The following is a 288358-nucleotide window of genomic DNA, read 5'->3' as shown; positions in this document are numbered from 1 at the left end:
GGAAAGCAAAAAGTTAAAAACAATAGTCATACATTTAAAATCCATCCAGCCTGCCCAACACTCACACTCATCAAATCATGACTAAACCAACAAGGAATGTGATATAAAATACCTGGTCAGTGGTTTGTATGGTTTTTTAAACTAAATTTCTGGGACATACACCATTAAAGGCCACTCGGCCCTGTCCAGATACTGGATTGAAGCCCACTCCAGCCTATCCAAATCCATCCTCTCATTTTCAGAAGAGACTGTAAAAGTCTGCCCAGCCCTGACCTCGTGCTCCCAGTAGTGGAGTTTCCGTCAAAGCCCTCGCCAACCCACCCTAAACTGACCGAGGACACAAACCGCACAAGTCTGCCTGGCACCAGCTTAGTTCCACACAGCCGGAGTCACCATCTAAGCCATTTGACACATGCAACCATTTTAAATTTAACCATTTTCTAATTAGAGATCCTCTGTGCTATGGTATTTCAATGTGCCCCGTTGTACCGCTCCTCTGCAAGATTCTCAGGTGTCACTATGGGGGTCATGAGCCAGGGGCATTGTAGGTATCTTCTTTCTCCTATAGGTGAGAATATATTGTACATCAGAGGCATAGCCAGAACTCTATTTTGGGGGATTTCCAATAATGGACTGGGGAGTCCTGATATTCTTTCCCTGCAGCCACAACCACAGTTGCAGCCTCAACTGAAATAAAATATTGCCTTATCTAGCAGCTGAAGACATCTCCAGCCTTGATCATGCCTGTAGCAGCACTTAATTCATTCAGACATGCTTCAGCTGCTAATGCTGGATCTCCCACACATGCTCATTTAGAATCATAGAAACATGACGGCAGATAAAGGCCAATTGGCCCATCAAGTCTGCCTGTCCGCAGTATTCATTATCACTTCCTCTCCCTAAGAGATCCCACGTGTCTATACCAAGCTTTCTTGAAATCAGACAGTCTCTGTCTCCACCACCTCCTCCGGGAGACTGCTCCACACATCTACCACACTTTCTGTAAAAAAGTATTTCCGTAGATTACTCCTGAGCCTATCACCTCTAAACTTCATCCTATGCCCTCTCATTCTATCTAGAGCTTCCTTTCAAATGAAAGAGACTCGACTTGTGTGCATTTATATCATATGGGTATTTAAATCGCTATCACATCACCCCTCTCCTGCCTTTCCTCCAAAGCATACATATTGAGATCGTCAAGTTTGTCCCCATATGCCTTATGCCAAAGACCACCACCATTTTAATCATGTGGCTGATGAGCGCCTGCTGTATTAAGTGCCACTGCAGGCATGACTCAGGTAGGAAACATTTTTGGCTGGCAAGGTCATGTCCCGAGCCATAGGGTAAGGCCTCCGCCCAATGGCTATGTCATTGCATCAGACTTTACATTTTGAGGGTGTGCTGCAGTGGGTAATGGTGACACATCTGGGTGTGGCATCCTTAGGCACACTGTCTAACACTCACCCAGTAGCCATGCTCCAGTGACATTTCCATCAAACTGTGCATGTATGCCAGTGTTGGGAGAATACATACGTCATGACATAATCCTGGGAACTGGGCACACATCTGTGATCTCACCCATCACATTGTACACAACTTGCATGTTTAGGGAATGAAATACCTTCCTATTCTGATAGTTGCTCTCCCTTCCTTGAGGTGGCCTGAAGACCACATGGGTGAAGTTGATGAGGCTTAGGATGGAGGGATAAGTGCTCCAGATTATAAAATTGCATCATCATTTGTTGACTTTGTGTCACAGTATTAGGGAAGGATATGCATTGGGCACTGTGTGTGACAAAAGCTGCTAGATATTAACCGAGTCCTGCAGTCACTGCCAGAACAGACTAGAAGGTGCGTTATTTATAAATGTCAAAATGTGCAGCACTTCATAAGCCTTTCATATAAGTAGTATTTAAACAAAAACCCAAGGCAGTGTATTGTAGCAATGGCTGTGTGAGGTGTGGGAGCTGAAGTACTTGTAAGAGTGGCTCCAGCTCCTAACAGATATGGCTGCTTTATCAAAGCAGAAATGAGAAATGCACTCTACATCTCTGAGGTCCAGAAACATGGGCTTAGGTCTGTATATTCTTTGATATAGATGCGACCTCCTTCAGCTCCTTTCTTCCATTTGGGTCCCATGCTGCAAGGCCAAGTACAACTATTCATTCACCTTGGGTGTTTTGGTTTTTGTTTTTACCGACCACTATGGTCTAGGCCATTTGTTCCATCACTAGTGCACTACTAGCCACCACTGTTTATTTATTCATTCATTCATTCAATTTTCATAACAGTTTACATGAACTTATTTAGGTACTCAAGCATTTTTCCCTGTCTGTCCTGGCGGGTTCACAATCTAATGTACCTGGGGGCAATGGGGGGATTAAGTGACTTGCCCAGGGTCACAAGGAGCAGCATGGGTTTGAACCCACAACCCCAGGGTGCTGAGGCTGTAGCTTTAACCACCGTGCCACACTCTCCCAACTCTTTACCTCTACCACATACACACCTTACACAGCCACATTGCTACACATTCACCACAGCAACATACTGAAACTCACACAGCCACACTGCAGCATAAACACTACACTAACACACACACAGTACAACACCCTCACTACAAGGTATGACTACAGACACTAGATACAGGATGGGTGTTAGACTGTGGTTGATTGAATTTGTGTACCAGCAGGGATGGGAGGGCACTGACAGACTGGGAGGCACTTGAACACATAGGCAGGATAGTGGGGGGTAGGTGTGGGGAGGGAAAAGTGTGTGGTCAGTTGTGCTGGTGTTTGGTGCCATCTGACAGAATATAGTTGTGGAATAGGGGGGGTTCAAGAGCGTGTAATGCAAAAAGGACAAAAACAGTACAAGGCAAAGGATAACAGACAGACAACACTCAGGGAAAACATTTTCTCTCCTCTCATCAACAAGTCAAGTAGTCCCAAAAGATGGCAACCATACTCTAAATGCCTTTAATAGCAGGTCGAGATGCTGATGTCAAGATATGCAGAAGGGAAGATCTTCTCATGATCTGCTATGGCATATGGATGTTCACCATTTGTCAACACCCCAACCCACTCCACAAATGCCTCAACCCACAAATGCCCCAACCCACTCCACAAATGTACAATCAAGTTTCAACATACCTGAGATTTGGACATTCATATTCCTTTCTGTCATAAATAGTGATATGGTCATCTATCAGGAATGGATGTCCATCTGGGCCTCCATATCACAAAACCTTTTTGAAAATATCCACCAGTCTTTTTTTTTTTTTTTTTAGGCCTTAGGTATAAAATGGTAGCTGACACTGCTGCAGGCCTTGAGGCGAGTGTAAAAGTCAATGGAAAAAGGTTTTTAAACAGAAATTTCCATACACCTGTTTATTGTCTACATCCAAACCAAGCCCCCTTGAAATTTCTGTAATCCAAGGATATACATATGGATATCTAAAATTTCTATGTGCATAGGTACATGACCTAGATGTGCTATTCACACATCGGAATGTTTCTAAAATTACCTCCTTATTCTGTTTGCTCCAATTTATTACATATGCTTTATTGTACTTGTTCTAGGTTGTATTGATGTACACTGCTTTAGGTTTATTCTGGATGGTACAATATAAATACCAATAGGTTAATCTAAGTTAAATGCTAAGGGACTCATAATCAAAAGAGAAAAACCGTCCAAAAACCGGCCTAAGTCGGCACTTGGGACGAACATTGTCAAAATATGTCCAAATGGCAATAATAAAAACAGGTTTTGGACATATTTCTAAACGACCTAGGCCTTCATAGTGCCGCTGAATGACCAAAGCTAAATGGGGCATTTCAGGACTTCATAGTGCCGCTGAACGACCAAAGCTAAATGGGGCATTTCAGGAGGAGTGTCTAGGGCGGGACATGGGCCAGCTTAGACTTAGTCGTACAGCATGTATAACCGAAAGTTGTACAGCTCAGGATCGACGGAACTTGGACGTTATGACTTAGACCATTTAAAACCTGAAGTCACCAGATAAGCACTGCATAAAACAGACCCCCACACACTACCCCATTGATCACCGACCCCCCCCAACCTCATAAAAATCATAATCACACCTTTAAAATTCAGCCTCCAGACCATCATCGTCTTGGGGGTAGGTTAGGGACCCATTGAGAGGAGGACCCATGCCCATAAGCCCCTGTAATCACTGCATTGATAATGAAACATGTGCACTACCCTATACACCCCCAAAAACCCTTTTCTACTGGCAAATAAGTGGCTCCTTCAGCCAAAAGGGCTATTAGGGTGGTAGAAAAGTGGGTCTAGGGGATTCTGGAGATGGTTTGGGGGGCTCACTATGACCTATAAGGGAGCTGTAGTGAGAAGACATGGCACCCTTTTTGTGAAGTTCACAGCAGTGCCCTGTAAGGTAGCCCACTATTTAGGTGCCATGTCTAGGTGTTCAGTCCATCACTTTGCAGACCCCACCCACGTCCAACAGGGCTTGTTCTAGGCATTTTGGACTTGGACGGAAATGTGGTATAAAGATGGACGATTTAGCGACTTGGATGATCAGATCGGCAGGACATATAGTTAGACGATTTTCGAAACAAAAAAATTTTGGGACATATTTTTCAAAAATGTGCCTAGGCTGTTTTTAATTTGGACGACTTGCGACTTAGACAAAAACGGACTTAGACGTTCCTTTCGATTATGCCCCTCCACGATTATCAGTTTGCAGACGACACAAAGCTATGCCAGGCAATCAGATCGCAGATGGATAGTGAGGAACTCCAGAGTGACTTGTGTCAGTTAGAGAAATGGGCAGAAAATGGCAGATGCAGTTTAATGTGGAAAAGTGCAAAGTAATGCATTTAGGCAGAAAGAACAAGGAACATGAGTACAGAATGTCAGGTGCAACTCTGGGTAAGAGCAAACAAGAAAAGGACCTGGGTGTACTGATAGATAGGACCCTGAAACCGTCGGCACAATGCACGGCGGCGGCAAAGAAAGCAAATAGAATGTTAGGCATGATAAAGAGGGGAATCACGAGTAGATCGGAGAGGGTTATAATGCCGCTTTATAGAGCAATGGTCAGACCACACTTGGAATACTGTGTCCAACATTGGTCTCCCAACCTAAAAAAGGATATAAAACTGCTGGAGAGGGTGCAGAGACGAGCAACGAAGCTACTAAAAGGTACGGAGAACTTGGAATATGAGGAATGACTTAGGAGACTGGGATTGTTCTCCCTTGGGAAGAGGAGACTGTGAGGGGATATGATCGAGACTTTCAAAATACTGAAAGGAATCGACAAAATAGAGCAGAAAAAAAAGTTATTTACAATGTACAATGTGACACGGATAGGACATAGACTGAAGCTGAGGGGGGACAAGTCCAGGACGAATATCAGGATGTTCTGCTTCACGCAGCGATTGGTGGACACCTGGAATGCTCTCCCAGAGGAGGTTATTGCAGAAACCACCGTTCTAGGATTTAAAAGCAAACTAGATGCACATCTCCTTAAGAGAGGCATAGAGGGATATGGGTGACTAAAATTACGCCAGGTGTACACCTGGCTGGGCCTCCGCGTGCGCGGATCACCGGATTTGATGGACCGAAGGTCTGATCTGGAGATGGCAGTTCTTATGTAATAGTAACATCACATTTGGCAACATGTAAAAGCTAACCTGTGATGATCCCCAAAACAGTAAATCTCTTTATTAAAATCATGAAGGTGCAATACAGTAGACCACCATTATTTTACATAACCATTCTATATAAGATATAATATAACGAGAAAGGAAAACTATTGTGAGATTGCATCATAAAGTCCCTTAATACCCCATCCATTCCCCGGAACGGGTGCAGGAGTCCGCCCGATGCTCCGGTCCCAAGCACTGTAAACACCAATTGTGTGGGTCAGTGAGGGAGATCGGGCGTGCACACCGCTGGCACTTCTTAAAACCGGGCTGCGGGGGCATGAATGGAAACACGGCCTCCGCAAAATCAAACCCCGAGGCCTGGATCGTGACAACAGGCCCCGCCGGGGCAGGAACGAAAAACGAAGCAAAAAGAAAATATTTTTTTTTTTTTGTAAGTGAAAGAAAAAAGCACCCGAAGGTGAATAAAAAAGAAAAAGAACGCGAGCGGGAAGGCAAAAAGAGGATTTCAACGGAGTTGAAAAACGCACGTCTTCTTCGCTCCGCGGAAACGAAGAAACTGGGGACCACGCACTCCTCCGTCGGGCGGGAAGGCGCACGCGCGGTGCGGCCAACTAGAACTTTCTAGTAAAAAGGTCCGTACCGAGGGCTCCGTCTGTGACGTCACCCATGCGTAAAGAATATGCTGCCTGCTTGTCCTGGGATAAGTCCCTTAATACCCCATCCATTCCCCGGAACACCACAAACCTCCTTCCCTCTCTCAACAGGAAGGTTGCAGTGAAGAGCTTTTCCAGTACTCCTTACTTAATAGGAAATGTGGGCACTGATAATATGGAGCCCTACCATGATATTCTACTCTTCCAAATTATTAAGAAAAATAGAGTGCACTTGAGTGGAAAAAGAGTGGTGTTACAGAGTCCAAAGTTTCAGAAATTATTGTTTGACTCTGTGACCTCGCACTTCCATTGAAAAACACTCCATGGATAATAACTCATATATTGGTTCCTCCATAATGTAAGACTGGTAGGTATATCTTTTATTCAATGCTTTCAGAAGGAATAAACTAGATACTTGAGTTTCTTTGGGTATGTCTGTCATGTTATCAAAAAAATACAATTTGGGGGGGTAGCAGACCAAGGGCAACTGTATAACTGTCCAAGATGGCCCCAGATATTAGTCCAAGACTTTGAATTGGTAGGCAATCCCAAATACAATGTTTATAGGAAGCGTCCGATTATCCACTTTAGACACTTTCCATCTGTAGGGAAACCCATTTATTGGCTCTTGCTGGATGAATATATATCTTGGTGAGAAATTTATAATGCTGAACACTCTCCGCTAATTGTGGGCCCTTTTACAAACTTTTTAAAAGAGCCTCTAAGGTCCCGTGTCCAAAGAGTTAAAGTCTCAGTCAAAGGAGGTCAGTTCATGGGTTTCATCACTCCTTCATAATAGCAGTTCACCAAGTCCTTTGTCACCTCTGGGAAGGGCCAATATTCATCAAATACAGATTCCTCAAAATCTTCACTGGTTTGAAATAATAATGCAACTTTTATATAAATACCAATCACCTGGTGGTATAAATCACCCATCCATTTCAAACTCTCATAAGACAGCATTGTTGGTTCATCATCCTCCATCACATGTTGGAATAAAGTAAACCTTCTCTGCATTGACCTGTATAGGCAAAATCTAGAACAATATGCATGTAAACCAAATCATTTCCTAAACAGAGCCGAGGCTTTACAGACAGGTTAGATTAGGGTATGGCATTTGAGATGATTAAGAAGCTGACTAGGTCTAGCATGAAGGATATAAGATAATTTCAAAGGTCACATCACAAAACTTTGAAATATGTGCAACCCAGCTTCACATATTGCATATGACATGCAATATTGTATGCTCTTAAATCTAAACTAAACTAAACTAAACTAAACCTTGGGTTTATATACCGCACCATCTCCACGAATGCGGAGCTCGGCACGGTTTACAGGAAGAAAGATGAGAGAGGAACTACAGTGGAGAGATTAAAGAGTTAGGTGTAAAGGGGGAAGGTGAGAGGTCTAAGAGGGGGGAAGTGTTACAGTTTTGAGAATAGCCAGGTTTTCTGATAGGTCTAAGCCTCCCTCCTGACAAAGCAGTTGCATTTACTGAAAGGGTGCACCAGGCCTCCTCACACACCAAATAAATTTCCCAATCACTCTATTCCATTTACACAGGTGTTTCAATTTAATAAAGAAGGATCCAGATGGAGTTTCAGGCAAGGGCAGCCATTTTGTCAATAACATCACCAAAAACCTTGAAGATAATAAACTCCTTTGGCATAAAATGCTATTTCCATTCAGTTTAAGTTATTAATTTTCACATATAGAAGTCAATAGTGAAGTAAATAAGTTCAGGGCGGCTTTGAATGTTCTTATGTTATTTAATCTAATCAAGGATGCAGCTTTTGAGCACCAGGCAAAAATAATAAGAACCAAGATGTGTGTTATGTGTAGGTGGGTAGTGGGAGGAAGGAGAGAGAAATATGAAGTGATCTTTATGGCTATTTTTTTTTAATGTTTTGCACCTTTAGCCTCTTCACACAGCAAGGCAGCCACTGTTCTTCCACATCAGCTCTCAATGTTCTTCTCTGCCTCAGTCAACATATCCAGGCTCAGGCCACTATTGGACCTCATAAGTCTGTCACCCATGTTGCTCTTTGTTACACACTCATGACTTCCAAGGTTTATTTTCTGCCTCAGCAAAATATATGCCTCTCTGACAGAAAACACAAAGTCCTGGTTCATTAAAGACCAATAGCATCCGTGCTGCCTTTCAAACTGCTTACAAAAAACCTACAATCAAGTCTAACAGAAGAAAAAACTGTATTGTCCAGTCACACAGTACTTCATTCTGATACACAGCTTAGAGATGTCTTAAGTGGATTATATTTTTAAAGATGGATATAAACATGATTAGCTATGTCTTTTAACCCAAGGGCTTGCATACTGCTATTTCAGAGCTAGCAGAAACATTATTATACATGCATCCTTCAACACCATGAGGTTCTTATTGTTCAGAGGAACAGAGGTAATGGGAAGGGTGCAGTTTCTTATGTAGCTTATTCAACACCTGCATCTACACACACATTGAGCCTGCATTTTCACCCTTCTATGTTCTTGTTTTGTTGCTATGTCGTCTCTCTTCATCCCTAAAAAGAAAAACAAATTGTTTATTTTACTGTATCACAATATTAGGTGTTGCTTCAACCTCCATAGAAAGGAAATAGCAGATCTTCTTCAACTAAAATAGCAGTCGAAACATGGCTGCAGTCTCAGAGTATGGCACAAAAAATGTATTTAAATATCTGTTGCCAAAAGTTATTCAGAATAAGAACATATAATAATTAAAAGCTTAGAAATGCTCAATGGCTGCTTGAGGCACCTAAGTCATTTGCAAAGCTAAATTTGACACATGAAATAAAAAGAAAAAGGATTTCTCATGGAAGAAACACTAAGAATCTCAAGTTTGATTAATATTTATACCAGCAATAAATGGATTGGCAAAACTATCATTCTCTGAAAATCAAAGACTTATAAAGAGCTACAAATTTGAAAAAAAAAAGCAGCTTTAAACACACATTACACAGTTTCTGGATCACCCTGCCAAGATAAACTCTATCATTTTAATGTGAAAAGCTGAAAATAAACAGCCATATTGGGACAGACAGAAGATCCATCAAGCCTAGTATCCTGTTTCAAACAGTGGCCAAACCAGGTCACAAGTACCTGGCAAGATCCCAAGGAGTAAAACACATTTTATTCTGTTTATCCAAGGAATAAATAGTGGATTTCCCCAAGCTAACTCAATAATAGCTTTTGGACTTTTCTTTTAGGAAATTATCCAAATCTTTTTTATACCCTGCTAAGTTAACTGCTTTCAAAGCAAAGCAAAAAACTGTGGAGATTGATGTTCTTGGTTAGGACTTTTATTCAAATAGAAAAGTTAAAAAAATATATCCACAACTTGGAATAAAGGAACCAACACAGTCCATGTTTCAACCTAAGTATCTTCCTCAGGGGTCCCAATGAGGCTTTCTCTTCAGAGTTTCTTCTGAAAAGCTTCTCACAGGTCTTGCGATGACTCCTCAAGCCATGATGGTGGCCCCAGAAAGCAGAAAAACACAACCCAAGCCACCTTCATCCTTTCTTCTCCTGTCCCTTTTTGTATTGTAAGTCATTTTTATTTTTACTACTTTTGTTAAATGGTATTAATTTTATTGTATGTTAATTCTAATTTATTTGCAAGCTTTTTTTTTAAATTCTTTATTAATTTTGAAATAAATACAAAGTGCAATAGAATATACAAAAAAATGGTACAATAAAACAGCACTTTTATCTCACAAAAATGATATAAGTATATTCTACCCCCTCCCCCCCATTTAATTACACTATGATTTGTGGGATATCAAGAAATAATAAAAACTTGGAAACTTGGTATGGTAGCTGTGTTAGTCCATTACTTGAGATAATATATAGAAGTTTATACATAGACATTGTAGATCGAAACTGGGATGTCAAGAAAGTTGAGATTTTCTGAGAAGTAGTCAATTTTGAATTTGACTGTAAGATGGTATGTATTTGAAAGAATTGTAAAATTGTTTGAGTCTCTTCTCACTTGGTCCAAATCATAAAAATGTCTTCAATGTATCGATAATATTTTAGGGGGTTTGTCTGGTATGTCTCCAGAAATATCTCTTGATACCCACCAAACAGGACTCAACAAGGACCTTGGCTTCCTATTGCATTACAGGTTATGAATTTTTACTTCATTATCTCCTTCTTGTCACCTGCCCATGTATCTGTCTCTCACTCACCCTACCCCTTTTGTCTTTTACCTCCCTCATCCCCACTGCCTCCTATGAGACTATCACTAAAATGCTTTGATGTTTCACTTACATATACTGGCAGTTGTCAACATTTGCTCATTTCTGATCTGAAGAAGGGTTGCTTTCGAAAGCTAATCAAACAATGAACTAAGGGCTAGATTCACAAAGCAAACGATCGTGTACCGATAGGTTTGTGACCCCTTTATGAGCAAATTTCCCTCCGGCCTGATTCACTTACCTCTTCTGCAATCTGCTTCGAATCCGTGCATGCAAATGAGGTGAAACACATGCAAAGTAGGCAGGGACATGATTCACAACACAATCAATCTGATCTGACTGGGCTGGCCGATCAACTGAAGAAGCGACTGCTGGGGACCAGTCGAAAATGTCTTTCCGACTGGAAGCCCTGCTCTCTGCCCTACAATCTGTCCTGCCTGCTCGCCCGCATGCCGCCCTACTCTGCCCCGACCTTCCCCCAGAATGCCGCCCTGCTCGATCTTCCGCCCTGCTCTGCCCCGATCTTCCCCGAATCTCTCCTGCCCTTTAAACTGGGTTAGAACCATGGGCTCGCAGAGCTTAAAACAATATAAAAATTAAAGTTAAAAAAAAAAAAAGGCCCCGACTCGAAATGGCATGCGCAGACCATCTACAGATGTCTGTGTATGTGCGCAGATCACACAACAGTGATCCGTGCAGGCAGATGTGGGCGTTCCTATGATCACCCCCCATCTGCATATTTGTCTTTACTGAATTCATCGGACCTGCCCGGATCGTGCCCCGATCGTGCAGGTTAGTGAATCTGGCCCTAAGTTAGTCCAATAAAAAAAGGTATTACCTCTATTCCTTTGGTTTTTCTCTATTTAATTCTCTATATTATCTCAAATAGTGGACTAACATACCACTTCACTCTAGTTAGTATTTTCGGAAAGAATAAACAAGTGTTTCACAAAAAAATACTAGGACTAAGGGGCATGCAATGAAGCTACCAAGTAGTACATTTAAAACAAAACTGGAGAAAATATTTATTTACTCAAAGGCATAATTAAACTCTGGAATTTGTTACCTGAGAATGTGGCGAAAGCAGTTAGCTTAGCAGGGTTTAAAAAAAGAAAAAAAAGATTTGAATAATTTTCTAAAAGAAAAGTCCATTACTGAAATAGTAATAACCAAAACACAACAAAACAGCAGTAATGCAATTCACACAAACATCTTTTCTCTACAGTATAAATCAATATGGTGATGAAACAAAAGTCAACCTGTGCCAATTTAGCACTAAGCTTATGATAACATCTTATGAAGCCTGCTTCCTTTCTATCCACTCATATACTGGATATAATAGAACCATATTTTAAACATTAGTTCTTATGGATAATTGGCGTAGAGTAAACCAAGTTATACTATTCATAACTCCAGATCTTTACCAAGGGGTCTACCTACTAAGCCTTTTTAGTCATCATGTATATTATTGCATATTACAATGTATTTGGCATGCTTGTTTTCATGAGTTGCACTAAAAAAACTAATACAATCAGCCTCACACATGCAATCAGAAAAGTCTGGTCATAGCCAAAAAATTCACCATGATCAAGTGATGAAATTAACTGCTCCTAAGAGGAGAGACCTATGTAAATTAGACCAGATTCTTAGGGAACATGCTTTGTGAGGCTCCTGACTAATAAGGCATAAAACAATATAAATAACGCAATGACTTTGTAATATAGTCTGCAGTAGATGAAGGTTAGGCAGTACAGGAGAGCTCAACAAAAAGGCATTTACATTCATTTGGTATCTTATGTTTGAACATTCCTATAGAAGCACTCTGCCAAAAAATAGTGTTATATTCTTACATGACCTTTAAGCTAATTGAGTTTTTATGTATCTTAGTATCCCTATTTAAAACCAACCTTTTTAAGCACAGCCACAAATTTAAATAAGCAAACACAGAGTTAAAAAGCTCAACACCATGTTATTTGGAAAAGTGTGTTACTTTTACTTTACATAGAAGGTGAACATATGCAGCTACTTACCTATAGGGACGCAATATCCCAGACCTCCCTTCTTTCCCTGCTCATACAGTGAAACTACCAAGCATCCCAGAAAGCAATGTTACTTACCGTAACAGTTGTTATCCAGGGACAGCAGGCAGCTATTCTCACTAGTGGGTGATGTCATCAGACAGAGCCCCGGTACGGACGTCTCACAAGCACGTGTTGCTTGTAGAAACTTAAAGTTTCTAGATGCCCGCACCGCGCATGCGCCGGTGCCTTCCTACCCGGAGATCCGGGCGTGTCTCCTCAGTTCAGGTAGCTAGCCTGAGAAGCCAACCCAGGGGAGGTGGGTGGGACGTGAGAATAGCTGCCTGCTGTCCCTGGATAACAACTGTTACGGTAAGTAACATTGCTTTATCCCAGGACAAGCAGGCAGGTATTCTCACTAGTGGGTGACCTCCAAGCTAACCTCAGTGGGATGGAGGGGGAGTTGGCAACTTAAGAGAATAAATTTTTCAATACTGTTTGGCCAAACTGTCCATCCCGTCTGGAGAGGGTATCCAGACAATAATGAGGTGAATGTGTGAACCGAGGACCAGGTGGCAGCCTTGCAAATTTCCTCGATTGGTGTTGATCTGAGGAATGCTACTGAGGCTGCCATTGCTCTGACCTTATGGGCTGTGACCTTACGAGGAAGTGATAATCCAGCCTGGGCATAGCAGAAAGAGATACAAGCCGCCATCCAATTAGAGATGGTGCGCTTTGATACGGATCTTCCCAACTTGTTAGGATCGAAGGAGACAAAAAGTTGAGGAGTGGTTCTGTGTGGCTTGGTGCGATCCAGGTAGAAAGCCAAGGCACGTTTGCAGTCTAGAGTGTGAAGGGCCGATTCTCCGTGGTGAGAATGAGGCTTAGGGAAGAATACTGGAAGTACAATGGATTGGTTGAGATGAAATTCGGAGACCACCTTAGGCAGGAATTTCGGGTGAGTGCGGAGGACCACCTTGTCATGGTGGAATACTGTGAATGGTGGGTCCGCCATCAATGCCTGGAGTTCGCTGACTCTGCGAGCGGACGTAAGGGCTACAAGGAAAAGCACTTTCCAGGTGAGATACTTCAGAGGGGCCCTGTTGAGTGGTTCAAACGGGGGCTTCATGAGGTGGGAAAGGACTACATTGAGGTCCCAAACTACTGGGGGTGGTTTGAGAGGAGGGTTAACATGGAAGAGTCCTTTCATAAATCTGGCGACCACCGGATGGGCCGAGAGGGGTTTCCCTTGTAGAGGCTGGTGGAACGCCGCAATAGCGCTCAGGTGGACTCGTATGGATGTGGACTTGAGCCCAGATTGAGATAGGTGTAGGAGATAGTCCAGCACGGAGGATAAGGAAGCTCGCTGAGGTTCCTTTGACTTAGAAACGCACCATGAGGAGAATCTGGTCCATTTCTGGGAGTAGCATTGTCGAGTGGCGGGCTTCCTGGAAGCTTCCAAGACCTCCCTCACTTCTTGTGAGAATTGGTGAGGGGTTATGTTGAGAGGAACCAAGCTGTCAGGTGGAGAGACTGCAGGTTGGGATGAAGTAGTGATCCTTGATGTTGAGTAAGTAGTGAAGGAAACACTGGAAGTGGTACTGGTTCCCTGCTGCTGAGTTGAAGTAGGAGGGAGAACCAAGGTTGTCTGGGCCACCGAGGAGCTATTAGAATCATGGTGGCCCGTTCGAGTTTCAGCTTGACCAGAGTCTTCTGGATCAGCGGGAATGGTGGGAACGCATATAGAAATCGTTTCCCCCAGTTCAGTAGAAAAGCATCTGCCTCGAGGCGATGAGGAGTGTAGATCCTGGAGCAAAACTGAGGCAGTTTGGCGTTGTGGGGAGCCGCAAAGAGGTCTATCTGAGGCGTCCCCCATTGCGTGAAGATTTGGTGAAGGGGGTTGGAATGGAGAGTCCATTCGTGCGGTTGTAGCAGACGGCTTAGTTTGTCTGCTAAGACGTTGTTCTCCCCCTGGATGTATACTGCTCTGAGTAGGGCGTTGTGGCGCACCGCCCAGTCCCAGACTCGTAGAGCTTCCTGGCAAAGGAGGGCCGAGCCCGTGCCTCCTTGCTTGTTGATATAATACATGGCGGCCTGATTGTCTGTGCGAATGAGGATTACCATGTCGTGGAGTCGGTGTTGGAACGCTTGGAGCGCATTGAAGATGGCTCTGAGTTCCAATAGATTGATTTGGTGTAGTCTTTCCGCACTGGTCCAGAATCCTTGGGTGCGGAGACCCTCCAGGTGGGCCCCCCATGCGTAATTCGACGAATTTGTTGTGAGAACTTTCTGATGGGGGGGAGAGTGCATCAGCAAACCTCTGGATAGATTCGAAGAGGTCATCCACCAAAGTAGAGACTGCCGAAGAGCAGGTGTGACTACGATGCGTTTGGACAGTGGATCGGATGTCTGATTCCACTGTGATGCCAGGGTCCACTGGGGGATTCTGAGGTGGAGTCTGGCAAAGGGTGTCACGTGTACTGTGGAGGCCATATGGCCCAGGAGCACCATCAGTTGTCTCGCCGGTAGGGTTTGGCGAGTAGCCACCGACTGGCAGAGATGAAGAAGAGACTCCATGCGTTGCCGGGGCAGGAATGCTCGGAGTCGGGTGGTGTCCAGGACCGCTCCGATGAAGGGGAGGGACTGGGTGGGTTGTAGATGAGACTTGGAGAAGTTGATCTCGAAGCCCAAATTCTGGAGGAAGTAGGTTGTAGCCAAGGCCGCCGAAGTGACCTCTGGGGCTGACGGGGCCTTGATGAGCCAGTCGTCGAGGTATGGAAACACCTGTAGACCCCTGTCCCGGAGTGCTGCGGCCACTACCACCAGGCACTTTGTGAAGACTCTGGGGGACGAAGATAGGCCGAATGGTAGCACTCGATACTGTAGGTGCAGATTTCCCACCCGAAATCTGAGGAACTTTCGGGAGGCCGGGTGAATGGGGATGTGAGTGTAGGCCTCCTTGAGATCCAGGGAGCATAACCAGTCGTTCTGCTCGAGGAGGGGGTATAGAGAAGCCAAAGTCAACATGCGGAACTTCTCTTTGACCAGGAACTTGTTGAGGGCCCGAAGGTCTAAAATGGGTCGCAGGTCGCCCGTTTTCTTCGGGACGAGGAAGTACCGGGAGTAAAACCCTCGGTTCAATTGGTCTGACGGGACCGGCTCGACAGCCCGAAGCTGAAGTAAGGTTTGGACTTCCTGAAGAAGAAGGGCGGTCTGCGTCGAGCTTGAAGGATACTCTCTTGGAGGATGGTCCGGGGGGACCCGGTGGAATTGAAGAGAGTATCCTTCTCTTATGATGGAGAGGACCCATAGGTCCGTGGTTATGGCCTCCCATCGGTGGTAAAAAAGATGGAGGCGGCCCCCTATGGGAGAGGCCGAGGTTATGCTCCCGGGAGGGGCGTCAAAAGGGCTGGGGAGCCTTAGGTACAGCCGGTGGCTGAAGTTTTTGCTGAGACTTCTGGGGAGGTTGTCTCTTCGCAGGCTGTCTCGCAGCAGGCGTTTGTCTGGGCATGTAACGCCGCTGGTAAATCAGGGGTGGCCTGGAAGGTCGAGACTGTTGAGGTTTGGGTTTGGGCCGTAGGATGGATTGAAAGGATTTTTCATGATCCGACAGCTTCTTGGTAACAGTTTCGATAGACTCATCGAACAGGTCAGCTCCAGCGCATGGTACGTTGGCGAGTCTGTCCTGTAGGTTGGGATCCATATCGATAGTACGGAGCCATGCCAGGCGACGCATGGCTACCGCGCTTGCGGCGGCGCGTGCCGAGAGTTCGAATGCATCGAAGGAGGATTGCATCAGCTGGAGGCGTAATTGGGAGAGGGAGGCTACCACTTCCTCGAACTCGAATCGAGCTTGGTTGTCTATGAACGGAGTGAACTTGCGGAGCACCGGCAAGAAGAACTCCAGATAGGAAGAGAAAAAGAAGTTGTAGTTTAGCACCCGTGACGCCATCATGGAGTTTTGGTAGAATTTTCTACCAAATTTGTCCATCGTTCTCCCCTCTCGGCCCGGCGGTACAGAGGCGTAGACCTGGGAGGGGTGAGAGCGTTTAAGGGAGGACTCGACCAGTAGGGATTGGTGGGAGAGTTGAGGGCCCTCGAACCCTTTATGGTGCACGATGCGGTATCGAGCATCGAGTTTGCTGGGGATCGCCGGTATGGAATACGGCGTTTCGAAGCACTGCATGAAGGTCTGGTCCAGTAATTTATGCAAGGGGAGCCGAAGCGACTCCGTTGGAGGGTTAGGTAAATGCATGGTGTCCAGATACTCTTTGGAGTATCTGGAGCCCGTGTCAAGGGTCACATCCAGATCATCCGCCATTTGTCGGAGGAATGATGAGAAGGACAATTGTTCCGCCAGCGTCGGTCTGTGGGACGGGCTGGAGGCGGATGAGGCCTCCAGGTCCGTGGACATCGGGGAGTGACAAGGAGAATCGGGCACCGGTGTCTCCTCGTACTCCGGGCCCCTCGGAGGGGACACCTCTGATGAGGAGTATCCCCTACGTTGCAGTTTTTTCTGCGGTGACACCTCCGAATGGCGTGAGGAGTGCCAGGATGAGTGTCTCGATCGGTGCCCGTCTCGGTGGCGGGACGGGGATCGGGATCGTCTGTGCATCGCATGGTCTCCCGAGGCCCCCAAGTGGATAGGGCTGGAAGCGGTGGATCGTAACTGGGTTTGCGATGCGGGTTCTTGCGATGCTACCCAAGTCTGGTAAGGAGTACGGAAGAACTCTTCCTGACTATGCCCAGGGCTTCGAGTATCGATCGGAGGTCTGGTCTCATGTTGGCGCGGAGGCGTAATGGGTTCTAATGGCGGCATATCGGTAAGCGAGGCTTGCCGCGTGGGCATCGCCGCCCTCCCCCGTTCGTCCTCGTCGGTTGTCGAGGTCGAACGGTGTGGGGGAGGGGGAGGGGGCGGACCGCCCCTTTGGATCGGTACCGGGAGGTCACCCTGTATGGCAGCGATGAGCCCGGGTCCGATGGTCTGCATGAGCTCAACGAATTGAGCTTCCAGCACGGACCGTAGCGAAGCCGATAAGGAGGGATCCGCACCGAAAGGGGGTCCTCCTGCACGGACATCGCGCTCCTTCGAGGCCGAGTGCTTCTGCTTAGTAGCTTTCGGCACTTTGATGACCATTGGTGGCACTGTGGAAGGAAGAGGTACCTGAACCGAGGAGACCGGGGCAGGCACCGACGTCGAGCTCGTGGATGGTGTCGGGGCGAGCGATGCCGGTTTCACCACGCTCGATGCAGGAGGGGTCGATGCCGGTTTTGCCCGAACCGGGGAGGTATCGGATGAAGTGGAGGCTGAGGGATCCTTAGCTGTGTCCATCTTGAACATCGATTCCCACAATAGGCAACGCCGCTTGAATGAGCGTGCCGTAAGGGTAGAGCAAGGCCTGCACGATTTCGGAATGTGGTCAGGGCCCAAACACTGCAAACAGCGCCAGTGAGGGTCCGTGAGTGAAATCGCGCGTTGGCACTTGCTGCACTTTTTAAACCCGGTGATTGGCCGGGACATAGGCCGGAAAATCTCTGCCGCGAGGTCGAAGCCAGTGGGCCTGAGCCACGTGGCCGGCCCGTTCGACCCGCCGGAGGAAATAATCTTCTTTTTTTTTTTTTTTTTTTTACGAAAAGAAAAGAACTGTTAACTGTAATTAAAAGAAAGCGAAAACGCGGACAAGGAAGGCAAATTTAACTGAATTCAGCTAGCGCATGATGAAGTTGAACTTCTCAGCTCCGCGGAAAAGAAAGAACTGAGGAGACACGCCCGGATCTCCGGGTAGGAAGGCACCGGCGCATGCGCGGTGCGGGCATCTAGAAACTTTAAGTTTCTACAAGCAACACGTGCTTGTGAGACGTCCGTACTGGGGCTCTGTCTGATGACATCACCCACTAGTGAGAATACCTGCCTGCTTGTCCTGGGATAATCAGGGAAAAACCTACCCCGTTTCTTTAGCTTTGCCTGTGACACTGAATGGTGGCTTTGTGCAGTATAGTTTGATGATCTTGTTCCTTTCATCTCTAGGCTGGTTAGTATGAGCTTCAGGAAAGTAACAGACCGTAGCCAATTAAAAGTGTCATATGCAAATATAATTTGACATGGCAGTGATCTGCATCTCATTAGGCTTCTGAGTACTAGAGGATTTAGTTCACTGTTTTTGTACCAAGGAGCTTGCAAGACCATTAACACTTGCCTTTTTCTTTTCCTTCGTGAATCTCTGTCTGTGCTGCGACTTCTTTTTCGTTTGTGGGGACTTCTGCTATGCTCTCTCCTGTGTTTGGAATAATCCATCTCCCGATGACTTCCACCAGAGTGTCTGGAATCCAGTGAGGCAGACCTCCGTGCTTCCTTTCTGTGAGGGAAGAAAAATTACCCCTTTTTAATTATTAAAACAGGATTTAAAATATTAAAAATAACCCCCACTTTTATCAAGCTGCATAAGAATTCCAATGAACATCAGAGCTTGATAAAAGGGGGCCAAAGTTTGATATAAAACCTTTTTTTTAAAAAAGTGCTTTCATCATAACATTTGTTATTGTAAAAATCTTCAGTTCAGCTAGATATCAAAATGAATGTGATGGAAATAATGAAGAATTCATTTAATCAGATACAAATGTAATAAGTTCAGTTTATAAGAAGGACCATTCATTTTACAAACTCAGAACTTGATTTACATATATACATTTTTCTTACTTGTTCTTAAATCAAAGAATTTGGATTTAAAGAGAGACACAGATAGGGAGTAGCCATCTAGTGTTTCAAGTAGTGGGCTGAGAACAAGAGAAGCCCAATTCAAATCCCACATCAGCTCCTTGAGATCTCAAACAAGTCACTTAACCCTTCATTGCCTCGGATACAAACAGATTGTAAGCCATTTTGGGACAGGAATATATCTACTGTATCTAATTAACTCATCTTGAGATACTATTAAATCCAGCCCTTTTTTACCATTTGCCAAAAGTTCCCTGTGATCTCCTAGACTTACAGTGCCAACATGGCATGTAAAAAGCAGTGTTGAACACTTCATTACCACCGAGTGCAGCAGTGGATGTTTGAGCACCTACACACTCAAGGTCTGTCACATCCTGTCCCCACTGACAGGGAATTAAGTTTGCATCAGAGTGGCAAGAATGTGGCAAGCCTTGGGCATGTGCTCACAGGCCCCATTCTGCAAGCATTACAATGGCCCACCAGCAGAGGCAGGGTGCTGGTAATGGCAGTGGTGGCAAAGGGAAACAGGCCCAGCAGGGGAAAGCAAGATAGGGATGATGCAGCACAATAAGGAGAGAAAAAAAATGTTGGGGAGGAGGCTTTAAGTGACAAATCTAAATATTCAGCTGGATCCCACTATAATACAAACCATATAAGCAAAATCAAGACCCTGAACTTACATTAAGGTATGACTCTTGTAAAATTTGTCTAAAAAAGGTATGTAAGTTTATATATTTTTTTTATTATATTGATCTTTTATTCATTTTTCAAGATTATATTAAACATGACTTCAGCTATATACAGGGCAGGCATTTCAGCTCCATACCACCCCTCTTCTGACTGCCTAATCCTGTGGGTATAGATTGCTGCCCAATAAGATTGTAAAATTAGTGATGGGACTCATGGGTTCAGCTGAGAGAGGTCTTGCCTCATAAATTTGCTTGACTTATTTGAAGGTGTGAATAAACATGTGGATAAAGGTGAGCCGGTTGATATAGTATATCTAGATTTTCAGAAAGCTTTTGATAAAGTTCCTCACGAGAGGCTCCAAAGTTCAGTTGTGGATTAGGAATTGGTTATCGGATAGAAAACAGAGGGTATGGTTAAATAGTCATTTTTTTCAATGGAGGAGAGTAAACAGTGGAGTGCCACAGGGATCTGTACTGGGACCGGTGCTATTTAACTAATTTATAAATGATAATAATAATAATTTTATTTTTATATACCGCCAAAGCCATGATAGTTTGAGGCGGTTTACAACAAGAGGCGCTGGAAAATCAGCGAAGTAGTTACAATACCAAGAGATCGAAGTAGTTACAATAAAATTTCGAAGAAGTTACAAAGCCAGTGAGGTGATTAAATTTGCAGATGACATTAAACTGTTCAAAGTTGTTAAGACACATGCGGATTGTGAAAAATTGCAGACGGGCTTTAGGAAATTGGAAGACTGGGCATCCAAATGGCAGATGAAATTTAATGTAGACAAATGCAAAGTGATGCACATTGGGAAGAATAACCCGAATCACAGTTACAGGATGCTAGGGTCCACCTTGGGGATTAGCACCCAAGAAAAGGATCTGGGTATCATTGTAGACAATACGATGAAACCTTCCGCCCAATGTGCGGTGGCAGCTGCCAATAAAGCAAACAGGATGCTAGGAATTATTAAAAAAGGGATGGTTAACAAGACTAAGAATGTTATAATGCCCCTGTATCACTCCATGGTGCGACCTCATCTGGAGTATTGTATTCAATTCTGGTCTCCTTATCTTAAGAAAGATATAGTAGTGCTAGAAAAGGTTCAAAGAAGAGAAACCAAGAAGGTAAAGGGGCTGGAACTCCTCTCGTATTAGGAAAGACTAAAAAGGTTAGGGCTCTTCAGCTTGGAAAAGAGATGGCTGAGGGGAGATATGATTGAAGTCTACAAAATCCTGAGTGGAGTAGAACGGGTACAAGTGGATCGATTTTTCACTCCGTCAAAAATTACAAAGACTAGGGGACACTCGATGAAGTTACAGGGAAATACTTTTAAAACCAATAGGAGGAAATATTTTTTCACTCAGAGAATAGTTAAGCTCTGGAACGCATTGCCAGAGGATGTGGTAAGAGCGGGTACTGGGCTATTCTTATTTTATGGACCTTACCTCCATGATGGCAGCAGCAGTGTTAAGTCAGTGTTTGTTTGTGCTCTACTGTGTAAAATCAGGAAAAGCAGGATTTTAGGAAGAAAAGTATGTCTGGTTTTTTAAGTGTTGCACTAGAGTCTGGCTTCTTGGAGCTTCCAGTTCAGTTTCTCTATGCATTTCTACTTTTCACTTGCAGTCCCTTATTTTGTATTAGGAAGGCCCTATCCATGTCTTGCATATATGTGACTGAGGTGAAAGTATTCTACTGTGTAGGTAATTCCACTTGTTCTTTTTTTTTTTTCAATAACAGAGGTGATGGTGTTCTTGGGACTAGTAAAATATTTGCAATGCTAACTTTTTATATTCTCCGAGGCTCATAAGTGGAAACGTGGCTAATGTAATGGCAGAGCCACAGAGATCACCCTGACCCATAAGGCTGGAGCTCTATGACCACTGGCATCTTTTTTCGTAGAACAAAAGCACTGTATATTTTATTTATAGATATATAGATGTGTATATATAAAACCTGTAAAGATTTTATATTTATATATTTTATTTAAATATGTATGTGTGTACATTATATACATATGTAAAACATTTTAAAATACATTTTATATGTTAATTTTACATACACAATTAGGCTAACTGACTCCATAAAAAAAAAATTCAGACAAACTATCTCTATAAACTCTTGGTCCAGCTACGCATTCAAATCTGAACACTGAATAGACCTGCATAACTATTTTTTTTTAATATATATATATACTGCTAAATAACTTTAAAAAAGGTTTCAAGGTGGTTCGCATAGTTAAAAAAGGAAGATCAGCAGACAGAATATTTAAAAACTACCACGGAGAGACAAAAGTTAAAAGGAGGGCAGTGTAGGTTGATACCCAATGTAAAGAGGAAGGTCATTCCAAAGCTTGGGGCCCTGAGAGCGGAATGCAGAGTTATGAGATGTGGTAAAGTATAAAAATGAGGGTGGAAGGAGTAATAGGAGATTTGTTGCCTGAATATAAAAAAGCTGAGAGAAGCATAGGGAGTAAAAAAATTAAGGTAAGAAGGGGCTATTGAAAAACAGGATTTATAAACTAAATTAAAATTTTAAATTTGTACACATGCTGTAAGGGGCAGCCAGTGCTCAGCTCGGAGGAGAGGGGTGGTTACATAGTGAACTGCTATACTTTGTGAAGAAGTTTAACATTTGTGGATTATAGGCATTTGATCGAATAATGAGAGACAAACATAAAGAGATTTACATAAGAATAGCCTTACTAGGTCAGACCAATGGTCCATCTAGCCCAGTAGCCCGTCTTCATGGTGGCCAATCCAGGTCACTAGTACCTAACCAAAACCCAAATAGTAGCAATGCTAACAGTACAGGGCAAGCAGTGGCTTCCCCCATTGTCTGCCTCAATAACAAACTATGGACTTCTCCTCCAGGAAATTGTCCAAACCTTTCTTAAAAACAGCTACGTTAACCACTCTTATCTCAACCTCTGGCAACGCGTTCCAGAGCTTAAATATTCTCTCAGTGAAAAATTATTTCCTCCTATTGGTTTTAAAAGTATTTCCCTGTAACTTCATCACGTGCCCCCTAGTCTTTATAATTTTTGATGGAGTAAAAAAAATTGATCCACTTGTACCCGTTCTACACCAGGGTTTTGTAGACTTTATTCATATCTCACCCTCAGCCGTCTCTTTTCCAAGCTGAAGAGCCCTAACCTTTTTAGTCTTTCCTCAAATGAGAGGAGTTCCATCCCCTTTATCATCTTGGTCACTCTTCTTTGAACCTTCTCTAGTTCCACTATATCTTTCTTGAGATAAGACAATCAGAACTGAACACAATACTCAAGGTGAGGTTGCATCATGGAGTGATACAGAGGCATTATAACATTCTTAGTCTTGTTAACCATCCCTTTTTTAAAATAATTCCTAGCATCTTGTTTGCTTTTTCGACTGCCACCACACATTGGGTGGAAGATTTCATCGTATTGTCTACAACAGGGATCTCAAAGTCCCTCCTTGAGGGCCGCAATCCAGTCGGGTTTTCAGGATTTCCCCAATGAATATGCATGAGATCTATTAGCATACATTGAAAGCAGTGCATGCACATAGATCTCATGCATATTCATTGGGGAAATCCTGAAAACCCGACTGGATTGCGGCCCTCAAGGAGGGACTTTGAGACCCCTGGTCTACAATGACACACAGTTTTTTTCTTGGGCACTAACCCCCAAGGTGGACCCTAGTATCTGGTAACTATGATTTGGGTTATTCTTCCCAATGTGCATCACCTTGCATTTGTCTACATTAAATTTCATCTGCCATTTGGATGCCCAGTCTTCCGATTTCTTAAAGTCTGCCTGCAATTTTTCACAATCTGCATTTTAACAACTTTGAACAGTTTAGTGTCATCTGCAAATTTAATCACCTCACTCGTTGTTCCAATTTCCTGATCAACAATCCTCCCTCTCTCACCCTTTTACTACTGGGTGCAGCATTTTTTCCTCCTTTCTTCCCTCCTACACCCAATTCACAACTAACTCTCTCATTTCAACAGGTCATCGGCAGCAGTTCCTGCAGTGTCTGCTTCTAACCTGGAAGTCTTTCCTCTACTGCATCCTGTCCTCTCAGTCACAACTTCCTGTTTTTGCCTGGCCAGAACATGACAGAGCAGAGGCTTCCAGGTTAGTGGCAGACAGCATATAGGAATTATTGCTGCTGACCTGATGAAGCGACCTGTTGAAGCAAGAGATCGTTGTGAGTGGAGTAGGGTGGGAGAAGGAAGGAAGAAAAGATGCTGCAAACGGGAGGAAAGGGGTAAGAGAAATTATTTGAATGGATTCAAGTCAGTGCCAGCACAACAGTTCTGCAAACTACATTCATTTAGTTGGGGGAAAGCTATATTTAGATAGTCATTTTCCAATGGCAGATTACCCAAGGACATACATGCCCAATAGATTTAGAACTGGCCTTATTTCTTTAGAGGAGTTTTTCTCCATCTTATGCCTATAGGGAAATCCTAAATCATGCTGAATGGATCTCAAACAGTAAAAATTAAGCTAGAATATTCTTCCCTTACAAGACCAGAAAGAAGCAGAAAGCTAATGATCACTGTCTTACATTATGGTGATTTTCAAAGCTGAATCAGTACCCTCTCCAGGCTCCAATAATCTTTTTCTTTGTAAGATCATTTCAGTTGCTTTCTCTTTACCAGTACAAACCCAAAAGCCAGCCCCGTACCTCCTTGGAAAAATGCTGAGTGCTTTCAGCTAGAATCTAGATGCTGAGTAAAGCTCTGTCAGTCCCCAGTTCCAGATACTAAGTAGTGTTTCTGCAGGCAGCTGGTGCCTCTATCTACTCTTCCACCTGTCGGCCATCTCTCCCATTCCAGGTGGTAAAAATTAGAATCAGCTAAAAGTCATTAGAAGGGATCCAGACAGAGGCACTCTCTAGGTGAGTTCCTGTGTTGCTTTCTCTTAGGTGGTTCCTCCTTGGGGCTCTAGTGCTCTCGCATCTCTCTGCCAAGTCATCTATACAACAGATAGTTCTCTCATATCTTGGTGTGGGGAGGGGTGTCTCAGTTCCTAAGCAAATTATGTTTGGCTTTGGAAATGCAGGTGCTTCAACATTTGGCTTTCAGGTCAGCCCTAGCTCCCAAGTGCCATCAAGGCCTTCAAGAGATTCAGTGAATCCCCTGAGGGTATGCTATTTTTGTCTGATGCAGTTTGACTGGTTGAACAGACAGCAGGCAGTTACTGTAGCTTCTTTCTGCTGCCTGCTCAACCAATCAAATTCAAAGTAGTGCCATCAGAGCCTTCAGGGGACTTAGTGAACCATGCTTTTCTTTTTTACTTTTTCTTTATTTATTTGAATATATTCACTACCTTTCTGAAGGTATTCACTCAAGGTGGTGGGTGTACAGCAAGAATAAGTCAAACATAAGCAACAGACAATTGCAGCAGTAAAGATATTCAAATAACAATACAAATTATGGCATAGTATGCTACAACATCAACACAATATGCAATAAAACATTTTGCTCAATGCAGTTTGAAGGTTGAGCAGGCAGCTGTTATATATAAGATCCAATAATCATTATTCCTGGTTATCTGTTTCCTCTTTGATTTGGAAGTCCATTGTTCATCCCCATTTCTGCCAAGTAGGTCATACACTCCACCCAGGCATACGCTATCGGCTGTGCCAGTCCACTACCCCAGAACAGGAAATTTATGTCAGAGGAGCCAAAGGACTGGCACAGCCGACAGCACGTGTCTGAATTGAGTGACCACACATATTTTTTCTTCTTGCCACTACTGCAGATCGGAAGCAGCAGCAGTAGCGGAGGAGGGACCGTGTAATTGCTACGGCCCTGGAAGAGAGCGACTGTGTCTAATCTGTGAGCAACACTCACAAAAAGTATGAGCAATCGCTCACATGCTCACCTCAGAAAGAACATAGGTACTAATTTTGCCTTCTTAGATAGGCAGGTAAAGCAATATAAGCTGTACCTGAATAATTTGCAGTTATCATTGCTGACTCAAGAAATTCAATACTGGTGTCTGGATGTGGCCTAGCACTGAATACCCAGCTCTGAATTAGCCAGCGATCAACATTTAGAAAAACGCTCACTGCCAATACCTAAATGTCTGCAGGTTTCTCTTTAGAGCAGTTTTTCTCAAATGTTTATTCAAAATAACCTCATTTATAATATCTAAAAATTCATGTGATCTTCAAACAATAAAAGGAAAATAGCATGCTTTCTCTCTTTTCCCTTACTATCCTCCATTTATCTAAAGCATGGAGGCATCAGCAGCTGTCAGCATAGGACCCTGTGTGTCAGTGTGCGCTCACAGATCAAAGTATTTTATTTTATTTTTTTAGCATTTATATACCACTATGTCTAGATTTCCAGTTTAGAGAGAGCCTATGCTGTAGGGGACAGGCGTGTGAACATCCACTGACTCACAGGCCCTATACTGGTTGCCACTACTGATACAGGTAATAGTGGAGGTCCCAGGAGGTGGCAGGGGACAGCTCTATTTCAATGAGTTCCATCTACTGATGTGATACTTTTGAGATTCCAACCCACAGTTTGGGGACCACCGCATTAGACACTATACTGTTAGGACTTTTAAAAAAAGGTGTCCTTATGCTATAGATCATTCTATACCTTGCTGATTTGGCCGATGTAAAATGACTTGTGCCTTCCTGAGCATCAGCCCCATCCTCTTCCTGCCAGTGGTTGGTGAGTTCTTCCATATGCACACTGATTACATCCCGAATTACCTTAAACAAAATCAAAGCCAAAGAGAGTTAACAGCATTTAGTGAAGACGGAAAGAAAATGCTGGTAGAAAATGCATTTCTTTGCTTATGGGGATTCTACATTTCATGGCGCAAGTGAAGTTTTATCTCCATGGCCACATATTACAGGGCTCTGGGTCAATCAAAAGCAGCTTTCCTAAGAGCGTAAAGGCATATCACAGTAAAGAGGCCCTGCAATGAAGCACCAAGGAGAGCAGTACCAACATTTAGAGGCACAGATGGTAGAGATCTATACCAAAAATTAACTACTTCAAAAACACCACATTTCAAAAATGGGTTTCAGTATTTTAAACACCTTTCAAAAACCTATACAGTAAAAGCTTGGTTTGCGAGCATACTTCGTTCCAGAAGCATGCTTGTAATCCAAAGCACTCATATATCAAAGCGAATTTCCCCAAAGGAAATAATGGAAACTCAGACGACTCGTTCCACAACCCAAAAACTTTAATACAAAATACTATACGTACTCGTACTGCAAGATCTCGCTCATTTAGAACAATCACTACACTCTTTCAGCGTCAGAGAGAGAAGAACCATCGGCTCAGTTGTGATGAAGTGACGTGTGTATACTATATGTACTCGTATTGAAAGACATTGCTTATATAGCAAGTTAAAATTTAATCAAATGTTTGTCTTGTAAAAAAACACTTGCAAACCAAGTTACTTGCAATCCAAGGTTTTACTGTATATATATATATATATATATATATATATATATATATATATATACACAGGTTTATTTTTTTTATTTTTTTATTATTTTCAACTTAAATTTCAAGTATTACACTTGTACAGAAAGCAAGAATAGAATAGATATCAAATACAATAGTAATATAATTCCTAAGTTAACAATTATACTATTTATGCTCAAGTCCACAAATTAAGATCCAAGAATTAAAGAAAATTGGCGAAATTATAAGGAAAAACAATAATAATATTAAGAAACTGAGAGCTATAGCACTGAGATGGGGTCACAATATCCAAATTATAGGGCTCAAAGATTATTAACATTCAGACGAGACATAGCCACGAAATTTGTCAGTTGTGATGGTTCAAAAAACACATATTTAAGAGTACGGTAATACACAATACATTTACACGGGTGTCTCAAATAAAAAGTTGTCCCCAAAGATAAAACCCCAGGTTTCAAAAGAAGAAATTCACATTAACTTAGTTTTCAACTGTCTATTTATAACTAAACTAACTTTTTGCTTTGCAGCTGTACTAAGTTGTTATTATTCAAATAACAAACCGTTACTACAGTCTCATGGACCACTCTAATGGTCTTTATTTGCTGTCATTTTATTATGTTACTGCTCCATCCAGCCCCTTCTCTCCTCCTGCCCATTTCCACAGTTTTTCATCAAAACACAAACAAGAAATACTCACCTCAGTGTAAGACTTTTTAGTTATGTGGACATTCTTTGCTCTGTAAGACTGGCGCCTTCTTTTGTAATCCCTCATCTCCGCCAGGATTTCCAGGTGTGACTTTGGACCTTTCTGTCCATCTTCTACATGAGGAACCCATAAGAAAGAAATCTGTATTGACACTCTCAGAATGACCAGAAAGACAAAATTTAACTGTTTTTGGTATAAAAATATAAGTTCGCTAAGAATCAAGTTGGGTTAAAAAGATAAAAGGAAATTTTACTACTTCCTGCTTCCAGCTTAAATCATTGGTACACCTCTACAATAATTTTCTTAAGCATATTTTTGTTCCAAGATCAACTGCATTTTGGCATCCCTAACAGCTCTTTATAGGGGAGCTGCAGTTTCAGAAGGTGGGAAGGCCCTAAAAGCACCCCCCATGATTTTGTCACGGCTCACTAATAGCTCCTTCTGAAAGCAAATTTGTCATATAGCTACCAAAAATTACTAACAATAAGAATTATCCCCCTTTAGAGGAAAATTAAGTCCAGCGACTACTATTTCCACATAAGAGACTGATCCAATTGATAATCAGCACTTGGAAAAACTCCACCTTAAGCTATTGTTATATTTTGTGGAATCCATAGGTATCAGTTATCAGCTTCCGAGAGAATTAATAGGAAGCCCAGATTCTTAAAAAATGGCACCCACTTGATGAATATGTTCATTGTTTTCAGCAGATGTTGTGTTTTATATTGTCCATTTGGATCATTTTGGACTTCTAGAATTACTGAAACTGGTTCCTCCCTTTTCTTTTGCTATGTTTGTTTTATTTATTAATAAAACTGCAATTAAAAAATTTTAAATTGAGCTCAACTTCTGCACTTACACTACACGGTCATCACATTTCACCGAGTTCCGTATTTGTAGGAACTAGAAGGCACAAAATGGAGAATGAAAGGGATCTATGACCAAAACCGAAACCAGACATCAACAATGCCTCAAAAAATTATTTCTTTCTTTCTTTTTTTTTTTTTGGGGGGGTGGGGGCAAGAATGAAACCAAACCAAACCAAACTCCCATAAATAATAACTTTTGCAGCCAAGATCTGATAAACAGTATTCAGTAGCAAAGTTATCTAGTTGCTGGCTGAAAAATGTGGGATCATATTGCACAAGCACCAAATTGCACTTGTGAAACAGAGGCTGCAAAGATATACAAATGATTCCAAGCTGTGTATCAGAAAACAAACTAGATTGCAAAAATATTTACTAACACCATGGGCACCAGTCAATACATTATCATAGTCACATCATCACAGAAACATTTTGGAATTTTTCTACTTTTGGCTCTCTGCTTATTCCTTCCTAGAGGTCATTTTCTTTTTCTTCCTTCCTTCCCCCTACTTCCTTCCCTCCACTTCCTCCAAGTCTTTTCCATCTGACCTTTTTTCTTTCAATTGCTTTCTCCTCCTATTCCTGCCGCTCTTTACTAAATGCATGTAAAGGGCAGTTCTATAACTGGGCACATGCATTTATGTGCGCCTTGAACTTATGCAAGTGCCAGAAGGGCACCTTCGTGCTATTCTGTAATAGTGCGTTTAACTGGCATAGTGTGTAAATGCAAGAGGGCACACACATGGGCAGGTCTCCCACTTATGTTCCTAATTTACAGAATACTCTAAGCCAGTGGTTCCCAACCCTGTCCTGGAGGACCACCAGGCCAATCGGGTTTTCAGGCTAGCCCTAATGAATATGCATTGAGCAGATTTGCATGCCTGTCACCTCCATTATATGCAAATCTCTCTCATGCATATTCATTAGGATTAGCCCAAAAACCCGACTGGCTGGTGGTCCTCCAGGACAGGGTTGGGAACCACTGCTCTAAGCTACTTGTGTTCCAGCAACAGTTACATCAGGTCTTTGGCAGATATAACTGGGGGCACCTAAACGTAAGGGTATTCCACACTGGACATAACATGGACATTTCTATTAGGAGGTTTGGTATGACTGGGGACTGCATTTTGCATTTAAACATGAGGTTGTTCTTGCATGTTGCTATGAATGTCAACATGGCCAACAACATGGAATGCAATAGCTATGCATCCAGAGGTGCAGTTCAATGGTTCTTGCCTCTTTTCTGGAGGCACACTTAGCAAATTTGATTTTCATAATAGGTTGCAATACATGTATATTTATTATGGCAATTCTGAAATCCAAGTGACTAGGTGTGCCCCCAGTAAAGGATCGAGAAGCACTGGCATTGATAACTGCATTCTCTTTTCAGCCCATGCTGTTAACACACAGCAATGATTGCTACCCCATGGCTCCCTTCCCCTCAGTGCTGGGGATGCCCTGAAACTTAAAAAAAAGTTTTCAGGTCAATTATGTGAACTGGCACCTCAGTTTAGGAGCCCCAATGCCATGCGCTTAGCGACAATTCTATAATGGCACCTTAGGACCTGGATTTCACTATGGAATACTAGTGTATACTGGTATTGGGTGTGCCCTCTCACAACATGTTAATGGCAGCTGTAAGCTGGCACGCCTAAGTGTACCAAGAGACACAAGTAATCTATAGAATTCTACAAAACTGTGCATGCACCTGAGAGATACACCTATGACCTACTCATGCTATACTCACATGAATGCATACCTCCTTCCATTGCAGAATAGCGCCAATTGTCACCCAAATGTCAATTAATAGCGCCTTTGATGTACCCAAGTAGTACATCCCTCTAGGTACCAGCTTATAAAATAGACCCGTTTGTATATCAGGTCTTCACTTTGACAGTTAATGTGTGTTAGGTGCAAAACCTCAGCGCAGATTAATACACAAGTTTTCCCACTTTTTAGTCACTCCTTGGTCTGGGTCTGGGTGAGCTGTGGAAAAAGCAGTGCTCCTACACTTAGGCCTAGCCACATCATATCAGAACCAAGACTCCCTAGCATGGAGCCAGCTGAATCTTCTCTTCTACGAAGGCAGGCAGGCACCAAAGTACAACATTTTAGTTGCCTAGATTGCCTGGCACCTCAAGGATTTCCTAGCCTTGATCTTGACCAGCACAGCCTGAAACACAGAGACATATCTAAGATTTTTAAAAGCTTTTCTCAAACCTTGATTGACTTTGGCAGCCAAATCCTCAAAAAGATCAGAGTCATTTTCGGTAACTTGAGCAATAGATCTTTGCTTTTTTGTCTCCTCCAGAACATAATCATAGATTGCAAGACGATCAGCTGGAGTGAGGTTACACACAGCATGCTTGTGATTCTCAGGGACTTCAACAGGCACAGCGGAGTAAGAATCTACAGTACCACCCCAACAAGAAAAAGACTCATTAATACACATTAAACACCACTTACAATAGCAAAAGAAAAAAGAAATACTGTGTGTTTGGAAGGGTATATTTAGATGAGCAGTGACAGTGTATGTAGCACTTTTACAGGGTAAACACAGATAAATCAGAAGTGAAATAATATATGTTGAAGGAAGGAAATGCTCTGCTCAAGTTTACAGCCTAAGAGCAGAAAAAGGGATAGATACACGAGAGATGAAATGAGATATATAGCATTTTTACCAATTAAATTCTTTTAACTGCCCCTCAAAAACAGGAAGTAACTTCAGAGGGGGGTGGGAGCCAGACCTGCAGAGCCTATAACAATGTAGGTAAGAGGGAAAGCTCTGTAACTTCTGTCTTTATTATTGCCAGCTGGTTTAGCAGGACCAGAACTGAAGGCTGGGCTGATGTCAATAAATATGTGCCGCTAACTCCTCACTTTCCCCTCCTCCTGGTGGCTGGCAACCAGCATGGACGACTTCCGCAGCTGCCACCGGGAGGAATCAGCTACCTGCCTCACGGCAGGCCTGCCCTTGACCTGAAACACAAGCACCTACAGCCAGCACCCCCAAGTTAGGTTTAAATTTTATTATTATTTGAACTGGTTACCCAAGTAATCAAGCATAGACTTAGTGGTTAGAGCTACAGCCTTGGCACCTTGATGTTGTGGGTTCTAATCCTGCACTGCTCCTTGTGACCCTGGACAAATCACTTAATCCCCATTGCCCCAGGTACATTAGTTAGAGTGGGAGCCCACTGGGACAGTTAGGGAAAAATGCTTGAGTACCTGAATAATTTGTAATCCGCATCGAATTGTAGGATATGCAGAATATAAATTATTAAGAAAAAAATTAAATACCAATTAAATATTAAATAAGGTATATAGGAATGGGGTTTATGGTAGGTTTTCTTGAATTTAAAGAATGTAATTGATTAGGGGGAGAGGGGGATATATTCTGATATGGATTTTAACAGAATATTAAGTGTTGTATTGGAGTTTAAAATGCTATATAAATGCTGGGGGCGTAACTTGAACGCGCACGCGAATGGTCGGGAAACAAGAAGCTCTGTACCGACAGACTTTTGAAGTTTAATAAGTTACAAAAAAAATTTTTTCTTGCTGCAAAAGTATAAAATAAAGGCATTATGGCTTCGGGGAAACAGGCAAAGGCTGATTCGGCTTTCTCAACGACAGGGAGCGTAAAACGATCGACGGCAACCCCTTCAAAACTACCGTTGCTGAAGGAGAATGTGGTCGACAGTGATATTATGATCGAGCTATGAGAAATTAAAGAAATAGTATTAGATAACTCGAGGAAAATACAAGAGGTAAAAGAAGAAATTTCTACTCTAAATAAAAGAATGGAGATGGTTGAACTTAAAGCGGATCACCTGAAAAAAAGAATTGAAGTTACTGAAGCAGAAGTATTTCAATTTAAAATGGATCGGAAAAAGTTAGAAATACTTACACGGGATCTGGAGGACTGCTGTAACAGAGAAAGGCAAAGCAACTTACGGGTCTTAGGGCTACCGGAAGGGGTGGAGAAAAACAACTCAATTTCCTTTTTAGAAAATCTCCCTAAATTACTGCCACTTAAAATAAAGTTCCCCCTGGAAATTGAACGAGCACACAGGGTTCCCACAAAACGATCAGAGAAACAAGTGGGTCCACATCCCTTAATTTTTAAGCTTTTAAGATACCAACAGGATATAGAAATATTTTGGCTGGCAAAGGAGAATAAAAACTTAAAATACCAAGATGCACGCATACATATAGTGCCTGATTTTGCAAAAGCAACCGCTAATAAAAGGAAGAGATTTCTAGAATTGAGAACACAGCTGAGAAGCATGGGGGCTAAATACGGGTTAATATACCCGGCAATTATGAGGGTTACCTAGGGAAATAGAACATTACATTTCCAAGAACCAGAAAAGTTGCAAGAATTTTTACAACAAACTGAACAACCTATATTATCATAAGTCTTTTCTGGTTATATGCTAAGATACGAGTTATTTTTTAAGGTTCGTTTATTTTAAAGTTATTTTAAGTCAATGTGGATATGTCAATTCTGTTTAAGAAAGAAATACAGAATAGGGGAATTATTTATGTGGCTGTCTAACTTTTACTATTCGATCGGAAGAAGTGAACTGGTTAATTTTTTAAACACAATTTGAAGGTTTAACGGCTCTTGACACGAGAATTCAATTTGTAGAATGTCAGCTCCTGCAGAATATGACATTGATAAAAAGAATGAGGTCAGGCTTCTGTTTTGAAGCGTCAGCTTTCAGTGCTTATCAAGGAAGTATTTAAAGTCGTTCTCGGGATGGATGAAGGAGAGTTTCTCACTACAGAGGAATTTCCTGCAGGAGGGATGTTTAATAAGTAAAATGACAACAATGGATTACAACTGTTTAAGGTTAAGAAAGACACTGTGCTTGCTTGTAATTAGCAGCATTAAACAGTATACGCTATTTATTCGTAACAACAGAAAATGTCAGTATGGCATGAAGACAAGAACAGGAAACATCAGGTTGGAAACGCAATGAAGAATTTGCCCGGATACCCAATGATGGAAGGAAAATGGAAGCTGAAAATAGAATGGAAACATTACCATTATGACAGCTGAGAAGAGTGGTGTGAGTTATGGGGGTCATGTGTTCCTTATTGGAGCTGGAAGTGGATGCAGTTTTGAAATATATACATCTGCTCAATTTTTCCTCAACTTTCCAGACATCTAAGTCGGGCATGCTTTTCACCTGAGTTTCTGACAACGGAATACACCCTTCCATTTTTGCAGAATATGGTCCCTTAATTGGGAGTTTTCTTCGGACAGATGAGTTATTACATACGTCGGCAGTTTACACAGCAGTTCTGAAGGTGCATATTTAATTATGCCTGAAAGATTTTGGAATTACTAAGAATAGGAAGGATACTTTTCTTGTTAAGGAGATGCGACATCAACAGGTTTTACCAGTTTTGAATTACAATAACAGGAAAGGAAATCGTGATTTCATCTATATTTCCATTATTATTATTATATGTATGGATTTACTATGTTGATACATTGACTTTTTCTTTATTCAGTTAAAATGGTTTAAAATATAGAACTTGTTTAGATTCACAATATAAATTTGATGAGTAATTAAAATGGTGACAGATATAATAGATGCATTGAGATGATATTGAAATTCATAAGGAAAATATTAAAAAGATAGAGCTTGTAATATATATGAATTAATTAATTTTTAAGTTTATTTATTCATTTCTTTATATTCAGATTTATTTATTGAAATGTAAGTTATATTGAATAATTAACAAATTTGATTTTATTAAGTTATAAAAGGGGATATAATTATTAATATGATGAAAATATTTGTTATATTCATATTTTAGGGAAGATCAAATAGTCTAATGTTAGTTAATAGAAAGAAGAGAGGGTGAGTAAATTTATAAGAAATTTCAAAAAGATAAATGATATTTATATTATATTTTAGGTAAACGATATTATGGGTTTATTAAAGATTACTGAATAAATTTGTACAAGCATAGAGGAATAATATGATTAAATATGTGTTATTCAACTGAATAGGGGTTCGCTAAATATGATTTAATGTTAATATTTCTATGTACATTATTTGTTATATGTTATGAAATTAGTATATAAGGGTATAAAAAGAAACAATATTTTAGTGACTAAACACTTCTTATGTAATTTTTGAAAGGGGATAAGTCTCTAGATGAGTTACTATTATTGATTTAAGTGACTTATTTTTAAGCAAAGGTTTTAGTGATAGTCTGTCGGGGTTTTTTTTTTTTGCTTGATCTAAATGTGTGTTTCCAAGTTTTCACTTTTAATAATGATTTGGGGGGTAGGGTGGGAGAAAGGGTGGGGAGGGGAGGGTTGGGAGGGATAAAGTTTATATTCAATGGTTAAAAAATGGGAAAATGGTATATTGTCAGAAAATTCAAAATATGATTGAGTACTGGATTAGATTCAACTACTTTGAATATAGAATTTATAATGGAGATTAAAATCTTTTCATTAAACGTTAATGGCTTCAACCATCAAATTAAAAGGAAAAAAATGCTTACCTTTTTGAAACAACAAAATGCCGATGTATACTATATACAGGATCACTAATAAACAGATAGAGGAACCAGTTCAAAAAATACTTTCCACTTTCAACGGTGCTCAGAATCCAAGATGGAATGTAAGAACTCAGAGTGGGGGATTAACCCCTACCAGAACTCTTATGGTATCTATCATTGCACCATAACTGCTGTGAAAAGTTATTTTGAATCACTAAGTGAAATAAGTGATACTATGTAACTTGTACACTTTCAAATTGCTTATAAAGTATGGATAGTTCAAAGGTTAAGTAACTTAGCTGAAGATTGCTGCTAGCGTTAGTTTGGCTGGGTCCTGACACGTTTCGCCTTACTGGCTTCCTCAGAGAACCCGCAAACAATCTTGCATATTGTTATTTATCCTGGTTTGAAAACAGTAATTTTTCATTTCCTGTGACGTCACAGGAAATGAAAAATTACTGTTTTCAAACCAGGATAAATAACAATATGCAAGATTGTTTGCGGGTTCTCTGAGGAAGCCAGTAAGGCGAAACGCGTCAGGACCCAGCCAAACTAACGCTAGCAGCAATCTTCAGCTAAGTTACTTAACCTTTGAACTATCCATACTTTATAAGCAATTTGAAAGTGTACAAGTTACATAGTATCACTTATTTCACTTAGTGATTCAAAATAACTTTTCACAGCAGTTATGGTGCAATGATAGATACCATAAGAGTTCTGGTAGGGGTTAATCCCCCACTCTGAGTTCTTACATTCCATCTTGGATTCTGAGCACCGTTGAAAGTGGAAAGTATTTTTTGAACTGGTTCCTCTATCTGTTTATTAGTGATTCTGTTTTTGGAACTAGGCTTTTTTGACCTAACCCAGTCGTTTATATTACTATATACAGGACACACATTTATCTATGGCAGAGTCAAAAAAATTGGAAGGGGGTTGGGTGAAAGTGTTCTTTCGCCCCTGCGGTGGGGAAAAAAGCTGGGGTAGCTATTCTAATAAATAAGAAATGTACAGCTAATTTTCAATTAATTGAATCAGATCCCTTAGGAAGATGGATACATGTGGATATGAGCATGGGAAATAATACCCTGGCATTATTAAACGTGTATGCCCCCAATTCAAACCAAAATGAATTTTTCAACACACTGCAGCAATTGATACTCCCACTGGCTGCTTCTAAAATAGTAGTAGCTGGCGATTTTAACGCTGTTATGGATCCAGTGATGGATAAAAAACCTGAGCAAATGTATGAAATCATTAGGTTTAGATAATGTGGCTCTTAACATCAAGAAAACAAACATGATGCTCTTTCCATGGAAAGAAAATTCCACCCTCATTGCTCCTCTTACCATAAAAAATGTTCCACTACAAATAGTTAATAATACAAAAATTTTAGGGGTGATTTTTGATACTAAACTGAATTTCCATGATCACATTAGTAATACTGTTAAAACTACCTTCTATAGATTACGTAGGATTAGGTCTATTTCAAAATTTTTATGTCCAAGATCATTAAACATTCTTATTCACTCTTTAGTGATTTCTAAACTAGACTACTGTAATGCTCTTTTTAAAGGTATATCATTAACTGAACTCAAACGTCTACAAATTATCCAAAACGTTTCCATAAAACTCATCACCAAATCCAGAAAATTCGATCATGTTATACCCCTTTTAAAAAATGCACATTGGCTTCCAGTTATCCATCGGATAACATATAAACTTTGTTTGCTTATTTTCAAGTCTCTACTGTATAAGACTCCTGCATTCATATACAAATTATTAATACCATATCACCCAAGCAGAACCTTAAGATCTACTGAACAAAATTTACTGACCATTCCATCATTGAAGATTATAAACACCAGACGGCAGTTTATATTTTCGGTAACCGCGCCATAGACCTGGAACGCTCTTCCAATTTATTTACGAAATGAGCAAGATTTGGGAAAATTTAAAAGTAATTTAAAAACATTTCTTTTTAACGATGCTTTTAATACTTAATTCAATAATTTTTAGGCCAGTAATTTTATTAGTTTATACCTTAGTGTTAAAATGTTTTCCCTATTGTGTTTTTTCCTTTGTTTTGTTTTTCTTTAATCAACTGTATTTCAAAACCTTATCTTACATTACATTACATTACATTAGTGATTTCTATTCCGCTTGTGCCTTGCGGTTCTAAGCGGATTACATTAGAAGATGGCTGGTCATTTCCAGGCGATGACAATACAATTATTTGTATAACTTTACAAACTTTGCATACCTAACTTTACATAACTTTTCGTACATAACTTTACATAACTTTATGTGGAGTTACTTTGTGTTACTTTACATTATCCTTACCGTGCTTGCATAACTTGCATTAAGTTTACATAATTTATCTTACATAATTTATCTTACATAACTTTATCTTACCCTATGTAATGTAAATATGTATTAGCAATTTACCCAATGTTATTATTTATAGTCTGTATTGTTTGTTTCTTATTGAATATTTTTTACAATGTTCATCGCTTAGAATTTGATTAAGCGATTAATCAAGAAAAATAATAAACTTGAAACTTGATTTGAAAGATATATGGCGAATACTTCATTTTAATGATCGGGAATTTTCCTTTTGTTCACATGTTCATAAATCTTTTTCAAGAATTGATTATATCTTTGTCTCAAATCAAATAGTTCAGCAGGTGAAACAAGCCTCCATAGATCCAATCATTTTGTATGATCATGGTGGTGTATGGATTGAATTTAAATTTGCTGAACAAAAAAATAATAGATCTGTATGGAAATTTGATAATACATTGATTGCGGATGCAAAGTTCCTTGAAGAATTTCAATTAAAAATTAGTGAATTCTTTCAAGCTAATATATCGGAAGAAATCTCCATGGAAAGTTTATGGGATGCCTTTAAGGCTACCATTAGAAGTAATATTATTTCATATTCTGCATATATTAGAAAACATCTTAAAAAACAATTTTCTAATTTGGAAAAAGAAATTAAGAATCTAGAGTCTTAAATTGATCGATAAATGGGAGCAAAGTACTCTGCAAGCTTTATTAAAAGCAAAAGGTAAATATAATGAAATATCTTCAAAATTGGTAATGAAAGATTTGTTTTATCAGCAGACTGTATTATGGAAACTCAAATAAGGCGAGAAGACTATTGGCAAATTATCTTAAAGCAAAGAAAAGAAGAACAAAAATTATTGCAATTAAGGATGAGAAAGGTTTTACACATATTCAAATTGGAGATATTTTTTAAATCAATTTTTAAATTTTTATAAAGACTTATATTCTTCATAGCCTTATGACAATAGGGAAAAGGATGGATTAGAATTTTTGAAATTAATTAATGGACCAAAAATTCCTGAACATATTAAAAGAAGTTTAGAGGAGCCTATATCATTAAAAGAATTAGAAACAGCATTGAAGTCTCTTAGAGTTGGATCCGCTCCATGTGGTGATGGTTTCATGGTAGAATTTTATAAATCATTTCAAATTACCCTATCACCTCATTTATTAAATTTGTATCAGACTCAACTAACTAAGGGTTGCATTACAGGTACTATGGCAGAATCATTAACTATAGTTTTGCCAAAGCCAAATAAAGATCCCACTTTGGTTTCAAATTACAGGCCTATCTCACTAATCAATGTTGATGGAAAACTTTTGGCTAAGACACTGGCTTTACGCTTAGCTAAAGCTCTCCCTTTTATTATTGATATGCACCAAACTGGGTTTGTTGCTAAGAGACATTCATCTAATAACACCAGATTGGCTTTTCATATGTTGAATTTAACAAAAGCCATGAATGATCCGGCTTTTTCTGTGTCCTTGGATGCAGAGAAGGCCTTTGATCAGGTGGAATTCATGTATCAATCTATGGAATGGTTTGGCATAGGTTCAGGATTTATACAAATGATTCAAACATTGTATAGCTCCCCTGCTGCTAGATTATATATTAATAATAAATTTTCAGAACATTTTAGTTTGCAGAGGGGGGTTAGACAAGGCTGTCCCCTATCTCCTTTACTTTTTGATATTGTTTTGGAACCCTCGTTATTAGCTATTCAGCAAGTAAAGGAAATACAGGGTATTCCTTATTCAGATCGGGAATATAAAGTCTCTGCATATGCAGATGATATACTGCTTCATTTGAGAAATCCAGAAACAACCATTCCATGCTTACTTGAATTGATTGAGAAGTTTGGAAAATTTTCAGGTTATAAGATAAATTGGAATAAATTAGAAGTTCTTCCACTAAACGTACATTGTACAAAAGGTTTGTTTGATTAATTTCCTTTTGTATGGAAGGAGGATGGATTAAAATATTTAGGAATTTGGATAAAAAATACGCTGGAAGACACAATGAAGGTGAATGAAAAATCTTTATTACAGAAGGTAACAGAAATGTGCGAGCAATGGAATCCTTTACATCTTTCTTGGTGGGGGAGAGTCCAAATGATTAAAATGATGATATTGCCTGTGGTTTGTTATCAAATGGGTATGTTACCAGTTTTTTTTAAGGGGTCCTTTTATAAAAAGTTAAACAGTATTCTTACAAAATTTGTTTGGCTAGTTAAAACTCCTAGAATCGCTTTAGTATCTTTACAAAAATCAATTGCAGAGGGTGGGGTAAATTTTCCCAGTTTTTATAGGTATCATCAAGCCTATATTTTGTGCCAGGGTATGTATTGGGTCCTCCCAGAGCTCATTGATAATACCCCAGATTGGTTATGGTGACTCGTGTTTCCTCTGCGTTTATGTCATGTTCTCAGTACCAGAATGCCTAGACTGTATAAAGAAAACAGAATATTAATGGATACATGGAAAACCTTACGATATGTCAGTAATTTAACACCTGTTCCAATACTTAAATCAACAAATCAGACTATATGGCTGAACTCCAAGATTCAAATTGGCGGATATAAGGTTATCTGGAATCATTGGATGATTGCAGGGATACTATTTTGGACAATGTTATTTCTAATGGTAAACTGCTTGATTTTCCACAGTTGCAACAGAAATATGGCCTCAATAAATCGCAAAGTTTTAGATGGATGCAACTGAAGCAGGCCATTCAGGCGGGGTTCCCTGAATGGAAAACTCTTAACAATCAATATAGTTTGGAGTTCTTATGCTTTCAGGTGGACTTCCTGGGGCACCAGGCCGCACAGTGGTATAAATTGATAAAAGGATTAGTTAAAAAGAAGCCTAAAAGAAGTCTAAAACTGGTCTTAGAGATATTTGGAGCATTGAGATTAAGCATCAAATTACTGCGTCTCAATGGCCACAAATTTGGTCCTGGAGGATGAGATCTACAGTGTCTGCAGCTATGAGACAAACTTGGTTTTTTCTCCTACATAGAGCTTTTTGGACCCCAGTTAGATTACAAAAGTTGAATAACTCTAAGTCTAATAGATGCTGGCATTGTAATCTTGAAATAGGGACTCTAGATCATTTATTATTCTATTGTCCCCTTATATTGGCCTTTTGGAAATCAATTTGGGGTCAAATAAATTGTTTACTGGAGAATCCTGTGGCATTATCGTATGATACTATTTTATTTGGTATGTCAATGAGAACACAGAGCCAAATTTCATCAAAAAACAACAGACTTTTATTGATTATGACAGGGGTCACCATACAACATATCACAAGTAATTGGAAAAATTGGAGCAGACTCAATTAGTTTTTGGTGGAATTCGTTGTGTCACATTTATAAAATGGAAAGAATAATTGCGATACAAAAAGGGAATTATAATAAATTTAAAGAGATTTGGGGCCATTGACAAATTATTGCAATGAATAGATACCATTTTTCCATTATAAGAACAAATGCAAATAAGGGATGGGGAGGGTTCTGCATTCCATTAAATGATTAGTTCATTAGAAACGAAAATATATATATTTAATTGCATATGTTAATGGAGGGAAGGAGGGAAGGGATTAAATCTAATGTATTAATGAAAAATGATAGAAATTCAAGTGATGTATTCCATTATAAATGTAAATTATTTATATACTTTATGTAAGATGTAAAATGAATAAAGAATTTTAAAAAAGCGCTATAAATGCTGTTACACTTATTGTAAGATTTTTAAAAAAAAAATAAAGAATTGGGGAAAAAAAGAAAAAAATTAAAGATAATAAGAAAACCCCCATTTTTGTGCCTTTTATTGGCCCAAAAATCTGTTTATATTCGAGTATATATGGTAGATATCTATATGAAGTGAATGTGAATCTCTTCATGAAAAAGAGGTTAATAAAATACCAATAAAAAATTTAAAAGGAGAGAGAAATTCAGATTTAGATGATTTATTTTCTTTCCTTAAGTCCTACCAAACCAATCCATATGTCTGTGTTTATGCTCCCCTACCAGCAGATGTAAACAGAGCAACCATTTTTCTATCATCATCCTACATAGGGTCCTATGCAGACTTCTTACCACTCCAGTATTACCCATACCAAATAACAAAAATTAATTATCTCATGAGTGTGTGTGTGCGCCAGGGGGCAGGAGAGACAGTTTCCTATTCACATGGCCAACTGCTTCTTCCTAACTGGAAGCTTAAAACAAACAAACAAACAAAAAAATGGTAATCTAACCATGGGAATTATAAACAGATGAAGGAAGCTAATTATTTCAGAGGAGCACGCTATGTAGATAGGCAAGCAATAACCATATGAATTCTGAATTAGCCTGGTTGAACTCAAGAAAAAAAAAATAGCAGGCAAGTGTAATTTTTAAAAATCCATTCAGACTCCTAGGATGTACTCAAGCAGCCCCTTAGAGTGGGTTGGAAAATGACAGGCCCTGCAGATGGCCTTCTATGTGGCCTATACTGCTAGACTATAATGCTTGAAAATATAACAAAAGTCATACTGAGACACTCCAACACCCTCTGATAGTGGTCAGTCTGGGTCACAAGGTGTAGAGAGAGCTCATTTGACAGCAAAATTCTAGACTTTAAAAGAACTAACAAGGAATTGTTGTCTGGATGGGAACATCTGGAAGAAGCAGAAAAGCAGGGGGCAAAACTGAATGGAGCTATTATATTGTATGGAAAGTATGGAAAGTTAAGCCAGTAGATAGAGCAGTGGATACGTAAAGGTAAGAGGAAAAGAAAGCTGCTTTGGTTCTCAAAGTAATAGCTAAGAAGTTAAGGAAAAAGAGGTTAGCTTTCATAAACTACAAAAAAGATTGCAGAAAGAGAAGACTGACAAAAATATCTGTAAAAGTTAAGAGAGGCTAGTCAAGTAAACATACAAATAGAAAAAAAAATAGCTGACAGTAAAATGGGGGAATAAGACATTTTTTAGATATGTTAGTGATAAGAAGAAGTGCAAAATGGCATTGTGAGACTCAAAAGTAAAGGGGAGGAAATGTAGAAGCTGATATAGATAAGGCTGAATTGCATAACAAATATTTCTGTTCTGTGTTAACAGCTCAAGCACCAGGAACAGGACTACAGAAGACAAACACAAATAAGAATGGAGGTGTGGTAGACTCTGAACGATTTTCAGAGAACTGTGTTTGTGACGAGCTAGCTAAACTAAAGTTGGACTAAAGCACAGGGGCCAGATGGTGTACATCTGAGGACACTGAAGGAAAAACTTAGGAAAGTTCTGATGGCTCCACTGGCTGACTTTCTCTAGAGTCAGGAGTGGTACCAGAGGACTAGAGAACAGCAAATGTTGTCCCTTTCCACAAAAGTGGAAGTAAGAAAGAGGTAGGGAACTTAAGGCTGGTAAGTGACTTTGTGGTAACTAAATCAATGAAAATGCTTTAGAACAGAAAATAGTGACGTTTCTGGAATCCAATAAATTACAGGTCCCAAGGCAACATGGATTCACTAGAAGCAGGTCTTGTTAGAGAAATCTGATCAATTTGACTGGGTAACTAGAGAATTGGATAGAGGGAGAATGCATTTAGATTTTAGCAAAGCCTTTGATACTGTATCACACAAGCGTCTAATAAATAAACTACAGAGCCCTCGGTATGGGAACCAAAATGACAGACTGGGTCAGGAACTGGTTGAGTAGAAGGCATCAGAGGGAACTGGGATGAACTGGGAGGGGCTTAAGGTGGCCCTGATTGGCTTAGGGTCTTAGGCCCCTCCTAAGATTCACTAGTAGGGGGAAGGGCCACCATTTTGAAGAGGCGGCCCTATCGGAAGGAAGAAGAGGGCATCCTTCCTGCCGATGTTTCACCCAAAGGTACAGGGGGTGTTGGGAAGTCAGAAGGGGGGTGGGGAGATGTCAGAAAGGTGCGAGTGTTGGAGATTGTGTGGGGCCCTCCTTAGAGGGGAGCTGGGGGGATTGGTGGGTGGGAGGGATCTCCTTGCCAGTTCAGTTGATAACAGCTCAGCTGATCAGTGATTCCCCTGCAGCGATTAGCTAATGGAAGGCCCTGGCATGATTCTCTAACAGGTACCACTGATTGATTGACATGCGATTGGCGGCCACTTTTAAGGCAGCAGCTGACTTCAGCGCAGGTTAGAGAATCCGGGGGTAGATACATAAGCTATTTGAAAATTGCCTGCCATCCGTGCCACTGGTTCTTTGAGTCTGTGCTGCTCAGTTCCTATTGTATATTCCGACTATAAATGTCCTTTGCTGCTACCACCAAAGCTGCCACCTGTGGCAACTGCCCAGTCTAATGGTGAAGCTGGCCCTACATATGAAAATTTTTCAACCTGTACATTTATATAAAGCCCTCCTGCACTGCTATTAATTATGTACAAGATATGGAAGTTTCACAGCTACTAATACTAGATAAGATAATGGATTGCACTTACTCTCTTCAAAAGCAGATCCTCTCTCGTGTGAAGCTCTCTCCCTGGCTTGTTTGATTATTTGAGTCTGCAAAGCTTGATCTACAAAAAAAAATAAAAGACAACCATCATTTAGTAACAGCAATAGCTGTAATAGGACACCTGTGCTTCCCTTGCAGGACCTACACTGACCAGCAGTACCACATTCTACTACTAGAGCACTAGAGCTGTGGAGAACACAGAGAAAATTCCAAAGCTGAGTTTTCGGTGGGAATGTCAGTGTTCCTTTGTCTTTGTTCAACTAATTTGATGTGCTTACTTTTCAGTTGTAACAGTACGGGTGTGCTTTTCCCTTGGACAAAGGAAAGAAAGAAAAAGCACAGTTACTTACCGTAACAGGTGTTATCCAGGGACAGCAGGCATATATTCTCACATGTGGGTGACGTCATCTACGGAGCCCCAGCGCGGACAGCTTTTCAAGCAAACTTGATTGAAGTTTCAAGTTTGCTATGCTGCACCACGCATGTGCATGCCTTCTTGCCCACTAGAGGGCGCATCCCCACCTCGTGGTCCTCAGTTCAGTTTTTTTCCGCGGAGCCAGAAGCCCTGTGGAATTTGTGCTCTTCTAATTTGCCTTCTGACACCGCGGCTGAGTGGTTTTTTCTCGGTCGCTGTGCTTAATTTGTGTTTTTATTTTGTTCGTGTTTCTTTTTTCGTCAAAAAAAAAAAAAATAACCTTTTTCATTCGGCTCCGGGGGCTCCCGGTAGCCGCGGCCGCGGGACCTCGTTCGTTCCCGGACGGTTTTTGGGCCCATGTCCCGTCCCTTGATGGGCTTTAAAAAGTGCACCCGGTGCGATCGGCTGCTTTCCATCACTTTTCAGCCGAGAGCTCTCCGCCGCCGTCGCGCTCGGATGGCGGAGCTCTTCGCTGTCGACCCCGAGGCGGGGAAGGCCTCGACGTCGGCCTCGGCTTCGGCCCCGGCCTTGACCTCGGCCTCGACTCCCTCGACCTCGCCCCGACAGCCTGCTTCGTCGAAGCCGGCGTCCTCGACCCCGAAGTAAGTCCTCACTTCCTTCTTCTCTTCCAGCCTCGAAGAAGCAATCCTCGGGCTCATCGACAGGGGCGGGTGGGTCGTCCTCGGCCCCGCCCCGAGCGTCGAAGTCGGGTGCCCCGCGGGAATACTCGAGACCGAGGTCGCCCTCGAGGGAGCACCCGCCGGCCCAGGATCTGCCGACTATGATGGGGGTTCCCGTCTTTCAAGACTTGCTCCGTGCGCTCATTGCCTCGGAACTGTCCGGTGCCCTCGCGCACCTCCAGCCGTCTTCGGCCTCGTCGGGCTGTCCGCGCTGGGGCTCCGTAGATGACGTCACCCACATGTGAGAATATCATGCCTGCTTGTCCTGGGATAACAAGCAGTTCCATAGTTGCAGAACAGACGGGCTTGAATTCTGAAAAGCTGCAGCATGAACTTTTAAAGCCATTATTTCAATTTCACTGAAATTAATTTAGAGACTCTGACCTTACAAGTTGCTAAAATATTTGCAAAGACATTCTGGACTCAAACAATTTGAAAGAAAAAAAGACTTTATCTTAAACCACTTTACTTTAAATCACTTCATTTGAATTAGGCTTCTGAACTTTAATTATGCTTTTGCATAATTCAATAGGCTTATTATGATATTGTGTTAGCAACTGTATTTTCTTTATCATTGTCCTCATGCATTGTTCTCAGAAAATATTTTGTTTATCCTGTATTTTAAATTTTATTTCATATTACTGTCTTCCATGTATGGTGGTAGATTCTAAGCTGTCACACATTGCCACAGTATGGTTTAATTGGGTTTAACTGCTGATATCATCAGTCTTTTTAATGATTTTAATTTAAATTTGAGAAATGAGTTTTGCAACACACACAGAAAAAGAAAAATTATATCTGGTGTGCATTTACTGAGTGCATTATCTGCACATGGGTTACATTTCCATATAGCACAGTTACTTACCGTAACAGGTGTTATCCAGGGACAGCAGGCAGATATTCTTAACGCATGGGTGACGTCACCGACGGAGCCCCGGTACGGACTTTTTAACTAGAAAGTTCTAGTTGGCCGCACCGCGCATGCGTGAGTGCCTTCCCGCCCGACGGAGGAGAGCGTGGTCCCCAGTTAGGATAAGCCAGCTAAGAAGCCAACCCGGGGAGGAGGGTGGGACGTAAGAATATCTGCCTGCTGTCCCTGGATAACACCTGTTACGGTAAGTAACTGTGCTTTATCCCAGGACAAGCAGGCAGCATATTCTTAACGCATGGGTGACCTCCAAGCTAACAGAGAGGGAGGAGGGATGGTTGGCCATTAGGAAAATAAATTTTGCAACACAGATTGGCCGAAGTGTCCATCCCGTCTGGAGAAGGCATCCAGACAGTAGTGAGTAGTGAACGTGTGAACTGAGGACCAAGTGGCAGCCTTGCAGATTTCCTCGATGGGCGTGGAACGGAGGAAAGCCACAGAAGCAGCCATAGCTCTGACCCTGTGGGCCGTGACAGCACCTTCCAGTGAGAGACCGGCCCGAGCATAACAGAACGCAATACAGGCGGCAAGCCAGTTGGAAAGCGTCCGTTTAGAGACAGGACAACCTAGACGGTTAGGATCGAAGGTCAGAAAGAGCTGAGGGGACGAGCGGTGAGCCCTGGTACGGTCAAGGTAGAATGCAAGGGCACGCTTACAATCCAGCGTGTGCAATGCCTGTTCCCCAGGATGAGAATGGGGTTTAGGGAAAAAGACAGGCAACACAATGGACTGATTGAGGTGAAAAGCCGAGACCACCTTGGTAAGGAATTTAGGATGGGTACGCAGAACCACCTTGTCATGGTGAAAAATAGTGAACGGTGGATCGGCGACCAGTGCATGAATCTCACTAACCCTCCTGGCAGAGGTGACGGCAATGAGGAAAAGCATCTTCCATGTTAGAAGTTTGAGCGAAGTTGTGGCAAGAGGCTCAAAAGGAGGTTTCATGAGGGCTGATAAAACCACATTCAGGTCCCAGACGACAGGAGGAGGCTTCAGAGGTGGTTTGACATTGAAGAGGCCTCTCATGAACCGGGAAACTAGTGGATGAGCCGTGAGAGGTTTTCCGAGGATAGGCTCATGAAACGCAGTGATGGCACTAAGGTGGACTCTGATTGAGGTAGACTTGAGGCCAGCGTCAGACAGGGAAAGCAAATAGTCCAGTACAGTTTCCACCGCCAAAGAGGTGGGATCATGATGATGCAGTAGACACCAAGAGGAGAACCTGGTCCACTTCTGATGGTAACATTGAAGGGTGGCCGGTTTCCTAGAGGCATCCAAAATGCGACGGACGGGCTGAGACAGATTCTCTGGAGAGGTTAGCCCGAGAGAAACCAAGCTGTCAGGTGGAGCGAAGACAGATTGGGATGTAGTAGAGACTGATGCTGCTGCGTAAGTAGAGTAGGAAACACAGGAAGAGGAATGGGCTCCCTGGAGCTGAGCTGAAGCAGGAGGGAGAACCAGTGTTGGCGAGGCCACCGAGGAGCGATGAGAATCATGGTGGCCCTGTCCCTGCGGAGTTTGGATAACGTCCGCAACATCAGAGGTAGAGGAGGAAAGGCATAGAGGAACCGATCCGTCCTGTCGAGCAGGAATGCGTCTGGGGTCAGACGATGAGGAGAGAAGAGTCTGGAACAGAACTGGGGCAGCTGATGGTTGTGAGGAGCTGCAAAGAGGTCCACCTGCGGAGTGCCCCAGCGAGCAAAGATGGAGTGAAGTGTTGGAGGGTCCAGAGTCCACTCGTGAGGTTGAAGGATGCGGCTGAGATTGTCGGCCAGGGAGTTCTGTTCGCCTTGAGGAAGAGACTGTGGGCCGTGGCCCAGGTCCATATTCGGATGGCCTCCTGACAGAGGAGGGGAGATCCGGTGCCGCCTTGCTTGTTTATGTAGTACATGGCGATTTGATTGTCTGTGCACAGGAGAAGAACCTGAGGGTAGAGAAGGTGCTGGAAGGCCTTGAGAGCATAGAACATGGCTCTGAGTTCCAGGAAATTGATGTGATGTTGACGCTCCTGAGGGGTCCAGAGTCCCTGGGTGCGTAGATCTCCCAGGTGAGCTCCCCACGCATAGGGGGAGGCATCCGTGGTTATGATCATGGAGTGAGGGGGTAGATGGAAGAGTAGACCCCTGGAAAGATTGGAGTCGTTCAACCACCATTGAAGAGATTGCTGAAGAGACGATGTCACAGAGATGGGATGAGAAAGAGGATCCGTGGTCTGTGACCATTGGTTGGCTAGAGTCCACTGAGGTGTCCTGAGGTGGAGTCGAGCGAGAGGAAGTACATGGACCGTCGAGGCCATGTGGCCCAAGAGGACCATCATCTGTCGAGCTGGGATGGTTTGATGAAGGAGCACCTGACGACAGAGGTGGAGCAGAGTCCGGTGTCGGTCAGGGGGGAGAAACGCCCTCATCAGAGTGGTGTCGAGAACTGCTCTGATGAACTGAAGTCGCTGTGTGGGAAGCAGATGCGACTTGGGGTAGTTGATCTCGAACCCCAGGAGATGGAAGAACGAGATGGTGTGTTGAGTGGCTTGTAGCACAAGCGGAGACGTAGGTGCTTTCACCAACCAATCGTCCAAGTAGGGGAACACCTGGAGGTTGTGAGACCTGAGAAAGGCCGCCACCACAATAAGGCACTTGGTGAACACCCTGGGCGATGATGCGAGGCCAAAGGGTAGCACCTTGTACTGATAGTGGCGGTGCTGTATCTGAAATCGGAGGTAGCGACGTGAATGCAGATGGATTGGAATGTGAGTGTAGGCCTCTGGAGTGTAGGGAACATAGCCAGTCGTGTTGAGAGAGAAGAGGGTAAAGCGTTGCAAGGGAGAGCATTCTGAACTTCTCCTTGACCAGACACTTGTTGAGGTCCCTGAGATTGAGGATGGGATGGAGGTCTCCTGTCTTCTTGGATACCAGGAAGTAGCGGGAGTAGAATCCCTGACCCCTTTGGTCCGGAGGCACCTCTTCGATGGCATTGAGAAGAAGGAGGGATTGGACCTCACTCAGGAGGAGGGGGGTTTGGGAGGAGTGAGAAGTAGACTCTACGGGAGGATTGTCTGGGGGAAGAGTCTGGAAGTTGAGAGAGTAGCCGTGGCGAATGATGTGGAGGACCCATTGGTCTGATGTGATGACCTCCCAACGGCTGAGGAAGAGTTGGAGGCGACCTCCGATCGGCTAAGGAAGAGGCAATGATGTTGGGAGACTGGCTATGCCCTGGAGAAAAGAGTCAAAAGGGCTGAGATGGTTTTGACGGAGGTAGAGGCTTGGCAGGTTGGTGAGACTGAGAGCGAGCCTGAGTTTGATGTTGTTGCCGAGGTCGGCGCGGCTGCTGTTGAGGCGGGTTGAGAGGTCTGGCCGAGAACCTGCGCTGGTAGGAAGACTGCTGTCTGTAGGTGCGAGCAGGTGGAGTCTTCTTTTTAGGTTTGATCAGAGTGTCCCACCTGGTCTCATGCGGAGAGTTTCTGGGTTGTGGAGTCCAGGGACTCTCCGAAGAGTTCATCACCCAGACAAGGTGCGTTTGCCAGGCGGTCCTGGTGGTTAATGTATAGGTCAGAGACTCTCAGCCATGCCAAATGGTGCATAGCCACCGCCATGGCAGAAGCGCGAGAGGTCAGCTCAAATGAGTCGTAGATGGAGCGAACCATGAATTTCCTAAGTTGGAGAAGGCTGGAAATATGCTGTTGGAAAAGAGGGACCTTACGTTCAGGAAGATATTTCTGTAAGGAGGAGAGCTGTTGCACCAGATGCTTCATGTAGAAGGAGAAGTGGAAGGTGTAGTTGTTGGCTCTATTGGCTAACATGGCATTTTGGAAAAGGCGCTTACCAAATTTATCCATGGTTTTACCCTCTCTGCCAGGAGGGGTGGAGGCATAAACACTGGAACCCTGAGATTTTTTCAAGGTGGATTCCACCAGGAGGGACTCGTGGGGCAATTGAGACTTGTCAAAACCTGGGATTGGAATAACCCGGTACAAGCTGTCTAACTTACGAGGGGCTCCAGGAACCGTGAGGGGAGCTTCCCAGTTTTTATAGAAAGTTTCCCGTAAGATGTCGTGGACGGGCAACTTCAGGAACTCTTTGGGAGGTTGTTCAAAGTCTAGAGCATCGAGAAAAGCTTGAGACTTTTTAGAGTCAGACTCCAAGGGAATGGAAAGAGCTGCTGACATCTCCCTAAGAAATTTGGAGAAAGAGGATTGCTCTGGTTTTGAGACGGTGTCGGTCATGGAGGGTTCTTCATCGGTTGATGAAGCGTCCTCCTCGGTACCGTGAGGGGAGTCTTCCCACAAGTCTGGATCCCTAACGTCTGGGTGTGTACGTTTGGACATCGGTGTGGAGGGCTCGGCATGGCGGGTCTTTGAGAGAGATTTGCCTGAGCGCACCGAGGCGGTACCGGGTGAGGAAGACCGATGTCGTTCCTGGGACCGGACAGGGGTGGCAGCATCACGGGTACGTACTGTAGGTGTTTCTGCCAAGAGCACCGGCATGGAAGTATTAAGCGGTACCGAGGGGGTCGATACCGATGGAACGGTGTGGGGCTCGGACCGGTCCCGTACCGGAAGGTGCGGTGCCAGCAACGCCGGCAACAGTTGTTGGAGCTGTTGTTGCAGCTGCTCCTGTAACTGTGTTTGGAGTATGGCCGCGATGCGGTCGTCCAGGGGAGGCACCGGTACTGCTTTTTTCTTCTTTGGTACCATAAGTGCCGCTCTACGCTCCGGCGATGAGGAGGCCGATGATGAGGCACTCACCGAGATCGGAGCGGAGCGTTTGCGGGGCCGGTGCGGTGCCGGGAGGGCCAGTGTCGCAACCGTGGTAGGAGGGCGCTCAAGGGAAGAGGGAGGCTTCTTAGCCGGCTTACCTGGGCCCAACGACCCCGAGGAAGGATCCGGTGGTGTCGATGTCGTTGGTGCCGACTTTTGTGGTGCCGTCGACGTCGCAGCCGGTTCCATGGCAAATCTGGTACCAAACAAAATATTTTGCTGGATCTGCCGATTTTTTAAAGTACGCTTTTTAAGCGTAGCACAGCGGGTGCAGGTGTCAGCCCGATGCTCTGGACCCAAGCATTGGAGGCACCAATTGTGTGGGTCGGTGAGGGAGATCGGGCGTGCACACCGCTGGCACTTCTTAAAACCCGGTTGAGGGGGCATGAAGGGAAACACGGCCTCCGCAAAATCGAATCCGGAGGCCTGTTTGATGGCAACAGGCCCCGCCGGGGCCGGCCTGAAAAAATAAAGAAAACTCGACGAGTTTTTTTTTTTTTTTTTTTTAAACAACAGTAAAGGGAATCCGATAATAAAAAAAGAAAAAATGTTAGAAAATACACGAGCGGGAAGGCAAAAATTAGTTTTTCAACGGCCGTTGAAAACACATGCGTCTTCTTTGCTCCGCGGAAACGAAGAAACTGGGGACCACGCTCTCCTCCGTCGGGCGGGAAGGCACTCGCGCATGCGCGGTGCGGCCAACTAGAACTTTCTAGTTAAAAAGGTCCGTACCGGGGCTCCGTCGGTGACGTCACCCATGCGTTAAGAATATGCTGCCTGCTTGTCCTGGGATAATAAGCATATATTTGGGTTTTCTTAACACTGTGCATTATTTTACACTTTATTGATTTAATTCCAGGTACTATAAAATAACACATTTGAGCATAGGGACCAATTAAGTTAGATAATACTGAGGTTCTCTTATTTTAAGAAAATCTAGGGATTTAGATATGTTTAATATATATCTAAGGTTCTATTTTTCTTTAGCTATACTTTCTTTACATTTTCTGACCTTTTTTACCTCAAAAGTACTGGAGTTTCATGAATACCTCTATGAATAAAAGAACAGACACTAGTTTAGTCTCTGCTCTAGGACTATAATTGCACCTAGAACAGACACTGCCTATATACCTACCACTGGAATGGTAAGTTTCCTGTATGGTATAGCTTAGGCAGCAACTTACATAAATGTACACTTGACTGGGTTTTATCTAGAATAGTGGATGGGATTTGCTTGCATTCTCACTAGAGAATTCAAGTAAGCTTTGGGTAAGCTCTTCTAGGCACCTGCCTTTGCAGGCCTAGGTAGTACATTTTTCTGGCTTTTGTACAATTAGTCCTATCTAATTGGCATTAAAAGAATATACTTGCACAGACACACACTGATCCATAAGAAGGGCCGTACCCAGAGTAACCCCCCCCAGCGCCACAGATCAGACCATGAGCTCAGTTATGAATATTACTTCATAAATTTAGTAATATTCAAGAGGGGATTGAGGAGTAGTGGCTCGTGGCCAGTAGGGGGTGATGTTTATGGGACGGTGATGGAATGGATATCAGAACATGATAGTGCAGTATTTTTGTGGAGTTTTTCTACAAAAGTGCCTGTTTTTCGTATGATTCTGGGTAATTCTAGTTAGATACAAGCATATATGTCAGTTAAGGCCACGCCCAATAGAAGCGTACGACAAACTGGTGAATAAAAATCTGAATATAAATGAAGCTAAAGCCAGAAAAACACACTACAGATTAATATAAGGGAAAGTATAATAATATTTTTTTATGTACTTTGCTGTTGGGCCAGATCATGAAGGAAACCAGAGGATACATGGAATCCATTTTGGTTCTCTGTCTTTTCTATATCTTCTCAGTCTTTGGAAACCATTTTGTTTTCCAAGTCTTTGTTCTCAGTATCGTGGTGTTAATTGATACCACATATGCCTTAGGCTGGCTAGAAGTATCCTAAACTGAGATATAATATTTATGAAATAGGAGTTATGAATGAATCATATGTATGGGATGTATGGAATGCTTGGCCAAGCAAATATGACTGAAGTATGTGATTGTGTGACTGTATTGAACAAAATAATGGGTTTTGGAAAAAACATACGATATATCTTTGTAACCTAAAGAAATCCTAAAATAACATCTGGAAGTAATTAAGTCAGAGACTCCTGCTCTAACATAGGAAGGCTTCTGTGTGAAGCTGTTAGCTCAGGGGGATACAGCCCCTCCTTTTCTCTGATTGCCTTCTCCTGCACTTTCTCCTTTCCTCTAAGGCTGAGAACTTTTCAGCATCTTTTTAACAAATAATGTTCTTAATCTACTTTTGTGAAAATTATGATTTATATTCAGAAATGAATATAAGTAAACAAATGTACTTTTCTGAAACTTTGTCTAACTTTTAAACACCTCCTTTGTTGATTTTTATTGGTTGAGAAACTGATGATGTCACAATGAGCCGAAAGTATATAATAGAGTGACTGAGCTCGTTATCAGAAAGCCAGCATTTGGCAACTATAACGATCTCCCGCTAATGTAACGGCTAATTAATGCAATTATGCTATATTCTTTTGGTGCCATGATTGGAGGAAAAAAACAATAAAATTACTGTTAACTTTACATTAGTGAAATTTTGCATTTTTTATTATTTTTTCCCACCGTGAGCTTTAAGAAGGCGTCAATGTCCCTTGCTCAAGTACTTATTGATCTACTTGGGATTTCATTTTTTTTTTTCTAAGAGAAAAATTAATTAATTGGCTAGTACTATTTATCCTATAGTGTTTCCCCCTACCAGAGCTTTCTACCAATGCTAAAAAACAAACCAGCTTTAGCAAAACATTTTTCATACCTGTCAAATACAGAATTAAAAAATTTAGATGCCATGCTCTTGGAGTGGCTAAGGGTAGAAGTGAAATAAATGCTTCCATGTGCCATCTATTTGCAATTAAAAACATTAAGCCAACAGCAGATTATTTACTTACCAACAGCAGCTGTGGGTAGTTGTGTTTTCCCGTAGAAAAAGCTAGGCTCACACAACAAGTCAATCTGAAAAATTAAAAACAAAACTCACTGACCAACCAGTGCCCAGTGAACAGGCAACTTATTTAAACTGTCTAATTTATTAGGTGGTATTATTTGTTCAGGCAACATTGCTGAATTTATAGGTAGAACATCCAAAGTAGACTTTCCATTATATGAAACATAGAAACATAGAAGATGACGGCAGAAAAGGGCTACAGCCCATCAAGTCTGCCCACTCTGCTTACCCACCCCCTGTCTATGCCCTAATGACCCAATTTCCTTATCTTGACCCTTGTAGGGATCCCACATGGGCATCCCATTTATTCTTAAAGTCTGGCACGCTGTCTGCCTCGATCACCTGCACTGGAAGCTTGTTCCAATGATCAACCACTCTCTCTGTGAAGAAATACTTTCTGGTGTCGCCATGAAATTTTCCGCCCCTGAGTTTGAGCGGGTGCCCTCTTGTGGCCGAGGGTCCCTTGAGAAAGAAAATATCATCTTCCACTTCGACACGTCCCGTGAGGTACTTAAATGTTTCGATCATGTCTCCCCTCTTCCTACGTTCCTCAAGAGTGTAGAGCTGCAATTTGTTCAGTCTCTCTTCGTACGAGAGACCCTTGAGCCCTGAGATCATCCTGGTGGCCGTCCGTTGAACTGATTCAATTCTGCGCACATCTTTACTGTAATGTGGCCTCCAGAATTGCACACAGTACTCCAGATGAGGTCTCACCATAGCCCTGTACAACGGAATTATGACTTCAGGCTTTCGGCTGACGAAACTTCTATTGATACAACCCAATATCTGCCTTGCCTTAGATGAAGCCTTCTCCACTTGATTGGCAGTTTTCATGTCTGCACTGATGATTACTCCTAAATCTCGTTCTGCTGAAGTCCTAGTTAAAGTTTCTCCGTTCAAGAAGTATGTCGTGCATGGATTTCTGCTTCCGAGGTGCATGACCTTACATTTCTTAGCATTGAAGCCTAGCTGCCAGATTGAGGACCAACTTTCCAATATAAGCAGGTCCTGCGCCATATAATTCTGTAAACTGCATTCACTTACTATATTACATAGTTTGGCGTCATCGGCGAATAGTGTTATTTTACCTTGAAGCCCTTGAGTCAGATCCCCTATGAATATGTTGAAAAGGAGTGGACCCAGGACCGAGCCCTGCGGCACTCCACTGGTCACCTCCGATGTTTTAGAGAAGGTACCATTAACCACCACCCTCTGAAGTCTGCCACTCAGCCAATCATTGACCCCTGCAGTTAGTGTCTCTCCTAACCCCATCGATTCCATCTTGCTTAGCAGCCTGTGGTGTGGGACACTGTCAAAAGCTTTCCCGAAGTCCAAGTACACGACGTCCAAAGACTCTCCCAAGTCCAACTTTCTTGTTACCCAGTCAAAGAAGCTGATGAGATTGGATTGGCAGGACCTACCCTTGGTGAATCCATGCTGACTGGGATCCCGAAGATTCCCTTCATTCAAGATCGTGTCCAATTTGCTTTTAATTGGAGTTTCCATGAGTTTGCACACTATTGATGTGAGACTCACCGGTCTATAATTCGCAGCCTCTGCCCTGCAACCCTTTTTATGCAGAGGAACGACATTAGCTAATTTCCAGTCCAGGGGAACTTTCCCCTTACTTAGGGAGAGATTGAATAGCTCAGCCAACGGTTTCGCCAGGACATCACTCAATTCTCTGAGCATTCTTGGGTGCAAATTGTCTGGTCCCATGGCTTTGTTCACCTTGAGTCTTGCCAGTTCACTGTAAACTTCACCTGGTGTGAACTCAAAATTCTGAAACGGGTCTTCTGTGCTTTGTGTTGCCTTCAACTGGGGACCGTGTCCCGGTGCCTCACAGGTGAAGACTGAGCAGAAGTATTCATTCAGTAGTTCGGCTTTATCGGAATCTGCTTCCACGTAACTTCCGTCCGGTCTTCTAAGGCGTACTATCCCGCCTGTGTTCCTTTTTCTGTCACTAATATACCTGAAGAAGGATTTGTCCCCCTTTTTAATGTTTTATGTTATATGTGTAGCAGTGCTTCTCGACCCAGTCCTGAAGACATACTGAGCTAGTTGGGTCTTCATAATATTTACCCTGATCTATATACCAAGGAGTAGAGTTACCATATGGCTCCAGATAAAGGAAGACGGATTAAGACATCTGGGTTTTACTTCCATTGAACACAATCTGCCATCATGTTTCTCCATTGCATGCAAATATCTTTCATAATAATAATGGCTTTATTTATATCCCATCATATCTATTCAGTTCATGATGGTATACAGTAAAGTAGAAGTACAGTAGGGATACTGCAGGTATTGATGCAAATGAAGATTAAAGCATTGTTTTAGGGGGGGAGAGAATAGGGTGGGTTTGCGCAGGTAGGAGGGGGTGCATGTTGGGATTGTAGGTGGGATGCATATTTATGGTGGATATCCTTAAACTTCACTGGCTGCTCATGCCCTGTGGATTAAGTTGAGAAGCACTGCTCAAGGGCATACATATTAAGGCCCATGAGCCTCATTTCACAGGACTTTTGAATCCCTGCACCATTTTGGTAGCTCTTCTCTGGACTACTTCTACACTTCCCCCTCCCTATTCGCGGTTTCAATGTTCGTGGTTTCGATTATCCGTGTTTTTTGCCCCAGCCCCCCCCCAAAAAAATCACTCATTGGCATCGAAAAAAAACAGCTCCGGGACTTGGAGGGAGGCGATTGGAGGTGGCGTGGGGGCAATCAGAGGCGGAGGGAAGCGATTGGAGGTGGTGTGGGGGCGATCAGAGGTGGAGAAGGGAGATCAGAGGCGGAGGGGGCGATCAGAGGTGGAGGGGGTGATCAGAGGCGGAGGTAGGCGATCAGAGGTAGCGTGGGGGCGATCAGAGGCGGAGGGGGGCAATCCGAGGCGGAGGGGGGCAATCCGAGGCGGAGGGGGGCAATCCGAGGCGGAGGGGGGCAATCCGAGGCGGAGGGGGGCAATCCGAGGCGGAGGGGGGCAATCCGAGGCGGAGGGGGGCAATCCGAGGCGGAGGGGGGCAATCCGAGGCGGAGGGGGGCAATCCGAGGCGGAGGGGGGCAATCCGAGGCGGAGGGGGGCAATCCGAGGCGGAGGGGGGCGATCCGAGGCGGAGGGGGGCGATCCGAGGCGGAGGGGGGCGATCCGAGGCGGAGGGGGGCGATCCGAGGCGGAGGGGGGCGATCCGAGGCAGAGGGGGGCGATCCGAGGCAGAGGGGGGCGATCCGAGGCGGAGGGGGGCGATCCGAGGCGGAGGGGGCGATCCGAGGCAGAGGGGGGCGATCCGAGGCGGAGGGAGGCGATCAGAGGCGGAGGGAGGCGATCAGAGGCGGAGGGGGTGATCCGAGGCGGAGGGGGGCGATCTGAGGCGGGCGATCCGAGGCGGAGGGGGCGATCCGAGGCGGAGGGGGGCGATCCGAGGCGGAGGGGGGCGATCCGAGGCAGAGGGGGGCGATCCGAGGCGGAGGGAGGCGATCCGAGGCGGAGGGGGGCGATCAGAGGCGGAGGGGGCGATCAGAGGCGGAGGGAGGCGATCAGAGGCGGAGGGAGGCGGTCAGATGCGGAGGGAGGCGGTCAGATGCGGAGGGAGGCGATCAGAGGTGGAGGGAGGCGATCGGAGGTGGCGTGAGGGCGATCAGAGGCGGAGGGGGTGAGGCGATCGGAGGTGATCAGAGGCGATCGGAGGCGGAGGGGGGCAATCAGAGGCGGAGGGGGGCAATCAGAGGCGGAGGGGGGCGATCAGAGGCGGAGGGGGGCGATCAGAGGCGGAGGGGGGCGATCAGAGGCGGAGGGGGGTGATCAGAGGCGGAGGGAGGCGATCAGAGGTGGCGTGAGAGCGATCAGAGGCGGAGGGGGTGAGGCGATCGGAGGTGATCAGAGGTGGAGGTGATCAGAGGCGATCGGAGGCGGAGGGGGGCAATCAGAGGCGGAGGGGGGCAATCAGAGGCGGAGTGAGGCAATCAGAGGTGGCGTGAGGGTGATCAGAGGTGGCGTGAGGGTGATCAGAGGCGGAGGGAGGCGATCAGAGGTGGCGTGGGGGCGATCAGAGCATGGACCCTAACAGGGTTGTGCTGTGAGCTCCCACGGGAACTCACAGCACAGCTCTACACGGGGCAGGAGTGTAGGAAGATCGCTCCTGCCCCGTGTCACCGCTAGACTATCAGGTAAGGTCTTGGGGTGGGTCAGAGCTGGCCAAAAGTTATTCGAGATTTTTCCCTATTCATGGGCCGGCTCTGCCCCTAACCCCCGCGAATAGGGAGGGAGAAGTGTATTCCACTTGGAAGTATGACCTCCAGAATTGGACAGTTTTTTAAAATATAAGGTTTCTGCCACAAAGATTCAAAGGCATTATGACACCTTTTCTCTACCAGCCATGCTGCCCCCTAACACCTCAGGCTCTGGCTGCTGCCTTATTACACTGTCTGAATACCTTGAGATTAGCAGACATGAACACCTGAAAGTCTGTTTCCTCACTAGCACACATCTCACCCTCTATTATATACCTCTCTTACATTCCATTCTGTCTAAAAGAAAGCACATTATATTGTCCAGCTGGAGATTTCTTTCAGATCCATAGCACCTGGCTACTCTCTGACCTCCAAGTAAACACCAAACGTCCAACAGGACAGAGAACCCACGGGTATAAAACAGTACAAAAGGAAGTGGGAACGGAAGATCACTGATGTAAAACCAAATTGTTTATTTCAGAAAAGGACACAAGCAGAAGCTGTGGACCCAACACAGCACTGTGTTTCGGCATCTGAGAACGCCTGCATCAGGGGTCACTAAACATAAAAACGTAACATAACATATTAAATCACATGATATAAAAATTTAAAAATTTTTATAAGCCATACAAATAAATCAATACCAGAGGCCAATTAATTAAATAAATAAATAAATACATATAAATAGAATGAATGATAAATATTACATTACATTAGTGACTTCTATTCTGCCAGTACCTTGCAGTTCTAGGCGGATTACAAAAGAAGATAACTGGACATTTCCAGGAAAATTACAATTTAGGGAGCTGTTTACATGATTGAGACTTTGAAGAGAAAATTACAAGAGCGGTAGAGACTTTGAGGGGAAATTTACAAGAGAGGGGAAGTCAAAAATATGTATATATGGCAAACAAAACATATGATAATGTATATGCAAATTCATAAAAATTAAACCAAACTTGTGGCGTATATGTTCACAGATGACCGGTCTGGGATAAAACAAAGCTATGTAGTAAAAATATGGAAATAGGACCAACAAAATACCATATTTCATCAGGAGAAAAACTCTTAAAAAAACTACGGCATAACATAATATTTACATAAGACAATAAAAGAGCACAAAACATGTAGCTGCGTAAACAAACTTCAAAAGCTATTTGATTGAAAGAACAAATTTTGTAACAAGCTAGCAACTATGCAGAATGTTAATACAGAGAATCTCGAGTGTAACATTTCATGCATTGTAAAACCTGAACTGAAGAAAGAGGAAGGCGAGTACTTTATAAAGAGAGATATAAAAAGCCACAGGTAAGGAGAAAAAAAAGAGAAAGAGAAGAAAAGAAAAAACGAGGGCCGAGAGAAAAGGAGGAAAAAAGATAGAGAAAGAAAAAGAAAGGGGGGAAGGGGGAAGATAAACCACATCAAAGGAAAATAAGCCAAAAGGACCAACATAATTAAAATGATGAAATAAGAAGCAATAAGAAAAACAGCACCTGTGAACGGAGCCCGAAAAAAAGGCTCCGATATGGACAGAGGTGATAGAAATGTGAAAAAAACAAAACCGACATGGAAAAGACTGAGAAAAACTAAAAAAAAGCAGACTGTCATCAGAAAAAACCATCAAGAAAAAAGGGGAGCCGACTGAGAAGAAACAGAAGAAAATCAGAGGACAACATAGAAGGAAACTATCCCGTCAGCATAGCTGTGAGGGAAAACCCAAAACGCTATAAATGAAACCAACAAGGTTGAACGATACAGCAAAAACTATTGAAAAAAAACCTAGAACACCAACCCAAAAGGAAAATATGTAGAACTACTGCATATGAAAGAGCCTGCCGTACTGCACAATTAAGAGCGTATAAGAATACTGATACAACTGCATGGCAGAATGTCAGAAACAGGGGCAAGAAATGCTAAACAAATGTATAAAAAAAGAAATGCACCTAAAGCCATATTAAAGAAGCACAGAAACTGGGTAAAGTTAAATAAACCATTAAACGTGTTCACTTACCTCGGTCCAACTAACATGCCAGAGTAACCAAAATCACTGAAAAGCTATGGAAGCCGCCATTGCTGAAAGCATTTAAATACCAAGGGGAAATCACACGCATAAAACAGAAAAATAAGTAAAACCACCAAAAAAGGAAGAAAATATACTAAGGATAACCAAAACAAATATATAAGTTATAAAAATAAACTTAGTTAAGAACTGATGACATATAGGGCTCCTTTTACGAAGGTGCGCTAAGCGTTTTAGTGCACGCACCGGATGAGCGCACTATAGCTCGCGCTAGCCAAAAATCTAGTGCCTGCTCAAAAGGAGGTGGTAGCAGCTAGCACATGTGGTAATTTAGCATGTGCTATTCCGCGCATAAATGCCCTAACGTAAAAGAAACCCATAATGTATAAGAACTGATTGACAGGAAGGCGGGACTACTGTCTTGCTTCCAGTGTTTATGCCCCCCCTCTTTTTTAAAATTATTTTCTTCCTTTTCTTTCTAATTTTAGATATGTTTTATTTTTCATTTATTTTTTAACTCTTTCCATTGTAAATCATTTAGGTACCTGTTGATACTTGGAAACTATGCACCTTGAGACCCCCAACTGCCAAGCCCTTTTCAAAACCGTTCTGAAGAAATAACAGGATTACAGCTATGGGAGCCATATATGGTTTCACCTTCTGCTCAGTGCACCAGCGCTGAAAAATCTTATAGTATCTAGTATAGACCGCAACAATCGCTGACTTCTTGAATTGAAGAAGGGTAGTTATGACTAGCTCCGAATATTCTTTCTGTGCTAAGGCTGCATGCTCAAGAGCCATGCCAAACATTCTGTATCCTCCAGGGCGATTGGCCCCTGTGACAGAAGTGTTGAAAGTGGTAACAGCCTGAGACATCTGACCCTTTGTAGCTGCACTAAATCCACATATCATGAACGATAAAGCAAATATGGTGTCACAAGAATTACCAACCCATGATGAGTCGCTATTCTTCAAATGACCCACCATTGGCCACAGAGGAAAACATACAACAGCTCTCTTGCTGGCCAAGGCTGGATCAAGGTGTCCACGTCCATGCATTCCAGCTGAATCACCGGCTGAAGTACCTAGAGGCTTTCTTGTTGACCACTGATTCAATCAGGTCAGTTGTCAGACTTCAGATCCAGGATGGGCCTCCAATCATGAGTTTTTCTTGGTTTGGATCTCCAGAAGCCGGTTCACCGTCGCTTTGAATTTGACTGCTTTCTTCGGTCTTCCTGCCAGAAAATCTACAAAAAATTCCTAAAGAGGACAATAAAATTTGAGTTTGTAGCCCTCTCAAATGATGTCCAACACCCATTTGTTTGAACAGATCTTTGCTCAGGCCTCTTCGTACTCCAACAGTCTTCCTCCTATTTGGGGAAGCTCTGGCTCTGGCCTGGCGTCATTTGAACTTCTTGGTAATAGCTGCCGAGTGGGGAGTTGGCGCCTTCTCTGGAACCCCCAAACTTGTCTAGATCTCTGAACAGATGAGCCTGTTGCTGCCTGGTGAGACTGCCTGTATTCACGAAAGGAACCATGATTCGACACCCCCCTTCCCAGGGGCAAGTGGTCTACTGACTTAGGCTGATTATGTGCCACACTGGCCATGAGATGTACAACCCCTCACCAATGAGCATTTATCCTTTAAAATGGAGCCTGCTCAAAGTAGCTTTAGAAGCAGAATCTCCCACCCATTGTCTGATCCAGAATATTCTTTGTGTGGTGATTGAATAAACAGACACCTTGATCGTGACCCTAAAAACAGGGCATCTGCTACATAATCCGTCCCCGATAGCAACACTTGGGATGTGCTCTCCTCTGCGGACACCACAAAGGAAGCTGCAGTCACTGCTTCCGAATCCAGAGCTAAAGCCCCAAACTGTCTTTTGAGGACCATTCACCCTGCAATCCTGTGCATCCTTTTATATCACTCCTCCCTCAATAGGGAGTAAAGTATGATTAGTTACTTGTGCTGTTAATGAATCCAACTTAGGTTGAGTAAAAAGCTGCTGGAAATCAGGAGCCATTGGGTACAATTTTATCATAGCCGTGGCAACCCAAAGAGGACCCTCTAGAACCTCCCAGTGCTCTGTCAACATCATGGTTATCTCTGGATGCAAAGGAAAAAATGTGGACTGGGTCTTAGAGCTGCTCATAAGCAAAATTTGATCTACTCTCTCACCACCAATATTTCTCTCTCCCTCCCTATGCCCAACAATTCACCTCCTTTCTTCATTTCCCCATGTGCACATCTCTATTTCCTTCTCACTCGGACACCCAATTTTCCCTTTCCATTCCCTCCCCACCTCAGCATCTCTTTTCTTTATTTCCTCCATTTTTCTATCCTATGTCAAGTTCATGCTCCCCTCCTTCTGTGTCCCAACACGACCCTACTTCTCTCTTCCTAAGCCAACGCAGTCCCTCTTCCTCCCTTCCTGTCCCAATGCAACCCTCCTCCTCCCTTCCTATGCCAACGCAATCCCTTTTCCTCCCTTCCTGTTCCAATGCGACCCTCCTCCTCCCTTCCATGTCCCAACGCACCCCTCAAGCAAAAAAAAGCACCAGCTTGCCTCAAAATACAAACAGTACAGCAAAGAAAGGCAAAGGAGGCGACTTATCAGCCAGTAGAACAGTCTTTATTTGAACAGATAGCTGACAGGACGCCTCCCTTGTCTTCCAACACACCCCTTGTCATCTCCCTATAGCTTCTAGCTTTAATAGGTTAGGGTTTTAAATGGTGGTCTGATGATTCACGTTGGCAGTGATGAAATGCCCTGTATGTTGCATGCTTGCAAGTAAGTAATTAGTGTATTATTCATTTCCTATATAGATATATAAATAAAGGAATCAAAAAGCAATTTTTTGAGTCACAAACTCCACAGCCCTGTTTAAAATAAAATCAGGAAATCCAAGATGGCCATGGTGACAGCGTTTTGGCACCAAAAACGGTCCAGGAGCGGTATGATAAAGAACCAAAAATTCAGAGAAGGGGTTTTTGGAGGTGGGGGGAGCCTCAGGGAATCCCCAGATACCCTCAAAACTTTGATTTTCAAGACCCCCCCCCCCAACTTGATGTTTCCCACAGACAATAATGCACTGTACTTACAGGACTGGAAAGTGGTGTGTCTGCCTTAGATCCCACTGCAGCTGGATTATGAAGACTTCTGCCTCAGACAAGCTAGTAAATTGCTCCAGGGGCTTGTCTCTTTAGGCTGCCTTTTAGTCAAACCCCGAATGTCTGAATCTCTTGACCTATCTAGCTCCTCTGCGTCTTCAAGCATGTGTGTGGGGGATGCAGCCAGCACCCACTACATTCATCTGGACAACATGGGGCCATTCAGCCTGTGATCCAGTGCCTGATAAATCAGGGGTGAGCTGCACTCCCAGGGGTACTAACCCTGAGCTGCCTTAACAGATAGTGCAGGTCATCTAGGTAGGTTCCCTGTAAAAGGCTTGCCTCCCCCCCACCCCCGCTATAGCCCTCTGACATAAAGACTGCATTTTCTTCCAGGCAGAGCAGTTCCAGGATCTCTGGGAAACTCTAATACTATGAAGCCTCAAAAGTAGGATAAAAAAAGCCTGAAAATAAAAAAAATCAGATGCAGAGCAGTTGAAAAGATACCTTCTCAACTTGCTTTCAGAAGGAAAAACTGAGGAGACAAGGTACTGCCCAGTGACACAAGGAGGCAGAGTCGAAAAATGTACATAATGCCTTCTGCAATCTTTTGCACTGGAAATCTGACTTATGTACTTTCTTAAATTCCTCTCTCACAATCTCAAGCAAAATTAAAAAGTCATTAAAAAATATAAGTGACCTAGCCTAAGTTAGAGGCATAGGCAAACTAGGCATGCATCTTGGGCCTGAAAATTTAGGGGGTCCTGTCAGATGTGCTTAGGATTCAGGAGGTTAGGACTGACAACTGCCTGAATTTTTTGTCACGATTCTTAAGTTGTTAAATTACCTGTGTCAAAGCCAGAAGGATGGATGGCTAAGAGTGTGGATTTTTTTCAAAGTTTGGCCCACTACAGCTCTCCATGCTCTTCCCCTGTCTACTGCAGAGGTTGTAGTAGGCTCCAGCCAATGGGAAGGCTGCTCTAGTCACAGGAAGCAGAGGCTAAGCTGCAAGGACTGTGAGGGAACCAGATCTCTACACGAGGTCTTTGGAGAGAATCAGTGGAACTCTTGCCACAATTTTTTTGAGTGATCTGGAGGAGGGGAGAAGGTTTTGAGTAAGGATTAGTACTGAATAATGAGGGGAATTGTGAAGGTTTGATGTCAGCTGAAGAAAAGAACTGACAACAAATGCCAAAATTTACATGATGGTGGGAAGATCTGATGGGGGTGGATAGGGTTGCCAAATTTTCCAATTGGAATCCGGACCCCTAAATCTGCCCTCAGACCCACCTAGTTCCATCTACTCCCGCCCTGTAACGCCCTAATCCTGCCCCCCACTGCTTGCTCTTGTCAGGCAGGGAGGAAATCCACGCATGCGTGGATTTCCTCCCTGCCTGATGTGATTTGAGGAGGCTTTTCAAAACCCGGACAAAGTGCTGGATTTTGAAAAGCCATCTGGACCCCCAGACATGTCTTCAAAAAGATGACATATCCAGGGAAATCCGGACGTCTGGCAACCCTAGGAGTGGAGGAACAGTACAACAGTAGAAAAGAGAGCTAGAGAGTGTCTCTGTAGAGAACATTCTCATAAAAACAAAGCTTCCCTTTGAAAATCTGGTCTGGAATGAAGAGTTTCATTTGTACCTGTGCACATTCTAAGAGAAGGGAAGCTTCAGCCTAAGAAATATACCCTGTTAACTATTAAATTACTTGGGCATTTTCCTTGAACACTCGCTGTCCTAATACTGCATCCAGTCTGCCTACATCCTTTCAGATGTACAACTAGCAATCTAAAATTAGCACTCGAAAATTAACAGCCCCTATGGTTGCTCATTGTACACAATTGGGTCATAAGTTTGAAAATTTAAAATGTTGGGTAATTGAGAAATTGCCCTCGACTCAGAGAAGAGGTGATAGTAGAAGAGTGCTATGGCAAAAGGAACAACAATGGATTAATAGATTGAAAACTTTGGAGCCGTTGGGCCTGAATACCACTTTTGAATGGCAGCCATTCTTATGAATTCTCTCTGAATTTAAGAATTTTCTTTGAAGCTTTTTTGGACCGATTGAGAGGTTAATAGTAGTACTTGTGTTTAGCTTATCACGCATCACGTAGTGGAGGACGTCATGACGCCCGGTTCGTGTTTTATTCGAGCCGGGCGCGTCTCACAGTCCCAGTACCTTCCTGAGAGGAGTCGGCTTCACTACCAACAAGTTGCAAGAAACATGGAGACAGTAGAAGATGGCTTTTTCCCCTGAAGTAGCCCTTGCCGGGCGAAACAGAAAGTCTTTTCTGTCGGGATTATGAGTTGGAAGCCTTTGGTGAAAATCTCCTTTTTCCAGATGAGTGTATTTTGTCCACATTGTTTTTGACTGTGTGCTTCATATCTCCAAGAGCTCTTGCACTAATTTAAGCAAGCTGTAGCCTTTGCTAACTAATTGAGTTAAGTTTGGGATTCTGGCCTGTATTGCTATATACTGACGCTTATACATGAAAAAGATTTTGAAAAAAAGTGACCAAAACATGATTTTGTATGTATGAAAACGAATGAAATAGTGATTCATATACATGTTTACGGAGTTTTTTTTATAAACCCGTGATGATGAGTGGAGGGTTGGGCACTTGTGTAGTCCCAACCTCCCTCAATTGAGGTTTATTTTTTCTCCGTTTCAATTTTTGGTTTACGTGCTGTCAGCTTTGCTTCTGGTATACATGGCCAGTATGTTTCCCTGCTAATAACTGGATTTTACAAACACGTATTTTTCACATATACATCCTTTCAGAACCATTTAAAACTCTCCCTAAATATTTTATTTTCCTTTTTCCATTTGTGAACCTTTTTTCACTTGTAAAATGTTGTAAATTTATCTCTTGTACAGATTGCTCTTAAATCTCACTCTTTTGAGCAATCAATCCTTGGAATCTCTGGTTTGTACCAGAGGAAATGGAGAGTGAAAATGGCTTGTCCAGTTTCCTTGATTCTCAGCCCGCTGCTGCAGAGCTGCCAAAGTTACTCAGCTTCAGGAGGGAGACTTTTTGATCAGCTCTATTTTTTAACTTAACAGTATATCACAATTCAGTGTTCTATTTGTAGTCCCTGATACCACCAATTGTAATCAGCACTTCAGGTCTCATAATGTATCAGGATAAGGTTGCAGAAATCCAGGACTGAGTTTCCCTTTTGAATTGGGTAACCTGGCTGCTCTCCAGCTCTCCTATTAAACTTCTGCATTCAAAGCATGTTCTTTCCATAGTTCCCATGCATGGTAACTCACAAATTATTACTGCTATCATACCCACAGGCCCTGCACTTTTCCCTACTACTTCTGGAGAGGTGAAATAATGATGGGGGAGGGAGGCCCACAAATATATGTTTGGCTACGGTCCAATATACTATTAATCCAGCCCTGCTTAGCTTTACAAGCTGCAAGCCTTGGTTTAAATCCCAATTTAAATTCCAAGTAAAAGCCTTTCAACTTGGACTACAAAATACCACCTTCCAGAGGTGGGGAGTGCAAGGCCTTCAATATCTACTGCACTTATTCTCGGAGGAGGGGAGACTGGCAACTTTTTCTGACTTACATCGGACCTTTTCTTTACAACCTACGGACTTCTTTGCATATTACCAAATCCGACATTATGTTCAGTCTCTTCCGGCACACCATCTTGAGGAAGACAGCAGGGAGGCACTCTCCGAACTCTTTAGCCTATCTGCACAACAGCGGATTCCGCTTCGATTTCATATAGTGGGGATCTGGGATGGTCATTCTGGCCCCAATTTGAACATTTTAGCAGAAACCTGGGCTGAGGACTTGCACTGCACGCTAACGGCTCAACAGCTACAGAGGACACTGAAGCACATTCAGAGGGTGTCTCCTAATATTACCCACTGGGAAATGCAGTTGAAAATTGTTCTGCGACTTTATATCCCGCCGGTACGGGCAGCCTGGATGGGGATAACTACAACTCATTCTTGCCCGAAATGTGCCCAAGCTCACGCCTCATTGGGGCATATGCTCTGGACTTGCCCCAAAATTCAACAGTTCTGGTGACATTTAGGGCACTATATTACGCAGCTTTGGAAGAGGCGTTGGCTTCCACAACCGAGAGCTTTATTTGGACATTACAATATAGCCGCGCCCACACCTAAGGGAATGTCAGCTTTTGTCACTCGAGTGCTTTTGATGGAGAAGAAAGTAATTCTTACTAACTGGCTGTCCCGAGATCCACCTTCCTACGCACAATGGAGAGCGTTGATGCTTGGTCATGCGACGCTGGAACGCAGACTGGAGGGAGATTTGGATAGTGGACCAGGCCGCAAATTTTGTCAGACCTGGGAGTGTTTCTGGCAGGACCTTACACCATTTGCTCGCAGTAGACTCTTGAATTGTTAAGACTCTCTTTACCTCTTTGTTTTGATAGCAGCATTGGACTCTTTTTGGGGGGGGAGGGATGGGAGGAGAGGGTGGGTAGGGTGTGAGTTTGCACTGTTGTTATTTGGACATGTATACAACTGATATTTGTCTATTTTCGTTGGAATAATAAAAAACATTTGAACAAAAAAAAAATTCCAAGTAAAACATGATTGGCAGTCTCAGACTGTCAACCTTTTGGTACCATTTCACTGCTGCATTGAGAAAGTATAACCAAAACAGCAATTAAACCAGAAGTTTATGTCAAAGTATTCAGAGTGCCAAACAATGAAACCCACATAGCTCTTTATTAGAACCAATAATTTGGCAAGAAACAAACAGCAAAACATCATTAAATTGGACCGACCAGTTAGCTCAGCGGATGAAGTCAGAACAGCCTTTTGTTCTAACTTTGTCAAGTTACTGAGACAGATGAGCACATTGAATATCACTGCAACTGGTTAAATTCCACTCCTGGCACTAACTAGACAGTGCCTAGGGAGATGCAGGTAATATCAGCGATGTGCTGCTGAATATTGCCAGATGGACAGCTCAGTAAAGTTTTAACTGGGTAGGAGCCTCTCCTGCCCAACTAAAACCTTTTGAATAATGAGCCCAGTGAAATTGAAAAGCAAACTCTAATGAATATTCTTCAAACCACAGTTGATAGAAAGCTTTATGTATGTTCTTTGTAAGCCACTTAGTTATGGTAAAATTATGTCCTTACCTGATAATTTTCTTTCCTTTAGTCACAGCAGATGAATCCAGAGACTAGTGGGATTATGTCCATCAACCAGCAGGTTGAGATAGAGAGCACCGAATTGCCTCAGGTACATCTTGGATGCACAGCCTCCTGGCCAAACAGTATAGGTCTTCTCAAAGCAGTTGAAATAAAGCACATAAAAGGCATGAAACATATGAGACATATGAAACTTTCCCTCAAATGCGCTACCCGAACCACTGATGCTTTAAAATCGAGAATGCAATTTCAGCTAAAAAGCATGCCTAAACCACGCCTGAAAGCGACAAACCCCGCAACAGGGAGGGGCTCTGGATTCATCTGCTGTGACTAAAGGAAAGAAAATGATCAGGTAAGGACATAATTTTACCTTCCTTGTCATCAACAGCAGATGAATCCAGAGAATAGTGTAATGTACCAAAGCAGTCCCAAATGTAGGGAGGGAAATAAACAAGCAAACTTGAAATCCCCCGTCCCCAGCACACATCCAAGGAGATACGAAATTCCAGAGATTATGTATCCCATGATCATACAGAGGCTAACCCCCACAGCACATATGAGCAGGAGCAATCCTCGCCTGAGAGCACCCCGCTGTGGAATTCACAGCTACAGTGCCCCACCACGAATAGAATGAATGCAAAGCAGTCTTCTATCGTGACCATCTGGCCCCAAATAACCTCCTGTGGAATGAAACCAACATGTCTGGAAATGGTCCTTAACTGATGGCAAAACCCATGAGCGCCGCCGCAGACCAGACCCTTTCTCCTTGCAAGGTTCTAGGGCATCAAGCCTGGAAACATGACAAGTAAAGACTCCTCCTCTAACTTCAGCCCTCTCAAAGCACAAAGTCCATAGGGATTCCACAGACTGCTGACCACAGTCAAGAAGAATGCCACAAAATGACAAGTGTCTTCCCCTGAGGTAGCTGATCCAACTTCCAGTCCACTCTTCCACATGTATGAACCAAGAAGGAGTGGAAAGAATAAACTCTGATCAAGAAAGAGCTGTAAACGAACCCGCAACTAGCCTAGCCACAGCTAACTGTCAGCCGTTCGGCTAAACAAGGTACACTAGGCCGTAAGTGAACTAGCGCCCTGGCCAAGGCCAACCCCCCACCCGTGTGGCAATGACATAAGAACATAAGAACATAAGCAGTGCCTCCGCTGGGTCAGACCAGAGGTCCATCGTGCCCAGCAGTCCGCACACGCGGTGGCCCAACAGGTCCAGGACCTGGACTGTAATCCTCTATCCCCTTTTCCAACAGGAAATTGTCCAATCCTTTCTTGAACCCCAGTACCGTACTCTGCCCTATTACGTCCTCTGGAAGCGCATTCCAGGTGTCCACCACACGTTGGGTAAAGAAGAACTTCCTAGCATTCGTTCTGAATCTGTCCCCTTTCAAATTTTCCGAGTGCCCTCTTGTTCTGTTATTATTCGAAAGTTTGAAGAATCTGTCCCTCTCCACTCTCTCTATGCCCTTCATGATCTTGTAAGTCTCTATCATATCCCCTCTAAGTCTCCTCTTCTCCAGGGAAAAGAGTCCCAGTTTTTCTAATCTCTCAGCGTATGAAAGGTTTTCTATCCCTTTTATTAGACGTGTCGCTCTTCTCTGAACCCTCTCGAGTAACGCCATATCTTTCTTAAGGTACGGCAACCAATATTGGACACAGTACTCCAGATGAGGACGCACCATCGCCTGATACAACGGCAGGATAACTTATTTTGTTCTGGTTGCCTAGCATTCTATTCGCCTTCTTAGCGGCCGCTGCGCACTGTGCCGTCGGCTTCATTGTCATGTCCACCATTACCCCCAAGTCCCTTTCTTGGGTACTCTCCTTCAATAATATCCCTCCCATCGTATAGTTGCACCTTGGGTTTCTGCTACCCACATGTGGCAGCAAAGGCAGCACTGCCGGATGTGTTATCCCTCTTTCGAGAGGAGAAAGACAGTGGTAGTGACGACAGCTGCAGCTGCAGTGAGGCCCCCTGAGCCATGGCGGGAGGGAAGTGCCTTGGCCAACCGCCCTCAGGGCCTCCTACCACCCACTGCCGCCTGACCTAGCTGCAACCAGTGGACTCTCGCAAAGCACAGTTGCCATGACACCACACTCACCCATACTGTCACAGCCAACTCTGACCAGTGTAGGGAACAGGAAGCGGCATCGTGAAACACCCCTCCCCCCTTCCCAAAGACAGGGAGGGAGGGAACCGAGTAACCAAACATGACAGCACATGCCTAAGATCGAAGCTTCAGCTTCCTTACATGGGAAAGGAGTAAAGAGCTCCTCCTACTGGTGCCTCTCCAAAAAGAACAGCAACCTCAACAGCTCCACATCCACAGAACGAGTCAGCTTATGGGATTTAGGTATCCAGGTTCTTCAGGGGAGGAGGGAGGGGAGAGCCCAGGTGTTGCCCGCCACAGTTGGCACCATACAGCCAACATCCTGCAGCTCAACTGAGGCCTAAGCCACCGAACATTTGCCCTCCAAGGCCTTAGCCACCCGAACATTTGCCCTCCGAGGCCTTAGCCAATGGAACATTTCACATCCGAGGCCTTAGCCACCGGAATATTTCTTATCCGAGGCCTAAGCCACAGAATAGTGGAACCTTTGTTTATGAGCATAATTCGTTCCAGAAGTATGCTCGTAAACCAAATTGCTCATATATCAAAGCGAGTTTCCCTGTAGGAACGTATGGAAACTCGTTTTGATTCGTTCCACCAACCCCCCCCCCCACCCGAGGCTACTGGCCCTGCTCCAATCCCCCCCCCCCTTGTGGCCACCGTTGCTGCTCCATACCCCCCCCCGGCAATCCGGCATCCCCCCCCGTTCGAATCACCCCCCCCCGTGATCTTACATGCTCCCCCGAGCACCAAAACGATATCCCTTACCCTGATTGGGCACTGGCACCAGCACCAACGCACAGGACAAGCCGGTGCCCGAAGATCCTCCCTCTTCTGTGCTGGGCTGGGCAGTGCATCGGCGATCCTTCCTCTTGCTTGTGCTGGGCTGGACTGGGCCTTGAGCATTTGCGCATGCTCAAGGCCTTCTGGTCTCGTTCTCTCCGAGATTCTCAGATTCAGAATCTCGGAGAGAGCGAGACCAGAAGGCCTTGAGCATGCACAAATGCTCAAGGCCCAGTCTAGCTCAGCTGGGGGGGGGGATGCCAGACCTTGGGGGGTGGCACTCGTAAATCAAGTCAAACTCGCTTTCCGAGGTGCCGATTTTGCAAAAGTTTTGCTCATCTTGCAAAACACTCGCAAAACCGGTGTACTCGTAAACCGAGGTTTTGACTGTATTTCTCTTTTCTGATCCAGGAAACTGAAGCCGGTAGCTGCCAAGCCTGCTTGAAATCCACCGCAAATTCCAGGAGCTGTGAGGAATCCATCCAGCCTGCTGGAGATAGAGTATACTGGTTGGCCAGGAGGCTGTGTATCCAAGATATACCTGAGGGCTCTCTATCTCCACCTGCTGGTTGATGGATGTAATCCCACTAGTCTCTGGATTCATCTGCTGTTGATGACAAGGAAAAGCATGTTATAAATTTATAAAATAAATAAATAGGACAGACCTCTTCTTCTGAATATCCCAGCTGTCTCAGTCTGCAAGATGCTACATGCTTTCCCAACGCTGATTCTGGCATTTGATGATTAGCATCATATGGGCATAATGCTCTCCCAGTCTGAAACAACCAAACACATGGTACAATATTACTCACTTTAATTCAGATGATATTTCTAGTAGATTTGGGATAATTCTAAGCATAACAAGGAATTGACCCTTGTTTTTAATGTGGATTGTTACGTTGACTTTTGGAACTTTCAAAACTTAAGTAAAGTCCATTTCAGGAACATCGTCACTCCACAGTGGGGGGGGGGGGGGGGGGGGGTTGTTTCTCTTGGACAATTCTAACCATCAAATTGCCTGAAAACCTAAAAAACTTTTGATCTGGCACTACCCCAGACCTATGAAGAGCTGCTTACAGCTCTCTAGTGCCTAGTTTTAATCCATGATTAGTGTTCAAAATGCTATGATTCAGGCACTCCAATCATAATTTTAATTTGGTATAGCTTGAGTGATTCAAACATACTGAGATTTGAGAAAAGTTTAGAGCTGAAGCAGACTGAGTGCAAAAGTTAAGAGGGAGCCTTTTAGCTAAAACTTTGGCTATACGTTTGGTTAAAGCTCTCCCTTTTATTATTGGGATGCACCAAACAGGATTCCTTGCTCAAAGACATTCTTCTAACAACACTAGGCTTGCTTTGCATATGTTGAATTTGTCAAAAGACTTAAATGATCTGGCTTTTTCTGTATCGATGCAGAGAAGGCCTTTGATCGTGTTGAATGGACCTTCATGTATCAAGCATTGGAGTGGTTTGGTATTGGTTTAGGATTTATACAAATGATTCAAACATTGTATAGCTCCCCTGTTGCTAAATTGTATATTAATAATAATTTTTCAGAAGGTTTTAGGTAGCAGAGGGGGGTTAGACAAGGCTGTCCCTTATCTCCTCTGCTTTTTGATATTGTATTGGAACCCTTGTTATTAGCTATTCAGCAAGCAGAGGAGATTCAGGGTATTCCTCGTAGAGATCAGGAATATAAGGTCTCGGCTTACGCAGATGATATATTGCTCTATTTGAGAAATCCTGAGACAACCATTCCTTGCTTACTTGAAATGATTGAGAAATTTGGAAAATTTTCAGGTTACAAGATAAATTGGAGTAAATCAGAAATTCTTCCACTCAATGTCCATTGTACAAAAAGTTTGTTTGATTCATTTCCCTTTCTTTGGAGGGAAGATGGAATAAAGTTTTTAGGCATTTGGATTAAAAATACGATGGAAGAAACAATGAAAATAAATGAAAAATCGTTATTACAGAAGGTTACAGAAATGTGTGAGTAGTGGAATCCTTTACATCTTTCATGGTGGAGGAGAGTTATCAGATGGGTATGTTGCCGGTTTATTTTCAAGGGTCCTTTCATAAAAAATTAAATAGTATTCTTATAAAATTTATTTGGCTGGGTAAAACTCCTAGAGTGGCCTTGGTTTCTTTACAAAGACCAATTTCAGAGGGAGGAGTAAATTTTCCCAATTTTTATAGGTATCATCAAGCCTATATTTTGCGCTAGGGTATGTATTGGGTCCTCCTAGAGTTCATGGAAAAACTCCCAGATTGGTTGTGACTAGAATGGCAACTCATGTCTCCATTACGCCTTTTCCATGTGCTCAGAATCAAAATGCCTAGTTACAGTAAAGATAATAGAATATTAGCTGATACATGGAAAACATTGCATTATGTAAGTAATTTAACAACTATTCCAATTCACAAATCTACAAATCAATCTATATGGCTGAACTCCAAGATTCAAATTGGCAGAGAAAGGCTCGCCTGGAAGCATTGGATGATAGCAGGAATACGTATATTAGATGATGTTATTTCTAATGGTAAAATGCTTGAATTTTCACAGTTGCAACATAAATATGGCCTTAACAGATCAGAAAAGTTTTAGATGGTTGCAACTGAAGCATGCCATTCAGGCGGGATTCACTGACTGGAAAAACCTTAATAATTAATATAGTATGGAGTTCTTATGCTTTCAGACGGACTTCTTGGGTCACCAGGCCGCCCAGTGGTATAAATTATTAACTGGACTTATTAAAAAGAAACCAAACACTGGTCTGAGAGACATTTGGAGCATTGAGATTAAGCATCAAATTACTGCATCTCAATGGCCACGAATTTGGTCTTGGAGGATGAGATGTACAGTGTCGGCATCTATGAGACAAACTTGGTTTTTTTGTTACTTAAAGCATTATGGACCTCTGTTTGGTTACAAAAATTGGATAGCTCTAAGTCTAATAAATGTTGGCACTGTCATCTCGAAGCAGGAACTTTAGATCATTTATTATTCTATTGTCCATTTATTATGAATTTTTGGAAATCAATTTGGGACCAAATTAACTGTTTATTAGATAACCCAGTGGCATTATCATATGATACTGTGCTGTTTGATATGGCAATGAGAGCAAAAAGTCAGATTTCTACAAATAATAACAAATTATTACTTATAATAACTGGGGTTGCCATTCAACAAATTATGTATAATTGGAAAAATTGGAGTAGATTAAATTATAATTTCTGGTGGAATTCCTTATGTCATGTTTATAAAATGGAGAGATTTATTGCAATACAGCGGCGATGTTTCAGGAAATTTCAAGATGTTTGGGAGCCATTAACAAAGTATTGTACTGATTACCACACTGGTTACCAATAGAAGCACAAATACTATTCAAATTTGCTTGTATCTGTTTTAAACAAGTCTGGGGACTAGCACCTTCCTACCTGCAAACTCACTTCATTCTGCACAACCCCATACGAACAACCAGAAACAAAAACATCTTTGCCTACCCAAAGATCTCAGGCTGCAGATATAAATCCTTCCTGGATAGAACCTTCATGCTCCAAGCGAATAGACAAGTCTGGTTGCGAAACTGCATAAATGAACCCAATCTGACTTACAATGCATTCCGAAAAGCAATAAAAACCGCCCTATTCGACAAATTCATTGACTAAAATAGACCTCCCTTAAACGAAAACAAACCCCCCCGTAATCACTATACAATCTCTCAGGAAGCTCCATTTTTTCATGTATTCTTTACCCATGGAACTTAAATTAATATGTAACTTGTTTATGTAAAATGTTTCTATTTTAGGCTCCTTATCATTCGCTGACTGTCCAGCCTACTTCCAATGTGAACTGCCTAGAAGTCGCCTGACTATGGCGGTATAGAAAAATAAAGTTATTATTATTATTAGATGACTTTTTTTCCCCTTAAATTTACAAGTTCAATTGTAAGGGGAGGGAGGGGGGATAATTTTATTGTATATTGTATAAGGTATTGATTATATGATAGGGAAGGGTGGGAGATAAGAGCATATCATTTGTACCATTGATGATTATTAAGTGATATATTTATTGTTAATTTGTTTGGACATATTATCACACTTATTGTAAGTTTGAAAATGAATAAAGAATTATTAAAAAAAAAAAAAAAGAGGGAGACCAGCCAACTCGTATGTTCTGGAAGGTCTTTAAAGAGGTACAAGTTTCCAGCAGACCATGTCACTGGTTTAGTCCTTTGCTGAGCTAGCACATTCCTCTTCTAGAAAGAGATCATAAACATAAGAATAGCCATACCGAGTCAGATCAATGGTCCATCTAGCAAGTTTCCAAAGTAACCAATCCAGGTCACAAGTACTGGCAGAAACCCAAATAGTACCAACTTTCCATGCTACTGATTTCAGGGTAAGCTTCCTCTACCCCTGTGGCGTTAAAAACATTTTTCTGAGGCTGAGAGGGCTCTGATCTCATGAAGAGATTAATTCCTGCAGAATTCTGAGAGACATATTGCATAGGCATACATGTGCTGCTGGTTGCCCTGGTAACTAGGGTAAACATTCTGGTGGCTGCTGTTACCTGTTGGAGTCAGTTAGGAAATAGCTTAGGATAAGATAGGATGTTGCTGAGGGAACCAACACTGGTGGAGAAATATTATTGGTAAAGAGGAAGAAATAGTGACGGCAGCCATTCAGGGAGTGGCGCGGGGCCAGATTGGAGCACAAAAAGCTCACTCCTGACTTGTGCGCCGCTGGCTGCGAGATCTAAGGAAGCCATCCAGTGAGGGAGGGGCTCAATGTGGGACAGGAACGCAGAAAGATCACTCCAGCGATACACCGCTGGACCACCAGGATTTAAAAAGGTGAAAAAAAAGGTATGGGGTTTTTTAAAAAAAATTGTTACTCGGCTGGGATGGATCCCTCCTGAGGGGGGACAGAGTATAGGGCAGGGAGGTGGGACAGGGTACAGAGCATGGCAGGGAGTGATGGGGGCTGGATGCAGAGACAGGCAGGGAGGGGGACTGGGTGCAGAGCCTAGAAAATTAGAAGACTGCTTGAACCTTAACCCTTTCAGGACCATAAGGATCGTAGGCCAATTTTTGTGGTTTTGACGACATTTTTATGGTAAAAAGGGCTTGCAGATGCCAAAAAATTGATTTTTTTTATGAAATATTATTTTTTTTAAAAAAAATCACACTTCTGGCTTATGGACAGTGTGGCAAGTGAATCTTCTCATCAATCTGGCAACGACGCTAATGAATGAATGTCGGAACCAGTTTGTTTACATAAAGGCAGTATCATATGGAATCCGTACATATCAAATTTAGAACTGTAGACTATCCCAATCAAAATTTATAGGATTTTAAAGTTATGGGACAAATATGTCCCTTGGTCCTGAAAGGGTTAAAGGCTCTCCTTATTTGTTAATGACAATGATGATGGTTCTTAATAGCACTGTTGACTTTACATGGTTGAAATATTATTCTGCTATATTTTATTAAATATATTAGTACACCATTTGGTTCAGAATATTTTTTTTCTTGTTTTCTTCCTCTAAACCTAGGTGCGTCTTATGGTCAGGTGTGTCTTATAGTGCAAAAAATACAGTAAGTTTTTTTGTTTGTGTGTACACAGCTTTTGAGACATTTGATTTTCCTTTTTAATTGGGAAAGTACTGGGATCGATTTTCCTTTTTAATTCAAAGTACTGGGGTTGAATAATAGAATCTGAAAACTTGGGATCTAGGAGGAAGAAAAGCACTTTAATACTTACATGTGATTTTAAACATTTTACAATGATTTTAAACATTTTACAATTCGAATTAGAACAGTAGTTTGCTGTCTTCCTTATTCCCCTTCCCAATTTATTTGCACTCACATTCCTCAAGGTAAAAGTACTGCCTGAGCAAGGTGAAAGTACCGCCTGAGTTATCGGCCTATTTACCGTGTTTCCCCGATGGTAAGACACTGTCTTATTTTTTTTGGAAGGCCAAAATATGCTCTAGGGCTTATTTTCGGGGGGATGCCTTATTTACCCTTTCAATGTCTTTCCACCCTCCCTCCACTCCGGCCCAGCCCAGTATGAAATATTTCCTTTTGTTTCCCTCCCCTCTCTCTTCTCCTCCCTCACCCACGAGTCCTGCATCTGGCCCTCTCCCTTCTACCTGCACCTGGCAACATCCCCCTGCTCCGCGGCTCTCTTCAGCAACTCGTCAGCAGCGGTGATCAAGACAAGCTGCTGACATCGAGGCCTTCCCTCTACGAGTCCCGCCTTTGTGGAAAAAGGAAGTTGAAACAAGCGGGACTCGCAGAGGGTAGGCCCCGACGTCAGAAGCTTGTGTCGATCGCTGCTGCTGAGTTGCCGAAGAGAGCCACGGAGCAGGGGATGTGGCCGGAAGCAGGTAGAAGGGAGAGGGAGATAGGAAGGCTGTAGATCTCCGGAGCATGACAACGACCCCGGCCAGGATGATTTGTTTTTCAGGCATGCAACTTACAAGTCCAGCGTCGCGGCGGGAAATAGCCATGCTGAGCAGTGAGCTCAGCACTACACAGATGAAAGCCTTGCTTGCTGATTGGTCCGGCGGCACGGCCGCCGGACCAATCAGCAAGCAAGGCTTTCATCTGTGTACGTGCTGAGCTCACTGCTCAGCATGGCTATTTCCCGCCGCGACGCCGGACTTGTAAGTTGCATTCCTGCGTGACACACTACCGGAGCCACGGCAAAGGTGGAAAAGAGCCACATGCGGCTCTGGAGCCGCGGGTTGCCGACCCCCGCGGTAGACGGAGGGACCACACGGAGTCACCCACCGTACCACCCGATTCGGGTAAGCACAGGTATCGGTGGGTGGCTTATTTGCGGGGGGGGGGTGCCTTATTTTACAATTTTTTCTAAAAAGGGGGGGCTGTCTTATTTGATGGCCCTGCCTTATCATCGGGGAAACACGGTAGCAACTACAAAAACTGCGGGAAGAGTACAGCAGGATTTCCGCTGAGGGGCGTGGTTACACATGTCTCAATAGCAGACTATGGATACTTCCTCCAGGAACTTTTCTAGACCATTTTTAAACCCAGCTACGTTAACCACCGATACCACATCCCTTGGCAACAAGTTCTAGAGCTTAATTATTCATTGAGTGAAAAAAAATCCTCCTATTTGTTTTAAAGGTATTTCCAAGCACAGTAACTTCATTAAATGTCCCCTCAGGATTTTGTAGACCTCAATCATATCTCCCCTCAGCTGTCCCACTTTCCAAGCTGAAGAGCCCTAACCTCTTCAGCCTTTCCTCCTATGAGAGGAGTTATATCTTCTTTATCATTTTGGTAGCTCTTTGAACCTTTTCTAATGCCACTATATATTTTTTTTTTTAGATACAGTGACCAGAATTGAATGCACCATGGAGCAATACAGAGGCATTTTAATATTCCTTTCCTAATAATTCCTAGCATCCTGTTTGCTCTTTTGGCCACCACACACTGGGCAGAAGATTTCAGCGTATTGTCTATGACACCTAGATCTTTTTCTTGGGCGCTGACTCCTAAGTTGGACCCTAGCATCTGGTACCTATGATTTGGATTATTCTTCCCAATGTGCATCATTTCGCCTTTGTCCATATTAAATTTCATCTGTCATCTGGATGCCCAGTCTTCCAATTTCCTAAGGTCTTTCTGCAATTTTTCACAATCCACATCTGCTTTAACTAGCAAAAAGATTGACTACAAGTGAGTCCTGTGAACTCTATGAGCAAAATCCAGAAGCTGGGCAAGTAACTTAACCTTTTACTGCCCCAGGTAGAAAAATATAGTTGTGAACCCCCTTGAACCAGAGAAAGTGCCTGTATGTAATATGTAAACCACTTGAAATCTAATAATCAACAAGTTAAAAACTGTACAAATTTATATTAAATAGATTCAAAATAATTTAAGCACATTTAGCACCCATGCAATTTTGCTCTACAGTTTTATCATAATAAAAGTTTAGATCTGAATCCAAAGCAGTACGCATACATTGAAGCACAGTAAGATGGAAGACAGTATCAAGGTTTAATAAACATCTCTTTGTGACTAGAGCATTAGAACTCACAGTACATAAAGAACCATACATGTGGGTTACATAATGTCAGGTACTGCTAGACCACAGAGCTGCTGGGGCATTCTGTCTCTCAGAGTCCAAACCAGGAGATTGTTGCTCGAAGCCAAAAGAGAAAGAATGTTACCACTGTCAGCTTTGGGAGAGATTGAGAAAGCTGGAAAGAGGCAGGAAGTGGCAGGGGTTAGAGGCCAAAGAAGAGGAACAGGTAGAAGAGAAAGATGTTGAGGAGAACAAGCACAAAAATGAAAATATTAGGAAAAATATGCAAAGAAAAATATAAATCATAAAAAGCAGAACAAAATGAAGTTGGAAATACAGATCCAAATACATATCAATAATAAATGCAATTTTCTATACTTGTGGATGAGCGAGATGTTAGTTATTTCCCCAACTGAATTTTTTATGTAAATTTTTCATTTCTTAATTTTCCTATTGTCACAGTTGGTGATATGTATTTGAATAATTTGATTAATAAAATAAAAAAAACTGCTTTATTTATATTTCAGGATTTATTTACTGCTTTTTAAAAAGAAATTTACACAAGACAATGTACAGCAAGATTAAGGCCCCCCTTTTACAAAGCTGCAGTAGTGATGCTACTGTGGTAAATGCACCGAAACACATAGCAATTGAATGGGCTTCGGTGCATTTACTGTGGCAGCATCGCTACCGCAGCTTTGTAAATAGGGCCTTAAGTCAGATATAGGGCATAGACAATTTCAGCAGTAAACATAAATCAAATAATATACACACATATATATATTACATTGTAATATAGCATACTATGCCATTGTTATTTGAATATTTACTGTTGTAATTGTCTATTGCTTAGGTTTGATTTATTCTTGTTGTACACAGCTTTGAATGAATTTTTTCCAAAAGGCAGTAAATAATTCCTAATAAATATAATAAAACATCTTAACAACAGGGTATGTATTGGGTCCTCCCAGAGCTCATGGAAAAACTCCCAGATTGCTTGTGGTTAGAATGGCAACTCATGTCTCCATTGCATCTGTGCCATGTACTCAGTATCAAAATGCCTAGCTATAGTAAAGATAATCGTATACTAGTAGATACATGGAAAACAATGCGATATGTAAGCAACTTAACAACTATTCCAATTTATAAATCTACAAAACAGTCTATATGGGTAAACTCCAAGATCCAAATTGGCGGAGAGAGACTAGTCTGGAAGTATTGGATGATGGCAGGAATACGAATATTGGATGATGTTATTGCTAATGGTACTATGCTTGAATTTTCACAGTTGCAACATAAATTTGGTCTTAAAAACTCAGAAAATTTTAGATGGTTGCAACTGAAGCATGCCATTCAGGCGGGGTTCCCTGATTGGAAAAACCTTAATAATCATTATAGTATGGAGTTTGTGTTTTCAGACAGACTTCTTGGGTCACCAGGCCGCCCAATGGTACAAAGTGTTAAGTGGATTTAATAAAAAGAAATTAAAAACTGGTTTAAAAGATATTTGGAGCATTGAGATTAAGCATGAAATTACTGCATCTCAATGGCCACGAATTTGGTCTTGGAGGATGAAATGTACGATGTCAGCATCTATGAGACAAACTTGGTTTTTTCTGTTGCACAGAGCGTTGTGGACACCTGTTAGGTTACAAAAATTAGATAGTTCTTTGTCTAATAGATATTGGCATTGTCATCTAGAAGCAGGAACTTTAGATCATTTATTGTTTCATTGCCCATTTATTATGAATTTTTGGAAATCAATTTGGGACCAAATTAATAATTTATTAGATAACCCAGTGGCATTATCATATGATACTGTGCTATTTGGTATGGCAATGAGAGCAAAAAGTCAGATTTCTACAAACAATAATAAATTATTACTCATAATGACTGGTGTTGCCATTCAACAAATTACGTATAATTGGAAAGATTGGAGTAGATTAAATTATAATTTCTGGTGGAACTCTTTATGTCATATCTATAAAATGGAAAGGTTTATTGCATTACAGCGGGGTTATTTTAAGAAGTTTCAGGATGTGTGGAAACCATTAACGAAGTATTGTAAAGATTAATTTAAAATTGTTTCCCTTATATTTATCAATTTAAGGTGCAGGGAGGGGGGATTTTATTATTACATGTTTTATATGATAATGGAATATATGGGAAGGAGGGGTGGGATAGGGGAGGGGATAAGAATTTATGAAATGTATCAATGATTGTTTGTAAGTGATGTATTTATTGTTAATGTGAATGAATATATTATAACACTTAATGTAATCTTGAAAATGAATAAAGAATATAAAAAAAAAACCAACATCTTAACAACATAAGATGTAAGTCTTTATTCCTGGAGGTATTCTGCTTACGGTAATGTAATGTAATGTAATGTAATTTATTTCTTATATACCGCTACATCCGTTAGGTTCTAAGCGGTTTGAAGAAAATATACATTAAGATTATAAATGAGAAGTAAGAAGGTACTTAAAAAATTCCCTTACTGTCCCGAAGGCTCACAATCTAACTAAAGTACCTGGAAATTAATAAAGAATTTGTGCAGAATTCCCTCTCCTTGCAGAATTTTTGAGTGGTACACAGAAATTGGCCAGCTGTTAGGATCAAAAAATATAAAATCAACAGGGCTCCTTATCAATTTGGTTTGGGCTCCTTATCAATTTGGTTTTTTGTTTTTGCATTTCCTCTCTGCAGCATCTTCTTTTTCGTGCAAGAAACAGCTCTGTTTGAGCCTTGCAGTGCTTGTAGTCTCCTGTTGCTCTTGCAAAAATGAAAAGAGAGCTTGTTTTGAGAAACTACAGGCACTGCATTGATGCAACAGTGAGAGAACACCATGGAGCCTGAATCTGCGCCATTCTGTGCACTATAGAGGACAAGATATGCTGCAGAGAGAGAAAAGCAGATGAACTGGTGAGCAGTCCTGGGTTTTACACTCTGATTCTAGTAACTGGCTGGGAACTTTCTGCTTATATTTATGGAGGTGGGAAGAGGACAGAAGAGCACAGGAGCTATCTGTGTGTTGGGTGGGGGCGGGGAGCTAAGCTGGCTGACTGTTTAAATGAAAGCAAATTGAATTGTTACATGGAGAGAGCTGGAAGACTGATTGAGGAAGAGGAAGCATGGCTGTCTGCCCAAGACTGCAGATTACCGTAGTTGGGAGAGAGCCGACTGCATGACTGATGAAAGTTTGGGAAAGCAGGCTGCCTTGTGTCTTCACCAGTTTATTCTTTGTTTTCATCCTCACTGAATACTTGTTAGGATATACATATCTTGTCTTTATCTCTAACTTTCCTATCTTCATTGGACTTCCTTTCATTAATCAATTGTTGCATTGTAAACCACTTAGGTCAGTAAAATGCTGTAGCTGTATATCAAATCTTAATAAACATAGAAAAAAATAATAATTTACTTTTTCTTTATCATTTATGCTGGTATTTCCAATTAACTCCAAATAAAAATCAGTAATTATCAGTTTTTGATCTATGAGATTCTTGTACTAATAAAAAGTTGTAAGGAATCCCAAAAAACATAATCTTTATCCAGAAATTTAATTAAATGTTTACAGGGAAACTTTAAGAAAAAAAGATGCTTCAATTGCCAAGACTCGAGATTTTAATGCCAAAAAAGCTTTCCTTTTAAACTGTGTTGCCTTGGCAACATCTGGAAATACTAGAACATTGTCTGCACAGAACTTCTTATTTTTATTCTGAAAATAGGCTTTTAAAATCAGTGTTTTATCCAACTCATTTAAGCATTTTATCAGTAATGTTGCTCTAGTTGAAATAGTATCTTGAGAGTCTTCCAAAAAACCAATAAGATCAAATTCTGTGGGGACAAGTTCTTCTAGCCCTGCTTCAGTAGTAATTTTCTTTTTTTGTGGGATATAGTAACATGTTGATATAGGTAATGAATCTGCGTTAGAAAACCAAGGATTTCCTTAAAGAATTTCCTTAGTAAAATTTCAGGTGTTAATAAATGAGTCCTTGGAAAATTAACTAAACGCAGATTCTTAACTCTTAGAAAATTTTCAAACATTTCAAATCTTGAATGGATTACATGGGAATCCTTAACAGCTGATACAGAAAATGTTTGCAAAGATGTTACCTGAGATTCAGTTACAAGACGTTTATCTAACATCTTCACATTAGAATCATTACTCTCTAACTTCCGAGTAACCTCTCTAAATGTGGGCTAAATGGTATTACTATGTTTGGAAAATGATGTTTATAATATTTTATTTCTGTTTAAATTTCCATCTCTTTGCTTTGTGTAATGAAATAATTTTTAAAATTTTAAATACATTTAAAAAAAAACCCAAAACATAAACATGCAGTCATATCTTACAAGTTGAGCTTGAAGAGGGAGTGCGTGTATGTTGGCAGGGAGGGTGCAGAGAGAAAGCATGGGGTGGTGACAAACCAAGTGGTATAATTTAATGAAAATACTGGATTTAATTGAAATTCTGGATACTATTAGCAATATTGTTGAAATTTTGGAAAATAAAACTAGCAAAATTTGCTAATTTTATGCATACAATTTTGAAATTTTTTGTGCAGAATTCTACCAGGATTAGAAAGTGGAGCTGTAACTCATGGATAAGAGAGTAATAAATGTTAGACTTAACTAAGGGCGACATAACTTAAGGAAAAATTGTGCAAGAAGTCATAAAAGGTGCAGAATAATTATTTCAGCTAGAACATATAAGCAAGTCTTGTTATAGTATGAGCAGATCTTGTTTGTAGGACTAGCTGGTTAATTGTTTCTTCCCTTAAAAGCTTATGCGTAAAGCAAAACTTCACCCACTTCCTGAAGTAGAGACAATCGGGGTTAAATAAAGTCTTTCTGGCAGAATGTTTCAGAGTTTGGGAGCTACTCCAGAGTAGAGAGTTGCGCGGGGACAGAAATCCCACCCATCCCCACCCATTCCCGCCAGGATCCTCTCCATCCCCACCCGTCCCCGCCAGGATCCTCTCCGTCCCCACCCGTCCCCGTCAGGATCCTCTCCATCCCCACCCATCCCCGCAAGGAATTATCTCCATCCCCGCCCGTCCCCATAAAAAGCAGCAATTACTTCTGACAGGATCATCAATTGCACAGTTTCTTTTGTGTTTGTGCTGCTGTTTTCCTTGTGGAATCTCTTTGATGGAACCCTTTTTTTTGTTTTCTGTTCAGGTAATTAACTTATAAACCTCCTCTTTTACTAAGGCTGACGTGTCCATTATATTATATGGACAAACCCTGCTTCCAAAGCCTTCCATCCCCGTGGGAGTCCCGTAGGCCAGAGGGGGGTCCCCTTGGGAGTTCCGTGGGTTAAGGGGGGGATTCCCACGGGACCCCCCACGGGAACCACGGGATTCCCGCAATCCCCGTGCAGACCTCTACTCCAGAGCATGCTTGTTGGGCACTGCCATATCAGCTAATTTCCTCTGAAAAGGATGTAGTTAGGAATGTATATAGGGAGACCCTATTCTTCAGGTACATTTCCTTTAAGAGCCATGAAAATCATATATAGAAACATGACAGCAGAGAAAGGCGAAATGGCCCATCTAGTCTACCCATCCACGGCATTTATTATCTCCTCCACTCCGCCAAGTACCTGTTCCACACTTTCTAGAAGTCAACTACGGTCTGTGTTTCTACAACTTCTACCAGAAGTCTGTTCCACGCATCTACCACCCTGAGCCTATCAGCTCTTAACTTCAGCCTATGCTCTCTCACTCTGGAAGCGCTATAGAACTAATTATTAAGTATTTATCGTCTCTATCCTTTTAAATACATTCATGCAGGTGCCGGAACCTCCTTAGCTATGTGGGTGCCAGTACTGAATATTACCCGTATAACTGTCCCCCTTACCCAACACCGCGTGCCCATATTTTTTTTTTTTTTTTTAATGGTAGGTCACAATCAAAATTCAGCTGCACTGCCCGATTAAGTGCAACTGAATATCGATGGCTAGGCGGCCAAGAGCAATTTTAACAGGTCTCTTCTGCCCGCTTAAATCACTTAGACTACCGGGAGGTGTACTGTCAATAAAGTTCTCCGAGTTTGGACACTGAGGCTGCGCACTTGCAGGAAGCCGCAAAGTGATAAACTCCAAGCGTCTCTGTTCTCACCTCTCCCGCGTCCCCTGGCAGGCTCCAGTTCAAAGAGGCCAGAACCTCCTGCAGCTGCTGCAAACACCCGTCAGCGAACTCCCGCAGCTCTTGCACCCCCGGCCCAGCCATGAAAACGGCCCCGCCCCACTCCTCCTGGAGCACAGAGACGGAAAACGGCGCAGTCTAGAGGGCCGCATGCACTCTCACCCCGGAAAAAGAACCCTAGAGGCACGCATAGCTGTTGCGCCGATCACGCAGGCCCCCGACTTCTGTGTACGTGCGTTCCTATGACAACGCCCGCCCTCTGCTCTATCCCTGATGTGGTGCGAGGGCGGTTTTGCTAAGTTCCAGGAGCTCGTGAGATATGAAAACGGAGGCTCAACGTTCATATTGCCCTTTCTACTCGAGGCTTACCTTATGGAGTCAGAGCATAGGAAATCGAGAAAGGAATGTCACTGCGCTTCCTCTGTGGAAATTGATATTGCTAATGTAAACTTTATTAGAGCAAAAGAGTAAAAAAAAAAAAAATATATATATATATAGTCAATGGAATATTTATTATTGACTTATTCAATTTTTCTATAGAGCCATTCCATGTCAAGTGGACCAGGAGCCCACGCTCGACCCCCTTGAAATCCAACCAAATTTTACAGGGGTGTTGTCTAGGGTCTCAAATGAAACTCTGCAAAATTGTTTTGATCTATCTCAATTTGGTCAGCAGCTAGGGGTGATTGAACAAAAGCAATCAATCCACTCCCATGTCTCGTGTGACCTAAAGCGCCAATTTTGCTTAAGCACTGCGGCAGAAGGAAACTACCTAGGAGTGTGAAATTTTGAAGTTTGGTGCAACACCTTGGGTCAAGTTTCTGTGCCAAGTTTGAAATTTTTTGCGAACGTGCTTCCATTTCTACAGGTCAGCAAAGTAGGCAAAAAAATTCAAGAACAAAAATTTTTGGCAAAGTTTGGTTCCATACTGCTGCTGGTAGGTAAGTCAGCTGAGGGTACAACTTTACCAGCAGACATGTACCATGAGGTACTTCCAAGACTTGCGATATGAACCTGTACAGTTAGGTGAAGCTGAAGATATGACCATTCAAAAAATATGGCTTTATGCATTTATGCAAATTTTCACTGTTTTTCAGATTCAATTATCTCTAATGTGTAGGGGTTTTTTGTTTGGTTTTTTTATATAATTTGAAAGAGCATTTTTTTTTTTTGCTACAGAAGCTATCCTGTTTCATCTTGAACCCGATCTTTCTTTGATGAGAATTGATGGTTTAAAGATAAGCATTACTTGCTTGCATAAACATGTTATGTTGAAGGGTCATTGGCACTTCATTGTGAATGTGCAGTGGAACTATATTGATCTGCAAACTCTTAACCAAGCTTTGCCAGCCACAAGTGCTCGTCTTGTACTATGCTCAGCGTTTGACAAACTTACTGTGCACTTTTGCAAGATGACAGTCAAAACATGACCTTATAACACAATATGACTTCATTATTTGATAAAGCTTGCCTTTGGCGTGTTGCTTTCCGTCTATTCTTTCTGTGCAGTTTAGCAGCAGCAGCAAACACCCCCCTCCCAAGACATCCCCAGCAGGAGCGATGCCCAGTCCCTTCTGCCAGAACCCCCTAAGCCACCCCCCTCTACCCCCAAATGTCCGTGGCAGGAGTGCCCAATTCTTCCTGACACCCCCACCCCCGAAGCATCCTCTGGAAGGAGGGATGCCCACTCCCTCCTGCTGGAACCCACACTGCATACATGCCCCCGGCTCACAGACAAATGCAATCAAGACACGGCACTGCTGTGAACTTCACAAAAAGGGTGCCATGTCTTCATCTCACTACTGCTCCCTTATAGGTCATGGTGAGCCCCCCAAACCACCTCCAGAATCCCCTAGACCCACTTATCTACCACCCTAATAGCCCTTATGGCTGCAGGAGCCACTTATATGCCAGTAGAAAAGGGTTTTGGGGGTGTATAGGGGAGTGCACTCGGCGCTGGTGGTAGCCCTGACCATGTGCTCAACCCATGTCATCTACCTGGACCCAGGGCCTGCTACAAGTTTAACACTAGGTTGAAAGACGGATTGGGAGCATGGAGTAGGCCATGAAAGTCGCCCTGTGTCAAGATCCCGCTAGAGCAGCATGGCATAATGAATGGCAGCATGGCATGCTCTGAAAATCCAAAATGATGAACTCATCCAGTTTTTAATATCAGACACCTACAGGAAGAAACTTAAAGCAGATTACTGTTTATGTTTTGTCTATATTTGATTTATTATGTATGTTCTCTTGTGAGCCGCTCTACCAAACTGAATTGTGCCCTTAGGGATACCTAAGAATTCTTGTGATGCATCCAATTCCTATGCATATATACCTGCAAGCAGTTTATAAGTGCCTGTTTCCATGTATTAAACATGCTTTATATGTAGAAATAGCTTTATAAAAAAAACACCCTTTTATATTCTGCTTTCACTTGAACAAATCCTCCAGTTCTACACCAGGCTGGTGAAAGGTATGGAGAACCTGGATTACGAGGAACAACTTAAGAGACTGGGGTTGTTCTCCCTTAAGAAAAGGAGACTGCGAGGGGATATGATCAAGACTTTCAAAATACTGAAAGGAATCAACAAAATAGAGCAGGAAAAAACATTATTTTCAATGTCCAATGTGACACGGACAAGAGGACATGGACTGAAGCTAAGGGGGGCAAGTTCAGGACAAATATCAGGAAGTTCTGCTTCACGCAACGAGTAGTGGACACCTGGAATGCTCTCTCAGAAGAGGTAATTGCAGAATCCACCTTTCTAGGATTTAAGGGTAAGTTAGATGTACATCTCCTTATGAGTGGCATAAAGTGACATGGGTAAGGGTAAGCTAGATGCACTTCTCTTTATGAGAAGCTTAGAGTGATATGGGGACTAAAACTATGCCAGGGTACACCTGGTGGGGCCTCTGCGTGTGCAGATTGCCAGACTTGATGGACCTAGGGTCTGTTCCGGAGATGGCACTTCTTATGTTCTTATGCATTCAAACCAATCTGGCACTTCTGAAGACCAATGAATAAGTAAAAATTATAAATGAATATGTTATGAAGCACTGTTTGTGGAGAACATGAGTGATAGCATAACAGTACAAAGGACTGCTGTACACATTACTTTATGAAGAGTCTGGCTTGATTGTAGCACAGTACAGTGTTCTCCCTTGTGCCTTTTAACTGGGTGCTCCACCCAGCTAATTTTGGTGAGCATCCCGCTGTTAACTCGGTAGGTCATGAATCCTGCTGCTGCTCAACATTTTTTTTTAAAACCCTCGCACCGGCTTGGGGATTCCCCGGGCTGACTTGACACAGCCTGAAGAGCGATGCGGGGCCCATATCCAAGAGGTTACAACCAGAGACTGACTCAACCTGTGATCTTGCACATCTGAACATTGGGATCAGAAACCAAAACATCTCCAACTCCTCGTTAGGTCTTTCAATCACTCAGCTGAATCTAGTATACAGCCAGACTCGAGCTAATCCTCACTTCATGAGGCGGGACCTGTGATAGTCTATCACAGGGGGGGGGGGGGGGAGACTCACTCTCCTGGTCTGCATGGGAGGGGAGGAGAGAAAAGTGAGAAGATGGGTGACTAACACTATAGGGATCGAGGTCTGTGAAACTTACTCTGTGTCATGCCCAGGCCAACTGTCTCAAAATGGAGACTCTGCTTCCACTAACTGGGTCGTGTGTCAAGAAGGAAATGAAAATAGTTGAGAGACTTCTTACGGGGTACGTACAGAACAGGAACCAGTTGTAGATGGACATTTTAGAAATGGTGATTTCCACCTAAATGCAGATTCTTACCATGCTGGTGTCTTATCAAATAATGTGGCCAGTGAGTCAAAAGTTCCTGCTAGTCCTTCCCGAAATCGAATTCAATTAAGAGATGCTGAGGGCAGAGCTTGAGGTATTGCAAAATGAAACTTCAGAAAGTGAAGAGGGTGAATTGGAAAATGATGTATTCGAGGAAGAAAAATCTCTTGCAATGTTTGCGGATAGTATTGGTCTTACTGCAACAGAGCTGAAAAAAAAGGACATTCCCAAGGTAACCCAAAAAGAAACTACAGCATTTCAAAGGTGCACTGACAATCGCGCGCTGAGACCTGACAAGTTTTTATTTTTGAGGGTTACAAAGTAACCCTGTTTTTGAGGGGGGATTTCCCTTCATAACATTTCCCTTCGTAACCCTCAAAAATAAAAACTTGGGTCTCAGCACAGTACGCGCGATTGTCGGCGTGCCATTGTCTTGCAGTCACCGGGATTTCTGAGGAAGAAGATCCAGACCCAAAGCGCAAGGTTAAGTTTTCTACAGCTCCTATCAATGAAAAGTAAATTGGTTTTTATACTTTTTTGTCATTTAAAGATAGGATTATGCTTTCTAATCTTATTTAAGTAATATTACAAATAGCAACAAAAGCTGAGACAGCTATTCGTACTTGCACTTAGATGCAAGTCAGGGGGCAGGCACTTATGTGGAGAGCAATTATCTGTCATCTTATTGTCAACAACATTCTTGCTGTTAAATGTTTCTTTAATAGTTTGCTGACTGGTTGCCGATTTGGCCTGCATTAATATTCAGTTTTATCCCCAAACCACCAAATACACATACACCCACATGCAGGTAGCACTTGTGCATGTGAGTGTATGTGTGTTTGGTGGTTTGGGGGTATGACTGTGGAGTGTTTGCTGTCTGCTTGTTGTGGTTTGAGGCCGAGTGCTTGAGGTTTGTGAGTGTCTGCTTGGGGGGTTTTGTACTTCAAAAACAAAATGTCAATTGTGTTGGGCATCCGACTATTGGGTTCCTGTTTTGTGACTCCTTTGCTGTCATGGGGTTCTAAAGTTGGTATCTATGCCTGATCTGTTTGTTCTGCTTGTTGTGATCCTGGTTGTATGTTCCCTTTGCAATTGCTAATAAAGATAATAATAATAATAAAAAAAAATATTCAGTTTTATAATTGTTTAATCTTTCTAGAGCTCATACGTTAATTAAAATCTTTATCCTGCTGCTTCTGTTAAAAATCGTGATCTGGAAGTTTAGGGTGTTTCCCCCCCCTCATTAAGGTTAGTTGCCTATAACCTTTTTTGTGTTATATCTGAGCTATCAACTAGGTCTTCCGTTTCCTTGAATACTAGAACTTTCTTTTGTGATTTAGAAAATAAGTACAGGAAAAACACATAGGGCTCCTTTTACTAAGCCGCGCTAGCGGGGTTAGCGCGTCGGACATTTCATCACGCGCTAACCCCTATGGCTGGCTAAAAACTAACATCTGCTCAAGGCAGACGTTAGCGGCTAGTGCGGCAGGCAGTTTAATGCGCAGTATTACACATGTTAAACCCCTATCGCACTTTGATAAAAGGAGCCCATGGTTTTTAGGATTAGTAAATTAGAAAGCAGTAATGTCCACAACATGAAAGTGCCATGGAAAGTTCTTACTTCTCTGTTTGAATTAAGGGGGGGGGGTCTTACTTCTCTGTTGCTGCTTGATGATGTACAGTAACTTTTACCAGAGCTGTGAAACTTGTGTCATCCCCCCCCCCCCCCCCCCCCCCCCGGGTACATGAGTTGAGAGTTGATCATGATCAGTGAAGTTGGATACTAGAAAAAAAAAAAAAGATTTTGTACTCTTTCTAGTTCTGACTCTCACCTCCTTCAGCTTTCTCTCTTCATTGTCTGTTGCAATGTTCTGCAGCTCCTGTACCCAAACACCACGTTTTAGGTCCATGGACAACCTGGCTTCTGGGGTTTTTCAACTTACTTGTGGTGTCACTATCGGCATAAAATGGACATACCCTGGAGAGGGAGCATGACTTCTTAAGATCTATTTGAATGTGAAATTCAGCACCTAGCCAGTGCTTGCATTGCATTTAGTCATAAAGCTTGAATAAAAGTTTGAGTTCTTCTTTCATTTTGAAGTGAACCTTTTGAGTTTGGAGTTAATCACAATGAAGAGTTCATTTTATCATGTTTCTTTTGGGATTTATATTTCATCTCTGCTCAATTAACTGATTACAGTAATTAATTTTCTTTACATTTTATTTGCTGAATGAAATTAGGAATTAAAGTTTAAGGTGATCCAGGAGCATAAACTATTATATAGTAATGCTGCCCCATTCAGGTAAAAAAATTTTCGATTCGGCCTATTGAATTGATTTTTTGATTCAAGTCACTTTTCCTGCTGAATCAGGTGTTTTCCTTTTTTTTAGTGGCCTGGTGGTTTTATTTTTGTAGCCTCTTCACCCCCCACCCCACCCCCTTTGCCATCTCCAACTCCACACCAGTGCTGTGGTATAAACAAAACAAAAATGATTTATTCTCTCTGATAGGTCCTAGCTTACGCTCACTAACTGCCTCTTTCTTACGCTTCTCTTTTTTTACTTTTCAGCTACCTATCAAATTTCCATCTTCTCGATGAAGTTACAAAGAAATACTTTTAAAACCAATAGGAGGAAATTTTTTTCACTCAGAATAGTTAAGCTCTGGAACGCATTGCCAGAGGATGTGGTAAGAGGGGTTAATGTAGCTGGTTTTAAGAAAGGTTTAGACAAGTTCCTGGAAGAAAAATCCATAGTCTGTTATTGAGAAAGACATGGGGGAAACCACTGCTTGCCCTGGATCGGTAGCATGGAATAGTGCTACTCCTTGGGTTTTGGCCAGGTACTAGTGACCTGGATTGGCCACTGTGAGAACGGGCTACTGGGCTTGATGGAGCAATGGTCTGACCCAGTAAGGTTATAATTCAGAATACTGCGGTTCGACTGATATTTGGTCTGAAGAAGAATGACCCCATTAGCCACATTATCTTCTATTGCATTGGTTAGCGTTGGAAACAAGAGTACTATTTAAATTTTTTGCATTTGCTTTAAGTTGATCTCAGGAGAGTCTCCAAGTTATCTGTCTCCTCATTTCAAGTTCTACAGACCATTAAGGAATACAAGAAGCTCTCACTTATTTGCCTATCCTAAGCCAAATGGTATCAGACATAAGACCTTTTTTGACAGGACCTGAGCGGTTCAGGCAGGTAAACTACAATTCTGGCTTGGTGAATGCATTCATCAAGCCATGTCTTACTGTTCTTTTCGAAAATTAGTTAAGTCTTCTTTGTTTGACAAATTTATTACTTAGGTATTTTTAAGATTGTAATTACATCTTTAACTTTTTACAATGGTTTTATTTCTATATGTATTTTGCTGATTGTTCAGTTTCTTATGGTGTAAACCGCTAGAACTCTTGGTAATGGCAGTATAAAAGAATAAATTTTTTATTATTATGACTCCCGCTTCAGCCTGACTTTTTTTTTTTAAGTGCCAGCAAGCAAATTGAACCCATGCTCCGAAACCGGAAGTTGTGTCATGAGGGGGGAGGGAGGAGAAGGGAAGCCGGAACGCACAGTGTTACCATTACAGCCCCGGAGCATGAGTTCAATTCGCTGTAGGCTAAGGTGGGAAATAGGGCAGCGAGGGAGTCGAAAGGAGGGAGAGAAGCTTACAACTTGCTGCTCTTGCTTGCTTTGGGTCTTCCTTGCTGCTAGGTCCTGCCTTTGTGGAAATAGAAAGTAGGTGGGACCTGGCAGTGAGGAAGGCCCGAAGCAAGCAAGAGCAGCAAGTTATGAATGCTGCGCTGCTGATGGGTATATGAGACAGGGAAAGGGGGGGGAAGAAAAATGCTGCTGCTTCACCAAATTGTGGGGAGAGATAGGGAAAGAGGGAGGAGGAAGACTAGGGAAGAGAGGAAAGAGAGATGCCAAGACCATTGGAGGAAAAGGAAGGAGAGGATATGCCAGATAATGGAGGGTGAGGGGAGATGGAAGGAAAGGAAAGAGATGCCAGGACATGGGGGAAGGGAAGGGAAACTAAGGAGACAAATGCAAGACCAGAGGGAAAGGAAGGAGAGGTGGTGCCAGAGCAAGGAGGGAGAGGGAGAGAGATGCCAGACCATGGGGTGTAGTGGGAAGGAAGGAAGGAAGGAAGGAAAGGAGAAGAGAGATGCCAGAGCATAGGGGAGGGGGTAGAGACAGAAAAATGGAGAGGGGGTGAAGCTGAAATGAATCATGTACAAAGGAGAGAAAGGGCACAGGATATACAGTTTATTGAAGGGATATAGAAAGAAGGAAGATGCTGTATTGAAGAGAGGGTGGACAGTGGATGGAAGGGGCAGAGAGAGAGAATTGGATACTTCTTAAATTTAATAAAAACATTCTGGCACAAGTGTCAAACCTTAAAAAAGGAAGTCATATTGAGCATTGGAAAATAATTAATAATAATTAACTAATAAAAATAGTACACATTTAATTTTCCCCACCACCAAATTTCCTCATCCCGCCCCACCCAGCTACTTTTTCATGCCACCCAGCTAGAAGATATTTCTGGGGAGAACACTGCAGTGCATACGTGCACTCGGGTAGACGCGCTGCAGAGATGTCGGATAAAAGCAAAAATGAAGACTAGTGTCAGGAGCAAAACTCAAGATCACTGTTAGAAAAAGTGATTCTTTGAACAATACACCCTTGGCTGATCTATTGGCTTCCTGCTCTCACTACGCCCTCGTGTGCTTTCATCTCGTCATTGAGGCCTGTCCTTGGCTTCCGATTCAGTGTATACACTTCACAACAGTATTCTGCCTGGTTTAAGAATTGATGTCACAAACAAGTTATGATTTATCTATTAGGTCAGGGGTAGGCAATCTCAGTCCTCAAGGTTTTCAGTCAGATTTTCTGAATTTCTCCAATGAACATGCATGAAATCTATTTCATGCACTGTCTCCACTGTATGTAAATAGCTCTCATTATTATTTATTAGGATTTATTTACAGCCTTTTGAAGGAATTCACTCAAGGTAGCGTACATCAAGAATAATTCAAACATAAGCAATAAACAATTACAGCTGTAAAAAAAATTCAAATAAGTAGGGCATAGTGTACTACATTACAATATCAACACAATACGCAATAAAACATTTTAATAGCATAAGGTGTAAGCAAAGATGGAACATGTGGAGGGGCATTTTCAATAGGACAGCTAAGTCTGAATTTGGACATTTTGGGGAAAACATCCAAAAATTTAATAAAAAATAACCATTTTAAAATTGGAAAAGCATTACATTTTTGTTTCAAAAATTTCCATTTTCTAGATGTTTTTGAGCTTAGTGCATCTATCTTTTAGGACCATTTTCAAAAACATCCAAAAGAAAAACATACAAACAAGCTATTGGGATGTAGGAACAGCCAGCATTTTAGCAGAGTGGCCACAGAGATTTCAGCAGAGAACCACTAAGGAGTACTGCAGTGAAAGTGACAGTAAAAAGTCCCAGGTACACATCTCACCATAACCTGCTTATATTGTGTGGCAAGTCCTCCAATACCCATTCAAATCTTACTGTACCCACCTGTATACCACAATAGCCTTTATGTCTGCAGGTGTCATCTTTATGTAGATACATTAGGTTTTGGACGGGTTTTGGAGGGCTCACCAAATCACCATACATATAAGCAGGTTATGATGAGCTGTGTACCTGGGATTTTTTAATGTGATGGTCACTGCAGTACACCCTAGAGTGCCCCTCTGCTTTGCTAAAATGTCTCTGTGGCTATCTGAAGCTGTAATACAGGCTGGAATGTACTGGTTCTTTCAAATGTATGGGGGGTGGGAAGGGGTCAATGACCACTGGAGGAGTATGGGGAGGCCATGCCTTAATCCCTCCAGTAGTCACCTGGTCAGTTTGGGCAACTTATTGGTCCTTATTTTTAAAATGGGTCTAGCCCCAAACGTCTATGTGCCCTGGACGTTTTGTTAAATGTTCGATTATCACTGTAAAATGTCTAATGCCCACCCAAAATATGCCCCCATGGAATTTAGATGAACAGGAAACAACCAGTCTAAAAAGATATCTAAAATAAGGGTTTTGAAAATAGCAATTTGGATGTTTTAGCAAGAAAAACATCCAAATGCTACTTTATGCCATCCTTTGGACGTTTTTCTTGTTTGAAATGAGCCCCATAGATAGATAAAGACAGAGTATTAGGGGTTAGAAATACAGGGACTGATTTAAAGAAAGTTGCACATGAAGTCAGAAGAGTGTTTGATTATTATCTTTGCTAAGGTAGGAGTGAACAAACATATCCTACTAATACTGTACACATATTAATTGAGGAAATCCTGAAAACTGGTTGGATTGCAGCCCATAAGGAACAAGGTTGCCCACCCCTGCTTTAGGTGACCCTTTTATAATTTTTTAATAGCACACATGGAACAGCAGTTTAGAAAGGATGTACAGATCAGAATTGAGTTGTCCAAGGGCATCTCAAGTTCCACTAGTATTGCAGAACAGAGTCTGTTCTAAAATACATTGTAGATTGGGCATTTATGCACCAATTATATGTGGCAGAAGCATCTATTTTAGAACCAAAAATGTCTAAAATATTTCAAAGGGCCATAAGCACATATGTGCAGGAATATATATGTTTGTCAACCATTTTAGAGAGAGCAAAAAATAAATCTTGCCTTACACCATACAGAAAACATACAAAAGGCAAGTGAGATTTCAAGTTCAATACCACAGTGACTTTCATTCCCTCCCCTACAACCCTTTTCTTATGTAACAATCCCCTCATGCATTTGTAATTCGCTGAATGTCCAGCCTTCTTTCGATGTGAACTACCTAGAAGTCGTCTGACTATGGCGGTATAGAAAAATAAAGTTATTATTACTTATTAAATATTAGCTCATATACCGTACAGTCCAAGTATATAAATGTTCTATATGAGCTAATACATTTAATAAAGTCACTGTCAACCATTTTAGAAATACGAGGGTGTTTTGAAAAGTTTGATAAATTTCCATCAATGAGTTTGATAAATTCATCAATGAGTATTTCACAGAGTTTGACAAAACCTATTTTTCCTATGATACGAAATAAATGGAAACTCGCTGGACTAAGTATATAGCCTAAGTATATAGCCCTCGATGGAGACTACGTTGTTTAACTTGCATTTTTACCAAACTTTTCCAACTACCCTTGTATACCCATGTATTTTTTTCGATCTGTCCCTTGCCAATTTTGCTTTTGGGTGGTATATAAACCATTGTGGGTTTAAAGGGAGATCCTCTCCTAATCCCTTCAGAACCGGCCTTCATTCACAAGCTCCTTATTCCACATGATTCTTCAAGAGTCCTAAGATTGTCCTCTCAACATCTCCTTCATATACCGTCCTTGAAAATCATTAGTACGCGTCGGGCCTCTTCATTTGCGATTATGGCCCCCACAGTATGGAACTCCTTACCACCTCATATTAGGGTCGAACAAAATATAGATAAATTTAAGGTAAATCTAAAATGCTACCTCTTCCAAGACGAATATGATTGCTGAATAGGTTTAGCAACTGCCTGGGTTGTTTGATCTCCCTAACCTCCCTACTGTTTTTTACCCTCTATGTCTTCTTTACTTTAAAACTGTAGTTCTCTCCACTTTCCTTTCGTTTTTTTATGTCTGTCAAGTATTGTCTAGTCGGTACTTATCTGTTCAATGTTTCCCTTTTTTTTACAATTGTAAAACGCTTAGAATTTATGATTAGCGGTTTATCAAAATTTTTAATAAACTTGAAATTCTGATTAATATGAGCACTTTTCTGAAACTTAGGGCTCCTTTTACTAAGCTGCGACAGTGGTTTTAGCGCACGCTTAGTGCGCGCTGAATTGCCTTGTGCGCTAGACCTTAATGCCAGCATTGAGCTGGCTTTAGTTCTAGCCGCGTAGCACAGGTTTAGTGCATGCTAAAATCCTGATTGTGCTAAAAACGCTATCACAGCTTAGTAAAAGGAGCCCTTAAACATCCTGGATAGCAGGTATACATTCTAATACTGATCTGTTTGGATACAGACTTGTGTTCCCCTTCTGAAGTGGGAGACACATGTTAATTTTTTAGTCCCACCCTAGTTCTACTCAAAACACACCCAAACCAAGCCCCTCTTGCCACATGCACATTTTTTTTTTTATTTTAATAATATGCATCCCAGCTTTATAACATTGGGATTTAGAAATTTATGCATAAACATCTAATGGTGGTTTATGCATGTCCAAGTCTTGAACAGTGCTTGTAAAATACCCCCCCTAAAAGACTCTGTTTACAATAGGTTTATTTCATACATGATTCTGGGGTAGTAGTAAATTCATATAGACAGATGGTAATCAATCTTTGGCATTCAATGAATCATGTTGACAAGGAACCACATTCATTCATTTTATCTCCTTTGAACTTTACAATGTAAGTATTACCTTTATTGAATACAGTGCTTTTAAACATTCTTCAAACTCCAGGTCAACTAACATCACCTTTCCTGTGAGGGTGAAAAACAAACAAAAATGCCTGGATAGCAGCTGTTTGATCTAGGAAAGACCATCATCTACCTTGCAGAAAAAAAGAACACCAAGACTCACAAATCAAAAACACTTGTTTTCCAATTTTAAAAATTTATTCCCAGCACAGCAAGTTCAATGCAGGTGTTAATGAAAGGTTACATAAAAGCATAACAACAACAAAAAAAACCCAAGAAATAAAAGCGGACATTGCCCAAGTTACTGGAAAAGAGACCACCAGATAATGACATGGTCAGAAATGACAAAAAAGTGTTTACAAAATATGCTGAAGTAACAGGTTAGTGCTTAAGTTGTTAGAATAAAACAGGTCTTTTCTGCAATATTTACTTTTAATAAAACAATCAGGTACATATAACACCATTTTCAAAAACTTTAGTTTTTTGACTAGTTTTATTTCCAGAAATGTAAAAATATGCAGTATGTAAGATGCGTAAAAAAAAAAGTTACTCTAAAATCCCTATGGTACAATTAATGACTGTGACCCTATTACTGAATTTTTAAGATTACAAAGTATTTTACATTGCTTAGCAGTTAAAGTACAGAAGTTAAAGAAAAAAGTATAACATGTAGAATTTGCTGTGGACCAGGCTTCAGTTCCAATTAAAGCCATGTACAAAAAAGAAGTATCACCACTACACTTTGGTAAAATTTTTGTAAATGTAAAGAAGTATATTTAAGTTGAGCCCTAGTAATTGTTATTGACCAATCGAGCTACTGCTATAAGACTGATATGAATAGCTATAATTGGAAGAAGATGATGCATCAAAACTTCCTCTTCGAGATCCACTCCGTGACCCAGGTCGAGAACCTGATCGGGAACCTGGTGCAGAGGAAACATTGTAAGGACTACTTATGCCTTGAGATGACATAGCGGCAGCTGGCAACATCCGCATCCCAGTGTTTTGTTCTACCATTGATCGATCCATTGCATCCTTGTATGATATCTTCAATTTAGTTTTAGGACAGGTCAGAATTTTAGGATAGCCACCTGTGTCCCGCAATTTCTGGGCAGCTCGACCATCAAGCATCCCTCTTCTAATTGCTTCTTCAGTGCGTATCCTTCCCTGAATTTCTGGGTCAATGAGGCCTCCTGTGATGTACTGGAATTCAAGGAAGCGTTGGCCAGGTTCATAAGGCAGCCAGTTTAGCTTCATTGCTTCTGCTGTTGACAGTTTCTTCTTACCCCGTACACCTTCAAAGCCTAAAAAGGCTTTCTGAGCTTGTTTTAGCCTTCCTGCCATTTCATCCTCTATGAGACCCTGTGACACAGCATCTTGAAGTGGAACCTTTTGACCTGTTGAAGGATTTATTATTCCACCTGTACAGACTTGGGCCTCCAGTAAACGCTGTGCAGTAATTGTGTCAACAATACCACGATTTAAGCCTTCTGAAATGGAGATCTTTTCAAGTGTTTCATTATCAAATATGGCTGCAATGGGGCTTAAGTCCTCCTGCAAATCGGAAAAGGACCCACTTTTGGACCATGAGCTCCTGAAGCCTGGGGATGAAGGAGGTCTGCTTGAACTTACTGATTCAAGCTTAGTGGTAGTTATTACATCATCACTTCCAGTTTTGTTGGAAATCATGTCAGCAAACTCAGTAAGGGTTAGAGATCCAGAACGGTACTGGTCAAATAATGCTTGATCAATGAGACCATCATCTATTGACTCTTGAATATCATATTGGTTTCCAGTTTTCCTGTCAACAAGAACTATTCTTGTAGTACCATCTGATATTGTAATGGTTATTTCTTCCCACTCACATTCTTGTTCAGAAAGATCCACATAAGTTTCATAATCTATGAGACGTTTGTTGTACGCTTCCTGTACTGTCATTTCTTTATTTGTGTCAGGATCTACAATGACAACTCTTCGTTTTCTTAGTGTATTTTTCTGTGATGTTGGTACTACTTTTTTTTTCTCTTTCAAGGGAAGCAGGCAGAGGCCAGTCTTCTCATCCACAATGCATCTTTCTTTTAACTGAAGGTATGTCAGATTTTCTTCAGTGTTGGGATCAAAAAAGCCTTTTGTATCATCACTTGGATCAGAGAGAATTTCATTCAGTTCTTGATTAAAATACCCACGCTTATATGCAGCTTCAACTGGTAAGCGATGACTTTTCTCAGGATCGATGATGCCACCTGTAGCAATCTGAGCTTCTAGCAGGCGGATGCCATGGCCTCTTTCAATGATCTCTTTGTTCATGGCCTGGAACAAGGAGATAATATTTCTTGTTTGAGGATCTCTGTATCCAGTGACAGCTCTTTCAGCAGATAAAAGTTTCTCTTTAAATTCAATCCCAACAAGGCCTCTCTTATGTCCTTCTTCAACTGTTACCCGTACATTATTGACAGGATCCACCAGAAACCCAGTAGCTGCTTGAGCCTCTAGAAGTTCAAGAGTAGTCCCTGGCCTAAGTAAGCCTTTTTTCATTGCATCATAGATACCCAGTTTTTCTTTGGTGGCCTCATTGTATATGCCTGCAATGCAACTGGAACCCTGAAGGAAATCTTTAATTCTTTCACCAACTTCTTCCATAGAAATCTGTCCCGATTCAAGCTCATTAACTGTTGTTGGACGCAGAATTCCAGATTCCAGTAAGTCAGATATTTGAACAGGTTGCCTGATTCCCTGAAATGACAAACTTTTCTTCATGACTGGTAACAGTAGGAAACCTGTAGCTTGATCTATCCTACATTTTTCTCTCAGCTGTGCATAACTTATGTTTTTCTTTGTCACAGGATCAAGAAAATTCTTTGAATTATCTCTAGGGTCATTTAGAGTTCTATACAAGTCTCTATCAATCAGTCCACGAGACAACGCTACTTCTTTTGGTAAGAATACACTGTTTACAGGGTCAACAATGCCTCCTGCTGCCATCTGGGCTTCGAGGAGACGGATTCCAGTCGCTTTGTCAATTAGATTTTTCTTGATCGCTTCAGACAGACCTACTATCTTTCCTGAATATGGATCCTTAAAACCAGTCACTGCTTTTTCTGCTGTATAGATATTTTCTCGATCTTGATAATCAAGGAGATCTCTGGCAATAGCATTATCCACTGTCAGTTTCTCATTTTTGTGCAAATCAATCACACCTCCTGTAGCTGCCTGGGCTTCTAAAAGCATCAAAGTGCCTTCTGGTGATATCAGATTCTTCCGCTTAGCTTCTATCAAAGCATATTTCTCCTTGGGTGTAACAGAGACTCCAGCAATTGCCCCTGCTCCTTTAAGATAGGGTTCAATTTCAGCAGAAACTTCTTCTAGTGATATTTTCCCCTTCAACAATTTATCAAGTGTTGTTTTGTCTATTATTTGACATTCGAATAGCTGATGCGCTGTTATCTTTTTGCGCAGTCCGTCAAACATAAATTTTGAGGGGTCAATTGTCATGTCCTCATCAGTCTGTGTTTGGATACTGGAAGCAACAGGACGTTTCTTAAGCAATTCCATTTCTCTTTGCAAAGTTACACGCTGTGATTCCATCTCAGACTGGTTTGCTCGATTACATTCTTCCATTCGGCGCTTGTACCTTTCTTCAATCATTCTAATTTCTGCTTGTAGCCTTTCAATTTCACTTTTCAGTGACATTCTCTCTCTCTCATTCTTTTCTTTATCTTGTTCTGTCCTGCGGACATCTTCTTCTTTCCGAGCACACTGATTCTTCCACTGATTTAAGTCATTTCGAATCTGTTGTTTTTCATCTTCGAGTCGTTGCTTCTGACGAGACTCAGCATCCAGTGCTGCTTTGGCACGGCTCAGCTCTTCTTCTAGTCTCTGTAGCCTTGCTTTATCTTTTTCCAAGGCACTTATTTTCATTGCAAGGCCCTCTCTTTCTTGCTTTATTTCTGCACACTGGCTTTTAGATTCCTGAATCTTATTAGATGCCTAAATTAAAGAAAAAAAAATTAAAACAAGAATTATTGTGCCAGCCACAAGTATATTCATCATATTCATCCTTTAACATCATTTTATCATATATTTGTGATGAATTACTTGTTTTAATTGTTGACTGTTGATCCCTTGCCTCAGGGTATTCACTGGAACTTTCCACTGCCAACAAACTTTGTAAGACAATCACACCTAATCATATCTCTTCAAAATGTGTCTTGGGGTGGGGGTGGGCTAGGGCATCTGGACAATGCCAAAACTATATAATTAATGTTAACAAAAGGCCACATACATTAAGACTGCACATTAAAGGATAAAAAACCACAAGAATAAAATCCAAGGAATTAACATGAAGAAAAGAACAAAATATTCAAAGACTACAAACAAGATTTCAAAACTACAGGGAAATATATTTAAATAATGAGAATAAATAAAATCTATTACCAAAAAGGAAAACATATATATACATGTATGCACATATACATACACAAATAAATTAATAGCAAACATACAGTATATTAATATTCATGCATAATTTTGTTTCCAGAAACCATCCTGTGTGCAGAATACTATTAGTAAGTAGCATAGGGGGCAAGTCTACAAAGTTGGCGCTAACATTTCTGCACTGTATTTCCATATAAATGTTTAGAATTTTGACATATAAGGGTCTTGTGCTGTTTTATAAAACGGTGCCTACATGCAGTAGTGCATATTTGGAAGGTAGGCACACACATGAATGGCATTTAAGCTACAATTTATGTACATATTTCAACAATTTAGATATTTAAGTTACAAAGAAGTATTTCTAAATACCTCTATAGCTGGCATAAATGCTCACACCTAAATTATAGGTGCATATTTTTTCCCAGGACAAGCAGGCAGCCTATTCTCACATGTGGGTAATATCATCCACGGAACCCCAGATGCGGACAGCCTCGCAAGCAGACTTGCTTGTAGAAACCTTAGAAGTTTTGCAACTGCTGCACCGTGCATGCGCAAGTGCCTTCCCACCCAGTGTAGGGTACGTCTCCTCAGTTCTCAGTTTTCTGCGGAGCCAAGAAGTCCTTCTTTGACGCTCTGCGGTGAACTTAGTTCGACTTTGTGCCTTCTCTCACCACAGCTCGTGTTTATTTCTTTATTATCGTGTCGCTGTGTTATTTCTTTCATGTTAAAAAAAAAAAAAGGGTCAATTCTTCGTTTTTTTTTCGTCGAGTAACAGTGGGGCCTGCCGCATGCCCTCAGCCTGAGGGCTTCAATTTCGCTGCAGCTATTTTTCCTTCTATGTCCCGGCCAGTCACGGGCTTCAAGAAGTGTAGCCAGTGTCAGCGTACGATCTCCCTCACTGACCCAAATCGGTGGTGCCTTCAGTGTTTGGGGCCTGACTATTGCCTGGAGTCATGCGTTCACTGTGCTACCCTTCAACCTTGAGCCCTTAAATGCCGTTGAGTTCAAGTGGGGAAGATTTTTGGAATGGTCTCGACCTCGACTCTGACTTGGTCAAGCTTTCCACCTCGACCTCGACTCTCAGCAAGCCTTCCTCGTTTGAAAAGTCCTCGTCATCGATGACATCAGCTGAGTCTACTCCTGGGCTTCCCTCAGGTCAGACACCTCAGCAGATGCTTCCAGTAGTAGTTCTTAAGCTGCCCAAGAAGCATCCCTCCAAGGCGAAGTAAACGTCTTCCTCTTCATCCTCAGCAAGTGTTCCAGTTAAAGACTCGGATACACAATTGTAGGCTACCATCCAGACCGTTTTAGAGCGGGAGTTTGGTAAATTACTTGCCAAACATTTTCCTGTCTCGACTCTGCCTCCTGCAGTCTAGCCTGGGCACTCAGCAGTCTCACAAGGAGTCAAGTCCTTGCCTGTGCCTCGAGCTGAATCTACACACGCTATCCAAGGAGTCGAGTCTTTGCGAGTGCTTCGAGATACCTCGATCCAAACAACTGAGTCTTCTATTGTGTCTCGACTTCGATCTATAGCTTCCAGCCCTTTATCCTCACATAAGGCATTGCCCTTTTCGCAGCACAGAGCGAAGTCTCGACCTCGAGCATGACCTGCTTCCAGACATCACTCTCATCGCCGGTCAAGGTATTCATCGAGGCACAGATCCTCTTCAAGAGAAGAGCCTCGCTCATCCATACTAGCTCTTTGATGCCTCCAACGCCTCAATTGAGGACACCATTAGCTGAACCTGCTGGTTCTGCTTCTCCCAGTGACTCGTCCATGCCTGCTTATTTGCTTGGATATCAATACTCCAGAGAGGCTTCGCCTTCGTTTTCTCCTCAAGGTGCCTCGAGGTCATTGAGTCCCTCTCAAGGCCATCCTCTTGCGGATAAATTATCCTTTTCCTCCTTCCTCCGTCAGATGGTTGAGGACCTGGATGAGTTTGCCTTGACCTCCTGCGGAGTCTCTCAAACTCTCTCTCAACAGGCTTCTTTCTCAGACTTTCAAGTGGAACCTGGAAACTCCCTATTCTATTCCTGCTGTTCCAGGCAAGCTGGAATAGAGGTATAGAACTGTACATTGTAAGGGCTTCAAGAACACTCAACTTTCTCATCAGTCCCTTCTTGTGGAATCTTCCTTGAAAAGTAATAATCCTTCCAGGGTCTATGCTACCGTTCCTCCTGGAAGAGAAGGCAGGACCATGGATAAGTTTGGCCATCGCCTATATCAAAATTCTATGATGGCATCCAGAGTTTTGAATTATAATTTCATCTTTACTACCTATTTCAAATATTTTATTGATGTATTGCCTGGCTTTACTAAAGATCTTTCTCAGCACAGACTTTTGGAGTTCCAGCAAGTCATTGCTACACTGGCCCAACTTAGATTACACCTTCTCCAATCATCTTATGATGCCTTTGAGCTTTCCTTGAGGGTTACTGCTTTCTCAGTAGTGATGCGCAGGCTTGCCTGGCTTCGCACTATTGACATGGACCCCACTTAGACATGGACCCCACTATTGACATGGACCCAAACATTCAGGATCGTCTGGCCAACATCCCATATGAAGGCAAAGACCTCTTTGATGAATCCATTGAGTCGGCTACTAAGAAGTTGTCTGAGCATGAGAAATCTTTTGCTTCCATAGTCAGACCGAAGCCTAAGCCAGCTCCTTCCAAGCCTTGTTGACTTCTTTCATCCTATCAGAGGCATTATCCTTAGAGCAGCTCCTTATACTCGAGTACCTCCTAAGAAACAACAGCAGCAGTAGAAGCAACAGAAACCTCAGCCTTATGCTGTACCCAAGATTTATCAGCATTTTGACTGTCTCAAACAGAGCATAACCTCCATCGTTCTGCCTCTGTTCTCTCCCCTTTCCATTGGAGGTCGTCTCCATCATTTTTACCATCAATGGGAGACCATTACAGCAGACCTCTGGGTGCTGTCAATCATCAGGAAAGGATACTCTCTTCATTTCACTCAGATTCCACCAGAGCTTCCTCCAAGAGAGTATCCTTCCAATCCATCCCAGACTGCCCTTCTTCTTCAGGAAGCTCAAGCTCTGCTTCATCTCCGTGCCATCGAGGAAGTTCCTTTGGAACAGCAAAGCAGGGGGTTTTACTCCTGTAACTTCCTGGATCCGAAGAAGACGGGCGATTTTCGGCCTAATTTGGATCTCAGGACCCTCAACAAATTTTTAGTCAAAGAAAAATTTTGAATGTTATCCCCGGCATCCTTAAATCCCCTTCTAGATCAGAATGATTGGTTATGTTCTCTAGATCTCAAGGAGGCTTACACTCACACTCACATACCCATTTATCCAGCCTCACGTTAGTACCTCAGATTTTGGGTGGGGAATCTGCATTTCCAGTACAGAGTGCTACCCTTTGGCCTTGCATCATCTCCAAGAGTGTTCACCAAGTTGTAGTTGCAGTAGCTCTGAGGAACCATGGCCTTCAGGTGTTCCCATACCTGGACGACTGGCTCAAAGATTCAACATCTCAAGGGGTTATTGTAGTGACCCAATGGACTACCTGATTCCTACAAAGTTTGGTGTTCGAAATCAATTTTCCCAAATCTCAGCTTCAACCCTCTCAGAACCTACAGTTCATCGGAGCTGTTCTGGACACTGTTCAACTCAGAGCATTCCTTCCTCAACAACATCTGGATGCTGTTCTTCAGCTATGCAACAAAGTGTCTTCCCTCAATTCAATTTCGGCAAGGCACATGATGGTTCTTTTGGGTCACATGGCCTCTAAGGTTTACGTGACGCCTTTTGCCAGACTTTACCTTAGGCCAGGCAGTATTACAAAATTTATTCTCCTGAACTGCCAAACACTCCCACCATCCCATTCTGGTTAGCTTGGAGGTCACCCACATGTGAGAATAGGCTGTCTGCTTGTCCTGGGATAAAGCACAGTTACTTACCATAACAAGTGTTATCCAGGGACAGCAGGCAGCTATTCTCACAACACACCCACCTCCCTTGGTTGGCTTCTCTGCTAGCTATCTGAACTGAGGAGATGCATCCTATGCTGGGCGGGAAAGCACTCGCGCATGCTACGGTTTTTATAAGCAAGTCTGCTTGCGAGGCTGTCCGCATCCGGGGCTCCGTTGATGACGTCACCCACATGTGAGAATAGCTGCCTGCTGTCCCTGGATAACACTTGTTACGGTAAGTAACTGTGCTTTACCAGTTATGCTAGTATTATATAAATGAAATTAGGCCCTTAAAATTTTATATTTGAATATAAACTCATTTTTTGCCCCCCAAAAGTTACATCTTGGTTTATATTCTAGTCTTCCCCCTGCCTTGTGGTGTATGGCATTATTTCCTACCCTTCCCCTCTCCCCCGTGTTGTCCAGCAGTCTTCCTCCATTCCTATGGTATCCAGCATTCCTCCATCACCCCTCCCTGAACCAAAAGAGCTCCCCCTTCCTTCCTCCCTCCTTCCTTCCTCCTGACTAGTACTTCCCTCCCCCCCCCCCTCTGAGCCTACTGCACCATTTGGGTGGTCTAGTGACAAGTTGGGGCAGAAACAATTCCTATTCATTCTTGCCCATGCCATCTCTAAAGTCAAAATGACTGCTGTGACTTTCAGCAGCAGTTTTGTGAGATTGCCATTAGAGGTCTCATCAGCCATTTTGACTGTAGAGACAGCTGCCTCAACTCACCATCAGACTACTAGGGTGGTACAGTAGGCCAGGGATTGGAGGGGGGGCACTTCTGTTCAGGGGAGGGAGGGAGGGAGAAGTGAGAGCTCTTTTGGTTTGGGGTGGGGACAGTGACGGAGGAGTGAGTGGGAGGAAAGCTGGAACATAAACCCTCAGTTTATATTCAAAACAATATTTTCCCCCTTTTTTAAGGAAAATGTAATCTTGGTTTATATTTGAGTACATAAGGTACTTTTCTTTATAGAATGCACCACATAGGTACCTAAATATAAGTACACTATTATAGAATAGCCCTCCACATATTGTGATGAAAAAAATTTGCCTAATTTGTCTTTTTTCTTCCCAAGTCCTTCTGCACTGAAAGAAATACGGTAGTGTAGCAGAAAAGACTGACAGGAAGAAGACCGAACACCCCTTAATTCTCTTTATTCCTCTCTTAAATATTGTCTATTAGAGATATGTAGTACTTTTTGGTAGCTCTGCACACATATTGTAGTGGAGATTTAGGGAATGGTTTCTTTATTCTGACCCCCATAACCAAATCTAAGTAAAACTAATTATTATAAAGTTATCAATCCAATGTAGTTTAAACATATCCTATCAAAGAGAGTACATGATTGCACAAAGATTTTTATTCTCACACTAAATAGAGCACATCTAGACTAATCTAAAGAAAATGAACAGAAGGAAGGACAAATTAAATTTTTGATGCTTTTTTCTCAAGCAATTAAGAGTAACAACTTCAGGAAATATACAAGCTTAAATCAAAAGAAAAAGGAAAGGTAAATATCTGATATTGGATTTCAAAGGCAAAAATGTATGTAAATTTAAGAAGAAGGCCATTTAAATTTATGTGGGTCATTTTATAAACATTTAAGTTACGAAGAAGTATTTCTAAATACCTCTATGGCCTGCCTTTGGAATTTCTCAATTTCCTTTCTCAAATTTTCCCTTTCTTTCTGTAACTCATTAATCAGCCCCTGCAGTTCAAGGGTGCGCTTGCTGCTTATCTGCAGTTGATTCTTTAGCTCAGTAATAGTGGCATTTTTTTCACCATCCATCTCATCTTTGCATTTCTTTACATCGTCATATTCCAGTTTCACATTTCGGAGCTCTTCTTCCAACCTCAGGTGTTCTTTTGTAAGGTTCTCTGTGAGGGACTGTAGCCTTTCTATTTCTATTTTACTTTCATTCAGACTTTTATTTCTTTCCTCAATTGTCTTTTGTAAGTGTTCGTTTCTTATGTGACCTTGCTTTACATTTTCTTGCTCATGGCTACTTAAACGGCGCAAGGTTTCCACCTCTGTTTTCAGTGCATTTAGCTCATCAACAGTTCTCTGTTGTTCCCTAAGAGTGCTGTCTATCGCATCTCTCTGATGTTTAAGATCATCTTCACTTCTTTTCTTTACAATAGTCAGTTGTTCTATCTGCTGAGTCAGACTTGTGATTTTAGTTCCTTGTTCTAAGCAAGATTTTCTCATGCTCTTTAATTCGTCTTCCAGCTTTACCCTTTTCATGGATTCTTCCGATATTATAATTTTCTGTGAGCTAAATCTTTCTTCTACTTCCTGTTTCTGAAGTTGTAGCTCTTTGAAGCTGTTTTGAAGTTTGACAATTTCTTGTGCTTTCCTTTCTTTGTCTTGTGATAATCTTTCATACTCTGTTTTCAGTTTTGTCAGTTCTTGCTCTTGGACTTTTAAATTTTTGATTGTGTCTGTTGCATTATCATTTGACTTCTGCAGCTCAAACTGAGACCGCTTTAACTTGACATGTTCACTCTCCAGGGATTTCCGTTGGTCGATTTCTGTGTCTATCAATTTTTTTAATCTCTCAATCTCTTTGTTCCGATCCTGAATGGTCTTTGCTGCATCATCTAGAGATCTTTTGTGTCTCATGTCATCTTCAGCATGAAGCTGGGTGAGCTGCCTCATTTCAATCTCTAGCTGTTGTTTCTTTTGAGATAACTCACTGCCAGTTGTTTTTTGCTGGTGAACACACTCTTCTGTTTTTCTAAGGTTGTCAGTTGCCTGTGCAAGACTGTTTTTCAGTCTATTTATTTCGTCCATCAAGTCTCTTTTTTCTCTCATCACCTTGTCCACTTGTGCTCTGAAGCTACTTGTATCTTCTTCTTTTTGCACTGTAATCTGCTGGATGGTGGTCTTGGTGATGTTGATTTCAGACTCATACTTGTTCTTTAAATTAATAATCTCCTCGTCATAACTGTTTCTTACCTTAGCCAGTTCATTTTCATATTGCCTCTGTCGTGCAGCCTCCTCCTGTAATTTAATTTTTAGCTGTTCAATTTCTTTGTTTCTGTCCTGAATGGTCTTGGCGGCATCGTCAAGTGATTTCTTATATTGGCTCGTTTCCTCTGAGCGGAGAGAGCTCAGCTGCCGGAGTTCCAGTTCCAGCTGTTGCTTCCTCTGAGAGAGCTCAGAGCCAGATGCCTTTTGCTGAAGAATGTTTTCTTCCGCCCTTCTATGATGCTCTTTACTTTGCAATATGATATCATTCAGTCTCTTGATTTCTTCCTTTAGTCCCCCATTTTCTTTCATAAGCCTATCAAGGTGTGCTTTGAGGTTGGCAGCAGCGTCTTCCTTTTCAACCGATATCTGCTGGATTGTAGTCTTTGTCATATGAATTTCGCTTTCATACTTGCTTCTTAACTCACCCATCTCATCACTACACGTCTTCCTTACCTTAGACAGCTCATTTTCATACTCCCGACTCCGAGCGCCCTCTTCCTGAAGTCGAACCCTCAACCTCTCTATCTCGTACTCCTTCTCCTTGATCATCTTCTCAGATTCTAATTTTTGCCTACTGATGCCGTCTATTTCATCCTGTCTTTTTTTATGGAGTTGGTCAAATTCATTTTTCTGCTGCTGACATCTGTCCTCAACTGACTTCCTCCTCCTTTTCTCCTCATCAATTTCATAAGTCAGCCTTGTTATCCTTTCATTAAGCTCCTTTAACTGGTTATAGCTTTTGTCCAGGTTTTGCTTAGCAGCGTTGCCTTCCGACTCAGCTTTCCTCTTCATTTCTTCTATGTGCAAAAGTTTTGATTTGTACTCTGAGCATTCACTCTGATACTTTTGTAGATTTTGATCCAAGTATTTGTTCTTATTGGAATTATCAGAATTGGCATCTCTGGCACGCCTGAGCTCTTCTTCCAGCAGCTCAATTTTAGTGTTTTTCATCTGTGGAAAAGAACATTAACAGTTTAAGGGAACTGCCATAAGTAATTTATACTGTCTCAGTCATTTTTACTCAAAAGGTTTTAAAATTTCAGATTCATAAGAAGTTTTTTTAATTCCTAATGCATGTAGGATCATAATGAAACTTTTCTGTGGACTTGGGTGTTAAGTCATGTTTTCAAATTTAAAGGACATCATTCACATTTATTAAACATATATGGGTCAATATTCATCTGATAGTGATCGGGATGTTTTAAACATTGCCTACCACTGACAAAATTAGATCCAGATATTCAGTGCTGGCCCTTCTTTGGTTACTTTTGCTGAATATCCCAATGTAACTCAGCAGCTCGGATTTATATTAGCAATAGTGATATTCAGAATTCTACCTGAATAAATAACCGGATGAACTTAGGACAACCTTTTTGCTAACCAAGTAAATCTTGGCTTTACCCACACTCCATTCCTGGATTGCCCTGGCACTAACCAGATAATGTCCAGAGACCCGGCACACTACCTGGCCAAATACCACTGAATATCAAGTTTGGTCCAATCAGCACTACATAAGCAGGTACAAGCCTCTCCTAACCAATTAAGTAGCACTGAATATCAGGCTCATAGCTTTCAGCCATTAATACAGAGAAGTAGCTGAGGGGAGGTATGATTGAGGTCTACAAAATCCTGAGTGGTGGAGAACGGATTAAAGTAAATTGATTTTTTACTCCATCAAAAATTACAAAGACTAAAGGATACTCATTGAAGTTACAGTTTGAATATATTGTCACACTTATAAGTTTGAAAATGAATAAAGATTTAAAACAATAGAAGTTACAGGGAAATACTTTTAAAACCAATAGGAGTAAATATTTTTTTACTCAGAGAATTGTTAGGCTATTCTTAAGTTCTTATGACTTTTGGAGAGAGATTTTAACATCAGCTGGTCATCAACTTCTACAAATTAATCTCCCCTATACATTATCACACGATACATTAACTTTCTCTACCATCCTCTTGAAACCAGTTTTAAGTCACTTTGAAATAGATTTCCCCACCTCATTTGATGTACATAAGTATATAAGCTGTTATTATTATTATTACTGTGTAAATTTGCTAAATCAGAAAGCAAGAATAATAATTTCAGATGAAGATGCATCAAGGCTTTTCCCATTCTGGGGGCTGGCCTGGTTGCTCAGTGGGCCTGCAGTAGCCGCCTTTCAGAGGAGCTGGATGTGAGCTAGGGCTCAACTGCCCTGGCTGGTCATATTGGAGGTGCTGAAGAGAATATGTTCACAACTCTTGAGGGGAAAGAGTTTTTGTCATTGCTTAGTGAGGTTACCTAAATGAAGGCTGATTTAAAATTTACTTCAAAGAGTTTGAGCTCTGGGGCCCTTAATCAAGGATTCTTACTGCAATTGATAGGAAGTACAATAATAAGAAAAAACCTAGGTAAACACATCATTGCCCAAAGAAGACAGGTTTGGAATGAACTCCCTTTAACTTTGAGATGTCCTAGTCCTTTCCAATTCTTTCGCAAATCTTTAAAAACTTTTTTATTTGCTAAACATTTTGAAAATTAATTTCCTTGCAATTTTAGTATATTTTTCTTAATTATTGTTAACCAAGTCGAGCTTCCTCTGGTTGATGACCCGGTATATAAAGCTAAGTTTTAGTTTAGTTTCAATTACGCTGGAGGTCCAAAATAGGAAGAAATAAAACCGTTATCATGCAAAAAAACAAACAAACAAAAAAAAGTCATTCTGTTTCTGGAGCACCTAATTTTATGTAGTTATATCACTGGGCAAATTATAAGCCTCTACTTGAGCCCATCAAATGCTGCTCTACACACATGTAATTTTTTGGCCATACCTTTAATTCTTCCATGTTCTTTGCCATCTCATTTAAGAATTTGTAATAATCAGTGCCTCTTGTAAGAAGTTCTATGTAACGAGCTTGAATTTCTGCAGACTTAAGAGGAAAGATAATCATTGCACCACAGTCCCAACATCTTTCTTTTTACTACATTTTGCTGGTGAAGGTACGAGTGTGCAATGTATTCATTGACACAGGCAACAAGAAACTACTACACTGCATTGTATATAAGGGAAATCAATCTCTGCAAACATCGACAAGAAAACAAGCCATGTACCTCTTGTAAAATTACGCCTGAAGGTGACTGAACCATTGTCCTCTTTATTGGGATATTAAGCAGTGTTTCTAGTCCAGAGCTGTATGATGCCAACTGGAGTTCATAATCCTGTAATGCAACAGAAAGCAAAATATTAAAATCAATGGAGGAAATTATAATAGTGATATGTGTTACTATTTCTGGTACTGTGTTGCTATTGTGAAATTTGGCTGAAGAACCAGAAGGTGTAAATGTGTGCATGTATATATACTTTGTGTATATATATATATATGTGTGTATATACTTTGTGTATATAAATGTGTGTGTATACATATACTTTGTGACCACCCAAACTATGTTCCTGATATATATAGGGCTTGATTCTATATACAGCGCCAAAAAAATTCTATGAGTGTCTGAGCAATGTCGGAGCATTTAGCACTCCGGGCCACGGCAGAAACATCCACCATGGCTTAGTAAAAGGAGAGGGTGAGGGGTAAGTTAGGCACCTAACTTTAGGCACCTATTTAAATAGGAACCTATCTTTAGGTGCCACTTACAGAATTTCCCCCTAAGGGCTCACACTTTGCTATTGGTTAGCGTGCAATGATGTAGCTGCGCTAACCAATTAGGGCAGAACACACCTACTTCTACCTTCCAGCCGCGCTCCTGGCGCTAAAAACTAAATTCTGTTTTTTAGCTTATGGGAAGCAAATGCGTTATAACCTGTGGTAAACCACATCAGTACTTACTGTAGCCTAGTAAAAGGATCTCTTAGAAAAAAATGAAATGGCCAGCAACAAAGGTAGAAATAAATTATTTAATCTTCAATTTCGTGATTGGACTATGCCTTTTTGGGGGAATTAGATTTGCTATTTTTATATTTTGCACAGAAAAGGAGGAACTGCACTGCATGTGGAATGTACTTTCAAGGGGCTCAGCTTAATTTTTGACTACAAATTTCTATTTTTATTTTGTGGTAATTTATTCTGCATTTGAAGAGGGTATGTTTGGATTCAGCACGTGTGACCAATCATATTCTAGAGCCCACTGCAATGTTTAGGGTGCTGCCTTTTTCTGGTCATCTCTTCATTGTGTGAGTTCTAGTCCCGAGTGACTTTTGAATGGTTAGTTTTATTTCATAATATGCCTGGTACTGCAAAGGTTTTATGTAGCTCTGCTCTGTACCCATTGTTGATCAAGGGAAACTTCTGTGGAAGCAGAATATAAATTTACACTTAAGATCATTAGAATCCTAGGCTACACAGAGGGAGGGGAAGTGTGATAGAGTGAGTATAGTAAACACAGTATCCCTCAAGTGCACTCCCTCAAGGGACAACATTAAGAGAAAGCTAGCTAGACTGCTGAGTCAGGAGGAAAGGGTCCCGCTAGAAGGAATGAAAAATTCAAAGCCAGAAGCAGGTGGGGAGGCCCAGAGAGGAAGAGAAAGCTTCCAAGGTGACTCCAGGACCCGGAAACTGCAAATAAGAAAGCTGAGGTGGGAAAACAATTTTTTTTCTGGATAGAATTGGGTAAAATATAATTGTTGAGGCTTGAAAGGAGCCAGGCTTATGTCAGTTTGATGTCAACTTGAAGCTGACTCTCCTATGCAGTAGTTCCTCTTTTGTTTAGATAAAGCTGCACTGGAAGCTATCTATGCAACTACTCAGGTATATGCCTGAAAAGACACAAGAAGCTTGTACACACAATTGCTTAAAATATCCTTAAAGAGTTTTATTTACCCTTATATTGTGATTTCCTGTATAGTATTTATGAATCCGTGCCCTAAGCCCTACACATGACACCACAGGGAAGCAAATGGCTAGGGTGTCAGATACCCTTGAGCCAGACTTGTCTTACCAAGGGGGTTTAATCAGGGTTTTCTCATTATAACCAAAAATCAGAAGCCCTAATTATGCATGAGAGTTGTAGCAAAGCAACTCTTGCCAGTCAACTGTAACTATTAATTACCCTAGGATTATTTTCTTTAAAAAATTTGAAAAGGGGCCAAACGTACCTTAATTGAAGATGCCAACTGGTCTGCAGTCTTTTGCACCTCTTCCACTTTGTCTCGTTTACCTTTTATTTCAGCATTCAAATTCTGTTTGAAAAAAACAAACAAAAAAGGATCCAAAATTTCATACATGGCATTAAAATTGGTTTAGTTGTAGCTTCAGCTGAGCAGTAAGGCTCTGCAAACCCTGGAAACTGCAGCTCACAACCTCTTTTTCCATTTCTCATCTAGTTAAGGTTTGAATCTGATGGCATCCTTCTAATAGGAAGGTTGTTAGCAAGGATAATAGAGGCATAAAGTCAAGTTTTTAACATACAATGATTTATCCTAGGACAAGCAGACAGCACATTCTCACATGTGGGTGATGTCATCCACGGAACTCGATATGGATAGTGAAAAGTGAACTGTCACTTTAAGATATGTGATGCTTCGAGACTGCCCGCACCACGTATGTGCGAGTGCCTTCCCGCCCAACGCTGGTTCACGGTTCCTTAGTTCTTCATTTTCCATGGAGGAAGAAGTTCTATATTTTTGGACTCTGTCCAAAACTGCCTTCCCGTCAGCTATATTTTTTTCTTTCAGCTTTTCTTGTTTTTCTTTGAATGTAGTATTTTTCGTTAACTTAAAAAAAAAAACAAACAAAAAAAACTTTACAGCTGATTCCTCAGTTGGGCCTTTGGGTCCTTTCTTATTTTGGACTTCAGGTTTTTTTCACTTTAACATTGACCCCCCCATCTTTTACGAAACCGCGCTAGCGGTTTCTATCACGGGAAGCTGCGCTGAATGGCCCGCGCTACTCCCAACGCTCACAGGAACTCAATGAGCATCGGGAGTAGCGTGGGCCGTTCAGCGCAGCTCTCTGCGCTTAAAACCACTAGTGCGGTTTCGTAGAAGAGGGGATGAGTCTTTCGACTTTGCTTCTGCAAATTTCCAGTCCTTGTCAAAGCCTGCAAGTGATTTTAAGAAGTGCTGTCAGTGCCAGTGCCCAGTTTTTATCACTGACCTGCACAGTGCTTAGGGCCTAAGCATCAAGTGGATACTTGTGTTCACTGTTCTACCCTTCAAAAGTGCTCATTAAAGGCTCAGCAAATCATCCAGCAGCAGAAGCTTTTTCATTCAGCGATGGAGCGAACTCAGCGACATCTTTAAGCTCCATTCTATGCCAGTGCAGACATAGACTCCCTCGGTATTGACCCAGCCAGAGCATAGCATTTTGAGGCCAAACGCTACCAGCTCACCCGATCTACATTGAGGCAGCATCACTCTGCATCAAAACATTGAGAGGTATCGATGCTCTTTCTTCTAAATCTAAATGAACATCTCACGGTAACATAGAAACATAGAAGATGACGGCAGAAAAGGGCTACAGCCCATCAAGTCTGCCCACTCTGCTTACCCACCCCCTTTCTATGCCCTAATGACCCAATTTCCTTATCTTGACCCTCATAGGGATCCCACATGGGTATCCCATTTATTCTTAAAGTCTGGCACGCTCTCTGCCTCGATCACCTGCACTGGAAGCTTGTTCCAATGATCAACCACTCTCTCTGCGAAGAAATACTTTCTGGTGTCGCCATGAAATTTTCTGCCCCTGAGTTTGAGCGGGTGCCCTCTTGTGGCCGAGGGTCCCTTGAGAAAGAAAATATCATCTTCCACTTCGACACGTCCCGTGAGGTACTTAAATGTTTCGATCATGTCTCACCTCTCCCTACATTCCTCAAGAGTGTAGAGCTGCAATTTGTTCAGTCTCTCTTCGTACGAGAGACCCTTGAGCCCAGAGATCATCCTGGTGGCCGTCCGTTGAACCGATTCAATTCTGCGCACATCTTTACTGTAATGTGGCCTCCAGAATTGCACACAGTACTCCAGATGAGGTCTCACCATGGCCCTGTACAACGGCATTATGACTTCAGGCTTTCGGCTGATGAAACTTCTATTGATACAACCCAATATCTGCCTTGCCTTAGATGAAGCCTTCTCCACTTGATTGGCAGTTTTCATGTCTGCACTGATGATTACTCCTAAATCTCGTTCTGCTGAAGTCCTAGTTAAAGTTTCTCCGTTCAAGAAGTACGTCCTGCATGGATTTCCGCTTCCGAGGTGCATGACCTTACATTTCTTAGCATTGAAGCCTAGCTGCCAGGTTGAGGATCAACTTTCCAATGTAAGCAGGTCCTGCGCCATATAATTCTGTAAACTGCATTCACTTACTATATTCCATAGTTTGGCGTCATCGGCGAATAGTGTTATTTTACCTTGAAGCCCTTGAGTCAGATCCCCTATGAATATGTTGAAAAGGAGTGGACCCAGGACCGAGCCCTGCGGCACTCCACTGGTCACCTCCGATGTTTGAGAGGGTACCATTAACCACCACCCTCTGAAGTCTGCCTCTCAGCCAATCATTGACCCATGCAGTTAGTGTCTCTCCTAACCCCATCGATTCCATCTTGCTTAGCAGCCTGCAGTGTGGGACACTGTCAAAAGCTTTACTGAAGTCCAGGTACACGACGTCCAAAGACTCTCCCAAGTCCAACTTTCTTGTTACCCAGTCAAAGAAGCTGATGAGTATTGGATTGGCAGGACCTACCCTTGGTGAATCCATGCTGACTGGGATCCCGAAGATTCCCTTCATTCAAGATCGTGTCCAATTTGCTTTTAATTAGTGTTTCCATGAGTTTGCACACTATTGATGTGAGACTCACCGGTCTATAATTGGCATTAACTGATTCTTTCTCCTCTCGACGCAGATCAAGATTCACGCACACCAGACGTCACACTTCATCGTCTTCGGATCGGCACCAGTGTCGTAAAAGAAGTCATTTATGACGCTCTCATCATACTCCCTCATCTAAGGGGCAGCATTCTTCTCCATCATACTGACACCGATAATGAGTCTACTTTATCTGCCCCAGAATCCTATGGAATTCCCTCAGACCCATCTCCTCCACCTCCTAGGTGCAGATCTCTTCCAGAGGGACTTTCTTTCACCAAATTCATCAGAACAATGGTAAAGGCCTTACCAATTAAACTGAAGTCTGACCTTGAGCCCAGAGCAAAGCTCTTAGAGCTTTAGATTTTGATGAGCTTCCTAAAGAACTTAAGTTACCTCTACAAAGCCTTTTTTTAAGAACTTGGAGATACCTCTTTCCACTACTAAAGAAAGCACATTGGCTCCCCATTTCTCACCGCATCACCTATAAAATTATCTTACTATCTTTCAAAATAAAGCTCTTTCATTTGCCATTATTCCTTGACAAACTTCTCATTCTCTACAGCTCTTCACGCACTCTAAGATCAACTGATCAAAAACTTCTATTTATCCCCACTATCAAAGACTTCTACAATACACGTAGAGTAAATTTCGCAGTAACTGCCCCTACCCTCTGGAATTCCCTGCCACAGCAACTCCGCGATGAATCACGACTCGACAAATTTAAAACAGGTTTAAAAACGTTTTTATTTCGCGATGCCTTCTCATTCATTTAGAGCCATCTTCTCTAATTACCAAAAATAATCGCTTTCTTTAAAGCGCCCCCTTCCATTATGTTTTATCCTTACCCTACTATCTCCAATTTCTTCTCAAATATGTAACTTCACCCTCCCTTCCCTTTTATCCTCACCATCTAGTTCGTCTTGTGATGTTATATGTACATACACAATGCCTCTTTTTTTTAGTTTTGTATAATTTCTCTTTCTTTTAAACATATTGTTAACCAGCCAGATATTAACTTGATGGTTGGTATATCAAAATTAATAAAACTTGAAACTTGATACTATAGCTCCAAGAAAAATTAGCTCTCTCTATAGGATTCAGTCTTGTCCTGGATTTGATAAACCGCAGTTATCAGTCTTTGCTAGTTGAATCCACACTCAAAAAAATCTTCTAGTTCCAGAGTTTATGCGACTGCTCCTCAAGGTTGTGAGGGTCGTGCTATGGACAAGTTTGGTCGTTGTCTCTACCAGAACTCCATGTTAATTAATAGAGTTCTTAACTATAATTTCTACATTACATTTTATCTCAAGCAATTCCTTTAAAAAGTTGGTGATTTTCAGTAGTACATCCCATCTGACCACCTGCAGGAGTATCGGGAGACAGTCACAATTTTGTTTCAAACACAAAAGTTCATGGCTCAATCTACATTTTGTTGCATTTGATGTCTTGTCCACAGCATCAGCAATTTCCACTGCCATGAGACGCCTGGCAAGGCTTAGAGTCTCTGATATGGACATTAACGTTCAAGACAGCTTGACAAACATCCCTTGTCTAGGGGAAGAACTATTTGGAGAAAAGGTTGAGGATGCCACTCAAAGACACATGTGGCATTAACAAAATTGGACTGCTCTCACTGGCTCTAAATCTAAGCCTCAGTCAACCTACTTCATTTTCTTACAAGAGGTGTTAACCAAACACTACAGCCTCTTCCAAGCTTCTTCCAGAAAGCCTTCTACTCAGCAATGCTATCAACAAATGTGGACACGCTTCATATCGTCGTGTAACCTCCAGCCTATTGGAAATCACAAGAACAAGGGGGCACTCAGAGAAATTGAAAGGGGACAGGTTTAGAACCAATGCCAGGAAATTCTTTTTCACTCAGAGGGTGATGGACACTTGGAATGCGCATTCGGAGGTTGTGATAGGACAGAGTACCCTACTGGGCTTCAAGGAAGGACTGGATAAATTCCTGAAGGACAAGGGAATTGAGGGATACAGTTAGAGGTAGAGATAGGTTATGAAAGGGCTTAGATAGAAGGATACGGGGATTTAAGGGTTTAGACAAAATCACCTTACAGGTCATGGACCTGATGGGCCGCCGCGGGAGCGGACTGCTGGGCGTGATGGACCTCTGGTCTGACCCAGTGGAGGCAACTTCTTATGTTCTATTCTTTCAGTGTTGGACTATCTTCTCCATTTATCCAACTCTGGACTTAAGACTACTCAGTCAGAGTTCACCTCAGTGCTATTAGTGCTTTCCATGCTCCTTTCAATGATAAAGCTCTAGCCACTCACCTGCTTGTATCTCAGTTTATGAAAGGACTTTTCAACTCCAAACTTCCGCTCAAAGCCCCTCCAGTTGTATGGGATCTTAATCTAGTCCTCTCCATGCTAATGAAGTCACTATCTGAACCAACGGCATCTACTCATATAAAGTTTCGCACTTGGAAAGTGGTCTTCTTGATCTCCATCACGTCTGCTCGTAGAATGAGTGAATGTTGAGCATTAGTTTGTGACCCACCTTTTGCAGTGTTTCATCATGACAAAGTGGTTCTCAGAACTCATCCAAAATTCCTTCCCAAAGTGGCACAGAAAGCCACCTTAATCAATCCAATATTCTTCCCAAAAGCTTCATTCTCATCCTGAGAGACAGCTCTTCACATGCTGGACTGTAAACATGCCTTGGCTTACTATATTAAAAAGGACTAAGCCACACAGGTCTTCATCTCAACTGTTCGTCTCACTTGATCCTGATTAGGCCTGTCTGTCACCAAACGGACTATTTTTTCATGGATAGTAGCCTGCATCTCCTTTTGCTATGCTCAGGCTGGGCTATAGCTCGAGGGTTTGTTACAGTACACAAAGTCAGTAGCTTTCTTACTCCCATTGATGATATTTGCAAAGCAGCAACTTGGACCACAATTCACACATTCAGATCTCACTACTGTCTAGAATCTTATTCCAGATAAAATGGTCATTTTGGCCAAGCAATATTACAGAATTAATTTTCTTCCTAATGGCCAACTCTCCCTCCATCCCATTTCATAAGCTAGGGAGTCCCACATACAAGAATATGCTGCCTGCTTGTTCTAGGATACAGCACAGTTACTTACCGTAACTGGTGTTATCCGGAGACAGCAGGCAGATGCTCTAACATCCCTCCTATCTCCCCTAGTTGGCTTCTTAGCTTGCTTATGGAACTGAGGAACTGTGAACCGGAGTCGGGTGGGAAGGCACTCGCACACGCACAGTGCAGGCAGTCTCAAAGCTTCACAAAAGCTTAAAGTATCAGTGCAATTTTCACTGCCTGTACCGGGCTCCGTGGATGTTGTCACTCACATGTAAAAATATCTGACCGCTGTCTCCGGATAACACCTGTTACAGTAAGTAACTGTGTCTTTTTTCTAACGCAAATAAGACAAGGAAGAAAATGGGAGCTTGTAGTTAAAAAAAAAAAAAAAAAAAAAAGCCCGTTTTGATTCAGGGACTAAACTTGCTCAAAACCAGCTCTGCAATTAGTTTTCTTCATGAAAATCAAAGCAGATGTTGAAACGGAGCACCTTATCAGACTATAGACTGCCAGCAATGGATGCACACTGCTTAACAGCTAAGGCCCCCTTTTACAAAGCCGTGCCATAGGTTTCTACTGTGGGATGGCAAGGTAAATGATCCAGTGCTCATAGGAATTCTATGAGAATCGGAGCATTTACCTTGCTGGCCTACGGTAGAAACTTTACCGCAGCTTTGTAAAAGCCAGCGTAAGTGACTTAATTATTCTGATTTTCAATCTGATTATCTAGGCACCTAACTTTAAGGAGTATTTTATAGAATCTGGGCCTATCACCCATTTTGTAGGCGGAAAGCGCTCACCCGGTATTCCAACCAGTTAAAATGCAGTAATGTAGCTGCGCTAACTGATAAGCACAGGAATTCCCACTCTCCATCCCCTGACATGCGCCTCAAAAAAATTTTAAAATATTTTTTTTTGTGCGGTTAGTGCGCATACATTTGGCAATTATCGCAAAACTCCTGAGCATGTTCCACGATACACCACTTTAAACTGAATTAGGCATGCGCTGGTGCTTAACACAACTTGGTAAAAGGGTCCCATAGGCACCTTATACAATGTGGAGGGGCATTTGCAATACGATGTCTAATCTGAGTTTGGACATTTTGTGGAACACATACAAAAATCCAGAAGCGGCAATTTTTGAAGCAGATTAATGTCTTATCTTTTTATTTCGAAAATAGCCATTACTCAGATGGCTATCCAGCATCGATCTTTGTTAACCATTTTTGAAAACAAAGCATCCAAAAAAAATATGCACATTACAAGCCATTGGGATGTAGGAAGGGGTCAGCATATTTAGTAAACTGGCCACAAAGCCACCCAGCAGAGAAATGGGGCACCCTAGGAGGCACTCCAGTGAACTTCACATACTAAATTCCAGATATACATCTCACTATAACCTCTATATATTGTATGGTGAGCCCACCAAAATCCACCTAAAACTTACTGTATCCAACTGTATACTACAACAATAGCCCTTATGCCTATAGGTGTCACATATATGTAGGTACAGTGGGATTTGAGTAGGTTTTGGAGGGCTTAAATAGACTATCATAAGTGTAAATAGAGTAGGATATCGGCCTGAGTCCCTATCTCTATCATTCACTACAATGCCCACTAGGCTACTCCATGATCCTGTTTGGTTAATATGGTACAGTACATGCACAGAAATTATTACCTTCTGCTCATTCAGGTATCTTCCAACAGCATGTGCATCTGAAAACTTTGCTGACTCTATCGTGTCCTGGCGGTTCTTGGCATCAACGATCCACTTGCTAAGCGTCTGGTAAAGCTCTCGGAAATTTCTTAGCTGTTTGCTTTCTTTCTCCAGTTCCCAAGATCTGTCAATGGCAGAGAATAAAAGTACATTTTTTTTTTTTTTTTTAATATTTGGTCTCTATCAAATCATGTCTGAATGGTTGTTGTTTACCCTCAGAGAAAACACTACAATGCAAAACATTTGGCAACACAAACATATGGGGACAGACTTAGGGGTCCTTTCACTAAGCTGTGGCAAAAAGCAGCCATAGTGCACCCTTATGCAGGTTTTTCCCATACGCTAAGGCTGCTGCTGTAAAAATGGCCTTTTTGTATTTTTTTTTCCCAATTAAAGGCCATATGCTCACATGAGCATAGGCACCGGCTCTGTGGGTGCTACAGCACCCCCAATATTCTTCCCAGCACTACTCGGACATAAGAGTTGAAATCTTCAGTGTGCAGAGCTGTGAAGAAAGGCAGCATCTCTGTAGCTACTGATCCTGCCTCCCCTTGCAGCCCATTGGTCAGACATTCCTTAGCTAGCCAAATAAGCTGCAAAAGAAGCAGGACCAGTAGCTTAGGAGACACCATTAGTCAGACACAGTGTTGTAGTAAGGGGGGGGGAAGGAGGATGGACCACCCCGGGCACTGTCTTGGTGGAGGTGCAGGCCTCTCCTCCTCTCATTTCCTTACTCCTTCCTACTCCTCCGCCGCACACGCGTCTTCAATTCCCCGCCACTGTACTTTTAGCTCTTGCCGGCACAAGCAGCAGCTCCAACCTACTGCTCACGCCAGCCTCAGCACTTCCCTCTGTTACTTCCAGGTCCCACGACTAGGAAGTGATGTCAGAGGGAGAACCAATGCTGATGCGGGCAGCAAGTTAGAGATGCTGCTCTCGCCGATGAGGCTAAACAGGTACGGGGGAAGGAAAGGAGAGCATGCGCGGCAGGGGTGGAGGTGGGGAAGGAGTGGGAGAGGCAGAGAAGATGGCAAGGGGGGCTCCTCTGCCCCAGGTGCCTCTCACCCTCACTATACCACTGGTCAGACATTCCTTAGCTAGCCAAAAGGTTGTAGGGAAAAGTAGGGCTGAAGGTTGGTGTCTCTTAAGCTATTGGTCCTGCCTCCTCTGCGGCTTGTTGGTTGGCTAATAAAAATACGAGCAATGGGCTAATAGCAGGGAGAAGAGAAGAGTTGCGTTGTAGGTTAGAGATGCTTCCTGCCTTTGGTCTACCTTAGAGAGGGCAAAACGTGTTGAGGGAGGCATTAGAAAAGAAATGAGGAAGGAAAGAATAGACACGGAATTGAGAGCTGGAAGACAGAGGTTGTAAGGGGCTGAGGGAAGAGATATGGAATGCAAAAGGGAGAACAGAGCTGACATGAATGCAAGCTTGGGGGACATGGGTTGTAATACAAAGATAAGTGGGTGAGGAATGTGCTGAAGAAGGAGGAACCTTTTGTGCTAGATTTCAGCAATGAATCTGGATTTATTTCACTTGACTTCACAATTTGCGATGATTGGGTAGTGAGGCGATATTCTTCGGGGCTTCGGCTCCTTGTTTTTGCCTGTGTCTCTGAGCATATTTTTGACTTCAAAGAGTTGCTGTTTAACCAGTGTAAAGTTTGTCAATACACCTTTTGGAGTGATCCTTCTTGAGATGAGGCAACCAGAATTGCACCCAAAAATCACAGCGTGATAGATAGCAGAACATGAAATCTTTGCAAGGGTTGAAGACTTTTACAAAGAATCCCTTGTCAAGACTTTTTTTTACATGTGGCAGACTGAAGCACCACCTTTCTTGGGCATAACTTTTCCCTAAAACATAATCAGTATGATCTATATGTTGAATATTTTTTAACTAAATTGTGATGGGTTATATGTCCCATCACAGGGAATAAGGGTCCTCAAGAAAGGAAAGCCAGAGACTGACTGGCACAGGTGTCAGCATGAGTTGGGAGTGAGTCCCCAGACCCATCTGTTCAATCAGGATGAAGCCAAGACCCTGCATGAGAGATTGTAGCTTATCAGGGAGCAATAAGTGAGATGTGGCAAAGGGAGAAAGTTAACCCTTGATATTATTGTTATTTCATTTCCCTAGTGACTGTAAAACCAGACAGAAATTAGCATAGTATTTGCATAGACCTGGCCAAGGGAATAAGCCATCCCTATTAGGCGTGTGGGAAAGGTTGATCCATCTATCCCAGAACCTAGGTGAGGTGGCATAAGAACCTGATCAAGAAGGTGGTCCCCCAGTGAGGATCTTGAGCCAAGGAGAGCATTGCAAGTTAGAACATAACCCTCTGATACTGATTGTGTCTGGACCTTTGCTGAAGGATTACTGATCAAGCTTGGACCTTTCTGGAAGAACTACTTATTGTGTATGGACCTTTGTTTGAGGAGTGTTGGAAACTTGGCTCACATCCTCGAGTGTATCATAGGATTGGAGGCTCAGCTCACATTGTTGAGTGAGCAGCAAAACGTATTATTGGAGACTCGGTGTACGCCTATGGGTAGCCAGCATGACATGTGGTATCAGTGGTGGGATATTGAAACCGCCAACCAGGAGTGTGACTCACAGACCCCTCAGGGATGGTGTTCCATCCAAAGAGACAATGGTAAAGATACCTAGTCTGGGTGGGTAGAGCGAGTACCGGAGATATGTAGCCGTAAGGCATGAATAAAATAAAGTTTTGTTTAAACAGTCCAGAGGTAAGGGTACCCTAATTAGGGGCCAACCTTGCCAGGTAGGACAGTACCCTTTTGAAAAGAACTTCCCTTGAGTTAGTTTTGGGAGGTATTTTTTCCCCTCAAGACCATGGCTTCCAAAGCCTTCATGAAGAGGGTGATGGAGCAACTAAAGGCCCAGAGGGATGCAATGGACTTGCAGTTTGCGAGAACTTTGGAGGAACAGGCCCAGCAACAGCCGCCACTTCTACAACTGTTAGAGATCCAAACACAGGAGCTAAAGAACCTGGCAGCTGGTCTGCAGCAGAGAGAGGTACAGCGGAGCCTGGAAGGGGGAACTCTTAGTTGATGGGGCAGAAGCACCTAGTGTAGAATAGAAGAGAGGATTAACTTTTACTAAATTGGGACCTGAGGATGATCCAGACGCTTTTTGGTTACTTTTGAGCAGATGGCCACTGTTGCAGATTGGCTCCTGGAATAATGGGATATCCCACCTGGTTCCTTATTTGTCTGGAGAGGCCCTAGCAGCTTATAGGGCTCTGGATGGTTCCAAAGCCTTGGACTATGCTGAAGTAAAGACAGCTACCCAGGACAGATTAGGCCTCACTAAGGAAAATTATCAAAGGAAATTTAGAGGCCAGACTTTATTGAAAGGAGCAAGGCCAAGAACAGTGGTCCAGAATTCATTCATTCAGTTTTCTATACCGTTCTCCCAGGACAGCTGCGCCACATTCTCCCCATCTTATGGACCTGGCCTCCAGGTGATTAGAACCAAAGAAATGGACTGGACAGGAAGTAGTCCAGCTAATAGTCATGGAAACGTTCTTAAACATCCTTCTCACACCAGTAAAAACCTCGATGACAAGGCAAGTTCTCGGGTCTGTTGAGGAAGCTACCTTATTGGTTGAGCGTTATTTGGAAGTTGATGAAGGCTGGAGGGAAAGGAAAGAGGAATCTGAGGAAAGGTCCAACCACCCAGTAGGGGTAAAAGGAAAGACCAACCCCTCTAAGGTTTGAGATGAGGGTTCCAGGGGAAGTAGGAAGGGTCCTAGGCCAGAAGGATGAAGTGGGAAATCCCAAACTCAGAAAGGACGCTCGCCCCAGCTTGAGATGCTTTTCATGTGGGGAGGAGGAACTTTTCCAAAAAGACTTCCCATAGATGGAATGTTCATTCTCAGGAACAGGTATAGGACAGCTGGGGAGGCCAATGGGAGATAAAAAGGCCTGAAGAAAGAGGTTTGGGTGGCTGGTTTAGAAACTGAAACGCTGGTAGAAACTGGTAGTAACCAGTCACTTATGTCTGGAACCCTAGCTAGGAGATTGAAAACTAGCCAAGAGGTAGGGATTTTTAAAGGGGTTGTGCAGGTTTAATGTGTGTATGTTGAAAAGAAACCCACTGTACATGTGAAATGTGATTAACCTGCGATGAGTTCTGATCGTGCATGGACCTTTCTGGAAGGACTACTGGTTGTGTATGGACCTTTGCTTGAGGAGTGTTGGAAACTCGGCTCACATCCTTGAGTGAGCAGCATATTGTTGGATTAAAGGCTCAGCTCACATTGTCGAGTGAGTGGCGGATTGTATTATTGAAGACTTGGCCTACACCTATAGGTAGGCGGCATGACATCGGTCTAATAGATTTTATTTAGTTTTCACATAGTGCTATCGTCCCTAGATACATCTTTTCCCTCACTTGTTTTGCCAAATTTTAATCCGATATCATTCTTGCAGGTCCCACAGAAACCTCTGTTCAGACCTGCCTAGTCAAACTACTAGAACTTACCTGTCATCAATTTCTTTTTCTATTCTCTGCCAGCGGTCTGTCAGCTGATCAACCTTGTCACTGAATTTGAAGATGTCCACATCGCACTGTGGGAAGGCCTGGGAGAGCTGCTCGCTCACCTGCATGGCATTCTGCTGATCTGTCTCCATTGCTCTCAGTAATGATTTCTTTTGGTCCAGTTCAGCTCTCATTTTCTAGTGGATAGGAAGGGAGAGAAAGAGGTGGGGAAAAAAAGAAGCAAGCAAGAGAATAATTCAGTAAAATGATCCCTATCTCCAGCAAAACTATTTAAATAAATAAAGACCTACAGGGGCTCTATTCAATCTACTGCTCCCATGGATCCTGCTTCAGAGCAGGGTATATCAGGAAGGAAAACACAAGAAGTATGGTCCCTTTGTGTTTATGATAGGCAGTGACATAAATTTTACTTAAGCAAATCTCACATGCAGAGGAGACCGAGGAGCCCCTGTCCTGCAAGGATAGAGGCAGAATGCCTTCCTTTAACTGTGGCAATATGACTATCTTTTTCCCAAAAAGTTAGCTAAAGAGCCCCGCTTGTAGGCAGCCAGAGAAGCTGCTGCCCAGGACCAAATCCCACAATAAACAGATTATGAGGCTGGGATGGCGCCTCTTAGATCTACTGATTGTCCTAATATCTGTTCATGCACTTGCTGTTATACTTTATGGTTTAGTTGATAACTTGAAATGTTGGAGGGATTTCTTCCCCAATTAAGAGATCAAAAATACTTCAAGCCTGACAACACTATTGCAATTTGATATAAAAAATGTGATCATGGGGGGAGAATTTAATGCAGTATGGAATCCATACCTAGATAGATCTCAGGGATCTGGATCTACCATGCAATCCTCTGGAAGGGGCCTGAAATTTGTTATGCAAGACCCTATGCTTAATTGATATTTGGAGATTCCTACACCAACTGAAATGTGATTACACCCATTTATCATGAGCACATTCAACCCAATCTCAGATAGTTTATATTTTTGTCCCGCAACATTGGATGTTGAGAGTGGCAAGGGCAGATAGGCCTGGGAGAGATTTCTGATCATGCCCCAGTGTAGCTGGAGTGGGATAAACATATGATGGGTTTTGGCATAGATATGTGGAACTTTCACGATTTTTTACTGAAATTTTGGAAAAACTATGAAATAGATAATGCTCAACATCAGGAAGACCCTGTCCTATTTTGAGAAGCAGTAAAGTTAGTTTTATGGGGGCACATTATCAGTTATCCCAGTCAAAAGAAAAGGGCAAGAGACAGAGCTATTCTCAGCTAGAATGTAGGCTTCAATGTGAGAAGTGACATTTTGGCCTCACACATTCTAATGTTGATAAGGAGCAATTACTGGCAACTCATGTGGAGCTTAATACCCTATTATATAAAAGAACGCAGAAATCTATACAATATTATTGATATCAATTGTACCAATACGGATATAAGGGAGGTAAATTGTTAGCCTGGCTAGTCTCAGCATCAGAAGGCCACAAACCAGTGTTGCACAGAAAGGAAAATGGTCAAATTAGTACAGATGATCAAGAGATTTGCAATATTTTTCAGGAATACTATAAGAAGTCCGTGCACTCATTTCTCAGTGGTCAATTATGGATGCGAAAGCTGGACACTACGGAAAAAGAAAGAAAGATTAACTCCTTTAAGTTTTGGTGGTGTAGAAGAATTTTAGATGTGCCGTGGACTGCCAGAAGAACTAACAAATTGATTCTGGAAGAGATCAAACCGGCTATATCACTCAAAGCCCAAATTAGAAGTTATGACTCCTATTTTGGTCACACCAGAAGAAGAGAAAGATCATTGGAGAAGGACATCATGTTTGGTAAGGTCGAAGGAACCAGGCGAAGAGGGCGACCTGCAATTAGATGGCTGGGCATGTTGAAAACAACCATAGGAATGATGCTGGAGGACAAAACCGATTTCTTTTTAGATCCACAATTCATCAAGTTGCTAGGACTTGAACGTGAGTCGATGGTATCTAACAACTATAAGAAGTTATATGAGACACCGCTAGAATTGGGCCTGGAAGGTTCTATGTATGTTTTTATTTTATTTTTATTAAGATTTCTTCATATACAATTGGAAATCATTAAATACAGAAAAATAAAAATCATGCCATAGCTCAAAGAAGGTTCTATGTAGTGCTGCCCGATTCATGATTCGAATCGATTCAATTTTTTAAAAAAATCGGCCTCCCGATTCAATGGCCGAACCTTCCCCCGTGCATTCCTAAAGCAGGAGCTGCAGCGCTTCCTTTTGCTGGCCGTCCGCTGCTGCTCCTGCTTGAGGGGGGAGGGTCGGTCAGAAAGGCCTCCCCCAGCTTGCCCGCTCTTACCTCCTTTAGGTTAATAGGGCAGCCTGCAGACTCGCTGGTGTTATAGCGATCCCTGCAGCTACCTGTGGTCCTCAGCGGCACATTTCCTCTGCCGTGATCCTGCCCCTGCGCTGATGTCAGGACAGGATCATGGCAGAGAGAACGTGCTGCTGAGGACCACGGGCAGCTGCAGGGATCGCTATAACACCAGCAAGTCTGCAGACTGCCCTATTAGCGTTAAGGAGGTAAGAGCGGGGAAGGTGCAGGCTGCGGGGGGAGCAGGCGTTCGTTCCTGGTGGAAAAGAGTGCCTTCGCGGCGGGGGGAGCTGCCATTCGCGGCAGAGAAGAGTAAAAGAGTGCCTTCGCAGCGGGGGGAGCAGGCCTTCCTGGGGGGAGTTGGCATTCGCGGCAGAGAGGAGGAAAAGAGTGCCTTCGCAGCGGGGGGAGCAGGCCTTCGCAGTGGGGAGGAAGAGAGAAAGTGCCTTTGTGGGGGGAACAGGTCTTCGCGGTGGGGAGCAGGCCTTCGGGGCAGAGAGGGAGGAGGAGGAAGGAGTAGGAAAGGGGAAGAGAGATGCCAGACCTGGGGTGAAGTGAAGGGAAGAGAGAGACCAAACCAAAAAGAGGGGAAGGAAAGCAGAGGAGAGGTGCTGGACTAATGGAGAGAGGGAGAGAGAAATGCAAGACCACAAGGGGAAGGGTACAAAAGGGACAGATACTGTTCCAAAGTAGGTGGGCAGGGTGCAGGATGGCAGGAGAGATAATAGGAGAAAGCCTGTACCTGGGGAAGGGGATACAGGAGGTAAGGAAGAGAGAAAGAAGAAGCTGGATATGGGGAGAGATAAGATGCTGGGCATGGAGGGAGCATAAGAACAGGGTCACAAGGGGGACAGTACTGGAGAGGAGAATAGGGACAGGGACACAGAACAGAAATGCTGGATGAAAGGGTAGATCTGTGGATGGTATGGTCCATCGCTGCAGCTGCAGGGGGATGGAAATGAAAAAAAGGAAAGATGCCAGACCTCCAGGGGAGGAAAGGGAAACAGAAGGGGAGGACAGAGATGGAAGATGGATGGTTAGCACGGAGAAAGAAGAAAGAAGGAGAGCCTGATCAGAAGACAACCAGACCAACATGGGACCAACAAGATTTGAAAAATGACCAGACAACAAAAGGTAGGAAAAATAATTTTATTTTCTGTTTTGCAATTACAATATGTCAGATTTGAAATGTATATCCTTCCAGAGCTGGTGTTGGACCGAAAACGTGAGCTAGGATTTAATAGAGAGAGGAAAAGTATTTTTTGTTTACACCACAGGACCAGTGTGGGTAGGAGAGGGCAAAGGGGGTGAAGAGGCTATAAAATAAACCCACCAGGATGTTTGGAAAAAACTACCCAATTGGGCAGGAGAATCGAATCGAAAAATTGATTCAATAGGCTGAATCGAATCGAAATTTTTTTTCCTGAATCGGGCAGCACTAGTTCTATGTATTTTGAACAATCTAGATTTACCCAAAGTATCAGCCAGAGAACTGCAAAAACTCAATGCATCTTTTGCTGCAGAGGAAGAAAATGAGCTATCTTATCCCCTAAGGTCTTACCGCTGGGTCTGCAGGGGTGTTATGGGATTAAAGGGAGGGGTTCAAAACTCTGGGTTTGGTACATTAGTTTACTGGGACTGAAAACTATATCTCAAGTGTGGACCATGACATAATCCCCTCCTACTGGGAATGAAGATTGATGAGTTGGGAGGCCTGTGATGCTTAGGACACTTACAAGCGAAATAAGAATTTTATGCTTATATGGGATCCTTACTTACAATCTCTTTCCCATAGAGCATGTCAAATTTTGAATATATTTTAAGAATAAGGGGAAAGGAAAAGAAAAGAGAGAAAGGCGAGGGAAAAAAATGTCTTTTTAGCTCATCTATATAATAATAATAATAATAATAATAATAACTTTATATTTGTATACCGCAGTACCAGAATAGTTCAGAGCGGTTTACATGACAAGAGACTGTACATCTACAGCGAAATTTACAAAGTCAATCAATCAATATAACTTAGCAAGTTGGGAGCAGGCAAGAAGGAGATAGAGAGGTTATAAACAAGTCAATCGGCGTGACTTAGGAAGTCGGGGGCAGGTAGGTAGGAGGTACAGGTAGGGAGGAGGTAGGTAGGTGGGAGGTGCAGGAAGGTGGGAGGTACAAGGCATAGTTAAAAGTAGAGTTACAAGGAGGGCGGGAGTCAGAGATATTTGTCAAAGAGATAAGTTTTGATTGACTTCCTGAAAGTTTGGTAGGAGGGAGAATTAGAGATGAGAGTGGATAGACATTTGTTCTATTTGCATGCCTGGAACGCCAGGGATCTATCAAGGAATCTCTTGTAGATGCAGCACTTTAGGGACGGGAAGGTAAACAAGTGGGCGTTACGTGTGCGGGTGGGGCCAGGACGGATAAAGTGATCTGATAGGTAGATTGGAGACAAGCCTCTTAGGGTTTTGAAGCAGAGGCAAGCAAATTTGAAGATAATCCTCGCCTCCATAGGCAGCCAGTGCAGTTTTTTATAGAAGGGGCTTATATGGTCAGATTTTTTGAGATTATAGATGAGTCGAACGGCTGCATTCTGAACGAGTCTTAAGTGTTTGATGGTTTTTTTAAATGAACCTAGGTAGATGATATTACAGTAGTCTAGGATGCTTAGGATTAGTGAATGGACCAGTAATCGGAAGGAGAAGAAGTCAAAGTAGTGTTTTATGGTGTGGAGTTTCCAGAGGGTACCAAAACATTTTTTAATCTGAGCATTGGTGTGGACTTTGAAAGTAAGGCAGCGGTCCAGGATGACTCCAAGGATTTTGATTGTGGGGTTAATTGGGTAGTCTAACCTGTTAAGTTTCAGGGAGGTGTTTGTTAGCTTGTTGTTGGGACTGGCCAGGAAAATTTTGTTTTTTTCTGGGTTCAGCTTTAATTTGAATTGAGTGGCCATTGTTCTATCTTGGTGAGGATGGATGAGGTGAATTGTTCAATCTCTTGGGAAAGCGAGGTAATGGGAATGATAATAGTGATGTTGTCTGCGTAGATATATGATTTTAGTTTTAGGTTGGATAGCATATGACCTAGCGAGGCCATGTAGACATTGAATAGAGAGGGCAAAAGAGGGGAGCCCTGAGGAACTCCGCAGGGATTGTGCCAGGGTTGGGAGAAGGTCCCACTGAAGTGTACTTGGTAAGAGCGGTTTTTTAGAAATCCTGTGAACCAGTTTAGGACCTGACCGGAGATGCCGATGGAGTCAAGGCATCTGAGTGGAATGTCATGGTCAACCAAGTCGAAGGCACTGCTCAGGTCAAACTGGAGTATCAAGGCACTTTTTCCCCAGAAAGAATAAGTGGAGGAGGTAATTAGTCAGAGAGGCTAGGACAGTTTCTGTGCTGTGATTTGGGCGGAAGCCAGATTGGGAATCATGGAGAATGTTGAACTTCTTAAGGTGGTTCATGAGGCCTTCCGTAATTTTTTGGAATAGCAGTATGTTGGCGATGGGTCTATAATTGGAAGTCGAGGAGGTAGAATCCTTGGTTTTTTTTATAATCGGGGATACAAGGATGTGGCCGAGTTCTTTCGGGAAATGGCTGGTGAACAAGCAAAAGGATATCCAGTTGAGGAGTTCAATTTTGAATGAGGGAGGGGCAGATTTCATGATGGAGGGGGGACAGCTATCTAGTAGGCAGTTTGAATTTGCATATTTGGAGTAGAGCTTGAGGAATAGGTTCCAGTCTGGGCTTTCGAAGTAGGGTAGGGGGCTAGGGGTGGGGATGGGGTTCCTTCTCCTATTATATGGGTTTTAGGAGAATCAGCTTTTCTCGAAAACATAAGAATTGCTATACTGGGACAGATCGAAGGTCCATCAAGCCCAGTATCCTGTTTCTAACAGTGGCCAACCCAGGTCCCAAGCACCTAGCTAGATCCCAAGTAGTAAAACAGATTTTATGTTGCTTATCCTAGGAATAAGCAGTGGATTTCCCCAAGCCATCTCAATAATGGCCTATGGACTTCTTTTTTAGGAAACTATTTTAAACCCTGCTAAGCAAACTGATTTCACCACATTCTCCAGAAATAAATTCCAGAGTTTAATTACATGCGTGAAGAAATATTTTCTCCAGGGTGTTTTAAATCTACTACTTAGTAGCTTCATCGCATGCCCCCTCATCCTAGTATTTTTGGAAAGCATAAGCAAGTGATTCACATTAGAGAATGACATGGGGACAAAATTTTCCCCGTCCCTGCGGGAACTCATTTTCCTGTTCCTACAAGCTCTGTCCTCATCTGCACAAGCCTCACGCCCAATCACGAGTCTTTGAGGTTTGTGCGGTTAAGGCAGAGCTTACAGGAATGGGGCAGGGACAGCAACAAAACTTGCAGGGACAGGACGGAGAAATTGAGCTCCTGCGGGGATGGGGACAAATTTGTCCCAGTGTCATTCTCTAATTCACATTTCCACTTCTCTAATTTCCACTCCACTAAGTATTTCCATCATATCACCCCTGAGCTGTCTCTTCTCCAAGCTGAAGAGCCCTAGCCACTTTAGCCTTTCCTCATAGGGAAGGCGTCGCAAAGCTTTGATCATTTTTATTACCCTTCCCTGTACTTTTCTAATTCTGCTATATCTTTTTTAAGATACAGCGACCAGAACTGCACATAGTATTCAAGTTGCGGCCGTACCCTAGAATGATAGGAGGAGTGTGTGGCGCAGTGGTTGGATCTACAGCCTCAGCACCCTGGGGTTGTGGGTTCAAACCCCGCGCTGCTCCTTGTGACCCTGGGCAAGTCACTCAATTCTCCATAGCCCCAGGTACGTTAGATAGATTGTGAGCCCACCGGGACAGATAGGGAAAAATGCTTGAGTACCTGATTGTAAAAACCGCTTAGATAACCTTGATAGGCGGTATATAAAATCCTAATAAACTTGAAACTTGATACAAGGGCATTATATTATCTTTGTTTTCCATTCTTTTCCTGATGCTTCGTAACATTCTATTTGTTTTCTTAGCTGCCGCCGCCGCACACTGAGCTGAGGGTTTCAATGTATCCTCAGCAATGACACCTAGATCCTTTTCTTGGGCAGCGACTCCAACATAGAACCCAGCATCACGTAGCTATAGTTCGGGTTCCTCCTTTTCCCACTTGCATCGCTTTGCACTTGCTCACATTAAACGTCATCTGCCATTTCGATGCCCAGTCTCCCAGTCGCACATGGTCCTCTTGCAATTTTTCACAATCCTCTTGCGATTTAACAACTTTGAACAACTTTGTGCCATCAGCACATTTAATTTTCTCACTAGTTATTCCTATCTTTAGATCATTGATAAATATGTTAAAAAGCAGTGGTCCCAGCATAGACCCCTGGGAACCCCACTATTTACCCTTCTCCTTTGAGAATATTGACCATTTAAACCCACTCTCTAGGGAAACCATGAGGGTTCAGGTCTCCCATCTTTGTTTGCAAGTAGTAGCAGTTATGTACAGCTTTGGGACGATTTGGGAAATTTCAGGGAAGGAGTGGGGAGGGAAGGGAGTGGGTAAATTTTGTAGGTTGGTAGGATATATTTTTAAAAAAAATCACTCTTTTGCTTTATTTGTTCATTTGTACAAAGGAACAAGGAAGGAGGATGCTATGGCATGCAACAATAAAGGGATGACCTGAAATGTAGCATTGTATTTTCCTTATTGTTGAGTCATCAATAAAATATTGAAACTTAAGGGGACCCAAACAAATTTGAACCACTAATGGCAGAACTTCCCAAACCTGTCCTGAGACTTCCTAGCCAGTCAAGTTTTCAGGATATCCATAATGAATGTGTGTGACATAAATTTGCATGACATATCCTGAAAATCTCCTTAGCTGTTCAGTTCCCAGGAAAGTTTGAGGAGTCCTTGTTTTTTTGCCATGTTTCCTGCATATTACTTCATTCATTCTGTTGCTTGAGCAGCTGCCTCAGAACCTCAGGTTGTGAGTTTGATTCGCACTGCAGCTCCTTGTGACTTAACCCTTCATTGTCCCAGGCTCAAAATAAGTACCTGTCTAAAATATGTAAACCACACAGATAAGGGCTCCTTTTACTAAGCTGCGTTAGGGCATTAACGTGCAGAATAGCACGTGCTTCATTGCCCCGCGCGCTAGACGCTAACGCCAGCATTGAGCTGGCATTAGTTCTAGCCACGTAGCACGGGTTTAGCGCGCGCTAAAATCCTGCGTGCGCTAAAAACGCCAGTGCACCTTAGTAAAAGGAGCCCAAAGTGCTTTTTTATCAAGACCCATCCCCTTTACTGTTACTGTTTTGTTTTTACAGCGTGTTTCATTTTAAATTATGTCCACGGCAAACAAACATTATAATTATGAGTTCAAACTTATACCTTCTTTCCCCAAGCCTTATCCCCCCCCCCACTTTTATGCAAAACAATTTATATGTGTGCATAGCAGCAAAATGTAGTAGCACCATTTTGCTACCCAGTTTATTCCAAAAATGTATTCCTTGACAGATCAGTCCCCTGGGAGTGGTCTGTAAAAACAGGCTGGCAGGAATTGAAAGGGAGCAAATGGACCTTTTAAGTGGGATCAGCCCAAAGAGGTTTGTGTGTTAAATGTTTTCTCCCATTTTACATCTATGGGGAAAATGATTATAAGAATGATTTTTTTTCACCCACTAAGCTCCTTCCAATCCTTCCGCAAACACTTGAAAACTTGGCTCTTTTCAAAAATCTAATCGCCTCCCAATCTCTAGTATCCTGTCCCTCTCTATCTTCTTAGTCCCTCTCCTATATCCTTTCATTGTAGTTCCTTTCCTCTTAACTCTGTAAACCGTACCGAGCTCTGCGCTTGCGGAGATGGCGCGGTATACAAACCTAAGGTTTAGTTTAGTATTTTTAAATCTTTATTGTAACATAACATACCAATTTTGGGTGGGCACAAAGTTTTTTCTGCCCCGCCCATCGCTCCCTTCTCCACTTGTTGTGTATCTCTCCCTCCCTCTCATACATCCCCAAATCCAACATGTCTCGCTCTCTCCCTTCCTTGCACACTTTGTCCAGCATTTCTCTTCGCCCTTCCCCAATGCAGCATTCTGATTCAAGACAAGGTTGGACATGTTCCTGCTGAACCAGAATGAACGCAGGTAGGGCTGGTCTCGGTTATGGCACTGGTCTTTGACCTGGGGGCCACTGCGTGAGCGGACTGCTGGACGCGATGGACCACTGGTTTGACCCAGCAGTGGCAAATTCTTATGTTCTCTCCCTTTCACTGCCATATCAAGCATCTCTGCCTCTCTCCCACTATCCACCATCTCTCTCCCCCTTCCTTGTGCCCTGGGTCAAACATCTCTCTTCCTCCCTTCCACCATCATTTTTAACATTTCTCCCTCTCTTTCCATGCACCATTTCTCCATCCACTCCACCCCTATTCCTCCTCCCCATCCCCCCCCCAACATTCTCCCTCTCTTGCCCCTCTCCTTGCAGGTTCTCTCTCCCCTGCACCTCTCTCCCCTTTCTCGCCCTTCTCCATTCCTTTGCAGTATTTCTCCCTTCCTCCCCTCCACCCCATGTTCTACAATCTTCCTTCACTTGCCCTCTCAACCCACATGCAACATCTTTCCTTCCTTCCATGCCCTAAAACACTTCCAGCTAACTCTCTCTCTTGCCAGTGTTGAGGGAGCAGGCTGGGATCCCACGGTCCCTGCACCTCCCTCTCTTCACTCTCCAGCTTCAACGGTCAGAATCAGCAGCAGTGATTCCTACAGGCTGCATGCCGCTAACCAAGAAGCTCCTCTGCCAGGTCTTGCCCTGGCAGAAACAGGAAGTTGTGATAGAGGGGGCGGGACGCGGCATAGGAGAGGTTTCCGAGTTAGCAGCAGACAACCTATAGGAATCGCTGCCACTGACAACGACCCGTTGAAGCCAGAGTGAAGAGAGGGAGGGGCAGGGACTGTGGGGAGCCCAGCCTGCTTCTCTGATGCCAGTGTGGAAAAGTCCTCCAATGCTGGATGGTCTATTGTTTCTCTCATTTGATATACTACTTTTCCTAATAATACAACACAACAGTGGTTTACAATAACATAGTAAAAGGGGTTGAAGGTGGCAGCACATCTTACTTTCAAGGTGCTTCGGTAGGCCTCCACCTTCTCTGGGTCCAATGAAATGGTTTCTTCCTCCGTGAGTCTAGCCTCGTACACTTTGATCAGGTCTTCAGCCTGGAGAATGTTCTGAAGCAGTGCCCTCAGAGCTTTTAACCTGCACAAAACAAGATAGTCTCTTACCAAAGCTCTGCACTTTGCTTCTAGAAATACAATAGCTGAGCTATGAAAAACCATTTCTTATAATCAAGTTTAATTATTATTAAGCTGCTTGGTTATAAAGCGTTCATGCCTACACAATCATATAGGCATGCACACACATGCATATATTTAAAACATCACTAATAGAGCCAAGCGCTATCTATGAAACGTATGCACTAACAAGGACCTGATGGCCATTTTTCCAGCCCATGGAGCAATTTTAATTCCTTTTCCTTTCTTTTTTAACACCTGCTGTTTGGCTGCCATCTCAGAGCAGTGAGTGCCACTGTCTACCAGAATGCTTTTCACTGAAAATGCCCACCTCACCATCCAATGCCCAAGGATGACAAGTCCATTTTTGACCTGCGGGTAAGAGATCAATTAGGACACCTGGGAAAGAGGGCACCAACACACAGGTGCAATGGGAAAGGCTTTGCTCAACTCTCACCCATATGAAAATGGAAAAACATGCACCAAAGATTATAGGGGCACAAATGGAAATGTCAGAAGGGGCACTGTCTAAGAAGAGGGGCGCAGAGATGGTAGCAGACATGACTGGGCTTCAGCAGAGGGAGTGGGGGAGGAGAGAAAGAATGGAATAGAATTAGGAGAAACTGGATGAGAATGGGGGAAGAGAAGATGCCGGGGGGTAGAAAAAAGAAAAACAGGAATATGCTGGGGAGAGGAAAAGAGGAAATGCTAAAAAGAAAGGGAATGGGGTAAAGGTAGCACTAGGCAGATTCTGGGGAATGAAGGAAGCAGAACTGCCAGAATATGTAAAAGGACTGCCAAATTGAGAGCAATAAAATATCAGAAATATCATCGCTTTAGTTATTAAAGCGGAAGGAGCCCTGCCTCCTGCCTTCTCCAGCATTTCAAACCACCAAGAATGCTAAATTGGGCTCCCTTTTCCTCACCCCCACCCTCTCCAGCATATTCTGAGGAGGACCCTCTCTTGTCTTCCCACCTCATTGGTTTGAAATGTTTTATGTGGCCACTGTCACAAAAAGTTTGGGGACCATGAATTAAAGTAATTTTTAACTATAGATTTCCTTATCTATTATGACACGGGGGGGTCAATGCAGAAAGTTGTGTGCATCAAGGGCTGTATGACAACAGATGAGCATATGGCTTCTAATGCATACGGTTTGCTCCTTGCTCTAGTAAACTAATGGCACACAAATTACTGCCATGTAGAAAGATTTGCGTTGTCTGAAAAAAATAGTGCACACCATGGCAATAGTATGCAGATATTTGCTGCAGAAAGACAAAATTTAAGTTTTCTTTCCTGTCAGCGCATGCAATATTTAAAAAAAAAAAAAAAAGGCTTACTGTCATATGAAGGGTCAATTCCACACCCACTAAAAAGTCCCCTATTACCCCCCAAGATAACATCTAACTGCCCAAAAAGTAAATCATTGGTGGTCCAGTGGCAGGGAGTGATGCCCATTTGCTCCTGCCTCTGCGCCACCATCTTTCAAAATGGCAGCTCCCGATCCTGCACAGTATGGGGCCAGTCTGCTAGATTCCCTTATTTAGCATACTGAGTTTTAGAGATGCATCCCAGAATACACCACTCAGGGTCAGGTGCCACCATTTTGGAAGATAGCAGCATGGAGGCAAGAGTAAGTGAGCACCACATTTGCCTCTTCTTCAAGGTATGAGGGGAAGAGGGTCTGGGAGGTCAAAAGAGGGATCACAGGGGGTGGGATTTACCTTTGGAGTGTTGGCAGGGAGTGGGGGGTCCACGAGACTACCAGGGATTACTTCTGAGGGGGGGATTGAGAGGATCAGAAGTGGGAGGTCAGGGGTCTGTGGGGCTCAGCATTGAGCTGGCGTTAGTTCTAGTCGTATAGTGTGGGGTTAGCGTGCATTAATCTGATGCATGCGCTAAAAAACGCTAGCGCACCTTAGTAAATAAAAGGAGCCCTAAGTGGTTTCCAGCAGTAATATGAAATAGCATCCACTCACAGCCCATTCATCCCACTCTAGTCCACATTAGGGGGGGGGTCATTCTATACAGTGGCTGCTGAAATTTATGCACCAATTATGCACATAAAAGATCAGAATGGCATATATGCACATAAATGCCAATATTCCACCTAAGCGTTATTCTATAGATATGCACATATCTTACAGAACCAGGAAAACCAAACTAAAACTGCAGACAATGTACACGATGCAGGCAAAAATTTATTGTGCCAAGGTTAAAATGCAGTAATATAAAAACCTTTTTACCAACCAAGAGACCCAACAAGGTCCGTGTTTCGGACAACATGCCTTCGTCAGGGGTCCATGGTAAATAAGGTATAAAATATACCGCAAAAAATGAAGATAACAACAAATGCCTGTGTGTTGAAAACACTGCCAAAAATGAAGCCTTTGTTATCTTCATTTTTTGCGGTATATTTTATACCTTATTTACCATGGACCCCTGACGAAGGCATGTTGTCCGAAACACGGACCGTGTTGGGTCTCTTGGTTGGTAAAAAGATTTTTATATTACTGCATTTTAACCGTGGCACAATAAATTTTTGCCTGCATCGTGTACATTGTCTGCAGTTTTTGTTTGGTTTTTCCTGGTTCGGTGGTTTTTCTGCAGATTTGGTTGGATTTCTTTTTGTTGCTCATATCTTACAGAACACATGTTTAACACATAGGCAGAGTCTGGGTGGGACTTGCATGCAATAACTTATAGACTACTATAGGTTATGCACGTAACTCTGGCATTTATGTGCAAGCACTTTTCTGACTGGTGTTATGTGCTCACCCCCTATATAGAGGTGAATGGTTCACCTGCTATTACCAATATTCTATAAATGAACATAGGCAACTACTTTCCTTTATAAAACAGACACCTATATATAGTATAGGTGCATGGTTATAAACAGCTGCTGTATCAGGAAAAGCGCGATAAGTTAGCACTGTGGCCTCCTTTCCCCTTACCTGTTTAAGTAGGTTGTAGAGAAACCGCTGATACTGGACATCTTCTGAAGCAGTGCGCTAAGCTCCGACTGCATGTAAGACGCCTTGTCAGAGCCCCCCAGGTTCACCAACATTTCTTTGAGTCTGTTGAGTTCTGTGGCAATTCCTTGCATGTCTCCCCTCACACCCTATTAAAAGTGAAGCGATGACAGTTTTTAAAACAAGGGGGAAGAAAAGACATCTGTCACTTTAGGAAGCTGCTTTAGATATATTTATTGATTCACATTTATAAGCTGCCCTGATTCAAGAATTACTTGGTGGCATACAACAGTAGTAATAACACAATATCACACACAAACAGAAATACACAATCAAAGATTGATGTAAAGCTCCCATTAGAAACAATTAAACCACATTTTGAATATTTTTCTAAAAGTCAAATAATCTGTCATCAACCTCACCTTCTTCTAGACCAGTGATCTCAAACTTGCAGCCCGCCAGGTACTATTTTGAGGCCCTCGGTATGTTTATCATAATCACAAAAGTAAAATAACAATGTTTCTTGATCATATGTCTATTTAGCTATAAATTACAATATCATTATTAAGACTTAGCCAAAAGGAAAGATTTATAAACTATAAAGAGTTTTACCTCATGCAAAATTTCTTTAATAAGAAATGTCTTTAATAAGACATTAACTACTTTTTCTGAGGCCTTCCAAGTACCTACAAATCCAAAATGTGGCCCTGCAAAGGGTTTGAGTTTGAGACCACTGTTTTAGACAGTACACATATAAATTTAGATGGTCACCAGCGTGCCAGAAGAGAGGCAGGCTGCAAAATCTCGGCAGGTCTATGTATTTGCAGATTATCTTGTAATTTAAATATTTACGGGAGCACCTAAATGGCAATCCTAACTTAATCTTAGGACTGCATACTCAACGTTCCTACCCAAACAGGTAATACTACTTACCTCTCTAGCTAATCAATAGTTCTTTAGCACTCTCCAGACCAGTAGAGGTTAACTTTACGAATGGGTATATATCTAATCATGACCAGCAGGTGGAGACTGAAAACAAAACTTTGGGACAGTATATACTATCCTCCCTTCTCTATTTCCCTCAGTCTTCTTTCAGTCTCCAGCAGGTGTTGAGTGATCTGTACCCATCTCTCTTGGTAGGGCTGTTGGAATTTGTTTAGGGGTTTATTGTCCCTGTTTTTGGCCGGACGGAGCTTGGTCGGGCCCTGTTTGGGGGTCCGTCCGACCTCGGGGGTGTCAAACCCGGCGGGTCACGAGCGGGGTCCCTCCCCCCACTTCCTCCACCTCCCCACATTTTTTTAGAGGAGCCTCAGCAGTAAGCCTTGCCCCCTAAATCAAGCAAGGCATATTGCTTCGAGAGCCTGTGGAGTCTGTTCTGTAAAAAAAAAAAAAAAAAAAAAAATCCTGAGGTAGTGCTGGTCTGAAGGGTTGTTTCCCTTTAAGAAAACTGTATTTTTTCATGTAACCAGCACTTTTTTATAGCTAGGTCGCGTCTGGAGCAATTGTGCCCTTCTCCGGGGGAGTAGGCCACAATTTTAGTCCAGCCGCGAGGCACTCGCGGCCGGCCTGAACTCGGCGGTTTGGGTCGGTGAGGTGGTGGAGCTCCGTCGGCAGCGGCTGCAGGCGCCCAGAGCTCCCCGCCGATGGTGCCTCGCGAGTCGGCTTGGAGCAGTGGGGAAGCCCGGTCTTCCACAACCGCCCACGGAGGGATTCCCCGAAGGATTCCCTCTCAGCTGATTTTTTGACAGCTGATGCCGACTTGCCTGTCTTAGCGGCTGAGACTGTTCAGTCTTCTCAGCCGCTACAGGCCATGGAGGGAGCATTTTTGGCGGGAACTTCGCCATTTTCTTTGTCTGGCCCCTCCATTTTGTCTGCAACCTCAGGTGACCTTCCCCCTGTATGGCGAACACAGGGGCAGGTTTCAGCATGGACCCCTGCTGGGGCAGGGAGTCCCTGGGGACCCCCAGGGGTTTTTTGCCCCCAATTTATTTTCTTTCTTTGTGCGGACTTTTGGGGGTCCCACGTGCGCCTGGGGGGTTTCGGGGGGGGTTTCCCTCCGCGCCCCCTATGGCTTTGCCTCCCTCTTTTCGTTTGGCGTCCCCTCTTCCTCCTCCCTCATCCAAGCGCCCGCGGGGGGGCTTGGATTGCGAATTGGTGGGCGGAGGAGCGTGTTGGCCTGGTTGAGGACCTGGCTGCTTTGGCGGGCTTCCAGGATCCTCTAGAGGGGACGCCTGTTGGCAGCGGGGCGGCGGGTTTCCCGTCTTCCAGAGCAGATGCGTCCGTGGTGCGCTTTTTTATTCAGAGGGATGAGCTTTTAGACCTGTTTAGCAGGTCTCCTTGGTGCTGCATTTTTGCAGTGGCGCCGCCGGAGACCCCGCGTATGGGGGCCCCTCTGCTTCAGGGGGTCTGTCCTGGTTCCCGCTCTTTTCCTGTGCGTCAGGATTTGCGGGATTTTGTGTTGGCGCAGTGGCCTATGGGCGCAGTTTCGTTTGGTGTGCGCCTTGGCTCTTGGGTATCCCGTCCCGGAGGGAGGTAGGGCTACCTTAATTTCGCCAATGGGGAACGCGGTGGTCTCGGCACTTCCTAAGCGGCATACCGTGCCTGTTATGGACGGTTCTGCTCTTAGGGTCTCGGAGGCGCGTGCGTTAGAGACTCTTCTTAAGTATGATTTTGATGTCTCTGCCTTTGGGGTCCAGGCGGCTGTTTGTGGGGAGCTAGTCGCTCGCGCCGTGTTTCGGTGGGCTGAGCGTGTCCTGGATCGGGAGTCTGATGACTGGTCTCTAGTGGATCAGGAGGTAGCGAAGATTGCGATGGCTGCCTCGTTCCTCTCAGATGCTCTTTATGACTTGGTGCGGATTTCGGCTAAGTCTATGGCATGGCCGCGCGGCGTCTTTTGTGGCTGCGCGCTTGGGCGGCGGATTCTGCGTCCAAAGCTAAGTTTACTAAAGTTCCCTTTAGGGGGTCTTTTTGTTTGGAGAGGAATTAGATGAGTTGATTCAGACTCTGACGGACTCGAAGGTGCCCCGTCTGCCTGAGGACCGTGCCCGCCCTGCGTCTAGGTGTGGGGCTGCCCGGGGGCGTTTGCGGGAATTTCGCAAGTATCGCCCGGGGCGTGGGGCTGCTTCTTTCCCGGCTCAGGGTTTTTCCCGGGGTCGGTTCTTCCAGCGCATGCAGCCCTTTCGGGGGGCCCGTCGGGGGGCAGGGAATCCCTCCGCCGGTTCCCCCGCTTCCCGTCCTGCGCAATGACTCCTTGCCGGCGCCCCCTTTGGTTCCGGTGGGGGCCCGGCTGCGCAAATTTTTCCCCAAATGGGCCGAGATCGCGTCCGATCAGTGGGTCCTTGAGGTGGTGCGGGACGGTTACGCTCTGGAGTTTACCCGCTCTCTGCCGGACCTTTTCCTCGCTTCTCCATGTCAGACTCCATGGAAGACGCAGGCTTTTCGTCAGACCCTTCAGCGTTTGCTAGATCTCGAGGCAGTGGTGCCGGTGTCCCCTACGGAGTGGGGCACCGGCAGGTACTCCATTTACTTTGTGGTGGCCATAAAGGAGGGGACCTTTCGGCCCGTCCTGGATTTGAAAGGGGTCAACAGAGCTCTCAAGATTCCGTCTTTCCGCATGGAAACGCTGCGGTCGGTCATTCTGGCGGTTCAGCCGGGGGAGTTTCTTACGTCTCTCGATCTGACGGAGGCCTACTTGCAGGTTCCAATTCGGGCCTCTCATCAGCACTTCCTTCGCTTTGCGATCTTGGGGCGGCACTTTCAGTTCTGTGCGCTTCCCTTTGGTCTGGCCACGGCTCCTCGGACGTTCACCACGGTAATGGTGGTCGTCGCGGCAGCCTTGCGGTCGGTGGGCATCCTGGTTCACCCCTACCTGGACGACTGGTTGATTCGGGCAAAGTCGTTGCAGGAGAGCTCCCGGGTTACGGCTCGGGTGGTGGAGTTTCTCCGGTCGCTGGGCTGGGTGGTCAACCTTTCCAAGAGTCGGTTGGTCCCGGCTCAGCGTCTGGAGTGCCTTGGGGTTATGTTCGACATCTCCTTGGGGAAGGTCTTCCTTCCAGAGGCCCGGGTGAGCAAATTGCAATCTCAGATTCGCCTGCTTTTGGCGTCCCGGGGTCCTCGGGCGCGAGATTTCCTCCAAGTCCTGGGGTCAATGGCGGCGTCCCTGGACGTGGTGAGGTGGGCGCGGGCCCACATGCGTCCTCTTCAGTATGCTCTGCTCCGGAGGTGGTCTCCCCGGAGGCAAGATTTGGATGTTCCGGTTCCCCTGCGAGGCTTGGCGCGCTGCAGTCTGCGCTGGTGGCTCCGGACCCCTCACCTGGTTCAGGGGGTGGGTCTGGATCTCCCGCAGTGGACGGTGCTCCTTACGGATGCGAGTCTCCTCGGTTGGGGGGCTCAGTTTATGGGCCACTCAGCTCGGGGCACCTGGTCCGCGGAGGAGGCCTCCTGGTCGATCAACGAGTTGGAGACCAGAGCGGTCAGGCTGGCGCTGTTAGCTTTCCACTCCCTTTTGCTGGGCAAGTCGGTCAGAGTCCTGTCGGACAATGCCACGGCGGTGGCTTATGTCAATCGTCAGGGGGGCACCAAGAGCACTCCTGTGGCGCAGGAGGCGGCTCGGCTCATGGTTTGGGCGGAGTCCCATCTTCTGGACCTCTCGGCTTCTCATATAGCCGGGGTAGAAAATGTTCAGGCAGACTTCCTCAGTCGTCACTTCCTGGATCCAGGAGAGTGGTTTCTCGGCGCCGGAGCGTTTCGGTTGATAGTGCAAGATTGGGGGCAGCCCCTGATGGACCTGATGGCCACGAGTGGCAACGCCAAAGTGCCCCGCTTCTTCAGTCGTCGCAGGGAAGGGCTGGCCGAGGGTCTGGATACTCTGGTCCAGCCGTGGCCAACGGAGGGGCTGTTGTATGTGTTCCCTCCTTGGCCGCTGGTGGGCAGAGTGCTTCTTCGCATTGTTCACCATCCGGGTTTGGTGGTGCTGGTGGCTCCGGATTGGCCTCGACGTCCGTGGTATGCGGATCTGGTGAGGCACCTGGTGGCGGTTCCTCTTCCTCTGCCTCTCTCGGACGACCTTCTGATGCAGGGTCCCATTCCCTTGTTCGACCCGTCTCTCTTCTGTCTTACGGCGTGGCTCTTGAAAGGGGTCGCCTTAGCAAGAAGGGATATTCAGACAAGGTGATCGCTACACTGTTGGGGTCCCGGAGGCTTTCTACCTCTCGGGCTTATGTGCGGGTTTGGCGTCTCTTTGAGGAATGGTGTCGGGCGCGGGAAGTGACCTCTTTTCGCGCTTCTCTGCCTAACATTCTAGAGTTCTTGCAGGATGGCCTGGATAGAGGCCTGGCTTGGTCTTCTCTCCGGGTTCATCTTGCGGCCCTGTCGACCTTTCGAGGGTTGGTGTCAGGTCAGCGTTTATCGGCTCTTCCTGATGTGATTCGGTTTCTGCGGGCGGCCAAGTTGCTTAGGCCTCCCCTACGGCCCTCGGTTCCCTCTTGGGATCTTAATCTGGTTCTCTCTGTTTTGGTGCGCCCGCCTTTCGAGCCCTTGGACGACTGTTCTTTGAAGGACCTTACTTTGAAGGCGGTCTTTTTGGTGGCCATTACTTCTGCTAGGCGTATTTCTGAGCTGCAGGCTTTCTCTTGTAGGGCTCCCTTCTTGGAGTTGTCTAGGGAGCGGGTCGTCTTGCGGCCTGTTCCTTCCTTTCTGCCGAAGGTTGTTTCTCCTTTTCATGTCAATCAATCGGTGGTTCTCCCGGTCTTGGGTGGTCGGGAGGGCTCTTCTGAGCAACGGCAGCTGCGCAAGTTGGATGTCGGTCGGGTCCTTCGCTCTGATGTGCAGCGGACCCAGGAATTCCGGAAGTCCGATCATCTCTTTGTCCTCCTGGCTGGTCCTCGTCGGGGAGCTGGCGCTTCTAAGGCTACTATTGCGCGCTGGATCAAGGAGACGATTGCTTCCGCTTATCTTCTGAAGCAGCAGCCTGTTCCGGAGTTTCTCAAGGCTCATTCCACTCGGGGTCAGGCGGCTTCTTGGGCTGAGTCGTCGCTCGTGCCTCCGGTGGATATTTGTAAGGCTGCGGTTTGGTCCTCCTTGTATTCTTTTGTTAGACATTATCGGGTAGATGTTCAGGCGCGTCGGGACGCGGTGTTCGGTGAGCGTGTTCTGGTATCGGCCCTTCGGGGGTCCCGCCCGTGAGAGGGACTGCTTTGGTACGTCCCATTCGTAAAGTTAACCTCTACTGGTCTGGAGAGTGCTAAAGAAGGAGAAATTAGGTTCTTACCTGCTAATTTATTTTCTTTTAGCTTCTCCAGACCAGTAGAGGTCCCCACCCTGTCTGTTGTTGTTGTTGTTGTTGGGGCTGTTTTCGCGGGCAGTTTTTGTTTTTTTGCTGCGGGTTCTAGTATTTTTCTAGGGCCGGGGAGAATTAAAGAACAGCGGCTGTGGCTCGGCTGGCTTAGCTGGCGAGCTGTGGGGACATTTTCCTTCGGGTATTTCTCCTCTGCATTTTCCAACAGCATTTGGGTATGTTATTTGTTACTCCTGTTCGGAGTATTGTTTTCTTCCTGTTTTCCAGTTCTTGGTTCTGCTTGGCTATTCGGCAGACTGAGGGAAATAGAGAAGGGAGGATAGTATATACTGTCCCAAAGTTTTGTTTTCAGTCTCCACCTGCTGGTCATGATTAGATATATACCCATTCGTAAAGTTAACCTCTACTGGTCTGGAGAAGCTAAAAGAAAATAAATTAGCAGGTAAGAACCTAATTTCTCCTTCTCCTATTGTAACACCGTTTTTATTAATCTTTTGTAATCTGCCTTGAACCGCAAGGTAATGGCGGAATAGAAATCCCTAATGTAATGTAATATTTAGTACGGGAATAAGTGGAGATGTTATCAGCTTATCTTTATGAAGTAATGCTGCAACGAAATACTGGCCCCACAGTGTTGCTGTTTTGTGACATATTTGCATTGATGAGATTTCAATTTGAGATACATTTTTAGGTTGCTCAGCTATTTAGCCGATTGTGTTTATTGCTTACAAAAAAAATTAAGGGCTCCTCTTACAAAGGTGTGTTAGGGCCTTAACGCGCGGAATAGTGCGCGCTAAAATGTCACACGCCCTAGCCGCTACCTCTTGAGCAGGCGGTAGTTTTTCAGGTAGCACGCGCTAATCCAGTGCGTGCGGTAAAAACGTTAGCGCACCTTTGTAAAAGGAGCCCTAAATGAATCTTATTTTGTACAATCTATTTTCACCTGGAAATGATGAAAATATTAGGTCACCTTGGAAGGTAAGAGTGACATTTAGACAGGTAGAAGCCCTACATTTGTAAATAGCAGCTTTAGGAAACCACTACTTCAGCATGTAGATCCAAGTGCATACAATTTTGAAGGAGGCATTTTGTGGCAGGCCTCGAAAAACATGCATCTATTTCTGATCTTGCAATTCTTTACAAAATCTAGGCCTTGGGATTGGCACTTGCTCCAAGGCATGCAAGTCAGCTAACTGCTCATTTGGACCTGGGGTTTGCAGGATTTATTAATGGGGCAATTCTGCTTACCCTCTATAGCGTTTCAAATCACCTAAAAAAAAATCTAAAATTTAGAATTCCTTAGATCAGTTCCTTATTTGGCTCTCTGTGGACATCCATTTTTGTAAATATCCAGCAAATTTCTGTATCATATTACGTGTCCACATCCACCAAAACGTGGAAACACTGATATTACATGCAAATAGGCAAGGTAGAAGGGCTGTTTCTGAAGTGTCCACAGACACGTACTCACCTCCAGGTCATTCATTCTGGATGCAAAGTCTCTGAAGGCCTCCTGATCCAGATTGAAGTTGTTCCTCTGTGCCATCCTGATTTCACTGTCCTCCAACCGCCGGCGGATCTTCTGAAGTTCCAGCAGCAGCCAGGCCTCCTTTTCCCGTCCCTTTTCTATTTCTTTGTTTCGCTCCAGCTCTTTACTTTTCGCCGCACCCAGCTGAGTGACATCTACTTTGCTTATACCTGAATTCATTCAAAGAATCACAGATAGATTAGTAACCAAACCACAGCCTTGTGAATAAAGGCGAGACAGTGTGCAGCAGAGGTCTTTAAAGAGAAAGCAATTTATTAAATTATAAGCCCCATTGCACATAGTATTCTGGATGAGCAATTGGAATGTCCAGGTTCTTGGTTCCCCCAGAATTTTTCAAAAAGCTATACTGAATGTGGAGCCTTTTGTATAATATGCAGAAGGATTCCAACAAACACAAATGTATCTGCTGGCATATACAGGGGAAGCATCAATTTTACAAAAGCAGATATAGACAAAAAGAGCAGCTTCCATATGCTAGTGTTGACAATTATATGGATAGTGACCCTTTCTCACAAAATTATACATCTAAACGGAAACCAGCAGGAGCATCACAAGCTTTCAATCTACCCTTGGCGTGTTCCCGAGCGCTTCCATGGTGCTACTGCTCCACCTGTTTTTGTCACATCAGCAAGGGAAGCCAATGGACAGGATACAGTTCTGGCATCCTGGCTTCCCTTGTGTCTGGTGCATCTTCACTGGCTGCACATAGCTAGGTATGGCTCTGATGGCCAGAAAAGATTCTTTAAAATTTTCAAGCCAAAGTACTAATCCCTTATATTAAGTCCACAAGCACTTTTATAAAAGTTGAGCTCCCTTCAGAGTAAGTGCAATGAGGGAATTAATGGGAACGCGTGTGTATGCCCACAATGAAATGAGAAACTAATATGGATTGATATTAAGCCTATGGCGACCAACGATCACAGAGGTGCTGACAACCATGGGAAGAAAATGATATTCAATGCTGGGCTTAATGCAGTCTACTAGCACTGAATATCTGAGTCTTCGGCAGCTGCCAGAAGTTCTCCAGGCCTCAGTTGATGTTCAGACCGATATTACGAGGGCCACTGAAAAGTTCTAAGCCCAACCAATAAAGTTAGGCTATACGGTTAGTCTTGTGATTTTACACTTTTTTTCATTCCGTATTTTTCCACTGGGGAAAAAAAAGTGGAAAATCACTGAACTTATTGCAAGAGTAATGTACACTGAACTAAGTTAAGAATAATGCACACATAATCCCTCTGGGACCACTGACAACAGACCTTGGCCTCCATTCTGAGTTGTTTGTAGCACCTCCTGCTGAAGAGTGCCAGTTGTGACTCTCTGGTATGCAGGGAGCTGCACCACCAACGTCTGGTAGTGCTTCTGGGCATCTGTGAACTGCGACTGCATTTTCCGTTTGTCCTCATCGCCAAAGATCTCCGAACCCTGGCTATTCTTAAGGAAGTCTTGGTAATGGAGTTCCAGATCGCTTACAACCTTCTGGTAATCTTCATACTTCATTGTTTTCAGCTAAAATTGAATGCGCATAGACATGAATGTGTTAAACAGCGAGTAATGGCAACAGGCAATGCGACAAAACAGCTCTATATTTCAGAATAAGACTATCTCCTAGTTTATAGGAGAAATTTAATGACTCTAAAAGACCTAGAATCAAAACAACCATGACTGGAAAAATAAATGTTTTTCTATATCAAAAAAACATAACATGCAACAATATTAAAAAAGTGTAATATACAGTATAGAAATATTTTTAATGTATTGCATCATATAGCAATGATTTCTCATGATACCTTAATAAAAGGCACCTCAGTCTACCTAATCTGAAGAGACAGAGAGAAACACAGGGGAGCAAGAAGTTAAGAGTGGGAAGATGTTAGCATAGGGCAGGGGAAGGCAATTCCGGTCCTCGAGAGCCGGAGCCAGGCCAGGTTTTCAGGATACCCACAATGAATATGTATGAGATGGATTTGCATGCACTGCCTCCTTGAGATGCAAATCTATCTCATGCATATTTATTGTGGATATCCTGAAAACCTGACCTGGCTCCGGCTCTCGAGGACCAGAATTGCCTACCCCTGGCATAGGGCATGCTAGCAGTAGACATGTTAAAGCAGTGGTTCCCAACCCTGTCCTGGAGGACCACCAGGCCAGTCGGGCTTTCAAGATAGCCCTAATGAATATGCATGGAGCAGATTTGGATGCCTGGTACCTCCATTATATGCAGATCTCTCTCATGCATATTCATTAGGGCTATCCCAAAAACCCGACTGGCTTGGTGGTCCTCCAGGACAGGGTTGGGAACCACTGAGGATTTCATACATAGCTGTAGGTGAACCAATGATATAATGTTAGTAAATCTTCCTGAGAGATGCACCAAGCATAACTTGAAGGGAATGACAAGGCACCTGTGGGAAGGTGATAAAGGAAGCCCTAGGTCTGAACTATGCCTTAACCAGGACATGAACTATCATCATTAGAAACCCGTAAGGGACAGCAGTGGTAAACAGATGACTCAGTATTACAGAGTCAAATTCTTTGCTGTATGCCTAGAGAGTAATCCTGCTCTTAAGGAAATTAAACCTGCATGTTCTTGTATGCAACAGGCTACATCTAATTCAGCTGCCATGGCTAGTCCTGGAGGATCCACCAGAGTGTAGAGCAGACTGTCAAAGGTGTACAACTGCCAACACTATGCGTGCCAGGAGATTCATTTTAGGGGGTCTGCAGGTCATAAAGTAAAATCTTTAAACTGTTCTCACCAGCCAATCAAAACAGTGCACTACTGCCTTGTTCATGCTGGACTCAATGGGACGGGCCCCTTAGGCCCCTTGCACTAGTGTTCACACAGAAAGGATAAGAAACTCTGAGGAAGAGGAGCACGTACCTTAGCAAGAGTCATTGCCCTAATTTTCTCAATGTCAATCATGCAGTAATGCCAGGACACCATGCTCTTCATGTTGATATAGAGCTGGTTCCATAGAGCCAAAATTGCTTCATAGTACTGTTCAATCCTACAAAAGATTGAGACTTATCAGTTTCTCTGCTGCACAGGAGCTGCTTAAGTGGAATCCCAGAAAGGCCAGTGCAAGAGTATTGTGTGCCCTAGGCAATGCCTCAATTTTATGCCCTTCCCCTCCCCCATTCACCAACCCTCCCCCAAAGCATCATACTTTTAAATGTTAAATTTTATTGTGTGCATATCTATTTCAGACAAAGAATGAGGGCATTTTGCAAAAGTCATTCACCCAGGTAAAGGCACCATTTGAAAATTGCCCATTTTTTCTGCAGGTAAAAAGCACACCTGGATGGTTCTTAAAAGCTACTCCTGTATTGTATATAGGGTGAATACTAACAAATTGGGCACCCATTATTGTGATAACTTAAACTGACTTAAGGTGCTCAGAACCAAAGCATGGTAAAAAAAAAATCAAAAACCTACAAATGGGGACAAGCCCCTAAATGTGGTTTTAAGTCTATCATTGCACCATACTCAGTCAGAAAAAGGTTTTTAAAGTGTCGAGAATATTTTCAATCCCTCAATATACGTCTCCAATTGTGAATACAAAAAATACTTAGCTCTAGTGAATAGTGATATTTTTTTTTTTTTTAAAGTTGTCACACTGCAGCGGGTATAAGGTATATAGAGTGACTAGTTTTTATTTGCGCATGATCCTGAGATGCACGTGCATCTCAACTAATTAACATGCCAATTAACACCACTAATTGAATGCTAGGGAATCTTGAACTGGACGCCCCGTTTCCCCAACTCCAGTAGATACCCGATATAAAAATCAGACTTGACATCTTGGCAAATGAATTGCAAATGTAAATTTAGGCCCTTCAGTTTCAGGAACCAAACCTTAAGGGCCCGATATTCAGCATTATTTAACTGGCCAGGAATGGCTCCTGGACAGTTAAATAGCATTTGGCCAACTGCTAATATTCAGTGGGATATAGCTGGCTGTCTCTGCTGAATATTAGTTGTTAGTGACTTAAACTTAGCTGGCTATTTTGTGTATTAGCCGCCAATTTTAAGCACTGACAAGCCAAGTTTAGCAGGCAAATTGGGCCATGCAAAAAGAAAGTCTATCTTTGGCCACAATAACTTAGCCAACCAGCACTTAAAATTGACATAACAGGCTAAGTTTGAGCTGGCTCGGTACTGAATATCGGTAGTCAGCATCGATTGCGGAAGTTATCAGGTCTTCCTACCATAGTCTCAATATCAGCCCCCAAGTGAATTTTCAGTTGAAAATATAGGGTCCTAATGTAGGCGCTAAGCAATGTTTGAAAATTGATGTCAGAATGTCTACAACACTTCATAAGCCTTCATTAAGCACTTTTGAAAGTGTAAAAGCATCAACACACACACTGCACAGATATTTAAACAGGTCTTGAGCTCTCTAAAATGCAGGACCTACTTGGTAGACAGATCCACTGCTAATGGATTTGGGGGAGGTATAATGAGACCAACAGAGGGCACCAACATGTCCAATCCTCCTGGGCCAGTTACATGCCATTTGCTGCGTTCCGCATTGTTCTTTAAGATGCACTCATCTCCCTTGTGCACAACTTTCTGTAATGAAGAGAAGCATGGTTATTTATTTATATTTCAAAGAGGTATAAAGAGTTTCATCTTCTGGTCTTCTGTGAGTGTTTAAAGTCTAGCAGCTTGATAAATACATAAGCAAAATATTCTTTGGAGGTACTACATTGAGGTACATTCTATTAAAATCAAATGCCCTGTCACATTAATACAAGGTAGTATAAGATGGCAGAAGAACTCTTGGCCTCATTCACTCAGTCCAATTATGCTGTCCATCCAGCCAAGATACAACAGAATGCGACCTCCTGAAAGATTTCTCCTTATCCAAGGCAGTCTAAGATGGTTAAGGGGTTGGAGGAGCTGCCGTACAGCGAAAGATTAGAGAAACTGGGCCTCTTCTCCCTCGAACAGAGGAGATTGAGAGGGGACATGACTGAAACATTCAAGGTACTGAAGGGGATAGACTTAGTAGAGAAGGACAGGTTGTTCACCCTCTCCAAGGTAGGGAGAACGAGAGGGCACTCTCTAAAGTTGAAAGGGGATAGATTCTTCTTCACCCAGAGAGTGGTAGAAAACTTGAATGCTCTTCCGGAGTCTGTCATAGGGGAAAACACCCTCCAGGGATTCTAGACAAAATTAGACAAGTTCCTGCTCAACAAGGACGTACGCTGATAGGGCTAGTCTCATTTAGGGCGCTGTCTTTGACCAGAGGGCCGCCGTGTGATGTCATGTGCTGGGCATGATGGACTACTGGTCTGACCCAGCAGCGGCAATTCTTATGTTCTTATCTTTCTTTGTAGCTATCATCTTGATTAGAACATCGTAAAACAGCTCCATTTACCCTCTAGTTCTATATGGAGTTCCCAAGTTATGCACCAATTAGGCATCTAACTTTAGGAACTCTAACAGAAGTCATGTGCTTAAATGGAGTAGATAGCAGTTAGGAAAATCAATGCAAAAAAAAAAAAAAAATAGCACTCGATGCTATTCTATAAACAGCATTTAAAATTAGGTGCTGTTTACAGAATAGTGCTTGGTTCCAGGAACTGTGCCTAACTTTAGGCATGTAGGCGTGAAGTATAACTATCACCAACTCAAAAACTATTTCAACACCTATTAACAATCGGTCTATCTTAGCTCATTTGTTACTCAGACCATAGGATCTCTTATAACATAATGTTATTCCAGATCCCCATCCTGGGATCACAGCTCTAATCATCATCCAAATTAGGCACAGGTCACTCATCTGAGCTGAGGAAGTGCTGTCCACAGGGATCAGGTGGGTAGTGAGGGATTTCTGTGTAGAACAATGTAAGGATGTATTTGGAGCCTTAGTTATGCGTTTAGCGTAATAGTTATTTTTAGCTTTCTGAACAGTGGACTTATATATGAGTGCTAGATTTGTATAATAAGAAAGTGAGACAGGAGTACATGTCATCGCCATAGCCATTCGGCATGGCAGAGTTGATGCTTGTGCAGCTTCAAATCATGTGTGTACCACGAAACCCCCTTTGCCAATAGGTGCATATGTGGAATCAGTGGAGCTATTTGATCAAAGGCAGTTTTCAGAGCAATGTTCCATAGTGAGGCTTGGTCATCTAGAGAGAGCTGAGCAAAGTCCTTGAGTTGCAAAGAGAGATTGCATTCTAGGGCCTCAGAGGCTAATTTAGAAAGATAATGGTAAGGCTGCATCTGAGAATGAGCTTTAAGAAGGCATGGATATTAGTGCAGGATAAAGGAGAGGTTGAGTTGTACAGAAAGCAGTCTGAAAGACTGAAAATGAAGATGGGAGAATAGCATCAAGGGTATGGTCCTGTTTCATGAATGGGTACAAGAGTAGGGGGGAGGGGCTATATTAAGATCAGAGTATGAAGATCAGCGTTGAAAGGGGCAGCAGCATTGTCTAAGTGAATGTTAAAGTCACCCAGTACAGTGGGAAGAGAGTTATGTAGACAATGGTCAGGAAGTAGATTTTGTTGCAGTTGGAACGAATAAGCAGATGGTGGAGGGGGTAGTAAAGGAAGAGAAAGTCAAACGCTAGGGATATCAGGAGATGGAAAGAGAAAGTTTATAAGGAATTGTGAACGTAAGAGGACATAGCCTTAATCCTAAAATGAGTGGAGAAGATTGCTACAAGTCTGCCGCAGCTCCAGAGGGGTTGACTGCACTAAGTAAGAAAGGTCGGAGTGAGTAAGCTACATCTCAACGAGGCAGAGGACATCAAGATTATTAGAAATGACAAGGTCTTCGTTATACATGGAACAGGTGTTAAGGAGGCCCAGCTTGAGCTTGGAGGTAGAAGGATGGGGGAGTAGCAGTGCCCAATAACGGAATGGGTTGAAAAAAAAATCTTATCTGAGGGCAGAGCCTGTGGGTGGCGGTCCTCCCAAAAAAATGAGAATTGGTTCAGCCAGGCACATAGTGATAAGAAATAGCCCAAAAAGAGTGAGTATGGGGTGAAATGGCAATATAATGCTAGATGGAGTGAACAAAGGAGCACGACCTGCTCCTTATGCACGCCTACACAGCATGCACCGCTAAAAGTATTAAGTTTAAAGGTCACTTCTGGTAGTTGCCAGTGGATTGGTAGTAAATAAAGATAAAAACCGAATTACTGCTCATTAATAAATGGGGTGGGCAGAGTCCAAGATATCAGTCACATTGAATGGCTATTTCGTAGAGCCATCTATGGGTGGGGTGGGGTGAGAAATTTGAGTTGTATCTACATTTGGATATGTCAATGCAGGTTCAGCGTATTGTAAGAAAAAAAAAAAAAAAAAAAAAAAAAAAAGCCTAGGGGAAATTGTACTGGATAGAAGTCAGAAACCATAGCTTTCTTTTCAGGCAATGACCAATTTATTGTTTCGTTGGTACAATAATCAAAGACAAGGGAGAACTAACGTATTTTGATCCGACAAATCCAGACAGTGCAAAATGCAGCAGAAAGGTTTTTGCTGGGAATTTCACGCAGATGAGTGCCACTCCCTTGTTAAAAAAAAAAAAAAAAAAAAAGAAGTTGCATTGGCTCCTAGTGCTCAAGTATGGTTGCCAGGAAAGGGCACTGATGAACTGTCCCAAGTTCATCAGGGGATGTTCATCAGGGGATGTTCTTTGATTGATCAAGTACTAACACACTGACCAAAAGGCCGCTTTGAAAGAGGCAGCTCATCTGGCCATGTTCAAGATCTTGAAAATTTGGCAGCTTGGTCTACCAGTGTTTTATATACTAGGCCCTTTGGGTGTCTAGGGCCCTTTAGGGCTGGGGAGAATGAGAGCCAGGGTGTGGGTATCATTCCTGCCTGAAAACCTCTAGGACCTCCAGCTTCCACAATCCACAACTTCAGTGAAATATGTCATCTGCCCTTCCAAGTCACTCAATCCCATCGGCTTCGCATCATGTACAACAAAGAGAACTACACACAGAAACAACAAATTTAAAACATCATAAAAACGGCATAAAAAGAAGATAGAACCCCCCCCCCCATACATACACACACACTAAAACAATTGCTAAGACACTACGGATATCCAAGGAACGTGTTGGTTATATAATCCACAAGCAGCTGAGCATGCCTACTAGTGCCCAAGTCAATTTAGGTGCCAGTAGGCTCAAGTCTATAAACAGTGCCTAATTTTGATTGACATATGGTAGGTGATGCTTTATAGAATCTGGTCCTTAGTGTAGGCCTGCCAAATAGCAAACCTAAACTAAACAGACTTCTTTGGTATTTTTGACACAAATGAACAAGAAAAGACTCAACAGTTTCTGGTTAAAGATCCTGCAAACTGGAGAAATGATCTAAAATACCAGTATTTGAAGTAGTCAGCATCATCAATGACAGCAGTCAATGATGCCACTGAAAGAGCAATTGCCTTAATTCAAGTCTCACAAAGAATGAGCAGAAGCAGCTCTTCTTTTGCCATGTTGCTCAACATAGAAAGCCACACTGATGAATACTAACCGAATGTAGGACTACTGTTCAGTATTTGCACATAACAAACATTTTGTATCTACTGTGGAATAATGACATTAGAGTTTAGAGTTCTTATGCTTTCAGGTGGACTTCCTGGGAGACCAGGCCGCACAGTGGTACAAATTAATATCTGAATTTGTAAATAAAAAACCAAAAAATGGTCTTTGAGACATTTGGATGATTGAGATCAAGCATCAAATTTCTGCATCTCAATGGACACAAATTTGGACTTGGAGGATGAGATGTACAATGTCTGCATCCTCCAGAGACAAACTTGGTTTTTTCTGTTACATAGAGCATTTTGGACCCCTGTTCATTTACATAAATTAGATAGCTCTAAGTCTGATAGATGTTGGCACTGCAATCTCGAAGCTGGGACTCTAGATCATCTATTATTCTATTGTCCATTTATTTTGGATTTCTGGAAATCAATATGGGGCCTTTATTGGAAAATCCGGTGGCCTTATCATGATACTATTTTATTTGGCATGTCAATGAGGGCAAAGAGTCAAATATCCTCAAAAAATAATAAGCTCTTGCTAATTTTGACTGGAGTTGCCATTCAACAAATTACATTTAATTGGAAGAATTGGAGTAGATTAAACTTTAATTTCTGGTGGAACTCTTTGTGTCATATTTATAAGATGGAAAAAATATTGGCCATACAGAAAGGACATTTTAATAAATTCAAGGATGTTTGGGGACCATTAACAGATTATTGTAACGAGTAATAGCATTTTTCCCTTTATTATACAAGTGCAAAGGAGGGGGTGGGAGGTTTCTGATCTTATATTAATTATTTGGATTAGTAGAAAAAAATATATTATATTACATGATATACGCGATTATATATGATGTGGTGGGGGAGGGGGGATAATTTTCATTAATTTAAGATGATTGTAACAGAAATTCAAGTGATTTTTGTATGTTCAAATGTTATTTCCGATTATACTTGTTGTAAATTGTAAAAATGAATAATTTTTTTTTTTTTTTTTAAAGAAAGTCTATATGTAAATTACTTCTCTTGTACAATTTTCCCAATGAATCTCCAAAGCAAGAACAGGATTTTCACATGTTTTGGGCTTTCCGCAGCATTGGGTACAATACCTGTTCCTGCTTGTAGTCACACAGAGCCTTCAGCACAATGGGTTTGTTGGTCCTGTAATCTGGGTTACGGGGCTTCAGCTGCACAATCTTCTTAGATTTATTCACCAAGTTTTGCACTTGCCTTTTGTATTCAATAATTTTCTCTCGCTCTTTCTGTTAAGTTAAAAGCATTTTATTAGACCTGAGTAAATCGAAGGCATTTTACTTAGCCTCTATTTTATAAGATTTGAAACAACTTATTTTTTGAAACAAAGAAAAACATCTGTATAAAGATCCTGATCAAACAATGAGTGTGCATGTGGGAAAAGCCTCAAGGGGCAGCAGGGAGATCACAAATCCTCCAGTGCACTTTCCCCAGAAATGTTAGCCCTCAGGCACTGAGAGCAGGACACCCATGAAGGACAGCTAGAGCACAATAACACCGAAGTGTAACTGGATAATCCAGCATATGGGGAATGACTGCCAGTCTCCTAATTTGAATATCTGCTGAGACAGAATTTAGTAAGACAGGCTATCTAATCGTTGCTCTCTTACAAACTGAGATTTAAAGAGCTGAACATTAGGTTAAGTTGTGTGAAGGGCAGTTCTATAACTGGTGCCTGCAGTTACAAGCCACTTTCACGAGTAAGTGTATACTTATACATGTAAGTGGCAGTGGTGTAAATAAGCGCTATTTGGTAAGAGCATGTGTACATTACCTTGTGCGTAAATACAAGGGAGGCATTCACTTCACTGGCACATGAAGGGAGACGGGCAGAGCCATCACATGCACCACTTAAAAGTTATGCAAGGTAAGGCATGCTGAATCCGGGTTATGCTAGCATTCTATAATGGAATCAGGGCACCCAAATGCCATCGTACAGTAGATTCTCACCACATGGTATCGGAGCACCTAACAGCGGGATCCTAATTATAGAACTGCCCCTAACACTCCAAGACCATGACATTTTTAAAATTAAATGCACAGTATTTGTAGTTTACCTCTTCTGTATATTAAGTTTTAACCCCCAAAAAACACTCAAGCTATTTCTTCATTCGAGGCATATTGATTAACTGTGATTTAATATGGCTGCATCTAAAAGTTCTGGATTCCCAATACAACAACTGGGTAAGAGTGCACAAATAATGTCCCAAAAAGCAATTGAAATCAAACAAAAACAAAAAAACAGAACAAAATATATTTTAATGCCTTTAGACCTAGATGGTGCTCAGATTCCATGGATGGAACGGAAATTCTCTAAGCTGAGGACTAGCCCCTATAGAGTCTTTCACCAAATCTATCACTGCACCAACTTCTGAGGTAGAAAGGTAATTCAAATGTAGTCTGTTGTGATATAATTGTGTTAAAGTCCAAAAGAATAAATAAATTTTTGATTTTCTTTTTTTCTTATCATCTTTATATCTTAATTTTGGTTCTGAAAAGAACAACCAAGTGCAAAGAAAGCAACTTAACTTAAATGTCCATACAGTATGATCCGGCAAGGTTCTAACGCGTTTCACCCGATGGCTTCTTCAGAGAACCCGCTTATGCTGAATGTAACTCCAATTTCAAATCCTTCCTAGCAAAAGAAGAAAGAGAAACATATCAAAATTCAAAGCGAAAAGCTGTTTTCAATACAAAACTCTCAGCGCAGGAAATAAAAAGTTTTGAATGAGGTACCCTGCCGACAGCGCCGAGAGTTTTGTATTGAAAACAGCTTTTCGCTTTGAATTTTGATATGTTTCTCTTTCTTCTTTTGCTAGGAAGGATTTGAAATTGGAGTTACATTCAGTATAAGCGGGTTCTCTGAAGAAGCCATCAGGTGAAACGCGTTAGAACCTTGCCGGATCATGCTGTATGGACATTTAAGTTAAGTTGCTTTCTTTGCACTTGGTTGTTCCTTTTCAGAACCAAAATTAGGAAATAAAGATAATAAGAAAAAAAGAAAATCAAAAATTTATTTATACTTTTGGACTTTTAACACAATTATATCACAACAGACTACATTTTAAATACCTTTCTACCTCAGAAGTTGGTGCAGTGATAGATTTGGTGAAAGACTCTATAGGGGCTAGTCCTCAGCTTAGAGAATTTCCGTTCCATCCATGGAATCTGAGCACCATCTTGGTCTAAAGGCATTAAAATATATTTTGTTCCATTTTTTTGTTTGCATCTAAAAGTTACCATCTATAAAAGTCACAAGATTTCAATTGAGAAATCCAACACAAAGATATCATGTCTGGTCACTGTTCAAGACTACAGTATTTGTGAAAGTACATCTATCTACATATTTGTCTGTAATGGAGTTTCCGTACCTCAAAGAGGAGCACAGCAGACAGCCGATACAGGAGGAAAGTGGCACGCAAGGCCTCAGGAACTGAAGACAAGCAAGCACCAGTAATGCTTCAGAAAAGAAAGAACAGCAGAAAGTGTGTTACTGAGGCAGAGCTGTGAAGAGGAAGGGGGAAGAGTGCCATCCAGGTTGGAGGGATTGTCCAGAGGCACTGGCAAAGGAGTGAGCCAGTCAGACTAAGAAACTGGAAGGGGAGAAAGAGAAAGCCTTCAGCTCAAAGAACAGCCAGAAATGGGAGTGGAGGACAGAAGAAAAGCAACAAAAGGTCCTGTCCTTGGAAGGAGAAACTCTCAGAATAAAGGGCAGCTGAGTCAGGCAACAGAACCTGAGGGAAGCAGAGTAGAAAAGATGTGGCCTGCCCAAAATGGCAGCATGGAAGGCTTTCTACATCACCAAAATACCCTGTCTTAATAAGGTATGGCAATACATGCATTCCACATTGCTTTTTAGAAAACTAAGGCTCCTTTTTCAAGTATACTTCAGTTGTGTTTTTAAGTGGGGAAGAAAATTTTAAAATAAATAAATATTAAGCAGTTAACGCAGGAATTAGCACATTCGTAGTCAATGCAGAGACACATGCTAATTCCCACATTAAGCGAGACATGCCGAATTAGTGGGAAATGGTCAGGGACAGTACCATACCATGTCTTAACTGTTAACCCAGGAGCAGATAATGCAGAGCAGTTAACGCCACCGCCATAGGTGGAGTTAAAAGTATCTGTGGTATCGACCATGAAGTTAACATGCGGTAAGTATACTTTCTCGCCATTAACTGTGTGGGAAGATGCTTGGCAAGCCTCCAACAGTTAAAAAGGCTTTGCAGTTACTGCGTATCAATTTTGGCTATTAAAGTACAATAGACACAAAATTTTAACACAACTTCATAAAAGAGGGTCTTAGCAGCTTAACAAAAGCCACATCCAAATAAATATTTAAAATGATGTCACCCAACAAAAGGCTTCACCGTAAATTCTGAAACTCTGGGTCAATCTCTTAACTATCACCTTCAATGACATCCCCCAGCACACATGCCACTTATTCACATGACAAACAAGGATGACGCTCCTCGCTCCCCTCAGTCATCTGGCATGGTTTGTGGCTATGTGCTGTTTGCCCAGAATTTGTACCTCTAGTTCCTTGATCATATCCAGCAAACGTTGCAGTGGCGTGGTCTTATCGCACACATATTTCTTCCTGATTGAGTCTTGCAGATTCTTTAGATAAGCTTCAGTGCTTTGGGCCTCTTCAAAAAACTAAGCAAAAGGTAACAAACAGAAGGTCAGTATGAAACAGTGCACCATCCAGTAGGGTTAATATAGTCTGCAATGATAGATTTCCAGATAACATGTTTTATATTGATACATTTATACAATTTAAACATTTTTTGAATTACTTTCCATATTTCTATCATTCGGCATATCAAAGTCTCAAGCTTATAAATTGCTGCAGTTGAAACTGGCCATACAGAAAGAGTTCCATGATTGGCGCAACTTAAAAAATCAGTATAGCCTACCGGGCCTATGCTTCCGGACAGATTTGCAAGGGCATTAGGCCGCCAAGTGGTATAAATTATTATCTGAGTATTTGAATAAAAAACCAAAAACAAGCCTAAAAGACATTTGGAGCATTGAGAAAGCAGCAAATTTCTGCTACTCAATGGCCACGGATTTGGACTTGGAGGATGAGAGATATAGCGTTAGCATCCATGAGACAAACCTGGTTCTTTTTTTTTACATAGAATTTTTTGGACCCCCAGTTCGTTTACAAAAGTTGGGCAGTTCAAAGTCTAACAGATGCTGGCATTGTCATCTTGAAGTAGGGATAAACTAAAAAGCGATAAATCCCCTGGACCGGATGGAATTCACCCGAGAGTGCTAAAGGAGCTTAAGGTAGAAATCGGAGAACTGTTACAATCCCTAGCTAGCTTGTCAATTAGAACCGGGCAAATACCAGACGACTGGAGGATAGCAAATGTCATCCCAATCTTCAAAAAGGGATCAAGGGGAGAACCAGGAAACTACAGACCTGTGAGTCTTATGTCGGTTCCTGGGAAGATGGTTGAAGCACTAATCAAGGATAGCATAGTGCAGCACCTGGATAATCATGACCTGATGAGAGCTAGTCAACACAGTTTCAGGAAGGGGAAGTCATGTTTGACAAATTTGCTTCAATTTTTTGAGAAGGTGAACCAACATATTGATAGTGGAGAACCGGTGGATATCGTATACTTGGACTTCCAGAAAGCATTCGACAAGGTACTACACGCAAGGCTCATGAGGAAACTACAAAGACATGGTATAAAAGGGGATATACTAAGATGGATAGACAAATGGCTGGAGAACAGATTGCAGAGGGTGAGCATAAATGGGAAGTTCTCGGACTGGGAGAAGGTGACGAGCGGCGTGCCCCAGGGATCGGTTCTTGGGCCCATCTTGTTCAATATCTACATAAATGACCTAGAAGAGGAAATAACAAGTAACATAATCAAGTTTGCAGATGACACAAAACTATGTCGGGCAGTTGGGTCGCAAATGGACAGAGATGCACTTCAAAGAGATTTGAACCAACTGGAGAAATGGGCGGAAAAGTGGCAGATGAAATTTAATATAGAAAAATGCAAAGTGATGCACCTGGGCAGGCAAAACAAAGAACAAGAATATAAAATGTTAGGTGTAACATTGGGCAAGAGCGAACAAGAAAGGGACCTGGGTGTACTGATAGACAGGACCCTCAAGCCGTCGGTTCAATGCGCAGCAGCGGCAAAGAAAGCAAACAGGATGTTGGGTATGATAAAGAAGGACATCATGAGTAGATCGGCAGATGTCATAATGCCGCTTTATAGAGCAATGGTCAGACCACACTTGGAATACTGTGTCCAACATTGGTCTCCCTACCTAAAGAAGGATATAACCCTACTAGAGAGGGTGCAGAGACTAGCCACAAAACTAATAGAAGGTATGAAGAATTTGAGCTACGAAGAACGCATCGAAAAACTAGGATTGTTTACCCTGGCTGCGAGGGGATATGATAGAGACTTTTAAAATACTAAAAGGTTTTGACAAAATGGAGCAAGAATCTTCGTTATTCACATTGTCAACAGTGACTCGAACAAGAGGTCATGGACTAAAACTTAGGGGAGGCAGACTCAGGACTAATATCCGGAAGTTCTGCTTCACACAGCGAGTGGTGGATGCCTGGAATGCTCTCCCGGAGGAGGTTGTGACAGAGACCACCATTCTGGGATTCAAGGGCAAGTTGGATGCACATCTTCATGCAAATCACATTGAGGGATACGGGTGAACAAAGTGTCCATTAGAGAACACCTAGCTTGGCCTCCGCATGTGCAGGTCGCCGGACTAGATGGACCTAGGGTCTGATCCAGTGAAGGCATTTCTTATGTTCTTATGTTATGTTCTTATGGGACACTGGATCATTTGTTGTTTTATTGTCCCTTGATATTCAATTTTTGGAAATCAATATGGGGATAAATTAATAGAATAGTGGAAACATCGATTCCATTGTCCTACGATGTGGTCATATGTGGGACATTATTGAAAGCTAAAAATCCATTAGACAGGCATAAAAGCAGACTTCTTATAATGATGACAGGGGTTGCCATGCAAATGATTACCGGAATTGGAAGAACTGGGACAGGCTAAATTTTTCCTTTTGGTGGGAAACTTTGTGTCAATATTTTAGATATGAAAAAATGAATTCGGAAATATTGGGACATAATAAAATATTTAAAGCAACATGGGGTCCATTAGCGGAATTTGTTAAATCTGATTAATTGTATAAGCCTTTAATCCCTACTTGTTTTTCACACATATCCGGGGATGGTGGGAGGGGGGAAATATAATCTGTATTGTTATTTGATTGGATGTAAGTGCTATTCCATATACTACTTGTTTGTAAAATTTTTTGCACTTTGCACTCAAATTGAAAATTAATAAAGAATTACAAAAAAAAAAAAAGTATTTCCATATTTCTGACCAGAAAAGTTGTAAAATGCCAAATTCATGTATTAAATGTATATGAGTTCCTGTAGCTTTATGACAAGACCAGTACAAATCATTATTTGATGAGCCACATAATTTGGACTTTCTTGGAATCCAGAGCACTTTTGACTTTTTAATAACCATAGCTCTGAAACTTATGGTTAATAATTGGGAAAATAATTCTCAAATCCCAGCACGTACATGGTGGAATTGGGTAATGTTATTTCAGAAATAGGAACACATTTCATATAACAATTTGAATAGAAAATGTTTATTCACAACATGAAAACAGAAATGTCTTAGAGCATACTTTTCTTCTCCCCCCCCCCCCCCAATTCTTTATTCATTTCAACAGCTAACACAAAGTGCAACAGATTAACCAACATTGGTACATAAATAAAACAGCACTCATTACAATCAAATAACAAGATAAGTTCATATCTCCCTCCCCCATCCATCCTGGATGTGTATAACCTTTATTCAAAAATCAAAGGGTAATACTAATAATCAATTCTGTTAATGGATTCCAAACCTCTTTAAATTTATTATAGTGTCCCAATTGTAATGAATGCATACATTCAAACTTATAAACTTGGCATAAGGTTTCCCACCAAAAGTTATAATTTAGTCTATCCCAATTTTTCCAGTTTTTCGTGATTAACTGCAATGCAACTCCTGTCATGATAAGAAGTAATCTACGGCATACCTTTCTAACCACTGTAACAAGTATATTTATATTCATTTAGGCCCGCTTTTACTAAGCTGCGGTAGAGGTTTCTACCGCAGCCCGAGGTGCTAAATGCCTTAATGTCAATAATTTTGCAATAACACAATCTATATATTCCACAAGGGTCCTCAATCAACACTATAACTCAAATGGTAGCATAACTTTACAACCATTAGAATACCCTTATGCATTCAACACTTTTAGCCAGGTTCAAGGATCCTCAGCGGCACCACTTGGAGCTCAATAACATTTCATTGCTCCAAGCTTTACGTGTCTACTCGTCATCGGGTCCTGTTATTATATTTAAATACTCAAGTCATATTCTTCACTCTTGCATTTTTTAGAATTTTTTAAATTTCAGTCTCAACTTAAATAATGTTTAAAAGCTGTTACTTAGCTTTTTCATGTGGTCTCTGGCAAGGGGATTGTCATACCGACATGTTTCGCTGTAAATAGCTTTATCAAGGAATACCCCCTACGGAAACAGCAAAAGTTACATTAATATATACACACTCCTCTATTGCTCTCTAAGTAACTCAATCCATTAATAAGTCACCCAGACTGCATAACACCTTACCCCAATAATAAACCGCCAGCACATAAGACCACTCAGTCCTCAGAGATGGCGGCGGCATCTTCTGCAAACATTATATACAGCCGAACCCGGGAACACTGTACTCGCGTGAATACGTGGCAGCAGCGTCACGGGACCGAAAGCCGGTTTTAAGGTGGTAATACTACTAATATTCAATTTTAATTCTAAATCAATTACAGATTTATTATTGGGGTAAGGTGTTATGCAGTCTGGGTGACTTATTAATGGATTGAGTTACTTAGAGAGCAATAGAGGAGTGTGTATATATTAATGTAACTTTTGCTGTTTCCGTAGGGGGTATTCCTTGATAAAGCTATTTACAGCGAAACATCTTGTAATCTCATCCAGGATTCAAGATGGCAATTTGCTACTGATAGGATTTGAGAATTCTAGGAGGTTTTCTTTCGTGACATGTTTTACACAGAAACAATGAAAGTAAATCAGTCAATCCAAACAATATGAGTATTCTTATTCTTGTATTTGAATGTATATTTTATATGTTTATGTATGTTCATTTGCTTGCATTCAAAGGACCCCTGAAGAAGGCAAATACTGTCGGAACACGGCCCGTGTAGGGTCTGGGTATCTGTTTACAGCAAGTGACTTTATATTTTTAAGCTATGTATTGGCTTTTATTACACTGTGATTATTGTACTTTAATTTTGCATTAATAAATACAGTATCACCATTTTAACTCTTGGGAGTCCAAGGATTGGTTCCACATTGTTTTGTCGTGCAATTCAGACAATAAACCAGATAAACATATTGAGGAAGTACAAAACATAAGTTGAATTCATACGATACTAGCACCCAATAGACATGAAGAGCTCACCTGAAAGTATGCAGCATTTTCCTTTAAATGGACATCAATACATTTGGTGATCTGAAGAATCCAACTCCACTGGGTCTGCAGGGTATCCATGTATGCCTGCAACGACACTAGGAATCAATTACAGCGATAGCTTCAATGAACCTCAAAGACTGTTTCACTTCCCCAAAATGTGAAAAAACCCTGTTTTCCTTAAATAATGAGGCATTGTCACTATTTTAACTGCCAGAAATCTAGAAAGCATTTCCAAAATTTAGATGGTTGGAATTTTCCTACTTCCAAAATATACGAATTTGACACACAACTTTGGGTGCGAGGACTTTATGCCAGCTGAAACTTGGTGCAAATCCAGGCATACAAATTGGGTGTGGAGCCCTGCCATTCTGTGACATTCTGTGACCCACCCATAGCCACACCCCTTTTGAGTTTCACACAATCCAATTTAGGCACCCCTTTTCAGAATAGCATGTAGTCAGATCAGTGCTCAAAGCATAATTAGGGTCAATTAAGGGCTTATTTATCTCCACTAATGAAATCATTGGAATCTATTAACTAAGTATTTTGGGCATCCTTTATAGAAGCTGAAAGTTAATGTGTAACTAGCTAGTCACACATACAAGGGCTAACATTGGCCGTACATACTGCAACAGGACTGGCTTATCCATTCCTGCTCTAGCTGAGATCATTCCTTTGCACCTTTTCTGACTCTATATGTAATTTTTCCTTAGGTTACATAGAAACATGATGGCAGATAAAGGCCAAATGGCCCATCTAGTCTGCCCATCTGCAGTAATCATTATCTCTTTCTCTCTCTGAGAGATCCCACATGCCTATTCCAGGCCCTCTTGAATTCAGACACAGTCTCTGTTTCCACCACCTCTTCCGGGACACTGTTCCACGCATCTACCACCCTTTCCGTAAAAAAGTATTTCCTCAGATTACACCAGAGCCTATCACCTCTTAACTTCATCCTATGCCCTGTCATTGCAGAGTTTCCTTTCAAATGAAAGAGACTCGACTCATGCGCATTTATATTACGTAGGTATTTAAATGTCTATCATATCTCCCCTCTCCTGCCTTTCCTCCAAAATATACAGATTGAGATCTTTAACTATGTCCCCATACACCTTATCTCAAAGACCACACACATTTTAGTAGCCTTCCTCTGGACCGACTCCATCCTTTTTATATCTTTTTGAAAGTGCCGCCTCCAGAATTTTACACAATATTCTAAATGAAATCTCACCAGAGTCTTATACAGAGGCATCAATACCTCCTTTTTGCTACCTAGCATTTTTCTAGCTTTCGCCGTCACCTTTTCAATCTGTTTGGCCACCTTAAGATCATCACATACAATCACACCCAAGTCCCACTCTTCCATCGTGCACATAAGTTCTTCACCTCCTAAGGTTAGTCACCCTTATTTCTGTCTAATTCCTTTAACTCTATGTTATCCGTCTATATGTGGAGAAGTAGCTTAATGATTAATGCAGTGGCTTGAGAACCAAGTTCAATTCCCACTGCACTTCCTTCTGACTCTGGCCAACTCATTTAACCCTTCATTGTCCCAGGTACAAAAAAATAAATACCTATATATAACATTCAGATTCCTGATCTGAAGAAGAGAAGGTTACCTTCAAAAGCTAATCAAAATTGTATTTACCGTAGTCCAATAAAAAGGTATCACCTTATTTTTTTGTTTTTTTTCTATACATTACCTGTATATAATATATAAAGCGCTTTGATTGCAATCACAGAATCCCATCCCCTTTGCCTTTATTTTCTTCCTCCAGTTACATCCTATCTCGCATACTAAGATGTTTTTAATGTATATTGGGTTGACATTGTATGTGGCACGCTGTACCAAAATGTGTACTGTTATTTGAATACAATTACTGCTGTACTTGTTTATTGCTTATGATCAGCTTATACTTGATGAACACTGCCTTCGGTAAATTTCTTCAGAAAGTGGTAAATACATTCAAATAAAAATAAATATCCAATGGGTTGGTTCCAGTCCCAGAACAAGTCACCCCGATTCATAATTATTTTGTGTTTTGGAAGACTAATTGGTATCACATAAACGACATATTAATGTCCAAACTCCATTTGAAAAAACATTCTTAATTATTGAACCAAAAGGATATATAGAAAGTTAATATTCAAGGTAGAAAGTTCAGATTGTGTACAGGGGCAATTAAGATGAAATTTGTGCGGATAGCTCTTCGTAAAGCTTTATGGTCAAACATTATGATAAATGTACTAGAAAAAGGCGAAGGAAATAAGCAAACTGAAGTATGTATGAGTTTAAAGGAAAACTTTAATTCATCCGCGCTTTAGGGTATAACAAATAAATCACTTGATGTGGCCACGTTTTGCCCATTAATATAGCATTTCAATAGCTCCATCAAACTGATTAAACAAACTGTCTACCTCAGGGAGCTGGCATTAAGAGATCAAAAAGTGCAGGCAAAAAAAATTAAAGTGCAATTGCAAATTAAATACATTTTAGGTTATTTGGGAGCTATTAACAAGATACTGTAAAGATTGAAATTATTGCATAGAATAAATATTAATTCCCTTTTGTTCATACACGTCCAGGGTGGGGTGGGGGGTGGAAATATTTTATGATTTCTTTTGTTTACGATTAATTGTTGGATATAAGGGAGGGGGGATATTTGATGAAAGCTATAATTTGATGATATAATAAGTAATGTTAAAGTATAAAATGATTATATTTTGTGTTATACTTGTGAGTTTTAAAAAATGAATAAAGATTTATTTAAAAAAAAAAATATTTTTTTTAAGAAATATGAATAAGAATTATTCCCTACTGCTCTTTAAATGAGAAAACGCCTCTCTGCAGATATCTGTGACCCTATCAATGGCCCACTCTCCTGTGACCCCCACCAAATGCTTTCTAGTCCACTGACACTCTGACGGTGCACTGCTAACACTTCCCTTGTGCTCTAGCATTAAGGGCTTGCAAAACTTCACCTCAATTTTGTCAGATGCTGGGTGCTGACTTAGCACGAGCTGGTCACACTCTTGCTTAAGTTTGTTGAGGTCCTTTTCTTTCACCTCCAGTTGGCTCATGAGTTTCTACAAAGAGAACCACAGAATGAGAAAACACAAACGTGGCAGCTACACATCTCAGGCCAACAGTGACTAGCGTGCATGAATATCTGAATGTTGTTCTGGGGCCTATGAGAAATAAATGAACACAAACAACCTCAGCAAAGAGAGTGCAGAGAATGAGTTTCTCCCTCTCCTGTCTCGGTGGTATCTCCAGGGAAGAGCTGAGGCACACTGGTGGTCAGTATGGGAGAAAATGCACTACCACTATTTGTGCTTCATCTGTTCTCTGAATAAATCAAGGACCCCGGTCTTCAATGCCATTAATCCAGTCCCTTTCATGAATGCTAAAAAGCCTATATTAAGAAAGCTGAGAACCTGATTTGGACACCCAACGTTAGGAGGAATTTCAGCTGAATGTATGAACTTACGTGTCAATGTCCAAGTTACTGCAGACAGTGCCTTTTTTTTTTTTTTTAACACCAGCTACAGTGATCCAAAAATATCCGGTTATTCAGAGCCACTATCCAGATAAGGCGGTTAGCTCTGGAACTTATCTTGATAATGGCAATATTGAGCCTGTATCCAGATAACACAGAACAGGAGACTGTCCTGAGTTATCCAGATAAGTTATCCGGATAAGTTTAGGGACCACCCTATCTTCACCCCAGTCCTATCCACACTGTGTAGAGACAGAGGCACTGTTCAGAAAGGGTTTATGAATATCCCGGACAGCTACCCTTATCTGGACAGCAGAAACAGTTATCTGGATAACCCTTAAGTTTTGGGCTGAGAAATCTTCAAATTCAGGTGCCTAAAAGGAGACTCTGAAATGTAAGCTTTCTGTTCTTCCCCTACATTTACACCCCAGTTAGGCGCTGAGTGCCTCACTTACTTCCTTCATCTTGACTCCACCCCATGGCCTTAATCTGCCATGCCTACTTTTTAAGAGTCTACAGTTAAACACTTAAGTGAAAGTTTTCATTTCTGCAGATCTATGCTCTAAACTCCTTAAGGACCTCGTGTACTAAAATGCCAAAATATTTTCACATAAAGGATATAGTGCATTAAACAGTGTAAAACACTAGACTAGAATATGTGCAAAAATGCAAAAAGACTGTCAATTTGTGATATTTTGCAGATTTTTTTTCTCAAATTTTTAGGCTGTATTTCTTCAGAGTTTCACGAAAGGGAAAATCTTGTAGCAAACTCTGGAATGAAGTGAACTTCATGCAAAAGTTTATGTAAATTTCTCACAGGTGAGTTGCTGAGAAGCAAATTCATGCTAAGTTGCTTATTCATGAGCCAAAAAACACACACAAAAAAATCATAGGTCTATTTTTGCCAAAAAAAAAACCCAAACAAACCCCAAAACAAAACACTACACCAAAATTTTAATACAGTATAAAGAAACTTTCTCTTGCATAGCTGGTGGCATTCTAGGTAAAACCAACGAAAGCAACTGAAGTGGAGTCATATCTTGGACAACTCATATCTGTACACCTTTCAGAAAGGTTTCTCAAACTTTCACTGGGGCCCAACTGTGAGTCAGGTTTTCAGGCTATCCCCAATGAATGTGTATAAGATATTCTTAACACTCCACTTTATGCAAATGGAGAGCCTAAAATCCAATTGGCTGTAAGCTGGAAAGGAAGGGTTTGGGAAGCTCTGCTTTGAGAACACAAATGCCCCCTTCCTTAGGGGATGAAGAAGCAGTCTTCATGGCCTTGAAAAGCATTAGTCTTCAAACATTCAAAATACTCTTACCCAACTGTCTAGTTGATATGGAACAGAAATGATAGAAAATAATATCTTTGTAAGGAGCACAGTTCTCTCTGATTCCAACTTAAGGCTGAGCTGGTGCAAACTTACAGAGAAAGACTCCTGTTTCCTGGTAATGTCTGTATTTCTGTCACTCCAATCATAAAGAAGCTCTTCCTCCTCACGGTCGTTGATCCACATAATCTCTCGGGATGTTGCTTGGATGATAGCTTGAAGCTGGCGCAGCTGATCCATTCTTTCAAAGGATGCTTTCTAACAGGACATCCAAAAATAGCACAAAATGTCACAAGAAAAGGGTCCAAAGAGGGGACATGAAACATACAAGGTCAGATGTGGCAAAGAGTTTCTACCATTTCGCACCTAGGAGGCCCCAGGAGATACATTTTTCAACACATAGATACATTACCCTCATAAGGAACATGACCTTGGGTTTATGTTTAATACAACTGAAATCCACTTTATTTCAAACTATGCAATATGCAAAATAACAATTATGACCAACTTTGTAAAGTGCTTTCTCAGCACATGAACGCTGATCATAAAATAATCAGAAACCGTCACATCATGGTAAGTGACCCAGACTCTAGTGGAAATAACCTGTCCCAAACAGATTAGATCTCCTAAAATTTAAGTTGTATTTTGCACGTACCAGTAAGGCATCGTATTCTTCTTCCAGTTGATAAATTGCACTTTTCTCACGCTAAATCAAATAAATTGGGGGGAAAAAAAAGAAAAGACACATTTTCAGCATTATGCAAATGAATAGGGAGATTGTTACACTTATTAGGCTTCAATCAAAGGGATAAATATTCAAATGGCAGCAGTCAGTGTTGTTTTGTCTGCTGCCGGCATGATCCCCATATTTTCAATCCCAAACCATGTCCAAGCACTGGCACTGAATATCAGGGCAAACATGACCAGCTAAAACTAACTGGTTAAGTGCCACTGAATAGCTTCGGTTAGCCCCAGGCAAGTGATTTAAATGATTAGGAGCCTCTCCTGGCCATTTAAAACACTTTAAGGCTGATTCTATAAAGGGCACCTAACTTAATTGGCAAAATACCCCTAATAGCATCAATAATTGGTAAAAAAAAATTAATAATAATAATTGCATGATAGGCACCTAATACCTATGTGGGCGTTTCTATGACTTAGGCGCCGCTAAGCGCAATTCTCCAAAAACTTAGGCGTCTGAAATGTAGGCCTTTAAAACCTTTGTCTACATTTCAGGTGCCAAGTTTTTACATAGGCGTCTCTAGCAGCGATTCTGTAAATGGCGTCTCAGTGTGATTGGCATGCAGCTGGTGCCATTCTCTTAGGCGCAGGTCGATTTAGACACCATTTATAGAATCAGCCCCTTTTAATATTGACCCCGATTATGTACTCCGGCACATCCCACTGCCTTGCAGAGTCTTAGTCCTGCTTTGGTACCATTAGGTCATCCGAGTTTTCTGGATGTTGTTCTTCCAGAAATGCAGCTGAAAAATACTGCAGGACAATTCTGATCTCTCTGGGTCAAACACTGGCAGAGGGCATCCGCTCAAACTCAAGGGTGGATTTTATGGTGACATCAGGAAATACTTCTTCACTGAAAGGGTGGTTGATTAATGGAATGGTCTTCCACGTCAGGTAGTTGAGGCCAGTAACGCGCTCGACTTCAAGGGACGATGGGATAAACATGTGGGTTCGCTCCAGGGAAATGCTTAGAAGGAGGGTTCTTGTTGAGGGAGGGTTCTTTGAGTGGGCAGACTTGTTGGGCCGTCGGCCCTTTTCTGCTGTCATACTCTATGTTTCTATGTTTCTATCTGGATATAACTATACAAAGTAGGGTAGCTTTCCCCAACCTATGATTTTGTTATTAGTAGCACTTTGCACTTTGTATTACATGTTATGTTAGATTTTAAATGTAGATGAAATAAATTTTGTTAGTTTTTAGGATATGAACTGAATTAAAGAAATCAATAAATTAAATATTTAATTATTTTTATTTTATGGTAGTCTTGGTATAGCATTTTAAAGAACTGGATATAAACCAATGTCGGCTGAAACAGCTGGTGTCCTACATGCTAAGTCCTCATCCTTGATTGTATATTCAGATGAAAGATGGGCCAAATAGATCTATACACTGAAAATATTTTCAGGTCTAATTCTAGAACCAGGAGGACCCTTGATGACAGCACAATCATCTTTCTAAAACTTGCTATTTTATGACTACGCAACGTTAATGCCCATGAAATGTTCTGTATTAAGGGAAAAATACTGAGAACTAGGCCTTGGGTTTTAGGGTAGAAACAGTAACAGAAGTATTAAACAACTGCACAGTTACACAATGGCAGTGAGATGTTGGCTGCTCCAGTATATGAGTTAATCCCAAGTCTTAGAAGGCATCAGCTGCTCATTCCGAGGTACAAAGATGAAAGCCATACATATGAGTGATCCTCAAAATATTCCCGTAGCTTTATTTTTTTAACACTATTTATTAAAAATATAGAAACATAGAAAATGATGGCAGAAAAGGGCCATAGCCCATCAAGTTTGCCCACTCTAATGACCCACCCCCCTGACTTTACTCCCCTAGAGATCCCACATGAGTATCCCATTTTCTTTTAAAATCTGACACGCTGTTGGCCTCAATCACCTGCAGAGGTAGTTCGTTCCAATGATCGACCACCCTTTCGGTGAAGAATCACCATGAAACTTCCCTCCCATGATTTTCAGCGGATGCCCTCTGGTGGTCGAGGGTCCTCTAAGTGGTACATATGTCCATAAATGAGCTCTTACAAAATACCAAATTAGTGGAAAAGTACAGACCATGATTGGAATTTAGGGAGGATCACAGGTAAAGTGCAGAGTTATGAGTGTAAATTATAGAATTCTTTCTGTATATCATTTACATGCATGCACAAGCACTTACAGCTGGCTATAGGGATGATGTAAGTGAATGTGCATCAGTATACACCCATTTTCAGCCATTTGCATTAGTGTTCTATAAAGAAGAGTCAGCACCTACTTTTCCCTATAGAAGAGGCTTACACAGGTACTATAACCAATGCCTTTAGAATTACCAATCATGTGGAGATTATTGTTTTCTTTGAAAAGTAAAGAGATGGAAATTATTGCTGAATTCAGCATGCCAAGGCATTTTACCACAGTAAATCTCTGTACTGCATCTTTACTTCCCCCTCCCCCCCAATGGAACATTTTAAGGAGCAAGTAGATGCTGAAGAAAATCAGGGTGGAGTAACAGATACAGACTAAGCACATTGCATACTCAAGAAAAATTAAAGTACCAGGTCTGCTTTGATCTTGTCCAGCTCCCATCGATATTCTGCAATGGCGTTGTGCAACTTCCTGTGGTTGCCAATCTGCTGTTCTACAGACGTTGCGTCGAAACCCCAGTCCACTATTTCCATCTTTCGCTAGGGATAGAGTTATAAAGCAAACATCAAGCCTTCCCTTTGCAATAAACAATGCGCCTAACTTCCAGCACTGTTTACAGAATCAGGGCCCAAGTGCCTAACCTTACACTCAAATATTTCACTAAACTCATACATTTAGAAGCTTAAAAAAAGTGTGTGGTAACAGGGGCCATTATAAAGTGGGGAAAGACAGAGGGATGTGCAGGACCTTTCTTCCCTTTCAGGCCGGGTCTTTCAACGCACTTGGGAACCATTTTGGACAAGTATGACCCCGCTGGCGCGTAGCTGCCTGCTGAACTGTTGAACCCCTGTATTCTGCTTTCTTTTGTTATACCTGCTTTGCTTAATTTTGTATACTTTTCATTGGATGAGATGTACTTGGAAGGAGGACCCTGGGGAGGGGGATTTTATTCTTTTGGGGGGGTTGTGTTGGGATGGGGGGATTTATTCTCTGGGGGGGGTTGTTCTCTGAAACACTGAGCTGGATTGTATTTTGTTTGCTGCTTGTCTGTTGGTTTTGTTGAGCTCAATAAAATATATTTGAATATAAAGGGGGAAAAGAAAAGTATGGCATTTAGCACTGATTTTCTGCACTGGGCTCATAAATCTAGGCAAACGAATGACAAGCCTATATTCATAAGCATAACATTTAAGCTCCTTACAGTAAGATGAATTTTCAGCTGAAAACTCAGGCTCCTAAGTTTGGCTGAAAATAGGACATAAATTTAGGAGCTTAAATTAAGAAGCACTGCTTTTTTAAATATTGGGTCAATCTATTTTAAAAATGACCTTTAATATAAAAATGCACCATCGAGCCACACCACATACCTTTTGCTGCCTTATGAAAGTGATGGTTTCAGTAGTGACCCGCTTGGTGTACTCATCCCAGCCGGAGCCGCTCTGAGAGGAAAACCCACCTCCCTTTGAACCTTTCCGCACACGAGGCCCATGGATGGCTTTGTAAAGAGCTCGCATTTGCTCCTGAAGCTGGAGGAGTCTGGAAAGATATACAAATTAGTCAATTAACATCAACAATTGTTAACAGCCACTGCTTGCTCTGGATTGGTACCATGGAATGTTGCTACTCTTTGGGTGTTTGCCAGGTACTAGTAACCTGGATTGGCCACCGTGAGGACGGACTACTGGCTAGATGGACTGTTGGTCTGACCCAGTAAGGCTATTCTTATGTTATGATTGTTAATAGTTTGTTAAATGCTGAAAACACAATTATTTGTAGATGCATTTCTTTGAGAAATTGATTTTATGTAAGGATTGAATCTGTTTGCGTTGTTCTAACCCTGTTCTGAATTTTCTAATATTTTATGTATGTAATTATTTGTAAACCGTTTTGGAATAAAACGGTATATAAATTTTAAAAATTTAAAAAATAAGATAAATAAATATTTGCCTGTGGATCTCAGAAATAACATGCAATTTTGGACATCAAATTTGGTCATATTCTCTTTTGTTTTTCACAAGATATAAAAGGAGAAGTCATCAATGTATTTTACCACTAACGTGCTATTTTTAGGACAGGTCCGCCCATAAGATCTAGTTACTAGTAATTGGGGTTAACAGTAAAATAACCTGTCTTAAGAGTAGCCCACATTGATAGGAGTAACTTCTACCTCAAAATAGCAGGATGATAGGATATAATACAGTATGTCAATATTTCAAAGAAACAGCACTTAGTAGGATAAACTAAAAGGAAAGAAACTAAACCCACCTATTACTTTGGCAACAATTTCAAAAGGTCAAAAGAAATGAGAAAGATTTATCTGTGTTAACCCTACATGGACACCCCAATGGTTACTGCAGAGGCTTTGCAGTTACTGCACATTAGTAAACGTGGTCCTGAAGAATTTGTAATCATTTTTTTAAAATCAGACTCTTGAGAAAGATTGAACCAGTCTTAGCATTTATAGCTCCTTTGCAAGCTATTTCCTACACAGAACATGGACTTTTTTTTTTTTCTTCTTATTTAGAAAAATCCCCAAACTAGCTATCTCTCCTTCTAACGTTTCCCTTACCTTTTGTGATACATGTCACACGGCTGCCCCATCTGTCTCATCTCCCTGATTATTCCCTCAATGATTTCCATCTGCTCATTGGCCACCCCAAGGCACTCCTCCAGATCTCTGTTCCGAAGTAGATGGGACCCATCTCCATAATTCAATTCCTAGAAAAAAAGCACAGAACCCGGACATGGGAAGGTTTTCTCCACCAGTACACGGAGATACACACATTCAACTGAGGTGCAATTAAACTTTTTGGATAAGACATGAAGGTACTGCCATCACCACCACATGCCGTGGCTTCCGTTATGCCTCTAGCATAGAGAGCAACTGGCAGGACCACAGAGGTAACAGAACTATTTTATCTATATAATGCCAATGGGGGTTTTTTTTGGAGAAAGGAATCTCCAGGATGAAGTGTTTCTTAGGTTTTAATCCCCTCCTCTTCAGGATCTACTATACTGTGTATCAGCGTTCACAGGTAGTTGACCGAGAGGCATTTTCAATATGACATCCAATGCCATGATTGGACGTTTTGCGGAAGACACAAAAAATAAATCTAGTAGTGAACATGACCAATTTTGAAACCAATAAACGTCTTTTTGGTTTCGAAAATGGTCATTTCTCAGATGTGCTTGTCTCAGTGTGTCTATCTTTTTGAACCACTTTTGAAAAAAATACCACCCACGTCCAAAAGAAAAATGCATAAAACAAGCCATTGGGAAGTAGAAGAGGCCAGCATTTTTAGTAGACTGGCCACATTAGACATCCCAGTAGAGCACCCTAGGGGGCAGTGCAGTGAACTTCACATAAAAAGGTCCAGGTACACATTTCACCATATCCCCCTTATAGTGTATGTTGAGCCCTCCAAAATCTACTGGACCCAACTGTATTCCACTCCAAATCACCTATATGAAGGTATAGTAGGATTTGGATGAACTGTGGCTGGCTCAAATATTCCACCATAAGTGTAGTTGTTAGAATGGGATATGGGCTCGAGTCCTCACCTCTCTGTTTGACTACACTGCCCACTAGGCTAGTCCAGAACTTGATTGTTGCTCTACTAGGACTTCCCATAAAGCACAGTTACTTACCGTAACAGGTGTTATCCAGGGACAGCAGGCAGATATTCTTAACACATGGGTGACGTCACCGACGGAGCCCTCGGTACGGACCTTTTTAACTAGAAGTTTCTAGTTGGCCGCACCGCGCGTGCGCGAGTGCCTTCCCGCCCGACGGAGGAGTGCGTGGTCCCCAGTTAGGATAAGCCAGCTAAGAAGCCAACCCGGGGAGGTGGGTGGGACTTAAGAATATCTGCCTGCTGTCCCTGGATAACACCTGTTACGGTAAGTAACTGTGCTTTATCCCAGGACAAGCAGGCAGCATATTCTTAACACATGGGTGACCTCCAAGCTAACAAAGAGGGAGGGGGGATGGTTGGCCATTAGGAAAATAAATTTTGTAACACAGATTGGCCGAAGTGTCCATCCCGTCTGGAGAATGCATCCAGACAGTAGTGAGTAGTGAACGTGTGAACTGAGGACCAAGTGGCCGCCTTGCAGATTTCCTCGATGGGCGTGGAGCGGAGGAAAGCCACGGAAGCAGCCATAGCTCGGACTCTGTGGGCCGTGACAGTTCCTTCCAGTGAGAGACCGGCCCGAGCGTAGCAGAAAGCAATACAGGCAGCAAGCCAATTTGAAAGTGTCCGTTTGGAGACAGGACGACCCAAACGGTTGGGGTCGAAAGACAAAAAGAGCTGAGGGGCTGTTCGGTGAGCTCTGGTACGATCAAGATAGTAAGCAAGGGCACGCTTACAATCCAGCGTGTGCAACGCCTGTTCCCCAGGATGCGAGTGAGGCTTAGGGAAGAAGACGGGCAGCACAATGGACTGGTTGAGGTGAAAAGCTGAGACCACCTTGGGAAGGAATTTAGGGTGGGTACGCAAAACAACCTTGTCATGGTGAAAAACAGTGAAAGGTGGGTCGGCAACCAGTGCATGTAGTTCGCTAACCCTCCTGGCAGAGGTGATGGCAATTAGGAAAAGCACCTTCCAGGTTAGAAGCCTGAGAGAAGTTGTGGCAAGAGGCTCAAACGGAGGTTTCATAAGAGCTGAGAGAACCACATTCAGGTCCCAGACGACAGGAGGAGGCTTGAGAGGCGGTTTGATGTTGAAGAGGCCTCTCATGAATCTGGAAACCAGAGGATGAGCCGTGAGAGGTTTTCCGAAAATAGGCTCATGAAACGCAGTGATGGCGCTGAGGTGGACTCTGATGGAGGTAGTTTTGAGGCCAGCGTTGGACAGAGAGAGCAAATATTCCAAGACAGTTTCCACCGCTAAGGAGGTGGGTTCCTGATGATGCCGGAGACACCAGGAGGAAAATCTGGTCCACTTCTGATGGTAACATTGGAGAGTGGCCGGTTTCCTGGACGCGTCCAAAATGAGGCGGACCGGTTGAGATAGGTTCTCCGGAGAGGTCAGCCCGAGAGAAACCAAGCTGTCAGGTGGAGCGAAGACAGATTGGGATGTAGCAGAGACTGATGCTGTTGCGTAAGTAGAGTAGGAAACACAGGAAGAGGAATGGGCTCCCTGGAGCTGAGTTGGAGCAGGAGGGAGAACCAGTGTTGGCGAGGCCACCGAGGTGCGATGAGAATCATGGTGGCGTTGTCCTTGCGGAGTTTGGACAAAGTCCGCAACATCAGAGGAAGTGGAGGGAAGGCATACAGGAACCGATCCCTCCAATCGAGCAGGAATGCATCCGGGGCCAGACGGTGAGGAGAGAAGAGTCTGGAGCAGAATAGGGGCAGCTGATGATTGTGAGGAGCTGCAAAGAGGTCCACCTGCGGAGTGCCCCATCGAGCAAAGACGGAGAGCAGAGTCGGGGGGTCCAACGTCCACTCGTGGGGTTGAAGGATGCGACTGAGATTGTCGGCCAGAGTTCTGTTCGCCCTGGATATAGACCGCCCTGAGAAAGAGATTGCGGTCCGTGGCCCAGGTCCAGATGCGCAGAGCCTCCAAACAGAGGGGGCGAGATCCGGTGCCGCCTTGCTTGTTTATGTAGTACATGGCGACTTGATTGTCCGTGCAGAGGAGGAGGACTTGAGGGCAGAGGAGATGTTGGAACGCCTTGAGGGCGTAGAACATGGCTCTGAGTTCCAGGAAATTGATGTGATGACGACGCTCCTGTGGGGTCCAAAGTCCCTGGGTGCGTAGATCTCCTAGGTGAGCTCCCCACGCATAGGGGGACGCATCCGTGGTGATGATCATAGAGTGAGGGGGTAGATGAAAAAGTAGACCCCTGGAAAGATTTGAGGAGTTCAACCACCATTGGAGAGATTGCTGAAGAGATGATGTCACAGAGATGGGATGAGAAAGAAGATCCGTAGTCTGTGACCACTGGTTGGCGAGAGTCCACTGAGGCGTGCGAAGGTGGAGACGTGCCAGAGGAAGGACATGCACCGTCGAGGCCATGTGACCCAGGAGGACCATCATCTGTCGGGCAGGAATGGAGGGATGCATGAGCACCTGACGACAGAGGTGGAGCAGGGTCCGCTGACGATCGGAGGGGAGAAAAGCCCTCATTAGTGTGGTGTCCAGAACTGCTCCAATGAATTGAAGTCGCTGGGTGGGAAGCAGATGCGACTTGGGGTAGTTGATCTCGAACCCCAGGAGGTGGAGGAGAGAGATGGTGTGATGAGTAGCCTGTAGCACAAGTTGAGACGTAGGTGCTTTCACCAACCAATCGTCCAAATAGGGGAACACCTGGAGGTTGTGAGACCTGAGGAAGGCCGCTACCACTATAAGGCACTTGGTGAAGACCCTGGGTGAGGAAGCGAGGCCGAACGGTAGCACCTTGTACTGATAGTGATGGTGCAGTACCTGGAACCGCAGGTAGCGGCGAGAATTTTGATTGATGGAGATGTGAGTGTAGGCCTCTTTGAGGTCCAGGGAACATAGCCAGTCGTGTTGAGAAAGAAGAGGGTAGAGCGTGGCAAGGGAGAGCATTCTGAACTTCTCCTTGACCAGACACTTGTTGAGGTCCCTGAGATCGAGAATGGGACGGAGGTCTCCCGTCTTTTTGGGTACCAGGAAGTAGCGGGAGTAGAATCCCTGCCCCCTTTGATCTGGAGGTACTTCTTCGATGGCATTGAGAAGGAGGAGGGATTGAACCTCCCTCAGGAGGAGGGGGGTTTGAGATGAGTTTGAAGCAGACTCTACGGGAAGGTTGTCCGGAGGTAGAGTCTGGAAGTTGAGAGAGTAGCCGTGGCGGATGATGTTGAGGACCCACTGGTCCGATGTAATGATTTCCCAACGGCTGGAGAAAATGGTGAGACGACCTCCGATGGGTTGTGGAAGAGGTAGCAAGGGTGGATGACTGGCTATGCCCTGGAGAGAAGAGTCAAAAGGGCTGAGTTTGTTTAGTAGGCTGAGGAGGCTTAGAGGGTTGAGAGGCCTGAGATCGAGCCTGAGCGTGATGTTGCTGTTGACGGGGCCGCCTAGATTGCTGGGGAGGCGGATTGAGTGGCCTGGCTGAGAACCTCCGTTGATAAGATGTTTGTGGCCGATAAGGTCGGGTAGGCGGTGCCTTCTTTTTCGGCTTGATCAGGGTGTCCCACCTGGTCTCATGGGCAGAGAGTTTCTGGGTGGTGGAATCCAGTGACTCTCCAAAAAGCTCATCCCCGAGACAGGGGGCGTTGGCCAGACGGTCCTGGTGGTTGATGTCCAGGTCGGAGACTCTGAGCCAGGCCAAGCGACGCATGGCTACAGCCATGGCAGAGGCCCGAGAGGTGAGCTCGAAGGAGTCGTATATCGAGCGGACCATATACTTGCGCATTTGGAGAAGGCCAGAGATGTGCTGTTGGAATAGCGGGACCTTGCGCTCAGGTAGGTACTTCTGGAGGGCAGACAGCTGTTGGACCAAGTGTTTGAGATAGAAGGAAAAATGGAAGGAATAGTTGTTTGCCCTGTTGGCAAGCATGGCATTTTGGTAAAGCCTCTTGCCAAACTTGTCCATGGTCTTACCTTCTCTGCCAGGAGGGGTAGAGGCATAGACACTGGAGCCCTGAGTCTTTTTTAAGGTGGATTCCACCAGAAGGGACTCATGGGGCAATTGAGATTTGTCGAATCCAGGAATAGGGATGACACGGTAAAGGTTGTCCAGTTTACGGGGAGCTCCCGGTACCGTGAGGGGATTTTCCAAGTTTTTGTAGAATGTCTCCCGTAGGATGTCATGCACGGGAAGCTTGAGGAACTCCTTAGGAGGTTGCTCAAAGTCTAAGGCTTCTAAAAAGGCTTGGGACTTTTTGGAGTCAGATTCCAGGGGAAGGGACAGAGCAGCAGACATTTCCCTCAGAAATTTAGAAAAAGAGGACTGTTCAGGTTTAGAGGTGGCATCAGGTGCCGATGGTTCCTCATCAGATGAGGAGGGATCCTCCTCGGTACCGAGAGGAGTCTCCTCCCATAAATCAGGATCCCTGACCTCTGGTGCATGTCGGGACACCGGGGTGGAGGGTGCGGTGTGGCGAGTCTTGGACAAAGATTTACCAGAGCGCACCGAAACGGTACCAGGGGAGGACGATCGGCGTCGTTCTCGGTCCCGAGAAGAGTGCCGTACCGCCTGGTGCCGAGGAGGATCCACTGTGGGTTGAGAATGAACCACTGGATCATCATGAAGTTGTTGGGCCGAAAGGATCGGCATCGAGGTGTTTACCGGTACCGAAGGAGTGGACACCGGGGGCTCGGTGCGGGGCTCGGGCCGGTCTGGTACCGGAAGGAGCGGTGCCAGGATAGAGGGTAGCAGTTGTTCAAGTTGTTTCTTCAACTGCTCCTGAAGCTGAGTTTGTAGAATGGCCGAGATACGGTCATCTAGGGGTGGCATCGGAACCGCTTTCTTTTTCTTCGGTTCCTTGGATGCCGCTCCACGCCCCGGCGATGAGGAGGCCGATGACGAGGCACTCACCGATATCGGGGCGGAGCGTTTACGGGACCGGTGCGATGCCGGTAGGGACGGTGTCGCCACCGTAGCAGGAGGGCGCTCGAGGGAAGAGGAAGGCTTCTTAGCCGGCTTACCTGGCGCCAGTGGCGCCGATGCGGGGTCGGTCGGTGTCGAGCTTGACGGTGCCGATTTTTGCGGTACCGCCGTTGAAGGTGAGGAATCCATCGCCGACTCGGTGCCGAAGAGAAGGGTTTGCTGGATTCTTCGGTTTTTAAGAGTTCGTTTTTGCAAAGTGGCACAGCGGGTGCAGGAGTCCGCCCGATGCTCCGGACCCAGGCACTGCAAACACCAATTGTGTGGGTCAGATACGGAGATCGGGCGTGCACACCGCTGGCACTTCTTAAAACCGACCTGCGGGGGCATGAAGGGGAAGATAGCCTCCGCAAAATCGAAGTCCGAGGCCTGTATAATGGCAACAGGCCCCGCCGGGGCAAAAACGAAAGAAACAGGAAAAAATCAAAGTTTTTTTTTTTTTTTTTTTTTGCAATTCAAATAAAAAGGAAACCCGAAGGTAGAGGGAGAAAAATTTAGAACAAAAGCGCGAGCGGGAAGGCAAAAAGTGATTTCAACGGCCGTTGAAAAAATACACGCGTCTTCTTCGCTCCGCGGAAACGAAGAAACTGGGGACCACGCACTCCTCCGTCGGGCGGGAAGGCACTCGCGCACGCGCGGTGCGGCCAACTAGAAACTTCTAGTTAAAAAGGTCCGTACCGAGGGCTCCGTCGGTGACGTCACCCATGTGTTAAGAATATGCTGCCTGCTTGTCCTGGGATAACATATGAAACTATCACATAGGCAGGTATGTACTAGAGGTCTGCACGGGAACGGGGATTATGGGAATCCCCCCCTAGGTCCACGGGACTCCTGCAGGGATGGATAATAGTTCTCTGGAGTTCCCACAGAAATGCCAGTCTACCTTTCTTCCAAAGTTCCGTCTAAGCTTCTTCAATCCTTCAGCACACCAGTTGCTGATTGCCACTCACATGGGAGAGCTCTGTACATCCACCAATTAGAGAGACAGAGCTAGAGCTTGATGGCCAATCATGAGCACTTTCTTGTAGAAGTGCTCCCACATTGGTGGATGTGCAGAGCTCTCCCAGTAGTGAGCCTTGGCGCGAGATCTCCCCTCAAGAATCTCATTGGCTCAAGCCTGCCACCACTCACTGTGGCTGGGCAGCATAACTGTGCAGCTCCAGAGCCAGACTACCCTGCATTAAACTGCTTCAGCCCAGCAGGTACCCGAGAGGGCATAGGATGAAGTTAAGAGATGATAGGCTCCGGAATAATCTGAGGAAATACTTTTTTACAGAAAGGGTGGTAGATGTGTGGAACAGTCTTCCAGAAGAGGTGGTGGAAACAGAGACTGTGTCTGAATTCAAGAGGGCCTGGGATAGGCACGTGGGATCTCTCAGAGAAAGAAAGAGATAATGGTTACTCTGGATGGGCAGACTAGATGGGCTATTCGGCCTTTATCTGCCGTCATGTTTCTAACATTAAATATGTAACTTAAAAAAAAAAAAAGGGCAGAGTGGGAGAGAATTGCTGCACCGTGGCATCTTCTTTCTGTTCATCAAATTCTGCCTTAAATCTACTTTTTTGGGATAGCATTTTGTTGCTATGCCAACCCCACCCGACTGGGGAAAGGGAGGGAGAAGGGGTATTGGTTTTATGCCTGTTCTGGCAGATGCCTGACTTTGGGCTCCTTTTACTAAGGTACGCTAGCGTTTTTAGCGCACGGAGGATATTACTGCGCGCGCTACGCAGCTAGAACTAACGCCAGCTCAATGTGCGGCAATTCAGCATGCGCTATTCCGCGAGTTAATGCCCTAACTTAGCTTAGTAAAAGGAGCCCTTTGTTTTGAATTTTCTGTAAAACTCAATTAAAAACTAAAATCAAAACTGTCAGAAGCAATTGCTGCTTTTTATGGAGACAGGTCATTTTTATGGGGAGGATGGAGGGGATTCCTCGTGGGGACGGCTGGGGACGGAGGAGATTCCGGTTGGAAATGGCGGGGATGGGCAGAATTCTGGCAGGTACGGATGGGAACGAACAGGATTCTGGCGGGGATGGGTGGGATTTCTGTCCCTGTGCAACTCTCTAGTATGTACTGTTTCATTCACATCTTTGGGGGTTTGGGGGGGGGATCAGTGACCCCTGGAGGAGTATGTGTGTGTGGGGGGGGGGGGGGGAGTGGTGGCATGTCTTCATTACTCCAGTGGTCATATGGTCAGTTTCAGCACCTTTTTGGCATTTATTCTTTATTAAAACAGGTTATAGTTTACCCTGGAGAAGCGGAGACTGAGAGGGGACATGATAGAGACTTATAAAATCATGAAAGGCATAGAGAAGGCGGAGAGGGACAGATTCTTTAGACTAGCGGGGACAACAAAAACAAGAAGTCATTCAGAAAAACTGAGAGGAGACAGATTCATAACGAATGCAAGGAGGTTCTTCTTCGCTCAGAGGGTGGTGGACATCTGGAACGCGCTTCCCGGAGAGGTGATAGGACAGAGTACAATTCTGGGGTTCAAAAAGGGACTGGATGACTTCCTGGAAGCGAAGGGGATAACAGGGTACAGATAGAGGTTTACCTTACAGGACATTGAGCGAATAGGGTATGGATATTTTAGGTTAGGTAGGGAACACTTTCAGGTCATGGACCTGGGGGGCCGCCGCGGGAGTGGACTGCCGGGCACGATGGACCCCTGGTCTGACCCGGCAGAGGCAACGCTTATGTTCTTATGTTCTTATGATATACCGCTTTTCTTAACAATTGTTGTCCAAATCAAGGCGGTTAACAAAGTTAGAATAATAGGCACTTTAAAAACTACCCTCTCTGTCCCAATTGGGCTCACAATCTAAAACTAAGTGCCTGGGAGGTCTAGCCCCAAACACTCAGACAATGTTTTTTTAAAATGTTCACTTATTGCAGAAAAACATCCAAATCGTATTTATTTATTCAGTTTTCTATGCCGTTCCCTCAAGGGAGCTCATGCATTTATTCAGGTACTCGAGCATTTCTCCCTGTCTGTCCCGGTGGGCTCACAATCTATCTAATGTACTTGGGGGCAATGGGGGGATTAAGTGACTTGCCCAGGGTCACAAGGAGCAGCAGGGGTTTGAACCCACAACCTCAGGGTGCTGAGGCTGTAGTTTTAACCACTGCGCCACACTCTACCTGCCCAAACTATGCCTCTAACATGCCCCTTGAAACCTATGTACAAAATACATTTTGTACATAGAAAATTGGAAGGGTTCGGTGAAAAAAAACGTCCATCTGCCCTTTTATGGCACATTTTGGACAGTTTTTATTATTGAAAATGAGCCCCTTTGTGTGCCAGCAATCCCCGTTTAAACACCAGAGAGCTGATGCCAGAGGCTTTATGCACAGATTAGCTTGAATTTTGTGGGCATAGCATGTAAAGAGCTATGTGCAAAGCCTTAGATAGACACCTGCACAGCACTCTGTACAGAGACAGTATTTGGTTATATGGTTACGTCAACAGGTCTCGCATTACCAATTCAGAAAAACGTTAAGACACACTTCCTCTCTCTTTAATCCTATCATTTGTTGACCATCCATAAGAATCTTATTGTAAATTGCACTGAATCCTTTTTGAAATTTTCAGGATATAAGAAATTGTATGGTACAAAAAGCATAGAAGAATAACAAGTTCAAACAGGGGGCAGGCACTGACTTTAGCATAAGAAGAGCCTCAGCCTTGGAATTAATCACTTTGTTTAGTTTTTCTGCACCAGAAAGACATGACATGACCTTGGCGAATAAATGCAGGCCTGCCCATCCCAGATCAGCAGCAAATCTCTCTGCCTCCCTTAGCGTTTGCTCCTAGATCACTGAGCAGTTTCCCTTCCTGGTGTCCTGATGCTTTGGTACTCAAAGAGAAGCAGAACAAAGGCAAAACCAACAAGATCTACAGTGAAGGATGTGAATCAAAAACAAGGGAAACTGCAGAAGCACGTACAATGATGCAGGCTAAATTTATTTGTATAAAATAATTGAGTGTGGTTAATAATGCCACCTTAAAAACAAACCTAGGGACCCGACACGGTCCGTGTTTCGGTTAACACGCCTTCATCAGGGGTCCCAGGTCAATAAGGGATCAAATAAAACCGCAAACAAGAAAACAGTAAAAATAACCCGTAGCCTATGAAAGAGCAAACATCAAGGAACAACCCGTGTGTGAACTCCAGTGTAGCAAGTAAAAGAGAAGCAAACACCAGACACCTGACTGACCCATCACTGGACACTACAGACCAGCTGAATTAGCCTGGAGAAGAGAGAAGACAGACAGACAGATTGGGGGATCTGAAGCGCCAACAGTTTAAGGACAGTTTATTCCTGCATCCTTTTTCTGCCTAGGTAGATTAGGTTAATAAATTGAAATAAAACAAACAAAAAAAAAAGAAAAGAATTGATGACGACACCTTTTTTTGGACCAATGATACATTTTGGACTCAGTTCTATAAAATTAGGTGCCAAAATTTAAGTGCTATGCTATAGATGGCACTCATAGTTGGGTACCATTTATAGTACAGCATTCAGTGCTGGGATCCACACCAAATTTTAGGCATGAGGATTTGTGTCCACCGAATCCTGGTGTAAATACCTGCACCTAAATTAGGTATGGATCGCCCAAATTCTGTATCACTGCACGCAAATCCTAGAAATGCCCCGACCCAGCCATGCCTTTCCACATGAAAAAATTTACACGCACATCTTTATAGAACAGCGACTATAAAGACGTGCACATAAATTCCAATTATTACTGATAATTGATTGTTAGCAGCCAATTACTGGTGCTAATTGACTCATTAGGCAAATAAATTGCACATACAATTTTGAGTGCCATATATAGAATTGGGGTTATTCTGACTAGCTTTCATGGGTCGGAACCGTCTTCTTTAGGTTGGGACTCTCCCATGTAGGCACACATGCCATGTGGTCCCCAACTAAGCATGCCACTTTATCCATGTGTCACCTCTGTAGCATTTCCTACACTTCTGTGTTTAAATAATAGGTCACCTGCTTCATGACTGTGGAGATCGATGTTCAAAGGCTGTTTTGCCTAGTTCAATTGTGAAACCTGATGTTCAGCGGGACAAACTCGGATAGTGCCACCGAATATTTGGGCAGATGCCATGGCAATGTGCCGGGGTGATCCAGGATGAACTTGGATGTTATCTAGACACTGCAGATACTCATACCTGTGCTGCACGTCTAGATCACATATATTGCAGTCCTAGCTATGCCCAATTAGCTATCTGGGTACAGCTTGAATATCCAGCCATACCAGATAACTCCCAGGCACTGCCAAATATTTGAATATCCAGTATCGGAATGAGAATAAGTACCAGCACTGAATATCTGTGACTATTACAGCCCACAGTGGTCAGAGCCGTCAATAACACTGACCATGGAGCGCTGAATATTGTTGTGTAGGGAGAGTGTCTTTAACCAGACACCCACCTACACTCACTCAACTCAACCTTAAGCTCAGTAGTCTTTAGCATAATGTTCAAATTCTATTTATTAGTGTACTAGCACACTTTTCCCTCTAAAATAAAATGTTGATGTTGGTACAGTTTGCGTGACTGCTGTGATTCAGTTTAGAGAGCGTAGAGCAGGGGTAGGGAACTCCGGTCCTCGAGAGCCGTATTCCAGTCGGGTTTTCAGGATTTCCCCAATGAATATGAATTGAAAGCAATGCATGCAAATAGATCTCATGCATATTCAATGGGAGAAAACTGGGATCAATTATCATAATTAGCAGCTTGGTGCTACAGAGTGTGATAGATAGGGATCAGTCATTAGAAGGAGAAGAGATAAATCTTTAGCAGGGTGTGGCACAACGGATAGAGCTACAGCCTCAGCACCCCGCGGTTGTGGGTTCCTGTCCCATGCTGCTCCTCATGACCCCGGGCAACTCACCTAATCCCCCAATGCCCCAGGTACATTAGATAAGAGTGTGAGCCCACCGGGACAGATAGGGAAAAATGCTTGAGTACCTGAATGTAAAAAAAACAAACACTTAGGCCATAAGTGGTATATAAATACTTAAAAAATAATAATAAGCTTAATAGGAGGGGATCTGATGTAAATAGAAGGGTAGTCTATTGCAGATTCTGGGACCCAGAGATTCAAAGGTGGTCTTGAATAGCTTTTTCCATTGAACCTGATGAGGGAAGGGGAAGGACAACTTAAGTCATTGTGTCTTCTTGCGCTATGGAATGATGTCCAGAAACTAGTCCTTTAGAGCAGTGTTCTTTAACAACCGGTCCATGGACCAGTGCCGGTCCAAAGAAATTTCCTGCCGGTCCACAAGGCCAGCACGTGCATCAGGCCCAAAACAGCGTTTTTCAACCGCCGGTCCATGGTGCGATCGATGCGGCGTTATCTTCGAACCAGCTCCCTCTTCCTAACTGATTCAGTGCACAAAGCCACGGGGAGTGGCTCCTACGGGCATCCTGTGCCTGAACCGGAAACCTTCTCTCTGACGTTGCAACGTCAGAGGGAAGGCTTCCAGATGAGGCACGGGATGTGCAAGGTGCAATTAGTACTATTATGGGGGAGGGGTCTGGGGTGGAGATTGGGTAGAGATGGGTGGGGTCTGGCCCACGACTTAGCCCAGTGTTCTTCAACTGCCGGTCCACGGACCGATGCCGGTCCACAGAATAATTCTTTTATTTCTGCCGGTCCATAGGTGTAAAAAGGTTGAAAAACACTGCTTTAGAGTTTTCACCACAAATCCCTTTATAGACCATGCAGGTAATCTTGAAGAGAGTTCTTGGTTTCATCGGCAGCAAGTGCAATTCTCCCAGAGGTCATTTTTGCTTAAAGCGAGGGATGTAGCCATCTATTACACCCAGGGCCGACTTAATCATTGTGCCAGAATGGAAGATGCCTTCAGGTAAAAACTGTGAAAAAGGTGTGACCTAAATCCAAACCCCCCTTTCCCCCCTTCTTGAACATAGTAAAGTGGTCCCATCTCCATTTTTTTGTAACTTCTGTGCTGCTTTGCGTGAACAAGGTCACCAGGAAGAAGAGCGTCACCTTGTTGCAGGCAGAAACAATCCTTTAGCTGCCATCAGCCCTGCAGCTGATGAATTGTCATCTTGCTCAGAGGACTGAGGAATAAATTCTTAGCTTATGCTAAAGTTGCAAACCCCAGCAAAAGTTTACAAGAGCTAGCATTCTTTCTTGTAACAACCGCTGTAGCCTTGCTGATAAAGTAGCTCCCTCCTTACCTCATTGATGCGTTTTGATTTCCGAGAAAAGAAGCTCATTTCTTTTAACCGATATAGGCCTGTAGAAAGGGGCCCTAGCTAGAAGCCCCCTCAGCCTTAGCTGCTGTTGCTAAGGGCATTCTAATGTTCATTGTAAAGGCACTGTATTCGTTGGCTGTCTTCCCAAAGGAATCACAGTCCACTGCGATTGCAGTAATAAAACGCTGTTACTGATTCTCTCTGGTTCCTTTCTTTCTGTTTACACATGACAAGATGTCTCTCCAGGAATATGTACCCAAGTGGAAAGGGTTAGGGCTGCTACTGGTGTACTGATCATGGCATAGCTGGTGGGCAAGATGACCACTTGGTAATTTGTCCATTCAGCCTCAGCACCCTGAGATTGTGGGTTCAAACTCTGTGCTGCTCCCTGTGACCGTGTCATTTACCGTATTTTCACGCATATAACGCGCGCGTTATACACAGTTTTTACAAACCGTGCATAACCTTGTGCGTTATACGCTTGAGCGCGTTTTACAAATTTTTTTTTACATAGTTCCCCCCCCAACGTCCGATTCACCCCCCGCAGGACCGCTCGCACCCCCACCCCGAAGGACCGCTCGCACGCACCCGCACCCCAACCCCGAAGGACCGCTCGCACGCACTCCCACCCGCACCCCTACTCTGAAGGACCGCTCGCACCCCCACAGCCTCCCGACCCCCCCCCCTCATCATGTAGGAGAGTCGGGCGGCGACGGGAGAGTCGGGGCAGCATGCGCAGTATACGGGTGTGCGCGGTATATAAATTTTTTTTTACAAATATGTCAGTTTCCCGCGCGCTATACCCGTGTGCGTGTTTTACACGGGTGCGCGTTATCTACGTGAAAATACGGTAATCCTCCACTGCTCCAGATATATTAGATAGATTGTGAGCCCACCAGGACAGATAGGGAAAACGATCGAAGTCTTCCACTTCAGGTTATTGAGGCCAGCAGCGTGCCTGATTTTAAGGCCAAATGGGATAGACATGTGGGATCTATTCACAGAGAAAGGTAGGGGAGGGTCATTGGGATGGGCAGACTAGATGGGCCGTGGCCCTTATCTGCCGTCTATTTCTATGTTTACCTGTATCTAAACTGCTAGGATGCTAGGGTGCATAGGAAGAGGTATGGCCAGAAGGAAAAAGGAGGTATTGATGCCCCTGTTTAAGACTCTAGTGAGGCCTCATTTAGAATATTGTGTACAATTCTGGAGACCGCACCTAATTAATTTGTAACATCTTTTAACCATTGTAAACTGCATAGAACTTCACCGTCCTGTGGTATATAAACTGTTGTTATTATGTTTCCAAATTATTTTTATCAACTGCCAATATAAAGTAGTTTCTGAATAGAAATTTCAAAAAGCTCACACTTTTAGCAGTCTGTGTCCAAAAGCCAAAAGTCTTTACAAAAACACTGGAGAGTTCTAACATGTGGCATTAAACTAAAGTATACACCAGGGATAGGCAATTAATTATCCCAAAGGGCCACAAAAGAAACTGGGTCTGTTTTGGAGGGCTGGACCAATAGGCTGATCTCAATTCTGGTCCACATTAAATTTATCTCTTTATAAAAAGCAGCAAATTGTATGGTTTTGATTAGCTGCTACTGTTAGATGTTACGATTAGGCCATGAAAACGTGAAACAGGCTTAGTAAAAACACAAACAGTTGTATTGCGTGTACGAAGTAGAATTATTATGTTTGATTCCTAATTTGCCATTGTTCTCATGTGCGCCAGTCAGAGACAGCCAAAGGGCCGGCTGTGCCCAGGTCTGGTATAGACAAATGAGATTTTGCATAGAGCTGGTGTAAAGAGAATAACTAACAGGACAGTGATACATGTGGGAAAGAGGAACCCGAACTACAGCTACGTGATGCTGAGTTCTATGTTAGGAGTCACTGCCCAGGAAAAGGATTTAGGTGTCATTGTTGAGGATACGTTGAAACCCTCAACTCAATGTGTGGAGGTGGCTAAGAAAGCAAATAGAATGTTAGGAATTATTAGGAAAGGAATGGAAAACAAAGATGAAAATGTTATAATGCCCTTGTACGGCCGCAACTTGAATACTGTGTGCAGTTCTGGTCGCTGTATCTCAAAAAAGATATAGCGGAATTAGAAAAGGTACAGAGAAGAGCAACAAAAATTATAAAAAGGGATGGGACGACTTCACTATGAGGAAAGGCTAAAGCGGCTCTTCAGCTTGGAGAAGAGATGGTTCGGGGTGATATGACAGAGATCTTTAAAATACGGAGTGGAGTGGAAAGGGTAGATGTGAATCACTTGCTTACCTTTTCCCAAAATACTAGGGCTAGGGAGCATGCGATGAAGCTACGAAGTAGCAGATTTAAAACAAACCGGAGAAAATATTTCTTCACACAACGTGTAATTTAACTCTGAAATTCATTGCCAGAAAATGTGGTGAAATCAGTTAGCTTGGCAAGGCTTAAAAAAGGAGTCCATAGGCAATTATTGAGATGGCTTGGGGGAATCCACTGCTTATTCCTAGGATAGAAACATAGAAAATGACGGCAGAAAAGGGCCATAGCCCATCAAGTCTGCCCACTCCAACAACCCTCCCCCAATCTACACTCTATCAATCGTCCCCCAAGCTGCCCTCCTCTATGCTACCCTCGTAGGGATCCGACATGGGCATCCCATTTATTCTTAAAATCTTGTATACTGCTGGCTACGATCACCTGCTCCGGGAGCTCGTTCCAATGATCCACCACTCTTTCAGTGAAGAAGTACTTCCTGGTATCCCCATGAAATTTCCCCCCCCACCTCCCCTGATTTTCAGCAGATGTCCCCTTGTGGACGAGGGTCCTTTTAGAAGAAAAACGTCGTCTTCCACCTCTATGCGACCAGTGATGTACTTAAATGTCTCTATCATATCTTCCCTCTCCCTACGTTCTTCGAGAGAGTATAGCCGCAACTTGTGCAGCCTGTTTTCATACGAGAAATCCTTGAGCCCCAGGATCATCCTGGTGGCCATTCGCTGAACCGACTCAACTCTCAGCACATCCTTATGGTAGTGCGGCCTCCAGAATTGCACACAGTACTCCAGATGAGGTCTCACCATGCTTCTGTACAATGGCATAATGACCTCTGGCTTCCGGCTAACAAAGCTTCTACGGATACATCCCAGCATTTGTCTAGCCTTGGATGAAGCCTTCTCCACTTGATTGGCTGATTTCATGTCTCCACTAATGATCACCCCCAAATCCCGCTCTGCTGTTGTCCTGGACAAGGTTTCACCATTCAGTGTGTATGTCCTACACGGATTATTGTTACCAAGGTGCATGACCTTGCATTTTTTCGCATTGAAGCCCAGCTGCCAGGTCGTGGACCAATGTTCCAGTAAAAGCAGGTCTTGCTTCATGCTGTCGGACAAATCATTTTTACTTGCAGTGTCACTCACAGTGTAACATAATTTAGCATCGTCGGCGAATAATGCTATTTTACCTTGAAGCCCCTGAGTCATGTCTCCTATAAATATGTTGAAAAGGATCGGGCCCAAGACTGTTTTGCTACTTGGTATCTAGCTAGGTACTTAGGACCTGGGTTGGCCACTTTTGGAAACAAGCTACTAGACTTGATAGACCTTTGGTCTGTCCCAGTATGGCAATTCTATAACCAGAAGCCTTGTAGGAGCCTAGTCCATAATGGAATGGGGAACAGAGGTACCTACTTTTCTTTAGATCAATGTCTCTCAAACCTTTTTAGCTCCGGCACACTAAACAGAGCAAATGTTTTTCGTGGCACATTATAATTGAAATTAGACTGACCACACAAACATCTTAGTTGAGCACTGGGGCACCCAAGAGGGCACTGCCGTGAACTTCACATAAAAGGTTCCAGGTCCACATCTCACCATAGCCTCTTTAAACTGTATGTATGGGGAGCCCTCTAAAACCCGCCCAAAATCTATGGTACTCACCTGTCTACTACCCCAATAGCCCTTATGCCTGCAGGTGTCACCTATATGTCAGTACAGAGGGGTTTTGGTGGGTACACACTTTTCACAATTGTACTAGTTAGGGTGGGATATGGGCCTAGGTCCCCTTCTCTGACCATTAGGCTACTCCAGACACCTGCTTGCTGCTCTACTAGGACTAGCCATAACTGAAGCTGTCATACAGGCAGGCATGTACTGTGTCATTCACATCTTTGGGGGTAGGAGGGGGGGGGGTCAGTGACCACTGGGGGAATATGGGGGGAGGGGGGGTCATGCCTTCATAGCACCAATAGTTATCTGGTCAGTTTGGGCACCTTTTTGGTACTTGGTTTTAAAACAGGTTTAGCCCCAAACATCTAAATGGTGCCCTAGATGTTTTGTAAAATGTTTGTCGCTGCAAAATGTCCAAGTCTTAAGCCTGCCCAACACACACCTCCAACATGCCCTATGGAATTTAGATGCACTGCTGAGAAACGGCATAGAAAACCGTCTAGAAAGCAAGTTTCAAAAATGGCAATTTGGACGTTTTGGCATATCAAATGCCCCAAGAGCCACTTATGATGACTTTAGGATGGTTTTCTTTTTGGAAAATGAGCTCCACAGTGTATCTGAATTTTTTGAAGGTATTTGACAGTCCCTCAGGAGAGGTACCTCAGGAAATTAAAACATCTTAAGATAGGAGACAAAGAATGTGTCTGAAATCAAGAAAGCGTGAGACCGGCACGTGGGATCTCTTAGGGATAGTAGGCGATCGTGGATGCTGCAGATGGGCAGACTGTATGGGCCATTTGGCCTTTATCTACCATCATGTTTCTATTTGTCTATGTTTCTATGTGTACCCAAATTTGTGTGCGCAACTCAAAATGTCATATATAGCATCCATGGTATGTGCATATCTACATCATTTAGGCGTGAGCACTTATCCAGCTCTACAGCTGGCATGTCAGTTGTCGCCAGCCTGCTTTCATCTTTTTGTGTCTCTATGAGTTCCCAGAAATGACCAGATGCCCAGAGAGATATAGCATGCCTTACATTTCCTTGTGCTGCAAAACAGGATACAGGATAGAAAATTTCCAGGATATTCTATCAGTGCTGAAGCCCAGACATCAAACAGAAGTGATCCAATATTCTGTACCCCTCTTCACAAACACTGGATAAAATGAGAAAGATAAAAATCTATGGCCACTAGAGTTTCTCTCGCTAGCCACCAAAAGAAAAGTCCTGCAGCTGCCATGGGCATCATTCCTCTCTCACTCCTCAATGAGACCACTGAAACTGGGAGGGCGGCAGCATGGAGGAGGATACAATAGAAGCCCCTATGGCTGCCTCTCTTCCCCTACTGGCAGGCCCTCCTTCTAATCAGAAAACAGGAAAGGCAGGGGAAGAAGCGGCAAGGACAGGGAATTGTCTCCATGCTACCTGTTGCCCGACTTCATTTCTATAGTGCAAGAGAGGAAAAGGAGAAGGAATACGATGGTATATGGATCAAAGATAGATCATATATGAGAAAGAAAATTCCAGGAGAAGGGATAGAGGAACACTACTGGAGAACTTGTGTCCTGAGTACAGCAAAACATGGCGTCTTTTCAGGATTCCCCCAATTAATATTTATGAAATCCATTTGCATACCTTTATTTATTTGTATAATGTTGTTCTCCCAGAAACTGTGGCACTCCAGGACCAGAGTACCACCATCCCTGCCTTCCCCCTCAAAAAAAAAAACCCAACCCAAAACAAAAATACCCCGTCCACGCTAGGATTTTCTATTATTTTTCTATTCCTGCAACAGCAAAAATAAAGAAAAAAAAAGACAATATTTTGGCTGGATGAAAGGATAGTCAGCTCTGCCTGAATTTTTTCAGCAGCTCAAATTTTAAAGCAATCACTTAGGATGAAGCAGAAATAGAAAGGAGTACTGCTCTGCAGGGATGTGCTTAGGAAGCGTTCGAAGAGAATGAAGGTTCTCCACAGTAACCTTAGTAAATGACGGCAGATGAAGACCTCAACGGTCCATCCAGTCTATCCATACGTTTTTCTCATTATAAAATACATGATTAGATTAACTTGTCTTTTCTTTGATATTTCTGCATAAGGGTCATCGAAGTGCAAGTCCTGGTCTCTTGTTTCAGGAGGGGATGCATCACCTACCAAACATATCCTTTTGCAAGAAAAATCTTGGGTTTAATTATGCTGTGCTCCTCCTCACCAGACCCACCGATATTTGCTGGCAAAACCATAAAGAGATGTGCACAAGGGGAACCCAGGGGATAGAGGACAAAGGTCACTCAAGGCTAAACATTTTGAAAAGGCTAAAAACAGCATGTCCTACACCCTTTAAAGCCCTCCTTAAGCGTACTGCCGCTGTCTCATCAGGAGCCTTGGCCAAACAATCTCAGAGATTGTTAAAAGAATAAAAACTTATAAATAAGAAAAGATAGCAACCATCCTATGAGTAAAGTCTTAAGCAGAGATTAAGTTGCTTTCAGCCGCTCTTAAGAATTTCCTTTAAAATCACACCTTTGGACACATGACTGGGAGACATTAGCAGTCAGTGTGAGATGCGTTCGTCTTGAGCAATGAGTCACATTTCTCAAAATAATCAATGTGACTTGTCTCCTCATTTTGCCTCTCTCTTTTACATTAATAGAATTTGTTTCTTATATTCTTAAGAATAGAAGTCCTTCCCATGTAAAGAGGAGGTACTGCCTGCATAGTGGCACTGTAGTGCCTAAATGCTTTTAAATTATTAATAGTCAGTGTAACTGGGGCTGAAAAAAACCCTGAACAGCAGGTCTCCTGGGCATCTGAAATTCAGGTACCTCCTGCCAGGCCCACAGTTTAAAGCTGCAGCTGAGGTTGAGACTGGGCTGGGCTGGAGAAGGGCATGGCCACAGAAGAAGATGGGAAGTGAGGAAAAAGAAAAGAGAAGGAGATAAGGAAAGGATGCGGAGAGAAAAAATTATCAAAAACAGAGAAAGAAAACTTTTTAAAGCGTTTCCATTCCTGGTACTGAGTTATTCCAATGGCACTGAGTTAGTCCAATAAAAAAGGTATCACCTTATTTCCTTTGTTTTTTGTTTTATTTCTTTATATTACCTTGGAAAGAAGACTAAAACATGGCCACCACACCATTTCACTGGTATAAACAGTAACAGAGATCTTTCAAAGATCTGAACCAGTAACATTTCCTTATCGATGAAGTATAAATTAAAACGAAAAAAAACAACAACAACAAACCCCAAAAAACAAAAACAAAAAAACCAAACCCCTGTGGATTTTAATGATTCTTTGTACATTAGCAGCCAAATAAATTATCAAAACAGCTTTAAGAGCAGAAAATATGAACTGTAGGGAGGGTCATGGAGGACCTGCACTTTGATTCTTAGGCCAGGACTCTGGTCCCTGGTTTGGCTCGGGTTAGCAAAGCTACAAAGCCAGCACTCATGACCCCTGAAAGGGGATAAGAGTCGCAGGCCTTGTGCAATGGCAACATAGGAGGCAAGAGAAAAGATAAATAAAATCGCCACATGGTTGCAAATAAAGGATCCTCTGCTTGCTGCAAAATTTCTTTGCCGCACCTCCCTTTCCCACCACGCAAAGATTTTTTTTCTACACATATACAGTAAATTAGCTAAACATTTAAACATGTATTTTCTGTGGCAAAACCCCCAAAGCCCTCATGCAAACCCCTAGAGGACTCCAGGCTTCCTCTGCTTAAAAAAAAAACCCTGCCCTCTATCATATGCCATGTCTCTATGACCCCAAAGTGATTCAACTGAGACTGATGACTATGAAGCAAGAAGAACAGACACTCTCATTAGTACTCAGAATGGAATCTATGACTTACAGGCTGGGCTATGTGCTCGGCACGTGACAGGTTATCTGAACAATTCTGCAACAGGTCCTGAATGGTGTTCTGACGTCTACCCAGTGTGGCAGTTTGACTGCAAATGAGAAAAAACAACAACACACCAAGTAAATAAACCTTATACCACAATTAAAAGCATATCACATAGTTGCTGCTTGCCAATTGTCAAATGGATGTTAATTTCTTCGGGAACCTGCTGAGATGAGATGGTGGTTTCAGTCCTGTCATCAGAGAGGCCTAGGTGTTCACAACACCTTAAGATCAGCATCGCAATCTGCATCCTTACTGGAATGCTCCACAGACAAACCAATCAGAATCACTTGTTTACTCTTTCCAAAAAATACTAGGACTATGGACCTTGCAATGAAGCTACTAGAGGCACATAGGAAACCAGTAAAAAAATCAGCATCAATACAGCAAAGCCATGAGAGAAGCTAACATGTCATACACCCAACATGGATTTTGAATAGGAAAATGTTTGAAACAGTTCTAAAAGCTACAAACATCTACTTCCCTATTTTAATTGCACAAATATAAAAGGTCCAATAGTTGCTTAAAAGCCTGTTCTGAATAGTGAACTCTCTTGATTTTCAAATCTGTGAAAACAACACTAAGTCAGTTTATTTACTAGTAAAGACTTGAAAGCCATCTCCATGGCTCTAACAGTTGCAGACCTGTGGGAAAGGGCATTTAGAAAACTGGATGCCTCTACAATCTACATCCATTGTGCGTGCATTTTTACTGACAGTAAGGGGACGTGTTCCTGAAGGCAGGGTTTGGAAATGTGTGTACATTTTAAAATTCTCAAAAAAATACACTTCTCCCTCCATATTCGCTATGATATGGGATTAACAGAAACGCAAATACAGAAAAACCGTGAATAACTGTCATATGTTATTCGCTGTTTTCTATTAAAAACCATCGTGAATAGGGTGAAGCCGCAAATAACATGGTGGGAGACCTGGCCTGTTCCTGAAGGAGAGGCAAAACACAGTGCTAGAAATCGGTAAGTTTTCTCTGTAAACGCTTTGAATCGGCGATTTCTCTTTGCAAGCCGATTTGGGGGGAAGGAGCCAGCAAGCTAAAAAATGTGAATAATCAAAACCGTGATTGCTGAAACCACAAATACGGAGGTAGAAGTGTAGATATAACGTTAAAAGGTATAATTGTACGTGGGTACTTTTCCAGGGATAATTTTCAGTGAAAACACCTGCGTACTTTCATTTGGAAAATTAATGAAGTGGTATGGCAAATTAAGATTATTCCCAGTTCTGAAAAGGGCAAATGCAATATACTGTAGTATAATGCAAGATTTTAAGTGGTGTAGATTCATTCTAAGACATGCTAGTGGCCAAAATCCAATAATTAGGAAAAAGAGAGCATAAGTTTAACAATGTCCTGGTGTCTCCTGCAGAGAGACAATGCTCAGTGTTCAGACGCTTACCTATCATGTATGTTGTGGATAAACTGTTTGTAGGAACCTCTAGTTTGTGAATTGGCTGTTTGTTGAGAGTGAGTGATGCGATAATTTCAGTTTGGAGTGAACGGAAGTTTGTTAATTTTAAGATTTGTTTAAACTATGTAAGTTTATTTTAGGGAAGCCCTTAGAATATTACATATACATTTTTAAATAAATAAATATCACAAAAGGAGTGAATCATTCTACTTCTCTTGCCTTACTTTCATGCCTCCTTTATTTGGTAATCTGGTAAAAATTGAAGTTGATATTCTGTAATGAAGTTAAATGTTCAGTTTACTTATTTTGCAATCTTGTCCATGATGACCTTCAGCTAACAAAAAAAAATTACATCAGATTTCAGTTCATGCAAACTGGTAGACAGACAGGTTGGGTAAGAAAAGGGATTGTTTATATAAGTAGTACCTAAATATGCTGACTAAGAATGAAATCAAAGAAAAATACAGTATTTTTGAAGTGATATCTTGCATGGGTACGGTTATCTGAAAAATCTTCCCTTGCCCACTCCCCCACCTGCCATGACAGGGGAAATGTTCCAAGCTGTTCATATTGGGATAAAGACCATATATTCATTTTACCTACTGGCTTTGCACCAATTTCAACATGAAAGTACAAATGTACCTTCACACTGAAACTTGTTAGAGATTTTGTTGGGCAAGAAGTTTATATTAGTGCTCTGGCTGAATGTTGATCTGCCCTCTTTGGAACATTGGAGAGCAGCTATGATCTAGCTCCTACAAATGGAGAAACGGATGGCGACCGATAAGGACTCTCGGGGAAGTAAACAACTGCAGATCACTTGGGAACCCTTTTGGAATTTGTCTGTAACCCTTATTTGGGCTTAGTCTAGTTATTACTCAACGTTTATTCCTGTTTTGTGTCTGAACATGTGGGAGGGATGGGGGTGGAGGGTGGGGATTAAAATGAAAATCTCTCTTGTTCCTCTGACTGGCTTATCTGTTTGTATAGCCTTGTAATTGCTGATATTGGATTGTTATTGTGCTTGCTGCATTCAATAAAAATATGATACAAAAAAAGGAAACTTGTTAGAGATACAACATATAGTCAACCACTTTCACCAGCTCTTTGTGTAACTAGAATATGAAAACACTACATATCTCTGATCACATGGCTAATAGAAAATTGTTCTTGATAAGAAACAGATCCATTTTTCTGTTTCAAAAAGGAGGAATATTCATATTTAAAAGAAAAAAAAAAAATATCAATCTGTGGCTATTTAACAGGAAAAAAACCATTGCTAATTCAACAAACAAAAATCAATTAGTCATGCAGCATGTCTGATTGAAAGTCGCCGCCTGCCTTACACTTTTTCTTAGTCCTGACCACCTCAGCACATTCCCAGCAAAAGGGAGTGTCGAGTAGGATTATTAAATCATACTGCAAGATAAGCTAGAACTGGTTGAATATACGGGTGGAGTAAATTACACTGGAAACTCTTAGTTTGTAAGGGAGTTTCCTTCTGTGCAAAAAGTAAAAAAGCAAGACAAAAGGCCTGTGTATGGTACAGATTCAAAACCATTACCGATGCTCAGTTCAGTTCTTTAAAATGATCCCAGATTTTGGGGGTATTGAGAGCTGTGCTCAAAAGCAGCAAGAGCACAACAGGCTGTTTTAGCTGCATTAAAGCCCCAGGGCAAGGGCACAACCCTTCTTCATCGAGATCAAACTGCAGTAAGCAGTGCAATTTCTTCTGTCTTTACTGCACCCTGATCTGAAAGCTTCTACAATAACACAAAGCTACTGAGAGGGACCACAAAGGAATGACTCCAGTCTAATACTTTAAACAGTATTATAATCTCCAGCATGAACTTCCAGCTGCCAAAGATTTGGCATACGTATGCAGCGTAAACTTTTGGCCTATTCTTTCCATCTTTCACTTTATGATTTTGGTGATGGGAGCACGGTGCGATCTTCACAGCTAACAAACCCATTTGGCGAAATTGCCCTCAGCAAACTAAGATGTGAACCGTTATGTGCTGTTGAGTTGGTGTTCAGTCATGGCAAACCTATGGAAAGCTATTGTTATAAGAATGAAAGTCGACGTCCATTTGAGCTTCCAAGGAAAGCTTAGAGTTGATCTCCTTCAGTACTGACTGATTTGTTCTTTAGCCAGTCCACAATAAATGGTGCCAGTGAAGAATACTGCATAATTCGAAGGCATTCATTTTCTTCTGGTCTTTCTTCTTCACTGTCCAAAATTTTGCATCCATATAATATTATCAAAAATACTATAGCTTGGAAAAGTCAAATGCAGTTTAACTTTTTGTTTTAAACTTTATTTAGTTTTTAATGCCAACAAAAAGTGCAATACAATTTACATACAAATAATAATAAGAATCAAATAAGCACTTATAAACAATCGGAATCTATACAAAAGATAAAAATTCCCTCCCCCATCCATCATTACCATCAGGAATAATACCAAAACAAAAGATATACCCCCCTCCCATCCCCACCCCCCTGGATGTGTGGGTATAATACATTGGAAAATAAAGATAAAGGACAACTATAGCAAATCTACAAAATATGTCAATGGACCCCAAACCAATTTGAATATCTTATTATGCTCCATTCATTTCCTCATACTTATAAGTTAAGCATAAGCTCGCCCACCAGAAAGGAAAACTAAGGCAATCCCAATTCTTCCAATTGCGAGTAATCATTTGAATGGCTATCCCGGTCATAATTAGGAAAAGCCGGCATTTATAGCAGTTCATAGGGGGCTTAATATGCAATAACATTCCACATATAACTACCTCATACGTCAATGGAATTGATGCCTCCGGTATGGTAAGGAAAAGTCAAATGCAGATACATCTCTGCACTTGAAGATCTTTCCTAGGTCCTCCATTGCTGCTCGGCTAAGAGCGATACTTCCTGGATATCTTGACTGCCTGTTCTTTCATTATTAGATACTGATCTATTTTGAGGCTCTGCTTCATGATTTTGATAATCAGATGTTTCAGATCATCTTCACTTGTCAGTCCTGTGTAGGTTGCTGACAAGTCTTCCACCAGTTTTCAGGACTTCAGGTCTCTTCATATAGTCCTACTTCTCCAATGATTTGTTCTTCATATAGATTAAACAGATAAGGAAAAGTATACAACCTTGATGTACACCGCTGCTAATTTTAAGCTAGTCTGTTTCTCCTTGTTCCGTTCAAATTGTTGCTTCTTCAGCATTATAAAAGTTGTGCATGAGAAATATCAGTAGTTATGGTATACTCATATTTCTTAATATGATCCAGAGTGGTTTATGATTTATGCAGTCACAACACCTTGCTGTAGTCAATGAAACAGGCAAAGATAGCCTTTTAGTATATTTTATCATTCCAAAAGGATTCCCAATTGACTTGCAGATTTTTCTTGTATCTCACCCTTTTCTAAACTCTGTTTGCACCTCAGGCAGTTTTTGTTCCAGGTATGATTGTAGGTCTCCTCTAAATGATCTTGAATAAAATCTTCTTGGCATGTGGGATCAGAGCCTATTGTTCGATAATTTCTACAGTCAGATCACTTTTTTTCAGTATTGGGATAAACAGAGATCTTTTCCCGTCAGTAGCCTATGATGCCGAGTAAAATAACTGCTCCCTCACATGTGCCTCTGTAAACATCAAAGCAACTTGCAGGTAGTATCATAAATAATCCCCATTACATGTAAGAATTAAAATATGTAAGATTTATCACAGTAATTACCGTATTTTTCACTCTATAAGATGCACCTGCCCATAAGACGCACCCTAGATTTAGAGGAGGAAAACAAGAAAAAAAAATTCTGAACCAAATTGTGCACCCAGCCTCCCTCACTCCCTGCCAGGCTCTGCATCCAACCCCACATTCCTTGCCTGGCTCTGAACCCTGACCCCCTCCCTGCCAGGCTCTGAACCCTATCCCCCCTTCCCTGACTTATAACCTGCCACCCCACTCACCTCTGGTGGTCTAGTGGTAGGCTGGGACAGGAGGGATCCGTCCCAGCCAACTAACAATTTTTTCCTCCTCCCTGTACCTTTTTAAAACACCGCCACCCACCTGCCCTTTAAAACATGGCCTGCCGGCCGGCCCTTCATTTAAAAACACCCCCGCCCTTCCTTCCTTCCTTTCTTTTAAAACACCCCCGCCCCGCAGTACCTTTTTGAATGCCCCTTAAGCCTGGTGGTCCAGCGGTATATGGGCCAGCAGGAGTGTGCTTTCTGTGCTGCTGCCTGGGCCCACCCCACTTTCTGAATGCTGCAGTCAGTTCTCGCAAATCCCTCGAGAACTGACGCAGCCATTCAGAAAGCATTGCGGTCCCAGACAGCAGCGCAGAAAGCACGATCCTGCTGGCCCATATACCGCTGAACCACCAGGCTTAAGGGGCATTTAAAAAGGTACTTTGGAGTGGGGGATGTCTTAGAAGGAAGGAAGGATGGGGGTGTTTTAAAAGGAAGGGCCGGCAGGCAGGCCATGTTTTTAAAGGGCAGGCAGTGTTTTAAAAAGGTACCGGGAGGAGGAGGGGAGTCATCTTCGCTCCATAAGACGCACCCACTTTTCCACCCCATTTTGGGGGTGGAAAAAGTGCATCTTATGAAGCAAAAAATACGGTACACTATCTGTGGACTACCTCTGCTAAGTTTTGTGATCTATTCAGCAGAGGGTCAACTGCTTATAAAAATAGTAAAAAATAAAAATAAAAAAGTGCTTTAATGTGAAAATCTCCCTTAATGTCTGTCTGTCTCTGTAAGGAGAATGGATAGTTTCAATGGCTCAGTAGATTAGCACAGAGATAGAGGTGATCTGTTTAGCTTTGGCTAAAATCAGTTGCGATTAATTTACTGGATGATCTGCCTGAAATGAGTCACAGCATCAGTTCATTGCCAGTGGATCAATATCCACATTACACTAAAGCTAGCAAAGTTATTGGTAACGAGTTCTCATTGCAAAAAAAAAAACAAAAAAAAAACGGGACCTGTGCTAAAATAGCACAAGTTATGGTAAAATAACCCATTTTAACAGTAGCCCATGTTTATAACTACACCCCTTGGTGGTTATGGAGGCTCAGTATAGCTTCTTGCCTTTGCTGGTGTCTGTTCGGAACAGATCTGAAGCACTTTGGCAGACCATTGCTGAGCAGCTCACATTACTACTGCCTGTGCTTAGTGGCGTAGCGAGGGTGAGAGGTGCCCCTCCCCCGCTCTCTTCTCAGCCCCCCATCCGTTCCTTCCCTGCCCTCTCCTGCTGAACGCCCCTTCCCTTCCCCTGCACCTCATTAATGTTCACGGCGCGAGCAGCAACCCTCACCTGCTGCTCACGCCAGGTCCATTTCTTAGACCTGCACCTAGGAAGTGACGTCAGAAAAGCTGACGCCAGTGCGAGCAGCAGGTGGGGGTTGCTGCTCACGCCGTGAACGTTAACGAGGTATGGGGAAGTGGGTAGATGGGAAAAATGAGGGGGGGCAAAGAAGACTGGTGCTGGTGCCCCCCCTAAGCCGGCGCCCGGAGAGGACCGCCCCCCCCCCCCACCCTAACTGAGCCACTGCCTGTGCTCAACCATTTGTGTGGAGAAATGAGCACTTTACCAGTGCTATCCGTTCAACACTAAGGGTCTGATTCTATAAAGGGTGCCTAATTAGAAAAATACTCTTAATAGCCTCAATTATTGGTAAAAAAAATAATAATTAATAAGTTCATTGAACGATAGGCATCTATAGCATGGTGTTTAGTGGTGCCTAATAACTAAGTGGGCATTTCTATGGGCGGAGTGCGACTTAAGGCACCACTAAGCGCAATTCTCCCAAAACTTAGGCCTTTAAAACCCTGGCCTACATTTCAGGTGCCTAAGGGCTCCTTTTATCAAGCCGCGCTAGCAAGGGTTAGCGCGTTGGACATTCATCACGCGCTAACCCCCGCGGCCGGCTATAAACTAACGCCTGCTCAATGCAGGCGTTGGCAGATAGCGCGGCAGGCAGTTTAATGCGCGGTATTCCGTGCGTTAAACCCCCTACCGCAGCTTGATAAAAGGACCCCTAAGTTTTTACATAGGCACCACTAGCCACAATTCTGTAAATCATGCCTAAGTGTGACTGACATGCGGCCAGTGCCATTTTTCTAGGAGACGGCTGATTTAGGTGCCATTTTTAAAATCAGCCCCTAAGCACATAAAACCTATCTGATGCAGTAACCAAGCACTTGGCCAAAAGCAATTAGTTTTTGGTCTTGTATTTTAATGAGACAAGTCCGAAAATTCTTTGAAAGAACACAATTCCAACTTATAGTACAATCCCTAATACTAGGTATATTGGACTACTGTAACATCCTCTTCCTTCCTTGCCCTGCAACTACGATAAGACAACTCCAAACAATCCAAAATACAGCTTTGAGACTCATCTACTCATTGAAAAAACATGACCACATCACTGAAGCCTTCATCAACTCACATTGGCTTCCAATCCAAGAAAGAATCCAATTCAAATTCTACTGCATATTATTTAAAACCCTACACGGAGACAGCCCATCATACCAGAACAATCGCCTCATCCAAGCACCCACTACCAGACACAGAAAAACGCACTCCCCATTCATACCCCCCCAATCAAGGAAGTAAAAAGAACAAAACTACACGACGGCCTCCTAGCCACTCAAGCCGCAAGGCTGGACAACCAGATCTCCAACCTTCTGATGACCACCCCAGACTATAGGACGTTCAGAAAAGAAATAAAAACCACACTTTTCAAGAAATTCCTGAAGCAGCAATAACACCACGACCTCTTAGTAACTCTAAAACTGACATTTGATCTACCCATTACTGCACTAATAATAACAAAAGAATCTCCACTATGACCACCTATTAACTCTCTTACAAACCACCTCACCCTCAACAACCCGCTAAATGTTTATAAGATCTACAACTTACCTCTCTAGCTAATCATTGTAACTCTGTTTTTTTAAATTAACCTTTTGTAATCCGCCTTGAACCGCAAGGTAATGGCGGAATAGAAATCCCTAATGTAATGTAATGTAATGTAATGTCTATTTTATTATATATTTTATGATTTTGCTTTTGTTGACCTCTTTGATTTGCTAAGGCAACCGATGAGCAATAAATGCAAATAAGCCACAGATCACCTCATAACATTTTTCCTTTTACTACTCTACTGAATATACTTAATCAGCAGTCCATATACTGTGGTACATGGTATTTTCTCTTACACAAATGCAGTTAGTGGAATGAACATAGCAAAACCCACTTTTTTGACTTATTATAAGTCAAACATTGTAAATGATTTCTCAGACTGATAAACATTATACTGTAGATGTCTTATTCTCATAAGATACAAAATTAAAAAAAAGTCTAATCTTGCTTTAGTGGATGTGAACTAATTATTCCTGCAAAAAATACCCTACTCTGGCAGGATTCACATCCACATACTCTTCAGTATTCATTGTGTCACTCAGTGCCAAGCTCGATCCCAGCTAGCTCTGATGGGTATGCTATAGCCCTTCCCACAGGCCAGCTCCAGTCGTCATCATTTTTTTTTTTACACAGACAGGACTAGAAGTACAACCTGCCTTACAATTTTTCAAAGCCCCAGCTGCATTCTTCAGGAATACTCTTATTAAAAACCGACTGGTAAACTGTGTTACCAACAGGTCTGCCTGTTGTTTTTTTCCTTTTTTTTTTAATGGCACAGATATTTTGCATTTGTTACACATGTAAAATATCTGTCCCATTTAAAAAAAAAAAAAAAAAAAAAAGTCTCCCACCACTGATGATGGCTCCCCCTGAAGACCCCTGACAAACACAGCACAAGAAAAAAATTGGCAAGAGGGTGCCCATTCCCTCCTGCCATGCAGAACACCCCAGCACTTTTGCCCTCCCTCCCCCGCACCAGGCACCCGCGAGCCATTGTCCCCTTCCCCCCCAAAAAAAGGCAGGAGGGAGGCTCAATCCCTCCTGCCACCGGACTCTCCATCCCCGAACCTCCCCTGAACCTTTATAAAAAGTTAGAAGCAGGAAGCCCACTCTGAGGCTCCTGCTTCGGGCCTGCTAGTCCTATATGACAGGCCTTCCCCTCCCCAGGCACCTCCCTCTGTATCCAGGCTTGACCAATCAGGGCTTTAGGCTCCTCCCTCAGTAACCTGGATGCACACTTGATAGCGCATCGATCGCTGCTCGAGAATCGGCCAGAGAATCGGCCAACAGCAATCCAGTCGGTATCTTTAGTGCAACTAGCCCTTAAATAATAAAAAAGTGGAAGATGTGATGGCCTACACTTAGGGCTCTTCAGCAGTGATAAACATATTGAGTCATGTCAGAATGGGACAGGCTGAATCAGGCCTGGTTTTAACACCTGAAAATCTGGGCTGGTATGTTTTTATAACAGTTATCCATGCAATGGGACTATAGAGAGGGCCCATTTAGTACAGAACTGCCCTGCCACTAATGGAGAGTTAGAAGAAAAGTAGATTCTGCTAACCAAGACACAATGATAAGAAACACTCTGATTTCACCATGCAAGCAAAAGTAACAGACAGTGGCCTTGTACTATATTATGAAACATAGGAACACAATGGCAGATAAAGGTCAAATGGCCCATCTAGTCTCTCCATCCGTAGTAACCATATAGAAACATGAGTGTGGCCTTCTCTTCATTGCTCTCACATTGGGACATCATTTTTCTGGCCTAAAGTATATTTATAGATCTTAGATAAAAAAGACAAAAAATTGTGAAAGCACAGCTATCATTGAATCCATGCTGAAAAGTGAAAGGTTACATTTATCACACAGACTTTTCAGTTAATTTTCACAGAGAAAATACTTGACTAGTTTCTTTTAAAAAAAAGTGCTAAGTATGCCCCTAAAAGCATCCATATACATATGCGCCATGATAGGCCAGGCACCACTTTCAATTAAAGAGCCATTTTCAAATTGGTCATTAAACCTGGGTTAAATCAATATTTACTGGGATAAAAGACTTTAAAAATTGCCCTAAAATTGTCAGCACAGAAAGAAATCTGCCAAAAGCATGTGAAACAATTGGCTGTTGGCACCCAAGCTACTCACTGGCACGGATAAGCAGCAAGGCATGGTAGGACAAGCCCGGCTAATCATTAGCAGAAGACACACCTGTGGGTGTAGCTTTGAAATATTAAGACAGAAATGGAATACCTTCAAGCACCAGAGATACCTTTAAAAAGAGAGGTGCCACCACAATCAGCAAGAAGATGCTTGTGCCTCAGCTGACAGCAACAATGTCCCTTTATCAAACCAACTACAGGAAATGGTGCAAAGGACGCCGAGCTATTTCTTGGCTTATCTTTTACATTTATACCCTGCTTTTTTTTTTTTTTGGATCAAAGGGTTATCCAAAGCAGCATACAAAAATCAATTCAAATTCATAAAGTACAACTCATAACAAAGTACAATATATTATAAATAAAATATACTACGTGGTAATCTATCACCCAGCTACATCTTCCTCCATATTCTCACTAGGGAACTGAAAAGGAATGGATTTGCTCATGCCACAGCAAATACATTAGTTTTTACCCTGTCCCTCAAAGGCTTATAATCTAGCTTTGAACCTGAGGCAATAGGTTAAATGACTTGCCCACAGCACTGTAATCTGAACCCTAGCTTTCCAGGGTTATAGCCCACTGCTCTAAACATTGGGCTTCTCCACTACCCCTAAGGTTACTAAGAAATTGTGTCATTAAGATCAAACAGTACGTTGTACAAGCTAATATAAAAGAAAATCGGCTTAAACAAAACCACTCGATCTCGCTCCTATCCAATCACGTCCTACGGAATTGCTTCTCCCTATAAAATGATACACCCTTCGGAGCGAGATCTCCCACTCAATGCCTCCTCCCCACGATATTTCATTATCTGCACAGGAGTGTTCAATTGCAGGGCTGATCCTGAACGTTGTGTGTCCCTGGGTGGATCTGCCAGAGCTTTAATGCCACTGCTACCACGAGGGTCGCTGCAACTCCTGGCCTACCAGCGCTTGGTAAGAAAAAATGATGTTGAGATTGATCTACCACAGCCAGGCAATGCCCTCTAAAACGCAAAGCCTGGGGGCAACTGCCCCAATTTCACCCCATAAGGGTCATACTCTTCGGCTGTGAATGTTAGTACGGTACAATTGGGTTCAGGAAACCTCCTTAGCGCTCTGTACTCTGAATATGGTACAGGTGCAACATTAAATACATCTGGAGTTCTTCCATTTCCTATTACATAAGGAAATCAGTCTATTCACTGTCTAGCCAGAATTGTCAAATGAACCATCCCAATAAGGGATTTCCTTCATTAAATGTCTTTACACTTTACAAAGTGTTGACCAGAACTCAGCAGAGATAAGGCAGGCAGAAACCTCTTTCTTCTTAATTTATTGTTTCCATGTACATGTTTCTCTTCCTGAAATACAGCTCTTACTTTTTTAAGCCCCTTTCACTGTGGCAACCATATTAACTTCAAAGAACGGTAGAAAGGTCAGTTTGCAGAACAGTCAGTCTGAAGCTATTCTGTCACCAGAGTACTGCATCAAAGATGCAAGAATGCCAGTCACCAGGGGCACCGCACAAAAAGGCAGAACAAACTGTTTCTAGTTGCTGAAGGCCTGGCCTTCACATTTAATTCAGTTCTGGCTTCTATTAACCCTCTCAGTCCTCCAGGATTATCAATACAGGCTCCTACTTTCCCTCCTCCAGACACAACTATATTAATGCACACAGCTCACCACCGCCTGGGTTTTAACACAAGGGGCATGCAGAACTATTTGCACCTCTAGGACGACAATGCTGGCAAGCGGCAACTAAGCAAGCCTGCGTGTCAATTCATTCCTCTGTTAGGCTGCAGAGTTTGTACCAGCACCCACTGTTATGTTTAGTAATCAGAGACTTTTTTTTTTTTTTCTCCAAGGACTTGATGAATCTTGCAGAAAAATAGCATGCTGCAGTTTAATGATAATCACCAGAGGCATATTTTATTTCCATTATGTTAATATTCAAAGCAAGAAAAACAAGTCCCTAGAGCCACACCTGGATTGGACTGATTCTTTATGGTCAGACCATAAATTATGTAATTTTGAATTTGATCGGCAACTAAAAACTGTCCAATCTAAAACTAGTGTCATTAAACTGCTACAAGAGGTTCCTTGAGAAAACTTTCTCTTTTCAGGCCGCTAAAATGAATACATGGCTCAGAAAAATGATGTTAGAAGCTTCTTAGTTAGATTTAAGGAAATTACTAAAGACTCAATTATTTAATAAGCTGACATCGTAATGGTTTTACCTTTTCTCCTATTTCAACCATGTTTGCATTCTATTTTTTATGTTTTCTTACCTGCATGGTTTGCTTTTTCATCTTGATCAATTTTATTGAAATGTTTTGCACCTTTTATTCTGATCAATTTTATTGAAATGTATGTACTGCCTTTTATTGTATTTTATTGCGACTTTTATTGAAAATGTACATATGTATTGTTTTTCTCATGCTGTGAGCCGCTTAGAACCTCCCCGGTATGGCGGCTATATAAGTAAATTATTATTATTATTATTTAAATGGCCAACTTTAAAGAACATAAGAATAGCCTTACTGGATCAGATCAATGGTCCATCTAGCCCAGTATCCCGTCTTCACAGAGGCCAATCCAAGTCACAAGTGCCTGGCCCGTGTGGTCCTTTCTGCCATCATTTTCTATTCCCCGGTTTCTTTAGAGTGGCCCTTATCATAAATTCCCAAAAGTGAACGCATGCCACTGGGCCTACCACAAGCTGACTACAAGAGTTCTCCATAGCCTTTCCCATCAGTTCCACACTGAAGCAGAGGCATTGCATTTACTGATATTCAAAGAAGTGCTGGCACTAAAATGTTTCTCTTTTAGTAGGATTTTACCTATGAAAGACCCATGTACACGAAGGACACGATGATTAACAAACACAGTACCGCACAGAGCTGATTGGCAGCTTGCGGTGACCAGTACCTATGTCCACCTTCTTCAGGACTAACAGTTAAACAAAATGATTTTAAGTGTCAATAAGTCATAAAATAACACATAGAACTTACCAAATGAAAAATCATTATCTGGCAGATTTACCCCTGGAGGTTTTGGCCTCTACATGAGCTATAGCAGTCAAATATCAGCTTTTCCTGACTATTTACTATTGAAAAGGGGATACTGGGCAACTGCTCAGGCTGTTTCCAAACTCCTGAAGAGTGTCCACAGCAGATATATTAATGGCAAGAGACACCCCCCTGCCCCCAAATGCATTCAATTCTCAAGCTTCTTCCTGCTTTCTTTCTATAACCAATATAACCAAGTCAGTCTTCTCTGAACATGCAGGTTCTGTCTATCCTCTAGCCTCTATCAAATACATTACACCAGTTTAGAGTAAAATCTAAGTCCAGTCAGACCCCCTTTGGCCCTAATGGATCCAATTATACTCCATGGGAGGAAAAAATTAGTTTTTGGGTCTCAAAATATAACAGCGGGACCCATACAGAAAACTCCCCAAAAAAGTAAAATTGGGATTAAAACCATCATCACAAGCAAACCCTAAAATATTTACAGATAAAAATTAAAACGAGCACCAACTTGATAATTGACCCTCCAGAACAATTAAACACAAAATTACAATTAGCACAGTTGTGGAAGATTCTGGAGACCCTGCTCCTAACACCCAACTGCCTGCAATGTGAGGTAATGAAGGATGTCTTCTCCTGAGATTTTTAGAGGGAGGTAAGAGACTTTAGGATTAGGTATGCTCTTAGGAGGCCAACTATTTTTACTCTATGGCTGTCCATATGAGATGAGAGGTGCCGCTAGAGCATGGGGGTGGGGGGAGAGGGTTCCCTGATGGCTGATTAGGATATTCAACGAACAAAAGAATAAGCTCCTCGCCTCAAAATACAAACGGTACAGCAAAGAAAGGCAAGGGAGGCGTCATATCAGCCAATAGAACAGTCCCATCTGTTTAAATAAAGACTGTTCTATTGGCTGATATGACGCCTCCCTTGCCCGATTAGGATATTGAGGTAGATCAGCTGCCCTAAGCCTGATAGCCTTAACTCAGAAGAAAGGAGACAGCTGGCCAGACTACAGAAGGTCCATGCTGGAATGCCAGCTGAGAATCATGTGAGAACAACCGAGGCCCCAAGGACCCTAGAAAAAAAAAGTTGCAGTGGGGCAGAGCTACAATCAGAGTTTTTAATTCCCTCAGAAAGGTGAGTGGGACCTAGAGGATTTACTCCTGAGAGTAGGGTTACCAAATGTCTGGATTTCCCTGGACATGTCCTCCTTTTCGAGGACATGTCCAGGGATCCTGACTTTGTCCGGGTTTTGAAAAGCTTCCTCGAAATCATGTCAGAGAGGAGGGCATGTGCGGATGCCGTGCATGACATTATCGCATTGTATCCGGGCATGCGCGGATGCCCTCCTGCCCGACGAGAGCAGGCAGCGGGGGGCAGGGCTTGGGCGGGATTGGGGCAAGCCTCGGGCATAACGGAATGGGGATGGGTAGAATTGAGTGGGCCTGGTAATCAGTGTTCCCTCTAAGCGGGCGGGTGTTGTGAGCAAACTTTTTTCACTGTGAGCTAAAAATATCGGGCGCCAGCAAGTTATGAGCCAAATAAATATGTTGCTTTCTACCACAGAACTTCCTTACGTTTGTATGGAATCTATCCCCTTTCAACTTTAGAGAGTGCCCTCTCGTTCTCCCTGCCTTAGCTACTAAGTCTATTCCCTTCAGTACCTTGAATGTTTCTATCATGTCCCCTCTCAATCTCCTCTGCTCAAGGGAGAAGAGGCCCAGTTTCTCTAATCTTTCGCTGTACGGCAACTCCTCCAGCCCCTTAACCATTTTAGTTGCTCTTCTCTGGATCCTTTCGAGTAGTACCGTGTCCTTCTTAAAGTACCAGTGCTGGACGCAGTACTCCAGGTGAGGGCGTACCATGGCCCGGTACAGCAGCATGATAACCTTCTCTGTCTCTTCAGTCCAGCATCTGCCCCTTCCATTCACTGTCTGTCTTTCCCTGCCATCTCTCCTCCTGCCCCCCCCCCACCCCCCAATTTGGTCTAGCATCCATCATCTTCCTTCTGTTCCCCTCATGGTCTGGCATCTCTATCCTTCCCTCCCCCCTGTGGTTTTTAGCATATCTCTCTTCTCATTTCCTCCACTCAGATCTGATCATTCTCTGCTCTCTCTTCCCTTTTCTTCTCTGGTCTTCCTTCTCTATTTTCTGCCTCCATCTAAATTAAATTCTTTCTTACTATTTAGTCCCGTTTCCCTCTTTTCACTGTGTCTACACACAGCTTGTCACCCCTTTCCCTCACCCCTCCATTATCTTACTATTTTCTTCCCCCTTTATTTATCTCCTCCTTCCATCCAGTATGTGTTCTTTCCCCACTTCCATTCAGCATCTGCTCTCCCTTCTCAACTGACATCCATCTGCCTTCTGCTCTCTCTCCCTTCTTCTCACTTCCATCATCTGTCCCCTTCTCTCTCTCTCTCATCTCCTCCATTCCATCATCTGCCCCTTCTCTCTCTCTCTCTCTCTCCCCCCCCCAACTTCCATCATCTGCCCCCCTTCCCCTCACCTTTGTGGGTCACTTTCTTTCCCCTGAGGGTGGCTCATGTCACAGGGGAAGCTTTGGCCGAGCAGAACCGCTTGATAGTGGAACTTACTTGATTGATGTCGATGCTGGGGCCCGTTGCCGTCTGAAGGAAAAAAAAAAAGGTGGAAAAAAGGAACCTGTAAAGGCGAGAGGAAGGGAAACCTCCAGGACAGCTGCTTTTTGCCCTCCTTCAGCGGCCCAAGAGTTCAGACCAGCAGCGGCAGCTCTGTATGCTTTTAACTTCGGCACAGAGCTGCCCCTAATCAATAGTTTAGCGCGGTTTCATGAGGCAGCCTCGGGGCCTTTGATAGCCGGCCCACTTCGATGATGCGATGTGGGCCGGCCTAGCAAAGGCCCCGAGGCTGCCTTGTGAAACCGCGCTAAACTATTGATTAGGGGCAGCTCTGTGCCGAAGTTAAAAGCATACACAGCTGCCGCTGCTGGTCTGGAGGTGCGGAGACAAGGCAGGAGGCAAACGCGGTGGAAGGCAGGAGTCCCGGCGAAGGCAGGAGTCCCGGCACAGCGACTGCAACAGGAAGTTGCAAGTCAGCTGACGCCGGCCTTTCGTTGCGGCGGGGACCGAATCCTTCGCGGACCGGCAAGATTTTGTTTGCGGACCGGCGGTTGAAGAACTGTGCTCTACACTGTGTGCGCTGTGACGAGAAATTTGTGCGCTGCGAGGTAATATTTTGAGCGCCAGCGCACCCCAGCGAAGCTTAGCGGGAACACTGCTTTGGTAATCCTACCTGAGAGACCCAGCACAGTGGTATGAGAAACTGGTCTCCCAGGTGTACCCTGACCACCCTAACAAGGGATTTTGTATTTTTTTAAAGAAAACATAAGAGTTGCCATACTGGGACAGACTAAAGGCCCATCAAGCCCAATATCCTGTTTCCAACAGTGGCCAACCCAGGTCACAAGTACCTGGCAAGATCCCAAAGAAATGGATTTTATGCTGTTTATCCTAGGAATAAGCAGTGGATTGCCCCAGGTCCATTTTAATAATGGCCAAGAAGTTGCGGCACAAAAATGTTTCTCTTTTCGTGGGATTTTAACCTATGAAAGACCTATGTACGTCAAGGACATGATCATTAACAGTATTACAGGCTTCTTTTTGCCTTCTTTCCGTAACCTATATAACCAAGCCAGTCCCCTCTCAACATGCAAGTTCTGTCTACCCCTTCTAGAAGCCTCTATCCTAAGTACATTACACAGTTTAGAGCAAAATCTAAGGCCAAAGGGGGTTCTATCTCATGCTTGCCATTAATACATCTACTCTGGGCCCTCTTTTAGGAGTTTGAAAAGAGCAGTTGCCCAGTATCCCCTTCTCAGTCGTAGAACTGTGCGTTTTCTCATCCTCTGGAAGAGGAGAGGGATTTCCCCATTTTATACAGGATCTCTCCCCTGTGAGTTATACCATGTGACAGTGAGTTTGGGAATTTTTCCTTATAAATCCAGGGCATTGGCAGTATTTGACCTCAGTCTGATCCATGAACTGTAAAGTGGAAAGGGGTATCTGTTTGTATTTTATAGAGCCACTAGGGACTCCAGGATGCCTCCTTGGATTATATTAGTGACTTCTATTCCGCTTACACCTTGCAGTTCAAGGCGGATTACAGAAAAAGATAACTGGACATTTCCAGGAAGGTTACAGGAAACGGTGCTAATTACATGGTTGAGAGATTGCTTGGAAAATTACAGGATTGGGAGCAATAAGGAGAAGTTTTAGTTTTTCTTGATAAATTTTCTGAATAGCAGGGTTTTGATTTCCCTTCAGAATATTTTGTAGTTGGACGTAGTTGTCAGTATGTTTGAGAGGTGGTGGTCTATTTTCGCTGCTTGCGTTGCTAGTAGGCTGTCTTACATCTTCTTGCGCTGTGTTCCTTTGATTGGGGGGGGATCCCTGAAGAGTCAAGTTAGAGGAGAAAAGAGAGGAGTTTACCAAAAGGAAAGCCAATTCATATCTGAGGGTTTGAAACAAGGACTCTCTTTTCTGGGCTGTAAGTCCCATTTACACTCTTGTTTTCTCATGGTTGCTTTGTTGCTGCTTACATTTTTACTCATATACTTAATTTTTGGAGCTTGCCAATAAAGGTAATTTACTTAATGCCACCCCCATTAATTGTCGCCTAGTATTTTTCCAGGTTTTGAGTTCTATTTTGGGTTTGCCGCTACAACATAGACCTTGAGGTGCTTGCCTCCCTCTTGCCGCTCGTATACTTAACTTGAACCATTTTTGCTGGTTGGTTCGTGTGCTACACAGTTATCACGCAAAAAAGCAAAACATATGATATACAAACAACTAAGAAAGTAATTACCCAGATAAAAATTCCAGAGATAGTGATGCCTAACCCACCCTGCAGTAACACCTTAAATGTTTGGTTAAATAAACATAAAAAGAAGCATGGAGCCATGACTCAACATTAGTCAAGTACAGTAAATACTAAAAACATATAGTGCCACTGGGATGACTTACTAATGGGTTATGCGAGAGCCTCTTTACAGGGACAAACAGAAATAGAGAAGACTTCCGGGACCCAAACATAGAGAAGGATTCTTCTGCCTTTAGCAGCTCTTGTTCCCTGAAGTTGAATCCTTAAGGAACTGATTCATGGCTGACTAGTGGGAGCAAACTCAGGAGCCAGGTGCAAAATCAGGATTAAGGACACAGAGGATATGGAAACCAAGAATTAGAGAAGATTAAGGAACACAGTTGCATGATGGACCACCACATTGAAAAAGCAGTCAGCAAAGAAACTGAATGAGCATAAACAGCCAAGGCATCTTCATTCGAGGAGCTAAATGGTGAAATTTAATCATATCTGTTAAATTCCTTTCCTTTAGTCCTTCTGCACCAGTATGCATGGGTGGGTTGTATTTCCTTCCTACCAGCAGATGAAGGTAAAGAAACTGATTTCTTCCAGTGACATTGCTGATATATGGAATGATGCTCTTTGGAAAAGTCCAGTAGGCCTCTGCCAAAGCAGAAGGTCCCATGTACCATACCATACCCCATTAAAGCACTGCAGCACTAAGTTCTCCTTTATGTTCCCCTCAGCCCCCCTTTTTTTAAATTAAATGACATTTCTAGAGATAGAAGTAGCAAACTCTGAGACCATTGAACCGAAGTCTTCCAGGATGGGTTGCAGACTGGTACAGCTGAACTAAAGGAAAGGAAATTAATAGGTTAGACTAAATTTCACCTTCCTTAGCATCCTGCATCAGTCTGCATGAGTGAGATGTTCCCAAGCAGAATAACAATGGGTGGAGGAAGACAAGAACCCCCCTCCCCCGAATGACTACTCTGCCAAAGTCCTACAGGGCTTCTGGTCATTATGTCCACCTTATAATGCTTCACAAATGAATGGAGCAATAATCAAGTTGCCACCCTGCAGATATCCTCAGGCAAGACTGCTTGGGCCTCCACCCAAAACATTGCCTGTGCATGAGTCAAGGATGCTTGTTTTTCCTTAGATGTCGTCTGGCCTTTAAGTGAGCCACGGTAAGGATAATCAAATGATCAGAGAGATGAAAGGCATTCATCTCCTGCAAATACCAAAGCAGAAGTCTGCAGACATCCAGCTTATGGAGTCTAAGAACCCTCCAGTCTAAATTTTGATCCAGCAAGAAGGGCAAACAGGCCTAGTGATTCACATGGAAAGGAGAATCACCTTTGGAAGGAAGGAGGGAAAGTTGCAGATGGACATCGAGTCCTCCCAGAAAGAGAAGTATGGGCTCCAGTCAGGAAAGAGCCTAAAGCTCTGATACTCTTCTAGCCAAAGCAATCACCAGAAGATTGTCTTCATATTAAAATCCTTGACTGAGGTAGCCCTCAGGAGTTCAAAGGGTGCTCTCCAAAATAAGTTTAAGTAACACTTTCAAATCCCAAGAGGAAAGGGATTGACAAACTGGGGGGCTGCAGATGGAAACCACACAATGCCTCCATGAGCTACTAGAGTCTCCATGTAGTAGGAGAGAGCTTCCAGCTGAACCTTGAGAAAATTCAGTACTATATCAAGGCCAAACCCCTGCTGAAGAAGGCTGAGCACCTCTAAGACTGGGCATTCCAAGGGGAATAGGAGCACTGCTGATACCAGCCCTCAAAAACTTTCCAGATACAAGAAGTAGACAGCTTGTGGACCTTGAGCAAAGTGGCTATGTCTGCAGGCAAAAATCCCCATCTTGCTAGGTGCATCTTCTTTCAAAGGCCAAACCTTAAGACATAAGGGACCTGGATCCTCCATTTCTATCAGACTCTGCCTGAGAAGGCTGCAATCCTTGGAAAGAGGAGCATAAGAATTACCATACAGAACAGACTAAAGGTCCATCAAGCCCGTTATCCTGTTTCCAACAGTGGCCAACCCAGGTCCCAAGTACCTAGCTAGATCCTAAGTAGTAAAACAGAATTTATGCTGCTTATCTTAGGAATAAGCAGTGGATTTCCACAAGCCATCTCAATAATGGCCTATGGACTTCCCTTTCAGGAAATTATCCAAGCCTTTTCTAAAACCCCGCCAAGCTAACTGATTTCACCACATCTCCGGCAATGAATTCCAGAGTTTAATTACACTTTGAGAAAGAAATATTTTCTCCAGTTAGTTTTAAATCTACTATTTAGTAGCTTCATCGCATGCCCCCTAGTTCTAGTATTTTTGGAAAGAGTGAACAAGCGATTCCCAGCTACCCTTTTTACTCCACTCAGTATTTTTAGATCTCCAAGTTTCCAAGTTTATTCACTACCTGATATACCGACCATCGAGTAGGATCTGGTCGGTTTACAATGCTAAAATTAGGATAAAAAATAAAACAAAAGGGGACTATATATAAATAACATAGGTATTAGAAGAGACATAGACAAGTTTGATACGAGAGGGACAGAACCTTCTCTTCTCCAAGCTGAAAAGCCCTAGCTACTTTAGCCTCTCCTCATAGGGAAGTTGTCCCAAACCTTTTAGCATTTTCGTCGCCCTTATCTGTACCTTTTCTAATTCCGCAATATCTTTTTTGAAATATGGTGACCAGGACTGCACACAGTATTCAAATTGTGGCCATACCATAGAGCGATACAAGGGCATTATAACATTTTCATCTTTGTTTTCCATTCCTTTCCTGATAATTCCTAACATTTTATTTGCTTTCTTAGCCGCTGCCACACATTGAGCTGAGGGCTTCAATGTTTCCCAACAATGACACCTAGATCCATTTCCTAGGCAGTGACTCCTAACATCACGTAGCTATAGTTCAGGATCCTCTTTCCCACATGCATCACTTTGCACTTTCTCACATTAAACATCATCTGCTATTTTGATGCCCAGCCTTCCAGTCTCACAAGGTCCTCATGCAATTTTTCACAACCCTCTTGCAATTTAACAACTTTGTGTAATCAGCAAATGTAATTATCTCACTGGTTATTCCCATCTCTACATCATTGAGAAATATGTTAAAAAGTAACAGTCCCAGCACAGACTATTTGAAAAACCCACTATTTACCCTTCTTCATTAAGAATATTGACCATTTAAACCTACTCTCTGTTTTCTGCAGATCACAGTCTTTGGGGGCCAATTTGGAGCAACCAAAAGAACCATAAATGGATAGCACTCTTTTTCAAAAAACCCTGACAATCAGGGACCACTGCAGAAAGATATATATATAAGTTCTTCTCTAGCTCACAGTTCTACCATGGAATCTTTACCTGCCAAAGCCACCTCCTTCGTATAATGAAAGTTTCGAGTTTCAAATTTCTCTTTATTTGCTATACCACTTGAAAACCAAAGCACTCTACCTTAGCATTCTTGCTCAAAGCCATGACAGGCTGCCCCCACCAATCCAGGAGGAGCTGGAAGGCTGTCTAATCTAGCTCCCACTCCCCTGGATCCAGCAATTTTCTTAATATCCCATCCATAAGAGAACTATTCTACAAGCACAACACTATATTTCCTGTCACAGCCCTCTCCCTATGGAATGCTCTACCATCAGATATTAGACTTGAAGAATCCCTTGATAAATGTAAATTAAAGACCTTCCTATTTAGGGATGTCTACCAAACAGAGTAATACCCAAGAACCGCTTTTACGAAGCACTTTCCCCACTCTATTGTTATCTCCACCCCTTTTTACCTCCCTTTTAATTTATTTTATCTCAATGTACTTTACTCCTCCTTGCCCTTGGACCGCTTTGTTACCATATGTCTTTGTCTGATCAGTCCTTAATATTTTAACTATAAATGCCTTCCCTTTTTTTTTCTTTAAAATTTAGTATTGTAAACCATCTAAATAACTCTTCATAGACGGTATACCAAATATGAAACAAACTTAGAAACCTGGAGGAAGTGCACCTGGACAAAGTCCATTCTGGCAATATGATTGGTCAACAGCACTGTTGTATTCTGTCTATCAACAAAGGGCTGCTGCTTCCATGACTTCACAACCTAGATGTCAGAACATACTGGAGTTTTTCCAGAGAGCACTAGCCATTATACCAGCGATGTCACTGGGAGAAATTCGTTTTTCTACCTTTATCTACTGGTAGGATGGGAATGCAACCCACCAATGCAGACTGGTGCAGCTGGACACTAAAGAATCACCAGGAAGTCTCAGTTAAGGCCCACAAAACATATCTCATATCCAGGCACAGAGTACAGCAGCCTAGCTCATTTTAGCACAGTGGGTAACACCTCTACCTACAAGCGGGGGGGGGGGGGGGGGGAAGGGGAGGGGACAGGGTTCAAGTCCCAGGAGGTCCTGACAGCCAATATTATCAGCTAAGCTGACAAGAGGGCAGATCTTGCATAAAAGAGTTTAACCTCAAACCCTCATTGAGGGCATCCCAAAAACTTGCCTTTAAAAGGTCACCAGAACAGATAAATCAGGCTTTGAATTTTAATGGATAGGACCCGATATGGCAGCCTAAATGTGGGTATTATAAATATATTGCACAGCTTTTGAAAAATTTGCACCAACTTTCAGTAGAATAACATACCATCCACTGCACAGCTCCACTTTATTTACAAAGTTGTGCATCTTGTCAGACTTCATTTAGCCAATTTTATTTTTTATTCCTCTCACTGTAAAATGGGCTAGAGACACAATCTCAAGTTTTCTCAGTGATTAGGCTCAGCTCTGGAATGATCTGCCAGGGAGTTTAGGGAGGAGAATGATTACTTGCTGTTTTCCACAAAATTAAAGGCTTTTCTTTTGTGCTGTTTTTAATTAACTGGGTGTGTAGTTTTAACATTAATTACTGAATTAACAGGTAAGGTTAAGTTGAATGCTATTTTATTTGGCTAGGCTGATTTTAAATTCATGTTGATTTGGTTTTCTCTTGCTCATTTTATGTATCACTTTTTTTTTTTTTTTGTTTTATAAACCACCAAGAGAGAGGATTTTTAGATTGGCGGAGTAGTTCTCAGAAACAAATAACCATATAAATAAATGTTATTAATTACAGGTACCTGATGCAGGACTACAATACATGTGTATATATAAAAATAGGTAAAAAGATCTGCATTGCATTATCACACCAGGTCTCCTCCAGCTTAAAGGTGTCGCTGGGTTTCCATACATGTTTCCTTGTAAGGACTGTTCAACATAACCCTTGGTATCCCTCCCCCCGCCACACACACACTTAATGTTTTTGTCCCATAATACACATTTGCACATGTTTGCATCTGGTGAGAATTTAGGAAAGAACTGTGGGCAGGCAATTTTGGCTTCAATCCCGCATACAGTGTGTTTGGTAGCAGACTACCTCTGCATGTCTGAAATGAGACTGTTAATATATTCCACAAGTGACAGGCTGGGTCAGGAACTGGTTGAGTGGAAGGCAACAGAGGGTAGTGATCAATGGAGATTGCTCTGAGGAAAGGGATGTTACCAGTGGGGTGCCTCGAGGTTCTGTTCTTGGGCCTGTTCTTTTTAACATTTTTAGAAACGTTATTGCTGAAGTGTTGTTGGGTAAGATTTGCCTCTTTGCGGATGATAACAAAATCTGCAACAGAGGAGATACGCCGGATGGTGTGAATAACATGAAGAAAGACCTGACGAAGCTTGAAGAATGGTCTGAAATTTGGCAGCTATAATTTAATGCTAAGAAATGCAAGGTCATGCATTTGGGCTGCAAAACCCTTGGGAACGGTACAGTTTAGGGGGTAAAGAACTTATGTGCACGACGGAAGAGCGGGACTTGGGTGTGATTGTATGTGATGATCTTAAGGTTGCCAAACAGGTTGAAAAGGTGAAGGCGAAAACTAGAAGGATGCTAGGTTGCATAGGGAGAGGTATGACCAGTAGGAAAAAGGAGGTATTGATGCCTCTGTATAAGACTCTGGTGAGACTTCATTTAGAATTGTGTACAATTCTTGAGGCCGCACCTTCAAAAAGATATTAATAGGATGGAGATGGCCCAGAGGAAGGCTACTAAAAATGGTGTGTGGTTTTCGTGATAAGGCGTATACTGTATACTTTGAAGGAAAGGCGGGAGAGGGGAGATATGATAGAGATGTTTAAATAACTATGTAATATAAATGTGCATGAGCCGAGTCTCTTTCATTTGAAAGGAAACTCTGCAATGAGAGGGCATAGGATTAAGTTAAGAGGTGATAGGCTCCAGAGTAATCTGAGGAAATATTTTTTACAGAAAGGGTGGTAGATACATAGTAACATAGTAGATGACGGCAGATAAAGACCCGAATGGTCCATCCAGTCTGCCCAACCTGATTCAATTTAAAAATTTTTTTTTTTTTTTTTTTTTCTTCTTCTTAGCTATTTCTGGGCGAGAATCCAAAGCTCTACCCGGCACTGTGCCCGGGTTCCAACCGCCGAAATCTCCGTCAAGACTTACTCCAGCCCATCTACACCCTCCCAGCCATTGAAGCCCTCCCCTGCCCATCCTCCTCCAAACGGCCATACACAGACACAGACTGTACAAGTCTGCCCAGTATCTGGCCTAGTTCAATCTTTAATATTATTTTCTGATTCTAAATCTTCTGTGTTCATCCCACGCTTCTTTGAACTCAGTCACAGTTTTACTCTCCACCACCTCTCCCGGGAGCGCATTCCAGGCATCCACCACCCTCTCCGTAAAGTTCCGTCTGCGGAATCGGAAAGAAGTAGGGAGATTGTGGATGCCTTTCAAGAGGCTCTGCTCAGACAAATGGTGACGGAACCCACAAGGGAAAAAGCGAAAAAAAAAAGATACGTGGAACAGTCTCCCGGAAGAGGTGGTGGAAACAGAGACTGTGTCTAAATTCAAGAGATAATGGTTACTGTGGATGGGCAGACTACATGGGCCATTCGGTCTTTATCTGCCGTCATGTTTCTATATTTCTAACTCAAACCACCTTTAAAAATCCACCTTTCTGTTCTATTCACCCTCTGCTCTGAATCTAAATAGCCCAAAGGCTGTTCACCTCTGGCTACGTTCAATGGGAGAATCAATCTCCAGGATTTCAATGCAGGTATACAATGATAGCCTTAAACTGCTCACACTACTACAGGAGGCCAAACGGTAGGAGAATTCACACAAGCAAAGGATGGATGCAGAGAAAACTACAGATTGGTTTGTTGACAGTTAATGGGAAGACTAGGAGTACCCTTATCTGCCTACCTCTTGTTGCATACCTGGAGGGGCGGGAAACTGAGCGGAGCGCCTCTCTCCAATCGGTCGCAGCGTTGCAGGCTGCCTGCGCATGGCTGATGGCTCTGCTGTTCCCCCGAGGGGGCAGCGATTGGCAGAGCCAACAGCTGCACGCAAGTAGACTGCAGACCCACGACCGCTCCTGCACCCCTGAGCTTGCTGCATCCAGGGCGAACCTCACCCCTACCCCCATCCTTGGTTTGCCACTGCCTACATTTCCTATGTATCTGTGTTTTTATGTTCTGCAGTTTATGAGACCTTTCCTCTAAAGTGGCTTATCTAAAGACAGATCTACAGTGCTTCAGTTAAGAAAAACAAATTAGAGAATGGCACGGGGACAAATCTGCCCCCGCCCTCACAGGAACTCCGTTTCCCAGTCACGTCCCCGTGAGTTTTGTCGCTGTTCCTGCCCCATTCCTGTAAGCTCTGCCTTATCCGCACAAGCCTTGGACACTGATGAATTTAAAGTGTTTGAGGCTTGTGCAGATGAGAACAGAGCATGCAGGAAAGGGTCAGGGACAGGAAAATGAGTTCCCGCGGGGACGGGGAAAAATTTAGCCCCATGTCATTCTCTTAAACAAATAAAAAAACAGAGCCTGAAAGAGAAGCAAAACACTATTCTTTAAAATTATTTCAGATATGTGGCACCAGCTTCACTTTTCTACACAGGCAGGTCTTTGTCAAACTGTCTTAACCATGAAACACTACATAATGACCTGGGAGAAGAGTTATAAGTTCCTCAGGGGATATAAAGCTAGTGAACTAGAAGAGCCTAGGCAGAACAGTATATGGATTTCCGGTCATTATAGGTGGAAAAATTATTCCCTACCAGGGAATGCTATAGTGCAACACTCCATTTTGTGCATCATGTGGCTCACAAGTTCCCTAAAGCACCTACATGCAGGAAGGAATTTGAGGCCTTGGTAGGCCACATTTGCTGGCTCTCCAGGTCTTTTTACTTATCCCATCAAGCTCGACTCCCAACAAACATTCCAATCTGCCTCAGCAATTTTGCTTAATTGTGCAAAAAGAAAAAAAAAAAATTCTTCATTTTACTTCCCTCAAAGCTGCCAAGTTACCCAGTTCCAGGATGATGATTATAGGTAGGGTTACCATATTTGTTTAGAAACACAGAAACATAGAAATAGACGGCAGATAAGGGCCCACGGCCCATCTAGTCTGCCCACCTTAATGTCCCTCCCCTACCTTTGCTCTGTGAATAGATCCCATATGCCGATCCCATTTGGCCTTAAAATCAGGCACGCTGCTGGCCTCAATCACCTGTAGTGGAAGACTATTCCAGCGATCAACCACTCTTTCAGTGAAAAAGAATTTCCTGGTGTCACCTCGCAGTTTCCCGCCCCTGATTTTCAACGGCTGCCCTCTTGTTGTCGTGGGACCCTTGAAAAAGAAGATATCTTCCTCCGCCTCGATGCGGCCCGTAAGATACTTGAACGTCTCGATCATGTCCCCCCTCTCTCTGCGCTCCTCGAGCGAGTATAGCTGTAATTTGTCAAGCCGTTTTTCGTATGGTAGATCCTTGAGTCCCGAGACCATCCGGGTGGCCATTCTTTGCACCGACTCCAGTCTCAGCACATCCTTGCGATAATGCGGCCTCCAGAATTGCACACAGTATTCCAGGTGGGGCCTCACCATGGATCTATACAATGTCATAATGACTTCCGCCTTACGACTGACGAAACCCCTTCGTATGCAGCCTATGATTTGTCTTGCCTTGGACGAAGCCTGCTCCACTTGATTGGCAGACTTCATGTCCTCACTGACGATTACCCCCAAGTCTCGTTCTGCTACCGTTTTTGCTAGGATCTCGCCATTAAGGGTATAAGACTTGCATGGATTCTGGCTGCCCAGGTGCATAACTTTGCATTTTTTGGCATTGAAGTTGAGTTGCCATGTCCTAGACCATCGCTCCAGTAGGAGTAGGTCGTGCATCATGTTGTCGGGCACTGAATCTTCGTCTGTTGTGCATTTGTCCATAAGTAAAAAAAAGTTACTAATTCCCTAATTCTGGTCAGAAATTTCCATCATAAAAAAAAAAATCCTGAAACAGACGTATTCAGAGTTTTAATATAATAGAGAATACCTGAACTGGGCATTTACTGGTGTTTCTTACACATCTTTGGCAGGGAACACTATTCCCGTTTAAGGATATGAGAATGAAGTCACATCTTCCTCAGGCTTCTGCAGACCAGCAACCCCAGCCCAACAAGCCCAAACCTGGACAAGCGCAGCAGACACTGTATTCCTGAGAAACCTGTCTGAGCAAGTCATAGAACTAATGAAGACTGTGGAATGGATTTGTTTCCCTCCCTCACAGCTGCTAACAGGGAAAATGAACCACTTTCAAAAAAATTAAAAAACCCAACCCCAAAATCAGTCAGCGCCACTTAATCATCTGGTTAGCCAGTTCACCAAGCCCTTTAACCCTGACTTCTCACTAGTGCTGCTCGATTCAGGAAAAAAAATTTTGATTCGATTCAGCCTATTGAATCGATTTTTCGATTCGATTTGATCTTCCTGCCCAATTGGGTATTTTCTTCGAACATCCTGCAGAGAAGATCACTGGGGCTAGCAATCTCTACAAGCTGCTATAGGTCTTCCTCTACCGCAATCCTGCCTCTGACGTCAGAGGAGGGGCGGGACCGCAGCAGAGGAAACAGCTCTGAAGACCTATAGCAGCTTGCAAAGATCACTAGCCCCAGCGATCTTTTCTGCAGGCTGCTGATAGTAGGTAAATGGTGTGCAGGAGGCCAGAGGGGAAGCCGGACACCAGCAGGAGGCCAGAGGGGAAGCTGGATACCAGCACTTTCCGAATGACCAGCTCCATTTGCATACATGCTATTTACACTATATAACCCTAAAATTTAGCCAGTGAGCTGAGCTGTGGCAGCAGAGATTGAGCTCTTGGATCCAGCCCTTGCTTCTTGGGTTGGCAAAGGGTAGGGACCAGACGCTGGTAAAGAATTCCCTTCATTACTTAACAATATCATCTACTGGTTAACTTGGAGAGCAGTTGTGCCAAGCTGTAGAGGGAACCCTAGTCCAGGCCTTACATCCAAAGGTTGGCTGCTGTGATGACTTGACCAAAAGAGGTACGTGGAGGGTTTAAAAAAGTCCCGAGGCTAGAAATGAAGCTCTAGATTTTTGCATTTCAGTCTCAGACCCGCTTCTCTATGATAAGCAAAACTAGGGCAGATACCAAGAAATGGGCGGTTCACCTAGGTGTTGGAAGAAGGCTGCTGGTCAAAAGAGAAACCCCAGCAACAAAAGCTCATTTATTCTCTATCAAGTCAACTAGAATGTATAATGGGTACTTTAATTGGCTGACTTGACCAAAAAACAAGCATAATTCTGCCAGAAAACAGAACATGTAAATCTACCAAACTTGCTTTGTTTTTCAGAGAAATATTCAGATAAGACCGCATGCTTCACTCCAAACCAGTCGGAAACCCTTGCTAGGATTACTCCATAGCCATAGGATTTGCTTTTAAGACTCCTAAGGTGTGTAGGCATGCATGACCATGTTGTGGAGTGCTCATAAAAACTATTTCCTGCTATCAAACCATGGAGTGACTAGCCCATTTGTAACTGTGATATCTTTATTTATAGCATGTGATATACAGTATACAGAGGTGGGAAAATCCACCCAAGTTTGGCACCTACTCCCTGCTGTCATGCTGCACAGAAAAAGGCTGAAGAGAGGGAATAAAGAGGATAGTAACAGTGTAATTAGAAGGAAGGAAAAGAGATGGGAGAGGGTGGGCAGGAGAGATAAGCAGCATAAAATCTGTTTTACTCTGGGATCTTGCCAGGTACTTGTGACCTGGATTGGTCATTGTTGGAGACAGGATACTGGGCTAGATGGACTTTCAGTCTGTCCCAGTATGGCAATTCTTAAATAAAAATGGAGCAGAAGGTGGGACAAAAGACAGACAACAAATTTGAGAAAGAAAAATTAAGAAAAACATTTTCTCAGGTTCTTTAAAAATATGACTGATGCTCAAGGATCAGATCTGAAGAGGTCACAATTTCACATTTCTAGCTGAATAGCCTAAATCTGACAGTATTTATATAACCCCAATGCAATGCAGATAAGTTCAGACTTCAAAAAATGAGTAAGAGCCATTACTGGAATCGGATCTAAAATGATTCAAATCCTGCTAGTCAATTTTGAGGTAAAAATTCTTACATCTAAATTCCTAAATTGTTCATTATTTTCTACTTTATTGTTTGCAAACCCAAGAATCAATTAATAACGAGAACCTATAAAGGGAATTAGAAACAAGAACCTATAAAGCAGGGGTGTCAAAGTCCCTCCTCGAGGGCCGCAATCCAGTCAGGTTTTCAGGATTTCCCCAATGAATATGCATGAGATCTATTAGAATACAACGAAAGCAGTGCATGCAAATAGATCTCATGCATATTCATTGGGGAAATGCTGAAAATCCGACTGGATTGCGGCCCTCGAGGAGGGACTTTGACACCCCTGATCTAAGGGGACAAAACTGGAGAAGAGGTAGATTTTGGATTTACTATAGCCTATATCTTTTTCAACAGTAGCTCAGGGTGTGGTACACCAGGTACAGTAGGCATTCTCCATATCCCTAGAGAGCTTATACACTAGGTTTGTATCTGGGGTAATAGAGGGTTAACTGATTTACCCAAGATGGCAGGGAAAGCACTGGGATTTGAACTCTCCTGGTTCTCAGTCTGCAATAGTAACCATTAGACTATGATGTAGGTGTTTAGATTGCGGGGCTCAGTTAAAGTACTTTTCAGAGAAACTCATAGCTATATGAAGGCCTTCACCAAGAGGAACTTTAGCTTTTGGTATTCATGTGTGAGTGAGGAGGGAATGCTTAGTGCAAGTGCAAAAGGCCTGACTGATCTTCTGAAACAAATGCCCTCTTGGTAGCCTTTTCCAGCAGAAAACTGTTCCCATTTAGAAAACAATATTCAAAACTGGTGCTAGACATGCTGGGACCCAGGGAAGAAATTAGGGCGCCCTCCCCCACACCCAAAGTCTATTGGCAGACTGTGCCTTCTTTAGCTTCAGACAGGCTTGGAGCCCCCTGTGGCACAGGGACCCAGGGCAACTGATCTGTTCCTACACCCCCCAACAACGGCCATGCAAATAATGAACAGGCAGACTATTCACTTTCGGTATTACAACTATAGGTTTAATCTCATATTTGGGGCACAAAATGCTATTAAAACACCAGCTGTGTTCTAGCATACTGGATCAGGCAAGTTTTGATTCACAGCTGCTGGTGTTTTGAAAACGTCTGGTTGTATCAAGCATTCTCCTGCACCTAACCTCTCTCGCCCTCCTCCCTTTTTAATCATCGTCTGTCACTGCAGGTATAATAATAATAATAATAAATGTATTCTTTTATACCACCATTACTAAAAGTTCTAGGCGGTTTATACCATAAGAAACTGGACAGTCAGCGAAATACATTCATACCATGAAAATAAAATCGTACAATAAAAAGTTAAAAATATGATTACAATCTTAAAAATACCCAACTAAGTGATAAATTTGTCAAACAGAGAAGACTTGACTAATTTTTCAAAAAGAACAATAGGACATGGCTTGATGAATACAGTCACCAAGCCAGAATTGCAGTTTACCTGCTTGAAACGCTAAAGTCCTATCAAAAAAAGTCTTATATATCGGACACCATTTGGCTTAGGATAGGCAAATAAGTGAGAACTTCTTGTATTCCTTGATGGTCTTTATAGCTCAAAGTGAGAGTAAAGATAGGGTGGGGTTGTGGTTTTCTTAACGCAAAATTACCCTTACTTGTCTCAGATCTCATTTTGAGCACAGGTTTCTGTGGATCGTTTTTGTTAGTTTAACCAAGAAATCAATAGCAACATTACAACTGAAATACACAAAAACCTTTCCTGGTAAAGGATATGGTTTGAAGATGAAGGAGGCAGTGGCACATCTAGCCCCACCATGGCTAAACAGGAGGAATGGGACCTTGGCCCACTGGTAAGGGGTCCTCCTGTTCACCACCTTTCCCTTGTATCTTCTTCCTAAAAATTGTTTTCTTCAATTTTTTTTTTCGCTTTGCCTAATTTGTAAGATGTGTGAATCGCTTTGGCTAAGTCCCAGAAAGGAGTCTATCAAATACCTGATTAGTTAGGCAGAAACAGGAGGAGGCCTGGTTGTTTCAAATCACAAGAGTCAGGAGATTTGGGTATTATCTGACCCATTTCACTACCACGAGCAGAGTATTTTTAAAATTAATTCTCTCTCAGGTTTAAAAAGTGGTGAGGAACCAGTAAGAGATAATTATGCTGTGGATAAAAGTCTAAGGTTGACTAGAACTTTTTTTCTTTTCTAACATGCTTTTTATATGCTTCCATAGTCATTACAATTAGAGAATGACACGGTGACAAAATTCATCACCGTTCCCATCCCCGCGGATAACCATGGGAAATAATCCCATGTCATTTTCTAGTGTCTATTTCAACCTCAGTCCTTCTACACCAGCATTCTTCAAAGCAAAGCTTGCGGGTCAGTGGCTGTGCTTACGTGAGCCAAGGATAATGAAGCCATTGTGACATCACTGATGTGATTGGCTCTTAGGCACTGGTGGAATGAGGCATTATGACATCACAATATCTATTCTGGATACCAGAGACTGTCGTTCTGTAGTGTCTGTTTCAACCTCAGTCCTTCTACACCAGCATTATTCAAAGCAAAGCTTGCCGGTCAGTGGTTGTGGCCATTCATACTCTGATTCTTCCCTCTCTCTTTAAATAATGACATGAAGATGGTTTCCCGAGGTTATCCACGGGGACGGGAACGGTGATGAATTTTGTCACCATGTCATTCTCTAATTACAATCTCAGAACTAGTTTGAAGCATGCATGTCTGGTCAATTCATAGAAAAGAATGGACTCTTATCACACTTCTATCTATCTGTACAAGATCTACTTGATTTTAGGAGGAAGGTTAAGGTCTTCTATTTTAGACAAGTTTTTAAGCAATTTTATTTAGTTTTAGTTTTATTTATGTGTTGGGATATTGAATAAATAAAGCACATCAAGGCTCTGGCTCACAAACTATAATTTGTACCCATCGATATCATAGTGGTCCTGAAGATCACATTAGTTGCTCTTTTCTATTTTAAAACCAACACTGCTGCCTTACTCCTGGCTCTCAGGATCCCATTAAAGCATACTCTACAGGGGGGAGAAATTGCAAAAACCTGACTCCATTAGGAAAGGATTCACCCTGCCCCAGAGCACAGAAAGCTAGCCAGCAGTCACAGCGGGACTAGCATGGAAGGAAAATATATTTTTCAGGCAATCAAAGCAACTTTTATTTTTAAATTAAATATCCCAAATAACTATGTATAGAAACATCTGTCCCAACTAGCTCAAAATATTTAAAGAGCAAACCTGGAGGAGGTTCAGACAAAGCAAATTCAATGTGAAAATGTTATTTTTAAAAAAAAAAAACAAACACTCAGTAAAGAAAGACCAAGGTTGAAACAAAGCAAATTCAATACAAAAATGGTTATTAAAAAAAACCAAACATTGAGAAAAGAAAGAATAAGGCTAAGATCAAATAAGTTTCTTGGTGTGGTAAAAAGAAATGACTGCACTAAAGATAATTTAGTAACACTGTATTTGGAAGGCGTTCCTGCAGCTAAGACAACTCTGCACATGTTTGTTCTCGCAAAGAACAACGGGGAGGGGGCCATTGCACTCTTTAGAGATAGGGAGTACTGCTTTCAGGTCTCTCTAGATCAGGGATGTCAAAGTCCCTCCTTGAGGGCTGCAATCCAGTCGGGTTTTCAGGATTTCCCCAATGAATATGCATCGAAAGAACCATGCACATAGATCTCTTGCATATTCATTGGGGAAATCCTGAAAACCTGACTGGATTGCGGCCCTCAAGGAGGGACTTTGAGACCCCTGCTCTAGATCAAGGGTGTCAAAGTCCCTCCTCGAGGGCCACAATCCAGTCAGGTTTTCAGGATTTCCCCAATGAATATTCATGCGATTTATTAGCATACAATGAAAGCAGGGCATGCAAATAGATCTCATGCATATTCATTGGGGAAATCCTGAAAACCCGACTGGATTGCGGCCCTCAAGGAGGGACTTTGAGACCCCTGCTCTAGATCAAGGGTGTCAAAGTCCCTCCTCGAGGGCCACAATCCAGTCAGGTTTTCAGGATTTCCCCAATGAATATTCATGCAATTTATTAGCATACAATGAAAGCAGGGCATGCAAATAGATCTCATGCATATTCATTGGGGAAATCCTGAAAACCCGACTGGATTGCGGCCCTCAAGGAGGGACTTTGAGACCCCTGCTCTAGATCAAGGGTGTCAAAGTCCCTCCTCGAGGGCCACAATCCAGTCAGGTTTTCAGGATTTCCCCAATGAATATTCATGCGATTTATTAGCATACAATGAAAGCAGGGCATGCAAATAGATCTCATGCATATTCATTGGGGAAATCCTGAAAACCCGACTGGATTGCGGCCCTCGAGGAGGGACTTTGACACGCCCTGCTCTAGATCTTCAACTTGACTAGATAAAGAAATGCACTTGTTCACTCAGAGGATCTGACACATAGGGCCTCTTCTGCTAAACCGCGCTAGCAGTTTTAGCGCGGGGAGCCGCGCCGCTCCCGACGCTCATAAGAACTCTTATAAGCGCCGGGAGCAGCGCAGGCCATTCAGCGCGGCTCACTGCGCTAAAACCGCTAGCGCGGTTTAGTAGAAGAGGGGGACAGTAGAAGTCTGGGTAAGCACATCAAAATGCAGGAATTGTCTCCAAATTGCATTTAGGGAACAGGTTGCAGTCTGGTGGAAGCGGTGGTCAAGTATTTTGCAATTATAAGGAAGCATTTGAGCAATTTTATGGTTCGACAGTCCCTGGGCCTGCGGCCCATATATAAAAGTAAAGATGATTTGTTTCCGCCTTCCTGTCCTTATCTCATTATGCCTTTCCTAGGGAAGCTCTCTGTGTGTCAATATTTGCCAGACCTAAACTACAGACTAATAAACCTTTCTGTCCCAACAAAATGAAAGTAGTTCAAAAGCAAATCTCAGGAAAAATAAAAGTCCAGTCTAACACTGGAATCTAAGAGCCAGAAATATTACAGCCTGGTAAATTTTCACCCCGGCTTGGACTGTTATTATCAAACAAAGAAAGAAAGGGCCCCAGGTCTGTGTCTCTTCACACCCAATCACTGGCAGCAGTGATGTCTGTGGAAAAGGTAGGAGTATTATCGGAAGCTGGTCTGGACAGAGACCTGAGGGAGAAAGAACTCCACTTACTCAAAGCTTAGTGTTATGACTCAGCGACCTTGCCTCTCCCTTCCCCCTCAAAATTTTTTGCATTCTAGCGCTTTGCACAGTGAACAGTAATTGCTTCTCAGCATTTTTTCCAGGAGAATTAAGTTAGTTAAAAAAACCCTTTCCAATGTACAATGAAGGGGAATTAACAACTGTTTGTGAAACTGCATGTGAAACTAGTACTAGCCCTGTGACTGAATCTCAGATGCATGGATTCTTACCTGCTTTTGTCACTGGCTCACTGTAAACCAGTGGTCTCAAACACGCGGCCCGGGGGCCACATGCGGCCCGCCAGGTACTATTTTGAGGCCCTCAGTATGTCTATCATAATCACAAAAGTAAAATAAAACAGTTTATTTAACCCCCCCCCCCCCAGGTTTTCCTTTAGTGTAAGGGGGAAAGCATTTGGTTCACAAAGAGGGTAGGAACTCAAGCTTCCAATCAAAAGTCCATGTGCTGTTGGCTTCATTGTAACTGTGCATGTGTCAGAGTGAGACTGTGTGACTGCATGACACTGCAAGTGTGTGTGTGTGTGTTAAGATAGTTGTTTTCTCTGAAGTACAGTATGTGAAGAAACAGAATAACTAATACCCTAAAGGGCTGGATTCAGTTAACAGCAGTCAAAAATCAGCACCGAACGGTATTGTATAAGGGGCATTCTAGGATGCGTGCCCTTTGCAGAATAGCATGTAGTGTTGGGATTCACATTAGAGAATGACACGGGAACAAATTTTTCCCCATCGCCGCGGGAACTCATTTTCCCATCCCGTCCCCGTAAGTTCTTTTCCTGTTCCTGCCTTATTCCTGCAAGCTCCGTCCTCATCTGCATAAGCCTCAAACACTTTAAGATCACACGTAGCAACATTCTAGAGCTCAGATTGTGATGTCATAATGCCTCATTCCCCCAATGCCTAAGCTCCATCCTCATCTGCACAAGCCTCAAACACTTTAAGATCATACGTAGCAACATTCTAGAGCTCAGACTGTGATGTCATAATGCCTCATTCCACCAATGCCTAAGCTCCGTCCTTATCTGCACAAGCCTCAAACACTTTAAAATCATAAGTGTTCTAGACTTGTGCGGTTAAGGCAGAGCTTACAGGAAAGGGACAGCGACAAGATTCACGGGGATGGGACGGGGAAACTGAGTTCCAGCGGGGACAGGGGCAAATTTATTCCCGCAACTTTGGACACAGGGATTTACACCAACCTGGTGTAAAATGGCGTGTAAATTAGGCACAGATCCCAGAAATTCAGTATGCTGTCAATTTATCAGGACAAGAGGGAAAAAGTACTCCATAAAGCAGATCTGTTAATTAAGATGTGTGATGCCTACAAGGCATCATGTTTGCTGTGGATCAAGACAAACCTTAGGCAGCTCACTTCACATGCAAGCACTGCCCCAAAAAAACTCTGGAAAGTAAGACAATTTTGAATGGCAGAATGTTCTGCTATAGAATTTCTTAGAAAGTAATTTTAAAAAAAGTATTTTCAATGTTATTTGAAAATATATCATATGTGAGATATGTTGCGAGAATCTTGTACATAGTCATAGGTGAAAAATTTATTGTCTTCATTACCACAATTTCATTTTGTTCTTCTATAGGATGGTACAGAGGGGAAAAGAGAGCCATGAGGTTTACTATCCCAAGAATTTGGCAGGAACCCACTGACCGCTCAAGCAGTTGCTACTTCCGAATGGAGGAGCCTTCCAAACATTGAACTGGCAAGCCTATATCTGCAACCACATATCCGGACATTCCTTCATCTATAGTCCCAGTACCACATTGCCCTGAGCTCCTCATACTCATTCTCCCCCCTTCCCCCCCCTCCCCCCCGAGAGCAGCTGTCTTCACAACAGAGCAGCAAGTCAGAGATTGAGGGAGATGTTATAGGTCCAGTTTACAATATCAGTGATGCAGCTGATGAGAGAAACCCATACCATCCAAACCAGAAAGACCTCAACCATTCTGATCAAAGATCTTGGTCTCACCAAGTCCAATGCTGAACTTTTGACATCTAGACTCAAACAGTGGATGGAACTTGTTGGATGAAAGTGTGCAAGTCACAGGTCAGAGGAAACGTCACCAAGCCTTTTCCACCTCTTTCACCCACCAAGATGGGCTCTGCTTCTACCACAATGTGACCAGACTGTTTGATGAAATTAGAATTGCCTGTAACCCGAAAGAGTGGCATCTCTTCATTGACAGCTCATCCAGGAGCATCAAAACTGGGCTGCTCCATAACGGGAACAAGTACCCGTCTCTTCCACTGGCTCACCCAGTGTACCTCAAAGGACCTTATTAGGCGCCTTGAAGTATGATGAGTACAGCTGGGAGGTCAATGGAGACTTCAAAATGGTGGCATTCCTAATGGTCTTCAAAGTTGTTTTACCAAATTTCCCTGCTATCTCTCTCTGCTTTTGGGACAGCAAGGACACAAAGGCTCACTACCAAAGAATGGACTGGCCATAGGGGACCGAGTTCTCTGTAGGAAGAAACAACGTCAAATGGGGCCCCCAGAAAGTACTGATGCCACTACTACACATCAAATTGGACCTAATGGAACAATCTGTCAGAGCTCTAGGTAAGGAGTCAGCAGCCTTCAAGAAGATCCTGGAGTGCAAGGAATTTCCCAAGAAGCTAACTAGGAAGGAGAAAGTGGCTTGGAACAGCTTTGTCGCAGTGGTTTGGGGCTTCCTGGACAATCACAAGGTCAAAAACTACATGCAATTGGTTGAGAATCTGGTGGAGAATTACAGTAAAATGGGCTGTAGGATGTCTCTCAAAGTTCATGTCCTTGATGCTCACTTTCAGATTCAAGGAGAAAATGGGAACATACTCAGAGGAGCAAAGTGAGCGCTTCCACCAGGATATACTGGACTTCGAACCCCGCTACAAAGCACAATATTATCAGAACATGATGGGAGACTACATCTGGGGGCTGATTTGTGAAAGTGACATAATATAATTGCAAATCTCTAAAAACGACTTACTTCTAAATCTGTGGTCATCTTGAAAAGATGAAAATTGGACTATCCTAGTCACAAAAGCAAAGTTTTATGGCAATAACAAGACATTTTCTATACTTTTCAGGCATGAGCAATGAGGAAATTACACTTACTGCCCAAGAACAAAAATCGTGTTATAGTGTTATTAGGACTCAATTAGCCCTAAATGGCTTGTTAGCCAAGTTAATTGTGCATGCATCCCAGAAAAAATGCAGAAATTTGTGCACCATTTATATAATTTCCCCCCCAAAACTGTGCGTATGAGACTGTAACCAAATGCTGCAATTTGTCTGTTAAATGGGAGTGTGTGGTGAAATGTGTGGTGCAGTAGTTAGAGCTACAGCCTTGTTGGCACCCCGAGGTTGTGGGTTCAAATCCTACACTACTCCTTGTGGTCCTGAGCAAGTCACTTAATCCCCATTGCCCTCCCCCCACCCCAGGTACAGTAGGGGAAAATGCTTGAGCACCTGAAATCCGGAATAATAATTTATTTAAATAAATAATAATAATAATAAGTGTTGTATAAAGAAACAATGAACGTGAGCGAGTGAGTGTGCACGTCACAAACTGTGCGAGTTGAGAGGTCAGGGTGGGGGGAGGGTGTCAAGGAGTGACGCGCAGGTTCCCATTCTCACCCGTAGCCGTCCTCGGTGGTGTACACGTAGCTCCTCTGCATGGACATGGTCCCCCCGCCGCCGCCGCCTCCCATCATCTTGGGCATGGGGTGGTTGTTCATCTCAAACCTGCCGGCTAAATCCTGGCCCGAGTCGGCCCGGGTCAATCTGCCCAGGGTGTTGATCCGGGTGTGGGAGCCTCCGTTGATACTCATCTCGCCGGTGCTGCGAGGAGCGCCAGGTCACAGGGGGGGGGGGGAGAAATGAATACGACGAACGAAACAGCAACCCCCCCAGCGAAGCGAAAAGCTCCGTCGGCGGTCGAGTCCAAAAGCAGCGGCGGAGGTGAGGGTGCAGCCGTGGGACAGGTCTCTCTCGTCGCTCCGTGGACGGGTCTTTCCCCCTCGCTGGCAAAGGGAAAGCCGAGGCCACGCCTTTGTTTCTTTTTAAAATAAGAAGGCCGGGGTGGAGACGGTGCGGCTGCTCCCTCGCCCTTCCTTGTCTGTCTCCCCCCCCTTCTCGCAGAGGAGGCACCTGAGCTGATCCCCGGAAGCTGTGCACTGGGAGGAAGGGAGAGGAGGGACTGTGGCAGCCAGAGGGAGCCTCCCTCAGGAGCTGCTCACCTGGCAGCGCACTGTGTGCAGGCAACTTGCTAAAGAGACACACTTTGCAAAACTTGGCTCTTGGTGATCCCACCAGAGCCGCAGTGCTTAACTCCTACAAAAGAAAGTGCAGGTACTGCACTAACTTCAGGAGGAGGAGGGGGTCATATTGTGAAGGCATCCCAGTCTTAGAGGTGTTAGAGATCAATGCAGGAAGTCATTTGGTAGATATCCTAATGCATATATATTTTTTAAATAAATAAATAAAGTGACATACCCCCCTCAAGACCTACCACTGGGTTCAGTTGACTCCTGGGAACCCCCCCCCCCCGTGGGGTTTTGTTTGTTTTTGCAAGATATGGGGGTGATTTGCATTTGCTTTCTTGGGGGAGGCCTAAGTGACAAGGATCTACTGTGGTGATCTGAAATATCTGTCTTCTAGTTCCCAGCCTGCAGCACTAACTGGCCTAGTGGTTAGAGCTACAGCCTCAGCACTCCAAGGTAGAGAGTTGCACAGGGACAGAAATCCCACCCATCCCCGCCAGGATCCTCTCCGTCCCCACCCGTCCCCGTTAGGATCCTCTCCGTCCCCTCCTATCCCCGCAAGGAATTGCCTCCATCCCTGCCTGTCCCCATAAAAAGCAGCAATTACTTCTGACAGGATCATCAATTGCACAGTTTCTTTTGTGTTTGTGCTGCTGTTTTCCTTGTAGAATCTCTTTAGTGGAACCCTTTTTTTGTTTACTGTTCAGGTAATTAACTTATAAACCCCCTCTTTTACTAAGGCTGACGTGTCCATTATATTATATGGACGAACCCTGCTTCCAAAGCCTTCCATCCCCGTGGGAGTCCTGTTGGCTAGAGGGGGCCCCCGTGGGAGTCCCGTTGGCCAGAGGGGGGTCCCCGTGGGACAGACAGGGAAAATGTTTGACTACCTGATTGTAAACTGCTTAGATAACTTTGATAGATGGCATATAAATACCTAAAATAAATGCATAATAAGTTACTCCCAGTGGTGTAGCAAGGGTGAGAGGCACCTGGGGCTGTGGTGTCCCCCCCACACCCCCATCTGCCCCCTCCTGCCACACCCTTCCCTTCCCCTGTATCTCTTTAACGTTCACGGCGCAAACAGCATCCCCAACCCGCTGTTCGCACCAATGTCAAGTCTTCCTCTGACATCACTTCCTAAGTGTAGCGCAAGGCCTGGAAGTGACATCAGAAGAAGAGCCGATGCTGGTGCGAGCAGCGAGTTGGGGATGCTGCTCAGGCTGCAAACATTAAAAAGGTATAGGGGAAAGGAAGTGGCGTGTGCGGTGGGGAGGGGTGGGGGCGGAAAGGAGGACAGGTGCTGATGCCCCCACCAAGAGGGCAGACTGTCCCCCCACAAACACACACCTTACTATGCCACTGGTTATTCCCCAGCTTTGTTATCCCCATTCAGCAAATAAATTGTATGCAAATCATGCCTGCAAAAATGTGTGCAAATACAGGAAAGCATACTGATGCAATCACCACATAAACATGCCCATCATTCTAGTGCAAGGGTGTCAAATGTCAGTCTTCGAGGGCCACAATCCGTTCGGGTTTTCAGGATTTCCCCAATGAATATGCATGAAATCTATTTGCATGCACTGCTTTCATTATAATAGATCTCATGCATATTATTTATTTATTTAGATTTTTATCCCGTCCTCCCAGTAGCTCAGAACGGTTTACAAATGAACATACACAGTGGGGAGTAACTAGACATATAAGTAGTACAACAGGTTTAGTGATTGGATTTATAGTTTTTGGAGAGAATTAAATACAGGGAGAGTAAGCAGAAAGAGAGAAGGGGGGAAATACAGTAGTTTAGTTTAAGGAAAGTTATATGCGTTTAGGTACAGTTTGTTAGTGGATGGAGTAAGAGAGGGTCATACTGGAATTTCGGGAAGGTGATAGGAGAGTGGAGGGTGGGGCCTAAGGGGGGGGAAGACAGAGGAGATCTTTAGTTGAAGAGGAGGGTCTTTACCGATTTACGGAATGTTAATAATGAGTTCTGTTGTCTAAGTTGGGGGGGGGAGTTGGTTCCAGAGGTGTGGAATGAAGTGGCTGTAGGATCGTTTGTGGGCAGTTTCTGTGAGCAGGGATCTTCCGGGGGGGTAATAATTGTAATAGATCTCATGCATATTCATTGGGGGAATTCTGAAAACCCGACCGGATTGCAGCCCTCAAGGACCGACATTTGACACCTCTGTTCTAGGCATCAGAGCATATTTTAGCCACAGAATCCCTATTTCATGCAGACTGTACAAGGACCTGCAGGAGCACTGCATAATCCTACACCTATATGCAATTATTAGATACCAGTATTTCAACGATTCTCTATTCAGTCCTCATGACCCCATCAAGTCAGTTAGGTTTTCAGGATATCTATAATAAGAACATAAGAATAGCCTTACTAGATCAGACCCATGGTCCATCTAGACCACTATCCCATCTTCATGGTGACCAATCCAGGTCACAAGTACCTGGCAAAAACCCCAAATAGTAGCAACATTCCATGCTACCGATCCCACTCAGGATTTTGCAGACTTCATAAATCCAAGGCATGGTCTACTTCCCGCCGAACCCTCAACAGAATACTTCTAAATCTCCCTTCCACAAAAAATCTTCAATACAAACGTGTTTTCCACTCCATGTTCACCTTTCTAGGAGTAAAAACTTGGAATGACCTTACAGAAACGACCAGAACAGAACCTAATCACACCATATTCCGGAAGAAACTGAAAACTCATCTATTTGACACTTAATCACCTATATCCTCTCCTCCCCCTTCACACACACACTCCTTCCTACCTCTTCTCTTTTCCCTTTCCCTGCCTCCCCCCTTCTCCATCCCTGCCCCTCTCTATAAGTTGCCTTGAGCCTGCCTAGCTATGAACGACGCAGAAATAGAAGATTAGATTAGATATCTTCCTTCATCCATCTCTTTTCCAAGCTAACATTCCCAATCTAACATCACTTTCAAGAGCCCTGAGCTTTTTTTTTAGATGGAGTTAGACCTGTTTTAAAAGTGTCTAAATACTAAAAAAAAAAAAAAAAAAGTGCCCAAACTGACCTGGTGACCACTAGAGGTATTAAGGCATGACACCCCCCCTTACTCCCCCAATGGTCACTGACCCCCTCCCACCACCCAAAGATGTTAAAAAAAACCCCACAGTACATTCTAACCTGCATTACGAGGGAGTGCTGAAAAGTTGTCAGCCCAAGCAGCTTTAGATGTTAACATAGACATAGACATTTGAACCCAGAGAGCAGTGGAGCACTCTTAAGGGTTACTGCAATGAATTTCACATTAAAAGTTCCAGGTACAGATGTCACCCTATCTTGCTTATATTGTATGGTGAGCTGTCCAAAACATACTGTACCTACATTAAGATGATAGCTGCAGGCATAAGGGCTATTGTTATGATGTACAGGTGGGTACAGTAAGTTTTAGATGGGTTTTGTTTATTTTAAATTTTTTGTTCATTTTTCATACTACAAGTGTATCATAGAAATTTATATGATCTCATAAAATATACACTTGATTTTCTTTCATGTATCACTGTAAATACAACATATGAGTTTTGGAGGGCTCACCATACAATGTAAACAGTTTATAGTGACATGTGTGTCTGGGACTTTGAATTGTGACAATCACTGCAGTAACCCCTAGAGTGCTCCTCTGCTGTGCTCAGTAATCCGTAAACAGTATGCTAAGAATGCTGGCTGCTTTGAGGTCTGAAAAATGTTCTTTTCTGCGTTTTTCATGTGGATGTATTTATATCCGAGAATAGCCAAAAAAATAGATGTACTAAGGACCAAAACGTCTATATAGGTCATTTAAAAAAAAAAAAAAGATAAGACGTCTTGCTGTTTTGAGAATGGACATTATGGGCTCCTTTTACTAAGGTTCGCTAGCGTTTTTAGCACACATACAAGATTAGCACACGCTATAGTGCGCGTTAGCTGAAAAATTACCGCCTGCTTAAAATGAGGCGGTAGCGGCTAGCGCGCATGGCATTTTAGTGTGTGCTATTCTGCGCGTTAAGGCCCTAACGCACCTTTGTAAAAGGAGGCCTATGTCTTTCCCAAAACATCCAAACTCACACTTAGACATCCTATCGAAAATGCCCCTCCATGTATGTAACTTCTTCACTCTACTTATAATTTTATGATAATTTAGTAATAATTTTATAATAACTCAAAGCATATGAAACAACTTAGTTTGTGTCAGCATCAGGAGGGGACTGGTACTTCAAATATTTTTTGCCTCACGGCTGTTTCAAGGAAATCCCCCCCTTTTTTTCACCACATCTTGCCATCCTGAACCCACAAATCATCTGCATAAAGCTGATAGGCCACTCCTAAATCCTGAAACACCTTTCTCACTGGGGCCTTAAAATATTTCAAAAATTGTTTTAAAATATTTCAGTTTGAGAACGAGTTTCCCCAATCTCATCTATGATAGCCACAATTTTTACTTTTCTTTTTTTAGCTTTATGGTAATTAGCTAATACTCTTCCCACTTTATTTGAGTTTCCATACTACAAAGCCTGTTGAAAAAACAATTCTTTCCTAGGCATTTAAGAGGAAATCTCATTGTATTTATATTTAGCTTTTAAGAGGGCCTGTAAATAATTTGATCCCATTTCTAAGCCAATTGTGATTCCAAATCCTTAATATTTTGTTCCAAATTAGAAAATTCTATTTTAAGTTGCTTCCTAATGTGTACTGAATACGATATAATTTGCCCTCTCATTGTAGCTTTAAAAGCATCCCATAATGTTTCTAAAGAGATTTCCTCTGTAACATTAATTTGAAAATATTCATTCATTTTTAATTGAAATTCCTCAACAAATTTTGGATCTGCAAGCAATGTATTATTGAATCTCCAAACAGGTCTATTACAGTCTTGTTCCTCAAATTTTAATTCAATCCAAACTCCAGCATGGTCTGATAAAACAATTGGGTCTATGCCAGCTTTGGTTACCTGTTGAACTAATTGATCTGATACAAATATATAATTTATTCTGGAAAATGATTTATGAACATGGGAGCAAAAGGAAAACTCCCAAGCATTAAAATGGAGAATCTGCCAGATATCTTTTAATCCACAGGATTGAACTAAATTATCAAATCCCAATGATTTCAAAAGTTTACTAGGTTGTTTATCCAACAATGGATCCATAACAGCATTGAAGTCCCCAGCTACCACTAGATTAGAGGCAGCTAGCAGCAGAAGTACCTGTTGAAGAGTTTTGAAAAATTCTGCTTGATTTGAATTAGGGGCATAGATATTAAACAGCGTCAGAGCATGTTTCCCCAAGGTCATATTTATCTGAACCCACTTTCCTGAAAGATCTGCAGAAATAAAATGAAATACAGCTCAACATTTCCTATGCACTAAAATAGCCACCCCCGCTTTCTTTCCCAAAGCCGGCACAAAGAAATACTGCTTAACCCACCCCCCTTCCAACTTCATTGATTCCCCAGCAGACAAATGAGTCTCCTGTATCATATATATCCGCATCTTGCTGCTTTAAAAAATTTAGCGTTTTTTTCCTCTTAGCAAGATGGTTGAGGCCATTGACATTTAAAGAAAATATTTTAAAATTCATTGTAAAATTTCAAAGAAGAAAAACCCATAATAGTATACCTAAAATCCTTTTCCTCCTCTAAAAACATCTTTGGAACAATACAAGTCCTAAATCCCTTAATAAAATTCCCCTGTTCTCCCCCCAATTCCCTATCCCCCATATCATATGATTGCTTGAAGACACTCATTTAGACTAGCAGCCAGAACCCTCTCCCAGGCAACATAATTAATTTCTTCCCCTTATAAAATTAATATTGATCAACCCTTATAGATTAAAACATTACTTAAATACCTGAATGAATGAATGAACACTCATAAAAATTGAACAAATAAATAATAGAATATAATAATAAAATAATGTACATTTCCTAATTATATGAAAATTCATTAAATTAGTGAGATGATTTAAGCACATATATTTAATTAATATAATCATTAAATGCCCATTATATTGCCCTAAATCAATAAAAAAAACCTATTGAATAAATATATTCTATATCCATTTATATATCAATGAAAGTACATCAATGAGACCTGAAATCTGAAGTTTTAAAATATATATCATGAAATAAGTATGAGATTAAATTAGTCTATAAAATAAATAACTTTAAAATTCTTAAGGTGATTATACTAATACACTCTAACAATTTAATTTAAATGTAACAGTTTGCATTTTATATGAACCTTTACTCCACTCTAAGGGCTTCTTTTATGAAGGCGCGTTAGGGCTTTAACGCAAGGAATAGCACGTGCTAAATTGCCACGCGCGCTAGCCGCTACCACCTCTTTTTGAGCAGGCAGTAGATTTATGGCTAGTGTGCGCTAATATGGTTCGTGCACTAAAACGCTTAGCGCACCTTCATAAAAGGAGCCCTAAATATTCCTGCTATACGGATACCAGACTGTCAACGTTCTTGTTCACATCTTCCATCTGTTTCTAATTTATAAGTAAACCAATCCCAGCTGGGTTTTTTTCATGTTAATATGAGAACATTTTTTATTGAATTTAACCCTAAGATTGCAGTAAGAATTAAATATTAAAAATAGCAAAGCTGGTTGCCATCACAGGTTCTCATATCACTTCCAAAGGCAATTGCACATTATGAAATCAGAAGGATGTGGCTTACATAAGGGTGAACAGCCTTAAATCTGTCTCATTCAAAGAGTGGCCACGTTAACTCCACCTCTTCTAAGTAGAATGTGGACTGAAGCAGGTGGGGGTTTCTGGAGTATATCATTTTGCTAGAGGCAGTTTAATCATTTTCTTGAAGCATATATTCAATTTCCTTATCCCAGTTTTCGTCTCTTCTGTCAGACTCTGTGACCACCTCATAGTCTTGAAGTTCTTGCTGTAGTTCCTTTTCCCAATCTGTAGGTTCTTCTTCTGCTCTGCTTAGTTCATCCTTCTTGTCAAGGGCCAGCTGTTCCATTTCTTTCCTCAGGTCATCTCGATTTAGGTCGCAAGTATCGAAAGCGTCACTCACAAACTCCGATACGCCAGGCTTGTGGAAATCTCGTCTTCAAGCTCTTCAGGCTGTTTGAAAATATTTTGATATATCAGTTTTTGCAATTTTGGTTCAATCACTTATTTTATCCCAGATGAACTATTGCAATATGGTCTATCTGGGATGTACTAAAGGGTTATTGAAGAGATTGCAAACAGTGAAGAATATGCAGTTAGGATGATTTTTTCTGTTTCTAAATATAATGGAGTTAATCCATATATCATGAAATTACATTGGTTACCAATAAATGCAAGGATTTATTTTAAGGTTTGTGTTAATGATTTTTAAGATTATGTACGATTAGGTGCTACAATATTTAATAGAATTAATTAAATTTTTAGTAGGCAGGCCAAGTCATGTTCTATAGAAGCAATTTTATCTTCAATTTCTGTCCCCGAAGGCAATCAAGTCATTTATTCAATGGGATGCTTTTTTTTCTATCAGGCTCCTTTAATTTGGAATAATATTCCCATTGTAGTTAGATCTAAAGGTTATTATACAGTTTTTAAAAAACTTCTTAAAACATTTTTCTTTAAGAAATTTTTATCATGAATACTTTGTCATTTATAATAGTATCTACACCTTTGACCTTGGCTACTTTTTGCAGATGGCGGTCCCATAATCTTCTTTACCTTCATCAGGTCCTGCTAGAGGATGGCTCCATCCAATCTTTTGCGGATCTCCAGGTGGAGTTTTGACTCACCCCTTTGGATCAATTTGTGTATTGGCAATTGTGACATTATATTCATTCTCTGCCTTCTGGGGTGCTTTCTGGGGCAGCCTTGGAGCTTCTTCTGGAAGGGTTATGCTTAGAAGCGCAGGGTATTTTTCCTTTACGCTGTCATTTGAAATCATTAGAGGAACTCCTCCCCAGTTTTGATTATACCCACTTAAATCAACGATCTCGTGATTTAGGGGTTTCCATCTCCACAGATCTCCTTCTTCCTTGTCTTCAGTTGGCCTCCCAGATGCGTTTATCGGTTGCCCTGTGGGAAATCAATTATAAGATGGTTATGAGGTTGCATGTATCACCCAGGCGAGCGCAGTAGATCGCTCTGCAATTGGATGCTCGCTGCCCTAAATGTCATGTTCTTGGAACCACTTTGGGACACAACTTTTTCACTTGTCCCCGGATCCGTGTCTTCTGGGGGAGGGTCTTGGATCACATCTCCCTATTATGGCAAGCCTCCTCACATCTTTTGTTTTTTCAGTTTTGAGTGATAGCCCCAGTGCCAAAAGACTTGTGTTGTTTTTTACGTAAGGCAATCATGCTGGGGGAAAAAGTTATACTGTTGCGCTGGTTGGAGGCATCACCCCCCCTCTATATAACACTGGAGGGCTGCCATGCTTCAGCTTCTACAGGTGGAGTGACAGATGGTGTCCACCATGGATTCCTAGGCAGGACAGCACCTACAGGATGTTTGGGCTCCCTTTTGGAACTCTCTTACGCCTGTTGCCCACAGTTATTTACTTAATTTGTAACCATATTTTTCTAATTTTCTCTTTTTACTGGGCTTCCCACCCATTGTTACTATACACTGAATAGAGGAAGTGGGCACACAATTTTTCTTTGGTACACACCTGGGCTTGGGTGGGTGGGAGGAGTGAAAATATCAGAAATGTTACTTTCTTGTCATACAGACTATTGTTCCTTGTTTTCGAATTATTTGTTTCGCTTGTTTGTGCTGTATCTTCCTTTTTACTGCACAGTAAAAAAGATATTAAAAAAATAGTATCTACACCTGTCATAATTTGATACTTACTGTTATCCACCTGGCGGAATATAAATTAGAATGTTATGTAATCTTAGGTGACAATAAATGAGTTACAGGAAAATTTAACAAGTGAAGATTCTTAGACCAATAAAGATTTCCCAAAACCTCACACTTATTGTGTAAGGTTAAATTACACTGGCCAATACTCATTTTGGTGCTTCAAATGTTAGACCTGTTTCTGAGTATATTTGACCTGCTTATTCCAAAAATGGCACATTTTCTCCTATCAGCTCTAGTTTGTGAGATACAGAACATGTGCAATATAAATACCACTTCACTCTGCTTGACCATTAGAAAATCAGGATATTTTTATGTAGTGTTTAAATTAATATCTTTTAAGCATGATGGAAACATATTACAAATTAAAAGAAAAGGTATACAACATGAAAATCTACTTATTTCATACCAAAAGCACATGTTTATGATACACACTTTCCAGTCATTTGACACAGAAGAAGCCCCTTTTGTAAAACCTCTGAGAGTGGGATCTGCCAGGACAATCCCACATAAGATTCCAACAATAGTCTGCCATCATGTGTGCATCCCATCTTCCTTGGTTCTGGCTTCCATTGTTTTTATGTGTTGGTGAAATCTTTCACCTTGCTTTTCACTTAAGTCACCAAAGTTTTCTGGAAAGTGATCTAAGTGGCTGTGCAGATAATGGACTTTAACACTCATGTTACAGCCAAGCCTGTTGAAATGAAAGAGCATATCCTCTACTAATTGTGTGTAGTTGTCTGCCTTCTTGTTGCCAAGAAAGTTTTTCACAACAAGAACAAATGAAGACCAGGCACGTGATTCGATTTCATTCATTGATTCTATGAAATGTGGGTCATTTATAAGTTGCCTAATCTGTGGCCCATCGAAAATTCCTGCCTTCAGTTTTTCCTTGGTAAATCCAGGTAACATATGTGCTATGGGCTCATAATCAAAACATAAACACATCTAAAAACCCGCCCAAGTCGGCACTTGGACGACCTAAAAGACAGGTTGTCCAAGTGCTGATAATCAAACCTATTTTTTGGATGTATCCAGGAACGTTTTAGGCCTCTGAATGCCACTGTGTGTCCAGAGCTAGAAGGAGCATATCTGGAAGAGTGGTTAGGGTGGGATGTGGGCCGACCTAGACTTAGTCATCCTACAGGGATAATTGAAGGTTTTACAAGACTTCCTAGATGGAACTTATATGTTGTGAGTTAGACGATGTAAAAACAGGTATAAGTGCCCGAAAGGTATCCATAGTGACCTGATAACCACTGTAGAGACAAAGTAAAGACCCACACACACTCCCCCAGTATTCACTGACTTCCTCACATCCCTGCAAAGATCGGAATAAAAACATACATATCTGTTTCCAGAACATCAGCATCTAATATAGGAAAGCCTACTCAGTGGCGTACCTAGGGTATGTGGCACCCGGGGCCCATCATTTTTTGACACCCCCCCCCCCCCCCCCATGTAAAAAAAATTTTTTTTTTTTTTTTTTTTGCAATAACCATGAAATGGAATAAATGGTCAGAATAGAAACAGGCAGTGAAAATTTTCTTTTATTGAACCTCATATATGTAACCATTATTCCAAACATAACATAACATAAATTATGTCTAAATTGTCATGACATTAGAAGTACATATGGAGTAGTTGCAGGTGATGCTTGGGACAGTTCTGATTGTGTTAGTTCGGTTTTATGTGTTTTTTGAATAGAAGGGTTTTTATTTCTTTTTGAAGGTTTTGCAGTCTGTGGTTGATATCAATTGGTTGTAGAGTTGGGGGTCGAGTGTTGCAGCTCGAATGGCTAGGAGGTTGTCGAACAGTTTTTTTCTTTTGACGTTTTTGGTTGGAGGGTGTGTGAATGGTGCACAAGTTCTCCTATGTCTGTTTGAAGTGGATTGAATTATTTAGCTGAAGAAATTAGTTACCCCCCCCATTCCACACACATTAATTCTCTTCCATTTTTGTTCCCATTATAAAAAACACTGAAGTTCCCAGAAAAAAAATACATTAAAATAAGAAGTGAAAACAAAGGCCCCTACAGATGAGAACATAACATAAGAATAGCCTAACTGGGTCAGACCAATGGTCCATCATGCCCAGTAGCCCATTCTCATGGTAGCCAATCCAGGACACTAATACCTGGTCAAAACCCAAAGAGTAGCAACATTCCATGCTACCGATCCAGGGCAAGCAGACACTTCCCCCATGTCTTAATAACAGATTATGGACTTTTCCTCCAGGAATTTGTCCAAATCTTTCTTAAAAGCAGCTACACTATCTGCTTTTACCATAACTTCTGGCCACTTCATTTTTAAGTTTAGATCTTTCCTTTCAAACAGAGACCTTGCTAGATGTCAAATACAGCACAAGGTAACTTCACATGGACTTAGCTGTGCAGGAAATGTGAATCTCCTCATACACCCACCATATAGTGCAAAAATGTGCAAAGGTCTGTTTTTTTCTTTCGATCACTACATAGCCTAATGCCACACAAGCAGCGCTGTTACAAACATATTCTGTAGGTCAATGCTAAGGATAACAAAGTTTCCTTCCTTGGACCAGAAGGAGATAAACCACTGGAAGAGATCCCAAAACAACACCCAAAGACCCACTCAGTGTGTGAATCAGTTGAGTGGAGTGGACTAACTGGGGGGTGGAAATGGGCCCGGAGTTTGCTCAGCAGAATTTCCCAGACCACCTCTTCCTCTCAACACATTGACACGCTGCCACCATCACCACTAGGAACACCTCACTGGGTAGGCCAGCTACGCTATAAACTTTATAAAACACATTATTATATTTTCTTATAAAGCACATATTTTAACTGACCTCTCTGACATCCTCAGCCTTTCCATTCACAAAAATAGAAGGAAGAAAAGTTCCCATTTCCTGCTGTCTCATGTCCCCGGCCTATACAATATTTTTTTTCTGCAGACCCTTCAAAAGTCTGACCAAATCCTCGTTTCACTTGCATTATAAAGTACTGAGGATGCCATCTCTCCCCAATCCCAGGTCCTAAAGTCTAAGACAGTAGCGCAAACTAATGCTGCCAGATACAGGAAAAAAAAATTTTGATTCGATTCAGCCCTATTGAATTGGTTTTTCAATTCGATTTTCCTGCCCAGTTGGGTGATTTTTTTCAAAACTCCTGGTGGGTTTTATAGCTTTTTCACCCCCTTTGGCTTCTCCTAACCACACTGGCGCTGTGGTGTAAATAAAATAAAGAAACAAAAAGGACTTTTCCTCTTTCTGTTAAATCCTAGCTCACGTTTGCAGTCCAACACCAGCTCTGGCAGGATACACATTTCAAATCTGACATGTTATAATCACAAAACAGAAAATAAAATTAATTTTTCTACCTTTTGTTGTCTGGTTATATTTCAAATCTTGTTGGTCCAAGGCTCTGGTTTTCTTCTGATAACTTGCTTGCCAGGGTCTCCTTCTTTCTGCATGCTAACCATCCATCTGCCAACTCTGTCCTCCCTTTCCATTTCCCTTCCCTTCCCAGGAAGTCTGGTATCTTTCCTTTTTTTCATCTCCCTCCACAGATCCACCTTTTCTTAAATACCCTTTCATCCGGCATCTCTCCCTCCTTCCCCACCATCCCAGAGTCCACCATCTCTCCGTTTCTTTTCCTAATTACCCTCCTATCCAGTATCTCTATCCCTCCTCCACACCATCCCTTGTGTCCAATTTCTCTCCCTTTCTGTTCCTTCCCTCCCTAAATCCCATGGTCCATCATCTCACTCCCTCTCCTCTATTTTCAGACCCATTATTTCTTCCCCCCCCAAAGTTTGACATATGCATGTCTCTTTGAACACCCCCTTCCCTCCGTGTACTTCTAAATCATGGTCCCCCCCCAAAGGCCTGTCCCCCCTTAAAGGTCTGCCTGTCCCACCTTGAAGGCCTGCACCCCCCTTGAAGGCCTGCCCCTTCCCCTTGTAGGCCTGTCCCCCCCTTGAAGGCCTGCCTGCCTGTCCCCCCTTGAAGGTCTGCACCCCCCCGAAGGCCTGTCCCCCACTTGAAGGCCTGTCCCACCCCCTTGTAGCTTCTCCCCCCCCTTGGCCTGTCCCCCCTTGAAGGCCTGCCTGCCTGCCTTTCCCCCCTTGAAGGCCTGTCCCCCCTTGAAGGCCTGCACCCCCTTGAAGGCCTGCACCACCCCCCTCGAAGGCCTGCACTCCCTTGAAGGTCTGCACCCCCCCCCGAAGGCCTGTCCCCCACTTGAAGGCTTGTCCCCCCCCCTTGTAGCTTCTCCCCCCCTTGAAGGCCTGCACCCCCCCCTTGTAGGCCTGTCCCCCCCCCCTTGTAGGCCTGTCCCCCCCTTGTAGGCCTGTCCCCCCCCCTTGTAGGCCTGTCCCCCCCTTGAAGGCCTGCCTGCCTTTCCCCCCTTGAAGGCCTGTTCCCCCCCTTGAAGGCCTGCACCCCCTTGAAGGTCTGCACCCCCCCAAAGGCCTACACCCCCCCGAAGGCCTGCACCCCCCTGAAGGCCTGCCTGCCCCCCTTGAAGGCCTGCACCCCTTGAAGGTCTGCACCCCCCCCCCGAAGGCCTGTCCCCCCTTGAAGGCCTGCCTGCCTGCCTGTCACCCCCCTCCCCCTTGAAAGCCTGCTTGCCTGCCCGCCCGCCTCACCCTGAAGGCCTGATGCCCCGACCCACCCCGAAGGACCGCTCGCCCCCCTGGCCTCCCCGCACCACCTATGAACAGCCGCAGCAGGATCGCGAAGTCAGCGTCAGCGATCCCTGCGCTGCTTCCTGCGCCACGGTCCCGCCCCTCCTCTGACGTCAGAGGAGGGTCGGGATCGCGGCGCAGGAAGCAGCGCAGGGATGCTGACGCTGACTTCGCGATCCTGCTGCGGGCTGCTTCACAGGTGGTGCAGGAAGGTCAGTGGGGCGAGCGATCCTTCGGGGGTGGCGGGGGACTGAACGGCAAGGCCGGGAACACCCCCTTAGGGCTGGTACCCGGGGCGGCCCGCCCCCCCCGCCCCCCCCTAGGTACGCCACTGAGCCTACTAGAGCTGGTGGGCTAGTGAACGATAAAGAGGAGGACCCAGGCCCATAAGCCATTCTAACCACTACATTCATGGATGAAATTGTGAGCCCATAAAAAAACCTCAAACCCAACTGTACTGCCATTTAGGTGGCACCTTCAGCCATAAGGACTATTGGGGTTGTAGACAGGTGGGTTGGGGGGGGGGTTTCACCATAACCTATAAGGAAGTTCTTTTGAGATGTTTATGTGGCATCCTTTTTGTGAAGTTCACATCAGTGCCCTGTAAGCTACCCTACTGCTCTGTTGCCATGTTTGGGTGGCCAGTCCATCACAATGCTGGCCCCTTCCCACGTTCAAAAGGTCTTGTTCTGGGCATTTGGGACTTGGACAAAATTTTGGTTGAGAATATGGTATAAAGATAGATGACCTGGCGGTCTGGATGAACAATAGCCTGGATGTCCAGATAGACTATTCTCAAAATATATATATTTTAGATGTATTTTTCAAGAATGGACATTTAATATGGCTTCATAAAAGGGGGGAGGGGGTTCTGAATTGTTCTTTTAATGAACAGGCTTTATTAATATTATATCTACCTTCTTTAGAATAGAGAGGAAGAAAATTAGCTGCTATGCAAAGACATAATTGACATGACATGACAACTGACCTACAGTATACTGAAGCATTATTTTTCTCTGTTATTCTACTCCAAAACTTACAGGGGGTAATTTTATAAAGGTATTTTTGTGTGTAAAAGCCCTTTATAAAATTAATCCACAGTCCTGAAAGTACCGTATGTGCAGTGACAAGATGGGATTTACATTTATGTCACTTGGGTGTAGGCTGAACCATAGGTGAAGTCATTAAATATGTGCTTATTTATTAAAAAATTTATTCTCCGCCTTTAAGTGGTTTGCAGAAAAAGTAACTCATAAAAGTAATCATAATAGACAATATAAGAACATACCAATATAAAATCATCTCATCTTCATTGCATCATCAATAAAATCAACAATGACTTATTCCTCTCAAGTAACCATAAAAGCTTGTACAAAGAAATATGTTTTCAAAGTTTTCTTAAATTCCAAATTTTCCACTTTAAAATGTAAATTACTACTATCTTTTGTCCATGTTAAAGCTTGAGCTTCCAAAGCATTCAATTTAGTTCCATAATTCACAGTTTTAGATTCCATACTTGATACTCTGTTTTTAATTTCCAAATTTTTTTAAAGGACCATTGTACATTGAGAGGAGAGAGTTTGTATTTGACTTGCCAAAGATAATTGCATAGCTGAAATCGCTTCCTATAATGTTTCTAAAGACCTTAGGCCTTTGCAATGGACTTACATCCATTCCAGAATCCTTTAAGGAAATCTGAGTACCTGAGTCCAATACTGTAATATTGCTGCAAGCTTTCCACCAGTGTTCTTGATGACTCTCCCAATTCCACCTCAACCGTGGATTCCACTCCTTCTTTGTGGCTTTGATGTACTGGGGAAACACCTTGGTCTGGAAGGGGCCTCCATAGCTACCTCCATAGATTGAGGGTGCACTGGTTAACTCTGTTCCCCTGGAGACAAGGTGACATCCTTGAGGGGGGACAAGCTAGCTTCTGCCTCCAAGCAGCCCCCAGCCAAGGTTTGCTTCGGTCCCTGGGTGCCTGAACTCCGCTCTACATAGGTGTCCATCGGCCCAGAAACAGAGGTAATAGAATCCGCTTTAACCGAGAAAACCCGGGTCTTTGAGTTCCTTTATACCATTGATAGTTGAAGGAAAAAAGTTCCGACGGCATCTAGGAAGCAAGCACCTCAAGCAGCCATCTTGCTCTAGCCCCTCGGGGTGCCTTTTGACTGATATTGTCATATATATTGAAAAACTGCAATTAAAAAAAAAAGTTTTCTTAAACTGTAACAAAAGAGGCACAGGATTGTAAATGTCCAGAGAAAACATTCCATAGATAGGGTCTCTAGAAAAAAAAAGTATTATTATAATGAAGAGCGTACTTCAACTGTGGACGTTTACACCAGTTTCCAAAGTAGTATTAATGTATGCAACTGCATCTTAGCCTTGATTTTGGCAGGTTTTTTGAGGCTGTTTTATAAAATAATCTCAAAAGAGGTTTCTACTTGGCCTCCCCATCTAAGCAACTAGTTATAAAATTGTCCTCTCAAAGTTTATCTTGACATCGTAAAAATATTTACTGTTGAACAGACATCTTTAACACTATCAAATCAAGCTTTCCAAACCTGTCTTGATGACCTGTAGCCAATCAAGTTTTCAAAATATCCACAATGAATATACATGAAATAATTTTTTATAATTTGTCGATCCAATTATGTAAATTTACTTCATAAATATTTAAGGTTCCGTTGTATTTGGTATGCTACATATTCTACTTAAATCATAGCAGTTACAGCAATAATTTATAAATAGGAGAAAAAAAGAAAATCCTTACAAAAACCAAACATATATATATGTCTTATGTTTGTTTTTTGCTTGGATTTTCTTTTCTTGTTTATAAATTATTGCTGTAACTGCTATGACTTTAAATAAGGGGTAGGAGTGTGTGGTTAAAGCTACAGCCTCAGCTGCCTGAGGTTGTGGGTTCAAATCCCGCACTGCTCCTTGTAACCCTGGGCAAGTCACTTAATACCCATTGCCCCAGATACATTTAGATAGAGTGGGAGCCCACCGGGTCAGTTAGGGAAAAATGCTTGAATACCTGAATAATTTGTAATCCGCATACCCCTTCTTCTACAAAGCCACACTAATGGCTGCCGCGCAGCAGCAGTCCCATAGCCCTTTAAATCTCTATGGGATTCGGGGCCATTATTGTGTGGTTTTGTAGAAAAGGGGGATAGAATTGTAGGATATGCGGAATATAAATTATTAAAAATAAAAAAAAGGTATGGCATAAAATAATAAGTAATACAATCTATAATTAAATTTGATATTAAGGAAAAAAGGAAGGAAAAGGAAACACAAGACTACATATTAATTCTCACAGCCAGTCCACACCAAGGAGTGGAAAAGTCCTGTAAATCAAAAAGATTCTTATGGATGTACCATATTGGCCAGGGGCTTCACCACGATAAGTTTGGGAAGCCCTGCTGTAGAAGCTAAAACGAAATCCATTTATTGGTGGATTTGTAGTCCTAATCATATCAGGGTGTGGTAAGCTGTGCCTAAATCCTGTAAAACCTGACTGACTACTTGCCTTGCAAGTTTCAAATACTAAACAATTTTGCTCCAGGTGCAGCAGAATAATGCAGTTGCTGTCTTTTATCTCACCTGGAACAACAGGCAGAGTTTAGGTCCATATTTCTCCAAAGGGTTCTTGTCATTTCTTATTGATGAATGTCTGGAAACCTTTCAATGAACCCACACTATGCAGAATGGTTGGGTCTTGACATTACATTTATTTGCTTTAAGAACCAATATGAACAAGGCAAGAAAGATGAGGAATTCTGTGCTGGAACATTAGTGGTTTTCATTGTTATTTTGGCTAGGTTCTGCTGTTACTGCTGCTTTGAAAGTACTGATGTCGTCCTCGTTGCTGCCTCATTGGCACATCAAAGGTGAATGGCAGCCTGTAAATCTCCTGTGTTTCTGCCTTAGGGTCCATACAGAAAGCATTACCGTGGATTTTACCTGCTTTTATTGCAAGTTTTACTAGCCGTACAATGCAGAAATGGCTTCAGTGCGGATGCTAATATGTTCAGAAACCATTACTGTAAATCACATTAAAATGTATGCTAGTGTAGACAACAATTTTGCAGCCTTGCAGAAAAAGATTTTGATGCATATTTAGCTTAAGACTCCTTTTGACATGTTTCCTTATGACCCCCCTCTCTACCTCCAACCCTACCATCCTGCCCTAGATTGATTTCTGCAAGGGTTCCATGGCTCCCTAGCCCAACTCCTGAAAAACATCCCTGGTGTCTAGCAGCATCCACCCCGCCCAACCCTGCAAAATATTCCTGGTGTTTAGTGGCATCCCTTCTACCCTGACCCTTGACTTGTCTGGAGTATAAACAAAAAAATTATTTGTGTCTAGTGTGATATCCCTTGGGACCCCTTGCCTCAGGCACCCCAGACCTCAAATGAGGCAGAAGCAGTGTCTGCTTGCTCCTGCTTTCAGTAGCCATCAGCTTTAAAATGGGGCACCCTACCTCACATGGTGTATCCTGGGATACATCAGGTGAGGTCAATTTGCCATAAAAGTCCTGGGTATCTAGTGGGAACTACACCTGTAAACCCTTGCCCAAGTTTCCCGCAGACCTCATACCTTAAATGAGGCAGGGGTGATACCCACTCACTCCTGCCTTCAGTGGCAATCATCTTCAAAATGGCAGTGCCCTGCTCCACGCATGTATCCTGTTATACATTATGCAGGGCAGGGTGCTGCCATTTTGAAGATGACAGCCACTAGAGGCAGGAGCAAGTAAACATTGCTCCTGCCTCATTTGAAGTCTGAGGTCTAAAAGGGCTGGGCAAGGAGTTGTGAAGGGAGGGTTCCCACTTGACTCAAGGGATGTTTTTCTTTTTTTTTTTTTTTTTTTACTTCATGTGGACTGGGGGTCAGGAAGGATGCCACTGGACACCAAGGATATTTTTCAGGGGGGGGAGGTTGGGGCACAAAGGGTGTTAGTCATTGGCAGGAAGTGGGTGCCACTCAATACTGTGATGTTATAATCTAATCATTTATATGATAGCATTTTACCAATAGTTTTGCCTCTACAATAAGCCAACATAGGAGGGACCATAAATTCTTCATATATTTGCAGAATAGGCCAATGTTTAAGGATAGTATTACGCCATTCTGTAGTGGATGTGTTATAAAGAAGTGTAATAGTGAAGGTTTTAATAACATTGTGCTGTTTGATTGTAATTTGGCCATGCCCTGAAGAAATATTGTTGCACGAAACATGCATGTCGGCGTTGTTGGCTAACTGCTCCTGGTATTGGCTAACTCTGAACCGGGACTTTAAAAGATAAGTTTTATGAAATTTTCAATATTATCTATCTAAGCTTCATAATTGGATATTAAACATAAAAAAAGAGAGATTTAGCGATTATAAATTATTATAAACTACAAAATATAATGATGAATTGGTATAGGAGCCTATGAGGAAGCATTAGCGGCAACGCAGCCCCTGGAATCGATACTTTGTGTATTTGGGGTGCCGCTTCTGATGGCTCTATAAATACCAATTGAGGATTTCTTGGGAAGTTAAGTCAAGAAGAGATTTGCACACTTTGATGAACTTGACAATACAATTATGACATGAAATCCTACACAACCATCTGAGGCAAACACTCCGACACCCATTAAATCTCTGGGCATCGGAGCGATTACTGCAGCAGCTTTGTGAAAGGAGCCCTTAGTTTGCTGCTTAATAGTACACTGCATATGCTCAATGGGAACAATGCACAGCTACAACTTGAGACTGACACTTTCCCTCTGGTCATGACAGAATACAACCCAATTAATCACCCATGATCTTGCATATCTCTACTTGTGTTTGAATGAATTCTGCCATTTCATTGGATGCCATGTCTACGAACAATAGTCAAAGTTGTCTTCAAAATCAACTGGATTATTGGCAGCCCTAGAAAACTACAGAGCTGAAAAAAAAAAGTGTGACAATTTTATTAGCAGAGACCTCCAGTTTATTAAAATGAAAGATGTCCTCTTACAAGGGGGTGCTGAAAAGTTCTCAGCCCAACCAAGAAGGGAATATTAATAATAATAATAATAATAATAATAATAACTTTATTCTTCTATACCGCCATAGTCATGAGACTTCTAGGCGTTTCACATTGAAGAGAGCTGGACAGTCAGTAAGTTACAATATGCAGCTAGTCAGAGAATTACAGTATGCAGAATCTTAAAAAAACAGCGAATTACAATATACAGATTGTTAAAAATGGTTAAAAAATTTCAGACTTATACGCAGGAGTGGACATATTTGAAATAATAGAATTTGATTTAGTGTTTGGTTCAGATACTTTTTAGGTGATATTTCTGTCGAATAAGGCAGTTTTTATGGCTTTTCTAAAGGCGTCATAGGTCAGTCTAGCCCCATTAATGTAGTTGTCTAACCAGTGTTGTTTGTTTGCTTGGTACATAAAAGTTCTATCCAGAAAGGTTTTGTATTTACAGCCGGTAATGCTTGGGTATGCAAATAGATTGCAGTTTCTGGTTTGTCTTATAGGGCTGTATAATACGAAGTGAGGTAGCAAGTAGATAGGAGCTAGTCCCCATACCAGCTTGAAACATATGCAAGAGAACTTGAATATTATTCATGCCTCCACTGGCAGCCAGTGCAGCAGTCTGTAGTAGGGGCTAACATGGTCGCTTTTTTTCAATCCAAATATCAAGCGGACCGCCGTGTTCTGAACCATTCTAAGTTTCCTCACTGTTTTTTTGGGGTATACCCATATAAACGATATTGCAATAATCCATGACATGGAGCCATGAAACTTACAAGTTATTCTACATATTCACCCCTAAGCTCAACACACTTGGTATATCGTGTCTGAAGTTTCTGTAACCCTTCCCAAAAATACTCTGATGTCTGGTCACTGAAATACTGCTCCACTGCTGCAATCACCTCCAAATTATTTGAAAAAAGTCACCCTTTCAAACTCTTTTTTTAAGGTTTGGAATCAGAAAATAATCAGATGGAGCAAGACCTGGTGAGTAGGGTGGATGATCTATGCATTGAAACCCCAATTTTGTCATGATATCCATAGTTTTGCCAGCCTTGTGAACATTGTCATGCAAAAAGAGAACTCCTTTCTGCAGCTTCCTTCTCCTTTTTTCTTTCAATGTCTCTTTTAATTGGCACAGCAAGTTACAATAGTATTTTGCACTAACTGTGTGGCCCCTTGGAAAATAGTCAGTCATTACAACACCTTCTTAAGCTCAAAACACTGTGGCCATGACCTTTCCTGCTGACATTTGGGTCTTGAATTTCCTTGGTCTTGGAGAATCTGAGTGCCACCAATGCATGGACTGTTGTTTTGTCTCAGGATCATAGCGGTGGAACCATGTTTCATCAACAGTAACTAGTCATTCCAAAGCATCGGCACCAGCTTGCTGAAAATACTGCAAATCAACTTGGAAGTGTCCACTCGATGTCGTTTCTTGTCGGTATTCAAACTTGGCTGACAGCTTCTGCATACCCAGTTGCTCATGGATTATATACACAACAAATTTCCTGGATATCTGTAGTGTCTCAGCATTGTTTTAGCTGATATTCACCGATCTGTCAAAATCAGGTCATGGACACGATCAACAATTTCAGGAGTTGACACTGAGGTCTCGAAATCTCCATGCTGAAAGTTTGCACACCATATCTTCACTGTTGAGTATGATGGGCATTTGTCACTCAGAGTTTGCATCATACAGTCATGGATTTACTTTGGAGTCAAAAGCTAGCATTATGATTCTGCAAACTGGCGCTTTGCAAAATAAAATAACACTCTTTTCAGCTACAATGTCAAAATAATGCTCAGAATTTAGGAAGTTGATTGGGCTGAGAGCTTTTCAGCACCCCTTCATAGTGCTTCCTGCTCTTCCTGGATCTGGCCAGTTATTTGCTAGATATGTGCTTGTCAAGTTGATCCCTAGAGCCTTACAGTTGGAAAAAGTCTTGTTTATGGCCAACAAGGGTGCCATTCTCAATATGCTGAGTTTTGTGTAGGCTGCTTTGTTTCACTGGAAGTTCATTCTTGGTTGTTCATAGGCTTAAAATCTTTTGATGGTCCCATTATGGAGCAGGATAATGAATATGTTGGGATAGCTTTGTAGTCAGACTTTCTGTTAAGTACTGAAAAGTATTACTTTATGTAATCAGATACAAGTAATATACCCATGAGAATCATAGCTTAGTTCAAGGAAATTGTTTTTCATGTGTTCCAGGTTCTCTTATTGTACTATCTGTGATGAATTGCTTATTGTTTTCCTATTGTGATGAACCAATGAGCGCAACAATCTGCTTAGTACAGCTTTACATTATACTGTTTCATTAGCAGTGTGCAAGAAACTCAGTTTTTGCTCATTTTAATTGAAATTTTTCAACATTTCGGGCACTTTTTGTGCTTAATTCACTTACGCATTCTTCCACCTGTATGTATATTAATTCATAGGTATAATTACATACAGGCAATTTACATGCACTTTACATTTTTAGGTGCCCCAAAAAGTTGAATGCACACCCCTACTTTTCATCATATTAAAATTTCCCCATTGTTTAAAAAAAAAAAAAGGGATGGGTGTTAAGATATTTAATCTATACCGAATATAATAGAAGTCTTATTTAGGCATTGTTAGCTTTGTGTCTCTCAGATTATGCTGACATCACATCCTGGGCATGCTCTGTGTGCTTCCTCCACTATGTTCCAAATGCAACAGATGTCAGCAGACTAACTTACATGTCCAGAAAATGATGATAAAAGTTATACATAGAGGGGCATAATCAAAAGAAACATCTAAGCCTGATTCGGATGTATGGCATTAGACACCCAAAGTCAGCAGTGGTAAAATGTCCATTCTTGAAAAATATGTGTAGAATTTTTTTTTTTAATCGTCTATCTGGATGTCCAGGCCATTGATCGTTCAGACCGCCAGTACCTCTATCTTTATACCATATTTTCGACCAAAAATTTGTCTTAAGTCCCAAATGCCCAGAACAAGACCATCTGTATGTAGGAGGGGCCAGCATTGTGATGGACTGGCCACCCAGACATAGCAACAGAGCAGTGAGGCAGCTTACAGGGCACTGCTGTGAACTTCACAAAAAGGGTGCCACATATACATCACACCAGAACTCCCTTATAGAATATGGTGAGCCCCCCAAAACCCACTATACCCACCTGTCTACAACCCCAATGGTCCTTAATACTGCAGGTGGCACCTATATGGCAGTACAGTAGGGGAGGGGTTGGTGGGCTCACATTTTCTACCATGAATGTAGTGGTTAGGGTGGCTTATGGTCCTGGGTCCTCCTCTCTATGGTTCACTAGCCCACCTACCAGGCTATTTAAGAGACCTGTGTACAGCTCTACTAGGCTTTCCTATATTAGGTGCTGATGTTCTGGAGAGAGGTATGTATGTTTTTATTCCGATCTTTGCGGGGGAGTGTGTCTGCAGTGATTATCTGGTCACTTAGGATACCTTATGGGCACTTATACCTGTTTTTACATTGTCTAAGTCATAACGTATAAGTTACATCCAGGAAATCTCGTAAAACCTTCGATTATCCCTGCAAAATGACTACGTTTAGGTCGGCTCACATCCCGCCCTAACCACTCCTTCAGATATGCCCTTTTAGCTCTGAATGCATAACGGCAATCAGAGGTCTAAAAAGTCCCTGGATACATCCAAAAATAGGTCTGATTATCGGTACTTGGACGACCTGTCTTTTAGGTTGTCCAAAAGCTGATTTGGGCAGGTTTTTAGACATGTTTAAGTTTCAATTATGAGCCCCATATTGTATAACTAAGAAAACAGTATTGGAGATTTGGGGTTGTAGTAAAAGACCTTGTGCAAGGGGGTTTATTTAGCGACTAAGAAGTGTGGGACCATATAATTGTGTTTTCTAAAAATAGGATACAGTTATTTTTATTTGTATGAAGTAGAAATAACTATCTTTAGTTTTGCACAAGGATGAATCCAACCCCATGTGTTTTCAGAATTTAGTAATGTGGTTAGACCCAGCTGCTTCAGGATAATTAAAGGGGGGGGGGGTAGTTATGAACATGAGCCACTGTTTAAGAAGTATTTTACCACTAACTCATGCCATTTTAGCACAGGTTTCATTTTATGCAATAAGACCTAGCTAATCATTGGGATTAACAGTAACCCACATTGACAAATTCCCTCCTAAATATGTTAGAACAGTGCTTCTCAAACGTTTCCTGGAGGCACATCTAACCAGTTGGATTTTCAGGATTACCACAATATATGCACATGAGATAAATTTGCATTCAGTAGACACCTCCATTGTCTGCAAATTTATTTCACGTATATTCATTGTGGTAATCCTGAAAACCTGACTGGCCAGCTGTGCCTCCAGGAGAAGGTTGAGAAGCAGAGTATGTTCTAGACCAAGGGTTCAATAGTTGTTATTGCTGACATAATAATAGAAATAGCCGCAGGGCATATTTCTTCTTTGGAATTATTGGCTTGAGGATTCAAAGGAGAGTTTGATAGTAAATATAGAAAACAACTCAAGCCCCCCCCCCACGCCTCTCTCCTCTTTGTGTTTAATAGAAAAGCTGAGGACACAAACCCATACATAGCTGTCAGTCCTTTCTTTACTAATTTACTAAGGGGCATGGATTAGCTCTACATGTTCTCTCAATACCTTTCCTGGTAATTAGGTTCTCCATTGTTTGGGAAAGAGAAATGGCCATTTATTTTTCAGACTTGATTTAGGTGACAGATTTTAAATAATCATATTTCAGCCACTGAGGCGAGGATTCTATAAATGGCGTCCCGATTGTAGGCAGCGGTAGGCATCCTACCGCAGTCTAACCAGCCAATAAAGATGCACTTTTTAGGAAAAAAAAGCTCCCGAGGCAGGCTGCCTGCATTGGAGGCACCTCTGGGAGCATAGGGAGGCACACAAACCCACCCAAGGCTAGGCGTGGGAGTGGGTTTGTGGCCTACAAGTTTATTTATTTATTTATTCAATTTTCTATGCCGTTCTGCCAAAGGAGCTCAGAACGGTTTACGTGAATTTATTCAGGTACTCAAGCATTTTTCCCTGTCTGTTCCGGCGGGCTCACAATCTTTCTAATGTACCTGGGGCAATGGAGGGATTAACTGACTTGCCCAGGGTCACAAGGAGTAGCGTGGGTTTGAATCCACAACCTCAGGGTGCTGTAGCTTTAAACACTGTGCCACACTCTCCCTTAGGTGGACCTAGGCGGCCATACGCATCTCCTTAGGCTAGCGGGAGATGCGTACAATGTAGGCCAGCAAAATGCTGGCCTACATTGTAAGTAGACGCGGTCGTATTGCAGCAAGGGATCTCCCTGTCATGATAAGTTTAGTGGCCGCCAGTCCCCCCCCTACAAACAAATGCAGCAGGCGGGATGCCCAATCCCTCCAGCCTGGAACACCCTCTACCCCCCCCCCCCTCCCCGAATGAAAGCGGAAGGAGGGATGCCCAATCCCTACTGCCTAGAAGAACCCTCCCCCTCATAAATCGCGGCAGGAATGATGCCCAATCCCTCTTGCCAGAACACCCTCCCCCATAGATCGCCCCCGCCACCCCCCACTCACCTCATCTGAAACCCCCCAGACCCCACTCTAAACTTGTAAAAAGGCAGGACGGACGGGTCTTTTCTTCGGCTGGCCCACCTCCATCTAAATGAGGCGGGCCTGCCCCTTTCCGGTGCATTTTGGAATGCACCGGGGAAAGGCCTAAGGGCTTAATTGGCCCTAAGGCCCCACCCATAGGAATCTTAGGTGGGATATGAAATGGCCAAAGAATAAATACAAAAGATAATCAAGCTTGAAACCTTCTAGTCCAAAGCAGAAGTAAATATATGTAGGTTTGATAGCTCAAGTAATTAAATAAGTGGTAATAAGCAGATGGGTGAATAAGACTTTGTATGCTGGTTTGCAAACAGAGAATAGGGAGTTAACAGATTGTTTGTGATGGTGCCATCCCCCTTCGTGTCTCAAGCATCATTTTTGTGCTCAGAATTAATGTTCTTAATACCCTAAATATCTGAAACATTCACCATTTGCAATAGTTGCTATTTGGCAAAATGGGACTGCACATTTCAAAGGATCCCACGGTCACTCATATACGAAAAACATTCTGCATAAAGGGATCCTTCACATGTTCATCTTCTAATGTGGTATACATCATTCAGTGCAAAAAGTGCAAATAGGCATGTTACATTGGTAAAACAAGCCAAGTGTTAAAGACCAGAATCAACCTAGCTAAATATCATATTAAGAGTTACAGTACCAATCAGGATGTCACCTCTGTCGGAAACACTTTAGAAAAACTGACCACTGCACCAATAATTTTATGGTGAGAATACTAAGAGAACTTTAAAACAACCCAAGAACGTAAAACCTTTGAAATCAAAATGATAAGGGATTTTGACACCTACCAGACAGGACTTAACAGAGATCTGGGCTTTCTTTCCCACTATAAAGACATTTAAAACTGCTCTGCCCCCTTTCTGTCTCCTGCCCATCCACCCACCCACCTTTCCCTCTTCCTATCCCTGAAATGCTTTCATGTTTTCCTTATTTATATACTGACATTTGTCAGCACTTGCTTTTTTCTGATCTGGTTACCTTCCAAAGCTCATCATAAAATTCATTTAGTTAGTCCAATAAAAAAAGGTATCACCTTATTTCCTTTTTTTTTATTTCTTTATATTAGCTTGGAAAGTGAACTAACTCAGCAACCACACTATTTTACTCACGAGTGTTTATTATAAGAGGCCTGTAAATTGGCTCTCTCAGAAGAAATACACTGAAAAAGTATTGTCTGCACACTGTGGAACTGTGTACGTGGACTGCAAGATGTGTGGGATTGGATAAGCTGCCAGGCTTCAAAGTATCCAAGAATGCATGACATTACAAAACCAAGAAACGGAGGCAAGGACTTGTCTGGATTGTTTAATGGACGGGAAATAGAGGTAAGACTAACCCCCTCTTTCACTAAGGTGAACTAACCGATTTAGCGCACACTAAATGCTAACGTGCCCATTATAATCTATGGACACGTTAGCGTTTAGCACGCGCTAAATCGGTTAGTGCACCTTAGTAAAAGGACCTATAAATACTCAGTTTTACCAGTAGAAAAAAAAAATCAATAGTGGAATGCTTCAGAAGGCTGTATTTTGACCAGTGCTGTTTAACACACATAAATAATTCAGAAAAAGGAGAAACATGTGGGAAGATCAGATTAATAGACTTACAGAAAAGATCACTGAGAGGGGATATGAGAAAAACTTCCTCAAACTCAATAAACAGAAGGCAAAAGTACTCTGGTTTGGTGCTCATGACCCCCCTTTCGACTCAGACCCTAATACTAGCCACAAGAGAGAACCTTAAGATTGAAAAAACTTCTAAAGTCCTGGACCCAAATTTTACCCTCAAGAACCAAATTGATTCCTTGGTTTTGAGCTAATCAGGGCCTTAAGCCCCTCCCATAGCATCCCAAGATGCATTGAGATGGGAAGGCCCGTAATTCTGAAGAGGTGGCCCTATTGGCAGGATCTTTCATTAGAAGGTAAAGGGGGTGTCCAGGGATCTTGGGGGTGTCAGGTGATGTTGGGGGGATGCCCATTTAAGGTGGGGGGTGTCAGGTGCTCTTGAGGGGGTGGGTGATGTCAGATGTGCCCACTGAGGTACAGGAGTGCTGGGGGAGGGAAGAGAGAAATTACATTCTCCCTGCCAGTTCAGCTGAGCCTGGCAAGAGAATTTCAAATCAGCTGAGCCGGCATGACTCCAGAAACCGGCTCATTTGTTTGGGATTCCCCTGCCTTGCTCAGCTAATGACTAGCCGGACAGTACTGGGTTTTTTTGTTCATTTTTAAAAAAAGATATTTGGGTGGGGGGAGGGTAAGGGGTAGAGTAAGGGGGGGGAGGTCATGCCTTAATCCCTCCAGTAGTCATCTTGTTAGTTTGGCCAACTTTTTGACACTTATGTATGTTTGAAACAGGTCTAGCTCCATATGTCTAAGACCATTTCCTTAAAGGTTTATCCCTGTCAAATGTCCAAGTGCTAATCCCGCCCTAATTCCCGCCCAAAACATACCTGTAACACACCTCCTTAAGATTTAGACACACTGTAGACAAAACAACCAGAAAGATGTCCAGAAAGTGAGTGTTGAAAATGCCTACTTGGACGTTTTGTCTAGTAAGAAGTCTAAGTGCTGGTTTGTGCTGTCTTTTGGATGTCTATCTTTTTTTGAAAATGCCCCTAAAATGTTGCAGCTACTCCATCTTCCATCAAAGTCAATATGGGAAAGCTAGTCCGCTTCTGAGAGAACTACACTCGCTACCAATAAAAAAAGGGTTCAATTTAAAATAGCATGCATGGTATCACAAAGCCATATAAGGGGTTAACTCAAAGGGACCCATCTCAGAAATAAAGGTCAACAAATCATTCCAGTCTTCCAGGGCTACACAATGGCACAAGCTAACCTTTCCAACACCTCTAAAAGTTTACAGAAAAAACTATTCAGGCCACCTTTGCATTTCAAGACCCCAAAACCTGGAACCATCTCCTACTATGGGCTCCTTTTACGAAGATGCGTTAGGGCATTAACACGTGGAATAGCACACGCTAAAATGCCGCAAGCGCTAGCCGCTACCGCCTCCTCTTGAGCAGGCGGTAGTTTTTCGGCTAGCGCAAATCCGGTGCGTGCGCTAAAAATGCTAGCGTACCTTCATAAAAGGAGCCCTATGTCTACCTACTATCACTTCAGGAAATTACTGAAAACACATCTCTTCTCTTTGCAATCTACAGACTAATGAGCATCTGTAATCTACGCTCTGCTGTTACTACCATGATTAGTCAATTGTTCGAACTACTAATTTTGCACATAAAGTGTCAAGATCTCTGAATATTTAGATATAAGATCTAATTAATAAATCCTTTAAGCAATTCTTTCAGCTCCCTAATTTATCAACTTTCCCAAGTACTGGATAAATAAATCTTTTTAAATTATTTTAAAAAAATTTCCTTATGAAATTAAATAAATTATGAAAAATAAAACTTTTATCCTAGTTATAAATTAATTAATTAAACTAAGGAGACTTTAATAAGGGTGGGATGGAGGATCGTTGTAGACAGGGCCCGATTTAGATGAAAAGAGGCCCTAGGCTATTCCACTTATGAGGCCCTTTCACCTCCCATTTTTAAGTTTGTAAATTACATGAGAGATAATAAAATACATCATTACTGTGATATATATCAATATGTTAAATGAAACATGTTGTTATTGCTACTAACCTTTATAAAAAATGTGACACGGATAATAAATAAAAAAAAGTCGAGAACACTTATTTGGACATTTATTCTCAGCACCATATATAGTACTTGTAACAATAACTAATCAAACATAACACACAACAGTGCCCCTTCCTATGTCCATAGTGCCCCCGGTGCGTCCTTCCTCACCTCACCCCTCCTCCGATGCCCACCTGCCTCCCATCCCCCTTCCATTGAACACCCCCCCATGCCATCCTGCCTGCCTGCCTTCCATTAAACCCCCCCACCCCCCTCCGATGCCAGTCTGGGCCGCCCTGTCGGATCCACGTTTTGCCTCTCTCCCCGCGGGGCTGGGCTTTGCCCAGCTGTTTCCGGACTGACGTCTTTCCCTCCCCGATCCTCCTCCCAGGGCGAGAAAAAGAAAGGGAGAAGCCGAGTCGGCGCCCTGTTGCGGCCGGAGCTGGTTCCGATCCCGAAGCGTAGAATTTCTCCTTATTTTCGGTTCAGTGTTTTAGTGTTCACTGTTTTTAGAATAGTGTAATTTTATTTTTGCTAACAATTTGAATGTAGGCCCCTCTTGATCTTGAGGCCCTAGGCTGAAGCCTAGTTAACCTATAGGAAAATCCGGCCCTGGTTGTAGATGATTTTATGGCACTGCTTTAAGCCAGAATAAGGATTTGAAATAACTTATATGTTATAAGAGGTTCTATGCACTGAGATGATAGCCTTTGAATGATACTCCAATCTACTAGTTTATTTATTTATTTATTTATCCATTACTTGGGAAAGTTGATAAGTTAGGGAGCTGAAAGAATTGCTTAAAGGATTTATTAATTAGATCTTTTTATATCTAAATATTCAGAGATCTTGACACTTTGGGCTCCTTTTACTAAGCTACGGTAGCGTTTTTAGCGCACGCTGCCAATTAGCACGTGCTAACCCCCGCGCTAAGTGTAAAAACTAACGCCAGCTCAGTGGAGGTGTTAGCGTCTAGTATGCGTGGCATTGTAGCATGCGCTAAGCGCGCGCTAAAACCACTAGCGCAGCTTAGTAAAAGGAGCCCTTTATGTGCAAAATTAGTAGTTTGAACAATTGACTCATTATTTAAAAAAAAACAAGAAAAACCCTTTTTCTAATGATTTGATTTATTGTGGGTTGGATATTCAGTGAAGTGATCCGTGCTGCGTATTTGACTACCATGATTAGTACCAGTCTTACTGTAGGCAGCACCGTATCTTTTGTCTCTGAAATTCTACAACTTTAATCAATTGTAACCACAAATTTTACTGTAACTGCTATGTCTGTTACAATTCTTATTGTAAGCTGCATTGAATCCATGTAGAAAATTGCAGGATATAAGAGATTGTATGGCATGGTATGGTATGGTATGAGTCTACCTTCGTGAAGGGCCTGGGGTGTGTCAATTTTGGAGATGTCATAATTTTAAAAAGCTCTAGTGAAAAAAAATGGTACAATTTCATGTGGAAAATTAACAACTAGCTGTAAATGTTGTGTAATATTTTATTTACCTTTGTGGAATTTCTAGAATATTATGCAAAAATACACAAATTACAAAAATATGTTTACTTGCTCTGATAATTATTTTTATGTGTTTACATTGCATATTAAAGCCTTTTGTGCCTCAATTATCAATTTATCTTACTTATTTACCCACAAACAGGTGTCTTGCCAAAGGATCTGGCTCTTTTGAAAATAGGACCTGAATCACATAGCAGATGACTCACATCAGCTCTAAAGTTCATGAGAATATGGATTTCCGAGCATAATGTGAAAGGAAGGAATCTGAAAAATTTAAGAATAGTTGTAGAGATCTGTGTTGGGCTTTACATTGTAAATTGGTTCAATATAAAAATAAATTGCAATTGGACACAAGTGGCCTCTTTTACAAAGCCGCGCGGCAACAGCCCCGAAGCCCTTTAAATCTCTATGGGGATCAGGGCCGTTAGTGCAGGGCAGCAGCTAGTGCAGCTTTGTAAAAGAGGCCGAAGGTTCCAGGCATCTTTTCTTCCAGCTGCGACTGTTGAAAGAGGTAAGGAAGATAGTCATGCCTACAGAGAGAAGATCAGCTTGGTATGGTTATAATGAGTCTGTTCTGCAAGCTATGTTGTGTAGTGAAGAGGAAAAGGAGAGAAGGGATACAGTGGAGAAGATATTGAAGAACAGAGGTGAAGGAGATGAGACGACACAACTTGAAGACTTTGTTTGCTCACATTTAAATCTCTTCTGTTTAATACTCCGGCCTTTATTCATAAATTATTAATCCCTTATTCCTCCAATAGAACCCTAAGATCAGACCAACAGCATTTACTAATGATTCCCTCGTTAAAAATAATAAATACGCGCCGTCAGTATATTTTCTCAGTGACAGCTCCCCAAACTTGGAATTCTCTCCCCATCTATTTACGTGAAGAAATCAATCTAGACAAATTTAAAAATAAACTGAAAACTTTCTTATTTAACGATGCTTTTGTAATCTAATACCATTGGTTCCTTTTAATCAATATTCAACAAAATTTTGGACCTAACTGTCTTTTTTCCTCACATTCAACTATTTTTCATCCCATCCTTTTGTGTTTTCCATTTTTGGCTTCCCACTCTGCTCAATTACATTGTAACTTCTTTCCCTACCTTCCTTTTGTTTCCAGTTTGTCTAGTTATCGTCTGTGTCTAGTCAGTTTTTAATTGTTTTAAAATTTCTTTTATTCTGTAACTTTTATCCATGTGTAAATCGCCTTGAATATTGACAAAGCGATTAATCAAATAAATATTAAACTTGAAACTTGATGAGACCCAGGAAAACACCATCTTTCAACATTGAGGCAACTACTCTTAACTGGAACTCCTGAGTCCCTGAGCCTCCTCTTACCTGTACCAAGCCATTTCTGAGTAAACCCATGGTGGATCCAGACTGGCCATTACACATCCAGTCCATATAAGGTACATAAAAATTACAACTCAGGCTGCTGGTCATGTGTACAATCAGGAGAAGAGGGAACTAATATTATATTAGGGGTCAGGTGGTCAGCAGGGCGCTGAGCCAAAACAGAAGCAAACAAAATATGGTCCTTTTTGCAGGATTTTGTTAAATAAAATAAAATGAACTGCATAAATTGCATTTTAAAAACAGTTATGTGGTGGGTTAATAAAGCCCATTAAATAAATAAACAAACTGTGATTTGATGTAAGACTCACTTTAAGCAGTTTCTGAAGATAGCTTTAGATTCAGCATGCAAAGCTACATTATTTGGTCACTATTATGAAGGGCCGCTGATAAGTTCTCAGCCCAACCAACAAAGCTGGGGCAGTTTCCATCAAGGGCTATACACGTAGTGCAGTGATTTTCCACTTATTTCATTCCGTCAGAAAAATATGGAACAAAAAAGTGGAAAATCGCTGGACCAAGTGTATAGCCCTCGATGGAGACTGCCCCAGCTTTGTTGGTTGGACTGAGAACGTTTTAGTGGCCTATTGTAGTTTGTAAAATTTGTTTAAATATAAATCTACCCCTAAAATTGACAATTGATACACCCTAATAGTCACTGAATGATTGTTTCTTAAGTATTTGTAAAATCTACTTTAAGAAATTGTACTAAAACCCATCATGAAAGAAAAATTCTGAGCATGATAAGCTAGTATATTTCTATTCCAGTAGAATGAAATTACATGAAGACATACAGTACAAGACATATTACTCTAGAGCAGTGGTCTCAAACTCGCGGCCCAGGGGCCACATGCGGCCCGCCAGATACTATTTTGAGGCCCTCAGTATGTTTATCATAATCACAAAAGTAAAATAAAACAGTTTCTTGATCATATGTCTCTTTAGCTATAAATGACAATATTATTATTAAGACTTAGCCAAAAGGAAAGATTTATAAACTACTAGCTGATTACCCGGCGTTGCCCGGATATTTATTTATCCCAAAATGTCCAACCCCCTACATGTCCCACCCCCCTATGTCCCACATGTCCCACCCCCCACGTTACCCCCCCCCACATGTCCCATATGCCCCACCCCCATGTCCCAACCCCCTACCCTCCACATGTCCCAAAGGAATGTCCCTCTCTATGGGGCTGAACTTAGACTTAAACGGCATCGGGAGTGTCGGTATTCATCTCTGCGAGCCCGAAAACTATGGGTTGGACATTAATATCTGTCGCTTTTGATAATTTTAACTTATCACCCCCTTCCCACCCCCACAGTATTTTACCCCGTCCCACCTGCACAATATTTATCCCCAGATAGTAAGTCATATGTGTACCAAGTTTGGTTGAAATCTCTCCATGCGTTTCAGAGTTATGCTGAGTATTCATCTGTGAGCCCGAAAACACTATGGGGTAGATACTAAAATCTGTCATTTTCAATCATTTTTACATATCCCCCCCTTCCCACCCCCACAGTGTTTGTCCTCAGATAGTAAGTAATGTGTATGTCAAGTTTGGTTGAAATCTGTCCATGCATTGAAGAGTTATGCTGGAACATACATACATACACACACACACATATATTCAAACTATAATGTGAAATATTTGAAAAAATGAATACAATACAACTAACGCAAAACTTGATTATAAACAACATTTTTAGTTTCACCTCCAGGAGCAAGAACATATAAAATCTTGGGTGAACCCACCCTTGAGCAAGCAACTTAGAGTTGTGGGCCGCGAGACCCCCAGAACATATCACCCCAGGTAGTGAGGGATCTGCATACTAAGTTTCGTTCAAATCGGTCAAGCCATTTTTGAATTACTGTGAGAATGGCAGCTTTTTACATTTTTTCCATTGACATGAATGGGTGAAATCTGATTTTCTGTTTGTAGCTCCGCCCACGTGTGCAGGTGGGCCGCGAGACCCCCAGAACATATCATCCCAGGTAGTGAGGGATCTGCATACCAAGTTTCGTTCAAATCGGTCAAGCCGTTTTTGAATTACTGTGAGAATGGCAGCTTTTAACATTTTTTTCCATTGACATGAATGGGTGAAATCTGATTTTATGTTTGTAGCTCCGCCCACGTGTGCAGGTGGGCTGCGAGACCCCCAGAACATATCATCCCAGGTAGTGAGGGATCTGCATACCAAGTTTCGTTCAAATCGGTCAAGCTGTTTTTGCGTGATCGCGGCACATACACACATACATACCTCCGATTTTATATATATACTAGTCTTTAAGCCCGTTACATTAACGGGTGCTAGAACATATGTGTGTGTGTCTGTCTTTATTTCTTTCTCTCTCTCTCCTTAGCTGCTTTTTTTCTTTCTGCCTTTCTTTTTCCTTGGCTGTCCATCACCACCCCTTGCCTGCTCCCCCTGTCCATTTTCCCTTCCTTTTACCTCCCCTGTGTCCACCACCACCCCTTCACTGCTCTCCTTATGCAGCAGCAGCCCTTCTCCCTTTGTTTTACCTCCCCCCTGTCCAGCAGCACCTCTTTCCTTCTCCCCCTGTCCAACATTAGTCCTCCGTTCCTTTTCTTCAACCCCCTGTCCATCAGCATCTCTTTCGTTCTCCCCCTGTGCAACAGGTGCTAGAGTAGATGACTGTTTTTTTTTTTCCTTTCTCTCTCTGTGCTTGGATGCTGTCTGTCTGTCTGTCATTCTTTCTGTCTGTGTCTCTGTCTTGCGCCATGCCTGCCTATCTCTCTGTGGCCCCCTTCTCTTCCCCGGCATGATTGGTGTGTGCCCCCAGAACACCCTTCCCCCCAAAGCAGCCCCGTTTCCCAATGCCCCTGCCCCCTTTTGTGCCATGCCTGCCTGCTCCGTGGCCCCTTTCTGTTTCCCCCCTATGATTGCTGTCTGGCCCAGGAAACCCCTCACCCCAAAGTAGCCCCCTTTCCCTCTCCCCTTGTTGAGCCATGCCTGCCTGTTCTGTGATCCTCTGCCCATGACTGCTATGTGCCCCCAGCACACCCCTACCCCCAAAGCAGCCCCTTTCCCTCTTCCCCTGCTTGCCTGCCATGCCTGCCTGCTCCCTGTGCATCAGCATCAGCATTTCCCTCCCCCTCACCTGTTCCTTCGTAGCAGCATGGAGATAAAACGGCTCCCTTAGTTCTTTGCTGGATTTTTTTTAAGTTTAAAGATGCCTACGCGGCTCCTCTCACGATCCGGCCTGCGTCAGAAGCCTTCTCTGACACAGGCCGGGATCGTGAGAGGAGCCACGGCGGCAGTTTTAAACTTAAAAAAAAAAATGCAGCGAACTAAGGGAGCCGTTTTCAAAGCCGCCGCCGCGGCTCCTCTCATGAGCTGCACTTATATTATGTCGGAAGATGAGAGAGGAGCCGCGGCGACGGCGGCAGATTTCAAATTAAAATAATTTATGCGGCCAGCCGGCTCCCTCGAAACCCTCCCCCCCTTTCCCTTCCCGCGGTCCGTCTGGCTGCGTTGTTCTCTCCCTCATTCTCAAACCGTCCGTGCCAGCTGAAGTGGGAGTGGGGGGGACTCAGCACCAGCTGGGCGACTCGAGCCGCCGGCCCCCAGGAGCTCGAGGCCGACGGCGGACATGGCTTGCGTTGCCGAGTTTGGTGACGTACAACCCGCGCATGCGCACTAAAAAAAACCCGACAGATCAGGGAACACGTTTTTTTTAGTGCGCATGCGCGGCCTAGCATTTTATTATATTAGATAGATAAAGAGTTTTACCTCATGCAAAATTGTCATTTCTTTAATAAGACATTAACTGTTTTTTTCTGCGGCCTTCCAAGTACCGACAAATCCAAAATGTGGCCCTGCAAAGGGTTTGAGTTTGAGACCACTGCTCTAGAAACTTTCCTACCTCCCAGAAAAGGAATGGAATGCCAAGGACTTCCACAAAGAGAATTGTGTGTTCATTATCTCCTCCTGATAACACTGTTCTCACAGTGAATAATGATTTTGTTATAATAAAATATGTGCCCTTCAGCTTTCCTTTAACTCCTGTAGAGACCCATTCGTTAAATACATTAAACATGCTTTTCTAACTTGCATGATTGCCATATTGTTAAAGAACAGCAATAATGCACATGAAAACTCCATTACCATTGAATGCTGAAACCTTTACTATACTCTAGACGTATTGGAAGCAATTCCATAAATGGGTACCTCTATTTAGCTACCCCAATGACATGTGGTAAAAACCTATTCTTTAATAGCATCTGAGCAACCATATTCCATTATACAATACTAGTGTAAGTCAGTATTAGGATTTATTAACTGGCTTTCATTAAGTGATTCACCCAAGGCACTGGGCAACACGTTTTAAAATTAGGTACTCTAAGGCCCTCTTTTACTAAGGTGTGCTACCCGATTTAGCGTGCGCTAAATGCTAACACGTGCATGTTAGTGTATGGACACGTTAGCGTTTAGCATGCGCTAATTCGATTAGTGCACGCTAATCGGTTAGCGCACCTTAGTAAAAGAGGGGGGTGAGTATTTTCCCTATCTGTCCCAGTGGGCTCATAATTTAACTATGGTACATGGGGGTCAATGGAGGGTTAGGCAACTTGCTAGGGTCACAAAAAGCAGCACTGGGATCAAACCTCAAGGTACTGGGATAGCAGCTCTAACCACTAGGCCATTCCTTCACTCCACTTTGCATTTATGTGCCTGCGTAACTGTAGCTGTATTAAATGTGGCAGAGGTGAATGTAATTTATAGAATGAGGGGGTGCTTGAAAGTTCCCAGCCTAACCATTGCAAATGCAAGCAGTGTCTCACTTCCGGCTCACCACATAATTGTTTCCCACGTACTCACCTTTATAGGACCCCCAGGGACCCCTGAAGAAGACTTTTTGTCGAAACGCGGACCGTGTTGGGTCCTGTATCTCTAGTGGACTAAGGCTCTTATGTGGATGATTTATTTTTATGTGGATGGAATTATTTTATGTGGATGATTTCAGTGTACCTTTAGAACTTTGACACTTTCAAATAAAGTCCATTTAAGAACATTGTCACTCCACAGAGTTTTTTTTTTGTTGTTTTCTCTGGATTTTCTTCTTTGTGGATATTTTGGGATCAATTCCTTTTGTTTTTTTGCTTGGTGCTTGAAAGTTCCCAGCCTAACCAAGAATGGAATGACATGGAGCCATAAAACTTGCAAGTCATTCCACATATTCACCCCTAAGTTCAACACAAGTGGCACATCATGTCAAATGCTCTGATGTCTGCTCATTGAATTAATTCTCTGCTGCTGCAATCACCTCCAAATCACTAGAAAATTGTCAGCCTTCAAAACTCTTTTTAAGATTTGGAAACAGAAAATAGTCAAATGAAGCAAGATCTGGTGAGTAAGGTGGATAGTCTATGCACTGAAATCCCAACTGCATCAAACCATCCATCATTTTGCCAGTCATGTGAGCAGGTGCATTGTCTTGCATGAAGAGAACTCCTTTCTGCAGCTTCCCTCTCCTTTTTTTTCTCTCATTGCCTCTTTTAATCAGTACAGCAAATTTCAGTAGTATTCTGCATTAACTGTTTGGCTTCTTGGAAGATAGTCATTACAACACCTTCTTGATCCTGAAACACTGTGGCCATGACTTTCCTGCTGACTTTTGGGTATTGAATTTCCTTGGCTTTGGAGAACTGTTGTTTTGTCTCAGGATCATAGTGGTGTAACCATGTTTCATCAACAATAAATAGTCATTCCAAAAAGTTGGTACCAATTTGCTGAAAATGCTGCAAAATCAAAATGGAAGTGTCTACTCGACATTGTTTCTCATCAGCATTCAAACATTTGTGCACCCACTTGGCTGATAGCTTCTGCATACCCAGCTGCTCATGGATTATACATTCAACATATCAGTGGCGTAGCGAGAGTAACTGGTGCCTGGGGTGGTGGCGCCACTCTCCTGCCCTCTTCCCCGCCCCACCCTCTGCCATGTGCGTGCACACATGCCCACACCCCAGCCCTGTACTTTTGTAACTTCAGCGCGAGCAACGAAGAACTTGCTGCCCGCTTCAACTTTGGAGCTCGCTCTGATGTCACTTCCATCCAGATGTGATGTCAGAGAGAGCTCCGAAGCCGGTGCGAGTTCCACACTTCAAAATTCCACCCTTTTCGCTGAAGTGATTGAATCAATGACCTGAAATAATATCAAATCATAGATTTATGTTTCTGCAAATTGGCGCTTTGCAAAATTAAATAACACTCTTTTCAGCTACAGTGGCAAAATAACGCTTAGAATTTAGGAAGTTGTTGGTTGGGTTGAGAACATTTTAGCACCCCTTCATATGGCTCTAGGCACAATTTTATAAAAGTTATGTGAAACGTATAGAATTACGCTTACCACAGTTATGTGTCATAACTTTTAGGTGTGCCCATTTAGGTTAAGGAAAACCTGGCCTAAATGCCCGCACCTAAGTTGTGTGGGCATCGGCGCATAATCCAAAAACTTGTGTATAACTTAAAAGAACATCCACAATCTGCCCCCTAGCCACACCCCCTTTTCGGAGTCATGCACTTGAACTGACGCATAACATTTTGGGCAATGCACACACCAAGTTGTACACGTAACTTCCAATAAATGCCAATTAATATTAATTATGAGTTAATTGCCAATTATCAGGCTTGTTAAACAATTAAGTTATGCTTGCAAATAGCTGTGCACACTACTATGCATGCATAATATAAAGCACTATAAACTGAATTTGAGGGTAACTGTCTAATTATAGGCAAATTGCTACAGAATTACCCCCATGCTTGTCTTAATGTAGATTTTCACTCATATTCAAATATCTACATCAGGGGTAGGGAGCTCCGGTTCTCGAGAGCCGCATTCCAGTCGGGTTTTCAGGATTTCCCTAATGAATATGCATGAGATATATTTGCATGCACTGCTTTCAATGCATATTCATTGGGGAAATCCTGAAAACCCGACTGGAATACGGCTCTCGAGGACCGGAGTTCCCTACCCCTGATCTACATACTAAATTATAACCAGCTTATTGCTTTTGGTTAAACTCTAGTGAAATGGCTAAAGAATAAATACAAAAGATAATCAAGCCTGAAACCTTTCACTGCAAAACAGGTTTGAGAGCTCCAGTAATTAAATGAGGTAATAAGCAGATGGTTGAATGAGACTTTGTATGCTGGTCTGCAAACAGAGGATAGGGAGTTAACAGATTGTTTGTGATGGTGCCATCCCCCTCCATGCCTCAAGCATCTCTTTTGTGCTCAGAATTAATGTTTTTAATACCCCCAAATATCTGAAGTGTCAGGGGACCATTTGCAACAGTTGCTATTTGGCAAAATGGCTATTTGATATTTGGGGTTGATTAAAAGCAAAATGCATATTAACACATACTGCCCAGTATTAACATTAACCTGTGGAAGTTAATTGATGTTAGATGGTACTGCAGGTATTTACTAGGGAATTCTCTTTACGGTACCCAGTATTATGTGCTATTTCTGTGCCGATTTTTTGGTCTGGAAAAATATCACAGAAGCAAGAGACTGCAACGGGAAGGTCCAGCAGCCATCTTGGCTGCAGAACCAATAGGGGCAAGAGCAACTGGTAATCACTCTTGCCCTGAAGAGTTACTAGACCACCAGGAGATTTAATGGTAGGCCTGGTGAGGACCTTCTGGTGGTGGATGAAGGATGGTAGTGCTGGTGGTTAGATGCTGAGGGTGATTAAGGGGGAGCAGGCAGAGGGAGAGGTTGGGCGGAGAATGCTGAGAGTGATGGGAGGACCCAGTTTTCAGATGCCAAACCCGAAACCAAAGTTGAAATTTGATCAACCTCTAGTGTCAATAAACCAAGCTTTCGAGTTCTGCTATGCATAGTAAATTTAGAGAAATTTGATTAATTATAAAATCATGGGATATTTCTTTATGTACATAATTATATTTATCTGAAGTTTTAACAAAGAACTCGAACAAAAAAAAATGCTGTAAAATTAAAATATGCAATACACTGTTGCAAGATTTTATTTTGAAGCTGGAGTTAGTGTTGGTACATTTTTACCAACTGACTCCACCCAAAATTGCTTCTGACTCAACAACTCTAACTCCTCAGCCCTGACCTGAATACAGGGGCACTCGGTGAAAGGAGTAATCCGATTGGCTAGATGAATCCTTTAATCTACTGTGGTTTTCCTTGTCGAACCAGGAAGCAATAATCCTGATTTCAGTTTATCGACTGACTGCTAGCTTTTTCTGTATGCCCAAAACACAGTAGCATCCAAAAGGCTGTGAATTGACACAGGCAGTTGAACACATCAAGAGAAGCATCTTTAACAATCCAAAGACAAGCGTAGATCATCTCAGCTGTACTATCCTCAATGTTTCACTGCTATTTCATAATAAATCAAAATGGAAAGAAACATTGCATTCACGAAGTATTACAAGTATTACAAGGCAAGAAGTGGAAATGTCCTAAACTCAAAAAAATGAGACTGATCCAGAACACTGCGGTTCGCCTCATTTTTGGACTAAAAAAATGGGAGCATATTACCCCCTTTTATCAAAAACTTCACTGGTTGCCAGTAGAGTCCAGAGTTCTGTTCAAGTTTTCCCTGTATTTGTTACAAAGCAGTTTTGGGGATGCTACCAGATTATCTTGCTTCTCATTTTTCTTTGAACTATTCTAATAAGAGTACACGTAGAATAAATCTATTTAATTATCCTTCTATAAAATTATGTCAATATAAGAAGTTTTTTGACGGAATTTTCTCATTCCAGGCCGCTAAACTGAATACATGGCTTGGAAAAACCTATATTAGAGGCTACTTCTTATTCTGTTTGACATGTTTACAACTTAGTTGTGGTACTGTTTAACTTCTTGCTTTTAACTGATGTATTCCAATTTTATTGATTGTCTTTAATATGCATTCTACTTTTACTGACTGTATGTATTGTTTCCTTTGTTGTGAACTGCTTTGAACTTTTGGTATAGCAGTATACAAAAATAAATTATTATTATTATTATTATTAACCCTTTCAGGACCATAAGGATCGTAGGCCAATTTTTGTGGTTTTGATGACATTTTTATGGTAAAAAGGGCTTGCAGATGCCAAAAAATTGATTTTTTTTGTGAAATATCATTATTTTTATTTAAAAAATCACACTTCTGGCTTATGGACAGTGTGGCAAGTGAATCTTCTCGTCAATCTGGCAACGACGCTAATGAATGAATGTCGGAACCAGTTTGTTTACATAAAGGCAGTATCATATGGAATCTGTACATATCAAATTTAGAACTGTAGACTATCCCAATCAAAATTTATAGGATTTTAAAGTTATGGGACAAATATGTCCCTTGGTCCTGAAAGGGTTAAACAGACTGGTGAATGTTTTGCAAAAATTTCCTTTTATTCATCCAAAAGTAACTCAATGACTCAACATGTACGTGTTTCGGCCAAGGTGGCCTGCCTCAGGAGTCTTAAAAATCTCGTTGTTGATGTAACTAAATAGGTCCACAAAAGCACATATACGGTACTCAAATCATGGCTGCAGAATTATGGATGGCTAAATAGAAGATACCACATCTTTAGACTCTCTGAAGTGCATGCTAAAGCCAAATTGATTCCGTCCGCATCCGCGTTCACTACGTATTATATAACCTGTTGCATTTACTACTACATTAGGGCCAGATTCTGAAAAAAAGGCCCTAAATTGGTACCTACATTAAGGGCTCCTTTTACTAAGGTGCGCTAGCGTTTTTAGCGCACGCAGGAAATTACCACGCGCTACGCTTCTAGAACTAAGACCAGCTCAATGCTGGTGTTAAGATCTAGCAGGCGGGGCAATTTAGTGCGCCCCTATTCCGTGCGTTAAAGCCCTAGCGCACCTTAGTAAAAGGAGCCCTAATTATCCAAATGAGGTTTTTTTTTCCAGTTTAATTTTAGTGTTGAAACATTTTATTAATCATTTTTAATAAACAAGAATGCAAGCAAATAATGAAGTACAGCATGAAGCAACATCCCCCAACCCTCCTACCACTCCCCAACTACCGCTCATCCAGTAGATGTAACCCAGAACCAGCAAACCCTCCCAAAACACGAAGGTTTGGGAATCTGTGTTCTGATAATCCCCGAACCTCTACCCCACAAAACAGGGCTAAGTTACATACCCCAGCCACCATATTACACAATAAACAACATAGCAACCCACCCCGCCAACCCCCCCGACTCAAAATGACCACAACTATCCGAAATATATCCCATCCCAGAAGATCACATGGCTCTCAGTAGGAAGTCCCTCCACTCTATTATATTACCTAAATGAGTTTTAACAAGCTCATAGTTGGAAAAAAAATAATTGCCTGATAGGTGCCTACCCAATTCTATAAAATGGGTGTGTTTGGGGACAGAGATAGAGATGGATGCTGCTAGGCACAATTCGCAAAAGAATTTAGGCTCCTGCAATGCAGGCTAGTAAAACCTTGGCCTACATTATCGGCACCTAACTTTCATGATGTGCCATTCGACACAATTCTGTAAGTGGCACTTAAGCATGATTGGCATGCGCCCGTTGCCTTTTTTCAAGGCACCTGATGATTTAGGCGCCGTTTACAGAACCTGACCCTCAGTGGCTATTGTTGATATTCTTGTGGTCATCACTGGCCAATCGCATTCCTCTTTTTGGGTCTGGAGTCACAGCTTATGTCGTTGCTTTTCATCATTCTCTCGTCTTCTGTGCCAACTTTGTTTTGATCTACTTATAGAAAGAGAAAAACACATTTGAGATTTATTGAATTACCTTTCTATAGAGAAGAATAAACCATCATAACGCTGATATGGACAGAAATGCCACCCGTCTAAACACCATACACAATTAAAATTGCAAAGAGCAGCAATTATTAAGACTTAATGTAGTTAAAGAGGCAAGTTTTAATGAAATCAGTGTTGTATAAAGATTTAGCTTTTAACCAGTCTCAGCCCTACATGTGGTAGTTCTAATCCTCCGATATTTCAATTCGCTTTCCTTACGTGCGGTTAAGTCTATTCTGTTGCTTCACAGCTGGATGGGCTTGGAATGTATCGGAAACATGTTGGATAAAAAGACTTGTGTGCAAACTGAACAAGAAAGAACAACTCTTGCTGTTCTCACTCAGGTCTTTTATTATAAATGGGACTGTCTCCTATGAGGAGCTTGTTATGACATGACTTCAACAGTTTTGTGCAAGCAAACAATTTTCCATTCCCAGCTGGAACTCATCCAAAAGGTGTGGCTTCTAGCACTTCAGGCATGAATGAGTCACGCCTCCTCCTTGCTTTTGGGGCATCAAGCAGTACCATAGCTCAAGGAGTGGCCCGGCCTCTTTCTCTATCTCTCCCTCCACCCCCCACCCCCCCCAAACATTGCTCACCACAGTTTAGTTTCATATTCCCTCACAGACACCTGACAGCTATCACCCATCGTGGCCATGCACCAGCTTCAGTGAAAATGCAAATGGACTCCTGGTCCTGGTTTCTGTTTTAATAAGGCTTTGGGTGTGTCTCTTTGTACTGATACATAATACTGTGCTGATAGGCTTTAATGTTAATGATGATTACTTTTTCCAAAGTACAAATTCACAAGAGAAGAGCATTTTTCCTTGAAAAGGTAGTTTTAAAATAATGAGTCATTTATTACATGAGGCTGTAAAGGGTGTAGATTCAAAAGTAATATTAGGAAATACAGTACAGTATTTCTTTAGAGAAGAGGTGGTGAATACATGCGAAAGGTTTCTAGTAATCTAACCCAAGTACCAGAACCTGGGAATTCTCTTTCATAATATCCTCGCTTTACCCTGGGTTTTTATTTCACTGTTATTATGTTTCCCTTTTGTTTCTTCTTCTTTTTTATATTTTAATAATGAAATGGTAGTTTAAGAAAAAAAAAAAAAAAAAAGAAGGGTGCCTTGGCAGGGAAGGCACACAGACACATATATTATGCCTATTTTATAGAGGTTAGGCTGCCCTGGAGTAATCTGGAAGAGTGCATGGGTGCTTTCTCTGACAGAAAGAAGCTTTTCTGAAAATAGGAATTTTTACTATGCTTTGAAATTTTGCAACAGCAAACAGGCATATCCTGACCCAAAGCATCAGCTGAAAACACAATTGCGTTGGCCTTTTTGTGAAATTGTATTCTACGTTCAAGAAACAGCAATTGCTAGATAAGTCCGATTTATATACAGTTCTTTGGATAGAACTTTTGCACAAAATAATGCTGGTGGATAGATATAGCAAAAAAGAACCCAGGCCTTATGATTAAAACAATATTAACCCCCTCCTTTACATAGTTGCGCTAGCGTTTTTAGCACCGGCTGTGGCGGTAACAGCTACATGCTCATAAAATGCCGATGAGCGTTTGAGCTGATACTGCCACGGGCCGGCGTTAAAAACGCTAGCGCGGTTTTGTAAAGGAGGAGGTAAAGCAGCAACTTGTTTAGCACCAAGTGAAAGTGCTACATTTGTTGGGCATGATTTACTGCCCTTTATATGAAGGTTCTGCCTCACTACTAAAAAAGATGAAAAAATATTTATATAAATTAGGGCTGCTGCACATTGATTAAAATTTGTAATCACATTTGTAATCATCAAACTTTTCCAAAAAGAAATCAAAACTCTTCTATTCAAAAAACACCTTCCATCATTCTAACCTACATGCACACGCATACCCCTTCATAATCACCACCCCTATAGTATCCCCTAGCCAAATCCTTCAAACCTTCCCCAAAATCATACTCAGAAACCTAAAAATACAACCCCCATTCGGGATCAGAATATTGCTTCCCTTAACACTATGTAAGCAACCTCCATCTGTAACCAGAATATTCCGTCCCTCAACGTTATGTAATAATCTTCCTAATTTGTATGTATTGCTATTGCTATGTAAACTTGTTATGTATATGTTATATACCTGATATATAAACTCCCTGGAAATGTCCAGTTTTCACCCAACTTTGTAATCCACTTAGAACCGCAAGGCACAGGCGGAATAGAAATCTCTAATGTAATGTAATGATTAATTGATAAAGTGTCTCCCTCACATTTCCATGTATACAATGCAAAATATAGACAGCAGGTATACTCAAAACTCACATATTTCAGTTACTAAACTGAAAATAATATAATGTTTCTTTATTGCTGGTGATTTTATTTTTCTAATCTTGTTGTTCCATTTCTCTGGTTCTGCTCCTCTGGCTGTGCTCTGAACTCTGTTTCAGGGCATCATCTCAACTATTTCTTTTCTTTCCCCCTCTCTTCTTTATTTCTTGACCTATATATATAGATATATATTTTTCACATTCAACTTTCTTCCATATTTTCTTCCTCCTCATATCTATCTTATTTCCATCTCTTCCCTTCCTCTTCATTCATGGACACCATCTCCTCCAGTCTCCTCTCCCCTCCCCTCCATGGGCACCATCTTTCCGGATGATACATAAATCTGCAATAGAGAAGATACCCAGGATGGTGTGAATAACATGAAGAAAGACCTGGCGAAGCTTGAAGAATGGTCAGAAATTTGGCAGCTAAAATTTGATGCTAAGAAATGCAAGGTTTGGGCTGCAAAACCCCAAGGGAACGGTACAGTTTAGGGGGTGAAGAACTTATGTGCACAACAGAAGAGCGGGACTTGGGTGTGATTGTATATGATGATCTTGAGGTGGCCAAACAGGTTGAAAAGGTGATGGTGAAAGCTAGAAGATTGCTAAGTTGCATAGGGAGAGGTATGGCCAGTAGAAAAAAGGAGGTATTGATGCCCCTGTATAAGACTTTGGTGAGACCTCATTTAGAATATTGTGTACAATTCTGGAGGCTGCACCTTTAAAAAGATATAAAAAGGACGGAGTCAGTCCAGAGGAAGGCTACTAAAATGGTGCGTATTTTTTGTCATAAGACATATGGGGACAGACTTAAAGATTTCAATCTGTATACTTTGGAGGAAAGGCGGGAGAGGGGAGATATGATAGAGATGTTTAAATACCTAAATAGCATGAATGCATATGAGTTGAGTCTCTTTCATTTGAAAGGAAGCTCTGGAATGAGAGAGCATAGGATAAAGTTAAGAGGCGATGGATTCAGGAGCAATCTAAGGAAATACTTTTTTAAAGAAAGGGTGGTAAATGCTTGGAACAGTCTCCCGGAAAAGGTAGTGGAGAGAGAGATTGTATCTGAATTCAAGAAAGCATGGGATAGGCATGTGGGATCTCTTAGAAAGAGGAAGAGATAATGGTTACTGCGGATGGGCAGACTGGATGGGTCATTTGGCCTTTATCTGCCATCATGTTTCTCTGTTATCTTCTCTCTTCCCCTCCCCTTCTGTGCATGGGCACCATCTATTCTTTCCTCTTCTCTCTTTACTTCCTCTCCCCTCCTTCCCTCCTCTCTATGGGCACCATCTGTTCCATCTCTTTTCCAGTTCCCTCTGGGGACCTTCTCTCTTTCCTACCCCTCCCCTTCATTGACACCTTGCTTTGGTCTGTGTCTCAGCCCCCTTCCCCCAACCAGAATATTTTTTTTTGTGCTGCATCCCCCCCCAGATTATTTTTCTCTCCTACCACTGCCCCCTCCCTGGGTATTCCTACAGCTTTTTCCCCTACCCCATACATTCTGTTTACCTTTACTCCAGCACCCATTTCTCTCCTGCAAGCTACTGCACTGTGTTCTCCAGGAAAATGTTTGAGTACCTGATTTGTAACCCACTCTGAGTTCCTTTTAGGAGGATGGGCCCCCCCCAAAAAAAATTAAAATAAAATAAATTAATATCTCTTTCCCTCTCTCCCGTCAGCCTTCTGAACTTGTCTGTACACATTCTGCTCCTCTCTGGCTGGAATTCTCCCTCTAGCATCCTGCCTACAGGGAACAGGAAGTTTTGTCAGATAAGGCAGGATGCTAGAGAGGGAGGATACCGGTGGCTAGTGAGGAGCAGCATGTGTACAGGCAAGTTCAGAGGGCCGCCAGGGAGAGGGTTGAATGAGATACCGGAGAACATAGGGTGGCAGGAGCGGAAAGGTACTGAGCGAGCAGGTGGAGGCAGGGGAAAAAGCTAAAAGAGAAACTGAGACAGTGGTAGGAGAGAAAAATATGCCAGGGAGAGGAGGAAAGGGAGAGAGAACAGTCTGATGCAATTAATGTTAAAATTATTGACATAAATTAAAATTTTTAATGCATTATTCCCTCTCTCCCTTTTACAAAACCTTAGCGCCAAAAAATGTGCCAACTTTTCCATCCCATCAATTAGCGATCTCGAATGTCTCGTACAAAGTCTTAACACTAAAGGTACCAATGCGGAGATGATCCCTCCTTTGATTTTGAAACGCTTCGTCTCTTTCTTTGGCCCATTCATCCAAACAATTATCTCACACAGTCTTACTTCTGGATCACTCCCAAAGTCATGGAAAGAATCACTTATTCACCCCATTCTAAAAGATCCAAAAGGTAACCACAGCGACTGTTCAAACTACAGACCCATAGCTAATATTTCCTTTCTCGCTAAACTAACAAAAAAGGTCATGGTCAAGCAACTTTCCAAGTTCACTGAGACAACCAGAGTCCTTCATCCAAACCAGACAAGTTTCCGCCAAAACCATTCTACCGAACATTCTTTGATTGGCCTGACTTCATCAATCCTTTACTGCCTAGATCACCATTAATCAGCTATTCTTATTTTGCTGGACTTGTCGGCCGCATTCGACATGATTGATCATCATCTCTTATTAAAAAGGCTCGAGTCAATTGGCATAAGTGATTCAGTTCTGGCATGGTTTAAATCTTATTTCTCTGAAAGAACTTCTAAGGTTAGATTCAACAATTCTATCTCAAAATCCTCTATTAATAACCATGGAATCCTTCAAGGCTCAATTCTATCTCCTCTCTTATTTAATATTTTTACAGCCCCTTTACTAACTCTATGTCAATCCATCGGGTTTTCAGTCTTTGCCTATGCTAATGACTTCCAACTCTGTCATCCAGTGAACTCTGAATCTGACGAGGAGATGTTCAACATCAACCAAAAGCTCTCCAAAATCCAGCAATGGCTTCAAGATAACATGTTATCTCTGAACCTGGCAAAAATTAAAACTGTCTTTTTCCCATGGAAAAAAGGACTCAGGAGTCACCATCAGTTTGCATCAACAATTCTTCAATTCAGTCTGTTGATAAGATAAAAATCCTCGGAGTAATTGTAGACAATAAACTAAACTATCACGACCAAATTAATTCTGTTGTCAAAAGCTATTTCCACAGGCTGCATATGATCAGATCCTTAGCCAATTTTCTGAATGCTCCCTCATTGAACACTTTAATTCATTTGTTTAAATATATATAAATTGGATTATTGCAATTCACTTTACAAAGGCATCGCACAAAAAGAAATTAGAAGATTACAAATAATACAGATTGATAGGATTAAGAGTGACAAATCCCCGGGACCGGATGGCATCCATCCAAGGGTCATTAAGGAACTGAAAGGGACTATAGCTGAACTGCTTCAACTAATAGCCAATCTGTGGATTAAATCAGGAAAGATTCCGGAAGACTGGAAGGTAGCAAATGTTACGGCAATCTTAAAAAAGGTTCGAGGGGAGATCCGGGAAACTATAGACCAGTGAGATTGACCTCGGTACTAGGAAAGATGGTAGAGGTGCTGATAAAAGACCGCATCATTGATCACCTTGACGGACACAATCTGATGAGGACCAGCCAGCATGGCTTCATCAAAGGAAGATCTTGCTTGGCGAACTTGCTGCACTTCTTCAAGGGAGTCAACAGGCAGATAGACAAGGGTGACCCGGTCGACATTATACATCTGGATTTTCAGAAGGCGTTCGACAAGGTTCCACATGAATGACTTCTTTGGAAAATTGAGAGCCATGGAATAGTAGGTGAAATACTCACGTGGATTAAAAACTAGCTACTTGACCATGTAAAATATTATGCATGTTTAAGTCTCCTACAAATGTGCCTCCATTAAGGGTAAATTTAATACATTTTATCCTTGTGTAGAAAATGACTTTTATAAAACTGTACAAATGCATACATGTGCAAAAAAGTATGCACCTACAGTTATATGATCTGCACGTGTGCGTTGCTACAGGCATAGTTCAGGTGCAGCAGAGATAGTATTGCAGTGCACCGTATGCTTGGAACAAGCTGCCTGAATCCCTATGGTGGGCTCCGTCTCTGGCAGTGTTCAAGGCCCAGTTAAAAATCCACCTCTTTGAGAGTGCTTTCAACTCCTAACTCCTTTCACCTTGGGTTCTGCATCCCCAATCCTATATATCATGCCTGTCTGCCCAAGTTAGATTGTAAGCTCTTCCAAGCAAGGACTGTCTATAAATGTCAAAATGTACAGCACTATGTATGCCTTTCAGCGCTATATAAGTAGTAGTAGTATACAGACCACCTAATTCTATAATCTTGCAAGCACATTTTCATGTTTACCATGCAAAATTGTATGCATAGGTTATAGGAAAATGGTGGTCATACAAATACGTTATTGATTAATAAGGCAGAAATTGGCACTAGCAACCAATTGTCAGTGATAATTGGAGCTACTTGTTGATAATTAGCACATAACTGCAAATTATTGCCAACTTCACTTAAGTTTATTTTAAAGAGCTCTGAGGGTGTGTGTGAGGGGGGAACACCCCCAGTTTACTTAATAGTGTTCACGCTGCCTTTGGGGTGTGTGTGGGGGGTGAAACCCCCCACATTATACAGAAAACTTAACTTTTCCCCTAAAAAATAGGAGAAAAGTTAAGTTTCCTCTATAATGGGGGGTTCCAACCCCCAACCCCCCCCCAACGGCAGCACAAACACTATTAAGTAAACTGGGGGGGTTCCCCCCTCACACACACCCTCAGAGCTCTTTAAAATAAACTTTTAGGGCAGCACGCTAGAGTCTTACGCTCAGTTGTCTGTTCTGTAATGTCGACGCGCCTTTGTCCCGCACGCTTATGACTGTGAACCATTGTTGGAGAATGGAGATGTAACATTAATATCATGTCCAATTAATATCATACCAATTGTCAGTGATAATTGGAGCTACTTGTTGATAATTAGCACATAACTGCAAATTATTGCCAACTTCACTTAAGTTTATTTTAAAGAGCTCTGAGGGTGTGTGTGAGGGGGGAACACCCCCAGTTTACTTAATAGTGTTCACGCTGCCTTTGGGGTGTGTGTGGGGGGTGAAACCCCCCACATTATACAGAAAACTTAACTTTTCCCCTAAAAAATAGGAGAAAAGTTAAGTTTCCTCTATAATGGGGGGTTCCAACCCCCAACCCCCCCCCCCCAACGGCAGCACAAACACTATTAAGTAAACTGGGGGGGTTCCCCCCTCACACACACCCTCAGAGCTCTTTAAAATAAACTTTTAGGGCAGCATGCTAGAGTCTTACGCTCAGTTGTCTGTTCTGTAATGTCGACGCGCCTTTGTCCCGCACGCTTATGACTGTGAACCATTGTTGGAGAATGGAGATGTAACATTAATATCATGGCTTGACTAGTTTAATTTCTTACATCTCTGAACCATAACTTTTGCTTTAGCTTCCAATGCACATAGAAGAAACAGGAAAGCAGGATAGGACATTAAATTGGCCTTTTGAGCTAATTAAGGGGGATGAATGGTATGCTGCAAAACTGAATGTGAGACAAAGCTGAGGTTATCAAGATGATCTTGCCGAATGCTAAAATATACAGGCATTTAATTTCTCTTCTGTTCTGGTTAATAACAAATTTTTCTCTCCTATGATTCTCTTTCTCTCACAACCTTAGACTGCAATAAATAACTGCATAGACCCCTTTTCTGCATTCCTTTTCTGTGAAATCTTTCTGTGTTCTGTTTCTCTAACAGATAAGACATAGCATGATGGGGGCCATAGAACAAATAAGAGGCCCCTGTGCCATCCAAAGACGTGAGTAACCATGGAGATGTGATCTATAAATCAGTGATATCCAAATAAAGTCCTGTTAGCAACATGAGAACTGGCACAAGAATTTGGCTACACATTTACTCCCTCTTCCATCAAGGGGCACGCTTTAGACTTTGTTAGTAACATAAGAAAATTAATACTTGGTTTTACTGCTCCTTATGGCACACCCCCTGCCCATAAATTATGGCCTCTCAATTAAGAGTTTTGTGAGTAACACAAGCACTGGCACAGAGTTTGGCTAGAGCACATGACAGAGATAAGAGATTACGTGACCTGAGCTAATACATATATATGTACATGGTATTAGAACCCTGTAAAACTCGAACTCCTAGTTTCAGCAAGTGGGAAGACTTGTTTTCTCTAACACAGTGTTTCTCAACAAGCGGTTCGTGTACTCTTAGGGGTACGTGAGCTAATTGTTGGGGGTACATGGCACTGGCCATTGCCAAGGATATTGCCTACCCACCTGCTGAAGTCACAGCCAGGAATCCCTCCTTTATGTCCTCCACTCTCCTGTTGAAGCTGCCGCCGGGGATCCCTCCTTCCTACCCTCCACACTCCTGTTGAAGCTGCTACTAGGGATCCCTCCTTCTCACCCGCCCTCCTCCACTGAAGCCGACCCAGAGGGCATCCCTCCAACGACAGAGCTGACATCAGAGGAAAGCCTTCGGGGTCAGCGGGGTTGGTGGTGGTCCCAGTTACCTCCTTTTGCCTTCAACGGGACTCGTTGCAGGGACGCACAGGCAGCAGTTCACATGCTGCACATAGCTAACCTGGAAACCTTCTCTCTGACATCAAAGCTGACATCAGAGAGAAGGCTTGTGGGCCAGCTACATGCAGCATGTGAATCGCTGCCTGCCCATCCCTGCAACGAGAGC

At 42.7% G+C, this 288358-nt stretch overlaps 2 protein-coding genes across 4 annotated transcripts; both read right to left on the bottom strand.

Moving 5' to 3' along the window:
* Positions 1-8196: 8196 nt before the first annotated feature.
* On the bottom strand, positions 8197-85935 carry SNRNP48 (small nuclear ribonucleoprotein U11/U12 subunit 48). Its single transcript, XM_033934735.1, has 9 exons — positions 85742-85935; positions 72215-72325; positions 54075-54138; positions 44298-44375; positions 31189-31377; positions 28094-28215; positions 26551-26666; positions 18731-18889; positions 8197-8841 (listed from the first exon to the last, which is right to left on the bottom strand). Exons 1-9 carry the CDS (start codon positions 85850-85852, stop codon positions 8802-8804), a joined length of 990 nt encoding a protein of 329 aa, XP_033790626.1. The 5' UTR covers positions 85853-85935; the 3' UTR covers positions 8197-8801.
* Positions 85936-98210: 12275 nt separating this feature from the next.
* DSP (desmoplakin) lies at positions 98211-236657 on the bottom strand. 3 transcript variants are annotated; one of them, XM_033934732.1, is made up of 24 exons: positions 236171-236657; positions 197429-197525; positions 176363-176511; positions 175161-175329; positions 174204-174332; positions 171563-171613; positions 171004-171165; positions 169054-169158; positions 166060-166155; positions 161035-161160; positions 157575-157727; positions 152369-152523; positions 150832-150958; positions 149207-149456; positions 147870-148096; positions 140086-140252; positions 136957-137095; positions 126482-126675; positions 121936-122098; positions 114478-114561; positions 112482-112589; positions 112202-112300; positions 108044-110338; positions 98211-102022 (listed from the first exon to the last, which is right to left on the bottom strand). In XM_033934732.1, the coding sequence occupies exons 1-24, from the start codon at positions 236362-236364 to the stop codon at positions 98834-98836; spliced, it is 8628 nt and encodes a 2875-aa protein (XP_033790623.1). In that variant the 5' UTR covers positions 236365-236657; the 3' UTR covers positions 98211-98833. The 3 variants fall into 3 exon arrangements, with proteins under 3 accessions (XP_033790623.1, XP_033790624.1, XP_033790625.1); XM_033934733.1 differs by having other exon boundaries at positions 109373-110338; positions 236171-236656; XM_033934734.1 differs by having other exon boundaries at positions 109841-110338; positions 236171-236655.
* Between the last annotated feature and the right edge of the window lie 51701 nt (positions 236658-288358).

This window comes from Geotrypetes seraphini, chromosome 2 (assembly GCF_902459505.1).
Source record: "Geotrypetes seraphini chromosome 2, aGeoSer1.1, whole genome shotgun sequence".
Lineage (NCBI taxonomy): Eukaryota > Metazoa > Chordata > Amphibia > Gymnophiona > Dermophiidae > Geotrypetes > Geotrypetes seraphini.
The sequence above is the reverse complement of the archived record's forward strand: the minus strand, read 5'-3'. Positions and strand labels throughout refer to the sequence as shown.

Bases quoted from the DNA above. Each gene is read 5' to 3' on its own strand.
- SNRNP48 (XM_033934735.1), bottom strand. From the start codon at position 85,852: ATGGCTGGGCCGGGGGTGCAAGAGCTGCGGGAGTTCGCTGACGGGTGT. The intron at 28,216-31,188 runs GTTTGAGAAAAG...TTCCTCATGTAG, and splicing joins GGCTGCCAAAGTCAATCAAG to AAGATGGACAGAAAGGTCCA. The intron at 26,667-28,093 runs GTGAGTATTTCT...ATTTTGTTTAAG, and splicing joins CTAAAAAGTCTTACACTGAG to GTAATTCGGGATGTAATCAG.
- DSP (XM_033934732.1), bottom strand. From the start codon at position 236,364: ATGAGTATCAACGGAGGCTCCCACACCCGGATCAACACCCTGGGCAGA. The intron at 174,333-175,160 runs GTATGTGGTGTG...CTCTATCCCTAG, and splicing joins CTTTCATAAGGCAGCAAAAG to CGAAAGATGGAAATAGTGGA. The intron at 166,156-169,053 runs GTGAAGTTTTGC...GTGTCGTTGCAG, and splicing joins CAGCATCTGACAAAATTGAG to GCATACATGGATACCCTGCA.